The sequence below is a fragment of the Myripristis murdjan genome, chromosome 18 (assembly GCF_902150065.1).
Source record: "Myripristis murdjan chromosome 18, fMyrMur1.1, whole genome shotgun sequence".
Taxonomy (NCBI): domain Eukaryota; kingdom Metazoa; phylum Chordata; class Actinopteri; order Holocentriformes; family Holocentridae; genus Myripristis; species Myripristis murdjan.
In genome coordinates this window covers 16,552,838-16,806,815 of record NC_043997.1, presented here as the reverse complement: position 1 = coordinate 16,806,815, position 253,978 = coordinate 16,552,838, and the positions used below count along the sequence as shown (strand labels likewise).

The window sequence follows — 253,978 nt, the reverse complement described above, 5'->3', positions numbered from 1 at the left end:
CTTTACTATGATCAACTATTTAGGAGTCCAAAATATGTATCCAGGTAGTGTACTTATACATTCACTCATATTACTGTAATTTAAGTAGCTTTTTGTGTAATTTTTTTTTTTGTTTGTTTGTTTGTTTGTTTTTTTTCTTGTTTTGTTTTGTTAGTTTTTGTATTTTTGGGGTGTGTGTGTGTGTGGGGGGGGGGGGGGGGGGGGCGGTTAAATTAGCATTTTTACTTTTACATAAGTACATTTTTGCTGATGCATTTAGCTACACTTCACTACACTCACTACATTCACTACAGGGTTAAGCCTGGGAATCTAGGCTCAAACTGGGGGGCCTTTCGCAGTAACTGGTCACTTATCAAAGGTTGGAGGAGTGATCTGTCCTTTCTTGTTTTGGTGCACTTTTTTTATTTTCATTTTCAAGCTTACCAGTTAAAAGAAGTTCAAACTTTGTGCTGTTGACTTTTTTTGAATTTCATTGGTAAAAAAAATTACATCTAAAAATATTATTGTTTCTAAAAAGTAAGTCAGTCATTTTGACTCTGAGCACATTTCAGATGAGTTGCTTTTTACTTTTACTTAAGTGGATCTTTACAGTAGTACCTCCACTTGAGTAAAATATCATCACAGTAACAATTCCTCTACCTGACTTGAAATTTCTGGTACTCTTCCAACCACTGATGATGCTTATATTTCAAATGTAAATCACTTTATTTTTACAGAAATACCAGAGTTCATGGAAAGTCTGCATTGCCTTCAACAGCCTAAATCATAATGTCTATCACACCTTTTCTCCATCCATAAATTTCGAGGGTGCTCAAGCAGTGAACGAGATTCTGACTTGTTAGAGTAACAATGAAATAGCATTTTGTTCTCTTGCTTCCCTAATTTTCCTGTTGGAACAAGATATCAAGGCAGAGCAGGACATAGGGACAGATCCTGCAAACATGCAAACCAAACGTATATCAATTAAGAAGAGAGAGGCAGTTTTATTCAAAAATTGGCAATGGTTTTATCGGCTAGAGTTTCACTTTTTATGTGCTTACTGTTACAGGATGAGGTCACCATTGTTTACAAGAAGTCATAGGATTTACAGATATAAGTAGAACAAAATGACAAAAAAAGTGTTTTGCTATTTATAGGTGTGGCAAAACTAGGTGTGGCATGTAAAAATAGTTTAGATGGTGAAAAAGTCATTTTCACTTCATTATGGCCATAAACTGGGCTCTTGCTCTTTAAGTTAATTAATTAATTAATTAGGTGAATTTTATTAGTATTTATTACGTATTATTATAATTATTATAATTGTGATTGTTTTATTGTTGTTGTTGTAGTTGTAGTAGTAGTAGCAGTAGTAGTAGTAGTAGTAGTACTACTAGTAGTAGTAGTAGTGGTTGTAGTAGCCGTAGTAGAAGTAGTAGTAGTAGTAGTCATAGTAGGAGTAGGAGTAGTAGCAGTAGCAATAGCATTTCAATTACAGAAGAAATTGGGAAACTGTTACAGCTGCCCCTGGTCTCCCCAACATGTTTGAGATGAGAATCTACAGTATCTGCAGGAGCTCTGCAGTCTACTATAATCTTAAACATCCAGCTAATTTAATAGAATATTGATTAATTGATGCATTACAGTTTAAGGGCCATGGGCCTACATACTATAAACAGATGTAATCCCTGAACTTGCTCCTAGTGATGGGGAGAGCATAAACAAAGGCTGAACAGATGGGGAAATTAATTTTTAAAGATTTTTATGTAAGCAGGTAAAAGTCTGGTCAACATTCAGTAATGGTCCAGATCAACCCAGCAGTTTTACAGTGTGAGTGACCTGATACAAATGTGGGCCGAGTGATGGATGTGACGGTTTAGACTTTCAGGGGTCCTTGAGAGACCCTCCAGGGCGTCTGTGGTAAGAGAAATCTGTTGAATTCACTGTTGCATTGCACACAAGAAGCTCAGAATCAGAAAGAATGTGTAAATGATTATTCCAGTCAGAGTTTTGACTTTTCCCACTGTTATCTTTCCACCTGCTGCAACAAATATGTAACTGTATGTGGGGCTCATATAATAAAACTTGATCAGGGTCTGTAGGGTCTGTAGTTGGAAACACTACAGAACACCTGGCTTAGAGTAACCGTGTCCCATAGGAATCACAGGTTTAGTCGCTACAGCAGCTTTGTGTCCAGTCAATGTGTCCTTAAGCACAATGCTGAACCTCTGCCTACCTAGAATATAATGCAAATGAAGAATAATATCATGATCACGCATTTTATGATATGATTAGGCTTTTGGGAGTTATTGTAGGTAAGGGAGTGGGCCTGAATATCAACCTATTATTAGCAATGCTGCGGGGGATCCATTCTTGGCAAAAGTGACTCAAGCTTGTGCGATGATTCACTTTCATCTGAGTCAGATCATGACAGGTCTCATCACTATTCTAGTAACACTATGCAAATTGTGAACAATTCATTCATTCCAGTAACTTAGTGCATCCAGCGGTGGTGAATAATGTGGTTCATTTCCCTGATCAAACCTTGAATAACTGACTCTAATTCATTCAGTCTTTCTCAGCTATGTATTGTTGAGGGAAAGACTGCTCGCACACACATTCGGTATGCCTGCACACATGCACACACATGTATTCGCTGACATGCACACACAACCACACCATAAATGGAATGTATTAGGCTAATGGGCATCCAAGTGTATTAAGCATTGCATGGTGTGATTTTGATTGGAGGGGTTGTAAAGTAAAGTGTTTTTAGGCCTTGGAAGCACCTTGGAAAAGGACACAGCGTGCTGATAAAACCAAGATCCTCTGTCCATGTCCTGTTTATAGGATTATGCACTCCATTTCAGGCGACAATATGCCATGCTTATCAAATTTGATATGAGCGGTTACTCGAAATGGAATGTATCAAATGCCCACTGGGACAAATTCCCTGCTGCCTGTTAACTTGTGACTCAGATCTGACAGTACAGAAATAGCAGTGCCCTGATGACAGCATTGTTTTCTCCTTTCTCCAGTGAAGCAAAAGGCTTTTTGTGCCCTAAATATCGACTGGCCAGGTAGATGTTACCAAGCTGTTGACCACCATCTCTCCTTTGGCCTCAGTGACACTGACCCCACAACAGCTTGTCGTGGATGCAAAATCCCAAAGAGCAGGAAGAAAAAGCAAAGAGGTAAAAGAGAGAATATCCAGGAAACAGGTACCTGTGTATTTGGGATTAGGGACTGTCTGTGGCCTAAGACAGCAGCCAGGCTGGGTCTCAGTGCATAACCTTTTCTCCCCTTACCTTAAGTCCTTCAGCTCTCCTAAATCCCTAATCTTAAGTGTTGTTGTTCTTTAGTAGTAGTTGTACGCCTCTGTCCTCTCATTAAATTGTATGTATATATTATTATCTTATTTCAATTGTTCATTTCAGCTAGGCTTTTAATGGGCATTTATTCTGTGTTGTTTTTTTGTTTTCACCCAGTGTCAGTCACATACAATTAAAACCGAAGGCATTTCAGTGTAGTCCAATCTAATACAGTGGTAGGTTAATTAGTGTATTTTGAGCCAAAAAGCTCAACTCCCCCTTAGGGAGATATAAAAAAGACATTTAATGATCTGTTTTCTTCCAAAAGAATTTTAAAAAAGTAAAAATAAAAAATAAAAAATAAAAAAAAAGCAGAGAAAATTGTTTTATTTATGATTCACTATTAATTTGTGCTTGTCACTGGCACATTTCAGAGACCAGCAGCCCACAAGATTATATTCCTCTCAGCTATCATAATTACAGGCAACAGTATGAGCCTGTCTCTATTCAACCGCACTATTTGCAGGTCTAATGTTAAAGTTCCTTTACCTATGGGCTAATTCAAAACTATATGGAAATGTATCAAAGTGCTCTGACATGACTTGCATTGCCTGTTGCCTAATAAGAGTTTCAGTGTGTAATATAGTGGACATGATTTGTCAAACCTTTCACCTCTGTTTTAGCTGTACATGCAATAAGTGCTGCAGTATTTTCCAGCCTTTGTGTACCTTATACTTGTTAGGAACAAGTTGAAAGATGACGGAGATGACGTAGCTTTCGTTGACTTTGATTGGCTGTTTTATGATGCATTAAATTAAAAAAGAAAAAAAATTAAAAAGTAGCCCCTTGACAGGCACATCACATTCTTTGACTACACCCAGTAGGTAGCTAATATACAGTATTTTGCACCAGTCAAGCTCATCTGATATAACCTGATTGCTATTTTGTCTGGAGATTAATGATGCAATGGTGCGAGTAATTTTTTGAGGTGAAAATGATTTAATAATACAAAGACAGCCATTGCTATCATAAAAATGCCAGTGCTGCATGAAAACTAGGCATTTCTCCCAAAATATAATTCACTATTCAGATATGATACTTTATTGAATCCCATCAAGGTGAAATCCTATGGCATAATAATGAAAAGCCCTGAAGGAACCACTTATGGTAACTCTATAATATATCATATTTGATAGGCTACTGCTGGCAAAGTGAAGGCTGGCATTGTCTTTGGTCTCGTTTTATTGCTAATAAATCCATTAGCATGCAAAAACCTTTAGAAAACTGTGTATAAAATCACAAAAAAATCAAGCATCAGTGGTTTATTTTCTACTACTGGATAAAATGGGGCTAGCTGGAAACATGTCATCAACCTTTATTAGCCTCCAAATTTATTTGAAACAATTTATGCAATTCTTGCATATTGCTGCTATTTGCAAGAGAGGGGATTCACTGTCAAATTAAGGAAGGGTGTTTTTGATGCAGCATACAAGCTATTCAGACTGATCAAAATATAAATCAATAACTTTGTGACAAGTTTGCCAACATCTGGTAAAAAAAAAAAAAAAAAAAAAAAAAAAGTTAAAAATCTGTTTCATTACTTTCACATGAATATATCAGTACATTATGAACAGCTGACAAAGGCAATGGGACTCAGACAGTAATGATATGTGCCATCAACATGATTAGCAATCATCAACCTTCTTTTCACTGTCACAAATTTGAAACCGTGACAAGTGAATGCACAATACAATAAAAAGCAAGATATATCACATTTAATAGAAATGTTTTGCCTGGCACTTTATGTGACCACCTTGATTTTTTCCTTCTTTTCATCAGGAGTCTGTCTTCTGCGGTGCTGATGATTAGTGCACGGTTGTCATGATAAAAAAAAAAAAATGCCGCATTATTTCTGGAAATATTTCTAATTGCTGAGGAAATAGCTGCCATGCTGTGTGACAGGGTGGAAAGAAAGTGTCACTTGTCAAGATTATTTGTTAAGGCTGCTCATTGACTGAAAACACATTTGGAGACATGCGGAACCATCTGCATGTTGTGGGCAACCAGCAGTTCTTACCATTTCATGATATGAGCTGCATCTCCACTGTAGAAGGTCCTGGGTTTGAATCCCAGCCAGAGCAGGGCCTTATGTGTGCCTGTTTGGGTCCTCTGCAGGTGCCCATCAAAACATGTATGTTGAGTTAATTCCCCAGCCACTGAGGATGCACAAGCCATGGTTTCAAGCTCATAACACCTACATCAAATCAAACATGCGGATCAGCGGTGCATGATTCCTCATGGTGACCCCTTGCAGAAGCAGCCGAGAGAAAGTGAAAAACTGCATCTCCATTCCCCAGTATGAAGCAGCCTCAGTGAGATGTATTATATATGGTCACACAGAGGGAGACTCACATGGAAAGGAAGTTAACGAGGAGTAGGTAGGAGTGAACGAGTATAAAAATAGGACTGGAACAATAGTCTGCCACCTCATCTTCTGCTGCTACGGTGAACCCTGTTGTTCCTGCTATCGCTCTCCTCAAATTTCCGGAATTCTTCACTCTCCTTATTTGATCCCTGAGTGGGAAAAGAAGACATGCATTGTAGACCTGCCTTATATTTTAATCATTTGGGACATGAGCTATGAAGAAATCTTTGCAATACTGTGTGTATGTGTCAACAATGATAATACAATATGGTTGAAAAGCAAAGATTATAATGCTTTACCTTTGTGGATAGTTCTGGTTCCATCCGTGTTTATCATCAGTCAGGAAAATAAACAATATAGGTTGATTTATTCTGATGTACCTGATGTGAATATGTGGGGTGGAATTAACATGAAAAAAGAAAATGACAGCTGAAAAATGAAAATTTGGGAAAAATGGGGGAAAAAATGAAGATGAAATGGGCCAATGCACCAAAGAGGATGTTGTTAATGCATCCTGAAGTGATATTTTGTTTCCTAGGATGGTGAAGGCATGACATGATTGACTTGATGATTCATTTTCTACTGCCTTTCCCTAATCTTAGTCATAACCAACTTATGCTCAGCCATAACCTTAACCCTAATCTTAACCAATATGCCAAAATGACCACTCAAAATGCTAAATTAGCCTGTCTGCTGGCTAGTTACCTCACTAACAAATCCATAACTCAGCTTCTAAGCTTATGGGCTAAAAACAAGATAGTTTTAGGACAGTTTTATCAGACTACATGTGATAAAGTAGTCTATTTCTGAGTACTGTCCCTGCCTTTTCCTTGCATTTGTGTGCACAACACAGCCAACTCCAAGTCTGAGCTGAGATAATTTAATAGCCACATTTCCCAAACATAATCAGCACAGGAGTTTTATTTTGAAATCTGCTTTCATTTTGATAACCTCCATCTGAATTTGTCTCCTACGGCAGCTCAGAGTTAATACTGGAAACAATATGTGAAGCAGGGTTTAAATTAGGCATCTCCAATTCAATTTCCCTGCTCTTTTCTTGTGTTTAGGTTGTGTTTCTGATGACGTGCCTCCATGAATTTGACGTTTGAACACCCCCGCTGTACTTGGCGATTACTCCCTCCACACTTGAGGCTCTCCAGAGTTAAGTGTTTTTTGTGCTGTGTGTGTGTGTGTGTGTCAGAAAAATCTTGTCTTTGGAGAAGGTATATGGGAGAAGTCACTAGGCTTAGATTATCATATTAATGCAGGTACATTTTCAAAGTAAACAACTGCCTTAACAATAGTTTGTGGATGCAACATTATTTACCAGAGCATCATGCAATAGGACTATAAGTACATAAATTTAGTGCCAGTTTAACAACAGGGTCTTAATGTGATGACATATAATCAAATTACCATGAAATCACATTCATAGGTATTCTTTTTTTTTTTTTTTTTAGCTCAGCGTTAAATGGGGCATGACCCAATCTTCTTCATATTATTTATGTATTTATTTATTTATAAAAGTCATCAGTTGACAAAGGGACTGTCTCCAAACACATTTACCAACAGCACTGAATTCAGTAAATCCACCGAACTGATGGAAACAGGATGCTGTTATCACACTGACTTGAAAGAATGATACTCACATGGTGCCACTCACCACGTTTTAGTGCTGGCCGTCATCATCCTCCTCATCTTCATCGTTATTATCACTCTCTCTGCTTGTTACTTAGCCTTGACTCAGACCATCAGCTGGCAAGGCGGAACACTTAACCTCTTTACTGCTGTTGTGCTGGCCATTAAGCTTCACTGGAACACACTGAGTTTGGGTGTAGTGATCTTATTCATAGTGGAAAACACAAGCAGTAGTTGATTTTTTTTTTTTTTTTTAATGGAAAAAAATGTCTACAGCCCAAATTCTTCTCTCTTTGTTTTTTTCAGAGCCTCACAGGTAGAGTTGCTTCAGTGGTTTTACTTCTCTCACAGCAGCTGGTGCAGTGGCAAGGCAAATGAACGTAAAGGAATAGCCCACTATAGTAAGTAGTGACATGTTATCATGTCTCAAGGCTGAAACACGTTATTGTAAAAATGTTTTTTTTTTTTTTTTTTTTTTTTTTTTAGTAAATATCTTTTAAAGAATGAAAAAAAATAAGTGAATCTCTTAGCTACACTAACATTAATCATGTGAAGCAGACATTTCGGTCTTGTTGATTTTGGAAAATAACAGACACATGTAGCAGCCTCGTGGGTCTGGATGGTTTCGTGCTTTTTTTTTTTTTTTTTTTGTCCTTTCTTGATCTTATTCATCTTTCATTAATGTCATTGGGCATTGTCCACATGTGTCATGAGACAAAGAAATATATTAATTTGTTGTTTCAGTCATTTGTTAAGAGACAGACTGACCAGGTGATGTCCTGTTTTTAAAAGAATAGGCATAAAATAAACAACATCCACTATATCAACATAAGGCAGCTTGCTGCATCTCTCTGTGCTTTGTTCTGGAGATGTTTCTCAAAATGTGAATTTTAACCTTGACCTTGACCTTTGACCTAGATACTCAAAATGTTATCAGCTTGTCCTTATTACTTATTACTCACCCCTCCCTGAAGTTTCATCCAAATCTATCTATTAGTTTCTATCTTACAGACAGATAGACAGACACACAGAGGCAAAAACACAACCTGAATTAAAAGTGACATTATCTTAGTTCAAAGTTCTGAAATTGGGAATTTTCCCTTGCTGAAGAATTGTTGCTGAACTGAAAGAAATTTAAGCATTGCTTAGTGAGGGTAGCTGAAGCTAATGTAATGTTGGTTAGACAGGCGTGTTGTACTGGTTGTTTATTGGCTTAAAAATGTAGATGCCTAAAAATTTGCTTACACATCCTTACCCAAAAAGAATAACCCTACTCAATCCCATGTGGCCTTGGCCTATATAAGGCGAGTGCACTCACACTCTGCATCCACTTGCAGCACCTGAGAAGACAACATTGCCGAGGATGACCTCGGAATACTGCCAAACATACCTGAGACCGGTCACAAGGGCCTGTACTCCAGTTATTCCTGTTTCCAATGGAAACTGGAGACACGAGACCTACACTGGCTCTTCATCACACACAGATCATGATACCACACATCCTTTTTAAGGGGGGTAAGGATGTTGGAAGTGGCGTCCGATTCACTAAAGCAGAACTGAAGGACTCTTAGTGATATTTCCATGAGCCCTTGTCAAAACAAAGGCACGCTCAGCGGCTTTGTTGAGGTATTTCACAAGCTTACATAGGGCAGAACCCCCTCCCCCAAAAGCAGCTGTGCAAGAGCTGTGTCCCATGAGCGTCGATGGCCTTGCTCAGTGGAATAAGTGTGGAGGAGGCATGGTAACTCTGCTTTTATGATCAGAGCTAGAGCCCTCCGATGAGTCACCCCTGCTGCTCCAAAGCCACTGAAGACTTAGCGGATACACACTGCATGTACACTCGCTATATATGCTGTCGGGCAAGCCTCCATAGGATTGATTTGGCTCATCCTGATTAGCTCAGTACAGGCATGTAAATTTTCAGTAGTTAAGCCAATTTAGCCCAGTGAGAGGACTCCATGTGTGATCATAGAACTAGAGTTACCATGCATAACTTACAGAAAGAAACTTAAAAAAGTACTAAAACGAACAAGCATGCGAAAAATGACATTGTATTTCAAATAATCAAATAAGTTTTTAGTATGTTGATGATGTCATATAGATTTTCTAATTCTGAGCAGGTAGTGGTTTCATCTGCCTGCTCGATCTCTGTAGTTTAAAATTTGCTGGTCTCCTCATTAGTTTGAATTTGTGTTCCCACTTGCATGAAATTTGACCATAACCAGTGTATATAACAACATCAGCACAACTAATAAAAACACCCATACCCATATGCTGCAACATGACAAACTTTGTTCGCTCTTACTTGTTGATGTAGTTTTAACATCGCCAACACTTTGTTTTGTAGCTTATACTGCTCTTGCTTAAAGCAGGCACACATTCACACATTTTCACATAAACAGCTGAGGAAGAGTGTCTAGTTGTCTAAGCATGTTAAGCTATGCTGCATATTTAAGTGTCAGCACACTGGAGATGATAATTCCTAGGCTTGCTAGCACGGATAAACAGAGAAATGGCTCCTACGTTATTGGATTCACTTTGCACAACAACTGTCCCCATAAGCCTTAATTTTCCTGAACAGCTTTGTATTTGGCAGGAGTTTCTCACAACAGCATGGCGTATTGCTGCACAGAGGTTTTATAGTGCTATGTATCACTTTATGGTGTTCAATTATGACTATGTCTCAGGTGCTTAACTCTCTGTATTTAGTAAATCCATTGTTGGCAGCTGGAAGTTTTGCATTAGTATGTTACACGCACAATTATACATATTGCAGAGGAATTCAAATGGTGGTGTTAAGAAGTAAATGGACATCGAAATGTGCCTGTCTTTTTACAAATGACTGTGTGATGTTTGGCTCAGATATGCCTGTTGTGTTGTGTTTCCCCTCTGCTTTGGGATATTTTTGCTCCAATGACATTTACATAGCATTTAGCTCATGGCATCCGTGAATAAAATCTCAAAAACAAAATGACAGAAAAGAATGTTATTTTCAGCCCACTCTGTGAAGACTTTCGAGATCTCTTAAAGGAAAATCCGACAACAGAAGTCCAAAATCAGTGCTGTTCCTTTTTTTTCCTTTGATTTTTAGGGGAGCATGACTTTGCAGATGCAAATTTATGCATAAAACATAATTGACCCATCGGTGCTCATATTTTGTGGTGTCTTTTACAGTACAAAGATAGATTATGATACCTTTCTCCACTATGTGAAGATGTATGAGTGCTAACAAGTTGCAAAATATTGGATTGATCAGGAGTTACCTTCACACTAGCTTTGATGCTGAGTGATCTTTACCTGCTATGTGCGCCAGAGAATCACAAATGTAAATTACTCGCTGCTAACAGCAGATTAAAGCACAAACGGACTGACTGACTGCCTGACTAACACTACATTCTGGCTCGAAACCATCTCACACTTTAATAATCACACTCTGGATCCTAGCCTTTCTTGTAGTCATTTATGTGGAGCAATGGCTGCATTAATGGAGCTAAGCAAACTAATCAAAATGTCTACCTTTTAGGCACTGAAATAAATTATTTGATGCCCATATTATAGCTAATATTAAATGTATTTCCCCAGCGTTACTGCATGGCTGCAATGGAAATATGTCTATTGTGATATCCTATGTGTGACTGCTTTGATTTAATAAAAACACCACAAAAGTGAATCCACTGTTTTGGAATTTCTGTACGGGGCGTATTTTGGAAAATGACTGTCACTTGTTCTTTTTTTTTCTTGTTTAAATTCCTGGAAGGATATTCTTTGGAAATGAAAGGGTTTCATCTGTCAGCAGTAATGTTATTCCTGTGATCTTGGACAGTTCAGTCTGGAATTGTTAATATGAACAAGTCTCTTCCAGCCTGAAGCGAGAGACAAATCCTTGAGGTGCCCCACTGACTGTAAATGGGAGACTGACTTTGTAGACACAGTGACGGTACCTGAAGGTTGATTGTGATAAGTGAATGATGGGCCTATTTTTTGGTATAAAATTTCAAACATGTATGACTTCATGCAGTCAGTCATCAGTGGAACAGCGCAAACTTTTGTCTGATTGATCACAGATTAGAGCGTGTTTGGTTTACAGCTGTGGGTTAGGGGTCAGATATTAATTGAAGCTCATGATCATGAAGAATAACGTGTATTTTTTTTCTTCTCATCACTTTAGTTTTGAGTTTGAGTTTAGCTTCCTTTCAGCATTCAAAAAGGCGGGGTTGTTTATTCACAGAGTCAGGATTGTTTCCTGTTCCCTTGATTTTAGTGCCATTTCCATTTTCTGTTTTTGTCAGTGATGAAACTCGATGTAGTAGGACCTAACTTGCCTTCATTTCCATGTTTTTGAAATACCTCTCTATTTCAGCGGAGAAAGTGCAAAGCTGTTTATACTTCTTTAATCATGAGGAGCGTATTATTCAAAAGATGAAAAGGAACTGATCCACAGCTCACTGCTATCCTATTAGTCTGTAGGCGTTGACATTTCCATTATTGGTATGGTATTCATGTCTTTGCTAATGTGGAGACTGTTATTTTGTAGTTATTGTATATTTTATGTAGCCAAGATGGCAGCAGATATTGCATGGCACTTAAGCTTTTGCTTTGAAGCTACCTGGGTTATGCAAGTGTAATGGCAGGCAGCTTTGGTCAGTGCTCTACCTGCAGAAATCCATTTGCATCAGGGGTGCATGGGAAGCCGTGCCAGGGAGAGATAACACTTCATCTTTTCAAATGCAGGCCCCCGATGAAAAATAACTCGCTGCCTCCAAAAGTTCAAGGTGTTCCTCCGACAGGAAACTAGCACAAAAATGTGCTTTGCCATCAAAGTTGCATGTTCAGATGTGCTCATTAGCAGAGCACTGGGTGAGTGATTGGATGATTAGTTGTTATTGTTTGATTGCAATTAGCATTATTAAACTGGAGAATTGACGATGTAATGACTGAGGGATGGGATGCTGGCATGTTTTCAGCTGTATGTTGCTATTGTAGCGTTGAAAGACTTTGGACAGGATGTCTCCAGAGATTTTAGTGCTCTTTGATCCTCATATTTTCCACCAATGTTGACATATCTGCAGACTGAGTGAAATAAAAAAAAAAAAAAAAAAAAAAAAAAAAGATGGAGCTTTGACAGGCTCTAACAAATTGATCCATGTGAACTACAGGCCTCCAGCAAAAAGGGGCCATGATGGGCTCTTCTTTGAGCACATACTGGAAAAAAAAGTGAAAATGACCACACATCCAAGGCCAGCAAACCTTTCCTCCCTTAGAAAATGTCATTAACAAATGAATCCCAGTGATTGACTTTTCCTCTCCCCAGCAACTCTCCTTCTGTGTTAACCATGCATGGGTGCCAGTTTATCTGCTATCATTAAAAAATTAATAAACACTGTTAAAAAATAATAAACACCAAATCAACCAGTGCATTTAGCCCACATTTTCTTGATTGAAAAGAGGGAATGCACATGATAGACAGCTCTTATGTGGGTCGCCGAGCATTTTCAAGAGTCTTTTGAGAGAAGCAGTGGATTTCGCATGAATATTGCAGCCACAGGCGCACAGGCTGAATGTAATATATAACATACTGTAGGTCTGCTCGCCAGCGTCAGGGAAGATATAGTGTAGGTAAAAGGCTGTCGTTTGTAGCATGTTATCTAGTGTTTGCTGCTAGGTGGAGCCCTAGTATACAGCGAGAGCGGCAATCCAGATCCGAGTTTTTCCTCTCACCTTTCACTGGCTCTCCAAAGCCCTCAGTCTCCACACAGAATTACTCCCAGCCAGTGCGCACAATTGGTTTGTCATAGTCGCAGAGAGCTCAGTTTTGGACCCAAACAACTTTGATTTTCCCCCTGTGGAGCTTTTCTCTGAAGACTCCCCTCCCCTCCAAATTCTTCTGGATACTCTTTATTTTTATTTTTTTATTTTTATTTTTTTATTTTTATTTTTTGGGCGAAGGCTGCTGGCGTTTCGCCTTTCAGCTTTATGGGACGTGATGTAGCCACAGCACAGAAGGACGCCTTGTGCCATAAAGGGACGTAAGGGAAAAGTATTGAGGATACAACGCTAGGACCCTGGTCTTTTTTTACCCCCAGAAAATCACCAGGGTACGGATTCTAGGCGCATGCAGCTCAGATAGAGGCGATTTTAGGAGGATATTGATCGGAGTGATCTGAGGCAACTATTTGGATTCGTTGTTCTCTCTCTCCCGAGCGTTTGATTAAGTGTAGTCTTCATACACTGTGCGTAAGGACGATACCCAACGAGTGAAAGACTGTTACGAGAGAAATTATCACCCTTGCTTTCAATGGGAGGACCAGAGGTGCATCACCGTTTCATCAGTATTATCTAATTCCCCGGTAAGTGTGATATTCCCCAAGAAATGCATATCTTCCCCCCTGTTTGTGCGCATATCTAAAATTATCTGCAGTTTCAGCCAGGGGCGACAACATGCACGTAAATTAATCCCTGCAGCAATGTTAATGTGCTCTGTTTTGCTTTGCTCTTTAAAAAATGTGACACTTTTGGCATGCACTCTCTACTTAATTACTTTAACCGGGTTATTGATACGCTCAGGTGTCACCAGCGCTGATCAACGAGCGCCACATATTGATAGCCAATATGAAAATTTCAATTTGGCGCATTTTGTACTGATCGCTGCCCACTGGCCTTTGGCTTTTGGAATAATTAATCTGTCGGGTTAGAGGTTTTTAGATTATGATCTGATTTATCCGGGAATTGATGAGGAGCAATGAAAAGGTGCCGTCTCCATTCACAAGGTGCCTCAGACGATGCGCACCGATCTAAAAATGGCTTTGGGAAGAAGTTCCAGGGATGGACGCGTACCTATGAAGGAAGTTTTTGCAATCCAGAAAACGTTCACTTTAATTCCTTTAAATAATTACACTTTTCTCATGCTTTTTGCAATTAAAATGCAACATTTGCCTTTTGGGATTTTATAGCCCTCAACACTGTAGGTAGTGACTAAGACTGATAAAGACTAATCTAAATATTGTTTATACATATATATTTTAAACATTTTGAAAAGAAAATGGAGGATTTAGTCTTGTATTTTCTATTGCGGCTTGATGTCCAGGAAGAAAAGAAGAGGAATGAGAGTAAACAGACGCAGTGGTGGTCTCATCTGCATTTCGTAATAGGCCATATGTTAAGAACAAAATACTCAAATCTAGGTAGGCTACTTAATTAAGTATTTATCATATTTGCATGTTTGACCTGCAACTATGAATTTACTGTGGGTATTCAGACGGTTTATCCAAGTCTTGGTATAGGCTCTGTTGCAAAATATTGAGTGCAATCAACAATATAAGAAATGCTTGTTAATTATTCTGATCCTTTAATGCACACAGAGGAAGAGAAAGAATGAGAAAAGGAAAAACCTACATCTGCATTTTTTCTCTGTATGGTCGCCTGTGCTGAGACAGAGAGAGAGAGAGGCTGTCCTGTGTCTGGGAGAGAGGTACAGGGTAGATGGGGCCACTACTGAATGCTTTGATGTGAGGACAGCACACTGTCTTTCAGCATCAGAATCAAAAGTGGAAAAGGTAGCTAAGCCTATCATTTTGAATTGCCTCTGAAGTTTTCTCATCACTGCATGAATGATGCCTTTCATTTCCAATTCATCATTTGGAATATGGTTTCCTCTTTGCCTGCTTTACCATTTTGAATTTTATTCAGAATGAGGTAATAGCGGCAGATTCTCATTCAGGGCTATATTTTCCCCCCATTGCACATTGGATCACTTTGAAAAGCTGCCTGTGAATGGTCCCCTTATTTGTTGGTACAATACCAAAATGCAGGCCTTGGCTACCTGTCATGCAGGTGTGTGAGCGGCTTGCATGGTGTATCCTTTTCATGCCAGTATAATGTAAAATTATTGTTTATTATACCTCAATTGATAACATCATGCATCCTGTCCATTTAACCTGCATCTGTGGAGGAAGCCTCAAGCAGATGATGTTTGATTATGCACACGCACATGCACACGCACACGCTGCTTTTCCACTGCCAACAGTAAAAACCTTGACATCTTCCTCCAGGGAAACTCGAGGGGACATTTGATGCTTTCTGACTAAACAGTTATGTCAACCTGCACTTTGTTGTCAGTGTATCTTGTCCATTTTGGTTCAACAACACACTCCTTGGGGAATGATAACACTTACGGGTAAAACTAGCATCTACTGCACATACTTCAAACTCGAGGCTCACAGGCCAGATCAGGCCCATGGCACAATTATAGCTGGCCCACGAAGTGACTTTTGATTTGCTATAAATACCAGCCCAGTTCCATATGGCCCTCAACCCAGATACTACAAACCCCAACATGCACTGCAACACTCCGCGCTATCAGCACCATGAAACACCTGCGTGGCCCCGCCCCTTCCTCCTGGCCAGCTCATCAGCAGCCTGGCTGACATCAAAACAGTTATTAGTTAGCTAGCCAGCCAAAAGCAATGTCAAAATGAAAAGTGGTAAACAGGTGTTTTCAAGACAGATGGGAAGTTATTTTTTGTAATCATAAGTCAACCTGCCAGTATTTTGATGTTTGGCTTTGGAAATACTTTGGCACATTTTGACAATACTACTCGTGGGTTTAACATGAAAATATTAGTTTTATTTTTTAGTTGGATTAGTCATGTTTATGTTGTAGTAAAAACATGTATGACTAGATTTCGCTTCAGCAACATATCAGTTATCTGCTGATTTTCCGTGTGATGAAAGTATTTGGCATTTGAAAGGATTCAGATACAATATGCCGGGAAAAAAAGGAATGATGCTGTGGACTCTTTTCATGTCATTTTCTGCTCTTATCAGTTTGGTTTTTAGATATCCTGGTTTTGTTTTATACAACGACAGAGATGTTTCATGTAAAGCTCATACGTGTGTTAATCATTGTTTTTCCACAGGACATTTAGAGCAAAATAAGGACCACTTTGGCTGGTTGTGATTTATTAATGCAGCCCCTTTAGTGGTTGGAATTGACACCTCTGATTAGTGTGATACCTGGTGGGCCCTCACTATATGAAACTAAAATTAATTCTAGCGTTGCCCTCTTGAAGCTTGTATCACGTTGGAGTGCATTATTGGAAGATGCTGTGCTGAATATGAGCCACTCTGCTGCATATGGTTTGAATTCCTTATCTTGGCTAGAGATGCACACAGTAAGACCGGTAATAAGTGGGAGAAATAAACAGAAAAATAAACCAACAGGCAGAGTACACACTCATTCACTGCTTAGAGTTTACCAACCAAATCAGTATTTTTTTTAGATCTGCAAAATCTATCTAGTTATCATTCTATCTATCTGTCTGTCTTTCTATCTGTCTGTCTGTTTCCTATAATTGGTTGTCTGTGCTGTAAAAGACAGTGTAAAATGATGAAAATTAATAACTTAATAAAGCTAACAGGCATGGAGACTGCACAGCTACTGGGTTAGCTGTATCCAATACCGTATGTACTGATGCCCCATGTATATCTGGTGCTCGGCTGATAATGAAGATGTGGGACACTACATTAGGGCTGTCAGAGCACTATGGGAATGGAAGAAAAGAGATAATTCACCATTGCGCTCAGAGTTGTTCATGGTCCCACTGAGACAGTGCAACGACATCTATCATCTGACTTCAATGCTGCCATTGTCTTTGGGATTTTGTTATTGAGTACATACACCTTTTTGGCCCGAGCTGAAGGACAGAGATGTAGGTATTTGATTGGAAGGAGGACAGTCAAATGGTAGCATTACATTTCACGCTTTTTGTCTCCAAGGGATGCTATTACTGTGGCCCCCTGGGGTCCCACCCAGTTTCACTAGCCAGGAGTGGACGCAATCAGAGGAAGGAGCCCACAAACAGTTGTTGTGAAATGGATACGTTCTGGATAGCCGACTCCCTAAACATCTGCCTCATATAAAAAAAAAAAGCAGAATGAAATGGTGGAGGTGTTGTTTATGGCTTTACTCTCTCCACTCAATTTCTAAAATGAGTATGCATTGTAGTGTTTTCACAGCAACTTCTCCTTGGCAATTAAGAAAGAAGCCGACTGCCTTTACGCAGCTAAGTGTTTCAGTAATGGCTGTGTGTCTCTCAGCTCTTTGTTGTCTTTTGTGTTGCTTCTGATAAAGATGAGATGTTTTTTTTTTTTTCTGTATTTTCTCCCATGAAAAATTGGTGGCATTCTTAACCCTAACAGCGCTTTGCTGGGTCCATTCAAATCCTGATGAGATGAAGTTCTGTTCCCTTTTTTGTCTCCGTGGTGTCCCTCCTCCTGCATGTTTCTTTTACTATTTAAGACCCAAATGTTATGCTGGCCCATATTGCTCCCTGTGGTATGGCTTATAATGATGTGGGTTAATTTGGTGACCTCATTGTACACTGTTTTTTTTTTTTTTTTTTCTGTTGGGGCATTTGTATTGTTCTTCAGAAGCAATCCCACTTTGTGTAATGTTGCTATCCTTTCTGTTTTCCCTACTGATGTATAGTGTAGTTTTTCTGTAAGAGAATTTGTGTTTCTTTCCAAAACCAGTTCCATTTATTTGATTTGATTTTGCCTTTTGGACATGATTGCATGCCAGGTGGAATTCAATTTGCCATTGCAGTATGAATGGAGACATGGGCTCTTCAATTTTCTTCATTAGGTTTGCTTATATGGGATACAGCTTGATAGCTTCCATTATGTACAGTGAGGGCCTTTACTGGTGTATCGATTTGAATAGCCATTCTTGAGACTGTAAAATTTCAGAAAATCGTCTCTCGGTCTCAGTGTTCCTCTCTGTTGTCAATTTTTTTTTTTTTTTTTTTTTTTTTTTAACTGCGTAGCTCAAGTGTGAGGTGATTCATTTGAATTGAATTCTTGGGAGTGAACAGCATTAATGGGTTTTCCCCTCAAGGCAGCTTTACACCCACCACCTAGACCGTAAAGTTTAGTGGAACCTCTGTCAAACAGTAATTTGCAAATGATTTTTAAAAATAATTTATTTGAGCCTAAGTCAGTGCTTCCTGAATAGGGTTTGATCAGTAGGACAGCACAGCATTTTAGAACCTCACCGAAAAGTATTTGAAAGTTAATTTGGTGCACCTCTGCCTGAATAAAAGTGTATCTGATAGGTAAAGATATCATTTTTTGAGGCCAGTCCTGATATCCAATATAATCTCACTCATAATTATTGATAATATACGATTATCAGTTTTTGTAAGGTGCAAATGCAGGTGCACTTCAGATTCAGCTTTTCTCTTGTTTATTGAAGGACAACTGTTTCGTAAAGAAGAGACCCTGCTAGTTTTATTTATGTTACTAATTTGTAGTTGTTGCATTGATTAGAAAAGGTCACAAAATGCCAAATTTCAGAATCAGCCCACTATCCCCAATAACAATGATTTTTGTGTCAATAGGGATACTGCTTTTTTTGCTGCTGTCGATACTGATTGGTCCATTCCTAGTAACTGACTGTATCTTACCTGTCCTAAAACTGTAAACTTCACTTTCCCGGTACTCCAAACAGGTTAAAATCAGCTCTTAGGATCCTTGACCCAGGTCTGCAGTATAGTGCAGTAGGATCTCTGGATGAATAAGAACCTTCATTTTTGTTTTTAGATATATGAATGCTTTGCCTGTAGTGATAAGGCATGCTACTGTACGGGTACATACATTGCTCAAAGGTATGTACAAATTGGTTTCAGATGTGATATTTCCTCAGTCTGCATGTACAGTCATCTCTTTTGGCATCAGAGGCTGTTGATTTCTTGTGGCTTTACTGTTAATATTCCTCATGCATTCCCTTCACATTAGCCAAAAACACAGTCACAAGAAGAGGTGCGGATAGCAGCACCTGGTAATCATGATCTTTTTGTATTACATTCCTCTTGGCAGTTAGGAGTAATACTAATAATAATAGATTATAGTGAGTGAGGCTTACAATTTCAGCACAGATGATATTTTCCACAGCCACCACTCACTGACCCAGCCGTTGTAGGGATGATCCCATGCAGCTGTGTATTTATAGTTATAAGCAATGTACAATTGCGATGCATTAGCAATTGCCATGTGGAAATAATTTTTGTTTACTGTTGAATGTAATATTTTCACCTGTGGCAAGGGAGATAAAGCAGGCCACATAGTGAAAGCACATTCCTGTGGGCCAAATCTGGTCCACTGATGTAGTCAGGGCCTTGGTTTCCTTAAGTCCCAAAGATAGGAACTATCATGCTGTTCGGAGTGAGACAGGTTGGTCTGCTGGGGCCGTTTTTTTTTTCGAGGCAGGGATGTCACAAAAGAAGAAAAGAAAAACCTGCAAATAAAAGGGAAAGCACATGGCCAAGGGAAGGTCCTTGAGGTCTGTGCCTCCCTCGACACTTAAGCTATCCTGTCTCAGAGAAAGCTTGGACATAAAAATTTTTGACACAGGCTTTTAGGAACATCTGAACACTAAATTACAGGAAATGGGGTTATGCCTAAGATGGAGACTGCAGCTCATGTCTGATGGAAAGAGCAGACAATTAGTTTTTTGATTCTATATACCATTTAAAAGTGAGCCCAAAGTGTCAGCAGCATTTTAAGTGGAGTGAAAAAGAAATCGGTGGACAACACCATGACAGGAGCCATTAATATAAATGGGTGTTTTCACCATAGTACACAAAGAATATTTCATTGCAGCTCTGCATTGAAATCTGACAATTATAAGGTCACCAGCGAGAAAACACAAGGTCTGACAGTACCTTTTTGTGGAAGGAATTGAGTGCTGTGGCATCAGTGTTTTGTAGGACATCAGGGCCCTGAAACAAAGATTGGAACATAAATGCTCGAAGCTTTTTGGAGGTTTATGAGATAGAAAGGATGAATGCTCACTGCTATTTTGCCCTGCGAGTCATGAAGTATTTTCTTCGGGTGCAATATTGTCAGACACAAAGGGTGAAAACCGTAGTGAGACAGTGACGGCAATTTGTGTAAGATGGGCGGCAGAGCAAGAAATATTGACATTGTTCTGTTCATCTCCCTCATTTGGCAAACTAACCTATTGTTCCCAGCATGATTATGGGGATTATCAAGTTATTTCCAGGTTCTTCCTCATCGGCTTGATTACCACCAATTGTGGTTGGAAAGAGGGAGTGGTAGGTGTTGATGAAGTGCTGTATGATTTCTGGGGGTTTTCATGCCACTCCAATGAATATGGAGTGTTGAAGTGATGTGAGGTCATGGCCTGTTTTCATGGCTCCCCAACTGATTTATCCTGACGCTGAATTGAAATAAAGTATGGGCTTTGGGAGAGACATTCCATTGTGTAGAAGTAAGAGATGAGACCATTGGTACTATAAAATCAATGTGGGACCACAATGCAGTGGCTACTGCTGCATGCACAACTGAGATGAGAAACAATACACACAAAAGAGCTTTGGCTGTGTTTTGCGTTCCAGTGCCATGTCACATTAATTCTGGTAATTGATGCATTCAGTGTGAATGAAGCCCTGGGAGGGGACGACGTTGTCTAGCTCAAGTGTGCACACCAGCATGACCAATGACACTTCTCCCTCAAAAACTTTGTACGTGGAGACATTCTTTTAGTTTGCAGTTTTGATTATTTCCAAGCCACCACTCCACGCTCAATTTGACACTTAGGAATACTTAGAAGGCTCGTTCTAACATTTTAAAACTCCTGCAGAGTAAAACACAAAGACTACATTGCCAGTTTAGTCTGAACACAATACATTAACAAGGGTCTGCAGTTCTAAATGCCAACATACTTTCTTTATAGGAACGGAGAGGAAAAGGAATCAAGACTCACGTGTCCTTCTTATATGCGAGAAACATCTGTAGCCCTGCAGCACTTACAGCATATTTCTCCATTAACTTCACTGATGGATTTATCCTAATTTTCTAAATAGTCTATCAGTTAAGGGACTGAGATTTCTAATGGTTTCCAGTCAAATATCCTAAACCATGATGCATTACGTACTGGCATTCAGTAACTGCTGTCATGTACCACCATGTTGCATGAATGGCCTATAGGGTGATATTAGTAAGGACCTCATGATACAATACATATGATGATACATGGCTCATGATTTGTATCACAATACTTTGCTGTATTGTAGAGAACTGACTGAGAATTATAAACAGAGCTTAAAATAACCAGCCTACCCCATTATTTGACAAATTCAGCGACTTAAAAGAACCAAATTCAAAATTAAAATATATTAAAATATATAAAAACAAAATTAGCACAGTGCACCAAAATGTAGAAATCATCCCATTGTATGAAAATGAATTGCAAAAATGATACTCTGGAGTATTGTGAAAAATGATTTTGCGCCATCCAGCTGTATTGATTTTGTTTGTTTGTTTGTTTGTTTTTTGCAGAGCTCTATAAGCTGATGCCCTGATACTACAGCACCTCCCTAGAGTCAACTGAGAAAAAAAAAAAAAGACCAATATGTATTCTTGGTGTAGAAATCTGTCCGCACGGTTTATAAACTGTGCTCTTGGATTCATAATCCATGCCTTCGAATTACGAATCCGTGCATCCATGGATTTGGACACTGTGCCCTCGGATATGCAATCAATCCATGCGCTCAAACGACTTTTTTCCTCAGAGAGCAGGGGGCATAATCCGAGGGCATGGTTTACAGATCTCTGTGCATGGATTCGTAATTTTAGGGCATGGATTATGAATTTGAGAGCACAGTTTAGAAACCATGTGCACATTTTCTTTTTTTTCTTTGTTTTTTTTGTCTCGGCTGACCCCAGGGGTGCTCCATATGATACCAAAATTCCACTGCAATATGTTGAAATCAGCAGTGCTGTTCGGATTGTTTAAATCTGCATCCCAAAAAGCAGTTGTTGTGTAACACTGTTACCACCCCACGAGAACTGACCCAATGGATATGAGAGTAAGATGTGTACTGTATCTTTAAAATGCGATTTGCAGTGCCGATATGGACCCAAAAATGTCAACTTAGCATTTAAAGCAATCCAAGCTGCTCTTATGACCCTGTCGGTGGTGTTAAAAGGTATCCAAAAGCTATCAAACTGACATAGCCTGACAGAGCTGCAGTACATCAACCCCTTTACTACTCTGTAAAGTCTGATACATTTGTCTATGTGCATTTTACAGTTTTTTTTGTGACAATATTGACAGATTTGCTTTATTTTTTTATCTTCCCTGAACTTTAGATCAGTGAAAAGGATTCAAACAAAGATGCAGTGCTTCTCTGAGACTGAAGCTCTAAAAGAAGTTAATTTATGGCCGGTTTAGAAGGCAGGTTTGGGCTTGAATGCATAATGAGCAAGTGCACCTGCAGCCGCATACAAATGAATGGAAATGACGGTTAGTATTTACGCCTCCCTAAACCATTGGGACCTCCTGATCTGACCACTAATTGGCCAGCAAAGAGAAATGAAGACGGTTTCCCTTTCCACAGGCTGCTGTATCTGCAAATATCAGGTGCAGTTTGCATTTAACAGCTTTGCACCCTCGTTTTACACCAAAATTGCGTGTCCCATCCGCTAAAATGCCTTCACAGAACATTTGTCATTGACAGGAAGATGCTACTGTACATGGTCCAATAAATCATGCTTCACAAATCCAACCGAAGACCTACCTTGAGACAGGGAAAAAAAGGATTTAATTAACTTATCTCGGTTCGATAAAGGATTGTTAAGCGATCAATATGGCATATTGTATGGCATATACACAATTGTAAGCAGTCCAGTTAATTGCTTTCCGGTGTATTTTTAAAATACTAGTTCTATAAGAACAGTTTCAACTTTACCCAACACCTTGATATACTTCCTCAGCAGTTTGACATATTCTTCCTTTAAGAATATTTGCTTTCCAACCTTAATTACCTTGTGTGGATAAAAATTTCATAACAAATCTTTTCATTTGCAGACCGTCTGCTGTGCCTGCCTTGCAATTCATGAGCGTTTGTAATGGCACAGTAACCATGCCCTGCTGAAAGTTTTCAAATTACACCAATATTAAAATACTTTGTCTCCATTTATGCTTGATTGATCATTTATGCAACTGATACAGCAGTTAGAAGCATTTTCTTGCGTGTGGATAGTCCCACAGTTATAGACTTGTGTCTGTATCACAACGGGTCAGTTCTTCTGTTTTTAATTAAGAGGATGCATTTATTTTCATGTATTAAAATTGGGCTTAGCCATTCAGTTGATCAGAATCAGATTTAAGCGGCGACTTCAAAATGTATTGCAGCAGTTCAGCATCTCCCTCTGCGCTTGTGACTTAGACCAAATTGATTTTCCTAATCGATAGCATAGGATTGGATTTAGGAGTGGGGGGTGGGGGTGCGATCCGGCAGGGCTGCCTGTCTCAGCCAGCAGGCCCTTCGGGTTCAGTCCTTCGTTCCTGTCAGTGAGAGCTGCAGCTCGTGGGAATGATGTGCTTTAAACCCGTATACCTGCAATTCTGCCTCATTTCAGGTTGGGATGATGACAGCGCAACTGTGGATCCTTTGGCAAAAATAAACGTTCCTGCCAGCCCTTTGTCACCTTTGGGATGGAGATGACTGAATTGATGTGCCGCCCCAGTGGAGCAAAACCATTTAAAACGACAACACATTTTTGTCTCACCTTGAACTTAATTGACTGCCTGAAAGCTGCTGTTTGAAAAGTGCTGACAGGATGACTTCTTTTGTTGTTTGGAAACAGTAGCTATTGACAGACCCCCTTTTGTGTCTTTTTAATGCTATTATTGTGACACCTGCATGCATGTGCAGTATATGTCAGATTTATAATTTGCAGTATATTTAAAAATCCATGTGACATATATAGTTTGTATTGTCAGTCATAATGGTTTCATGCATTTGTGTGCATTACATTTCTGTAGGGAGCAGAAATGGCATAAGAGCTCCTACTAGTCAAGGGTTAAAACAAAATACAAAGTTCATTCTGTATCCTGGATTGTGGCCATAGCAATGGAAGAGTATCTTTTGGGCGGTACATTTAATTAAAATTTTATCAAAATTGCAATATGGCAAAGTATAATATTCAAATTGCTTTTTTGACAGTTCTTTGACAAAGGTAAAATGTGTGACAAAATGCCATGAAGTGTGGTGCTACAGAGATGCCCTGGCTTACAAATTGTCGTCTCCAGACATAAAACGTGTTTGTTTTGTGCAGACCCCAGCAGAAACGATCATCATTTTAATAGTTTTCTTTTTTTTTCCCAGTGAAAATAAAAACAAAAATGAGCCGCTCTTTCTAAAATTGTGACTCATACTGCAATCATATTGCAATCACAATGCCTAATACGATTTGTTTTTGTTTAGCCCCGGTATCTGTTGTCTTGCACAGCGCTAATGCTATTCGCGCTTCAGTCTACAGCCTTGTAGTTAGAAGTAGCAGTTCTGTAACAAGGAGCTTGACGGCGAGTACGTCAATGACCCAGGTGTCCGCCAGTGTCTCTGTCAGTCGTGACAGCTAGAGGAGGGGGTCCCAGTTAGGCTGTCACTGCCAAAGACAAACCCCCCAACCAACACTGGCCTTGCCTGTGATGCTGAACTGCTGCGGTGCAATGGTGGCAGCAGTGGGATTTCTTAGAGGGGAGCCACAAGACTGTAATCAGTCATTATGTCAGAAGCAGGCCCCGTGAGCCCCGCTCCAGCTCATTCAGCCAAATAATAAGCAGCAGATAACGGTGTTGGCGTGCAGGCAGGAACAGAGCCCCTTGGGCGAGGAGCTGGGAAATGGGGGGCCTTCTCCCTCATCTGCGTACACAGGGACATCACCTTGGTTCAAGGGCTGGATCGAGCGCTCATGCTGTGCATCTCGGCTGTTGTTCGCCATCCCTCCGACGGTTTGTGGTACACTGACGGCTTGAGGGGCCATGTGGGAAGATTGATACGATCGTTTCTGTGCAGCACGTGCAGGAGAAAGTAAGGCTAGCATTTCCAGGATATCTAATGAATAATACACTCATTTATAATCATGATGTGTAATAGTAGCAGGCAGAAATGCGCAATAGAGTGAGAGGATGTGTTAAATAATAAACGCCTCGGATGATCAGGAAAAACGATCATGTCTCGGCTCATTGTATCTCCAACAAATCTCGGAACATGTATCCTGAAATATCCCTCTGCGGATACGACTGAATTCACTTTTTTTGTAGCATTTTTAGCTATTCTTTTATAGTTTCAATTCCAACCTTCTAAGAATGCTGACTATGCGGTATTGAAAGAAAGAGCCCCACTCCCCCCGCATACACACATCACAACCCCACAGCCCCCCTCCCTCTATGCTCCCGGCACCCTGTTCCCCTCCACCCCTCTTGGATTTTTGTCATTCCATAACAAGGGTCACAGTCGCCTATTGTCCTGCTATAGCCCTTCTCGGCACGGTTGTATTGACTGGTTCTGCTGGGTGACTGGTGCCGTATTACATCTATACATCACTGGGAAGACAGAATGACAGACAGTGGGAGCTGGGACGTCAGAGCCTCCTCTCCAGGCGACTGACAGCCACTCCCTTCCTGTTCTCTCCAGCGATACTCTGTCTTCTGACAGAGGCTGCATTGATAGCTGCAGACCTCCCTCCCACGCCTCACTAATACACTTGACAAGCTCACGGTATGGACATTTTCGTGGCAGATCATGCAGTATTCTTTTGGCTCACAAAGAATGTTTTTGGTGGGTCTTAAGCGGCTTAGTACATACACTCATAGATATATAAATGCATTTTGTTCATCGACTGCCACGTTGTAATTGGTTCAGTCTGTATGCAGAGATTGATAGCTAGATTAATCTCGCCAAAATGTTAAGCTTTTATAATCTTCTCACGAACCACTTTTACCCACTCATACATAATAAATGCAGCTAAAAGGCAGACCGACATAGACCAAATCGCTTAGCACTGTAGCATGCTAGTTCCACGTGGAAAATGTGAAACTGGTGCATGCAGCTAGACGATGATCTCATTCAGGTCAGTGGAGGTCAATCCTTTATGGAATTTCTGCCCATAATGATTAATAAGGTAGGTGTAGTTATTGCCTTGGAAGTCATCAGTGGAATGCTGGAGTTAAGCAGTTATCTGTAGTCCAATTTCTTTACACCTGGGTGTGTTTGCTCTTCCAGAAGTCATTATTTGTTCTATTTCTGTTCATTTTCTTGTACTCTAAACTTGTCAATAATGAGCAGCCTATAATTGATTGCTACAGAAGACAAGGATACCTTTAGGATGACAGTATTTTTTCTCACTTGTCGGGCTCACAGTAGCAGACAGAGAAGTATCAAAAGTACCTTGTGGTGCTGAGAGACTACACCATTTTTGCCTTCCCACCAGCAGCCCTAGACCAAAGGTCCATTTAGTGGGGGCTCTGTTGTCACCGACGAGTGCTGTGAAAGGTTAGGCTCCTGTAATCTTGTTTATGTTTTTGGTCAGTGGTAAGCCTCCCTAAGCCAGCTTTGTGTCAAACACAGCTGGGGAGCCTTTTATAATGGCAGCTGAGCAGAAATAATTGGACCAGCAGCTTGGATGCAGCCATGACACACAGGTAATTTGCTAATTTCTATCTCTCAGCTGGTGTCACTGATGCGGGAAACGTGTTATTCACAACAAGTGTGTAAAAATGTATTTATAGTCATATTATGCCACTTTGGTTGAAATGGAAATGATGGAGATGGCTCATGTGGGAGTTGTTTTGATTTTAATACATATTTGTGCCAATTACTTCCAACTACACTTTCCTAGTGCTCTGTGGTATCTCTCAGGAAAAAATACTTCTTTTCAAATTGAATGTCACAGTACAATAATCAAACCCCTGATTTACATGACCCCCTGAAATCTTCAATTAAAAGTGCCATCATCACTTTCCCTTACTTGGACTGGTTGTCTCCTGCCATGCAGAATCCATCATTGCCAACAAAGTGTGCATGCCAGTGCAATGAATTGCCACAGTGTAGTTGTCAATAACCCGACCTTCCATGTAATCAGCATGAACGTCGGATATTTGATGCCATAACAGTCCCAGGCGAAGCCTTTTTGCCTCAGTGTAGTGCTGATGACTTTGAACAGGCCACCTCCAACTGAGGGGGAAATTTGGAATGGAAAGTCCGTAGAAGCCAGTTTTAATTGTACTCGCAGTAAAGGATGAAATTGAGCAGGAATGAAGTGCTTTTTTGTGCATCGATTTTTCTCTGCATCTGCGGCAGCACTGGAGGGAGGGAGAGACAGTTGTAACCTTCTCTATTGCTGCACTGCATGCAAACAGGAGGGCTCCACATATGGCCTTTTTTTCCTCTCTCTTTTTTAATAAAGCGGAGAGCATGTAGATCAAACCAACCTTCACATTCAATTAGGAAACGCCCTTGAATTGAATGCGAACATAGGCGACTCTGGACAGAGGCCACACAAGCACTTTACCCTAGATACTATTGTTGATGATTTTTCAGATCTGTTTTGACACCTGACAAAGGTAGCCAACTTTTGTTGTATATTATTCTATCTTGCATGACAAGGTGTGGCCAGTCCTGGTCTTGTGGATGGAGCCTTTGAGCACTTTCTACAAGTTTCCCCCAAGGGTTTATGCCCATTTCAGGCACCATGTCTAGTGATCTTAAGCCTTTATTTTGGCAGAATGTCACCTTACCTGAGTATCCGGAGAGTGACTGGCACCTTGATTGCCCCTAGGTCCCCACAGGATTCCTGGCTCGCTCGACTGTTGCAGATGACTCCGGCCTATAAAAAGGACATGGTTTCTTTGGAAACGGACAGCCTGGCTTTTGTTTGCTTATTTTCAGATGACGCTTCCTCCTGTTTTCTTGAGAACTTCCCCTGACCGTGAGCTTTGCACAGTCACACCAACAGATGCGACAATTCCTCATGCATAAGAAACCCCACTCCGGCAGCCATCTGTCTCCCTGTGTCTGTTATCATGCACCGGCAGTTTGTTTTCTTATACCGGTATACATTTTTAATGGAATGCAAAATATGCTGAACCAATCTTTTGACCCCCACACCTCACTCCAAAATCTCATTCTCAAGCTATGTGACCCTAGTACCAGAAACCAAAAAAAAAAAAAAAAATTGACTCTGAACATACATAGTTTCTGTGACTTGGGGAAAGCTATGTGAATTTGGTGTCCCGCTATACAGCTGCCTTCACAACACTGCTGAAATGAATTGCCCAGTTAAAATAGTATTTGAACCTCCTGTGACCTTAATGCAACAAGACCCAACAACAGCAGCATGCCAAACCCTGAGCCGTTTTTACATTTTACCAGGCCAACTGACAATATGAAAAGCCAGTGCATACAGTGATAAGAGTGGTTCCTAACAATGGAACAATGTGTAGAATTAGCCAGTTGTGGAGACTCTAATTCTTGTGTGCTTGCAACATGCCCACTTAGAAGGCAACAGCAGGAAAATGGTGAATGCATGCCGAATGCTTCAAAGAGCTGGGTTGCCATTAGTATGCAGCTCCCCTCTTCGGAGCTGAACATTGAGAACTGTTACCCACAACACACTGCTGCTCGCCATTATGATTGTCTCTGTCCCCTTTTTTTTTTTTTTTTTTTTTTTTTTTTGCATAGCAGTCACATTCCTCTCTCTTTGATTCAGATGACAGTATTTGACATTTTTGGTGACAGAGGGAGTGTAGGATGCTCAGGGGGGGTTCAGAGCTTATAGGAAAGTGTATCCACACTGTTAAGTGAATTGTGAGCCCCTATCAGTCTTCAGATGATTCAACTCAAAGCCCTGTCTATGATGGCTGGGTGTTGGCAAAGAACTCAAAATACAATACGTATCACAACACATGGATTACAATACAATTTAAATCATGATACATGGCAGCACTCCACATAATTGACTGACAATGTACAAACAGATCTTAAAATACTACCTACTCCTTTGTAAGCTAATAAAATAATAATAACGTGATAAATAGGGTGACAAACTGACTCAAAAGAATTTAATAAAAAAAAATCCAATTTATTAAGAGAATTAGTACAATGCATTTGCTTAACACAGTGAATTAAAATGTCATGACATCATAACATCACAGTATACATTGATACAAGGGGCTAGAAAATTAATACAGTATTGAAAAAAATATTATTGAAGGATTTATTTCTAATGTTTTATTCCCCCCCAGTTTCTACTAACTACAATAAATAACCAAAATCCAAACCTTCTGCTTCATTCATTTACTTTGCAGCCTTTACTTAAATTGTATGCCCGTATGTTAATTGCCAACAAGCCCATCTATTTTGCTCACCAAATTAACCTGTGGCCAAGCATTAGCAAGGATAGCTACTAGCTCTTTTCTCAACCATGCAGTGCAATCAGATTTACTCATTGCAGATGACCTGATGAGTACATGGCCCTTATCTCTCGCTGACCCTAAGAGGAATTGAAAACGTCTCCACAGCCCACAATGTAATGTTACAGCAGTCGATTGCCACATCTTATCACATCAACCGCTAGCATGGAATAATGCAGTGTAGGCTTGCAGTGATAGAAAGATGCTTATCATTCCCTGCTGGAGCTTTTATTCCCCTCAGGCCTACATGTTTAATGTGGCTCTACAAATGTGATTTACTGGGCAGATAGCCTTGGGATTCAGAGGTCGCACCTGGAGTGACCTCAGTGTGTACTATATTGTTCGTAAGGATTTAAATGACTGATACTAGGTCATTGTTTGGATGCTACATATGCACTAGATATAATAGAGAAGGACTTGCTGAAAAGGGATGTCTTTTATGAGTATAGGCTGTTGGAGTTAGTTTGTGGTGCAGTCTGTCTGGGGATTGCTTAACTGCCAGAGAAAGTTTTGTGAATGAAGGCATCTGTTTGCAATTATTCATATCAATTTATTTTCACACGGAAACTCATCATGTTGTTAGTTTTAGATTGTCAAATAATTTCCTGTAACAAGCATTATGGCTTTTTGCCCCAGCTTCAACAACAACAACAATAAAAAAGTCTGTATTTTAAAGATTATTTTCCAATTTTCAGCAGTCTTCATTTTACATTTGCACTGGATGATAATTCTCTTTGTTGGCTATCCCTTTGAGCAACAGAGTGGACTCGTCCTTTCTGAATTTTTAGTGAATACCATCCCCTGCAGAGCATGGAATTCACAAGACATGTTTTCCTGCAACTCTAATCCCGCCCTGTCTATATTCATCCTCGATTCAATTACTTTTTGGTTTCAGCAGAGGCTTGTACTACACTATATTGCTCTCCGATGCGTGTTGCCACCCATAGATTTATGTCTGGGCTGAAGGATGGCTGTCTAATTTTCTGCATGAATAGCTGTGCTGGTGGCGTTGTGTGTGTGTTTTAAAAGCTCTTGTCAGATGTGCGTAAAGGACGTATGGACCGCACAGCCGTGTAATTCTTCCAGACAGTGACCATTCCTGTCACATCCTACCATTAGCTTGTGTATCGCAGTGATTTGTCATGTGAGTTGCTTCGCTTTATCTGAAATTGTGTGTGTGAGCATGTGTGAGTCGTGCCGTGCATTGTTTCTGTCTTTGTAATTGTGCTTTAGCGTGTCTTTGTCCCTGCACATGTCTTAGTGCTCAAATGACTCAAATTACATTTTCGGAAACAACAGCACTGTTTTCCCCGCTGGTTATTAATTTCAGAGGTTGTAAAATTTTAACCACCTGAAAGGTCTTTTTCTGTCTTCCTTGCAAATGGGAAATGAATACCAAATGGGAATTTGTCAAGCCAATTATATTTAACATTGGAATTTGAATTTTTAAAGTGCGACTTTGGTTGGAGAGATTTTGTTTTTGTATTCGCACATTTTAGAGAAAAAATCATGAATGTTTTTTTTTTTTTTTTTTCAACACAGTGCCTCCTTTGATTTCAAAGACTTGCTTGCCAGTGACAGAAATGGCCTACACTACACAATAAAAACAAACTGCAGTATATTACATAATATATTTAATGTACTGATTTAATGTATAATTTGATGTATAATGTACATAATGCCAATAATAATACACTTTATTGAATCATAAACGTGTTTCTGCCCTTAGCCTTTATAATATCACTGTCATTCCCAAGTTGTCACCTTTTTTCCAAACTTGTAGTTGTGAATTCCAATGTTCAGCCTCATTTTGTTTATGAATGTAAAACATAATGACAACTGCCCATCAGAAACTACCAGAGCCCAAAATGGTATCTTAAAATTGCTTACTTCATCTGACCAGTAGCGAAAGTGACCCAGTTAATTGTCAAAATTGTATTCTATTAGTTTTCTTTTTCCATTGACTAATCAATTGATCGCTTCAGCAGTACTCACTGTCTATAATAGAGTCGTAGCAAGCCTACATAGATCATATAATGCTACAGTGGCAAGCCAAGATGAGGTCACACAACCCATTACTGTGTTGATGTAGTTACAGTCCCGTCTCTCTTTGTAGCAGCAATGAAAGCTTGACCTGCCCCAGGATGACCGCCCCTCCTCACAGGGGTCCTGGGATATCTCGGTTGTCTCTCTCCAAGCCTGAATGGGCACATTGTGTTGCTGCCCACTGCTGATCTCCAGACCACTAGGTCGTCGACACACGCACACACCTGTCAAGCCATGTCCTCGACGCCTTGGGTGCTGAGACACTCCAGAGGCCCCCGTGTTCCTCATATGGTTATTGAACCCATGCACACATACCTCATAGCAACCATTCATGAGAAAATAAACCCATATGTGTAGGCAGACATATGCAAAGACGAACACAGATAAACACATACACAAAGACATAGACAATTGAATTCCGCATAAACACAGACATGGACGGTCTCATAGACTCGCATTTACACACACACACACACACACACATGCGCACGCACACGCACACTGTGCCTTGAGTTTATTGAAAACACACCTCGCTCCCCTCACCTATGTCAAGGTTGCATTAATTGTGCAGGTCTCAGAATTCAGAAAGGGTCAAGTTCCATATTGGCTGGGGTTTGGAGAGGGCAGGGGCATGCAAGGTTGGTCAGGGCACACACTCTTGCACATGGAAACAGGATTCAGAAGTAAACTACCTGTAACTCGATCCTCATCTTCAATCAGTTGCAGGTTTTCCTGGTTTTTATTTGACAGGGGGGGGGGGGCTCTTTGGGGTCATAATGCCCCTTTACTCTTAGTTACGATGAAAACAGGGTGACATCACTTTTACAAAAGCTTTATACAACATATGTGTGGTTTAGTTTTAATCAATATTAAAAACACAAGTTATCTGTCGGTGATATTATGTTGATACCGAGATATGAGGTGAGATATTGTTTGGGATTTTGGATATAGTAATATCCTGATATGACAAAATCACATTTGCCTGGTTTTAAAGGCTGCATGACAATAAAGGGATGCAATTTTCTCAACTTATTAGACTGTTCCAGCTGTTGTGTTATTTTCCTCTACCTATTCGGTCATCATATCATCATTGTTTATCCACATTTTGCAATATCTTGTACAAGCACCAGTAGTCATCCTACAACATAATAACAATATCGATACCAAGGTATTCGGTCAAAGATATAGTCATATTTGATTTTCTTCATATTACCCAGCCCTGTCTGCTGGAGTCAAAATGACACTATTGGAGAAGTGGACTCGTACTTTTGACCCACTGAGGATAATTTTCCTTCTGACATCTCACAGCACTCATCTCAAGTGCATCCTCCCGTTCCTCCAAGCATCTTTCCTTTTCCTTGCCTAGTAACCCACCACAGAACAAATGTGCCTCTGTAAGTGGTGTTATCATCAAAGAAAATGCTAAATGACTGATTGTACATGCACACAACGTGCACCCTAGTGAAGGACCTATGGTGTCAAGTCCCACTAGCGTCACCCATACAATTTTCCCCTCTATTGACTTTTATGTTCTGCCGCAAGGTTGGTCATCGTGGTTGGAATATGTATGTATTCCAAATAAAGACAAGCGTGATTATCATAATGATATTCTCCTGCTAAGGTAAACAAGCCTCTGGTCCCAGTGGAGGGGAAAATCACTGTGTGAATGTATGGCTTTTTGACTGCCATTTTTTGACAATACATTTGGGCGGCCATATGCACAAAGCATCTGAGAATTAGCACTGAGCAGGGATTGCCGCTTAGATCACGTGATGACAGAAACCTTATTTTGGCTCAAAGAACAATATCGTCTCGGGCGATTGGCTTTTTAAAGATGATAAAATTATGTACATAAATATTCAATACATGAGCCCACCTGCACTCACACACACACACACACACACACACACACACACACATACACACACAAAGACACTCACGTAAACATACCAGGGAGATATGAGATCACTTTGCTTGAACGCTTTATTGATCATCCATATCATAGGACCTGCAGGGGAATAGAGCCTGTGTTTTCTGCATAAGCTCTGCTGCTTCCTACAGACACAGACAAATGTATACACATACTGTACAAATGCATGCACACACACACTTGGTAACCCACAGACCTATAGCCTAAGGTTCATCCATTTGCTAATAAGGTCAATTAGGGCCCAGGCATAAAGTCTCCAGCAGAAGGTTGGTAGTGTTTGGTGATGTATACTCTACATCCCTTCCTCTCATTGGTATGCTAACAGAGAGAGAGAGAGAGAGAGAGAGAGAGAGAGAGAGGGAGAGGGGGAAGTAGGGATAGGTAAAGAACAAGAGCAGAGGAAGGAAAAGGGGAAAGATTAAGACAGTGATAGAGGAGACGCAGGAAGAGGCCGAAAGAATCCATGACAGTAGATAGGTGGATATTGGGGAAAGTGAAGAGCCCAAGAATGGGAGGGAGACCAAAGAATGGGAAAGCAGGCACATAAATATACATAATCTTCCTGCAGTTGCCAGCAACCTCAGTCAATTGTTATCAGCTTGCCTGAATTTAATTTGACCCTTGGGGGTATGGATGCTGCCCATGCATTATGAATGCGAATTCTATCCATTGACTTCATTGACAGCTTATGCTGTACCTTCCTAGGAGTACCCGGCTGGGTAAGAATTACAGGAAAACAGGTTATTAGAAGTGCAACATAATTTGTTAAAGCTCCACTTTATGCACAAAGGTATTTCATGCTGTGATGTAATGATGGCTTGTTGGCCTTTGCTTCCACAGTGTTGGTATGAGTTAAAAGCATTTAAAAGGGCATGCAGGCTGACTTTTTTTTTTCTGCTACAGTGACAGAGTAGTAATAATTAGAACTGAAGGATGTTGGAACACACTAAGAGTTGAAGTACAGTTTATCTGAAGGTACAAACATCTTTATGTAGCATGGTTATATCACTTTCTGCAAGCAACTTAAGTTTAATCTGTAATCTACTGATGAATAAAGGAGCAAAACATCGCTAACACTTGAATGAGTTTGGATAGCACAAAGCATACTGAATAGTCCACACACTTGGAATATGCACTCAAGGTTTGCTCTAGTTAGAAAAGATGCCACCATTTGAATTCATTTTCTGTCCATTAGCCATATCTCTTTTGCCACCGGCCTCAGCACGCATGGCCTGACTTGTCAGCTACAGTGTCACAACCACTGGGTCATTTAATTTAGAGTCCTGCTCTGCCGATTAGGGCTTTTGTTGCGAGCAGCCGTGACTACTGTAATGCGGGTGTTTGGGTCAGCGATGGGCACAATGGCTTAGTTACTCTCGCTGACTTCCACACTATTCCCCGTCTCTCTTTCTCAGCACATTTTCCACTCGACTGATAAAATAAGCCACTCTTTGATGAGCTTTGGCGGGCTACAGCGCTGCGCCTCAGTAAATGCTTTTGTAGAGCCACACCACAGGCTGTCGACTTGGATCAGTCATACAGCGGACGCATTTGTTCACGTTCTCATATGTTCTTTTGTCTCCAGATAGTGTGTTATTGACATACAACCATATGCTGGTGCTACAGCCCTTAAGATATCTCAAGAATGGACGGCTTGCCTTGAGGCAGGAGGCATATTGTTAATCCCACCCTGCTGTCCCTCAGTTGGTCAAGTTCACGCCCCAGTACTTGCCATATCTTGATGAGCTTCCTACCTTGAAACAGCATGTCGCCTGAGGCTGATGTAACCACAGGCATTTAAGAAGCAATGAAGAACTGTTTGCCTTGTTTTTACTGGGTCTTGTCCAACGCGTTTTTAGCTTCACTGTTCACTGTTCACTTGTTTATTACTTCTTTCCACCATCACTGTTGTTACTTTTACTTCCTGCACTGTGGCTGCGGGCCTCAGCTTGATTGCCGCCACCCAATTCACTGTTGGTTACTCTCACAGCAGGAGCTGTACACTCCAAAATGTCCCAGACATCACTGAAAAAGCCAATTCCCAGCAAACGGTAGATTAAAGCCTGCACATACAGAGTCATAGACATACAGAAGCCGATAAGGCTCTTTACATCCTGACATTTACTTATTTGTTTGGTGAAAAACTGCATAATGTAGCTTAAAAATACGTTGCCATCAAAACTGCAGCGTCTATATTCTTGTACAAATTGTTATTGATAATCATTGCTACTGATACTTGTATAGGTATTACTAAATTGTGGTGTATAATGCTGTCCCGAATGCATTTTTATGTTATTTTTTTATACAGTAAATGGCATGGGGTTATTTCACAGACTCATATTTGAAGGCAATTTGTGCATTATTTTCGTTCCATTGTACCATGACTGCTACTTATTCAAGCATTCTTTGTCTAAAGCTCATTTCAACATTAGCGTCTGGTCAAAGACTGCAGTTGTGGGGAGAGTACCCAAATATCCTGCTCAAGTGGCAGTTTTGCTTTGCAAATTGCTTTTCTAATGTTTTAAGCAAGTAGAAATTAAATTACAGGTGTAAAAAATCAAAGGACTTACTCTGCCTGGCTCATTCATTGTGAATCTGTATTGGATGGTACTTAAAATGTAACTAGTTACAGTACTTGTAAATACTAAGCAGAATGTGTACAAGTACATGAAAAAACTCAATTACGGTAATAAGCAGGCAGATGTAATTAGTTACTTCTGCTATTGCTTTTGTATTAGTAGAGCCTCTGCTTTCAATACAGTAAATCACTCCGTGTGCAGTCAAGTCTTTATTGTATTTCTTTACGTCTCATTGAAAGATTGTTATTGTGATTATTTTGTATTTGCGTCCATGTGTTAAATTACTTGCTCAAATTGAAAATCATATTGTGCATGCAGTCAAGTGGCTCACATACTTATGTTTCAATAATTTAAATCTTATATAATACCAGAAGTTAATTTTCTCATCATTGGGTATTCAGTGCCTGGCCTAAATTAATATTTTAATATTTGGCAATGAGGGCAGAGATCCTCTATTTGGTCTGTGTCACAGTTCTGAGGAGCTTGCGTAAATATTGCCATGATAGTTTATCGAAGTCCATCTTCCTTGCTCATAAAAATAACTCTCAAACTCAAACCATAATCCGAAATTTGACCCTGTTTTGTTTGAGCAGGATGTCAGAGCGAGCCCATTTAAAAAAAACATTAAAACTTTATTATTGTCTGTTCTTTTGAATTCTGTGTGTGACAATTGGACATCTACAGCCAGAGTCTCCATCATTAAAGAATAACTTCTTGTGTGGATATTAATACCAGCTCTGTCATATCTACAGTGTAAACTTGCACATTCCTCACAACTAACTCTCCAACTATGCCTTTTTTTAATGAGCAACCTGACATTAATCAGTAACTACTTACAAAGTGTCATGCTGGGTCACTTCAGTCAAGTCCTTCAATATAACTGCACATCTAGAGAATTAACATCCCAGTAGTAATAGTTAAAGATTACCTTCAGTGCCTGTAACTGCATGGTGTATATTTCTGTGGTCCAGCACTCTTTGAAGACATCTTGGAAGCCTCAGTTCCCAAACTGCTGCCAACACTTTAACACCAATGATTATAACAGAGCAGGTTTGAATTTGGCAGCAGTAGTGTCTCTGCTCAGTGAATAAAATCAGGGAGATGAGAAGGAGTGTGTGTTTGGGTTTTGGACGGGGTAAATATGCAGTGACAGATTTGTACAATTGACATAATGACAATGAATTAGACCAAGAGGAGAAACGTTTCAGTGCAACCAGATGTTGAAGACCAGCTATGGCCCATTAAATTGTCCAAAATGTAGTTTTTCTTTTCTCTTGTCTGCGAAATCATTGTCTCCTTTTGTGCAACAGTTTGTGGTTAGGATTGTTGCAATATGGTGTGATGTGCTCCTTTCCAAACACTTCCAGGCCTGCTAAATAACTGACAGATGCTTTGTTGACCAAAGTAGCTCAGAGGTTTAGCTGAACTGACCTATGGCATCTGCTTTCTCCGCCAAAGTCTCAAATTTGATCAAACACAATGAACAGATTTGATGAGGCACGCCCCTAGCACTTGTTCAGAAGCCAAGATCGGCCAGCCATTGTACCCAGATGATATTTTCAAGTTTGGCAGTACAATAGACAATAGTTTTTGTTGCAGTTGATCTTCCACAGTTTGACGTCTGTTTGCCATTTTACTCATGGTTCATTTCTGATTGATGACATCTGCACAATTTCACATTTGTAAATTACTGATATTAATCCTGACAGTAGCTGGAATAATGAAGTAGTGTCTTTCAGTGAGTCAAATTAAGTCCTTGCTGAACTGGAAATATCAATATATATGAAACTGAATGCTGTGTTATGTAGCTTATGAGTCATAGTGGCTAATTTTCAAAGCACAAGCCAGTTGCTCTGGGAGATGTTGACAAGTGACAGATGGCTGTAGCCAACATAGTGACTACTGCTGCTAGCATGATGATGCCTTTGCAAAACATTATTATTTAATTTACAGTTAAAGCAAAGAGTCACATTCAGGTACGTAACATGCTTACAACACTGGAAAACTATGAAGTATAAGCACTAATGATATTTTACGATTTGCCCTAGCTTTACTGATGACTAAAAGGACTGTGAATCTGAATGCGAATGAATGTCAGAGGGGAAAACTTGAAAAAAAAAGAAAAATCTGATGGATTACAAAGAAAATCACAAGAAAAAGAAACAATTTATTTTTGTTTGATGCATGTTTTTTCAGAGTAAACAGAATGCCTCTGACTCACCTTTTTAATTTAGGCTTCTAATTCAACACCCCAACCTGATGTAGACACCTCAATTACAATAGCTTTAATTCAGAAGTAATTATACTCAACCACTTCACATATGCACAATGGCTCGAGTCCTACAAAGGTTTAAATGAATGTGTTGAGTGAAAAAGGGCAATGAGGAGAGCAATAGAAAGGCTAAAAGAGAGAAAATGGCAGATGCAAGAGATGGACTGATACAAAGGCTAAGAGGCAGAGCAGGAGAGCAAATGTGCAGGAGAGAGAAAACGAGATGGCACAAAAAGGTGACTGGGGGAGGCAGTCATCAAAATGCTAATGTTATATGGGATATTTACCGCAGAGTGTTAATGCAGTTTAAAACAGGCTCTTTGTCCTGCAGCCCATCACCAAGGCCCTGTTGGGCCCTAATAAATCAGCCATTAAATGCTGATGTGACCTGAATAGTACTTCATACATCGGTAATCAGGCTCTACAGTATCTCGGGTGTGGGAACCAGACAACAGCTGAAACATTTATGAAGATGCCACTTAATAATGGTCAGTCCAGAGGAGACCTGAATATAGGCCAATACCATGTGTGATATCTCTATGAAAAGCAAACACTTTTGACATTGTAATGGTCCTCCTAGCAATCTCTACATGATTTTAATCAATAGCTTACTATCTAAATATTCTCAAACCTGTGAGTGGTGATTAAGTCATATTGATGAACATTAAATTTCTTCGATGGTACTGTACGATCATGACCCCGATCACTTCCTTAACCATATTTTAACCATATAGGCATTAGAGGTAGCTAGCTAACTGTAATGCCAACAGTTTTCCGAAAAAAAATGACTGAAAAAAAATGAATTAATGTGATTACAAATTTAAAGTTTTTACATGAAAATGTCAGGGGTGTGTTATTTTTAAGTTTAGTTTTGTCTCTGGGAAAACTTGTTCTCTGCTGGAACTGCCATTAGTGGAAATGGATCTCGTTCTTCTACCTTTTACTGTTGACGTTGCCATGCATTATGGGGTGTCCTGTTCTGCCTCAGGAACCACTGTATGCTTCCTTCCAAAATCAGCAAAAGAATGAAAGTATATGCATCTGTTTTAAAAAAAAATTACTTTATTGTTGTTATACTGATGTAAGGTTGACAGGCTCAAGTACAGCGTGCCGAGTTTTCTAATTGGCTTCCTCTCTCTCGCTGTCTTCTCTTTTACAGAACAGAACATGATTTTATCATCTGGAATGTGATACACTGGATTTGTAAGAAGCTTTGCTAAGAAAACCCAAGAACCAAGCTGACTCTTTTGCTAAGGTAAAGCTTAAATCTCTGACCGTTTATTTAACATCGGTAATGCCTCGAGGTTTCAGATTGCTGCCCCTTCTCAGCTTAGTGCGGCGCTGGGTGCTGCTCCTCCAGAGAGCAACATCAGACTTCCACAATCCAGGCTGAAAATGTCTCATCGCCTGTCATGAATATGCAGCAGTCTCAGATTAAGTACACAAGCAGTTTTCCCCTACACAACACTGTAATGAAGAGCATTCATGTGGGCCAATTGGGCTTGTTCTTTGTGTGCAATAGGATGTTTATGAAAATGATTCATGATAGGTGCTCATCTTCATATGCAAATCTGTGGGACATCGCTGGTAAGCCTTTAATTTCTGCCGCCAGCGACAAGGAGGGTTTTTTGGTCGGTAACCACGCGTATCCACCAAGCATGTTTGGATTTCATTCCCTGATGCAAATGATGTTTTCGGTGTAATCATGCAAAAGCGCAGCTGGCTTCCATTTCTCTGTGCCTCGAGTCTCTTACCCCCCCTTCCCCGCCCACCAAAACCTTTACCCACCAAACTCTGTTCTCCCGTCTCTTTTCTGTCTGTTTGTCATTGTTGTCTTTTACAACCCAGTGTTTGCGCTCCGCTTCTTGCACTTATATTCTTTCCTTTCTCACTCACTTGTCATGCTAGCTGCCCCCCTAAAACACACACTTACACACTTCCCTGTACCGCCAGCTTTCTCCTTATTGAATGGAATGGAATCACTAGCCTCAGTGCCTCCCGTGGTGAGCCTGGATTGAATTCAATTAGGGAGATTGTTTGCCCTCTAGAGTTTACCGGTGGGCTCCGTGGATGATGGGTTTGCCTGCTGACACCCCCCACCCACTCGTCTCTCTCTCTCTCCCTCTCTGTCTTTTCACTCACAAACATCCGGCTTCCTTCATCCCACCCCAGTCTCCCTCCCATCCAAACCGACCGAATCCTTCCACTTCTCCTCTCCTCCTTTTCTTTTTCTTTCAACGTCCTCGGGGCAGTGCATGCATTTTTTTTTTCACCCATGTCTTGTTTACATTGCTATTTAACTCTTGTGATGTTTTTGCTTTATTTATTACATTCCATTCAAAAAGATCAAGCCAGAAAAACTGGCACATTGGCAGGATGTGTTGTGTCACCTATTTTTGATAAGGCCATATGGGCTTATTTTCCTGTATGGCTATTCTGTATTAGGCAATGGGACGTTGGGTTTTATAGGATGGGAATTTTTTTGGAACTCAATGTAAACTCAATCCCAGGAATAGCGGATGCATTCTCTGATAATCCCATGTTTATTAATATCCCATTGAATGAAAATGAATTAATTTGCAACTTGGCCAATCATTTTTTTTTTCTGCATACGTGGTATAAAGAAATGACAAGAAAATTTGCTGACTTAAGAGTCATGGTTACCTTAGTTGCAAGGTGAAAATAGAATTGTGCTGTCATTTGAATAACATTAAGAGCAGCGGGTGGTAGTTATGTGGGGTGCTGGCTTGCGCTTTTTCAGATAGGAGGCGTAAATCTGGCACAGCCATAATGGCCTTTATCCTTATTCCATGTAGAAAAAACATTTCAGGGACTTGTCTCTGCAACCCGCTGCTCTCCCCCAGATGTCATGCAGTGCGACGATGTCCCACTGCAACTGAGAAGTGTGTCTCAGAAATCAGACTCTGTATTACTGCTGAAAGATGTCAAATGAATTAATAGTCGTAGGTCACTTTCATGATATATATCTTAATGCACCCCAACATGGAATTAAGAGCTTCATTTGATGCACCTTATTTTGCCTAATGTGCGTTCACTTTCGATTACATCTAATTTATTCCAGGAGGATGTGTTCTTTCGGAGGCCGAGGCAAATATTTTGCTCGACTCTCAAGCACAAGCTTCTTTGACTCCACACATGACAAAGCAAGGATGGTCCCAAGGATTTCTGCAGTTATTTGTGCTGTAATTGAAGTTGAGGCTTCTGCCGTGGTGGCAGGAAATAGAGGTTAATCTATTGTTTTGAGCCTCTAGAAGTCTATTCCCATACTCCAGTCCTTTTCAGCCTGGACAGAGTGAGGGCCTTTGCTTTAAACTCTCCTAGAATGATTTGCATATCCAGCATGGTTGCCCATAGCATCAGCAGTTCAAGGTCTGTTTGGCCACAGTGCCCAGTGATGCCATGGTCCTGCCAAGCTTTGGTTCTGTTATCTTAAAGCTCTGCCCTTTGTTTTCATAGTCTGATTTGCCCGGACTTCTCCACATGATGCAAAGCGAGTCATTTGAATGGAGAGGGAGAGAAATCCTTTTGGTCGATGTCAGCAGTGTTCTTGAATTTGAATTGCGTCCAGAGGTAGTTGACTTTGCAGGTCTTTGTTGTTGTGTGGGCTTTGCTGTTACTTGGGCAACTACGGTCGGCACCAAAGCAGCCGGGCTCAAGGATATGAGGGAAAGCATAGAAAGACTCTAAATGACTAAATTATCTAGAAGGTACAGATTGCCTGATGCATGTATGACAATGACAAATTTGTTGACTCGCAGGGCCAAATGCTGTTGTCTTGACACTCCCAACTGGCTGAAATGTATTTGCTTGGAAATGTTTGTGGTCATCTTTGCCCTGGCAGGCAGAAAGTTCCTCATCGAGGTGTGAAAATTCTCCTGCAGCAGAAGCCAGCATGAAAATGTCACTTAGTCATCTCATTTCCACGCATGCAAACTTGAGTTGTAGGATGGGTTTGGTACAGAAATATGATTTATCTAGGTGGTGATGTGCTGTGACAACAGGGATTTCTTTGCCAAATTATTCAAAGACTGTTTCTGTTATCCCCAAGTAGCATTTGCACATAATAATGTATTTGTTGTTAATATCATTAAAGAGTGCGGTCTTTTAAAGGAACATGCATATGGCGTGACGTTGTTTGAGTCAATATTTTTTTTTTTCATCTCTAAATCCAAAGTGGCTATAAGCTGATGATCACAGTTTTGTTTTGCTTTTTCAGAGATATGTCGCACTTGGTCTCTCTCTCTCTTGGCGCTGCTCTTGCCTGTTCAGTATGTTTTTGTTTGTGCTCATGTAGATTTGTATGCATATGCACATGTATCTGTGTTATCATGCTGTAAGCAGATTTGATTCTACTGTGATTTCTGCAACAGTGCATTTATAAATTCTTCTGCAAATTGCATGTCTCACAATCTAAGGAATATTAATGTCTCTCACATCGCCGAGGAGTGTCATATGTTCACAGATGTATTTCACAGCTACAGTTAATGCACCTGTAAACATTGTCCTGATTGATTGGGTGCAAAAAATAAATTGGAGGATGTGTTATTTTCTCTCTCTCACTGTCTTTCTCTCTTTCTCTGTCACTGACCGACATATACACACCCACAGACCCACACATACACTGTCCGTCATAACCTGCCTCCTCATTCCCAGCAGGCACTGCAGGTGAGCGTTCCACTTGGCTAGATTGGCTGACGCAGGAGCCCTCCACCACGATGGTGTCTCCCAAGTATGACAGAGAGTATCGGCAATTTGGATTAAGCCATTTCGGCATGAGTTGGCTGGCATAAGTGTCTTGTCATGTGCCCGGCTGCTCTTCTGATTCCTGCCCTGACAGTTTGGGTATCTTAATAACACAACACCCTTAACAGAGAGCTCTCACACTGACTCACTGACACTTGGGGTGTTCACCCCCTGTTCTGTCGGTCTCTCTCTCCCTCTTGCCTTTTGTCTCTCTCCATCATCGTCCACCATCCCTTCCACTAGCTCCCTTTTTCCCTTTCCCTTGTTGTGTTTTTCCTCTTTTCTCTCTTCCCCCCCTCTGCTGACTCTGACCATTTATTCTAATGCAAACGAACAGGACGATCTGTTGATGCCGATTAGATTCAAGTGCCAGTCGTACCGCTGGGGCCGTCCTGATATCATCTGATATGACAGAACAATCCCATGCAGCAATGGCCCTAATTCAAAAGACAGTGATGTAATTTGAGCTTCTAGACATGGGTTAGAGATATGGCAAATTGATACTGAAGGTTGGCCAGTATGCCATGTACAGTCGGCAACATAGTGGAAGCCATTCCAATGTGTCTAGTCCAAAAAGTTTTCCCTCTTTGGTTTTTGTACATTGAGTCTCCCTTGAACTTCACTACACCCTGTCCAAAGCTTTAGCTCCAGCAAGGTGTGCTGCTCTAATCAGCTCTGTTTGATGTGTGGAGGCAGCAGGCTTTACGGAGGAGCCAAGATCTCTTAGGACATTAAGGGGAGAGGAGAGGGAGGAGAGGAAGAGATTACTGCTGGTCTTTTTATAGAGGATCACTCCATCTTGTCCTTTTTAGCTCACTCATTAGTTCTTGCTTTCCCCCTGGGGGCGATTCTCTCTCCCTCTCTCACCAAGACCAAGGCTACTTCCTTCTGTTTGGCAAGGAGCCTGTCTGGGTATCAGCTAACCAAATATGATTTCCCAGACTTTCCATCACCATTATCAAGTCACAGTCAAAGGAGTTTGTGTGGTCAAAGCTACTCCCATTCTGGCAGGTATGGAAAAGACTGGCCCCGGAGAGAAAGGGAGACAGAGGAACAATGATTGCACACACTTTCCTTTGTTGGCAAGAGAGGCTGTGGAGAACCTGACATGTTTTTTCTTCTTTATTTTCTCTCTTCACTTCCCTCCCTTTGGCTAGCACCTGTGAAATCAGGCGTCCCTCAGTGCCCGTCAAAAATAACCAACACTCTACAACTGGCTGTCAGGGGAGTTCACCGCCTGACAACCAGCGTACACGCTGAGGTAATCAGAAGTTGTCAAATGTGAAGGGTCCTCTGCTATGCCTGAGAGGCCGCTCTCTGTTTGCATGCCCAAATTCAGACCTGTGGCTACAGCGTAGGTGTGTAATGGACTCTTTATCAGCAGGGATCCCTAAATATTTCCACCTCCTATGAATTGGCAGTAAGACGATTGCTTAGCCACATAAAACAGACAGATGTGAAATAGAAGTGTGTTGTTACTGCCAGCCTATCCCAACCCGGTTGTGGAATGGAAGGCATTCCAGACACTTTCATGGTCTCTTATGATTATTGATGATTTTCAAGAACAATGGACTGCTGTCCCTGTTCCACACTCCTAGGTGGTTTAAAACTTCTTATTGTGATGCTTAATACATTTGGCCACCATATGTATTCTCTAAGCATCTCTGAGAGGAAACCTCTGACTGAAAAAAAAAAAAAAAAAAAAAAAAAAAAATTACAACTGCAGAAAATATTGATTTGCATCTGGTTATCTGGAATGAAGCAGAATGCTTCCCTGTTGTCATCCCGGCAGTATGCATATGAGAATCCCAAGGGTCCCCTCACACCCGTCTGTCCTTTTTAACGGTGGCTCTAAACCACAGACAGGGGCTGCAATCTGTTTCAGCCCTCCTTCGAATTTTATTTACAGCCCGAGCCTTGCAATAAAGCCCAGAATTTACGACTTACTTTTTAATTAGAAATAATGTCTTGTAGAGCTGAAGTGATGGATGGTTTAATCAATATATAGACTGGCTGGCCTGATGATGAACGTCACTATTGACAGCTTGCAGAGTAGCCTAACTTAACACTTTGTCTTTCAAAGAAATATGTAGTGTTTTGTTGAGGGAGGGAAACTGTACGCTGTCCCTGTCTGTCTGTCTCTCCTCATTTCTCTTACACCTCTTTGCCTTCCATTTTACTGTCTCTTGATAATCTGTCAACACTGTTTTCTCCAGATTGAATCAACCTCCCCTGTCACACTATATTTAGACAATTATTATACCTCACTGAAACCCCATTGTGTTGTGTACCACATTTGCTCAAGTTTAAATAAAATGAGTGTTGAAGGTGGGTTCTTGTGAATGGAAACTGACAAGCTAGGAGGAATGTAATTCTCAGATGGTTTGAGAATAAATTTTGGGTTTTGCAGGTTGCTGAGAGAAAAGGAGAGACCATGAAGGATTTTCATGAAGAATAATTGAATAGGAATCAACGCAGAAAGACGCTCTCCCTGGCACCATGGATGATTAATATACATTGAAATAGATGGGGACGGAATTATGCCTCTTGATAATTGAAGTTTAATTTTGTCAGTTGTGTTGTTGTGCAAAAATCAGGCTTTCCGTGCACTTACCAATGCCAAACCATGAATTGACATTGGGGACAGGGTTTTTCGTATGGAAAATATTGTCATGAAGCAAAGCCGTCTTACACAAGCTTTCCATTTTGTTGCATGCTACACTGAGGTCACATCTCAAGGTTGTGATCATAGTGCTTTACAGAGGGGGAGGACTGTTTCTGGGCAGATTGTTACCGTTTGTGAAACACGTTACGATTACGATGCACTGCTTTCTTTATGCTTTAAATATTTACTTCTTACTCTGCGCAGGTCCGTTTTTTTTTTTGTTTGTTTGTTTGTTTTTTGAGGCAATCAAAACCAAATCAATATAATTTTTCACAGAGAATATTAGAAAATTGGATGAAAACAAGGATAGCAAATCAATCCTGCATCTATTTACACATGCGGTTTCAAAAACATACCTTTGAGATGGTAGGGATAAAAGACTGTGGCCAGAAGGCCTAAGTCAATTGATTAGCCATTTGATAATTATGGGCTTTGAGAAACAAAGACTGGAGGTGCATTTCAATGAGGCAAGTGTTTTGTTTCATTCCTCACTGTCTTAAATTCATTGTTGTTGATTTAAAAAGGATTTGGTAATCAAATGGCCTCATAGGGAAATAGTAGAGCCTGTGTTTCCAAAGCACCCATGATATGCGCATGATACTTGCCACTAGCATGCAGACCACCAACCTGAAACAAAAAAGTAATACAAGGGATAATCCTACCTCTACCCCACCACACACTCCCCCTTAACAACATACTATCCCCTTGTGGGCCAAGACCAGCCACAATACCTTCCTTTCTTATTGATTAGTGTTGCATTCACTGCCCGGGGCACATAGAAGCCTTAATAATGACTTTATGCTTTGCTTTCATGGCCCCTGGAATAGAATAACCATGAATGCCATGGAGCCCATGCTATGCATCCCTCTAGTCAATGGTTAACTGTTCTGCGGCAATTCAAAGCATCCGGACTCTGTCGCAAGTGACCGCACTCCTGTAGATCTTGACCTGGCTAAGTTTTCTTTGCCCCTGCCCCCATTTTCCCTGTGCTCTCCCTCCTCTCCTTTTGCTGGCTTGTCTTCGCTTATCTGCTCTCCTTTGTGCAACATAAGCCTGTAGATAAGCAGTATATTGGGCCGAGTTACTCATGTCTGTCTTGTTCATTCATCAGAATCCTCTAATTCCCTTCAGAAACCTATTTCCCAAGCTGCAGGTGGCCCGTGTTGCAACACAGAAGGCGCGTCCGATTCTCTCCAAAGCAAACACAGACATTTAGTCACCGCCGCCGCTTTTGTATTCTTCACGAGTGTCGGTAATGCCTCAATTCGTATGCGTGCTCCTAGTGTACACATGGCTAATCTGCGAGATAGAGTAAAACATACCGCTGTCAGGTACGCAGCTTTGGTCGAGATTAACCATGAAGTCTGACATTATTCATTTGTTGTTTTTGCCCCCTCTTTATTCCTGGCAGACAGACAGGTGGCATGGACAGGATAAACAGAATTCCACGAGGATCTTGAATGGCGTTTATCTGCGAGGGCTACAGGCCACAGGTGTATGTCTTGAAAATGCGTAGCCTCAAGCAGGGTTTAAGTCGGCTTTCACAAAGCATGACCTAGTTCTCAGAATTACAGGATACATGGTATTGGAACTACGTTAGTGGAGGGTTCACTGGGAAGGAGCAGTTACAAACCTTAGTAAGAGCAACGCCCCGTGACTCAAACTGGTCCTGTTCACTGGTCAGGGTCATTGCCGTCCATGATCGCTGTTCCTGGCAGTTAATTAGGAATTAGAACACGGCTTGACCCTCAGGATGTTCTCCATGGTTAGAATAATGAACACCTGGAAATGGAAAGGAACAAATGAGGAGGGGAAAAAAAAAAAAAAAAAAAACTAGACTAGTATAGTCATTCCAATAAGACATTTGAACTCTCCTGGCCTTTATAATTAAACACTGGCATTTTTCTTCATTTCCTCAAAGTTATTATACATGAAATTATTAATTCCTCAAATTCCTTTTGAATTCCACAAGAGCATAGGATAGAGAAAAGCCTTTCTCTGTGCTCGACAGATTGGATTCCACTCTGATGCAGTGCATACTCCACGGGATAATACAGTTGGAGATACTCTGAAATATAATGTGATCTGACCAGGTGCTGATGAAATCCAATCCAATTCAAACCAATTCATTTCACCTTTACTCTTTATTTTAGTCTCTCGGTTGATTTTTCATTTTTCCCTCCCTTCTTTATTTTGATTTGACACTTTGCATTTGTGTGATTCATTCCCATCGTCCCTGGAATTCACAAAGTATTACATTTGAAAAAGTTCATGAAATCCTATCTTGAAGGATGTGCATAGTGTTGTTCAGCGGTGTTTCTTTTACTCCAAGGAAAATCATGATAGGCACACTTCCCTGTGCTAAAAAGTAATTTGATAATTCTTTTTTTTTTTTTTTTGTCTGCAACTGAAAGTTCTTTGTCAAAACAAAAAGAAAACTCTACAAATTTGACACTAGAACAAAAAAAACAAAAAAACAAAAACAAACAAACAAACAAAAAAAAACTACTTAATAATTATTGCATACAACAAATCCACAGTTTACCCCACTGGTTTTTGTGAAGCTGGCCATTTACAGGTGCCAATAATTTTGACATTGTTCCTCTATCCTGTGTACTGGCCATTTTTGCCCCCTGTCCATCAAGTGATAGTCATTTGGCCCAGCGCTTTGATTCGAATTGTTGAATTGTTAGACCCTGAGTAGGTAGAGTATGATACATCTGCTCACAAGCCACATTATTTTATCAACTGCTTTTGCAGGTCACAATGCAGTGCAGAAGGTGGTGTTTTTTTCCCCCCCGTCTGTGCTGGCAGTGAGAACGCTCCAGTACACATCGTCCCTCGATGCATTCTGGCAGGCCTAGTGAATCATCTTCCCGTCACAGGTGGGGGAAATACAACAGCGGGATTGGCAGTCCAAAGGTGGCATCTGGCCCACTGTTGAGTGAGGTGTTTGGCTCGTTTTCCATTGGAAATGAGGAAATTGCACACTTTTTTTTTTTCTTCCTCCTCTCCTATCCAAGAGAGGGAAAGTCGTCATGTAAATTTTGTTTTCCAAAAATAGTAAGCCGGTGACACTGATTCGGCAAGAAAAAGAAAGAGACACCTGTGTACAAGCCTAATTTAAAGTCAGTCTGTGTATCTGCATATATATATATTATTTTTTTTGTGAGATTCTGGGGCCCAAGTTGGTTCGTTGTGGTTTTGTTTATCTTGGTTTGTGGATGTGTTTCCCTGGCACTCCTGTGTGAACGTATAAGAGCCTGATTCATCTGCGCTCGTGTAGGAAGGTGCTTGTGAGGGCCGCTGATCAAAGGCGGATTCCTCGGGGCCAGTGAGGGCCCAATGTGAGCAGCAGATGTTCTCCCTTCTCTGTTAGTGCCTCCAGTTAGAGCTATCCTTATTTAACCGGCTCCGGCTAATGGCCCTCGCCGGTGTCGGATACACTGGATCGCTTTCCTCCTCTTTTGTGCGCCGAACATGCAATGCAACACGAACGCCAGGGATATCTTGTTCCTCTGTGACACTCTCATTGTGCTCCTCGGCGAATTTCTGGCCAGAAAAATCCCTTTCACAGTAATTGGGTGTGAATGAAACACTCGCGCCTGCCTATTGTCTTCAGTATAGTCTTGCATTCAGGCCAGTGGTTAAACAAGCCAAGAGAGGGGGCAGAAAGGGTGGAGAAAAACAAAGACGGCAGAGGAGGATGGGGGGGTGTGTGTGTGGTGGCGGCGGCGGCGGTGGGGGGGGGTCATAGACGGGGTAGCGCAAAGTGAAAGGGATCAAGAAAAGCCAGTGTGAGAGGAGAATAGTCTGTGAGCAAAATGACAGAGAGTGTGGGTTCAGTAAGTTGCAGAGAATGTGGGAAGCAAAGAAAAGTAATAACTGCAAAAGAAAGGGACTGTGGGGGAGACAGAAAGTAAGAGTAAGCACTTTTCATGAACAGCAAAGGATGCCGGGAGAGAGAGAGATGCTTTGCGATACAGCAGGATGGAGACAATGGGCGTACTAAAGTGCTACAGTACTACAAAGAGGGCCGAGGCATAGCAAGTGGACAAGCAAGCCGTTGTGACAGAGATATCTAGCCTAGATCCAGGTTCTTTATTTGCCGTACAGGAGATTGATTGAGAGATTTGGTGGGCCTAATTGTGCCGCACCATCTGCCCAAGTTACAGAACCCGCCAGGCATGTGACAGTTTCCAACAGGCTCACTGACGAGCAGATGTGAGCATGAGTGTGTGTGTGTGTGTGTGTGTGTGTGTGTGCATGTATGTGTGTGTATTTAAGCATGTCAGCCTCTCTTTATCTTTGCGATCACGTCTTTTTTCAGGGTATTATGACAGGAATTCCTTTCATGAATTGCAGAGAGCTCAGAAATGCGCACAATGTACGTTTATTTTTTCTATCAGTCCCACAATAAAACCGATCTCCGATGGAAAAATAGGACCGGGTGCTGATAAAATGATACAGACAAAACAAGCATACTAACAGCTGCAGTAAATTCATTTGTTAGTCAATGATGTGGCCCTCCAGGGAATATTTTCTAGCCAAACGTGTGATCATCACCAAAAGTGTTAATGAGACACCTATCCCAAAACCCATCGAAAACTCCTCATTGATTAAATCAATTAATCCACTGAGGTTTGTAGTATGTGGGCCTTGTTTTTAATCAGCAAGGTTTATTTTATTTATTTTTTTCCTTTTACCGCACGTAAGCTTCATATATCTTTGATATTGTGGGATTTCCAAAACTGATCCAGGGGAATTACTGTGTAAGAGCAAAATATTTGACATTGTCGAGGTCACCTCACCCCCCGAAATATGTCGCATCACCTCACTCACAATACCTACACATGAATTATGTACATCTGCTGCATGTACCCATCTGGATACAGAATGGGCTCTGCAATATTGCTTGTTTTGGAAGAGGCTTTTCTCCTACTGAAAAATCTGACTAAGAAAAATAATAATGATAAAAAAACATCCTATTGTACATAATATATCAGGATGAGGATTACATGGCTTTTGTAATTGCTTATCATTTTTTATTGAGTTGAGATTCCATATATAAGCCTCTAGCATTTTTTTTTTATCTCACTTGCACATCGTTTCTTATTTTCTGTTGCTGTTATGCATCTGCTGCTTTGTTTTAAAAGTGCAAATAAATATATAGGACATTCACTGATTCAGAGATAGTCAGTGTCAGTTACTTAATTGCTCACAAAACACACAAAGCGCCGGGTTGAGTCATCAGAAGTCTAAGAAACAGCGTGAAGAAACGCAACGAAACTTTGAAGGCCACAACCTCGTCTGTCATCGTAGCATTAATCCACCTTTAAACACACTGGAAGAAGCAGACAAAAGGAAGTGGTTACATTCATCAAGTTACACTGCTCCCTTTACTTACAGATACAAAAAAGTGATAGGATTCACCTGAAATTGGATACTTTTGTCTTGCCAAAGGGAGGACACAGGATTAGGGAATAAGGTAATTGCATTTGCATAGCAAATCACCAACAACTATCCATGTGCCGCTTCGCCCATGCCAGGAATTTAATTCGGCTCCAGCATATCCTCACTTTTTGCCTGATTGCAGTGCTTTATACATATCAAAAGTGTCCGGTATCATCATTGCTTAATTAATTAACAGTGAAGACCTGAATATCTAAATAGATTTTGTGCTCAGAGAAATCTAATTTATTTGTAAAAACTGATACAAATATCTCAGCGCTCATTTATTTCAACCAAACGCTCCACAGCTACAAGTCCGTGCACGCCTCCTGAAAAATGCAATTTCCGAGATTTTCATTCACTGCCGCTTATAAAATTGAAGTGAACTCTGTTGTCCTCGGCGTGAACATTTAACAGCCATATTCATTGAGTTATCAAGGCTCGATATCTGCAGCTAGGGAATTTACATGAAATCCTTGTAAATGTCTAACAGCGTTCCAAACCACTAAACATGGCAATAAAGCGATGGATTGTTAATTTACATGCCAGGTTAGATACTTCGCTGATGCCAAGCGTATAGATGAGAGGTTTTCACTCATGTGCCATGGAAAGCGGAGAATGCGCAGGTTTTTGTTTCAACCAGCACGCATAGCAGGCGATCTCACAGATTGGTTCGTCCTCCTTGGCTGAAGGTTTGCTCATCAGTGAAATCACCCTGTGTATGTTTGGGATGAAAACCTGTGTACTCTGTGTCAGGTTTTGATTAAAAGCAGACATCTGATGTATTTTCTACACAGATGTACTAGTTCTACACGTGGCAGGTTAATTCATCAGCTCTCATAATCCGAAATAGTTCCGACTATATCTGAAACGAAGACCTTTGTTTATATCTCAAGAGTGTCATTTTTATGTCTCCGTGTTTTTCAACTCTGCCTCTGTTTCTTCATTTGGCCACAGACGACTGGGGACGTTGGCATGCGTCTCATATTCTGCATGCTCATATCCCCCAGTCCCTCTCGTAATTATTATTCAGTAGATGCACTGCTTGGCACAAGGACAAAAGTTTGCATAATTTATGCAAGGCCGTCATCAATTTTTGAAAAATGGCCCCGGCCCGTTCTTGTGCTTTTAACTAAATAGACGCACTCCAGCCTGAACATAAAACAGAGCGGGAGGAAAAGAAGAAAAATTTATTTATATATTTACTTAAACTTTGAACCAGTGTGCACTTTATATATTAGGGTTACATAATGTCCAACTCAAATAAACTCTAGTTTATTTTACAAGTTCTCTTCAGTGTGCTGCGATTGGCTGTATGGAAAATGTTAGTTGATTAAGTTATTGTGGACACTATACTTTGCTGAGCGTCTTTTCTCTCTGAAGATGAGGAGAAGTTCTCAGATGAAGCAGCTGCACATGAGCCAGCTATGTCAAGATGCAGCGCTCTTCCTCTGGGAGCGTCCCTCATGGCTTTCACCTAGAGGGACTGGAGGTATTTTCTGCTGCAGTGCTCAAAGGAGGAAGTCCTCTGAGAAAAAGAGAAGGGACAATGTTATTGTTCCATATCCTATGATGAACTGCTCTGTATTTGCTAATAAGGGGGAAGATGTAAATAAGATGCCTTTATTGTGTTCCACAATAATATCCATATATTCCACCCTCTGTCCATCTGCTCCTAATCCAGATTCTAAATGTTTTTTCCACTGAGCTGTCCACTGGTTTAGATGTCAGTAATCTATGGTTAGGCCTTGTAATGCATTTCTTGTTGTCGGAACAGGGACGAGTAACTGGATATACTTTTTCCTGTCCCTTTTCCCTTTTTCCAAACAATGGAAAATTTTCTATTCAAGTTAATTTCTAAGTAGATTAGGTTTAATGGACAAGAGAACCTTAGCCAAAATAGTACAAGAAAACAGCAAGAGTGTTTTTTTTTTTTTTTTTGTCTTATCTTATACCATTCCCTGTTCAGTTATTCAAAACTCAGCACATGAAATTCTTCTACACTTGCCATGCCCACTGTTTTAATCTGCAGAAAATGATTTCTTTGATTAGATTATTCTCAAATGGAGGTCTTTGTAAGGTGGCTTCTGTAATCGATTCCAACAATAATAATTAGATTGGCTGTGCTTGGATATGCCACATTGCTTTTGACATCGTATATTGTAGTCTCAGTCAGACAAACAAATCACCTGCTTGACTAAATCTTGCTGACTAAAACTTTGTCGCAGTTATCCGCCAACCAATTTCTGTGTGGAAAATAAAGGGGCTCCACTTGCATGGTCACTGCATATACTGTGTGTAGTCAGTCAAAAAAAATATATTGATCCCATGACTTTTGTGATTGAAAGACACATTTAATAAGCTCTGTTTCCATTCAGACAGACTGCATCAGATCGCATTACTTCTCTCTCCATGCATGGCAAGCATATCCATTTAAACTTGCTCTTTGCGACTGTGGAATCAATCAATACCTCAGCAGAGAGAGTTATTTGCATCACATTTACTTTGAGATGGAAAGGAGGACGTGGAGTAAAGATATGCATAGCTCCACAAGGAAGCTCTTTTACAACAGATTGTATAAGATTGCGTGACAACAAGTTTGCCCTCGTGACCTCTATAGATTCTTTCGGGGAGGCTAACATCCTTTTCAAACTAGGATTTAAGCTCACTGATTTTGTGCACGTTTAATAACTGTTTGACTGTGCGCAGCAACATTGAGGGCAGTCATGTAGATGCATTTTGCACATGGTATAGGCATGTTCTTGTTCAAGTTTTCTTTTTTTTTTTTCTAAAGGAAAACAGATCAATGTGCTTCATTCGGTTAGGGCCCCCTTAGGATATAGCTATTGCTTGTCTCTGACAAGCACCAATGCCAGGACCTCCCCCTCCCTTTTCCCCAAATCAGACAAATTCATCAGCTCTTCCGGCAATGCATCTCACTTCGTAACCTCACCTTCAGAGCGGCAGTGTTTGAATACATACATATTAACAGTGAATAATATTTGGTTGTGGAGGGACCATGCCGATATCCCACTGACTCCACGCCATCAATTGTGCTGTCAGATTTGAGCCTAACCATTTATTACAATCTATAGGAGCTGGTGCCGAGACAGTGATGGAGGACCCCGAATACTCAACCATATTTCTTAGTGAGTTTCACTTCAAGATAAACAAACATTATGTGGTTTCAGATACATCCAATATATACCTATTCAAAGCAGGCATGTGCCAGTGTTTAAGGTAGTACCTAGTGGTAAATCAATCACTCCCTTTGCTATAGTCAAAGTGAGGGATGAATTTAAAATGCTGGAAAAAATGGTCGGAGGTTAAAGAGTGTCATTTCTATTTCTGACCAGAGCACTTTTTGGAAACAGGAGACTTGCCTTTTGTCAGCCACCAAAGGGAGCTACAGTAGGAGCTCGCTAAGAGCTTATTCTGTTGTCGGTCACTTTACAGGGAACATTACTGAAAGTGGATATAAAGCCATATGGGACTCTTAAGCCTCAAAGGACAGACTTCTTAGTGTAAAGTGCTTCATTTTTCAAACTTACATGACGTCTCTTGTATTTATAATTCATTTGTGAAAAGGCAAGCTTCTTATAGTAGCTGTACCTTTATATGAATATTTAAACACTTAAGTACCCACAAAAAAAAAAAAAAAAAAAAATGCTACAGGTTGTCCCAAGCAAACTTTTCATATTTTCTGACCATTTGAAGAGGTGACCTGGGATATGGTGCCTTACTAGGAAGGAATAAAGGATTAAATGCTTTGAGGATGCATAATAAACAGGGGTTGCAAGAGACAAAACCAGTAAGAAAAAAAAAATCTATAAAAACATTAAACATTTAAAAGCCAATGCTTTTGTATATTTTATAATCCTTCAAAGCATGTTGCTATGCTGATTTGCCTTGGGATGTTATATTTTAAAATCTGACTCTACTGTAGGCATTATGAGTCAATAATTATGTGCTGATTTTAGTCATGCACTAAACTCTTTGTTTTCTCTTGGTTCTTACAGGTTTTCATTAGTGAAGTGAAACTAACAATTTGAAAAAGGAGAATAGGGAATTGGTTGAAGTCTTTGTTTGGTTAAACTGATACTCTTTTTTTTTCATATTCCTCTAGTAAGCTGAATGAATTCATGACTCCCTGGAAGTCTAGCATGCCCTCCATCGAGGCCAGCACTGAATATTGATGTGTGGATTACTAAAATTGATATGTTGAACACTTCTGTGTATCGTAAGGATCTTTCATCAATCACATCTCAAAACAAAGTTATCCTATAATCAGCTTTTGAGTCTTTTGAGGAAAGAATATACAATGTTGAGGCTGACTGGGTGAGACATGTGGTGGACTGTTTTAAGTCAATGGGAAACGATGAAGGAACTTTGAGGTTTATCCGGAGCCAGAGAGGCGGAGAGAGCCAGTATCATCAGCCTTAAGCTCTTCTATTGACCACAGCCTTTTGTCCCATCTCCCAGGGGATCAAAAATATAGTGAAAGAATACTGTCACATTCTCAGTTATCCTGCAATGGGTCACACTTACTCTTCCCCCACCTTTGTCTGCCAGGAAGCGTGCCAATAATCTGACAGTTAAATTGGTTAAAAAATTACTCTTATGTTCCCTCTTAGCATTTGCTAGTTTCTTCTCCCTCTGGTAACTTTCCTTGCTTCAATTGTTATGCTTTGATAATAGATGATTTCTTCCCTCGCCCACATATACTGGCAAAAAAAAAAAAAAAAAAATATATATATATATATATAAATATATATATATATATAGGAGCAAAAGGCAGGGTATCATGCAAAATCAAGAATGCTGTGAGTACTGAAATGCCTATGTGCCTTCCATATTAACCAAACCAAAAGAATGTTAGGAAAACAGGCTCTCTGAGCACCAAATTCACATTAGAAACCATAACGAAACGTCTCCTGTGGCTGGGAATTTTAATGCCACTGGCCAGCGTGTGGAGGTGGTGAAACCAAAAGGAGAGCTGGTAACAGAAACTGCGTGCTTCTACAAAGAACGCCTTATTAGATCCAGTCTCCACAGCGTTAGTTTCCAAAGTTAATTAGTGAGAATTGAAGTGATGATGAAAGAATTGATGTTGATTGACTGTGTAGTTTGAAATTTTAGTTTGAAATTTTATTTATTTATTTATTTATTTATTTATTTATTTCATCCAAGTAGTGGTCCAAGGATATATTGCAGGTACAATCTTTGTGTTGTTCACAGTATTTTTAAGGGCATCACTTGAGCAGAAACTTTTTGAAAAGAAGAAGAGTTCATGGCCCACATTTCTGCTGTATAGATGAGAAGGACACACCCACATTTGAATAGGAAGAGCTCAAATGTGTTGATCTCACTCTGCAGCTTGAATGAAGTCCTTAAAGGCTAGTATACATGCAACATGATACGGTCTTTTAATGGACCTTTTTTTTTTTAAAAAAAAAAGAAAATAATAATAATAAAGTGAACATTTTTCAAACCCAAATTTTGCAGTATCACAAATTGCATTAGCCTTTGTTATCCTTACTTCCCAACACAATGATTTAGAGAAATCTTCATAATTTTGCTTTGTACCACAGCTTCAGTACAGTCCTTGTGTGCTCTGAAAAGTGTGTGTTGTGAGCAACACAGACACACTCTGCAAATGTCTTTGGGTTGATATCTGATTCAGCTGTAGGCAATATGCAAGGTCAACACAGTTGCTGCCTCTATGCAGATAAGGCTGCAGTGGTTGGAGCAGAAAGAATTGGAATTCAGGCTTGTGGGCTCTCTCCACACACCAATCCCCTCATATAGTTTAGACAAGAGAAAACAGGAGCACGGCAGTACATGTTTCCATCATCAATCACCTCAGAGAGTCAAGTCACTCTGGAGCGTCAAAGCATGAAATCCATGATTCTCAATGATAGGGCTGTTAAAATTCCAAGCTTTCTGAGTCAATAGCGTCAGAATGCGTTGTGGAAGCAGCCGCCATCAAAGCTGATCCAATGGGAAAACTCATCTACCACGGCCGCTGTGACAAAGCGACAGTTTATTTCGAAAATATGGTAATTTCATGATCGTCTCTTCCATATCATGGTACCGCTTGGCGTTGGGGGAGTTTTCTTGTTCATGTCTGCCATTTGTTATTTGAATCGCCCCACGTGTGAATGTGTGCAATGAATTACACAAATTGTCCTCAGCTAATATCTTCCCGGAAGAAACAAAGAAGCAGCATCCCGTGTGCCCTGCATCCTGATGGCCACTGTGGGCAGAAAGGCAAACACTGAGTGATTGAGTTAATAAATGAATGAATGAGTGTGGAAGCGAGCAACTTTCTGGACCTTCACAAGGTGCTTTGCGGCTTTGAAAAAAACGGCAAATGTCCTCAGAAAAATGGGCGCTCTCATCTGCGATACTAGACAAGGGTGTAACATTTAAATTTCTAAATTTATTTGCAAGATTGCCCAACCAGTTCACATGGCGTCTTCTTTCCCCACTGGTCGAGGCATTGTAGTCGTTTCCAGATCTCATTTTGGAAGTATCCATCAAATTTGATGAAGCCTCTCAAACCCAAGATGGTACCACATTTTCAGAGGGAATGCAGGCCCTGCACTGGGAGTTGTAACTCATCTGTTAAACAGTGACAACCATAATTATGCTAGTTGTGAGGCATTTTCCTCATTTTTCGATATGTATACGCAGCTTTGCCAAGGGTTGCCTAACTCTAACCATTCTGAAAATCCTGACATGAACATTGCGGTGCTGGCTGTAATATTTTCACCCCTCCCAATGGACATATTGGGTAATAAATATGAGATCCACCAGTAATGTCTTGCGCAGATGATGTTATTAGACTTGCCAGCCTGAGGCATCAGCTGTGTGTATTGGACGTCTGTCAGAGCTGAGACCTCCCCATCCCCCACTCCCAGCACAAATCCCCCCCCCTCTCTGCTGAAACCAACTGGTCCAGGAATTGTATGCCAGACTCCTGGAGCGTCCCAGAGACCCCTCTCTGCTCCATGTCAGTTGCCAGCAAGTCAAAAGAAAGACTCCTGGCATTGCAATAGACTCTCCTCTGCACTCATAATACAGAAGTGAGCCTTCTGAAATGATTTTCTCCCTCGCCTTGGCTTGCTTCATTTTGGAAAAGGACTGGGGGTGGAATGCGAAGGGGGTAGCGGGTAGGATAGAGTTTCGGAGTTTGCTTTAAAGATTACCCCCCACTCCTGATGGCCTGTTGTGTGGGCTGACTTACATTCCACTGTCACTTTGATACAAAAAAGAAATGAGGAGAATAGGAAGAGAAAGGACGGAGGGGCAGAAAGTGCCCTTCAGCCGAGCTTTGGGTACCCTGCTATGACAGGGGTAGAGGTGGCTGACAGGACTCCCCAGAAATGGAGTCAATATTGTTTTAAGAGGATTGGTGGTTCTTGATCATCAACGGTGGAAAGACGGACACTGTAGGATTAGCAACTCAAAATATTTGGAAACTGATGCCACTCACGGCACACAACCATGAGTTTTTTCAAGGCTGAGTAAAGTGACACCAGATGGGAAGGCAGAGGGGCTGAATGGCATTGACTTTTGTCGTGCAAACTACAGGCTGAAAAAAAAAAAAAAAAAAAAAAAAAGATACACCACTGTAAATGAATACAGAGAAATTTGCCTACTAATGTAATTTCTCACTCTGTTAGTATTATGCTAGGACAGTGCCGCTTTGACCATGTATTTTTCTAGGTTAATTATATCATATTAGTTTTACAGGAAAATAAGTAGCTGCCCGACTAGCCTTATCAGTGTATGCACCAGACTCTTTGACCACATTAAATACAAGTTGCTCTCACGACCTCCCAGCATGGCTTTGCTCAGTATTGATTGGGAAAAGGCCAGTGCCATCAGCTGAGAGTCTTCTGTTATCCTGATGGCATAAACAGTAGGCAATCTCATTAAAAAGACTTTGCTCCAACTGGGTCTGTGAAATTTCCACACATTCGGGGTGCGGTGCTCTGGAAAGTCAAAAGCAATAACTGACATCCTTGCTTTCATCTGTTCTGTGGAGAGGGTAGAATAGTGTTTGTGGCCATGGGATAAGTGGATGAATAACATTACACCGGGGTGCAATTAGGAATTGGACCTGGGTCGCAAGACCTGATGATTCGAGGCTATGTCAATTAAAGTGTGTGTTAGGAAGCCAGGCGGAAAAGGAAGGCAGTTTGTAAGTGCGTGGGTATGAGGGCACAAGTGTAAAACAATGTATGTGAGAGGATATGAGAGTGCAAGTGTGTATAGTAGTGCATGTGTGTGTTTATGTGTGTATGCCAGCTCCCATCAAACACATAATACTACAGTGATTGTCAAATTGTGGCCTGTGGGACACATCCGGCTCACCAAAGCTCACAGAATATTAATGAAATCAGAAGAGAAGGAAAAAAAAATGCTCTCCGGTATTTTTTTCTTTCTCTGTTGAAGCGACTCCAAAAACAGTTCCTATGGAAATAATTTTATTAGGAACGATATGTGTGATTTTTCTCTTTGCATAAAGTGACAATGTACTGTCTAGTGCTGTGTTAATAAATAAATAGCCTACATAACTTAATGCAATGGAGCTGTGACCATATGGATTTTTTTCTCAGCGCGGTGAAAAAGCAACATAACATGGCAATTTGGCCATTTCCTAGCAACTTGCAACAAAGGTTTTTGGTGACTGTGAACATGCTGGTTTCAGTCCTGTGTCTCGACAACCTTCCTGTCCGTAGATACAAAATTTTGATCATTTGAAATATTTCACATATCTCAAATTCATTTTTGGCCCATATCACCAGAACTGAAGCTCGTCGTGACTCAGAACCAAGGTCCACCAGGGGATTTTTGAGGACTCCAAAAATGCTGGTCTTAGTTCCATGACTATGACCTTGTGCTCCCGAGATATAACATTTTGACACTTTGAAAAATTTCACATATCTCGAACTGACTTGTGGTAATGACAGTAATGAGCTCAACCCTGCAGTAGCCATCACATCATAATGAGATTACCGTCGCAGTCTACCTCCCTCATAAAGCTGTGCTTTATTTGCTGGATGTACACTGAATAGCAGTAGCCTTGGATAAATGAAGCTGAAACAAATTCCTGTCTTTTATGAATGGAGAGCAGCTTGTGTCATATCTTTATGCAAGCATGGGGACAATGTTTTCCACCAATCAGGACATTGCATAATAGTGTCAAATTGGAATTACAGATTTGAACCATCACTCCTCAGTGAACTGCCTCCTTGGCGGAGGTCTGCTGACTACTGAGAGCATTTTCTAGGATGTATCTAGTTATTATAAATTTCCCATGTTTTTTAAGAGTCTTCTCATACTGATATGGGCTTATAAAACCATTAATTTTGTGAGAAACTGAAAATATTAAGCAGAAATAGGCTAGTTAGGTCTAAATAAATTTAAATGTTATTTGAAAGTCTGGCCCCCACAGTGTCCGCTGAGAAAAATTCATGTGTTTGTCCGAGGGCCAGACCCCTGCAATACTACGTCGTCTACAATGTGGCCTACATCTGGATGCCAACCATGTCGTTATGTTTCCGAGTCCAATCTTGTAGCAGCCTTGCCTGATCTTACCGTAATTGATAGGACTTCCAAGTTCATCTGTCCCATGTTTTTAATCCTTGGGCTGAAACTTTTGACCATAACTCACTGCCCTGTCTGTGTGCGTGTGAGTGTGGATGTACCACAGCTCCAATCGTGATGCTGTAAAAGCCACGGTTTACAGTCTGCTCCAGTACTTTTACATGCGCTAACTACCTCTGACTGTTATGTGGCTGACTCGCCCCAGGAGGCCTCCGCTTTCGGATTTAGAAAGGTTGCCTGCTGAGTTCGACCCAAACACATTATCTTGCTCAGCCAAGAGCCACAGGGCAAGGTCACTGAACTGTCTGTCTGTGTGTGTGTGTGTGTGTGTGTATTCATTCCAGGGCTGTGCAATATGGCTGTATATAGAATGATAGAAAAACGTGTATCATTACAGATTTTCCGCTATAGTTTCTGTTGTTAATGTCGCATAAGCCTCTGTATTTTACATCAGAGTCGGAGCTCCTAGTCTTCTTGAATGCACCATAACTTCATGTGGGCCTGAGCAGCAAACAAACAGAGGAGCATGACACAGAACTAAACCATGCAACACTCCGATCGCACAAGACTCAGCCCAGCCAAGATGAGATGAGAGACTTGTACCTAAGAAGGAGGCTGCTTCTGTCATTTGGACATGATTTCGATAAAAAAAAAAAAAAAAAAAAATTGACATCAACCAGGACACGGTGCTTTGCAGAGTACATTGCAGACCATTTCCCATGTCAGACTCCAGCACACAAACCTCTTCTACCACTTGTAGAAGAACAATGAGAAGCAGGATAGGCAGAGGCAAAAGACTTGTGCTACATGGAAGGCAAGTATCGAAAACAAAAGCAAATCTCTGTTCTGTTCAATGTCACTGCCAAATAGAAGGAGAAAAAAGAACGTGCCTTTGTATTTAGTTCACAGATATGAAATTATTAATATTGTAATAGAAGATTTTGTCACACTGTCCTAGTTCAGTTTTCCAAATCATGTAATGCCTAAAAACACACAGGCAGGCACAGATCACACTTTAACCCACCCACCCCACCACACACACACACACACACACTGCAGAAACACTTCCATTGATATTCTGACATGATTCTTAAAATATCTAGTTCTCCTATCCTATCTCGGCCTCCCCCCCACACACAACAGAGATAGGACATCCGCTGCTAGCTTCAAGGTTGGTGTCAATGTGATTCTATCTCTGTGGTCTCCAATCCAATTCTCTAAAACCCCTGTGTTAGCAGATTTGCACTTCACACAAAGTCTTTAATGGCTTAATTAGCACTAGTCAGGATCCAATGAAATTAAAGCGGTACATCCTAAATGGCTGTTGTTTTTATTTTGTAAATAGCAGAGCTTGGGCATCCACATTGCCGAGTCCATTACAGTAGTGCATATCTATAGAGCGCATTGGTCTGAATCCCAGTACATGTAATGTTGCCACAAATCTCTTGCATCACTCCCTTGTGTTCACTATATATTGTAGCTGCTAATGAAAAATACTTGAGGCTCTGCTGAAAAAAAAATGGGAGAATAAAGAAGAAGGGGTAATATATAAAGCTCACCTGAAGTGCAGGGAGCATTTAGATAAAATTTACACACTGAGCAGGGTTGGGGTTCATAGTGGCCAATGCCAGATTTGAGACCAAATTCACTTCATTTATTAAAGGTCACTCAACCTCAACTTGGATAAGCCAGAATAGCAAGGGCAAATAAATGAGGCTGGATTTTAAAATGACCGATATCTTGTAGTGTACAGTATATGGATGTCTTTTGCCTTAAGCACCCTATACATCCCATATCCCATCTGTTTTTAGAACTAGCGAGACCAGGCACCTTGAGACAAGCCATGATTTGTCAGACCTGAGAGCATTTCCCCCGACATGAGAGGAGAGTATTGCTCTCTTTGTCCAGGGACACCCCCTGTGCGGATGTTCGCCCAGACCAATCAGGCTTTCATCAAACTCTATTCTGTACTAGTCTGAAGACTTGGGGACCTGATAGCCTACTAGCTCCCACCACTTCCCCTTCCATATTTTAAACCACTACACAGCAGGCGTCTCTCTTGCCCGTGGCCTGGAAAAACAAAATGTCCAATTACAGATGATTATCTCTGAGCATTTTGTGATGAGCTGGACTCAGGGAAGGCAGAGGGAGTACGGGTTGGCAACTAGGGGGCCCTCTGGGTGTGACCTGAAACGTAATGATTCGGAAATCACTTTTAGGACCCTGGCTGGGCTGCCTGCTGCGGCCAAGATAGGTTGTTTCTTTCCAAGAAGGTCTGTGTGGGCTGACTGATTGTCGAGTCGGAGATAAAGCCTAGAAACGAAAAATATTTTAATGTTCTTTCCGCCGCTACCCTTGTAGTATGCACGTTTGTTCAGCACAACTTTTGACCTTGAATTGAGAAGGAAGGCCGTCCTTGTTGCCCTCAAGCACTGTACCAGGAATTCACAAGGTTATTATTGTTGTCTTATCGACCGACCCAAAGCCAGGTCACTGGGGTCCTGACAAGAAAAGCCCTCTCACCCTTCTGCTAACATTGCCCAAAGCTGCTCGACAACACCAAAGGAGCCTGCAAAGCAATTCACCACAATGACCAATGACCTCTGTGTCAACCATGTTTGGGCGATTTATCTCTGCACTCCAGGTGAATAAGACCGTCTGACTCAACAAGGAAATGGACTGTGATGTCTGGACAATAAGACCTTTTTTGTTTGCCGTGCTGTCTGCAGTATGTGGTGAAACGTGTTGGTGATTAATGAACGCTGCAGTAGAGAATAATCTAAATTGCGGTGATGGAGTCCCCTCCCTGTTTACTGGCTTTGCCAGTGTTCACAACTTCCCTCCACTTTTTCGCTCATGAATTCTACGGGCAGCGAACAAAATAAAGCCACACATACACCACCAGGCACACTTGCATTCTCTCCAAGTCCCTGAATATTTCTCCATATTTCCCTTTCTCTCTCGCTCCCTCCCTTCTCTGCCTATTGCTCTGCCTCTAATTGAGCTGCAGGATGGAGACCAGGTGGAAACCATTTGAATTCCCTGTGGTCCTGACCATTGTGGTTGCTGGTGACACAGTCATACCTCTCATTTCCAGACCATTAACAATATATTGTTGTCATTGGTAACACTCACGCTTCAATCATTATGCCACCGAGACATACCGTAGCAATTAGTGGTCAGAAAAGGTAGAATACATATGCATAAACAGATAGAGGGTAGAATCACAACTGCGACCAAATATGATTTGAGTTCATGCTGCATAATACGTATTTGTACTTGTCTAAATTGTGCATCACATTTCCCATCCAAGGGAGCTGCGTGATTCATGTTTTAAGATGCTGTTATATTCTTTGCACTCAGCACAGCATCAGATAATGATATTGAAATGCATGCGCCATTGGGATCAGTGTTATTCACACTGGAATTTGCTCTACCCCTGATTCAGAGGCTGAGCTGAAATTGCTGTTTTTGTTTGTGTGTTTGTGTGCTTTTTTTTCCCCCCTCTCCCTTGACTTGTTGGATCTGGCAGAGAGTGAAGTGTCTATTGGAAAATTATGCAAATGCAGTTATAGGAATAGAAAATGGAGGGAAATTGAGACCTGCAAAAGTCAAATACAAATAAAAGAAAATAAATGGAGGTCTTTTAGCAGATGCCCTCCAAACGTTTGCTCAGGCATCTTCAAGCTGTGCTGGAAAGTGATATCTTCTAACAAGAGTAATTTGGAAAATGGCTTGGTTCAGCTTTGTCTCAGGAATAAAAGGCTTGGCCCATATGGTGTGTCTCTTTGTAAGCTTTAGAGCTTGCTGTTGCAGCGTACCCGGTGGTTGTCAGCTCTCTTTTGACTGTGCAATGTCCGTCTTGAAAACTGGGAAGAGCTTTGCACTGGATGTCAGTAGAGGTCACAGCATGTCAAGCAAACCAGTCCGAATCCACCATTTCTCAGCTGTAATTTAAATACAATAAAAGGTTGATTTTTGTAAGAATCGATGGGAAGGCCGGGACACCATAGGCTGTAGGATGAGGTCATGTTTTTTAACTACATATCTGTCATATCCATAGCTCTGCCGATAGCCATCCACCTGTGTGTCAGAAAATTGATCTTGTCAGCATAATACATTGACAATATATTGACTCTGCTGTGTAAAGAGAAATCTATATGAGCGCTGTCGGTGCATGGGATTCAATTTTGAGGTTGCAGTCTGCTAAATCTATCATAGTATGCCTCTCTCTATATAGCTGTATATTATACTGACAATAAAATCAGCATGTTTCCGCTCAGGAAACAATGCAGCCTTTCACAATGCGGCCATGTGATGTGGTGCCTTTTAGCTCAAATTCAAAATCAAGCTTGGCCACATAATGACTGTGCCAGTGTTTGTGGGCACAGCATGCCAATTGCTCCTGGTAGGTGATTAATGGCCAACAGGTAAGGTTGTCATGGTAACCTGCCCACCTGAGCCACTATAGCAACAGCAGTTACGAGGGTTGTACGTTGGATTCACTCCAGGGTGAGACCAGCCACAATTCATGAGCTGCAAATGCCAGCTAATATGCCTTCACCTCCGTCTACCTGTCTGTGTTTTTGTTTGTTTGTTTATTTTGTTTTTCATTTTCCGCCCCCTCCTATTTATCTCACTCGCGTCATCATCCTCTTGCTTCATCCTCCTGCGCCATCACCCTGCATCCTTCACTCTCTCTGTTACCCTACCATTGAAATTCCCTCTCCTTCTCTCTCTCTTCCTCTGTCCTGTCCCCTCTTTCCTTCTCTGGCTCTAAGATCCATTTGTGCTGCATTAGGAAAGATGTGCTATGTGTGAGAGAAAAAGAGAGAGAGAGAGAGAGATTGAGAGAGAGAGAGAAAGAGAGAGAGATAGACAGGGGACAAGTTAGAAAGAGAAGAAAGACGTAGAAAATGGATAGTGTCTGAGCTTTGCATTATAATGGAGCGCTGTCTCAAGGCAGATTTGCCCTGCCTTTAAACCGTGCATCTATCTGCATTTATTCACCCAACTGTACATCCGCCTGGCCTATTCGCTTTTATTTCTCTCCCTGGTGGCATTGTAACCCATCCCCATTGTATGCCTGCGTAATGTTAAATATTTGTAATGGTAATTTGTTTTATTTGTTCGCAGCTGGGTTTTTTATGGCGTGTGCGAGTAATTTCCACTAATAGATTGTGTCGCTATTGTCTTTTAGCCGGGAAGTTGTGTGTGTCAGGAGGGGCTGCAATGTCTTTGTCCTATTATTTAACCCAAGCCATCAGTCACACTCAACAAGCCTATCATATAGGACCATTCAGAGGCTGTGCAGGCTAAAGTTAGTGCTATTATATGCCTGTCACTGGCTAGCTGTGTTGGGGTCCCTCGCGGAAAACCAATTGTATGAGTGAATGCCTTGGTGCTCAAGTTGTCAGTCTCCAGGGATGCACATAGTACCTTAAGATAGTGCTCTCCATTTACCTTCAGTTTTTCACACCTTTCAGCAAGGATTAGGAAAACATTACTTTGACATTCAGTCCTGTCTAATATTTAAAAATTGCCCGCTCCGTTTTAAGCCATCAGGGATGTTTGGAAGCGGAGCCAAGTGGAAAAATAATCTTTAACTTTAAAAAGGGAAAAGGATCATCTCAGTTTTAATCATCTCAGCTCATCTGCTAAGATTTCCGAGTGAGTGCTCATCAATCAAAATGTATGCAGACAGAGAGCTTGATTAATATTCATTTTATATGAGACACTTCATTTGCATGAACACGCTGTCTGTCTCATAAAAATTACCAAGCCCTCCCTTCTGGTCTGATAAGCATCTGGACATGGAACACACTTGAAAATCTGAGACATGGTATTTAACCCGGCAACACGATCCCACTTCATTACATAGTGTTATGTGGGAGGGATTCAAGCAGGCGTGACTCGTAACATCATACTTAGTGTGCCCCCATCAGATAACATTGAAGATCAGGTTTCACTTTGTTGGATTAGCATTGTGTAGAACGCCTATAGGGCCTATTGTAGATTAATGAAAAGCATCTTTGGTTTCCTTAGGTGATGGAGTGACTTTGGGATAGGTGGTGACATACACATATGAGGCCTGCCCCAATATTCATCTTAGGTTCACAGAGGCCAGAGTCCTTCATATGATAAGCACTATCAGGCCACACAGGGTAAGAAATTAACTTTTTTTTTTTTTTTTTTTTTTTTTTTTAAAGGGATTTTCTGCCCTCTTGATCTTATCTCCTTGGGCCATATTACTCAGTTTGGGGGCCGATATTATTGAACTGTGAAACAGGAGGCTACATATGCATTGGCTGTTGGTAAATAACCACTGAGTTTGTTCCAGTAAGATTTGTTTTTATTTTAAATCATACCACATCATCACAGAGTAACAGCGGGGCAATTTCCTGTTGCTTCAGGCTGCATTTTTTGATTCTTCCTCAAAGAACCAGCTCTTCATAGGTAAACATAAATGACATACACTGAGGCTCAGTAGTTACATTCATGTGTGAATATATGACAACTTAATGTAAAAAAAAAAAAAAGAAAATGACTCACTTTATCAGGGGCAGTTTTTTTTGCCACCTCCTTTTCAATTTCCTAAGCATTTTATGAAAATTTGAGGATTTTTTCCCCCCTTCCCCAAATTCCCATCCATTTCTGACCTTGTTTGGCAGCCTTATAAAAAGTTGAAAAGTAGCGCTGAGGAAGTGGTGAGGAAAATATTAAGACATCTTTAAAAATAAAATTAAATAAAAAATGAAATAAATAAATAAAGACTTGGAGCAGGGTGCTTGTGTGGAGCTCATTTGCTTTAGCAAACAAGGCCAGTGTTCAGTGATGCTGTTACACAGCAATCTTGGTGGAGGGCCAGGGACTGACATGCAAACTAGTAGTTGTGTATTTAAATATGTAAAGTAAATGTAAAGCGCTTGTAAAACAATTGGCATACCATATTTTAGAAGGGTGCAGGCAAAGTGGCTTGCATTCAGAGGACGGAGAGGGAAAGTGAGGGAAGCACTGGACTGAGAATGATGATTCCTCGATGTGCAGGGCAGCGACGCCGTCTTGGCACAGCTAGGAGGCTGAGCGGGCTTTTGTCAAACACACGCGGTCTGCAGCCATTTACTATGAGAAAAAAAATGTAATTATGACAGTCATGAACTTATCCCTGTAACCCTAAGCCACACAAATACATCCGATTTTTTTCCACAACAGATAGATGGAAAGATAGTACCATCTGTATCATATTTATTCAAATATGTTATCCTCGTTAGCTGTTACCCACTATTGTTTCAAGGGTCAAGTTTTTTTTATTTTTTTATAATATGACATTTGGCCTCATATGTATGCCATTATCTAGTTTTTCATTTTTATTTTTCAACCAATACCACAGCATGGGATATTTTTGACTCCTTGTCTTTCTATATTCAATTCAAGCAGGTGGCAAGAGGCCTGTTTTCATATGGTATTGGTATTTATCAAGGGTTCCCACCGAGGCCCTCCTGAGGAACAGCTTGTGTATTTCTTCCTCTTTTTTTTTCCCCCCAAGTGTCGTGTCATTGACAAAGCACAGTTGCTCAGAAAGCCTAATTGCAGCACAACACATTTGACTCTCACTTAATATCTCGCTACTTGTTGAGAACAAGAGAGTTATCAGTGTCAAGTTAGCAGGAGGTGTTTAGTACTGAATAAGCAAAGAGAAACAGCTTATTTTTTTCAAGCTTTAAACGGTGAAACCTTTTAACATTGGTCATTGATAAGTGTTTTTTTTAGTTTTCAGCTTCTTTTCTTTTTCTTATCAGCATTTCTGTGGTGCGCTGAAGCATATTAAGTCTATATGTACATGTATGCATAGCCTTTTTTTCTCTTGTCTTATATTGTAGTGCTTCCCTTGTTCCATGTTGCAGAAAACAGATGATTGATCGATGATCGTTGATGATTAATTCAGCTCATTTTCTGTGCACAAAATGAATTCTAATACATAATTCTTTTGAATATAGCTTTAAAGTTTGAGTATCCATTGTAAAGAATGGAGCCAACGCAGATTCCTTTTGTTTCTCCTCAATGCTCGCCTCTCATTTTCCTCTGCTGCTTCTTCTCATTTTCCCACCGCGTTGTGTGACCAACTGTGAGAAAAAAAAAAAAGAAAAAAAAAAAAGCTTTCCAGCAGCAACCACACCCCTTGCTATCTGTGTCACCCGGCGCAGTTTTACTTTAACTAGATAGAAAAGTCAATTAATTAAACCTGTCAGGTTTCATCTGAGCCCCGTTGGTACAGACAGATTACTAAAATAACAAAAACAACAACATCACTGATTAGGAAAAAAAAAAAAAAAGAGAGAGAGAGAGAGAGAGAAAAGTTGTTCTGCGGAAACACCAAGGCAGTAATGAAGAAGTCTCCTTGATGTGGCTGAAAAACAGACGCTGCCGTTTGCTGCTAGGCCTGCTAAATGTTGGCCAGCTTATCTAAGGGAGTTATCCTAAATCCCCCTCAGAACAAGTACCCTTGAAACGTCAGCGCCATAATGTATCATAAGGCTCCTTCTGGAATACAAGACGAGTTGGCAACGCCGGACTGCCGCTCTGTCTTGTCTTTTTTTTTCTCTCTCTTTTTTTTTTTTTTTTTTTTTTTTTTTTTTTTTGATTGAACTGGGTCCAAGCCCTACTCATAAATATGTATTTTATGATGTGTTCTTTTGGCGGTTGGGAGTTGTTCCTGTACCTAAGCCCACACTTTTTTTTTTTTTTTTTTTTTTTGTGAGAGCAAATTAAAAACTGTGATAGTGAAGTGTTTTTCATTTTATGTGATAATTTCGATGTAACACCTGTGCAAGTAGTTGTTGCATATCAGTTGTTCTGTGAGATATTGTGAATTTTGATATGCGTTTATAGAGACACACACAGACTCAGGAAAAAAAAAAATCTCACTTACACACACACACACACAGACACACAGACATATACATACATACATCCATAGGGGACTAGAAATTCTCATTGTCTCCTGTCACATGCGTAGCCTCTATCTCCAGCTACTCGCTCGCTGTATTTTTGTGACAGTTTGGGTGCAAAGCCTGCAAAAAAAGGCCACATGCCAAAGCTGATGCCATGGAAATCAGTGATAGGCTGTCTCTTCTGATATGTTTTTTTAATATGTTGTCGTGATTTCGTCTCCTTTTTCCCTCTGCATCTCTGCCACCAATTTAGAAATTGTCCTTTGCAGTATAAACGTCAGGGACAATTTTCTGCCTGGGCAGTGCATTTGAATTTGATTATTTCTGGAACACATTCCTATGTACTTCTTGTCAGGGGAGTCCAAGCTATCTGATTTGATGTCATATTTCCTTTACCTCCCCTGCAGCTTTCAGGGCATTTTATTAAAAGTGCTATTTACTCGCGAGGATATCTCATCGATCAAAATAACAATATACTCTCTCGCTTTGCTATTTTCACATCCTTAAAAGCCACGGCATCATATATACAAACATTGCCAGGGCTGAGTGTGGTTCAGACTAGTTGCCTTTGGCAGGAGATTCAATCTGTAGTTTTCTTCTCTCCTGGCCATTAGCCAAGACTTGCTTGATGAGCACATCAACTTCTAACCTCTTAATAATGCCCAAATGGCCTGTTTATGCAGAGAGATCGCTCCTGATAGGCTTGGTCCTTGCCTCTTAACCCTGCTGATAGCTGCTCCAAAAAATCTGATTATTCTTGTCTAGGATTGTTTTTTTTATTTTATTTTATTTTATTTTATTTTATTTATTTAGGATTAAGAGCTAGATTATTAAATGGGGAATATATCTGTGCCTAAGGAATGCACCTTATCAATCTCAGCACAGAGCGGCATGACAAACATCATGGACTAACGGAGAGAGGATTGAGGAAAAAAAAAAAAAAAAAGGGAAGAGGTTTTACTAAGAATGTAGAGAGAGTTTACGTAACGCTGAGTTTCGGTGCCTGTTCTGGTTTCCTTGCCTCAAGTGCTTTGTCCTTCGGTGCAGTGCCCACGTTATGACCTTTTGTAACCAGATTTTCTGATGTCCTACAATGGAATTATCCCCACTGAAATATTAAATGCAGTATGGAATGCCTAATGTGCAGGGATAATGCTTCTGTAGGGGATATCAGCATCGTGGGCCCTCTTTGGATTGTATCATTTTGCAGGGATGATATTGCTGCAGCAGATCATGGTTGATAGTGGATAATAGGAACGCCTGGATGTCCCGATCATTAAAGCTTACTTAACCTCAATATAACGACATGGGTTTGTGGAGATAATCTTAAGAATATCATCGGCATACACATCATGGAACAATTTGTCCTCCAACCGGTGTTTTCTGGATTTATTCTTGCATGAATATGTTTTCTCTGTATTTATAATAGTGTCCCTGCAGTGTCCCAATCAACATCATAAGTGCATGCAAAATCACATTTGATGTTTGCAATCCATTTTACGTGAGCTAGTATAATGTGTTCACTGGTGATGGCGCTCTCTTGAGCTTAGCAGAGGTCAAGGGGTTACATTGGCTCGTCCGGCTCAGTGACTTTATCTGTCCAGCGATTTTTTTTTTTTTGTTGTTGTCTGGAATTGGGAGGAAAGCCTGCAAGCACAGTAGTCACTTTTTGGGTGCTGTGAATACTTTCACAGGTGCAAAAACTCAAACTGTGAGGTTAGGGCTCGTGCCCACAGGAATGTCCGCAGGAAAGGAGAAACGCCGCTGGGTCTCTGATGTCAATTACCATCAGGCACAAAAAAAAAAAAAAAAGATAAATAAATAAAGCCAAGCACATTCATACACACAAGCTCTGGAGCACATGTGCATGCGCTCTCACGCTCTCACACAGTTACCGTCAAACCCAGAAGAGTATGCGCTTCATCACTCGCTCCCCGCCTCTCTGTGGGAGTGATCTGGAGGTGGAGTGAGGGGGGAGTTAACACTTCGATGAGCAAACAACAACAGAGTGCCCAAAAATACATTCTGTGGTTCACACTGTCTTAGTGTTTAGTTGATCACACCCAGTATGGGTTCAGCTGGCTGGAGATTGAGCAACTTGCAGTATGTCACTGGATGACAACTTGAAACCCACAGCGCCATTTGGATTGTGTATAAGGACGATGAGGCTACGACGCATCCATCTGTGGTGCCTCTGAGTGCAAACTACCCACTTCTCCGGCTCTCTTAAATGCATGAATCACTGAGAAGCTCTCTGTTACCCAGTGCAGTTCCCAAACAGACACTAAATCGTATTCGCCAAACACCTCTAAAATTCTGTTCAGCTAACAGGTAATTTTTGTTTTTCATTATAGCTTTTGGACGTCATCCAGCAGTGCAACAGGACTTGCGGTGTCGCGGGGAGTGTGGTGCAGCGGAGGGAACCGTGCCATCCCGTAAGCACCGGATTCAGGCTTTTGCCAGCAAAGGACTGACTACTGATCTCAACTGGGACCATCAGCAGCGGGCGGTAAGAGGAGGAGGCCATGTGGACCGCACGCCTGCTCCTCCTCGCCAGCCTCTTCGCACCAGCCGCTCTGGGTGAGTTTGGCTCATTAGAGTTGGTGTGTGTTTTTTATGCGTGTGTGTTTGTGGATGTGTAGATGTGGACGCAACACATACCCCTTTCATTTTGTGACTGGCATGATTTGAAGCCATATCAGAATTTCAACCTATGCCATTTTAAGAGCTGGATTCTGTCAACATGATAAAAGCTCCTGACTTCATGTCTGTCTAGTTTTCCGTGTCTATCTCCTTCTCTCGCTAATTAGCAGTTTTTACTCCCCAAACTCCCTGCAACTTTTTTCTATCCTCTCTCCTCTCTCTCCGTATCCTTCCAACACACTTCCGCTGTCTGTTTCTTTCTCTCTCTCTCTCTCTGATTTTCTGTCTATTTTTAGATCTGTCCCTCTTTCTCTTGGCTCAGTCTCTCTGGCTCTCCTGGCAATAGAAAATGAACTGAAACTATTTTCAAAGAATCATTAACACTACTTTGGCTTTGTGGCGCATTTTTTAAGATAGTGAGAATTGCACGGGAAAAAAAAAAAGACTTTTATCATTTCACGCATTAAGATCTTAAGATTAATTTGCGAGGCCTTTCTTTCCCCACGTCTCAGCAAGCGGAAGCCGCCGTAGATTTTACAGTTTCCCTTTGGCCTCTGTGGATTGTTTCTGAGGCAAAGTAAATGAAGTCATTTAAATTCAGATTAAAAGAAGTCAATGGTGGTGGTCGGGTGGTTTGCGTGCGTGTGTAGGGGGCGGGGGTCACAATCAACTAGGGTTTAGATGTAGGGTGTGTTGGGAGTGGGGCAATGGCCCATAAAAATGTTAATTTGATACGGCTAAAACCATTAATGGGAGATTTCAAGCTAATTGAATTGTTTTTGTGCTGTGATATCAAGGGGGGTGCATGGTGACTCAGGGCAACTTACAGTGTTAACGAAAGCACACCATCCCAGTGGCACAAGGTTTCCTTAGTGCTCAGTGGGAGAAGGTCAACTGATGGTGATATGTCATGCATCTGCCTTTGTATCGCTCTGTTGACCAGGGGTTGAGGCATTATAAATCGGCTGATTTAGTACCACTGCGCCAAAAGAGCCAGGGAGATAAACTATGGGGATAGTAGGCTGCATATTTAAACTGCAAAAGGCCATAATTCTCCGTCAAATAACAAGGTGAGAAAGGGATGTATAGTGAGCACTCACACCTTAACATAAATTAAGCAAACACACACACACACACACGCTGACATACTCTGAAACACACATTCACAGACAGCACCTTAAATAGACCTCTCACCCATACACACACAAGCAACATCATGCATGCACAAGCATCCACACTTTCACCACACATTCTTTGTGTGGCCGGTGTTGCTGGCTCCTACTGTTCCTACCTCTTGACCTTGGGTTTGATTAGTGTTTATTCCAGCAATCAGTTCACTGGAATCAGTTTCGCTGCTTTCTGAATCAGTCATGCCCTAGTAATCAATGACTCATTGATTTTCTGGGAATAAGTGACTTCAAACTGGCAAACCAACCACCCGCCAGTGCTTTTGGTGCTGCAACTGAGGGAAACTAAATTTCAGAGTTCTGAACCTGCTTACACAAATAGCGGCTTTCCGATGCCCGGTTAATTGGTTGACATTTCCAAATAAATTATTTGGCAGTTGTGTCAACACAAAGCAATCGCGTTTAACACCCAAACACAATGCCGTGAGTAGACAGATGTTGCCAGTGAATTCTAGAAGGAGAAGCCTTCGTTTTGCAGCAGGGAATATTCTCCACCATGCCATTGTGTGTGTGTGTGTGTTTTTTTTTTTTTTCCCTGAGAGTGTTCGAAATTTGTACTTCAGGGGATGCTGGCCTACTTTGGGATGGTATTGTAGAGTCCCTTGTCCCTATATACTATATGGCTGGGTGCATACATACACACACACCTATATACACACACGAATGGAGTTAAACATGGGGAATAGCAGTGGTTCTTTTGACACAGATGGCTTGTTTCACACATAATACTCACTTCATACTAATACACAAACACACCATCTTCTGTTAAAATCCATACAGTTGAACGAGCAGAGCCTCAGTTTCCAGTTATTTCCTCCCCCTCCTAGTTCTCATTTATTTGACACATAAATTCAGTTGTTGGACCCTTTAGTCCTCAATTTTGTCTGAAAATAAGGAATGCCTCTGGACAAGTGCAACTAGAACCCCCCCCCAGAACTAAATCAGTTTGTGTGTGCATGCATGTTTATTTTAGCATAGAGAATCAAGCAAAACTAGACAGTGTACCAGCAAAGACGCAGTCAGTGGGTAGAAAAGAGAAATAACCCACAATCCCATGTCATCATTTTGATAGCAATGAATAACAATGGAAAAGCAACGCCCAAACGCTCTGGTCATGCCTGAGCAGCAAATTCATCATTTGTTTCTGCACATGTAAAATGCGCTGGGAAGGATTTTATATTCATACCACTTAATGCCGCCCCGTGGAATCAAAGACAGACTCTATAATGGATGACAGCTCATGGACCGCTGCAAGAGACCAAAGCATGAAGTCTGACATATTTGTCATGGTCAGAGACTTGTGCATATATCAAACCTGGAAGCAGATATCGCCGTGAGGCAGGGTGGGATGCGGGGAGAGAGGGATGAGCCAGCGAGGGGGGTATTTGCCTAAAGCGTCCATTCAGCATGTGTGTATTTGTGTGTGTGTGTGTGTGGTGTGTGTGTTTTTATGTTGTTCCCAGCTCAGGACAGAGTCAGGTAATTGACAATTACTCCAACCGCAGTCAAGAGAGCTCTGCAGACACCTTCCTACACAGTCGAGGGAAAATAAACAAGTGACCCCGTCCATCTCACTCATTCTAACCTATGCGATGTCAGCTGCATTTACTGAAACCTGAGCAAACATGTGCCTTAAAAGCTTTTGATCATGCCGAAGTATCTATTGCTAGTAATGCTAGCAAGCATACAGTAGCAGCAAATTGTCTAGTGTCAGTCTCAATGTTCCCATGGCCGATCCACTTAATTAATCTCCTTGTGCCGGCGCACTGACTCCATCCGCCCTGGCATCCCTGGGTTTGCCTGATTTGCTTAATTAATTAAACAAATGACTTTCTTGAGCTCATATATCAAAATGAAGAGAAACTTCTTGGTAGAGCCCTCTGAGGCATGTACTGTTTTGTTGTGATGCTTTTTGAAGCATGTAAAAGAAGTGGGCTTTCAGGTGGGTGGATGTCAATCATTCATTTGCAGCAGTGTAACACAGGGGTACGTAGTTGCTCTAAGGATGAAAGAATGCATGCATCTAAATGGGACATTATATTAAGAAAGTAATTTTCAGTGATGTCTTTAATTTATTAGGCAAATGAGGTGATAATTTAAGGTATTTTGTTTCACTGTCACAGCTTGTCAGGGCTGGTGGACCGTACTGACTTCATGTATTTTAATCTAAAGATGGATCTGTTTTTACTGGTAAAAGGTATAGTTTAAGTCATTAGGACAGCTCATATCAAAAGAAAAGTTTGTTGACGGTCTTCAAAATGTTTTATCGATTGGCTTAAAAAATGCCCTGGTTTAAATGCTTTAACATGATAAGTTGCCTCTCTTTTCACTGGAAATGGATTACGCTTTTTTTCTTCTCCCCCATAAGCCATACAATGCTTCCTGTGACTGAAAATACATAAATTGGGCAGCAGTTATGGAAAATTTACTTCATTTTTATACCTTCCCTAAGGGCGGCCTCCACAGCTGTCATTTGGATGCCAGCTTATTCCATATCTCACTTCTAAATGCATTTTTTTTTTTTTTTTTTTTTTTTGGTGTTGCAGTCCCAGATGGTCTCCCACATTGTCAGACCACGTGGCCTCATTTCAGTAGAGTTATTAGATTGGGATATAAGCTAAAACGTGTGTAATCCACTTGTCTTTGTATTCAATTTCAGTTCTCAAACCCTTGTAATTCCTTCAGTGAAATACACCCATCACGTGTGCTGTTTTGGCATGAGACTCAAGAAGCCTTCTCTTTTTAAGTTGTTCCATAATGAGTAAAAAAAAATCAATAGCTGGTTGATATGGGGAGTGGGAGGAAAAAAAGAGCTTTTGCTGCTCGTAAGGTATACCGTAGGCCTTGCCTTTGCCAAATCGCTGTCAGAACTTGCAACCCAAGAGGAATGAATGACGGCAACATTAAGCATGATGTGATTCCTGAATCTTTGTGGGGTTAAATGCCTCTGCAAGTTTTATAGGTGCTCTTACTGGGGCTCGTGTATACCTTCCAAATAAACGAATTAGAATCCCTATCCACTCGGTTCCTCAGGCATAATTCAGTAAGCGCTGAATGATGCCATTTAAAGCGGACTTGCAGCTTGCCGAATGGTGTTTAATGAGGACGGATATTGACAGCAGGGTCAAGTGGCAGTGGATGTTAGTTTACATTAGGCCACATAATGTGTGTGTGAGTGTATGGTGTGTGTGTGTGTGTGTGTGTGCAGCGTCGAGCAGGCTGGAGACGGAATAGCTAAGTAACCCCGTGGACCAGCACACAGGGCAGAAAGGGTGGGCGTGTAGTACCACAGGGTTTCCCACTGCATAACAGCAGGGGTCAGGCAGTAATTTGGGGTGTGGGCGGTATGTGAGGATTAGGAAGGACAAACAGAAACCATGCAGGGAGACAATGCAACAGCCTACACTTTACTCAATTTCCGAAATTAATTACTTTTCCCTCGCTCAAAAGGACACACTGTGAAATGTACACAGACGATCTACATTTTTTTTATCCCCTGCCAGTATAATCCATCCAACACATCCACGTGTGTTTACATATGTGACATATTTGCATTAAGATGACACATAAGGTGTTAGGTAAAAGCTTTGGCTTATGATTGCATGCTGTGCAACAATGTTACATATTACAGTTATGTAAATTTCTTTGCTTCATAGGACTGTCTTCTGACTGTCTTATAGCTCTTATAGCCATATAGTTTCACAATCATATAAGAGGGAGGTATGAGGAGAGCTGGGCAAGGCCTGTTATTCCCCACACATTGTGCTACTGCAGCAGCACATGATTAAAATCCAGCCCTGGCTGCCGTACTGTATGCTTTCTCTAATTACCCAGATTAGGGTCCCCCATCTGTAGATATGCACTTTTCATGTGAATTGGGCAGGGGTTAAACCTTGTGTGGGCTGCGCGGTTTCTTAGCTGTGGGTCGCTAATATAAGTCATCAATGTATTGATTTTGCAAAAGAGCGTGTGCATGTGCGGGGGTGTGTGCGTGGGAGGGAGGGGTTCAATTTAGCCACAGCTATCGATCAGCTTGTAGTGTTGCTTGGCATTGTTGGGTGACATCGAGACACACATATCATGTTTCAATGGAAGCACCTGGAGAGCGAGTGAATGCCTGCTTTAGCTTATATAACATGCTGCTTGATGGCCGTACAACAGCAAACAGCCAAGTGCTGTTTCCTTTGCCTCAGCTGAGACACTCTGGCATTTTCCATTGATGGAAAAAGTCAACATAATGGCAGCCTGTGACCAGAACAAGCATCCCACACTTAAAAAGGTAGAACATATTCTAATTTTTTTTTTTTTTTAATTTACCAACACAATGAGAGTATCTAATCAAGTGGTTTTGTTACTTCCATTTGTGTATTGTAGGTGAGACTCAATTATAGTCCTGTATTGTTTGGTGAATGAAGCAGAGGGGCCCTGTTGTTGTTGGTTGTTCTGGGGTCAATTGAGGGCACGAGACCACCGCAGAGAAAAAGACCAGACCTACCTGTCCGTGACTCAGAGGAAATGGCGAGCCGATGCTGCTTTTATTTGACCGACAAAAGGAAGAAGTGAAAAATAAATGGAGAAAAAAAGGGATTAATTAGTTATCATTCCTTTTGATCTCTTTCTTTTTCCCCTCTTTCTCTCATTTAACACTTGAGCCACAAGGGTGAATTTTAAGTTTGTTGTGGACAAAGAAAGAATGCTAAAGATCTAATTACATTTGCCTCAAACTCAAGTTCACCAACAAAGCAGCGGACCGACTGTAGGCAAGCCAATGTGCACCCACCCGTCCCCTCTCTCTCTTTTTCTCCCTCCCTCTCCCTCCCTCCCTATTTCCCTCCCTACCTCCCTTCCTACCTTTCTTGCCACCCTTTCTCTCCCAGCAATAACCTCACTAACCTGGTATCTCATCTTGGCAAATCAATATGAAGTATTGTAAAGTCTGCATTTGGAGCAAAGGTGGGAGGATCAAATGTTACTGTGGCACAGATTAGCCTAACAGACCTTGAGGATAAGAGAGAGATGGAGCGAGTGAGCAAGCAATGAGGGGGGGGGGTGCGATACTGGAGATGGCCTTCAATATGGCCCAGCGGCCTTGTAGGGGAATTCAATACAGCCATTGACAAAAGAAGGCCTCCATTGTGGAGGAACCCGTCTCCTTTGGGAGGCTGTTCCATTTCCTTATTAATTGTGCTCTCATTAAAATAAAAGGAAGGAGAGGGAGGAATGGATCAAGAGAGAGTAATGGTAGCTCTTCAGCGTAGCAGCCCCTACTTCCTTGTTTGGACGGATGCCAGGGTCAGGCAGTCTATGGTTCCAGTGCTTTGCATGGTGAGGAAAACACTTTTTTTTTTTTTCATGTGCACACACACACACACACACACACACACACACACATGCAAACACATACATGTGCCAACATGCACATGCAGACTTAAGGCAAATAGCAGATTAGCACTTGGACAGACACACATGCGTGAACAACATACACACACACTCTCTCTATCTTAATCTTTTACTCTTAAATACCTCCCACACAGAAGACCACATATTTCTCTCACTGTGCCCTTCCCCCTTCTGCTCACATACTCACACACACACACACACACACACACACACACACACACACACACACACACACACCACTACATTCTCTGCAGATGTACAGTTTGCAGGCTCTGAGGGTCACGGCTTGCCCTCAATCTTGCGCTGCAGCTGTCAGCCACGGGAAAGATCGTCAATTTAGCCCATTGATGGATCACCTAAAACCACCAGCCCACCCCCACCCCCCACCCCAACCCTAACTGTACTCCCTAAAGAAACCCAGAGGCCTGCTGCTTAAGGGCGTCAGATGCCCATGGGAGATAGGACTCAAACATGACAGGAATATACACTTTCTTTCCCAGCCCTTTTTATTGCACACACACAGATCTGCATGGAGACTGTTTCATGTTCAGTGTGACCTCAAAAGACCCGTTTTTCTCCCCGCGTCTTCCCATGTCTGTCGTTTTTCCATCTGCATTTTTTTTTTTTTTTTTTCATTTGCATCCTCGGCTTGTTGCAGGGCTTTGTTTACATCTGATTGGTCTGAAGAGGCATTGCCGCTCATCTGCTCCGTCAAACTGTCCAGTCGTCTGTTGCGTCGCTTATTTTTTGTCCTCCTTTAACCTCAGGCTAGTTTGAACTGAGATGGAGCTCACCATAGTTGATGTGTCTTGTTGAGGATGGAGGAGGTGGGATAAGGGGGTCATAGCATCCTCCCCTCCCAAAAAAAAAAAAAAAAAAAAAAAGCAGAGAGATCTCCCCGTGCGATAGGGCTTGTGCCTTGGAGCCTACAAAAGACCAACTGTGACAAGTGAGAAAAATTGCAGGTGCACATTCCCCGGCGGTGCACCCGCTTTCTCCTTCCCTCTCCACACACATATTAATGCATGCATGCTCTGTCTCCCTCTCTCGCTCTCTCTCTCCCTCCATGATCACTGCCCCCGAGATGGTGGCAGAGGGAACTGGAGGGAGATCCTTTTACACTATGATAATGCACTCCTTTCTGTCCTACGAGATGGGCTGAGGGAAAGATTGAAACAGGAGATGCAGAGTGAGGGATGTCACTCCACAGCAGGCCGCAGGATTCCACAATATGGAATGCCATTTAGAGGTCCAGAGCAGATGTTTCAGCTGTATGCAAGCTTTGTACATGCAGTGCTGGGTATTATAGTCATGGATGGTATAAATGTCTCAAAGGATACGTTTGATATTTTTCAACTCAGGCTGTAATAAATTGCCGATACCCATCCTTTACTGTATAGCGTTACATATCCCGATCTTACTGTCAGCAGTAGCCATTGTGCCTTCAGAAGATTCAAACAGGGTACTCGTTTTTGGTCTTAAAAAATATTTTGTATGGTGTGCCAAATGCTTTCTAACAAGGTTTATGTGGCATTTGAATTGTTTCAAGAGTTGCAAGTTTCTCCTGACATAAAATAGCAGTAAGGCTGTGATGTGAATGCTGATAAATTATAGGTATCAACATTTTAATATGGCCTCGACTGAAAAATACCAAACCTGTCCTTAAAGAAAAACAAACAAGAAGATGACATGAGATTTATTGGAAGGCCTGGGTTCAACTTCTGTGACAGGCGTCTGCCCTGCTGACCTGCCCTGAGTCCTCACCAGCAAAAAGACAAAAAAAAAACAAAAAAAACAAAAGACAAAACCTGAATGTTGATTTTCTTATCACAAGGCAGAACAATGTTTAAAAAAAAAAACAAAAGAAAAACACCAATGACCTACACCTACACTTTCAAAAAAAATGTCAAGAATTTGCCCTTAATCGGGTTTAAACAAATACATGCAGCCGATGAAGCTTTTCTGTTTTCTGTTTCCCTGTAACAAGTTTGGCAAATAAATGAGTTTTTAGGTGTAAGCCTGCCTCGATGTGATATTGTATCACGTATCACAGCTCCACACCTGCTAGTGTGAAACCATGTGTGGCATGTTTTGCCTACAGTCTCCTATTCCCTTCTATTTCATGCTTCTTATCCCTGTTGTCAGATTTCAGTGCAACAACGCATGTGTGATTTGTGTATGTGAATTGTGGACAGATGATTTGATGCATGAGCAACGCATGCATGTTTCTTCATACATATTCAGAGTCGATTATCTCCGCACAATAACCTCATGTCTGATACCTGCCATTTTGAAAACAGAGGAAAAGACAATCAAAGGAGATCGCTGCAGCTGTGTGTCTCTGATGTAGCGTAGCCACCCAGGCTAATTGCAGCGGTGGTGTAGCACCGCTGCATGTTGTGTACATGTGGAATGAGATTACTTTGCACTCTGTGGGTGGTTGAGGAGACAGATTGTCACTTTTACCACCACCATCTCCGCCACCAGGTTTGTCTCCAACACATTTTCTTCCTCTCTTTATTTGTTCTCATCTCCCCCGTAGAACCATGTTTTTCTCACACAATTCCTACCTCCTTTTTTCTTTCCTCGCAGCTACCTCGCCTTCTCACCCACCTCATCTCCTCCCCTCTCCCCTGCCTCTCTTGCTTCATCCTCCTGACTGGCAGTCCATCATTGCTAATCATTTGCAAGAGGCTCTGCTGCAAGCTAGTGCAATTAGCTGCTCAGCCACTGTGACCCTTTAGAATGAGAGTGCATAGTCCTGCATCACCCACCAGACGTGTACAGTATGGAGCCACTGAAATGGCCTAGCAGCTATCCCCGCCGGATGGGCTGGGGCGGCTGGAAGAAGATTGTGAATAGATTGAAATGTTGCCGCCACGCACCCCCTGCCGATGTTACGTGAACGCATCTGGAGTCTAGGGAGGAGGAACAAAGGCAGAACAAGCAGAGGGGCTTGCTTCATAATTGTCATCCATGAACAGTGTCACAATTTGCGTGTAATTTTGAATGTATAGGTATATGCACCAAATAGCACTATCCCTCGGAGGAAAGATCCCACCGTGCTTCTTTTAATGCATAATGCATTAAAGTGAGCATACGCAAATGTATACATATAGGCGGCACACAAAAGAGGCATATACACACCAGCTGTGCACAGACCACAAGGGACTTAACAGAAGAAGAAGAAGAAGAAGAAGAAGAGAGCTGCCGTTAAAGACAGATACGGCTTCAGACTTAGCCTCTAATCTGCTGATGCCACCCGCCATGTTAGATTGCACCATCCTTTAGGTGTTTATAAAGTCACCCCCCACCCCAACTCCACCCACCACCACCAATTAATCATGTTGATATCTATTCTCATCCAGATACTTCTTGTGTCGCCCACTGTTTGCCTGAAAAATGCGAATGAGGAATGGGCGCCCATCAGCTGCTTGACCTTTTACGTAGCGCTTAAAATCTGTTCCAGTCAAATCAGACTATTGCATTTTTTTTTTTTTTTTTTTTTTTTTTTTTAGGCACCACTTGATGTGATGAGCATGGCCTAAGCCTGTAGTGACAGTAATAACGCTAAAAATATGAGGCAATGTCTTTGTTAACTTAAAAACATAAGATGCATATGCATGAAATCACATCTTAATTTTTCCATTTGAATATTTTCTTGTTCTTCATTATGTAAGTAAACATTACAGCACTGAGCTTTAATTGGTATTAATTCATGCTTTTTGCCCCGTGGTTATTAAACTGCAGTAGAAATTACTGTAAGAGGAGTAGGGAATACAGAAATGGCTCAGGTTTATTGCAAAACCTGCTCTGCCACAGAAAACAGGATGCTGGTGTGTAATTCACAGAGTTAGACCTCATGGAAGATACTTTTGATGAAATGGAATGCAAACTATTTCATACAGGGACACAGTGGTAGTGAGATTAAATTTTCTGATTTTCTTCATGTAAAACTAAACAAATGGCAAGGAACTTAACAATTCTCTTTTTGCCCTCACTTCCCAGAACCCCAAATGCCAAATAAGGCCATAGTGTATTTTTCATACAGCCCTCACAGCAAACACAAAAGAAGATTTTCATCTTTAGATTTCATCAACAACCAATATGTGGTTTTATGTAAATTATGTTCCACTCTTTTCCCCATTCTGCCTGTTTCAGGTTGGAAAATACACTTGTTTTTTTGTTTTTGTTTTGTTTTTGTGTTGTTTTTGTCAGCCTCCCACCAATGAGTTGTTGTCGAGAATACAATTGGTGCAGTGTGGAGAGAGCGTGCTGTTGGGTGGTTTATTTTCAGTGTCGTGCTGACTGATTGGGGTCAAAACAGATTAAGTGCTTTTTACCATGGCTATGGTCAACACACACACACACACACACACACACACACACACACACCAACACAAATCACATCGGGCACACACACACACACACACACACACACACACACACACACACACACACACACACACACATTCTCTTGATACACAGCACACATCACATTTTGCCGAGGCAGGTTTTATTAGTGGGAAATCTGGAAGCTTGCACACTCATGTTCTTCCTACTATTTCTTTCTTTCTTTCTTTCTTTCTTTCTTTCTTTCTTTCTGTCTGTCTTTCTTTCTTTCTTTCTTTCTTATTCAGTACATTTTTTGGCATGTAACTACTTCCACATCCTTAGTGCTAAAAATTTCATTCAAACTTTAAAAAATTCAGCTTCTTTGTGTGATGTTTGCTTGTATTCAACTTTTTGAAAACTTGAAAACTTTTTGAATTATTAAGCTTTATTTACACTTTTTTCCCCATAGGAAAGAATGGGACAGCTGCTCCAAAATTCAGCAATGTTCAATGATTTGTTACTCTGTCATACTTTGAGCCAGGAACGTCATTCAGCTTGTGGCTTAGAATTTTTCTACTTTTCAACCTTCTCAGAGCTTTTACAACTTTTTTTTTTTTTTTTATTGATAATTGTTTTCAGCGTCTTCCTGCTTGCCCATGCAGTTTCCCCAGAAACTGCACGGGCACTTTTCTAGTTTTACATTGTGATAGCATGACGCTAACATCACTGCTCGTGCGTTAGTGCTGGAGTTCAGTTCTGTTTGCTCTCAACGTTGCACCGTTAATATGACAACTGCAAGCAGGAGCCCTGGGATCCATTCAAATAACAATATCACCTGGTTTCCTCTTCATTGTAGGAAGAGATTTTTTTTTTGGTTATTAATTCATATAGAATCTCATGTGAAGAGCACTCACAGAGTATTATCCCTCGGGTTGCTATGGCAGTGAATGAAGTGCGCTGGCATGTGTAAAGACATGGTTCTCCATAAGGTTAAGTACAAGATGCAAGAGAATATATCTTGGCTTTACCTGCTATTTGGAGGGAGGATGCTGAAATAGCACAGTATAGCACTAGAAAAGCTATCGATCACGAAGTCACAGATGGTATATTAGATAATGACGCAAAAAAATAACATCTTGAGTGCAACAGAAAAAAATTGACTCGTGTCGACTATGGCTGCTCGTGATTCAATATTTTCTGAAAACGCTTTTAGGAAACAAGTTAATCATAAAGCGCTTTACGGGATAACAGAGGATATAAATACACATTAAAGCATGAGAGTACGAAAAGTTAACACCACACTCGCAGCGGCAAAGTAGATTGTTCAGGATGTTTTGGGAAATACACATAGATTTTTCACATTGATTGCTCTCCCCTCTCCTCACTATTGCAATGTTTTTCTCTCGTCTGAAGGCTCTGAACAACCTCCGTTTCCTGAGAGGTTTGGATTAGTGAGGATGCACTTTAGTTTTGTCTCAGTTTACACAATGTGCTAAATTTAGCCAAAGTCTTGCTCCTGTGTGCTGTTGGGTGATGCCGTTTGATGATGTGCGGCAACAGCAGAGTGGGAAAAAAGGTCTGCTCTCCCCTCACATAAGAAGAAAATGAGCCTTTTGTTTCTTTTTTTGACCTCAATTAAACTGTGTTACTATAGGGGCATGTTGAGTCATGCCTGCTCTGGGAACTGTGTGTGTGTGTGTGCATGTGTGTGTGTATTCTCTGTGTATATGTGAGAGAAATTGTGTTCATTTGAGCCTGGGAGGTGGGTGGTGGGGTGAGGTGTGTTAGTCTTGGCTGAGATGGTCTCCCGAGTGATGCAGACACATGTGGGTGGCTTACAGGAGGGAGGGAGGACGAGCAGGAGAGGGAAAAGCGATGAAAGGAGAGGAAATAGCAAAACAATGTCAGACGTGACGGGAGCTGAACAAAGCCCAGCTCGCTGTCGGGAGGCGCAGCCACAGCGGCCGCCAGCTCCCCAGGCTAACCTCCGGCTTGGACCATCTGACAAAACGCACTTCACTGATATGAATCCCGACACACATCTCCAGCCTGATTACACACAGGGAAAGGAAATGGAAAATGACCATAATTTGCTCAGAATCAGCACTACAAAAACAAACCAATAATGGCACATAACAACCCACAAAAGTGTTCTTTTTTTTTTTTTTTTTTTTGAAATTATGCTGGAAGAATGGATGAATTTTTAATCTAACAGATCCCGAGAATGAGGCTTGATTGAGCTAATCTCAGTTACAGTATGAGGCTGCTTGAACTGCGCTGAGGAGAATCACTGAGTTCCACTAAGCTGGAGTGGATTTGACCTAAGAAACTAATGTTGTAATTTGCACACCGGAGTGGTTTTTAACACAAGACCTTGATGGGAGACTTTTTTTTTTTCTTGCCACAGCTCTGCACTTAATGAATTGAAGTTGTGATTAATTAAATGAAAGTGCTTGCTGGATGGAAAGTCACTTCACCCCTGTGTTCCGAGTGCGTGAATCAAGCCTTTATGGAGTGATGGCAAGGTGCTTGTGTTTGTTCCTTATGTGTACGCAAACACGACGGCGCTATCTATTACAACCATTTCACACTGTTAACAGATTCCCCTCCAGTTAGCACCCAATTCACCAAGTTTTGCACTACTCACCCTTTTTTTTTTTTTTTTAATCTGTTGTCCGTTTCACCGTAGCCACAGGCTGCTTGGAGCTTGCCTCCTTCATTTTTAACTAAGCCACTTAAATATTTACAGTGTGAGGAGAGCAATGCAGTTGTTTTTTGCAGCCATGACCATCGGTGTTGTATGGTATCTGGTTCCCTTCTAAGTCACCCCGGGCTAATTTGTTAACAATGAAGCGCTAATTTACCTCCAGGCATCACGGGCAGTTTGAGTGACAGGTTGAAACACTTGTTTGCATGTCGCTGCCCCGCGAAACACCATCAGTCTCTCCCTCTGCTGGAATTTGCGAGTGCTTGGTGTGTTGCCAATTGACGTGTTCAAATGTGTGTCAATGAATGCGAGTAGAAACAAAACAAATGGCTTGTTCATATGGCGTGTTGAATGGATTTCTGGGTCCTGTCACAATGACTAATGCTAATTGTGCTTAGCGGCATCATTGGTCAAATTGTCAGAAGCCATCAAGTTGTTTTGGAAAGTTTGTCACGCCATGCCCAGGGTCGATTCTCGAATTTCATCATCGCCGAAGGATCATTTAATGTCACTCTTTCAGTTAAAAAAAATTCAATAATAATTTACCTCATTTAGTCTCACTTTTCTGTTTTCACTTAATTAAACCATGGAGCTCCTCAACTTCCTGGGAAGTTTCTTTGAGCTTGTTGGTGATATAAGCACAAAGTCTGCACCAATGCCTCCTCTTGGATTCTTTTTATTCCAGTACAAACATTGTTTTATTGATGCTGTTCCCTTAAATGCTTTATCTGCGGAGTTCTCTGACAGTTCGGTTCCTGGATAATTTTGTGCTCAGTGTGAAAGCCTTTGAGAATTTGGTTGCCTTAGGCCATATGTAAACGTAATTTACTTGGGAGAACAATTTGCCTGAACTGTTTCCCACTTCAAGATAAATAATCTCTCATGCATTATTGAAAATGCCATACTTCTCAGAGTAACAATTCAAAGATGCTCCCCTTCCTTATGAAGTGGTCTTACATTATGTTTCATTTTTTACTTTTTTTATTTTTTTATTTTTTTAAGACATGTCATTTGTTGCACACTAGGAAGTGGGTGTGGCAGACTCCTGTTGGTCTAATCAAATAACAGCATCTCGATTCATGCGCTAATTAATTACTAGCTTTGTGGGCAGCACACATCCAGTGACGTTTGGTAGAAAAAGAGACGTTTGATGTGTTGAATCAGCGCTCTCCTCCTCTCTCACCGACTCCTTCTCCATCTATCTCTCATTAATTCAATTCAATCACAGTTCATTTGAATGCCCACCACCTCCCACCCCCAAGTTTCCAGTTTGTGCAGTCCACAGCAGGAAATGAGCCTGCCCTCACAAAATGAAATATTATATCTCTACATATTATGAATCTAAACAAGTTTTTTTTTTTTTTTTTTTGCGATGCTGGGGATGTATTTGGCATCTCGCCAGATTTGCTGGCGGCCTAATTGGAGGCCGCATACTTACTGGGAAATTATCCACTGTGTCTGAGTTTCTGCACTTCAGCTGACGCTGGAAGTGATCTAAAAATACGTTTCTCTTGTTGAGGGCTGTCACATGTCTGCGACATCTGTTTATCCGAGTGTGGCCGACTCATTTAGACAAGCTCATCATCATAATCACATGTACGGTGGCTGGCCTGACCTCCCTGTCTCTGACACTTTTCCCTTTCTTGGGAGATGAAATGAAATGAAATATATGGACCCTTCGGCCCCTGTTTTGTAATTACTGATTACTTTTAAAGGTCACTGTTCATCTGGCTTGCCTGCACTCAAGTGCCCAGTGGCTCGGGGAAGGCATTGGATCCGGGCACCATGTCACTGATCGACGGGACAAGAACAAGCTCTGTGGTGCCGCCTCTCTTGAGTGTGGCAGACTTCCCCGCTTTTTACTTAAGAGCATCACCACTGACAAAGCAACAAAACTCCAAAGCGCAGTCCCCTCTGAGTGATGTTTTAAAACTCCGCAGGGGAGCGACATTTTCCCAATGACCATTTTTTTCCTGTGACCTTTCTGATGCCCTTTTTGCTGAGTAACTGCATTGTGTGAAATATTCATTTGTGCCTTATATCATCTGCGCACCCCTGTAAGCATCATGATTAAGAACGCCGCTCCAAGTAGTACAAGTAATGGAAATATCCAGTGTGACCCCTACAGTTTTCGCCAAGCGAGTTTGCTTTCCTTAAACTACTTTTCTTTTTTTCTTTTTTCTTTTTTCCACATTCAGCAGTGCACTTGTCAAAAGAATTATCCAGGGAGAATCTGCAGCGGAGAAAAAAGAGATATGCAGTGCATATAAATACTCTTCTAAAGTATTAGCTAGAGAAGAGGAAGAGAGGGTGGAAGCGAAAGGAACATGGGAGCTTAGGTAACGGGATGGACTTTCAATAGGACTATTTCGATTTTCAATAGCTCTGTCAATGATGTGGGCAGGTAGACAGCGATATGTGCATGTGGGGCAGGATGCTGGCGCTGGCACCCGAGGAATATGAGCCCTATCAATCACCGCCTCCGGTCACAAATGTAATTACACTACAGTTGTTGACTAGCCTGGTAATCCAAGACATCGCTGGCATGCGTTTACTCACTTACATTAGGGGATTGCTGGAGATGCTGGAGAGATTGTCCTTCCTATTCTTTTAATGTGTGTTTTTTTAAATGCCTTTTTGGCGAAGATGACAGGAATTGAGCCCTTATAAGGTTTGACATTATCATTGTTGGTTTACGTAGGTCCAGTTTTTTTTTTTTTTTTTTTTTTTTTTTTTTTTTTTAACAGCACACTAGAGCAGTCAAAGTAATTACATCCAGGACCTAAGGTGGTGTAATAGAAATCATGAAAGAGGTTTTTTTTTTTTTTTTTTTTGTAACACGGTATGATGATTCTCAAAAGAAAAGAACCCACGTGGAGATGCGCGAGGATCAGTAGTGTAGAAACATTGCTCTTTTTGATTCCGAGTCAGTTCCACTTTTGTCATTTATCTAAGCACACCTGGCTTCGTCAGCCAGTGTCATCTCTTTTCTCTGCTTTTGTCACTTCAAAAGAAGTTCAGCGTGATCCAGACCAGTAGTTTTCAGAGGACAGAATAAATCTTCCCTATAAGCGGAAGATAATTGATGTCTTTCATCTCTAAATCGAATACAATTATTACAATCTGTGATGTTTCAATGGCAAATGCACTTCGCTGTGTTGGATTTTGAATGATTTATGAGACAAAATGAAATGACACAATGTTGGGCAGCTCCTCTTTTGTGTTGTTTCACCTTGCTGTGTCTCCTTGTGTATTCTCTTTGATTTTGCCGATGTTCAGAGAAAGGTGAAAAGGGAGTCCCTTCACTAGACAGAGAAAGCTGAAAATGGTTGAGATTGTATAGAAATGGACTGTCAGCGTTTGTTGAGAGCATGTTCGCGAAAGCAGCGGATTAGGGAGAAAACACAGAAATACAACACAACACATGCAACTGTGCCTCAGCCCTGCTTCACAGGAGACACACGAGCACACATAAGTGCCTGCACATGCTCTGGCGCTCTCTCCTAGTCTATCTGTCCTCCATGATAAATTCTTGAGGTGCACATTGTCCAGAGGTGGCTCCTGCAACACAGACACTTCTCCGAATGGGTGTTTATAAAAATCTATAACCACCGCAGTCCTTGGCTCGGTGTTTACGTTTTCTGCTCATTTTTTATTCTCGCTGTAAACACAGAGCTCCCCTTCAGCCGGTCGTGCACATGCCTGCTCGCGTACCATGTGTGTGCGCGAGTGTGAGCCTACACAGACGCGTGTGGGTGTGTGCACATGTGTCTGTGTCAAGGAGAGGGAAAACAGAAACCTCCAGACCAGCTCTCAGTCCCTCTAGCCTCTTAGCATTTGGCTCCGGCAGTGAGCAGCAGATTTTTGCCAAGCAGATTTCTCCTCGTTGGCTTTAGGCGGCGAGCGGCCTTTTGACCCTCTGCCACCTGCCCTTGCTCAAATGGAGCAGCTTGTGTCACCTAGCTACAATCAAAGAATTACACGATGGGTATGATTTATAGATGCCAGCCTGGGGGTTACATCGCAACAACTCGAATCAGACACGCTCCAGTTTGTTTCCTGTTTTCTCTCCGTCTCTAGTTTCTCAGTTGAATGCCCATATAATGAATGTTTGTGTTTTTGGAGCCAAATGCAAGCACCCCGTCTATTTCTTTATATTGGACTCACAGCCTTCGTTTTGCTCTCTTACTGTCCCTGTCGTCTTCTCACTCGCTGTTTCTTTCCACAACTCGTCGCCTTTGAGGGCCCTCGCGCTATTGCTCATCCTCCCACTCCAAACAGCCAGTTTCCCGTTCGCCCACATCCTCGAGACAAGGGTGGACACCCTCTTTTCTTGTGTCTCAGTGTCAGACCCTGCGATAGTAATCTCCTCCTCTTACAGGTCCTCCCATCTGTTCCGGCATTTTCCTGAAGGAATGGGCTGATTTTTATTCACTTCTCAGCTAACCCTAATTCCAAACTGAAGACATTCCCAGTGGCCTCTTTAATATCATTGCTGTTAGACTTTTTTTTTTTTTTTTTTTGTCGCAGTGGAATGTAGAGGCCTTCAGGTTCATTTTTACAAATCTCTATAAGGGCTGGGTGATGCATTCTGATAATACTGATATCGTTGTATAAAACCAGACATTGTTTGGTATTTTGGATATTGCAATATCCTATATATGGTTATCTTTGTTTCTGGTTTTAAAGGTGCATTACAATAAAAAGATACAATTTTCTGAACTTGTTAGACTGTTGTAGCTGTCCTGTTGTTTGCCTCTACCTGCTTGATCATCATATCCAAATTACTGATTGACTGTTTAGTAAAAATCTATTGTGTGTAAATAGCTCATGAAAGCACCAGTAGTCATCCCTACAATATCAATATTGAGATATTTGGTTAAAGATACTGTGATATTTGATTTTGTCCATATTGCCCAGTGCTAATAACCAAAACTGATATGGAGGTTTTATATGAAGCTGGGCTACACCGAAATGGATGTGATTTTCTGTCACCTCTGACGTCACTGTGCACTCCTGTTTCCCCCGCAGCCTTCAGTCGAGCGCCCATCCCCATGGCGGTGGTGAGGAGGGAGCTGTCATGCGAGAGCTACCCGATCGAGCTGCGCTGCCCGGGCACCGACGTTATCATGATCGAGAGCGCCAACTACGGCCGCACCGACGACAAGATCTGCGACGCGGACCCAGCGCAGATGGAAAACACGCGGTGCTACCTGCCAGACGCATACAAGATTATGTCTCAAAGGTATGTGCGCATGCCAGGTGTATTCTGTGTTGGATGCTTTGGTGATTTGACACAAATATGGGTTGGCGTCAAATCTTGTTACACCAAGACTGAGAATTTGATATTGTCATTGGATTTTCAAGCATTCGTAAACATATTCTATATACCAACTTACACGTTGTAAGTATTATTCAGGCCTACCTTTACAGCAATTTCTAAAGCTGTGATAATAAAAATTGCTGAGGCTCCATATAAGTGAGAACCATGTCGTCTCAAATTACAAAAACTGTGGAATAAGCATCTCATTTGATAGTTGAGTCTGGCCGTCTCACTGATAAAATAACATGCTTATTCTCCATTTTCATCAGCTCATTTCTACAATTTCAGTTATCGCAGCTTTAAAGTGATGACAAGACGATGATATGCATTATGACAGGTAATTCAGTGCAGTTCTACTCATAATACAAGCACCAGAATATTTGTACAAGCAAAGTATTGTATGTGCATATGCCAGCCATTACAGAGAGTATCTGACAGTTGCCAATTTGGTTGGTGTTTCCTTTTAAATTTCGTGCTTTGTGATGTGTGGGATGATAGGGTTATGAAGATTGACCATTGAGATTTGCCTGGGAATCTGAAAGTTTGGCTTGCTTTCACTTTGATTTTGCTATGTCGGCACGAAAGCCTTCCTCTGGGCTGAGCGTCTGGCTCCAGACCATCTCTCTGTTTTAAGGGGAATGGGTCAAGAATTCCAATGAGCCATGAACGCAAACTTAAAACCCTCACCGTGCCCGGCTGTAAATTTACACCAGCCATAAATTTGCCGCGACAGAAATCGATGTTCATTTGAAGTGATTTGAATTCATTATCTCTTATTTGTCAAAATAAAAATTTGCTCTGTGAGCTTTGCTGCCAGATATGAGTGTTTTGGGCAGAGTTATGGCTCTGTTGTGCAGAAACCAGGACATGGAGGCCTATTTGTCAGGGGAGACAGAATGTAGTCTCGCTGCGCTTTGGCTTTACGAGCGTAATTGATTGCTAGTATTAAGTTAATATACACACAAGTATGGGGGATTTCACCAAGTATACTGTATTCAAGAAATATACATAGAGCTGAAGGCGGGTGTAGAGTGAGGATGTGCATAATCCATCTTAGCTCTTTTGTTGACTTATTGCAGCACTTAGAGCAGAATGAAGACCCCTCTCTGGGATATCAGTCTAAGCATGGTTACTCATGCCTGTGAGGTCAAAACACCCTTGAGCACTCAGTGAAGATGGGCTTCATCTAAATTGCTACTCAATGTTAACTTACGTGTAACTCCCTTTTTTCTTCAAACCTCCAGTTCCACATTGGATGTATGCCTTTGAGAATACTAATGGGCCTTTGGGCATTATGTGACTGCTTCTCTTGGTTTTTATGTGCAGCACCATAGATTCGAGATAATCAGCTGTGTGAAAACCAGCTGATGGTAAAAAGTGGACTGGTTTCAAACATGTTGCCAGATAATTGATGCACCCTGTAGCTCCCTTGTTCTCCCACCGCCCACTCAGACTAAAAATCCCCGCAGGAATGAATCAATGGGTCCTGCTACTGTCAAGAACACAAAACTAACAAAAAGTACTGGAGAACAGAACCTCTTTTTAGCATCAGATTTTTCACCGGGGGGTGGTTCAACAAATCCAAAAGGCAACTACAACCTAATTCAGAGCCAGCGCTCTTTGTCTTGGGAGGGGAAGTTGCCGAATTAATGAAAGGTGTGGGTGGCATGATTCGAGGAGGGGGGCAGTCAGAATGGTTGTGGGGTTGAGAGTATTCAGTGATATTTGTGGCTCCAGCGACACAGCTACACATTAGCATGCGAAGGTTAGTACAACAAACAAACGCCGCCCCCGACCATTTCAATGCCGAGCTGTCACAGCTGTTGCTAGGAGCCCAGCAGCTAAGCTCATTAGGGTTAAAAAAAAAAAAGGAGGCAGCAACAAAACAAAAAAACAACCACTTTGAACACAGAAAAGTCTTCAAAGACGTCTAATAATGCGGAGGTTAATGCCAGTTGCAAACGAGGGCAAAAAGCTCCAAGATGCATGTGATGTCAGCGACAGGCTAATGTGATGTTGTGATGCAGAGGGAATGAACGGCTGCATTTTTACTTTACTTTGTTGCACCATTTTTCCAGAATACAATTAATTGGCTTTGATCAAACTCACAAAATCAACATAGTATTCATATTTTAAAAAAAGGTTCTTTAAAAAAGTCTTGAAATAATATTCATAGATTGTTAACTTCCACACTGGTTCTTTCATCAACAAATTCCCATGTTGTTCATATCCTGCATATGTCGCTTTATCTAATTTATAATGTGTAATGAATAGTTATCCACCTAGATACGTAGCCCCAAGACGATGAGCACACTTTTTTCCTCGATATTTGCTGTTCCTGGCTTTTCTTCCCTCCCTCCATTCTACCCTCACTTCATCATGGTATTTTCCTCCTGCGGGACCCTTTTTTTTTCCCTAGCCTGTGCACCACCTGTCTCTCCTGCTGGCACCAGTTAAGTCGTGGTGACTGGCATGCACTGTGGTTAGCATTCACATCCCATCAGAAGATGAGCTGCGCTGCTGCTGGCTCGGTCTGTGTGCCACAGGCTCACATCCATCACCAGCAAATGCCTAACCATGTCACCAGCCTCCGCGAGCTGTCAATACACATTTAGGCAGCTCAACCCCCACCTCCTCTCCACCAGCCGCAGAGTGGCCCATTGATATTCAGCAATCAAACCCGAGCGGTACCCGTTCCAATTTAGTACACTTATAAAGAGGGCCTAAAGGTGTAGGGGGGCTCCTTCGGCAAGGTGTTTGGTTCCATTACAGTCTTTTAAGCGAGGTCTAATAGCACCTCGTGTCTGAGTGATAGCGTACTGCTGAGCTTGGGAGTGCTGCAATGCATCTCAAAATGAAGGCTGTCTCGCACCATGCTGTGACAGGATGAAATGAGTGGCTCTCCGTCATTACCCATTCCTCCCTTTGCGCTGTGACCATTTCGGCTCGGCACAATCCACAGCTGCTCGATAAACGTGTCACCTATAGGTGGTGTCGCATTGCAACTAGGTAGAGGGTAATGATACTGTAATTGAAACATGCTACCAAAGACTAATTTGAAACAATTTGAGGCCATTCACACAGTCCACCCACAGGGACCTGCAGTTTTTGCAATCAGTGGAATTCCCTTGTTGAATATTTTTGGAGCATGTTGTTTTGGGGCTTCATGAATTTCCTCTACAGACGGCTGAAACATCTCTCAAATCTGACGCCGCCTCTGTCCAGCGATAGAGTTATAGTGCCGCTTCCCACTGTGTCAAATCACCGGAGAGGCTGGACACTTAAAAATGGGGCTCGGCTGCTATCAAACAACAGTGACCCTTTTCTCATCAGAGCCCCAGTGTCTCTCTCCTCCCTTTTTGTGCTCCCCTTTTCCTTTCCCCAAGGCCTAGTGGCCTTCATGGCCAGTAATTACAGGCTATATCAAAGCAATATATCACCTCACATCTTGGTGGACCTCAGCAGACACCTTAAGGGACGTTTGATAGCATTGTGTCAGGTTTGTGCGCGACCCCTGAAGGAGAAAGCAGGTTGGAAAGGGGCAACCCTCCATACACACATGTACACACACACACATGCACACACTTATCTTTATCTCTGTCTAGTCCTTCCTTTTGTCTTTTCCATCACTTTTCCTCTGAACTTTGTTCTTTTTTTGTCTCCATTGCTCAATCACTCTGAGAACCTTTCGGCTGTTGATTGGATGTCTGTTGTTGATTCTGTCCATGCTGTATGATGTGTTTGTCTCATCGCATATCTGGTGGCCTTTCCTCTGAAGGGTCCAACAAAAGTTAAACAAAAATACTGTGCATGTGCTGCTGACCTTGGGACAGTTGACAGCATGCCCCTAAATGATGTTAAGGTAGAAACCAAATGATACCCGTATATCATGAGCTTTATCACATTTAAGCTGGAATGCACGAGTATTATACGGTATAAATCTCTTCTCTGAAAAGAAAGCATATGCTGACCTAAGGACAAGAATGAATTGGGTTAAGAAGGGAAAATCTGACAGGAGGATCCCCTCTCCTTTTCCCATCATCTTTCCCATCCGGTCCAGTTCTCATTATCCTTGCCATTTGACCTGATTTGAGAGTTGAAGGATTTGATGAGATATTTGTTTGAGGAAAAGAGTGGGATTAACTGAAGAATCCCCCTCGGTTCCTTCGCCCATCCTCATCCAAATCCCCTCTTCTCCAGTGGGATGCCGTGTCATGTGTGTAGATTTTATCGACAGCAACAGACATATTCTCCGGTTTCCATGTGCTCCCCCGTCGCCAGATGTCCAAATGTGGAGGAATAGAAATGTCTGATAATTTCCCCTTGATTTCTGGCGTCCATTCTTTTTGTTTCTGTTCTAATTTTAATTCTTTTTTTTTTCTTTTTTGCTCATTTGGTGCCCATTACAATTAAAACCTGCATCTGTTAGAATTTGTTTTGTTTGTGCTGCAACAGTGAAAGAGGAAGCTTTTCTTGATGTTACAAAGAAAAGGTTAGTGTATGGCACAAGCTTTCGTGACATAGTACAAACAACACAAAATTGAAAGTCTGAGACGAATTAAAATACCAACATATTTCCTTTTATTTTTCTGAGTAGTGTGGTCTTCAAGTCAAGGCATGAATTTGTATTCGGTTTTTGATGTCAACACTTTGCCAGTAAATCTTATATATATATTTTTTTTTTATTTATTTACTTGAACTGTGCTAAAGCAAACTACTAAGTGAACACATCAACACAATTGCCTTAAATATTTAAATGGGCAATATAGACAGCCACCTTTGACATTAAGAAAGAGCTTATTATGCTGAGCAGAAGAGAGAGCAGCGCCGTCATTGTTCATGCATGACCCCCAAAGCCCTCCCTCAAGTGGTCTCCCTTGTTTAAAGTCAAGCTCTGCATAAACATTTTAACTCCCCAAACAATAAGATGTCAGATGAATTTATGCATGACTTTAATGTTGGAAGTGCAAATATCATACAGATGGTGCTTTCTATTCAAGATTCCATTTCAAAGATTTTAATGGAAAGTCCGCCGCTTCATTGGACAGAATGATCTGCGAGTTGTAGGATTGCCATTGTGGATGCACATACTGAAAATATATGGAAATGCGGTTGAAAGTATAAATCTAACGGCATATATTTGATTGTGTTGACAGCTTGTTTTTCATACGATCACTCAACGGAGTTCCTGTAAGTTGAAACCCAAGCCGATTCTTTTCTAGTCACACAACAGTTGTGGTTTTGTCTTGCTTACTCTTTAGTAAGGTTGTTTCTCCATGAAGTGATGTGTTGAGCACCTGGAAATTACAGAACAAAAACATGACCAATGAACCACAGCAGGAAACAATTACCTGCTGTGAATGGAAGAACAAATGGAGAATGGCAGGAGGTTTTGCAGCGATCATTAATATGAAAAGATGTTTATAAAACCTTTGACAGACAGAGAGAAATATTTAAAAAAGTTGCTTTGCAGTGTAGGAAATGTTGCATATATAGTGTAGTGTAAGTATTGTCGTTTTGCTGTATCCAAAGTGACATCTCCTTGAATTTCTTGAAGAATTTAATCCTTCTCTGAAATGTCCTGTACTTGCACAACCCGGTTTCCATGCAGACTTTATAAACCAAGACCATTTCCCTCCCAAATTCTATTCTCTTTAGGTTAGATATCATCACCTGACATTCATTATCCCCTCTCATTTTTCAGCCGTGCCAGCCTCCTCCCAGCCTCCAGCCCTTCTCCACCCCTCTTTGAGAAGAACCTGCTACATTTCATTTTGGCCAATTAGATGCTGTAAATTTCAGGCTGGCAGCCCATTCTCTCAGCCTTTGGGTAGCCTTGGTCTCAGACGTGGCCATACCAGACTCGGTGGTGATTAGAGGAAAAAGGAGGCCTGGGCTGGCAAATGGGAAATGTTTTCGGACATCTCCCCATGCGAAGCGGATTGATATCTCTCAAGGGATAGAGATAAAAGAGAAGCGGATTGACTCCAACCAAGCCAGTGGTTTGAATCAACCGTAACAGCGTCCATTTTGGTTTCCCTTTTCTGAATGCCCCACGGGCTTTATTATGCCCCAACAAGTTGAGCACATTGGCAGAGAATCCAAAAGTTTGGGAGTTTCTTAGATGTTTTTGTTCTTGGCTCCCTTCACACCCTCAGGAAACCTCAACTTGCTATCTGGGTCTGAGGCGTTTTGGTGTCAGATTAATAGTGAACTCTGTGGTGGCTGGCTAAACATGGGGTTTTATAATGTAATGAAAGTAAATGGAAGGAGGAGGCCTCAGTCCATTTGTCAGCTGGGGGAGTCGGTTTCACTCGGATGAGTCCAAACAGTAAAGAAAGAGCTCATTTAGACAGGAGCAGGTGGTTAGTCGGAGTGCAGGGAGCCGACTCCGCTTTTTCCATCCCGCCATCTGATGTTTGCCCTTCTCTGCGCTCAGTAGTCTTTTATCCGTCTTCTTCCAGCTTTCTGCTTCTTCCTTTTTTTAATTGGCAGGTGGGAGTAGCCAACACACACATTTGATGTCTACTGCTCCAGCTCTTTCCTCTGCCCTAAAGCATTAGATCCATTTTTCCCTTACATGTAAGAGAGTGGGCAGGCAACTTATGCTGACCTTTAATAACTTGGCTGGCTATTCATCTCTCCTCCAAGATAAAAACAACATCCTTTCATGCTGATTCATGGCTCATTTTTGGAATGAGCACCAAAACCTTCTTATAGCGCTTTCACTCCCTCACTGTACCTCCTCGCAATAAAAATAACTTTCTTCTGATGGAATTCCCTTGGATTATCACCTGCATTTGGGAGATATATTAATTGAAATTTATGCTGGAGAGGTACAAGCCACCAAAGGACGTGCCCATGAATCAGAGAAATGGTTGTCAGCTCAAGAGTCCATGTATCACTAACTGAACTGTTGATTTGTGTGTGGCGTAAATTGGCTCGTTATTTGAGGAATATTCCTTTTATCACCACATTGTACTCCTCAAAATTTTAGAAGATATAGATGCAGGGGAGGGGGGTTACTCTGCAACACTGATTCATTTATCTCAGAATTTCCTGCTGTAGATTGTCTGTGTTGGTGTCTATGCTGTGCATTAGAGCAGCTCAAAAGTGTTTGGAAAACTAATATAATTACATTATATCATAATCTTTTTTTCTGAGCGAGTCATTATTTAGGGTTTGGTCATTTTTCAAAACAGCGTGCAGTTTTTGATTATGAAGGTTTTCATCTCTGCCATTTGCCACGCCAAATGATCTGTGAGAGTGAATCATTCATAAGCACTGTGTAGCTTCTCAGTATGCTTTCGAGAGTTAAAACCTCTCTGTGGTGCCAAGCTTTGGATGAGATAGTGCAATTCTCTTGTTTTTCCCTGCTGTAGTGCCGCTCTGAGTTCCCAACATTTGTCATGGAGTGTTAAAATGTGTGTGTGTGTGTGTGTGTGTGTGTGTGTGTGGTTGTCATCTGTTTTGGCTGGCACTGAACGCTCTTTGAGAATGATTGGGCTCATCTATGGAAGTTGAAGCAACGACGAGGTGCCCTAGTCCCATTTCAACAATGGCTCAACCTGCTAGCCTGGGAAAGCGTCCAGTCGTTGCTCAACTCGGTGTTACATACACTCTACCTCTCTTAATCCTCCTGTCTTACTCTCTCGTTCTGTCTCTTTTCTCTCCTCTCAATTACTGCTCCATTATTTTCCATTGTTTTATGTCTTGTTTCCTCCAATACAGATATCTTATCTCATTCTTACCTTCTCTCTTTCTTCTCTGTTTGTTTCTCTGTGTCACCTTTTTTTCTGATGAGCTTAAGCTGGACATGAACGGGCAGCTTTCTGGGAGCTGTACTTGGCCCGGTAGTGAAAATGGGACCTACTGTCATGCCACATGCTGCCTGAGACGAAATCAAGAGAGAAAGTCTCACTATGGGGCTGTACTCACCTGGCATTAACATCCATCTTGGGTGATCAAATAACAAATGGACACTAACTACTGATATGAAAATACTCAAAACATTTTGAAGATGCTTTGAGATCCGATTGCTCAAACCAAATGTAGAGTTGGCCTGGGACGCATATGTCCATATATCGTAATGTGGACAGAATCACATGTGTATATTAATTTATGTGATTTCCATTATATCTCAAAAATTCAAAAAGTCCATAAAAAGCAAGCAAGAGTGCATGAAACATGGTCTGTGGTGGAGGCCGTCTGTATTGTTTCAATTTTGAGAGTGCTCACAGGAATGGAAAATTAGCGGAAGTGATGTAGTACTTGATGCCGTGTTTGCGGTGTCCAAACACAAGCGGTCACTCAAGAAGCATTTTCAGTGCCAAGCGTGAAATCCAACCCGTCTCAGCTGAATCTAAACACAATCAGGATATATCTGGATACAAAACACCCTGTCTGAACTGAGGCTGCTTTTTGTCTGTGACTCCCTCTGTCCACAGCAGACAGTGGACGTCTCCCAGAGGAGCTGTTAAGGAGCCCTGTCTGCTCACCTGAGGTCACTTCTCATCTGCTCCCCTGACTCCATTTTAGCAAGAGCATATACTCAGGGTTGTGTCTTAGGATGTCACTGCCAGTGGTTTTGACCGACTCTAGTTAAGATATATAGGTCAAAATGTTCACTTGCTCTGGAATATGAGAATCTTTCAGTGCTAATAGATTAAATGGACTCAATTAGCTCTGGTCTTGGTCATTGGCTACTGGAACCCAATTCACGGTTCATATAAAGTGGGACAAGACACAGTATCAGTCTTTAAGCTAGAGAAATGACGACACTCTCTTATGATCAATGTTTAATAACGCAATTGCATAATTCACTTTGATTGAGCCAAAGCATCCAGCTGAATATTCAAGCTTCTACCACTTGAACTCTAAACATATTGCAATCCATAAGGAAATACTTAGCATGCAAATGTAGACTCACATCTTGAGGAATTCTGCTGCTCTTAGCAGTGCATGACTTGCAGTGCATTTGGAGTTCACAACAAAAGATGAGTGTGTTTGACATCCCTTGTGCATCTGATCAACGCAGACGTGTGCCCGCGGTGACTGATGTGGATCGAATGATTCTGAATATCACTGTTGACAGCGTTGTCATGTCATTATCCTAATCATCCATTCGACACCAATCACCAGTCTCATTTGGTGGCTGAGACTTTTTTGACCTTTTTGCTCCCTCATTGTTACTTTCAGATGAGTCACTGTTGCAAGGATGCAGGGGTTTGTTTTTCCCTAATTTTCTCCTCTAATGATTCATCTTCATATCTGTAGACTTAGTAAGCTGAAGGGATTAGGCTTTTCCTTTCTTACTTTTGAAAATAGTAAACATTCTCTGAATTGTCTATATGTAGTGCTTGACTGCAGTGCTGTATACTAACTCTCATAATCTAACTCCAGTCTAATCCAACTTGCAGGTTGTACACAAAAAAGCTACAACAGATCCTCACCGATTGTCACTCCAAATGTCCCCACCCCCAAATAAAATTCAGAGGCACACTCATTCCTGTCAAGGGTTTCATCGGCGTCTGGAGTGGCCTCTCCTGCTGGCCCCATACATGCTTGTGAAAGCTAATTATGCCGGGCTATTTTCTGACTGGGGAGCATGTCAATATTACACAGTGGGAGAGCTCTCACTTGCCCTTTGCGGCATTCTTATTCATGAGTCTTAATTCCATCAATGGCCTCCTCAGCCACTGGACCGTGGCTTTTTCCTGACGAGGGTGGGGTTTGTGGGGAAATGCTTGTTGCCGCCTGGTCAGCTCCTGGAATGATAAAAATGGCTTGTGTTTGTCTCGTGGTTGTGTGTTCTGGGCACTGGGGCGGTCATGTCACTATAGCAACTGGCTTGAGATGGGAAAGATGAGGAGGGGAAGGATAGGGTGATAAAAAGGGGGAGGGTGGCATTGGGCGGGAATTAGGGTGTGATGCAACCTATTCATCTCCACAAAATACCTGTATCTGGACTGGGAATGTTGAATGAAAAATCCACCATCACTTTAACACGATTAAATATAACCACAAGTAGCCATTAAAAGGATCCAAGCAATGAGGCAAACACACAGATATAACCCTGAGATACTGCAATTTGCAAAATTGCCACTTTGTTCTCATTGCAAGATTACAGAGCATGACTGAATGTGAACCCCCTTTGCAGATATGCATATGAAGTTGGATTGCTCTAGCATGAATTTAGTTTGTGAATCATTACTGTCGGCTTGATTTGTGTGTCTAGGCCAAATGGTTACTCAATGTAGGAATTTGAAATATTTTTTGTAAAATGTTGCGGATATTCTGTGTACTTTGTGGCCGGGATTAACAAGAATGAACAAATCACATTAAATGGTTGTTGGTGTCACTATAGTGCAGTGATTTTCAAACTGTGGGGTCGTGACCCTCTGGTGGGTCTCAGGGTGGAGACAAATAGTCTGTGGGAGGGTAACATTACGTCATTAGAAAATACAAAAGACACTGAGGTGGCGCAACATGTCTGCTGCAGGAGAACACTTCCATTACAATCAGCTGAAGCTGCTGCACTGACCGTGGAAGCCATGCTGTGCTGTGTGCACATGGTTATGTATATTTTTTATGCCTGTTTTTTTTCACAGCTGGTGTATTTTTTCACATGGCTGCATGATACTTCAACAGGTAGAAACTACATATAATTGTGTAATAAAGGAGTACAATCAGTTCAATAATGATTAAAATTAACACTGCAGTGTACCAGAGACAATGTAAGGCAGCACCACACCCTTGTGTTTTTCATGCACATTGACAGTTTAATCCACAATAACAATGCCATCATGTTTATCTAGTGAAACATTAATTCAGCACTCAATTCTTATACGTTCATTAGGGTCATTGAAGGTGTAACTACGTTCTTCCACAAATTTATTTGACTTCACAAAAGCTGTGGTGGGTCATGGAACGAATGCTACCTTCACATGTTTGTGCTGGCATGAAAAAAAATTGGGAAGCCCTGCTAGAGAGCACAGTTGTCTGTGGTCCGACACTCTCTGGGGTCCATCCCAAACATTTATGTGAAGTTTTGCTGCTCTAGCTTGAAAAGGACCGTGTGTTTTCTGTATCAGTACTGACCTCGTTCATTCAGTGATTTACACAGTCGCTGTGAACGCCCCACCTCTCCCTCTCTCCTCTCTGTTTCCCTCCTGGCAAGCAAGACAAACAAATTTCAAAGAAATAAAGGTTGTGGCTACCCAGCACAAGCTGCACTGTAAACACACTAATGATGGCATGTGCCGAGGCCTTATCTTGCGCCTTTGTAGCTTCAGAGCGAAGCTTTTTTTTTTTTTTTTTTTTTTTTTTTGACTTGCTGCCTCCACTTTGCAGGTCCAGAGTTGCACATTTGCCGACATCTGCCATTTTTGAATGCCTTCAGTAGTTATAAGTTTTCTGTGATCGCTGCATATTTCATGGAGGGTTGCAAGTGCAAGCCAAGTCTTTTTTGGGGGATCGGGCATCATGGGCAGTTTAGGGCATCAGACTTGAGTAGGAGGAGGGCCTTCAAACAACAAGAAAAACACAGCCTCGGCCCATTCCCCTGTTTTGAATGTGGAGACCTCCAGAGCAAGTGTGACATGAGTTGTTTACTTTGTTTCACCACCACTGCTTTGTGTCATCACTACTGCAAGTCAAATTACAGCTCAGTAAAGCAGAAATACTGTACATACAATCTTATAAAAAATGACTTCATACTTCCAGAAGTCTATGTAATAGCCATAATCCAGGAAGTATACTGTGTGCAAAATTTTGTGGAGATTGGATCATCTTTGTGGGAGAAACGGCAAGAAAGAGAAGATTTGCATAAAAATGAAAAATGGTAGAAAACTTTCAAGGCTGACATGAAATGGGAAGCACTTTGTAAGCCGGGCCATTATGGAATTGACAGCACAGGAATCAGACATAGCCTATGGATCAGCATCTCATGTATGTAAAGACGCTGCTGTGATTGCTGCGACTTAAGCATTGCATTTTCAGCTGAACAAGGCTCTGTGCTAAGCCTCGGCTAAATGAGTGGAAGTTGGAATTCATAAGCTGAAGGTCAGTGTTCCTCCTGAAGCAAAAATGTGTTTGGGATTGTTTTGAACATGGATCAATGGTTTATTTCTGCTCTCTTGTAGCTGAAATATACAATATGCACTATAGCATGTAGCCTTAGGTCTTAATCACAAAGCACGAGGCTCCCCACGAAATGGCGCTTTCACTGCACTGACTGGGATGTACCACTCAGTACAGCCAGTGAACCTTTTCGGTGTTATTACAGTGTGATATGTACACCTGCTAACACAGGAGGGAAAAAAACATCAACAAAAAACAAACTTACATATTTGGATCCATCAAGACAGTCTCATCAAACCGCGTCTTATATAGCTTCTGTAGATTTGAAACCCATCTCTCTAATTTGAAAGCCCCAACATGAAGAATTTAAGAAGTATGCCACATACCTGTTTTCGCATCACAATCCAGACTTTTGTTTGTGCTCCACTGCCAAACAGATACACAATTCTAGTATTAATAATCTTGGCAGGCCTTAGGCGGTTCAGATATAGTGTGTGTAAAATTGAATGGAAATTGATGAATTGATAAAATCCAGCTAAGACAATGTGTCAGTCACTCCAAATCAAAGATGTTGTACTCTAACCCTAGACTCTCATTTTGTGCAGATGTTCAGCAGTCATCCAAGGTGAAATCCATTGCAGAGGAGGCACAGTTGCCAATTCCTGCTCTGACAGTAGCCTCAGCAGACCTTAAGGCAACAAAGATGTTGCATTGGAGTAAGAAGCACGACTCCCACTTTCTCTTGAATAGGAAAATCCTTTGCTCTCTTGCTCTTGCTATTGCTATCACTATCATTATTGCCGTGTTCACCTACACACAACCAACAGTTGAATGCGGCAAGTTCACACCCAAGTTATTCTGAAAGCCATCCTGGGAAATGCAGGAAATCGCTGATGTTGTAGTAGAAGCAGACGAGGCAGGTTGTGGTTAAGTGTGTGCACTACAAAAGGAAAGTGCAACTGGAGTGCAATGAGCATCACAGACTGATGATATATAACAGCTGAAAGAGTCTCTGAAGGTGCATTTTTCCTTTTGCATGGAGGTGGATAAAGTCTGTGCCAACGGTTTTTGCACAATATAAAATTCTTAATTTCATAAATCCTCTCCTGATTGGTATGGTTCAGTTTGATCCAGAATGAGACCAGCTCTTTTTGTTAGACCAAGGTTTGGCTGCTTGATCTGGATGTGGGTCCAGGCGAGGTTTCACGCCTGTAATTTTGGTTCAGATCAAAATGAAAAGTCCAAAACTCAGGACCAAACAAGGTAGGTGTGTAAGGGACCTTAATTATGAAAAACTGCATAAGGAAGCCACACTACATAACAAGCAGATCTATTTTTTAAGTTAACATATTTGCAATATTGAATAAAATGAATTGGAACAAAGCTAACTAGCATGCATCTGTGTCGAAGTCATTATTTTCTTCACTGCTGCAAGAGCAAGGAGGCAGAAGAGTACCCAGTGAAAGGTTGGTGAGGAGACAGAGAGAATGTTTTGAGAACTGGAAAATGACTGAGAGGGATGCAGCAGAGTTGGAGATAAAAGATGGTGCATCTAGCCCATCTCTGCTCCCTTTCCCCTTCTCCCCAGTGATACTGTTGCCATGCAGTCGTCTTTTCCTCTCATGTCACCTTGAGAAGATGACAGAATTTACCCTATGTCCACTGTTCCCTGATATTGTTGTTTACAATGCTGTTCATTTGCAACTGGGACATCTGGTGGTGGTACGAGATCAGAATTTGAATTTGCCTTTCCAAGGAGCTTGTTTTGATATCACCAGTTAGAGATGCAAGCCTATGGGCTACTGTTGTTACGCCATGGGCTATTTTCATACCAGTGTTAAAAGTTTTATTAATGCCAGAGGGAAACTGTACAGTAGACCTTGTTGTGTTACCGTTGTTTCCTGCAATATATATATTCCCCACATTGTCTGGGCTGCCTTTGGGATGCCATTGCAGTCACATTACACATTCCACTCTTGTAGCTTTTTCTTTTGCCGCTTAAAGTAAGTACCACATGATTGCTTGCCCTACCATTACATCAGGTCAGAAGAGTTACAGGAAACCATGGCATGGATAAAGATAATTTCTTTATGTACACAACAACAACACTAAACATGTGTTACTGAAAATGGATTTTTTTTTTTTTTTTCTTTTCCAAAAAGTGTTTTGCAATGAATGTTGCTGCTACAAAGAGACGTTGACACCGAATGCATACTGGAACTGGAAAACAAGCCGAGCAGAAACAAACAGACAGCATGACACACACTAGACTTTGTTGTCTAGCAGAGTGCGACTCCCCTCCTCCTCGGGCTGTATCTCAGGAGACCCGTTGGTATGGAGGAGAAGTTAAAAGACAGCCAAACGTCGTGGCCTCGCTTGACAAATTCGATGGGACAGTGGTGCCGCGTGGGGTGAAATACAAGGAACTCCTTGTCACCTCAACCAGCATGGAGGAGTGAGAATAAGAAAGAGCCAGGACTATATCAGTCTTTCTCCTTCTTTTTTCTTTCCTTGTTCACCTCACTTGCACTCCCGGTCTGTCAAAGCAGTCCTACATAAACTTAGCACCGAGTATTTTCATACAGTTGTGGCTCTGTAGCGAAATAAAGACTTCCTGATAGTAATTACAGCTTCTGACTTTACAAACAAATATTCCATATAAATAAATCATGACATTCACAGATAGTGTTTCGATTGTCCTCTTTATAAGCATTATGCTCTGGAAGTAAACATTTTCTCCCTGCGCTACTTGGTACAATTCAAGTTAATATCTTGAGCTTAGCAGCAGAAATGCTACCAGCCTGATATAGCTATTCAACTTGAGTCACAGCATTATAGACACTGGATTTTCCAAAATGGATTAAATACGGCACATACCTACACAATAATGGCTCGGATAAATCAGTTTTTAGTGTTAAAATAATCAGGGTGCCAAGACTTGCGGCACCATGCTGGATTTGTGGTGCATGCCCATTTTTAGATGCACACGATATTTTCTGCCCAGATCACGCTCCACGAAGTAGGGTTAGGTAGTGCTCTGTTGCCTCAGGGGTGCATAAGTGATCATAATTGGACATTCCCAGGATTTGAAGCTTAATTATGGCATGACAGCAAATGGACCCAGCAGTAGTAATGTTAATGAATGGAGTGCCCAATGAAAATAAGAATTATTTTAATCAACAAGACAAAATGATGTGTTTATTTTTACTAAGCTACTTTCACCCCCTCCCCCAACCCCTGCTGGTTAAAAATCTCAAACTAAGAAACATTTGTGTTTTGTTTGTGTTTTATTTATGTATTTTACTTTAAACCCTGCCCTTTTGCCACTGTTGAAAACCACTGGTTAATGGCTAACATGGGCCGACATAGCTTAATGCAACACACGTAGTTTGTGTCAAACCATGGACTGATCACCATAGGACAATAAAACATCAACAATGTAATGAATGGTATGTGCTGTCTGATTGCTTGAGCTGTCTGAGTTTGCTGAACTGTATTTAGATCAATTTACTCAGTCTGACTTTTGCCACTGCTGACATCTCGCCATCAACATAACAAGTAGGCTACGTCTTGTAAGGTGAATTAAGACCTTCATGGGCCAGTAAATTACTTTCCTCTCAAACTAAAGTTGTGCAGAGTGAGTGACAGACCCTTGGGTTTATTGACACCAAGGAGACAGGAGAGCTCAGTCCAGCCCAAGCTTTTAATCCCAGCCATGCATCCTTCCAGACAGTTCCTTAAGACCTATGGTGATTTCTAGCATGCCAATGCAGGGCTGGACCCTCGCCGAGCTATCGACGCCTGAGCCCTCCTGTATCGAGCATCGAGGTTTCTCGTAACCCCTGCTCGTCTTTCATTACTGAGATGTGAATGAGGAAGGTCACAAGGTGCCTCTCATCGATCGGTCAACACGGGAATATTTGATTGTTGCATGGTGGCTCTGCCAAGACTCCTGTCTTTATGGCAACTAAGGTGGCCATTTTGAATCTGCAAGGAGGTTGACATGAGCGAGGGAACATATATCTTTGAACTGGCTGGTGGAAAAACAAGCACAGTCATGCCCCTTCTGTTGTGTTACTTTAAGGATTATGCGAGAGCGTAAAGAGTGGATTCTTTACTGCTAAACCTTGTGGCTCGCATAGATAGAGTGGGTTGTTATTAAAGGCGCCTCTTCGTCCCTCTCTCTTTGTCAGCATGTGGTAATTAGCAGCTAAAGACCTCCTGAAAGCCAAGCACTCTGGGTGACGGTTAGTGAAGGAATGCGGTTTTGTCGGTGGTTACTGGTTGTAGGGAGGGCCTTTGAAAAAGGAAAGTGCTGGAAGCACATACTCGCCCAAGTCGGACATTGGAAGTTACCATGGTGACAGCAACTGGAAATGAAAAATCTGTGCTTAAAGGCAGGCCTCAGTGTTTGTGTGTGTGTGTGTGTGTGTGTGTGCGCGCGTGTGCTTGAGCAAGTGAGAGAGAGAGATTGTGGAGGGGATATAGTGATATAGAGTAGAGTGCTTATTGATTTATGTGTATATTATAGTATAGTGTATGGTGTGCTTTCTGAGAATGTTAATGTGTGCATGTGTGAAACATTTATTATTCATTTCCACAGACAATCCTCAGGATTTCTTCCGAATTTCCAAAGTGGAGATTGAATAACGGTCCAGGGAAAGGATTAGAATCTTTTTGTTGTCGCTGTGCAGTGCATGCAGCCACATAAGCTCCCCAAGCACTTCTTTTGACTCCATACAGCAGCAGACGTTGCTCTTTGTGCGTAGCAAACAGGACTGGATGCTTTGAAAAGTCAAACCAATGGCTTTTCTGCCTCTCTTCTTCTTTATTCCGCATCTCTCCCTCTGAAGCCCATCACAGCAGTGGCACCATTGGGTATCTGGCCGAAGAATCTCAAGCTTGCAGGGAAGCTCTTGAGATAGGCTTAGCATCTCAGCAGGAAAGGTTCAAAAGGCTAAACCTGGTCAGCATCCCATGGGGATCGTCAATGGAATATTCCAGGATGGATGCCTTTATACTATTAAAAGAGTATATTTAATGTGTGCATGCCTGTACATCTGCATCTGCACCAGCCTGCCTGCAGAGATGTTGCTGCTCATATAAAACTTTTTTCTCAATTTAGTCACTGTCATTAATGCTCAAATGCACACGCACACGTAGAGACACACACAAAACAAGTCCTGCTTCACACTTCACGCATCAAATTATCATTTTTCCTCAAGATGTGACATGTTTAATATTCATGTGACTGGTTGTAAAAAATACAGCTCTTTCCCTACTTTTACAGTTTGGAATGAGGCTCAGTCTAAAGTGGGGCCACTGGCTGAAAGTCCCTCCGGCCTTTGCTGGAAGATAAATCAAGCGTCACCAGGAAGATAGGGAACCGCATCATTTATTGGCAAGAATAGAAAAATTCATCCTGGAAATCGTAAATCACTGGGCGGGCAGGCCCCAGTGAATAAGCCTCACCCACCAAACAAATCGATTCGTGAGGTTATTGCACATTTCAATCCTCCCTTCTCCCTTCTTACAGGCACCTGGAGAGCCACTGTGGGCAATATTGTTTACATATACAGACACAGAGATTAAAAACTCATTTGTCTGACAGATATTTAAGTGAAGCTGTATTGGTTTTTCTTTGTTTTTTTTTCATGGAAGAGATGTGTTACCAACGTGTTTTCATCCATTTATGATAAAAGTCAGTGTCAACAGGTTCACTTCAGTGTGTGGGTGCCTGTAAATAGAGTAGGCGTGGATTTGATTTGGTCCCTTTTCTTTCCATAGCAGAAGATTTCAAACAACTTTTAATTGCACGTTTTCCTTGTTTATATTATATTTTTCTGCTTATTATTCCAGTGCTTTAAATAACCTGATACTGTACATACAAGTTCACTCATGCATCAGTTTGCAAGTTGCTTCCTATTAAATCCTTTTTGAAGTTTTTCAGCAAGGTGCTTTACTCTAAGAATTGTCATGAGTTATGCCAAAGATGTGCAGCCATCAGTATTCTCTAATGTCACTTTAGCCGAATCCCTTCCAAATTTCACCAGTCACAATTCAAGACATATAAATGCATTATTGGATTTGGTGAATTGCTATCGTTAGCAGACTGTCGTTATATTGATGCGTTGCAAAAAGGGGCCCTGAGACAACTGACACGTTAATTCTAATCAGAATTCAGGGAAACAGCAGCCCCAAGAGAAATGATTGGACAAAATACAGTATCATACAAGTTGTCACAAATTGTATGTTAAGTTGTCAATCTTCCACAAGAGCAGCCCCTATTACTTTTTGTTTTGAATGACTATCTCAGTAATATTGTCAGAGCAAAGGGATGGAGTGAAGGGATATATTGACAGGAGCCTCTCGTACTGCTGCCTTAATTAGCTGAGTTACCGCAGTAGCTGCTATGTCAAATTAATCACATCTGTCTGCATGTATGACATCATTTACATACACTTCTCCATGGCTGTGTGTGTGTGTGTGTGTGTGTGTGTGTGTGTTTTCCTAATAATGGCTGGTGTACAAATGAAACGATGGTAGTTTAAATTTGAAATTAAAAGTTACTCCGTTACTGCAGTTGTGGTGGTAGACTCGCGTCATTCACGGGATGAAATGAGGACACTGGGGTGCCAATAATGCATTATTAATGAAGAGTCAAGATTGGCTACAAGGCTTGTGTGTGTGTGTGTGTGTGTGTGTGTGTGTGTGTGTGTGTGTATGTGTGTGTGTGTGTGTGTGTGTGTGAGAAAGTCAGGTGAGACAGAAATCCTACACTGTGGAAAAAAAAATTGAACTAATACTGGCGGAACTTGGAGCGACTATCAAATTCAAACAAAACATTGTTCCTTGCTTTCTTTTGACCTGCCCAGTTTTCAAGATGTATATGTTAACAACATCCATCATCCAAGAAACGCTATTTTGGTAAGTTTATGTTTGCTCTTATGAGAAAGCACTCTCACTCTGATGTCTGTTCAAAAGAAAAAAAAAGTCCATTTGCTGTTGCCCAATATAGGCAACGGTCTTGCCTTAAAAGCAGAAATGTACATTTCAAAGGATGCACTGACTATATGAAAAGGTCTAGCATTGATTTTGCCACATAGCCAGACAGAGGAGACATTGCATGAATTTTGCTGTCCTTTAAAGAATGCCTTGTGTATTCCAAACATTTGAAAGAACAAGACCAAACTGCAATAATATAAACTCTTACGCTCCTTCAACTGAGTTATTATATACTTTAGGGCCAGACTGTTTAGCTTATGTCATTTTGCTGATACAGCTGAGGTATACATTAGAAGTGCGCCCTTCTTAAAATCAGTTTTATTTGGTTTATGTTAATAATTATCTGATTTGTGATCTTCCGTATGTTGAATTTAGAATAGTCTATTTACCCGAGCTCTTTGCAGACGTACGCCAAGTATATACTTTAATGAAATCTGTCTGCCCAGCCAAGTAGATGGACTGCAGCATGTGCAGAATCACGGATTGGCCTTTCAGAGCGGTCAGGAATTCCTGTGGAATCATAACCCCACACGCTTGATGCACTTCTTAGAAAGGACGGATTAAATTTAAAGAGGCTAGCTGAGCAAGTCTGCTCTATCTGCAGCTTGATTGTTGTCGTTCATTGCGAAGGTACCGAGAGGAGAAATGTCACTCTGGATTCTTGAAGCGATTGCATCGGTTCTTGAGTCTTTCATCTGTCGCCCAGCGCTCATAAAAATGGCAGTACTTTTTAGATTGATATCTCAAAACAAAATGAAGCTAGCAAGCAAAAACAAGTTAGATATAAGACTGTAGTAGCCTGTTACTTATGGCCTTCATTTCTTCTTTCCTGGTGTTTCACATTCAAATGCATCATTGTGATATTGTTTTTGCCTCATGCATGCTCACATTCATGTATAATGTAATACATAAAGTATACGCTCTGCACTATCTGACACAACACTGTGAAGTGCCTGCAGATGCACACATGCACAAGGCTATAAGGCTTCATTTTATTTGAGATGTGCACCTGAGCTAGCAGAGAGCTGAAGAGCAAACGGTTTTGTCAAGGTGAGCTAAAGGCGAAGTAAACATCCAGTGAGTTGCTCAGAGGTTCGTTTTCCTTTCAACCATTCACTAACTCAGGGCAGCAGTCAAATTGATGGGGTTAAAGGGCAGAAACAAAAAGTACCACTCACTCCAAACAAAATCAGACACACTGGGTGCATGAAATTTTAGCAAGTCAAAAATGGCGGCTTGTGTTCAGCAATATTCTGAAGCACATTGAGATGATGACCTACGATTGCATCCCCTTCGGTTGTAACCTTTTGTCCCATCTGACCTCAAATCCAAGTCTCGCCTGACACATCCATAGCCCAGAAGGGTCTGTGCATCTCAGAGTTAGTTTACAGTTTTTTTTATTTCTTCTTCTTTGGTCCTTTCACATGAGTTCAAGAGACTAAATAAAATAGTAACTTAGACTGAGTACATGCAACACGGTTACCCCTGCAAAATGTTTCCATATTTCTGTAGCTGGTGTTGAATGCACGTCTATGAATACGCAGACTGCTGTGAGTACAAAAGTTCAAATGTGCTGATCCCAGCTTACTAGTTTGAATCTCTTGGATGCTGCTCTACTCCAAACTGAGTGGTAATATAAAGTACATAAAGCGTAAACCTTGAAACGACTCACAAGGTGTAACTTCTTTCAGCAGGATTCAATAAAAGGGAAAATGTACACACAGAAGAGTTCGGACAGGGAAAATGTTTTGCCGATTGGCTATATTTGTCTCATCCATCATCGTGAGCCATAACAAGCCCAATTCCTCTTCAATTACAAAATATGACTCCAGAGAAAGTGCCCACTCTTTTAAACACTGGCTGAAACAGGAAATACATGTGTATATTAACCTGAGCTTTTGTTTAATTTCAATCTGTTGGACTGTTTCCATTAAAAAAGACCTTTGCAAATCCATGCCACCTTCATAAACTCTCAGTGTGAGCTCCAATTATGAAAATACTCACAAACCTTATTCTAATCTGTGCTCTTAAACAACTCCCCAAGTCCACCGTCTTAGTGTCTTTTCCCACTGTATCTTTGTCAATGTATTGTTGCAGCAGGATGAACTCGAGCTTATCTTCCAAATGCAACATTAGAGAGAGAGGAAATTGTGTGATGTAAAAACCTTATGAAAGCTACTAATCTGTGCAACTGTCTAAGAGGGATTATGCTTGTCAGGAGAGAAAATGAGCTCAAGCTGTTCATTTTCGAAGAAATGGCATTGCATTTATGTAATCAAATGGAACTAGCTCATAAGAGATCAATCACAACCCATGTTTGACCATTTGTAATGAAACGTAATGCAGCTGGATGTATCAAGGTCATTAATATTGCGCATAGACACATATTGTCCAACAGTGACTTTGATGCTTCTGCTTTTTTAATTAATTAATTTATTTATTTTAAACCCACCACCACCCCTTCTGATCAGAAGACAACCATTCGTGTTACTTTAACAATAGAAAAAACATATAAATACATACATATCTTTTTTAGCCTACTCTACGAAAACTACTACTCTTCAAAAAAAATCATCCTCAGTTTTTGTGTTGAATATAAATAGTTCAACTAAAGGTATGATTACATCAAGCACAACTGAATTTACATTTTTTTTTAAATTAAAATAAATACAATCTGTTTGTCTAGTTCTGCCTCTGTACCCCATACTTTTAGCCATGAGTGAAGTTCCACTTGAGTGTTATAGCAAACGATGTGAGCAAGCAATTCTATATCACCATTGCAGAATCTACACTATTTGAGACTATTTCAGACTCCATACGTTTGGCATCTGCAGGTAAAACTATGTTATATATTAATTAAATATTAAACATTAGTCTATTGCTGTTGTACAATAATTCATGTAAGGCATTAAAGAACAGGTGCATCAAAAACTTATAAATTAGTGCTTTTTTGGGAAAAGAGGTGTATAAAAGAGGTAAATTTAATTTAAATTCTTTTTTTTTTTTTTACTTTCAATGGACTGTGCTTCTGCACTGAAACAATCTGCCCATATGCCTCTGTCATTTGCCATATGACATTAGCTTATCATCATCATTCAAAATATCATTTACAAAAATTATCCCATCTTCAAACATTTGTTATATGAATGCTGGTTCCTTTTCTGTGAGGGTGTTTGAATTAAGCCATATTATCTGTTGAAACGTGTGATCTATTTTTTTCTGGAGGGTGATTTTTGCTAATGCAGCCAACCTTGTATGGCTTCACTCACAAAATTTGAATAGTACTTCCTTTTTAAGCCATTCAAAATGATTTGCCCTAAGCTTTTAAAAAGGCAAGTAAGTCATTCCTAAACAGAGGATGGGCTTTTTAATTAACCTGCCATAGAGCCATTCAGAGTTACAAATTTTCCAAGCAGTGATGATTTAAGGGTGATATTTAACAATGTACTATTCAACATTTGTACAGCTTCAAGCTGGTAATTATTACAAAGGTATGTTCATTTATTTATATCTAGTTTTCCATTCTAAGATAAATATTTTCTGTCCAAAAGCCTAATCACTACGACTTGGTATAGGTGTATAAGTATTTTCCATTGATTGATTGATTGATTGATTGATTGATTGATTTTGTGAGAGCTCACTTAAATTTTTGGGAGTATGAATTCCAAGGATGTATACATCGCCATCTGTCCATGTTACTGTCAATCAACAGCAGCTTTTGACCTGATAATACTGAGCAAATATCTAGCCCTAGGATTAGTCCTCACAAGGAGTTTTGACATGGCGACAGGAGGAAGCTTGAGTCATCCGTGTACATTGATATTTTTCCAACTAAACTAGAAATGATTGACCCTTGGATTTCGGCATTTGATCTGATTTTAAGTTCTAGTATTTCTATGGCAATAATAAAAAGATATTTAACACCACTGGATAAAGGTCTCAGAAAAGTGACCATACACCTAAGATTAAAATACATGACTTTAATCCATCTAATTCAAGAAGGTCCAAAATTGAAAAATGCAAGACATTTACAAATGAAATCTAGTCACAGCCTTTTTAAAAATGAGCTATAAATATCAGACTAGGTTTCTTTGTATTTTTTTAGTGTTCCATGGTCTCAAGTGTCTGTCTTGCATTATCAGCCATAAAACACCCATGAATGAAACCTGTTTGGTTACAATGTATAATATCAGAAATTATGGCTTTAATCCCAAGAGCTATATATTTTTCCAGTATTTTAGCATCACGGCATAGCAATGTTAGGGGCCTCCATTTTTTTTTTTTAATTTATTTATTTTTTTTTATTTTGTAAGGTTTCTGCTTAGTTCCACATAGCTAATCCCATAAAAATGGAATTGGGATCATGTCACCCATAGTGTTTGTGCAAACAGTCTGACACAGCTTGACGTCTTTGCGACTGTGTTTTTCTGGCATATTGCTAATGCCACCCTAAACATCAAGTTATGCAAGCCATTCAGCGATGGCTTATTGTTATCCTTAATGCACAGTTTTCTCTATCTGCTGTGACAATTCTCACTGATCTGTTGAAGATGTAGGTGTGTGCATTTCTCTGTTTGTACAGATGTGCATGTGTGTTTGTGTGGTGCCATGGGAGCTTAAGCACTTGAGAACAGTCAGCCCCTTCAGCGATGCACTTTAAATCCTCCACACCCACACTTGTCCCTTGTATTTATGTTGTATACATTCATTCTGTTTTCCTATTCCGCTTTTTAATCTCCATTGAGCCTCTCTCTTGCTGTTTGGGAACAAGTGGGGAAAAAATTGTTTGTAGCTGGATGCAAACAACAGAATTCATATGATAAACATTCACCGGATTCAATGCTACCATGATGGATCTTTGATCAAGGTTTTCATGCATGTAAGAGCTACACACATTACATAGCACTTAGGTACCAAATCAATACTAAACTCTTCAATAAAATATACCAAGATTAGCTTTTATAATTTCTATTTTGAAATGACTGCTTTGTTTTCTACCTGATGGTTACTGGCTGATGTTGCACTTGTAACTCAGTGCTCTTTATGTTTAAATACTTTAAGTTTCTGTTTACTTGTTCATGTTTATACAGTGCTTTTGAATAAAGAAGTGTGTGCTACCTGGAATTTCTGTTTTTGTTTTGGCATTGAATCAGGTATCGAAAACTTAATTTGTACAGCTACCAAAAATTCTGGTATCGTGACCTCTGTCTTTGTCTATACATGTGCAGTGCAGTTACCATACAAAGGTGCAAGAATGGCTTGTGGTTTGCACCTCTGTGTTGGTTATTTCATTACGTGTGACACCAATCATCAAAACCTTGAGCAAATCTCTTCGAACGCTATGTTTGCTGTGGCATGCCCTTTGTTTGAAATGGTATCATATACGGGTCCCAGCCACAATGCTTTTGATCCTCATGTCTTTCATTATTGAGGCTGCCTAAGCTTAAAGGTTAGAAAGGAAACTTGTGACTGTAAGGTTTCTGGGATAAATCCCTGGACCAGCATGGGAAAGAAAAGAAACACTTGATTCCTCCCACATCCACTGTCACATTGCTTCTGAACACTTACCTGCTGCCTGCTTCAATAGAGCTGCTCAGTGGCCAACAATAGAAGACTGGCCAGGCTATAGCCGCTCTGCAACTGTAGCCTTGGCTCATATGCTTCTTAGCAAGCTTCTGTATGTGAACAGTAGGATTGTACTGATAATTCTTCTCTGTGAAGTAGCTACAATGATCAGCACTCAGCACCTTTGAATGCTTTCTGGTTTTACTGAAGGGAAGCGCTGGTCAGTGAATCTCGTAGCTTTTTTTGTGTTTTTTTTTTGTGGGAGTTTTAAGGGTTGTTTTTTGTGCTGTGCCAGGAGACAGGCTGAATGAGAAAAGATAGATGCTGAGGCGCGCAGCTGGGAAAGATAATGAATGAAGTCGACCGTGGGCAGCGAAGACCATCACTAAAGCGTAATGGGTCCCAACAGAGGGACGGGAATATTGACCCGTCCGTCACTTTCTCACTTGCTCCCTCGCTCCCTCCCTCTCTTTTACAAATACACTCTCACCAATGTGTACACACCCCGGCACACACACATGCAATATGCACATAAAGCAAAAGGTGCCAACATCCAAGTTTGTGTATACACACACACACGCACACACACACATTACAGTCCAGTATAAGTCTGTGAAGTACTTCCTTTTCTCTCTTTGCCAGCTGAGTCAAGCTAACAACTGCTATGTAAGGAGAGAGAGAGGGAGAGAAAGAGAAATGGGGTGGGGTGGGTGTGGGGGGATGCACTTGGGACATGTTTACACTTTATAACTGAAAGCAATTGGAGAATGCTGACTCCCTGACAGGGACCATTTCTTCAAACATATGTGAACTGTGAAAGAACTCCATCGAGGTCCCCACTGGAGGATGCCATCTCCATTCTCCTTACTTGACTTACTTTGGGCAATTTTCTTTGATATGGATTCTATGGAAATCACTCACAGCAATTTGGAGTGTGGGAAAAAGATTCAGCACAGCCAATGCTATGAGCATATTTTCTCTCATGAACTTTTTAAAAACTGGCAAATCACTGTTCTTCCACTCGGTTGGTATCTTTCTCCTGATATAAATCAGTTGATTGAGTTCTGAAAGGGGACAGTGGTGCACACCAATTCTCTTTTATTACTCTCCAATGCGGACAAATCTGTCTAGCTTTGACAGCAACTACACTGTCCCTGTCTCAGAATACTGCCTGTTTTTTCTTTTTTTTCCTTCTTTTCTTTTTTTTTTTTTCTCTGTGTCTATGGTCAACGGACTGAGGGGACTCAACCCACTTATTGTCATCGGTGGCAGCGGTGGGATCAGCCGGCGATTATAGTGATTACAGTTTGTGCTTACATGGGGCTCTGGCGCTTTGTGCCACATCTCCCCTCGTCAGCTGGCAGTCTGAGCTCTAATCTGCCAGTTATAACAAACAGCAGACGAGGGAACAGGAGGAAAGGGCTATAAGGGAGGCAAGGCTGAATCGAGGATAAAAAGGGATGCTGGTGGCCAAATTGCAAATTTTTGCTTTTAGATTTTTTACAATCGTAACTTTGATGGAAGCTGATATTTGAATGATTGAATATCAATATATTTTTCTATGTGCTGTTATCACATGTCCAGTGTACCTTTGAGTTGCAGCAATGGCATCAAAGACATACAAATATTGTATTAAATTGGAACTGATGGCTCTGTAATAACCCGGATTATAAATTAATTTGTGCCACATACAGTTTATATTCATTTGTATGTGCTGGTCACACATATGGTTAATTGAATGTGATTTTAAGAAACTGTTGGGACAGAGATGAGCCTCAGTTCATGCTTTCTTCATTGTTTACCTGTGGAACTGAAATGCCTAGTGACAAAGAGCTGACAGCAAGCCGCCAAATATTTAGCCAGCAGTAGCTTCCGACCACCCGCTGTCTCCTTGCTCCCATAGTGCACTGCTCTATCTATGTGAGCCAATTATTCATTTACATATTTGAATCAATCACACCAAGTGAATCCATTTCTCTCTCCCCCTGCTAGTTCAAAGGGCCCCATCAGAGCCAAGTGCCTGATGAAATCCTGATTACCCCCCTAATTGGTAATTGTGAAGTCGCCGTGGCACGTGCTGTGGGCAGCTTCTCCCGCTATTGATTCCCTCCCACTCCGCCATTGATTTGCACTTAATATGTTTAAGTGAAATTATTTTTCCTCTGTTTTTTTTAATGCCTCTACAATATATGTGGAAGCTATAGGGCAACTCATTGGTAGCTGTTTGTGGCTTGCATGCAGAGGTAGAATGTGCAGCAGTGATAAAGGGGGGTTTGAATATGGGTCAAGATAGATAAGGCTGGGATTAAGTGTGCAATCCACATTGAAATGCATATTATGACGTTTAATCCCTCAAGAGAAAGTTATTACAAACTATGATTAAAATTCCCAATTTGGTTTTAGCTAAACTTGTTTGGCAAAAAGGAACATATATGCACGCAGGGCCATGCTTTCTGTGCAACAACAAAAAGACTAGACTAGAGTTTCTAAAAAACAAGGGTTTTTGAGATTGGCAAGAGGTTTAATCAGGAAAAAATCACAGATGACAGTTCCTAATAGATATATCATGTCTGCAAGAACAAATTGATTGTGTGTGCATGCACATGAACATGTACGCAAGAGTGTACCTCCGTCCGTTTGCAACACGTGCCAGCCTTTCGCTAACTCCCCCTCCTTTATCTGCTTGGTTTTCTAATTCTATGTAACATTCAGTCTTGACTTCTGTTTCCAACCTGCTGATTGCGAAACTGATGCTAAGTAGAATAAATTTAAAAGGATAGTGAAAGGAAGGGTCAAGAAACAAGAGGGGAGCCTCTGTAATTGTTTCCCAGTTTGATAGGCTTGACCCCTTCTTTATTTGACTGACATTTACCGCCTAGGAATTAACTCTTCATAGGGAGGGACAGGCCGCTAGACAGGTTTGCTGACTGGGGTGAATGAATGGCACAGGGTGTTGTGGAGGGGGCGTAGACAGTGTGAGGGTTCATGAACCCATAAAGCTGGGGTGGGAGCCACGCGGCGGACCATATCTCATTAAGGGGTCCGGCTTGAAATGAGATGGGCCCCTTTTTGCTGGTCCCTCACTGGTGGGATTGATTAGTCGGCAGCCAATCAATGTTAATTAAGGTGTAGGGAACCCTTTAATTGTGGCGTATGAATCATTGTGTCAGAGCTCGCCTTGACCTTCGCAAGACTTACACTGTGAACGGCCTCGCTGAGGAATAAATACCTTTTATATATTGCAAGATAATGGTAGTCGGTAAATGGGTATAAATTTGATGGACGATGATTCAGTATATAATGTAGCGAGCAGCAGTCGGCCTTATCAAGATCACATAGACAGTGGGTGTTGAACTAGAAGCAGCAGTGACCTTCATATCCTGCTTCTCCCTCCTGTAAACAGATGCAGAGCGCAAGCAGATCAATACTTGTCAAAACATTTAAGAGTTAATGTTGTAAGATAAGCTTTGCTATTACGTGTGGCAAGAGGCGCTTTGTGCATATGAAGCGGGGCTTTGATTGATGACTGCCAAAAACAAAACGGCAGATGAGAACACCACCAGCACCATAATTATATTTTTAATGAAGACCCACGTTTCGCGTTGGGGCTGATTTCGTACTCGGTTGATTGTGTCAGTCCCCTTCCACCACCACCGCCACCTTCACCAGCATTCGTCATGCAGCGATAACACCCCAAGTTCTGCACCATCTCAACTGTGGTTGTTTGTAGATCCGTGACATCCAACCCTCTTCCTCATCAGACAGATGATTTTACCGATGACAGCATGGCAATCAATGCTTACTGAACCTGAAAATGTGTGGACTTTATAATCTCTGCCACAGAATGAAATCCTTTCGACTTCATTAACCACACACTAAACATTTGGCTGATGTGTTATATCCCATGGCCATTCAATAGGCTGTGATTGTCTTCATTTTTGCTGGGATTTTTCTAATCAATTTGACCTTTCACCTGTCTTTCAGATGTAATAACCGGACCCAGTGTGCTGTCGTGGCCGGACCAGATGTGTTTCCCGATCCTTGCCCCGGAACCTACAAATACCTGGAAGTCCAATATGAATGCGTGCCCTACAGTACGTATGCTTTCATTCTTGAAACCCTCCTTGCACACTTGAAAATACTTCATGGAATTACATGCCCCCTAATGCTGTCATCCATACTCATTTCCTCTTAATAGCAGTGACACATCAATAAACTCTGTCAGCATGCATTCTAATAATGTTCCACATGCTCAAAAATACCATCATAAAAATATCATCCATTTTAGCATAATTGATTATGAAGCAGCGGTATGTCTTCAGACAACAAGTCATATCCTTGATCTGGAGAGATTGCACACTATAGGCAAAAAAAAGAAGCCATTGACAGCATTGCTGAAATGTGAGAAATGATACCAGGAGTGTTTACCAATTCCTGTGTATCTATTGTTTAGCAGCGGTTTAAGACAAAGCTGCTGTGTGTGCCTTATTTGATACGAGATTAACGCTCTATTCATTTTCCTTCATCCTTTTGCTATTGCTACATTTTGTTGTAAGTAACATTCTGTCGGTGCTCAGGATTTATTATGTGGAATCTGCACAGGTATTGTAATAATGAGCTGTCATAAGCAATAATATGATCCTGCTGTAGATTTTTTTTTGCCATGGAATGATGCTGCTTTAAATTGTATTGTCAACAGCTGGCAGAGAAGAAAAACAGTGTATATATTTTAATGCATTCACACACAGATAATGTAAGCTGCATTTCATTTTTAGATGGTACAGTACTTGTCACTGTGCTCTCATCAGCTCAGCTCAGCCAGTTCAGAACACAGTAACGTCTTTTAGAAAGTCATCTCTGAGAGAGTTTGCACAGTGGCACCAAAAGGCTGTTTGACTTTCCATCGGAATGAAACATACTTGTTGTGCTCGGTTCAGTTCAGCTCAGTGGACACCAGTTAATATTTGGACTGGTGAGGCGGTTCTTAACAGACTAAAATCGTAAAAAAAAAAGAATTTAATTAGTGAAGCGGGATGAAAACACTGCAAAGCTGTAAATGACTAGAGTGGAAATGGAACATTTGGGCTGGGAATGGAATGACCAGCATGGGGGGGGGCAGGATAAGCAGGCGCAGAGGAAGTCAAGGTGAGGCCAGAGGAAGTGCATTGCCATTACCATATGACCTTCTGCATTGTGTTATAAATGACCTTTGAAGCGGGATGGTAAAATCACAACAGTCATGGCTTTAATAATGACTGCCAAAACTGTAGCATATGCTGTGGCGTGATTGGAAATGATATAAGCTTGGGATTATGTGGTGTGGGGGATGTGCTTTTGCAGTGTATATACGCTTCCTCCGACCGAATTCTAACATTTTCACTCAAATTAAGCGTCTTTTTAACTTTTAATGTTCTTAGAGGCGCGCCGTGATAGTCTGACTGACAGCAACTTTCATGTAGTACAGTAATAACTGCTGTGATCCAGGGCTGACAGATGGCTGTTTTATCCCCAACCCTTTGCAACATGCATACTCTACTATCTCACCTGACACCCACCCAGTGTCAGTGTCCTGCGTCTCTGCCACAACAAACAAACTCTGGCTTCTGTAATGTACATGAGACACCATCCATAAGCTGTGAGTTAGTATTACTATGCAGCCTTCATGTAGATATGCACTGGATGTGTTTTTCCTTTTTTACTCCAGTCTAAAAAAATATGTTATCCCTTACCTCTTTACTTTTCCGCTATCGTGCTAAAACAACTTGAACACAGTGTGCCGATCAAACTAGCGAAGCAAGACCCCCGTCAGTTGTGTGTATTGCGCTTGGTACTTCTCTACCCCCCGCCCCTCCTCCCCAGCATGCCTGATATGGGCTTTCAAACAATTAAACTCTTAGAAAAGCTCTTGAAATGTAGCATTGGTAAAATGTGTTGTGCATTTCTGAATAAAATGGGCCTCAATGTTTTCATCAACTCATAACTGGAACCTGGCTTCCAGAGAAAAGCATTTTTAGCAACTTTGTGTTATTCCTCCATGGTAATATTTGCTGTTTTTTTTTTTTTTTTTTTTTTTTTGCAGCATCACTATTGGTTGCCATCCTTTTTTTTTTTTCTTTTTCGCCTCTTTTGCAAGATCCAATGAGTTTTGCTGAATGAGAGCCATTTGAGTGTGTAATCTTTGTGACAGCACAGTGGATCTTCTTAACTCCTCAATGAAGCAATCACACTGTCTCAGCTGGAGCAGGCCACATTCAGAGGCAGTGCTCCTTGTTTGTGTATTGTTCACACAGTTGATTAACGCTACCTGCCTGGCATAATAATCACTAACCTCTACTGAGTTTCCATCATTGGACTCCTCATGTTGAGACCTCTCAAAGTGGGGTAAATAGGTCTGATTTGTTTGTTTATTAATAGGCGGCAAATAAGCATGGAGTTATATTAGGAGCGGGGTATGGTTCGAGACATGCCAGTTTAGTGGCGGATGGGTTTTTGTGGAGGGGTTCATAACACAAGCCTCCTTCCCAAGTTCTTGAGACAGAGACTTGAGGATTTGAGTGTCTAATAAGAGGAGCAGCCACCCATGACTTCAGCTCTCCATCAATGGTGGAGTCTTGACTCTGTATTCTACTGACAAGCTTTCTCTCTCAAGCCTAATGCTCTTTCTCCCCTCTAAGTCTAAGTTTCACTTACTTTTTGCACTTTAAACTCTCTCTCTCTGTCACTCATTTGCCCTTTTTTTTCCTATATCCTGTTATTTGCACCCTCAATTATCTGTCTGTCCTTTTCCTTTCCTCTCTCTTCCTGTTCTCTGCTATCCCTCCTCCCCAGTGGAAGTTTTCTTCTACATTCTGATTTGGGAGCTTCTTCTCTGTCAGGATAAGTTACAGCTCTCCTCTCTGTCTCCCCATCAGCCGGCGAGATTGTGCCATCAGATTCGCCTGTAATAACAGCGGAGAAAGGCGCTAAATCGATGGACACATGCTGTGGTTACAATATTGATTTTATTAATTTGCAATTTGATCCGCTCCATCAATTGTAATGGGAAAATGTTCCAACAGTTATCACCAAGAGTGCCAGGGTTCGCCTGTGTAGTGTGGCAATGTCACAGCACAAGGCAATCCATCATGTTTTCATTCGAGCCGCTGTCTGAATAATCATTCGATATGAGGTATGTGTTGTTTCTTGTATGAGGATGTAGCATCATATTGAAGAATGAGCACGGTGAAATCGCACGGAGGTAATATAGAAATTGATACGTACTGTATTCCAAATACCCTCACTTCGAAGATAAAACTAAATAAGATTTGCTCGTATTTATTCTTGCAACCCATTACAAGCTGAAGTTGATTCATTCGGACATCACACTAGTTTCCTCCCATGCTACAGCGCTCTCGCACTTCTCGGTAGCAGCGCAGTGTGTGCATGCTCCCCCATGCACTTTACAGATTAGTAAGGCTACCCTCAGGCGTAAGTGATGTGCCGACCCTTTATGATGACTCATAAACATGACTCTGCTCCGATGGCGGACATCTGTCTCTGCCCCGCCCTTTCACCTTGACTTCCCACGGCTCACTGGAGATATGCCTTTCTATTCTCTTAGTGCCCTATTAAAACCTTTTCTCTCCCTCTCTCTGCCTCTCTCTCTCTCGTGTGCCTTGTTTCTCTCCATTTTACTTTCACTTAAACAAGCCTGTCTCAGAAGTCAAGCTCATCCGAGGTCAACACAGCTGCCCCCCACCCAGTGCTCTTCCCCACCCGTGTTCTTTCTCAACTGTAATGAAACACACGAGGCCCTTAGTGGCCTTCCAAATTCTTCACTAGAAGGCATCTTCAAACCTGGTTCGCTACTGTTGTAAGAGACTTTTTTTTTTTTTACTAACAGCTTGCTGCTACACTTCTCAATCTGCTTCCTTTCCCTCCTCTCCCTCGACTATTATGACTAATTAGATGTGCCTTTGCATGTAGTTTCCATGGCAAATTGACTGATCTCAGTCCAGGCGAGCGGTCAAACCCCCCATCCCAAAAATCCGGTAGGGGGTAATTACACATCCTTTCAGGAAACCTTTTTGTTCAGCTCACTATGCAAAATGGGATATTTCAGTATTAATGGAGGATGAGTTAGAGAGGAAGTGAGGGACAAGGGGATAGAGAACAAAGGAAGAGAACCTGCCGGCAATCTATAGCCATACATAAGCCGCTGGTTCCCCCCACTGTTTGTAGCTAATAAAGACAATGTAAAATTCTGTGTTGCACAGTGGGATGCAGCTCAGCCCTGTCAGACATGGCTCACACTCAGGAAGCAAAGCCAAGACATATAATCATGTAATCAAGTCTTCGATTTGAATCGAATAATATAATCCTTACCTATAGCTCACAGAAACTTGCCTTGCAATTACCTAAGTTTTAATTTCCAACATATCTAATTGGTTTTTAATTGATTTTGCATGGATATGTAATCAATCTCTAATAACACACCTAACAGGTTCAGGGGCCCCTAATCAAATAAAGGGGCAGATTGCTTTGGCACGTTTTACTCGGCACCTGCTACCAATCCCTGTCCTTCTGCGTTGGCAGGTGAAACCATGAAATTGATGCTCTACACATGGCTATCACTTACAATGCAGCTTGGGCATAATGTGGTGTGATTACAGGCACCATTATGCAGTGGTCACACCTACGGTAAACACCACCTGTGTGACCAGGGTGGGACTTTATGGCTCTAATGGGAACATTGTGATTGGTTATGCACCTCAAGTCTGTCTGGTTGGACTGTTTTTATGTTGGTACACGCATCAATTTCACATTATTTTTAAGAAACAAGAGCTCAGCTTCCATTGAAAGATGAATCTGCTTTCATATTTGCATACACTCATCATTCAGACATCATCAACCAACTGCCTTAAAAACACCCAAGCAGTTCTCTTTGCCTTGTGGATAATCCTCCGCAACATTTTTTTAAGCTACTTCAAGTGTTGATCACTCCGTTTGATGCTATCAGTAAATCTACTAAGCAGATTGCAGGGAAGTGGCTTTTTGCCCTTGAGCTTTCCCATCCACATTCATCAGACTTCGTGTGGGAATCAACACCACGACAGCAGATATATCATACAACCACACCCTCCTCGCTACCCACCGAAATGCCAGTGAGCATTAAACCTGCTTGATCAGGGACTGAGGGGCAGTTTTTTTCCCTTTCCCACCTGAGCAACCAGCTCCACATCACCCAACTCGCCAAGAGGGAATTTAATGCCATCTCATCATTCACTTGACCACTCCCTAACCCACACAGCAAGCTCTGGTGGCGCGCTGTCGCCGTCTCATACAGCAGATCCACACGGATGCAATGGACTGAATTCACTGAGATAGATCTTGTAATACCACAGTCATCACTTTTGATCTGTGCCCTGCAGCACCTTCATGCTTTGCTAGGGATTAGCTTGTACGTTTTGAAATGTCTATTCATTTATCATAGGTCTCTATACGCTCTCGTTGCACCCCCGCACTGCATTGGTTGACAGCCGGAGTGGGAAGTGAGGAAGTGGCGGCACTTGTTTACTTCATTATTAGCACTTATTAAAAGTGCCAATATGAATACATATCAAGATAAATTAAAAATATAATTATGGTATCATAGAGTGGACCTGGTTGATTAAATATAGAGTAAAGTAGCATTGCAGTGATACATTACCTGCTTGTGATATGCTTACATAATGGGTGGTTTTATGCATACAATACAATCATAGTATATGCAGTGACATAGTACAGGGAATGGGGGCGATTTCGGAGGATATAAACAGTGTTCTTTTTTTTTTATTCTAGTATTTTCCTAGTTGAGAGATGAGGTTCTTGCACTGGAAGTCTGTGATTACCAGTGTGTATAAATGATGGTGTGAAAAGAGGTGAATCTGGACATGTAGAAATGGGTTTCCCTCACTAATAGCTGTATAAGCTTGTGCAGTCGATCAGGTTCTTGTTCTGTTGTCTGGCCTCTTTCGATAAAATGAGCAAAGGAACATCTTGTCTCGTTCACGGATATGGACACACATGAAAATATGCACATTCAAACTCTGTTCAAGTAAACGCTCACGCATGCTCACGAACACATGAACACTTATGTAATGCAAGCAAAACTTTGTTTTTTCCACCAGCTCCCAACACCAGCCAGGAGCACCCACACACACATGCAACCCCACACACACACCGACAAACAAAACACTTGTTGGGATGCCAAATGTCGAGGATATTGCACTAATTAGAGATTGGTCTCTTCGGGGGGTCTCTCTTTTTAATGATCACCCCAATAATCAAAGCTCCTTTCCCATTTTCTTTTCTTTTTTCCTTCCTTGTTCACTGCTGCTCCAGCACGTCCAGCCGAACACTAGAATAAATGCCCCTGTTCGCTCTCCTCCCTCACCATTCCCCCATCTCTCTCCTCTCCTCTGCAATTTCAAGGTCCTTGGAAATCAAGACATATTTTAAGAGGTGCAATTAGGTTATTTCTGCTCCAGTTGCGGCTATGTTCCTCAAAAATGTATTTAATTCTGTTTTGCCTATGCGGTACTTGTCTTTTCTCCCTCAGTTGGTTGGTCCCGCGTGGGTAGCGGGTTGGATGGGCGCCAAGTCCTTGCACCTGTCCCTCAAAGAGAGACAAACAGTTACACACACACACATACTGTAGGCACAAGCACATATACATGGCTCCCTGCATTGTCAAGGTTATAAGATAGCATAGCTTCTTCCCAGCAGGAGTGGGAGAAAAAAAAGCACGATGGAGACAGAGAAGAGACACAGGGGAGGAGATAGAATAAGTGGGAGAAGGGGGCGCAGAGAGAGCAAGCAAGAGGTTGAAAGAAAAAGAGCGCTGGTGAGAAATGGAACCTGTAATGATGGTATGGGGGACCCTGAGAGCCTAAAGAGGGAAATGATAGGGGAAAAAAAAGATGAAGAGAGAATACAGAGAAAGAGAGATGGTCGCCTGCCTGTCCTCCCCCATCCTTAGGCACATGCTATTCAAAGGCCCGTAATTTGTGTCATTAATTAACAAGCGGTGGAGGGTGGAGTTCAGGGGTTTGCACGCTGCAACTCCTTGGTTCAGAAAGAGGGAGGGCAAAAAAAAAGACAGGGAAATATGACAAAAAATATTGCAGCCATTCTGCCATGAATCTCTATTAGCGGCTAATGATACCATTCCGACACCTCTCAACCATTAGTGTGAAATTGGGAAGCGTTAATTATTGAAATGAAAATCCATACAGCTGCCGCTCACATGACAGGGTTGGTGCTCACATCAGCTTAAAGGCCCCCATTGTTCACCACTCAGCATGAGTCTTAAATAGAAAGTAGAATACAATGAGTATTCAGAGTGATTTCTGAGGTGAAAATTATGGTTGAATTTATGCATTGTCTGCGCAAATATAGTATTGACTATGCAGTTTGCCATGGAAACTACATACAATAGCGATGTCTTTGCATGTCCTAGGTTATGGCTGTGCAACAACAGGGTGCTTGAATCCAACATGCAATGATAGCAGCTAAATAACATGTAAAGGCATGGAGGTTTAATAATGTCTGCTTGTGTTATTGACACCGACAAACTTGACTTACATGCGAAGAGGCAAATGCATTTTTAGCGTTTAATGTTTTGATAGTAATGAACAGCTGCTGCATGATTTGGAATAGAGAGCAACACATTGTGCCCAATGCTGTTACCATGGAGACAGTAATAATTCTCTTAGATGGAACGCATAGGTTGCCTATGCAGCTTATTTGATTTGGTATGGCAGCTTGACCAATTAGGTAAGCTACAGAAGAGGGCCATGTGGCTGTTTCCAGCGTGGTGTGTTTGGCACGGTGAACTGTGCAACATCCAAATGGTTAAAATCTGCACACACACACACACACACACACACACACACACACACACACATGGCCTCGTTGAAATACAGTTCTGCCTAAACCTGCTGAATGGTGGCCAGGAAATGTGTCTTCTTATACCACAGCCTGGTAATAGGGCTGGGCGATATGAACAAAATCAAACACTCCGATATCTTTGACTGAATAACTCTATCGATAATGGGACGATGACTATTAGTGCTTTCATCAAATATGTAAACATCAGAGATTTTTGATAAACAATCACCCGTAATGTAGATATGACAATGGAATGCCTAGACCAGTCTACAAAGTAAGGGAATTCCTTTACTGTACACAGAAAAGACAACACTTATGCTAAATGATGATATTATGATATGCAGAATATAAGACGATAAGTAACATGAGGGTAGATATCATCTTGAATACAATATCGACATAGTATTAATATATCGCCAGCCTTACTTGGTAGCACACCTAGTTCTGACTTTAATACAACCACACAGCAAGAATAAATTGATAATACAGTATATAGACACATCATACATATATATATATATACTAGACATACAGTACATCAACAACAAATGATTGAATAAAATTGTCATTGTGATGAATTAGGTTTTCAATTTGCGGTCAAGAAGTCAAGATTTATAAAAGCTGCTTTTCTAGTCCTATACTTTTTTTTTTTTTTTTTTCAGATGTAAATAGAGCTATCCAGCTTTGATTCTTTGCACTATGAAATCAGCAGGCAGTCAAAACGTGTTGCTAGAAATATCGTAGCTGCAGTGGATAGTCAAGCTAATATTTATGAAAACATGTCGCTAGGAAATCAATTCTGTGCTCATACACGGTTTGGTGTGTAAATATATGGTATGAAGTGACAGCTGTTGAGAGGAGACTGTCTTACTGAAAGTTCGGAGTAACATTACCTTTAAAAAGGCTAAAATTGATTGATGCACACTCACTACTAATCATCTCAGTACCCCATTCAGTCTTTTGAAGTTTCTCTTATTGAAGCGCGGTATGTTGAAGAAGAATGCGATCGCTTTACCCTCGTCATCATCAACACAAGTCAGCGGGGTATTGCCACGCAACGCATTTTTATAAACCTTCATATGATCTCTAAATGAGCAGACCGCAGAGAAAGAGCTATTATCTTTGCCCTTAGCCATTATGAAAAAACAGATAATAATGTACAGTAGAAAGCGCTGTGGGGCACAGCATAGACTGGGTACTGTGCATAACCCTCCATATGCTGTGTGTCCTGAAAGATCAGGACTGGGATTTATCAAGCATTTCGGAGCAGAAGGACAGACCTTGGATCATTTTTGTCGCATACAGTCTAATGAATTAGAGGGTTGAGGGGCTATTTTGTGTGCTCCCAGAGGATGTAAGCCCTTTTATGGAGGCCAGATTGGCTCTGAAAGGACATTTATTTTTCTATTTGTGTGTGTGTGTGTGTGTTTTATTTTTCTTTGCAGTCCTCTCAAATATGAGAACCGGAAAGAGAGAGAGGGAGGTAGAGAAAGACAGGGAGAAGAGGGAGAACAGAAAAGAAAAGAAAAGAGATGAGAGGATGAGCGAGCTGAGTGCTTTTTAGTGACTCAATGACAGCCGTGACCAAAATCGTATTAGGGTCACAATGGGGGTGGTGGGGTGGGGTGGAAAAGCTTTTCAAATGAATCAATTCTCCATCTCGCTCCGCTTCCCCGCCGACCCGCTTCCATCCGCGACGCAGTAAACTTGGATATCCGGGGCACGTAGCGAAGGTATAGCTCAGCTCATAGGTGTAGTCAAACCCGACTGAACGCCAGATGAGCAAATTGGCTTGAGTGATCTGAGGAGTGACCTTGGTTGCATCCAGCTGCATATTCTGTCCAAGCACAAGTGGGATGAGACACGTAACTGTTGCCCCGGGAGCGGCTTATTTCCATGTCAGGGATTTTCTCCACATCCTTTACTCCCTCCACACACCGCCTCCTCCAGCGATCGCGTCTTATACCACTTCTCACATCCCCACTGCTAATGCCTTTTTCTATAGATCATTACCCTCCTTTCCCCTCGCCACTGTTAGCGATCGCTCAATCAGGAACGCTGGCTGCCCCACGGTCCCTGTTGTGCGGCCGCGGCTCATGGGAGGTGAGGAGCCTTCGATCGAGGAGGGTTGACTGTTTACCCTGATTTGGTCTACAAGGTCCACATGCAGTTCTGACTTATTGACAGATGTGAGTTGTCAGCAATGGTGATTCAGATGTAGCCCAGAGCTATTGTTTTCGTGCCTCGATATGGACTTTCGGCATTTCACCGACAGCTAGAACGACGGTCTTTGATGAGGTGCCACACTGTACCAGTGTACAATCTTATGATCCGACAAGCACTGCCTCCTCGTTGAAACCCCCCTTGCCCGGTATTTCTCTTCCTCTCTTATTTTTCAGGGTTCATACGATCATGGCAAACCTAGAAAAGTCAAGCAAGTTGGAAAGTACAATTCCCAGCCCCTCAAAAAGTAATGCAGAATTTTAAAGTTTTGGAAAAGTTATGGGCGTCTGACTAAAGCAGCATCAGCTCAATTGGAGTTTGATTGACCAGTTAAGAAATATATGAGTTTAGAACCAATGTGGCCTCGCTTTGTGATTTCCCTTATGCACGTTCATGCATCAGTTTGTCTCACTCAGACTGATTGCAAATTTGTTATTTCAGCATTGTCTGTAATTAAAAAAAAAAAAAAAAGAAAAAAGTTACTCATTGTTTCTTCTTAATATAGACAGACTTTCACAACATAAATACTGTGAAAACATGCCTTTTTAATTGTAAAAACAGTTTCTTTGGTTTGTGGAATCTATGGAGAAAAGATGGAAAAGCATTTGTCAAAACGTCTGCAAACCCTGTCCTCTGCTCTCTCTCCCTTCACTAATATCATTCAACCTCATTCCCTCATTCCACTGGCCAACCCACCTCACTGTAATATTGTTCTCCTCCTCTAATAAACTTCCCTTTTTTCAACCTTTACCCCTCCTCCCCCAGCCACCTCCATACCTCACTCTGTTGCACTCTCCATTTGGAGGAGAGGGCTCTTGTAAGCCCTAGTAACAGAGGTTAATCCTCTCTTATTAGAACCAGGATTATGGGGATGGAGGGGACAGAAACAGGCGTGCCGGGTGGATGCCTGTCCTGCCATAAACCCCCACCAGTGGGAGAGACCAGTGAAATGTCATGAAAGGCACACAAGCATGTCCACTCTAGGTAGTTTATCATGACACACAGTGTAAAGAGGTAAATGTAATAGCCTTTTGCAGTCTTTTGACAGATCTACAGCATGATTGGAAACCTAAAAGTCAAATTTCACTCACATCAAGGTTTATACACCACAAATACTGGCAAATATCGACGTACAAGTAGTAGTAGTGAATGCTGTTTGTTTTTAAATGCGCCACTTGGCTTAATTCATGTCAAGAAAACTGTTGAGTATTGCCTTAAGACATAATGTTCAGAACAGCTGCAGTGAACAATGTGAATTGGCTGCCGGTCTTGACAGCGTCTGATAGCTGAGGGGGGCATATGCTAATAATCATTAGCCTCATCAGTCTGTTCAGGTCATAAATTACAAATTATTAGTTTGAGACAAGAGCAATGTGTAGTGTCAAACATTCCAGTTATGTGCATGTGGAGCACCTTTTTCACTCAGTGTACTTTAGATTGAAAACCTATAACGCAAATACACATATGTTTAACTTGTTTTAATGGCTTTGACTGTAAAAAAAGTCATCAACCATCCATCACTGGGGAAAAAAATACATTTTGCGTGATGTAAATGTGAATTAATCTATCTTTCTTTTACAGGCTCATGTGATGTTGCACTTTTTTTCCCTCTTCCAAAAAGCCTATGATTGAATGTTTTGTGTGTCTGTTCCACTAACCTCATGTTCTTCTTGGACTGTTGTATGACTGTTTTAACTGACAATAAAAAAAAGGCTCTTTCCAATTATCACATCATTAATCTGTTTCTTTATTTCTCTTTCTTTCTCTCCCCTTCATGCCTAAAAATAGAAGTGGAACAAAAAGGTAACTAAATGCCAACTACTTTTATTCACCCGCGTTTCACTCATTTGGGTATATGCTCCTCTTTTTGGTGAAGGGTTGCTGTATTAGGGGTTCAACATCAGTTTTTTGTTCCATTACTACTTGTTTATTGTATGCTTCATCGGGGTGATTGAACATGTCTTTCATGGGGGAAACTGAATTTGGTTTGGGAGGGGGGAAAAAAATTAATGAGGAATTATTGATCAAACTGTTTTTCTTCCAAATTCATTCAAACTGGAATGTTATTTTGGTAGTGCAGGCGGCATAAGTCAACATGTTGAATATTCCACGGGGCCAATTAGATTTAAAATGATTACGAACCTGCCTACATTCACTGCTCATCAGCGATGTCAAAGATTGTCAGGACTGGCTGCTCAACACCACAGATTTCAACATCGCCATGCAGAATTTTTATGCGCAAGATGATGATGGACCAGCTCAACTATGAATTAATTTAACCCGGGAATGTTTTTATTTCCTGTAATAACTGAAAATTATTCTAGTGCTGCTTTATCAGCTGCATAATATTAAGGGGCGAGGGTATGGAGCAATCAATAGCTTGTCCAATAAGCTGTCAGCATTTTTGATTATAGCTCTAACATGATGATCGCTATAACCTTCCGGGACTAGCTAGTCAATATTGGAGACAGATCATAGACGCTCATATTCATAACTTATCGACTCTGCATGATGCCGCGGAACAGATGCTCGGGTTTCACTTGTGCCCCCAAAGCATTGTATTTGTCATGTAACCTCTTTTTTATTTCTGTTGGAAAATTGCCAGTAAGCCTCTTTATAGGAAGTTAATCATTGAGGGTTGGATTGAAATCAAAGGTGGAATTGACATGGCTGAAAAAAGCAGCCGTGAATTCTACTTTAAAACTTATGTGACAAATTCTGAGTCTCATAAAAGTTTGAAACTCTGAATCTATGAATCATTAATTGAGATATCACAAAAATCTGCGGGCAAGCCAATGAGCAATGACAGCGTAAAAAGAAAAAAAAAATATAAAGATGACTGAGCTGCTGCTGTTGGAGGTTTTCTTTTTTTGTTGAATTCCCCATGAAAGACATGATTGCTTTTGTATGCCTCTTCTAATAACTTTGATTCACTCTTCCATCTTTGTGCTTACATCCTTGAAAAACATATTTTACAACCTCCTCACAGCACAGTGTGCTGTCAGTAAAAAAGCTTTACCCACTCTGGCCTTGTACCTTAGTACAGTTTGTCTTTTTAAACCATAGAAAGAACCCTCTTAGTGTTTAGCAGCGCAACTGCTGAGATGCATGCCAAGGCGCAGTGTCGACATGATGCATCTCGCCCCATTTTTCACCTGCAGGTAGACAACATGTTTAATCTTAGGAGATTACAGCGGGATGAAGGCCCCTGCTTTCTCTGTCTCTTTCTCCTGTTTCTCTGAGCACACAGCTTTTACTTCTCACTGGATCTGCAGCTAGAACCTGTCAGCACAGTGTCAGGCTCCTGGCCCGTCAGTATGAAAGGAGCCTTCACGCATACTACTTTATTTTATTTTTTTTCTCGTTATTTGTGATGTACTCTGGCCCAAACTATAACTCATGTGGAAACAGGGAAAGCTATCTTAATCCTTTATCGTTATTCCCAGCCGACACAAGGGGTACAAGCAGTGCTAAAGCTCTTGGCCATTATCTCTTTTAGCATGTCACCTTCCATGCAACTATTGGCCCCTTTTTTTCATGAATGATTGTCACATCTTCTCAATAAATTTTGCAATGACATTTTAATATCGCATTTAAAGAGTTCACCGCAGCTATTAGATGTTTCACTTTGCATCTCTGTTGCTATGCTGTGCACCCTAATAAGCAAGCATCGCACGGAGAGACTGTACATGCCGTCTTCCTTTGTGACTACGCCCCGTTTTTATCCCTTCCACTTGGACCCAGAAATATGCGTGTCGGAATTCATACAAGGTAGACTGTTAATTAAAATGTCATAATTTTGAGACAAAACTTTGGATTGCCTCAGTCCAATACACAATAATCCACTCTAAATTGAAATCACCTTTGGCAAGAGGATATTGACCTGCATCGGCTGCATCGCCTTGGTCTTAATCAGATTTGAATACAAACTAGCCCAGGTATAATTAGTTTACAGTGTGAGGTATTGTAAATCATGCCACAGACTGAAAATGTTTTATGTGGCTGAAATAATAGACAAGAAACTCATATCAATATATCGATGAAGTAATTACTGTGTTTTTCTCTCCCCAGGGGCTGTGTGATCCAATAATTACAGCACTGCTATTTATCAAAATCTTTTAATATTGGGTTTATGAGATTACTACCAATACTAAATATTATTTCTTAGCAACTGGTTCCAGAGGGTTTTGGTTGTGACTGGGTGGAGAAAACAAAAATGTGAGATCTGAAATGTTTTGCTTTACATTGATTGGTGTGCAAAGTCTGCTCCAGTTATGTTTGGTGTGGTAGTATGTGGCCATTCTGCAATTAGGAGGAAAAACTGAAATGAAAACAGGGAGCAGAAATGAAAAACACTCTCTGGTTGTCTGTATGTGTGTGAGGTTGTGTGTATGGGTGAATGTATGGGTGAGTCTGTCTCTGTGGTAAGTTTTAATAGCATCCCCTGACTTTTTTCTACTGAACATACAGTCAGAAAAAAAAAAGAGATAACCCTCATTTAATCTGCTCACCCCCACCCACATACTGTAACTCTATTTGTTCAGTGACATTGTAAGCTAATTGCCTTCAGGGTCAGAGACTAACAGATAACATGTCATCAAATTAGAGAAATTGTATTACAAAAAATTGGAAGCTCTGATATGTAATTTAATGGGGAAAAAAGTTAAGAGATGGCAGACACAATTTGTAAATTATGAAAATAATGGCTGTGTCTGTAAATTAGTTGTGTACCATTTAATTATGCATTCCATGGATTTTAGAGGCAGATTACTCTTGAGTTTTTTGGGAGCTCTGTTGTGGATTCTGTTACTCATTACATTTCTTTACATTTGTTCTGGGTTTGATCTGAATATGACCTTACAAAACGCTGACTAAAAGGGTGTTTCTCAACGTCTTTGGTTCTTTGCAGTGGAGGGGATTTGAACTTCTGTTTTGATGCATTCATTTTCTCTGTGATTTACAGGCTCACCATGCATGCCAAAATAACTCTGCCTTGTCTTTCCCCCATTTGGCTCCTCAGTATTCCTGTGTCCAGGGCTTCTGCGTGGGGTGTACCAGAGTGAACACCTCTTTGAATCAGACCACCAATCTGGAGCCTGGTGCAAAGACCCTCTCCAAGCCTCCGATAAGATCTACTACATGCCCTGGACCCCCTACCGCACAGACACCTTGACTGAATACTCCTCCAAAGAAGACTTCATTGCCGGAAGGCCGACAACAACCTATAAACTTCCACATCGTGTTGATGGAACAGGATTCGTGGTCTACGATGGGGCGCTCTTCTTCAACAAGGAGCGCACGCGCAACATCGTCAAGTTTGACTTGCGGACTCGCATCAAGAGCGGCGAGGCCATCATCGCCAATGCCAACTACCATGACACCTCGCCGTACCGCTGGGGAGGGAAATCGGACATTGACTTGGCCGTCGATGAAAATGGCCTTTGGGTGATTTATGCCACCGAGCAGAACAACGGGCGGATTGTCATCAGCCAGCTCAACCCCTACACGTTGCGCGTTGAAGGGACCTGGGACACGGCTTACGACAAGCGGTCAGCGTCCAACGCCTTCATGATCTGCGGAATCCTGTATGTGGTCAAGTCGGTGTATGAGGATGATGACAACGAAGCGACTGGGAATAAGATTGACTACATATACAACACAGAGCTGAGTAAAGACGGTTTTCTGGACATCCCCTTCCCCAACTCCTACCAGTACATTGCTGCCGTGGATTATAATCCTAGAGACAATCTGCTGTACGTTTGGAACAATTACCATGTGGTTAAGTACTCGCTGGACTTTGGGGCACTGGACAACAGACTAGGTAAGACCAGTTTATATTTTTATTTTTTCCACACAACATACATGTTCATTTACAATTTAAACATTCAGTGTCATTTCCAGTCTTAGTCTGAGTGTCAATCATAGTCTGTCACAGTAGGTGAGTTCGGCATGAATATAATTGGATTGCGGCAGACTCTAACACTTTGGTACAGCGTGGCGTTTCAGGTGGCATTGCAATGGAAGTGACTCCACAATATCAGAGGTGTAAGGCAAGCAGGATGGTGTGACTTTTTGCTGAAAATGTAAAGGTGATCATCCATTTAGTTTTGGTTTGTTTGCCTATCCACTGTGATGGAGCTTACATTTAAATTTAGATTATTCTGGTCATACTTTGGTCAACTGGAAAAATACAACCGGAAGAAACATATATTGTTCTTATCAGCTTATATTCAGCACATCAAGACAATGTGGGCTGGAGATAATTGGGCAATGTGGGCATGATGTGCTTTATCAAACTTAATGAAAGGATGCTAGTTCACTAGTTGTCAGCCATGAAGACTAGATTGAGTTTAAGTACCTAGTCTACTGTACACTACCCCGCCGAACACTGACAGAGACATTCACCTTTCCAGTTTAGCCGCAAAATGTTTTTTTCTTCCCATAGCTGTCGTCTTTCCAAAAGAAGCCGTGACTGCTCACATTAAACTTGCCAAACATCCTTTGAAAACTCTAATTTCCTCATTCCATTGTTCTTTTTATAAACTGGTGTTTGTTGTGAAACATTAAAACACAAAAAAAGAAACTGTTTTGACACTAAGGTAATTTTTTTTTTGCGGCCATAGTCAGAAATGTCAAGCGTTATTTGCCTGTGAAGTCTATACCTCTCATCTGGAAGTCACCGTTCTCACCTCACTCTCGCCAGTTTAATTTCCTCTCTCTTAGATGTCGGCAACTCTATTCCAAAACTTTCTTTAAAAAATGAATTTCACTTCAATCAGAAATCCCAAACATCCCATCATATATTTGTTCATCTGTTGAATAAACTTTGCTGTTGTTGTTTAGATAACAGACACATTCTTCCTTGAAGGCAAATAGAGCTGTTACATGCTGTCTGTATTAAATGATTGGCCACTATTCAAACCTTTTACATGCATTCAGATACAAAATTTTGGACTGGAACTCTGATCACTTTGTAACAATGATACACAACGGGAACACACACATGTACAGGTGTCTGGATTGCCAGACCTTGCAGTGAGACAGTGTGAGGGTGTTCTGTCTTTGGCTGCTGTTGTGTGGAACAGGCTGACCTCCAAAAAAGCGGGCAAGAACACTGACCAAATGAATATAGATAGTAAAATGTTTAATTTAGTGGATGGATAGAGTCACAGAGCAAATATAAATGGCAGATAAACAGACTGATCAAGAATGAAAGAGTGATTGAATGGGCTCTGGCACGATAAACCATTTTTGATTGTCCAACTGACGGTAAAATACTGTATAAAGTAAGAGAACAGAGGATGCAGACCTGTTCTTATACCACTGCTGTTCAAAGTTTCCACCTTTTTGTCATTGAGAATCTATTTTCAAACCATTATTATTTTTAAACAAAGTTAAACCTGAAATAGAGACACTGTAGAGCACATTGCTACATAGACATTTTTGTATACAGTATAGTTTGCTCATTTAATCTGTAGAAAGGTGGGGGCACATGAAGATGAAAAAGGGAACCAGAAGCTAAGGAATCTGGAAATAAAAACAACAAAAACCCCATCATAGAAGCCATTTGGTGGTAACAGGCTCAGCAAGGATAGATGAGAGATGCACCGTCTGCTTGGAGATGTAAACAGGGGCAATGATGTGGAAAAGGAAGTGGAGACACTTTCCCAAAAGGCATCACAACCAGTGATATTGTCGACCAGTTGCAGATGGTTATGTCGTGCGTTGTTGTGTTCGAAGAATGCAGCTAGTTTGGCCAGCAAGCCAGCTCATGCCACAGGGCCTGCAGCAAGCACAGCGCTCTGTTTTCCCACTAACCCGTCCCTTTGTTTGCATGAACTTGCTGAAATGTGTCTCAGCAGAACGTATGCTGCGGCCATAAATGTCATGATCACAGTGCCTGTTGACACTGCTATTAAGATGTCGCTGTCTGATGCAAGTCGAACACAAGCCTAGTTCTGCTTGAGTTTCTCCCAACCCCTCCACCCCTTCCTCCACCACCATGGGCATGCATGATTTGCTGTACCAATGGGGTATGAGATATGGGCAATGGAGCAAGAGAGCCATGCCCAGACGCACAGCTGGGGCCCGGTGCCACATGCAATACCACACGGTCCAGGGCAGAGCACATGCTACAGGGCATTAGGCAGGGGGTTAAGGGAAAGGGTAATGATATCTGGAATAGCTGAAAACATAATGTTTGGACAGTCAGCTATCTTCTAGCGCTGACATGTGGCGAAAACAGCTCTTGGAGCCCTCACTGAGCTCGTGATTTTTGTGAATGATGAAGCCTTTTGATCAGTCTAAGAAAATCTTTCTGAGGTGCACTCCTTTGCCCTGTTTATATATTACAGATGGAAGTTGCTTTTCTTCCCAGAGCAAAATAATGAGAATGCTGTATTATATTCTTGAAAGGGAACAGAGAGATCTTACATTTCTGCATTTGGGTTAGTCCCCCATAATGATGAACTGTTGACTGTTAACCTGCAGAGTTGTTGCAGTCACTGTGACCGATTGAATATTTTAGCTTAACCGGCTGTTCTCAAAGACAGAGGATAGTTACTGAAGAGTGCTTCCATGACAACTGCCATTGATAATTATATTCATTAAATTGGCTACTATGGTTTTTTTTTTTGTTTTTTTTTTCCCTGCATAGGCCTCTGCTAGTTGGCAGAAATAAAAGCTTCCTTCTCATTGGTATCTTTTTTTTTCTAGATCAAATTCAATGCTAAGTGTGATAGGGTGAGTAAGAAATTAATTGCTGCGTGGTCTTCTTTAAAAAGTGATGAAAAGGCATGAAGAAAAAACGAGAAATGAATGAGAGGGAAAAAATACTTCAGGCATAGGAAATGAGACCTGCAATTTTTTTGTAATGTATTTTGAAGGACTAAAGAGCACTGCTTACATGGATAACCAGAATGGTCAATAGGAGACAGCTTTTCTGAGGAAACTTGATTTTTTTTTTTTTTTTTAAATATTCTTACTGAATAAGTCAAAATTGCTGTTGAAATTGCTGAATTATGTTAGATCTATTGTATCAGTAAGTCATATTTTATGCAAGTGTGAAATACTCTTTAAATTACCATAATTAGGTTTGACAAAACTCCACTCAACTAACCACACAGTCTCTCTATTCTTATTTTTTCCTCTCTTTTCTTTTTTTGTGAACTGAAGAACAGTCCCCTGTTCTCTGTCAGGCAAGGAGAAGTCCTGAAATCATGCCTATATCAGCTGTTGTTTCCTCAAGGTTGACCTGAAACATCACCCATGCCCTGAGCTTTTCCTAGACTAGCCTCTGCTGTGCCTGACACATTGAGCATGAAACACCAGTCACACTGACTTCACTGGCCTACAAAGCACAGAAAGCCACTTGAAAATTTGCCCCGGTCTCGGCCACCTGCCACCGCTGTCTGCAACAATAATATGTTGTATGAAGATAGAAATCCATGCTGTTTTAACCGCCTATTCATGTTATCTGGGAGGCAGGCTTTTAGGCTTATTCATATTATTTTTTTTTTCTCTGTTCATTATAAAATCCTTGGTACTTTAAATGACCTGTTTGTTATCTATCTGTGTGATAATGCATTTTTTTGAGTCTCACTGATATTAATCACTGAAATTAACATACCTAAAAGCCTATTGAGTAATCTGTTGATAGTGTAGAGCAATCAGTGTGGATTAGTCGGTTGATAGCTCCTTGTGTGGCTTTCCCTTCCCCACACCTCTCAGTGCTTCATTAGCACACTGAAACAACATCAGCTTTTTCAATGTGCCTCTTGGGGGGGAGGGACTTGTGCCATTCTTCTGTCATCTCATGCTATCTACATAGGATAGGGGAAGGATATGGCACAGTTGGTGTCATAGATGCTCACTGTCTGGAGTTCCTGTTATCTTGCCACATGTTGCCATCTGGCCAGGGCATGGTGCCAACTCGGCTGGGCTAGAGGGAGCCTGAGGCGCAGCCGCCCCGACCTTCATGCCGAAACTGGCATGTTTCAGGCACTCTGGTCCATCTTGGCTCTGCTGGAAGTAACTGAGACATGCTAAATTGATTAAGAGTGGCTAAGCGGTAAATGCAGGCTGGCAGAGTCTGTTAAGATAATCTGAGAGTGACTCAGTGTGTTGTTGAAGGCACAAACTGCTGTCCACTGAACCCCACTGCTTTTCTATGAAGTCCTCAGTGCCTGTAGCACTTTTGATTGGCGTACATACTGATATGTTATTATATGAAGTGAACAGTGTCACCCTGCAGTTGTTGTATGTCATAAGAGAACATTTTTTTCTTGATTACAAAGCGCCACTAAAGTCGTCCTTTGTAACTCTATCTCTGTTGTAGGAAAATAGTGTTTTGCATGGTGCATGAATCCTTCGATTTCAGTACATACTTATTACATGCCTGGTGCACCCTTTGCGTAGCGTAATTATTTCCTGGGCAAGTTCAACAGCAGGACTGGGTCTGCATGTTTAGGATTACAACGGTGGATTATTTTTCCAAAACACACACACACACACACACACACACACACACACACACACACACACACACACACACACTCCTCCTGTAAAACCTTTAATGTCGAGATACAATGGGACTCTGTTAGCAATGCCACTTTAGATTTTTTTTTTTTTTGCATGGAAACAGGGGTTGCTTTGTTGATGCTTTAGAGCTTGTTTGTATGCTTCAGAGGAGTATTCCGCTGTGTATTAGTAATGGTGATATATTGCAGTACTCCCCACTGTGAGCCCGGCATGTATGCTTCACTTCTTATGGCATCATATAGCAAATCTTACAGTTACCAAGAATCTTTTATTTTTCTTCTATTTTTTTTTTTTTTGGTTCTGGAATTTGAATGAAACCTTTGTCAATGCAAGCAGGCAAGCTCATGTTTCAAGTAGTTCAGAATGTGGCATGTTCATTCGCTCTGTGCGGTGCCCCATTATACATCACATGATTTTGTCTGGCGTCCCTCCTCCTGACTGGCCATCCATCATGGGTCTTGGCGGCTCTACCTTGATCCAGAAATCATACACAGATCACCTGTGTAGTGAGAGGGGTGGCAGGCAATCTCTCAATTAAGGCCAACACCCTATCCATCTCTCCTGACACATACTGAAATGGGAAAGGAGAGTGAAAAACATACATAGTGAAAATCGGAGACGTGTGTCTGATGTGGAGGAAACGGAATATCCTGCCTAGGCATGTATCTGTCCCTGTATGTGTGCAACAAATGTATATATTCTTTGTTTAGGTTAGTGTGTGGAACCAAGAAACTGCCACATGAAATTTAAGAGGCTGGGTGGCACCCAACCCCAAAGCCATTTATTTTGGCCAATCAGCCGAGTAAATCTGACTGTAGGACTCCGACGTGTCTTTTACACTCTCTCTTCTTCACCAGTCGGAATTCTTGTGCAGAGTTTTGCATTATCCAGCTGGCTCATTCGACTGTTGGTTGACAGTGTTTGGAAAATCCTTACCCGAGGCTTTTCCCCATTGGCAAGACCCTGGAAGAGTCTGCCTCTCCTCTTTGTGGCTCTGAAATCTCCCCCTCCTCATCTGCTCCCACTCCGCTTTGCTCCCTTTCCTTTCCCTGGTTTGTTCAATGACGGTCGGGCTTGACAGTAACCTAAGAGCCTTGGGCTTTGGCTCTGGGGAAAAAAAAAACTGTTATCCTAACACTTCTTCATTTCAGGTTTGACAGGATCTTGGGTGAATATGCTTTCTGTGTGCTGTTTGACTTTGTTTATGCATTGTTATGAGAGGTGAGCTACTTATTAAAATATTTTGTTGCCTAGGGATTATCACACCCTTACGCAAGTGTGCATGTGTGTGGTACTGATGAAGAATAAAGAGAAGATTGAAAAGCTTGTTGGCTGGGTGGTGTTTGGGTTTACCGCGGGCCACCCAATGAATAGGGAAGATGATGGACAGTCCCGGTGTTGTCCCTGATCATGGCGGTGGGTGGTTGGAAGAGTGTTTCACATTTTGCCGAGGAGTTGGCTGGTCTGTAAGGAAACAAACAGCAGTGGTTCGGCCAACGTCAGGGTCGATATTCTTCATTTTCAGTAGTTGGGCAGGCATCGAAAAAGGTCACAAACTCAAGGCACATACAAATAGTATTCATAGCTCAAACAAGAGTCCACACAAATGAAAAAAATCCTTACAATGTGCACCTGTTCTAAGTCGTAGGCCCCAACCGATACCACCAACTAACACAAGATACAAGAAAGAAAGGAGATTGTGTCAAAGATATGCATGATTTGAAGCTATGGTTTTACTTCTAGTTTTATTTAAAGCATGCCTATTATGCAATAATGGCACTAGCTCATTTGTATTGTTATCTTCGCACGCCAAAGCTCCATTTACATACACGCATTGATATAGTGAATTCTCTGCTTCATTGTACTGCATATATACGCCACAGCGGTCTTTGCTCGTGTCTAGGTTGTCATTTGAGTCAACACAGTAAGTGCCTCTCCAGGGCTGTGTCCATGTGTGCATATATATCAGCCGAGTGCATATGCTTCTCCCAGCAACATGTGACCTCCATAGTTGCCCTCTCTAGTCTCAGGGAGAGAGCTGGGGAATGAGGAATTAATTGCCAAACAATGCATAGCCCCCATCCATTACGGTTCTCATCATGTCAGATGATATCGAAGCATTACCGGATGTCTGGCTGCATAATTTACCACACATACCCCACTACATCCCTCTGTCGCTCTCTCTGACAGATTTGTGGGCCTGCCACAAAGGCTCCATTAAATGACAGGAGTTTTATCATCATTTCATCCCCTACTCCCACCGCACCACCCCTTCCTCTCAGCACATATGGACGTGTAGCATTTTTGGGGGATCATATGGCGTAATCGCGAGAGACTGGCTAGGCTGTGGAGGTGAGTGAGTCCTGCCATAATAAAGGCATTGATTTGGAGAATGGCGTAGAGGGGATTTTGTTTTTCCTGCATAAGGACATGAATATTTCTTATCATACAAAAAACTTGAAACTGTAGACAGCTACATTTGATTTAAAATGTGGTGTAAAGTATTTCTACCCACATGAAAAGGCTTCCCCTACATTAATTATAATTGAACTTAATAAACTATTATTTAAAATATTGAAATTATAAATCAACTTAAGTACTTCAGTTGCCATGATGTCACACTAATATTGGTACCTTTGGTGTCCACTACAAATAAGCGTAATTGGGGATCACTGCTGATTGACAAAGTTAGTTTTCTATTGCTTTCTACTGGCTGGCTACATACCAAGTTGAAGCTCCACCCACCTCAGTACATCAGTTAGACCAATGCCTATTTTCTGTGTAGTAAATGCCAAGCAAATGTGTTTCTTCCTCTAGGAATTTCAGGTTGCAATCACTAAAATATTTTTTTTATTTCCTGATTGCTGAACATTCACTTTTTCTCAGTATGCATCCAAGTGAATTCTCCTGTCGTCCATGATGCTTTTAACATGGGCGTGAGTACATGGCAAGGATGGAAGATGGATAAATGTCCAGGAAGCTGACTTGCCCACCAAGGATGCTCATTTATATGGCTGACGAGAGGGAATGTGATTTCAAGATTTGTTCTGAGAATGACTCATCCATCACGTCCAAGCAGCACCAAATCAATAGTAAATGGCTGGTTGAAACTGCTGGGAAAATTAACATTTGTGTGGTGTAATTGATTGGGAGAACTCAAGAACAGCCCACCTCAAACTGTAAACATGCAATCTCTGTTCTCATGGTCTTGATAGATTTGTTCTTGCCAAGACAAGTTGGGAGGAACACTCTCGGACAAAAGAGTGAACTTGGATGCCTTTGATTTGAAAAAAAGAAAAATAAATCGTGTCTCACTCCCCAGAAATCCCATTTCCCAAGCTTGAGAAATGCCATTTTCAAGACTTCAAACAGGCTAGCAGAAAGTCAATGGGTGACGTCACAGTTACTTTGTCCATTAGTCCCTGCAGTCTACTGAAGTGACCAGAGAAGATATAACCGTGGGTAAAGGTTCAAATGCTAAAATTAGGAGGTAATTGGGTTCAATGCAAAACTGGTAGAGACACTTCCCTGTCAAGGCTCTTTCTCATTTCTACCCCCAAAAGCCCTTTCCACCTCTTTTGATCTCAAGTCTGCAGAACTTTTTGAGAGCTGGCAAGGCCACTCTTGGTGTGGAAATGGCAAGTCATATAAACTGGATTCATTTCAAAATAGCATAGGTTCTTTCCTGGAGCGAAGTAGACGGGGCTTATCTAATTGTGGGAGCCACGAGCCCTGGGATACAGAGAGAGAGGCTAATTAGTTAGAAATGAATGCTTTGAAATGAAGCACAAAGCTCTGTGTGTGGTGGAAACAGCCTTCGTGCATTTTGTGAGGGGGATTTTATGCAGTTGAAGCAGAGTGTAAATGATGAGTGCAGTTGGTGTTTAGATGAGAGAGGAATCTGGGGTGCATGGTGAAGTTTCGTCTTGTCTTCCATGAAGGAAAAAGTTGGATATTGATGTGCACTAGGAACCTTCTTTTGTATTTCCATGGACACATTGTCGTTTGGCTCGGGAGCTGTGAGTATTGTAATGCCTGAAATGAGATGACACTGAATATTGTCATTTGTCACAGGATGTAATTGTGATTAAGTGTGTGTACATGGTGGGGGAGGTCATTATTTCTAGGCAGTCATTTCGGGCTTATCTCCCAATTCTATACAATCACAATACTTGGGTGCCGATTCAATATCTATTGCACCTCTTAGGTAATACCATTCAGTATAAAGATTTAGTGTGATTTTTGTTTTCAATTATCCTTTGTTTTGGAAATTGCTCAGAAACCCCCCCTTAATATTCCTAGGAAATCCACACCATCCACTGAATGCTCTAGGTCTCTAGTTTTTAGTTTTCTAGTTCTATACAGTGACATGTTTCAAAGAATGGCTTCACTACAGTGAAATGGCTACTATGGGGGCTACCATTGTCTCACATGGATAAAATTAGGCTCATTGAATCTGCGAGAGTCTCAGCTTTCCAGTCATACCCAATTTATGCAACAAGATTGTTTAGTCCCCAGTATGCACAAATACACCATTTTACAATAGGTGAAAATAACAAAAATAACATTTGTACTGCATGCAAAAAACTGCATGGCCATTGCCCCAAACTGCATTGGATTAGCATAAGGTGGGCATGAAGCCATGCTCATGCAGATATCTTGAGGTCAGAATTGAAGGCATCCCTCTGAAAACGGCCGTGCCAGATTTCCCCCTCACCAAGGTTTAGCCTAAATTTGGAGCCATATTTACCCCTCTTGCCAACTAGTTAGCATAACATTCTTGGTACCAGGTCGTCTAGTCTAGGTCGTCTAATTTCATGTGAGGATCTTCACCATCAATTAACAAACCCCCATTCCTGCAACTCTATGATATGATGAACTGTTATCTAAAAACACAACTGTGATATTTAAATGAAAGAACCTTGTGAGGAAATATTTAATTTCATTTATTATGACTGGTATTGTTAGTGTCCCCTCCATCATTCCTGGCACTAACAATGGCTCTAAGTGATTGGTTGATTTTTGATGAGTGAGGCCAGTCTTGATTTGCTTGGTTTTTTTTTTTTCACTATTTGTCACTATTTGCTCTTAAAGTTGCTTGGAGCATTAACACCATCTGTCAAAATTTGTTTAGATCACACCGCAGACTGCAACATCTAAGCCAAAACTAGGAAAAAAAACTGTTCTGTTACGTCCCCCATCTACCCAAGAATATGTATTGCCTTTGTGAACAGTGATCTAAACTTAAACAAACACTAAAATAGGAAACACTAGGCCAACAAGACAAAAGAAAGAGGCCACTTGTATCATTTACAGACATATTTCCAGGGCTCTTTTGTTGTGTTGTCCTTGTTTTTTTTTTGTTTTTTTTGTTTTTTTTAAACCCTAGACTATTGCAACTCTCGACCAAAAATGTTTTAGGCATTCAAGTGCTTCTGTGAGGTCATACAAGTCCCTCTGAGCATACCAAAGTCCTGTTCACCTCAGTGGTGCTCTTGAACTCAGGTGGATGTTTGTCTGTCCCTTTGGATAGAAGAGGAAGCTGGCAAAGCAAAACAAAATGTCCTTGTGTTGTCTCCAAGGCAATAGTGTCTGCAGACTGTGTGGTTGCCGTCCGCTACTGATTTTCTTTGTGGCCCTCTCTCGCAAAAAAAAAAAAAAATATATATATAGAACTTAGCTCAAGGACACTTTATTCTTTTCTTCTCTTGCTCTCTGTCTCTTGTGCCTCTTTGCAGGCATATATGGCATGCTGTGTGTTAGACAGCATTCTACAAAATAATTTAACAGCAGATTGTACTGGATAATTTGTAAGTATAGTATTATATTCCAGACGTGGTACCCAGCGAATTTGAATGTGCCTCATGCTGTGATGGCAATTTCCCCCGCCCACCTTTCCCTGCACCCTCATATTACACACAGCATTACAGAGGATGGTATGATAACCTTTTTTTCCAAATTCATTCCCATCCATGGTCTTTGAAGGTCAGAGACAATGGAAGCTCGGTATTTTACATCTTCTTAGATTCATCAGCATTAATCTTATTTGGCTGATATGTGATGTGCATAGCAGATAAACTAAGGCTTTTGATGTTCTCTTCAATATTATGCATCTGAAGTACAGAATTACTGATTTCCCAAACAGTCATAATTTGACTTACATTAGTCTGCAGTTTTGAAGGTTCTGGCAATATGCTTCCTCAGCAATGAGCAAAACAGCTAAAAAATAGCTCTACATCAGCGATCCTGACCAGTGCAGTAATTCTCTTATCCTAATTGGCCGGTGTGCACAACTTCTTGACGGATGGCTTATGTACACCGAGGCACTGTGACCTTTGTTGACCTCAATCGGAGAAGCACATTACCATGAACAGATTTCCATGATGGTCCCATTCTGATGGCCACTTTTTACTATATGTACTTGAAACGCCATTGGCTGATTTCAATTACGGGCAAAATTGATGCCACTCTCCTACACTGAGTGTTCATGCACGATACTAGAGGTTATCATCACTTCTCCTTAGAAATTGATGCATAAATAAGTCCCTCTATTCATGAATAAGTAAATAAAAAGACTGATGTCCTTGGGGATATTTCTCCCCTCCCATCTTAATTCAACATGATCATGGCAGCCAAAGGAGCAATTGTGTTGCGGTGGCACAGATTGATGCTAATGTCTAACAGTGGTTATAGAATGTTAATGGTGATGTCTTGGCGGCTGGTGGAAATGTTAAATACCTATTTGAGCATTCATGTGGTTTTCATAGCCGCTGCAGATGGGTGGTAGTACCAGTTTATCTTGGTCGATGGGCGTTTTTGTGCATGTGACAGAGAACATATGCAAGTCTGCACCGTCTTGTGCTAGCTCATGCATGCGCTTGCCTACCTATACCTCTGTGCCTTTTGTTTTTACCGCCACACATTTATTTCCATATTCTTTCTGACGTGCTTCTTTCTGTTTGTGAAAGATAATTGGAAGTTATAAAGACAGCGTTACCAGCTGTCTGAGAATAAAAAGGCTCTGGTGTGCCTTTGGTTCATATTGTAATTCAATGAGATGCTTGTTAAGGTCCCACTTTATTGATGGAGTGCCTCCACAGGAGTATCCAAGATACCTGCGGTTCTTAAAACACAACAAACTCTTTTTGTTAGCGAATGAAAACAAATGCTTAATCAGCCTAGAGCTCTTGCTGTGGCAACAACCTATTTAATCAACTTTGTTTGTTGTTGAACGCTGTTGAATGTTGAACGCATTGGCTGCTCATAGTTTTATGGCTTGTGTCATTATGGCCTCCGGGGGTCTCTGTGATTCCATAGCAGTGGCACTAATTTATTCTATCTCATTTAGCCACGTTCAAATTTACTATACTGAGAAACTGTCCTATTAAAAATTGAACCTGCTAGAACTGGAACTCACCACTGATGTTGATTATCAGAGCTCTGCTGATGTGTGACGTCCATTACACCTGCCAACCTACAATCGACCCTCATTAAATTTTGTTTTGCTCTGCTTTCACACAAAGATTGGGACCATTTGTCATTTCTGTCGTTTTGATTGTATCTCTGCATTAGCCGGAAACCACCTACTCAAAATGGGGTTTTACCGATGTCGCGGATTGTGACTTTGCAAGAGGTGCACTCTGATGGACACGTAGTTTAAGTTCGTCCAGGCACCCCTACTTTTCTGAGAAACAAATATCTATAGAGTGCCATATAGAAATATCAGTATATCACACTGAAGAATCATCCTCTTTCAAAAGTAGTGATAACAAATGCACAAGTGAGGAAAGGATAGAGCATTTTTCCTTAGTGGCTCTATCCCTGCTTCAGAAATGGACCACGGCATTGATCAAGCCCTGCGACTTCCTGCTGTTTCCTGATGTGTTATGAAGTGTGACCTCTCTGTGTGTCCTCTGCCCCTCTGCGGCTGAGCCAAGTCCACACCTTCATAAAAAGCCTGTAACTAAATTAATTTGGGGGCCCCTGTTTTCCAATCAGGGACACAGGGGAGGGAATTTATGGGGGACAGAGAGGAGTGGTAGATAGGGTGATTGATGAGAGGGTGTCATGCAGGTGTGTGTGTGTTAGTGATGTGCATTTAAGTGGGAAGGGAAAGATTATTGAGCGAGCGTGTGCGCACTTGTTGGTGTGTGTGTGTGTGTGTGTGTGTGTGGGTGTGTGGGTGCGATGATGGCCCTTATCCGTAACAGCTCAGGTAAACAGCGCCATTAGCAAGAACCTCCTGGAGTGTAACCGCAGGGAGCGCCCACATCCAGGAAATAGGTATCCCAGTTTATCCCAGCTGACCCAGAAATAGCACGCAGCTACAGCGCTTAGGTATTGACGTGCACAGAGGTGCCCTTGTCAACAGAAACATTTAGACTGCACAGCTGGATGTCGGAGTGTGTTTGTTTGTGCATGTGCATGTGTGCGTGTGTGTGTGTGTTAGCTTAACCAGTGGGTGTCCCATGCTAGACATCATGCATGCCCATCCAAGTCACACCTGCCAGCCTCGATTGATCGGTTTTGAACTACCTTTTCTTAAACTGACACAGAGGAAAGAGGGAAAAACAGAACCCCCCTGTGTATTCTCTTTCTTTTCCACAGCTGCACCAAAATAAATTTCCCACTCAGAAACAAATTAACTGTGACTAAATAACAGGAGAAAGACATTTACTTTGATTTTTTTTTCCCTCCACGACTCTCTATGCTTCTTCCATTTGTGTTGCGATTGCTATTCCTTCCTTAACTTTGGAATACACACAAAAAAAGAGAGACTTCTATATTCGGAATCCATTCCTTCACTTATTTTTTCTTCCATATTTCTTCTTCATCAGAGTCATCCTCCTCCATAATGGTATTTATGGACACCACGACGGCGATGAGAACCACCACGCGACCCACTACTGTTACCATGACGACCACAACAGCAAGCACCACCACGACCACGACCAGGGCTGCCTCTGCAACGACTGCAATCGCTCAGCGGCCACGAACCACCTCAACCATGGCGGCCCCGGGCCACACGCCGGTGGAAGGTTTGGTCCCAGAGGATGGCAGTAGGCCGCCTCCCTCCACCAAGCTGCCCACCATCAGAGTGGAGTACTGCAACCCGCTGGTGATGTCAGACATCTCTTGGCCCAAGACCAAGCAGGGCGTCATGGCCAAGATGTCCTGTCCACCAGGAACCATAGGTAGTAAACATTTTCATAATATCATATATTTGAACTCGTAGACTTGCATGTTTCAACAAACACAAGGAATGGTGTGAGGCTGCATCCGCATAAAAAATGCATGACTTTTTGTGGCTTTTTATCAATATAGAAACAGTGTTTTTGCTTACATAAAATGCAACTGTTGGAAAACAGTCTCCAGATTGGTATTTTGAACAGCCTTTTTTTTTTTTTTTTTTTTTTTTTTTTTTGGCATTTGAAAAGTTCAAATATTGCAGTCAAATTAGAAAACTCGGTACTAACAGCGGTAATTATTATGTACCGAAAAATATGTTTAACCGCACTTGGCCACAAGATTTGAGAAAGGTGGCCACCTCTGAGTTCTCTATGAAGGAAAAACCCTGATATTGTCAATTCCTATTTGAAAGACCCCCATAATTTCTCAGATCATGCTTTTGTAGGAGCTCACATCCTATTAAGGAGGCACTGCTCCTCTTGGCTCTCCTACAGTTTGCACCATGCTTGTGTGTACAGATGCTATAGAGAAATATTTCACAAAATGCCTCCTTGTGAATAGAGTTTAGAAAAAAAAAAAAGAAATGGAAAAATGGAAGAATAAAGTTGCATTTTCAAAAATAATTGTGCCTGTGTGGACATGGCCTGAGTAACTCACACAACCTTATGTCAAAAATTCCAGACTACCTCTTTAAGTATCCACACTACACATTACACATGAAGTAACATACTCACCGACTATACGTCACGTGGTATGCATGTAACACTGACGCAGCAGTTCATGTCGTCAGGCCATTATCATAATTTAAAAGTAGCACTGCTGACCTCCCTGACCTGGTGACAGAGCGGTTGGACACCAAACTGTGGCCACGGTTAGTTTCCGGGCAACACGAGGGAGCAAAACTGTGCTTCAGATTTAGCACTTGGAATGGAGTCACACGGGCTTGGCTCCTTAAATCCGCTCTTTTTCACACAGTCAGATTTCCAAATGGATTCATGCAGTTAACATGATTAATCCTCCAAAACCTCTCACAGTCTTCCATTTGGAGCTAAAAAGTTTTTGCTAGTGAAAAATATACATCAATGTTTTTTTCAGTCTGAGAGACTGTCAATATTCCTGTTAGGAGACACGGTCTATTGTGAGGCTCTTCACGCCTGGATGTTGGTTGCTGGTGTGTGTTTTGTTAGTGTTTACACTCCCCCTGCAGCCACTCATTCTCTCCCCTCCTCCTCTCCTCCCTCACTCTTTATTCCTGACTCATTGGTGCAAGGCTAAAGATAGCTTAGCGTTGCATCTATACGAAAGCTGGAAACAAAATACGCCACGTACACACCCACACATGCGCACCATATCTCCCTCACTCACTCTCTCACAGGAAACAATTAGTGTAATTAATTAATGGCTAAACACATTTGTGTTGGGTCCCTTTTAAAACGGTTGGCGCACTTTATGTTTATAAAGCACCACTTCTTTCAGTTTCCCCATCTGTCTCCCATGCTCTCTTTTAGCATATATACCATCAAAGAAAAAAGTTAAAATATAAGAAAAGTGCTTTAGATGTCAAAGCTTTACTGCATAAAGAATACGAGAGCCGATCGGGCGACAGTTTTATTTTTAAGTTCATATGGTGATGTGACCTGACCACTGAGCAGACTTAGATTCTTAGAAGCCTCATGAATATTGGCTGATGAAAGAAGGTTGAAGATAATATGCTTAAAATTAGCAGATGAAGAGAAACTGTGCTGTGGCTTAGTCTTCACAGAAGTGTGACCTGTTAGCACGAGTGTGGCGCTCTTCTTCCACGAGTTTGTGTTTTCTGCATAAAGATGGGAACCCACTGCAGGCACACGCAGTGCTATCACCCCAAATGTAGAGCTAATGTAAAGCAGAAATATTAAAATTCCAAAATGTGCTTTCCTATTATGAACTTCTTTATGGTGCAAGTCACCCTGGATTGTGGGGGTGATATTTTATCCCTGAATCTGGCTTGAAGCCTAAAAAAATCAGTACTGTGGCACACACACACCCACACACGCGCGCACACACACACGCATGCACACTCTTCATTAATGGGCGACACCAGCACCCGTCGAGACCTCACTAACAGCCGTCATATGGCAAGATAAGAGGGACACATACACCACCTCCTCTCAGCACACTCTTCAAAGCTACCGCTCTTCAGACAACTCTGCCAGGCAGAACACGACTATATGAGTTTCCTCTGCTGCTCTTTGAAAGTTCCTCGAGCTCCCCTTCCATCTACCTCACTTCACTCCCTGTCATTTTGTCTTTCGTGCACCTCTCTTCCCCATCCCCTCTCTCTCTCTCTCTCTCTCTCTTTGCCGTCGTCTGTCTCCTATCTTTACCCCCTTCTCCTTTTCCGGCTCCCTCTCCCACTTCTCAGTCTAGGAAAAATGCCGAGTCCCTATCTTATAAACCCATCAAACATAAGGCTGTCCAAGGTGGACTGGAGAAGGAAATTATATGTCAGTCAAACTTTATATCAGTTAATGTTGGCCGTCTCACCCTCCAGCCCCCTCCCTCCAACCTACAAGCAAGGGCAATCTAATGTCAGCATGCTGCCTCGCTGACGTCAGCACTGAAAAAAATAAGTGAATCAAGACTAAGTGAACAAGTGAATCATTGGGGCTGTATCGAGGTAAACGTCATGGATCCTGGTTGTTTTATATACTTGAATGGATTCATTCACTGCATACCTAGAAAAAAGATATTTCTTCCCCTCTATTTATAGTCCTTCATCACAAATGTTAAAGCTAAATCTGCACGATGCACATAGAGCAGCATAAGATGGATATGTCCTTTTGTTTGATTCTGTCTTCTCTATTTTTAACACAGTTAAGCAAATGATAAAATTTTGATCGCAGTCACACAGATGGGGGAAAAATTACAAAAAAAGAATAGAGAAAATAGAGAAAAATAGAAAAATAGGCCCAGGTTGAAAATAACCAGAATTATTCTTGACGTGGCAGTTTGGTGTCGTGAGATAAGAGAGGCTCAAAAGCTGCTGGCTGCTGGTTGACCACAATTTGCCACAGTGTTGAATTTAAACGTCTGTCAAACGGAGGTTTTGTACAGAATCCATGACAAAACAAAGGGGAATATTTATTTATTTATTTTTTTTTTTTAAAGATTATTTTCGAGCAATTCTGCTTTGTTAGACAGGCACAGTGGAGAGAGACAGGAAAGACAGGACAGCAAGAGAGACGATAACATATAGCAAATGGCTTGAGCCAGATTTGAACCTCAGGCTGCTGCAGCAAGGACTCAATCTTACTCATATTGTAAGAAAAAAATTAATTTGAAAAAAAACAAAAAAAAAAAACAGACCAGGCAACCCGGATTTAAATGCTGAAATGCTGAAATTGAATACAATTTCTACTCGCAATTTTCACCTTCTTTGCATACATGTCCTTGTGTGCGCACATCAGCACAAAAGTCCATGCTATCGAACATGGGCCTATCTCACCTCTTACCTTTTTTTTTTTTTTTTTTTTTAACTTTTCATCCTGATTGGTCTAAATGGGGTGTGACAGTGGGCATAGCCTATCACAAAAAGGTGTTCCAGCACACGCTCCAGCAACAGAAATTAACCGTAAATCAACCACACACATAACTGTTAAATGTTTGAATTTATTAAACAGAAAAAACATGACCTTCAATTAAAGGCATGAAAAGCAGGAAGTGACATAAGTTTAATTTGAGAACTGCACAGTGTTGGTGGAGGTATGCACTCTATCTTGTTTATTTATTGTTTTTTTCTTTTTTTTTCCCTCTTTGCAGTGAATTCCACCATGTTGACTGTTTTTAAAAATAACCATGGGAGGCACACACACAAAAAACTCGCACACAAATCAACCTGTTTCATTATCAACAGGGATGTTTTCACCAAAGAAGCATTAATTGACCTTTTGTAATGAACTCTGCTGTGGCAGACTTACTTGGCACGCAGGTTTTTTTTTTTGTTTGTTTTTTGTTTTTGTTTTTTTCATAAGTTGGAACTGTCACATTGATGTCGACGCTGTCTGACTTTTAATGATTAAACACAGACACTGTCTGGGTTACCTCAGTTGGCTTCAAGTGACTGAAAAAGCAACTTCATTTCAATAAATTGGAAGATAAAGCCATCCAATTACATTTTGCTATATGCATTTAATAACTAAACAATTATTTTTGAGGGACTTGGCAGTTTTATTTGTACAAGCATTGCCTGCAGGCTCGATGTAGTGCTTAGTATTCATGTATGTTGAGGAATCATAGGCTGCATTTTCCTCTATCATCCAAGTTTTGGCTCTTGTTGAATGCCTAAAACCCCAAACCCTAAAAACATATCACTGTGGCTGTCCTGTGGTTCTTGACCGACATGTCTCACGCTCTGGTGATTTCCAGGGTTTTGTTCTCACTAACCCACTATCTTTCTTTCCTCTCCAGGAGTGGCCTTGTATATGTGTATGGGTCCAGAGGGCTACTGGGACCCCCAGGGACCTGACCTCAGCAACTGTACCTCTCCTTGGGTCAACCTCATCAGCCAGAAGGTACCCAGCTCTGCAATACAATACACCAAGATTTCTTTTTTTTAAAAAGTGCTGCTTTAAAGTGACACTACTCCAGTTTGGTTTGGAGGATGTTCTCTCTTCCTCTGATAAGAAATCAGCACACATTTCTTGTTTGCATACAATCACTCAAAGGATCATAAAAAAATAGCCTTCTGGACTTGGCATCAACTTTAAATGTTATTTTGATGTGCAAATTTGCTCAGGAGGAAGTGTTTCCATCCAAATGGTGTTCCTTTTTTGCCTTCTGTAATGAACATTTCCCACGTTTCATAATGAAAGCTGACACATCTGTTCAAACCGACAGTACTTGCAGCTTTATTCTCAACAGACGGCAGGTTTTGGGGGGTTTCCTCCTTGTTCTTTATCTTTCCTTAATTGGTCAATTAATACTATTGATTAGCCAAAGGCTCAATCCAGTAGAAGGTGTGCATGCACGTTTTTGTGTGTGTGTGAGTGTACGGTTTTGTGGTGAGTGGTGGTGCTTGAACATTAACTCCACAGCCCAAAAAGTGCCATGGATTGCTGTAGGGAAGAGCGAATTCCAACCACCTCCAATACTAAGGACTTGGTACAGTGGTTATTTGCATTCGTTAGTTTTCAAACCCTGAGGATTTGTTACTATGCAAAGCCCCATACGAAGCCTTCTGTGTTTAAATCTATAATGGAATTGAATTGAGAGAGAAGATGGTTATTGGAAGTGAGGAGCAGACTCCCTGTTTATGAATCGCAGGCAATGTTGAAAATGTTCTCTCAGAAACTCACAGGACCCTGAGGCATGCATGTTATAACACTTATGATCTACTCAGTGGTGTAAAGCTCAGCCCATTAAACAAACGGCAGTTTAGAAATATGGATGGAAAATGGCTATTGGGGAACAAAATAGAAGAGAGAGAAATCATCAGGTGCATTTCCATGCAGCACAATGCCATTTGAGTGGTGCAATAAAGATCGACTGTAGGCTGATGTTTGGAGATATTAACTACAGCAAAGCCATTTTGCTGAACTTAATATAGAGTCAATTCTACTTTTGCCATGCTGTTGCAAGAATTCAACATCCACTGTGTGACTATAATATAGAATATTGCCCATTAAAGTCTGCACAGAAACCTTGACTCACACTGGTACACATATTTTTACCCACTGTGACTTATAATGCAAGATTTTTAACAAAAGTGTTTTTTTAAGCAAATCATACATGAACACTGTGCCTGTCACTGTGGAGACAAGGGGCTTTTAATGAAGATCAACCTGTCAGAGTTTTGGGGATGCCAATCCGGCTCTTTTCTTTTTGGTAACATTTTATATTTTGAGCCTGTGTCCTGTATATGGCCGTGCTCATTATCCAATGGTGCGGAAGTCAAAGCAGGAACGGAAGAAGAAGCGAGGGACAAAACTAGCGAGAGTAAAAAAAAAAAAAAAAAGAGAGAGAAATGGCACCAGAGCAGCAAAGACGGAGAGAGAGCACATCCATTTAGCCTACATGCACAGGTCTCCTCATTAAGAGACGAGACCAGTGAGGGAAAAGAAGCAAACATCTCTCAAAGACATGTTCGCTTGCATACACCTCTTTGAAGACCAATTTGAGTGGTGTAATTGGTTTGACTAATAAACTTCCAGGAAATGATTGCGGGTGTTGCCAGAGTAAACCAAGTGAGTATCACCGCGGTCCTTCCCAAATAATCTACTAACCAAACGCAGGAGGCCATGGAGGCTCATCTCATTTCACCAGTCCCAAAGTTACAGTCTGGATGTAGCTGCCCTATGAAATACTGTGTTATAACAAGAGGTGTTGTGCATTAATTATAGCTGACTAGATACTGAAGTTTAAGTGAACAATTTACCCAAAATGAAAAAAAAAAATAGATTTTCCCATATATCTTAATACCACAGGCCTGGATTGGCATTCATTTGTGGGGCTTAAACCATCAAAACCGATTTCCTGCCAAAGAATACCAGCATACTGCATCTATTTGCTCCACAAACAAACAGCCCAAAACCTCACCAAATTGCACAGACACTATCGGGATGCATAGATGGACAAAATTACCTGACGTCCCCCTGTAACCCCATCCAAGTACGGCCACGTTGGTCTTTTTGGTGCACTTAAGTAAAAAATAATTTTTATCTCTGTATTCATCAGAGTCCTCCCTTGCCCAGTGAGCATTGTAGTAACTGTACACATGCATGACAAAAATTGGCGCCACACTTGAAACAGTTGGGTACAATCCTCAATTATTAGATAAAGCCCATTTATTCAATGGTTGGCCAGTAGTTACTTAAAAATCAAAAGCGAATCAAAGAAAAAATTAAACACCACCAACAAATGGTTGACATGAAGACTGCCTCTCCAACATCATTAACCCCCTGCTAAGTAGAGATGCACATTGTAATTTGAGAAGCCAGGAGACAGAATTGCGCAAACTACAAAGGAGAGGTTGGTGGGCAAACGGAGAGTCTCATTAGCCAATAAACAGAAGCCTGCATTACAAGAAGAGATATATAATTACATTTCGTTTCCTGTGTGAGTATGGTTAAGTAAACGCCTTGACTGCTGTAACACAACATGGCACACTGTTGTGTCTGAAGTTGGGTGGGGGGGGGGGATTTGTGCAGAGTAAAAGTAGTTATACACACAAGGAATCTGCTTCTGGAGAGCTGGGAAAAGAATAATATGAAAGAAATGCAGAAGATGGAAGAGGGACAAAGAAGTCAGTAAATCGAAGAGAGTGTGGGTGTGTTGGTATGCGTGAGAAGGAAAGAAAGGGAGATGGGTGGGAAAGAGGGAGGATGATGGAGGAGGGAAAGGTAAAAGGACACTCGTCAAAGGTTGGCCAAGTAATATGCAAAACAGCAAACACAACAAAACTTATTTCAGGCCTTAAGACAACAAAAAGGGAAATAGACTGGGAATCATCACTGATGGTTTTGCACAAATCCTCACCAGCGTCTGAGACACAGAAGTCACAGGCGCCTCCAAATGTAAGGTGAAATGAATATCAAACAGGCTCTCTGTGTATGACATACACACCTATTCCCCTAAGCTTCAGTGCTACCCATTAGTTTCATAATGGTGAAAGGCTATCTGGGGAAATGCTCTCAGTCGTTGATTTCATAATTGCTTCCGGATACAGTATTGGCCCTGGCGTGCTCTCAGCTGAGTACCACAGTAATTGCATGCAATATAGAGCAGCAATCGGGGAACATGTATAGGCTAAACAGAATTCATTGTAAGGCAGCTCACATTTGTATGTAGCAATTTGTCATATTTTCCAAATGTGGAATGTAGGATGTGAATAATGAGTTCATGCCACAACAAGGCAATTATGAGATATGAGGATTGTCTGGATTTTTGTACACTTCTAGTAGAGAATTTATTTCTTTTTTTCTTTTTTCTATTCTTGCGAACAGGACATCCAGGTGGCTCAATTGCAAAATTCAGTCAGCCTCTTTTTTTCTCTCTCCAAAAAAGTGAATTTCCTACTATCTTGTGTTTTTGTCATCATTCTCAGATTAAAGCCGGAGAGACAGCAGCAGTCATCGCCAGGGAGTTGGCAGAGCAGACAAAGAGCAACCTTCAGGCAGGAGACATCACCTACACAGTCAAGGCCATGGTTCAGCTGGTGGACCTCCTGGACGTGCAGCTGAGGAACCTCACCCCGGGTGGCAAAGACAGCGCGGCCCGGAGCCTCAATAAGGTAGTCGAGAGAAGAAATGGTTTTGTTATAAATATCATCTCATCTCCTTCGCTTATAACAAGTGATCTGAGTCAAGCTGACAGGCAGGATAAACATGACCTGCAGGGTTGCCAACCTATCGCTTTGCTTATCCGCATTGTTCACATCAGTCTTTGTGAAGGAGCACACGTAAAATTAGGAACGTTATAGAAAATTGATATTACACTATAGGGAGCGCCTAGAACATTTGTTCTAACGATGAGATTTCCAAAGTGGAGGCCTGCCAAATGACTTCAGTGCAGTCAAACCTGAACAGTAGGTATTCTTTTAATGATCCACTGTTCAGCCCAGCACTGTCAGATAAAATGATGTCCACCATTTTCCTGTGGTCTGGCGCATGCTAAAAACAGCCCCTCAATTGCAGTGGATAGCTCAGATACATCTCTTAGTCTAGTATCATGAATTATACTATCAGTTTTACTTTGATGTAGTTTGAAAAATGTTATTCACATGTCAGGCTCGTCAAAAGCACTACATTTGCACCACTTGATTCTTACTAATGGGACAAGGAAATAGATTTCAGTGGGCTGGATCTAAGCTGTGGGAGTGCAGAGTTTTTCTTTTTTTTTTTTTTTTTTTTTTTTTTGCTGAACCCAGAGCTAATGCAATTATTCCCCAATTCACAGCCGGGCACACTAAGGGGCACTCAGGCAAGGCAAGCTAAAATAATACTTTCTGTCTGCTGAGCAGTCGACAGAAAAGCAAACATCAGTGAAATTCAAAATGTCAGCCGTTAATTTGTTGGAGCGGCTTCACTTGTAGTGGAACATGAACACCTGTTCCCAGATAGCTTTTTCGTCCGATTTTTATTTCACTGCTGCAGCAGACCCAGATGTCCCCATTGAGATTTTAGTGCCAGTTTTCTCCATTGGAGAGGGAGGCAGTAAAGATGGCCAAAAGGGCTCAGAAGGGAATGTGATGAGCAAATTCGCATTGAGGAGCAACTAGAGTTTATAATACCTCTTGAAAAAAAGGTTTCCAATAAAACAGCACTCAAGTGATAAACAACTGTTGTAGTCTTCATTTTCTCTTGTAATGATAATACTTAAGGTGGAAATCTGGCAAAGAAAAAAGATTCAGCAGGATTGCAGGAAATGACAAGACCTCTATACCCAGCTTGACTTTTGATATTTTATCATTCTCTGTGTCTTGATATATATTCCACGTTTGCTCCATAGCTCACGGAGCACCTATGTGAAAAAAAATGGCTCTCCAGTTTTCCCTTGTGTTCGACTGCCTTTGCCAGTCACAGACCTCCCCAAGGAAATGCAGAAGTCCACAGAACTCTTCTTGTCTCCTCTGGCAGTGGCTGTTTACCTCCTGAGTTCAATCATTTTGACACAATCTGCAAAGAGCTAAGCGAATTAAAGATTTCTTTGATAGCGAAGCACAATGCTCTCCGCCAGCAGACAAAGAGAGGATTGAGTTGGCAAACGGCAAGATCCGTGCCGTTTTCATGATCAAAGGGGAGCTGGCTAACGGTACTAACGGGACCACTTCCAGGAGAGTGGGCTGTGATGTAGAGCAAGAGGCTCCTTTATGGGGAAATAGTACTCTTTGGAGCTAATCTGCTTGGGCATTAGCATGGTACCACAACCTAGCCGTTAAGCCACTCAGTAGCTTTATTGGCTACCCTGATTATTCCTGAAACGATGACGTAACTTTTGCAGAGCTCATATAAGATTATGCATTCTCTGTGCGGCGCGAACAGCACTTCCCGAGTTCACCGAATTGACCTGCAAATGTCAGTCGGTCTCAGGTATGCTAAACTGTTTTTAGCATTAGCTCTCCCTCCGTGGTGACAGAGGTTTCTAGGTTAAATAGTTCTGCTTAGTTCCCACCCCGTTACTCAAAGGAAAAAAAAACCCTGTAACCTTGAAACTACACTTTAAAGAGTAACAATGTCTCACAGGCCTATTCCCACTTGGCTTGTGTGTCTCATTTCGGTGCTAATTAACACAAGAGTCTCTATGCTATTTTTCCAAGAAAGGACATAATTAATGTATATGCTGCTTTTTGCACAGTTTATGTAAAATGAGCATTTAATTTGTAAGTGTGAGGTGTTTTTTTCTTCTCTCTCTCTCTCTCTCTCTCTCTCTCTCTCTCTCTCTCTCTCTCTCTCTCTCTCTCTCTCTCTCTCTCTCTCTCTCTCTCTCTCTCTCTCTCTCTCTGTAATCTGCATTTCAGGCTACAGGAATTGTTTGAGTTGTTGACCTTTTGCTAACTCTTACATTTTTCCTTGGGTTTGCAGCTGCAGAAAAGAGAGCGCTCTTGCCGGTTTTATGTGCAGGTATTTGGACCAGATTCTCCTCATTGTGATGTAGTGACACCTTTTATCATTTACCCCTTCACCATGATGTTTGAAGTTTGACCCTTTGAGGGGAAAAAGTTGCCGAGACAACATGTAATGCCTTGAAAAACAAAGGGTGAAATTTCATTGCCATCATATTCATATTGTATCCAATGGATTACCATCAATTGACTACCCATTCACTAATCACATGACATCATTTTCCTTTGCATGCAGTGTACAGTGATGTTGTCTTACTCCTTAAATGTCCCGAGCATGTGGTTGTGATGGAGCATTAATATAAACATAAAGGCCACCCTTTATTCGGATAGTCCAATATTGATATTCGGATTCCTATCAGGTGAATAACTGCAGATCTTGGGGTCAGAGTTTAGCTAAAATGGGGCCAAAGTTTAGCAAAGGTCAGAGTTGAGGATTATATACCATAGTCTGTGCAGATGCACCCAATAGTCAGGCGAATATCTGCTTTTTATTGCCTGAACCTTAAATAAGAGTCAACATTGGACTATGCATATAAAGTGGTACTAAACAAGAATTCCTATACACCAGATACTCAAGAGTCTCAATCATTTTAAAGACCACTGGCACACTCAAAACTATCACTCTAATTGACGTCCATTGTTTTCCACCGAAGCAACCCCCCCACAATTGGGTAGCAATTGTCAACAATGTAGCTCTTGGGCATTTTAGTCTGTGTCACACTCCTAGATTTCTGAGCAAAGAGATACGCTCAGGAGCCAAAGAAATGACCTCATTATACCAGCACATCGAAACTAAGTACTAAGTCAGCCAAAGTCATGGGGTGTTATGATTGTCCCGGATGCATAATGCATATGTGTCCCAATTTATCGAGGGTTCTCTCCCTTACTACTCAGCTATTTTTCGGGCTACTGAGTGATTTTGTTATCCCTGGGTTGCCATTTAGCTGTCATCAGAATCACTGCTACCTTGAGATCTGCAGAATAAGTTGACATCCCTATCTTCCTTACAGATGGCTTCCATAAAGCTTCACATTAGAGCCAGATGTTGTCTTATATATATATATGCTCTGCAGCGTGTGCGTTCAGCAACAGATATTTTGCTTTGATTCCTCTGAGGCATGTCGGCAGTCGCTTAAATATGTATAGTCCTGATTGCGCAAATGGCATTGAAAAGGAATGCACGTCTGCGTATGGCTGAGTGTTTGCTGTGCATATGGGTTTGTAGTTTTGAGAGTTTCCAAACTGCCATTGTTGATAGCATGCAAACCACAAGATAAAGACTTCATGCCAAAATGATTTACTTCAGAAAAAAAGAAAAAAGGAGAAAAGGGGTTTCATGAACGGTAACAATATTCCATGGTGGGTTATGCCAGCAGTCTTCTGTACAACAACTGTTTTATATTGATTGAGATATCATTTGAAAGCGCAGAGTTTTTGTATGCATGACAGTGGTGTATTGTACAGGATGTGCACATGATTGTATGTGCACAACTGTTGAACTGTACACCCCCTTATGTTTGTCAGCGGGTTGACAGACTCAAACAAGAGTGAAGTGCTTTTGCTTGACGAATCGGCATAATGTAGCAACATCTGTCAGCTTTGGTAAACACGGGCATTGACTGCACATGCTGCCAGGCTTTGAGGGACTTTCATTGATTAGGGAAATCGGGCAGCGTTTTCTCCAACAGGCTCCCGGTGGTCGACATAAGTGGGATTAGCACAGAAATACCAGGCAAACACAAGGTGCACCTGCCTCTCCTCTCTCTCTCTGGATGGAGACCGCGCTCGGTGCCATGAGCAGTCAGCGCCAACACTTTGGGAAAGGGCATTATGATAAAAAGCCAATGTCACACCAGCATGTGTGGGCGGCGAGATGTATAAAGGCAGAAGGGGCAGATGAAAATAGAAATCTACCCCACTTTGATTGCTTTGGACAGATTTGCTACTGGGGGCACGTTAATGTGTGTTAATGTGCGTTATTAAGATCAGTGATAGGGTATGTGGCAGCAACAGAAGCCCCAACAGTTAATTGGCATTTTGTAGGCCAGAGCAGGTGGTTGCTCACTAATGGAGATGAGGAGAGAGCCTTGTCATCTTGATTGAAGGCGTCCATCTTGTTTAGTCGGGAGTGGATGACGCGTCCGTTCACCTGCTGCCGGGTCTGTCTCCATTTAGGATCATCAGGGACTTTGAATACAAAGAGCTTTGTTATTGCATCTCAATTGCACATTCCTGCACAGTTTAACCTGTTGCAATCTCAGTGCCGCAGGTGATCCTGTGCAGAGGAAAGACTGAACAGTTCTGACTTCTACTCTACTTTTTTTTTTTTTTTAGCTGTTTATAAACAGTTATATCTGTTACACGTCAAAGCCGGTTTCATCCCACTGAAAGGGATTTGACTGTGATAAGTGTACAAAGATGCTAATGATCAACTCCCTATGCTCTCCATTTCCCCTGCAGGAATGTTTCTCTGTAGTAGATACATGAAAGGCCCGTGCCCTTTGATTTTGAACAAACATGATAAAACTAACGCCCGGCCTTCTGTGCCTTTTGGTCATATTAATGGAAGCTTGTTTATGTGCAGTGACATTATGGTCCACCAATTACAGTGATTATGTCCACATTGCGCCAACGTAACGTAAAATGCCCAGGCTCAAAATGGTCGATACCTCTGGCATTTCTATCATTTGCAAGCGAGTTACACGTTGAGCTATGGGACTTATTTTGCTCTACGAATTCCCCTTCTCCCACACACACTGAGCAAATCTTGTTATAAAAGACGAAAATAGTGTCTCTTGCCTCAGTAGGGGCCAAGTGACTATGACTTTGCCAGATACAGGGAGGATATTGGGCTCTGACCCCTCATTAAAATGACACCTTGCATGCAAGGATGACCAGTGGGAGTGTTACAGGACGGGGCATCCTTAGAGCAGGCGAAATGGAAGGGGAGGCTCCTTGTTCGTGACTGTAACGAGATTATTAAAAAAAAAAAATTCGGTGATCAACTTGTTGAAAGATGAGAATGACCACATGCTCATAAAAATGGGCCATTTCCCTCCCTATCTCCCCTGCAATGTAAAAACCTACGCATGACTGAGCTGCATGAGCCATTTCTGTTAACAGTGGAGAGTGTGCAACGATCACATAAGCTTTCAGTGGAAAAACTATGGCTACCTGCTAGAGCACCACGAACTTTGGTTTAATGGTGTGTCGTTTATGCTGTGGCTGAGATTATTCATATCAAACAGACATGATATGGCTAGAAAGTGACACGGAGCAGAGATAAAAAGGCAGGGAAAGAAGATGCAACAGCTTCGTCTGCACCAAGTGACATTAAATTAGACAGGACAGAGAGTGCGAGACACCCCACCTTGTTTGTGCTCCTTTTTTTCTGGCTGGTGATGAGCCCTCACTGTCAATGAGAGAAAACATGCGAGAAACGAAGAGGAAGTAAGAGAAATGAGGGCCACAAACTGTTTCCACTGACAACGCCAGGCAGCAAGCGAGCCAGAGGGGAGGAGGGAGAACGGCCTCAGCCAGAATCAATTTCCCAGACCCCGAGTTCATTTCATCAATCAGCGCACAGATACACACACACACACACACACACACACACACACTATGGGTTGACTTGGAAGAGTGCCAAGCTCACACTAATATCCACCTCTCCCTTCCTTCCTCCTCCATCGGTATAAATGGCCCATGCAATGCAGCTTTTCTCGCCCAGTCATCATCCTTGTCCTAACTGGAACATTCCAGCATTGAGGCAAGTCGACAATTAGCATTTCCTTATGTACTAGAAATGAGACTATAGGTTTTCCTGCTTGGTTGGAGTCTTTCAACATAAGGAAGTAAGGTCAAAAAGGGAAGAAAAAAAAACAAAAATACTGATTCTGGTTTGGCATTTGCAGACGTGGAGTGAGCTGGCACATATGACAGATGGATTAGCCGTGTGCTAACAGTAATCAAATAGCAGTAAGTCACTATTACCTCTGTATTACAAAGGCACGCAGACCATGGTGATGGTAGCTGAGTCCTGCTTGGCTGCGTTCCTCTTGCTCCTGATTCCAGCTGAGTTTGGAAATGAGGTTCTGCTGTCATGAAATTTCAGTGTCTCAAAATGTTAATAATGTCCCCCGTGCGCAAAAACAAAACAAAACAAAAATGTAGAGAAACAAGTTCCCCCATCACAAAACGAAAGAGGAAAATACAGTGCAAACACAAATAGAAATAGGCAGCGCTTTTGCATTGAAATAGTACAGCGGAAAGTGAGGGCGTGGGGGCCGGGGTGGTGGATGAATCCGCCTTCTAACTTCTGGCAGCCCTCGCTCAAGTCGTGCCAAGCAGTTTTATATCACGAGTAAACTTTGCATTTTCAACACAAGTTTACATAGCATAACAAAAACCTTCCCCCATGTCACAATCAAAATGTTTGAGCTGTCTAACCATGTTTGTCAGATGTAAAATAAACAGCTTCTTTCTGCATTCAGGTACCTCGGCTCGAAATGATTCATCTTCCTTTTGTGGGGGCAAGCTTTTACCGTGTTTTCTAATTGCCTAACCTCAACTCTGACCTTTACTTCAGTTATTTACTTGCCTAAACTTTATTTTAGCTAACCTTTTCAAGAGACGAGCACTGGAAATGGCATGTCTAATTTGTGCCATTGTCACATAATCCTTTTGTGGTGGAGGAGTGTAATCTTCACATTATTTGTGTCCACAACACTTTCAGTGGGTTTCAAAGTACATGATCATTTAGCAGTTTTTTTGTCCTGTTCTTTTTTAGAAAGTGGTGGGATAATGTTAATATATGTGTGTGTGCATGTGAATCCAGAGAGACAACACCTAGTTAGACTTGGAGCTCTAGCTGTATCCTTACACAAGTTTATCAGAAATGTACTAGAAACATTAGAGAGACCATTTGCTCACCATAATTTTGCACTTGCTGAAAGGTCTAGTTTTGCCTCATATGTATACTTGGATGAAAGTTTTTTTATAGCTTGTCTCACTTCACTCCCTCACAGTGTGAGGCTGTATTTGTCTGCATTATTAGCAGTTGACTGTAAATCTCCCATCATGTGTACTTGCGCCTAGTGTGAGCCCCCAGTCTTGCTATGACACGGTCGCCCCCACTGTTCATGTATGTAGCCTCTAATTAGGCTAATATTTTTCAACTGCTATATTTACCCACACATTTGCATACTGCACTGCACAGACTGCAGCAAAGTCTTAAAGGCAAATGGGAAATTACTATTATGCAAAACAGTTAGACATACTGTTGCTATCTATTCCTGAAAATGTATTTGCTTATAGAGAATTAGATGGTATTGTAGATTGACTGCAATGAAGGGTGCAAGTACACCGCATGCATTCCTTTATTTAAAAAAAAAAAAAAAACATCTTTTATGTTTCTCTGACTTTTTTATATTCATTCTTATATTCAGTGTTTTTTTCTGTTTCTTTATTATGTGATCAAACAGAATAGGTGTGCAATCAAAAAAATAGACTTCAATGAAAAACTAATGACAGATACAATCAAAAATGTTTTCTTGCAAGTAAAATAAATTTGTGATTAAAACACGAATCCAAAAGTTTTGTTTGCGAATATAAAAGTTATTATTATTATTATTATTATTTTTTTTTTTTTTGGCAAATCCAACACTTTTGTCTGCTGTTGAGCTGAATCTCATGGGTGGGACTTTCACTAAAAGATGAAAGACACGTCTCTAATTGGCCAGTGTAGGTCAGAGTGATAACTTGGCAACATCCACAATTATAGTGTAACAGTATTACTGCCACCCTCTGGATAGGAGTGTGGATTAAAACAGCTACTGATACTGTTACATTATAAAAGTGGATGAAAAGGTTTTTACATTAATGTAAATACCTTCACATGTAATACATGTAACTAAATGTATCTACACATACATCACCCTGACATCCACACGACGACTTTCCACTGTGCTGTTTCATTGCCAAATTCCTGTCGCAGTCACATGAACTGCCTCCTGTTGTAACTACGTCCCAATTTTCCTCATATAAGAGGCTAACTTAAATGTAGGTACTTGTTGTGTGCAATCTTCTGCCCCTTTTCATTGAGTATGTGCCAGCGCACAACCAAAAAGCCATAAACAAGGCACGATCTGTGTCCTGCTGCTTTTGGCAGGTTGGTCATTTTTCAAGTTGAAATTAATCCACATCTCGTATTCATCTAATTCTCTTAACCACATAAGTGGATAATTTCATTGGCTCCACCATGAGCATTATGTCTCCAGATCAAGAAGATAAACTTGATTGTAATTGTATTCTCTGGCTTGAGTGGGGCAAAATTAATGCATTGTATGCATACTAATCATGATGATGAATACTTTGCTTTACGATGAATGAACATTTCCTATTGCCCAAATAATGCACAATGAATGAAAGTCAAACTCATTTTTTCTGGTCTGTTCATCTTGTAAACCCTCCAAGAACCGGTAAAAAAAACTGATCTCCACCCCCATATTGTTTAGTTATATTTTTTAATATACCCTCTGCTCTCCATTGTTTTTCACTCTCATGTTTATCTGGTACTGATTGCATATTCTTGCTTCATTATGTTTTTGGCCTATCACTCTGGGCTTTACAAGGTGCCCTTCCACCTTCTTCTTTGCTGTTTATTCCGTGTTTTAGAGCAGCCTCCTCTGCAGGTCCAGCAATCCAGAACCATAACCATTATATCACCATTTTAAGAAGTGGTGAAAACCTAGCAGTGGTTAAAAAAAAGAAAGAAAGAAAGAAAAAAAAAAAAAAAAAAAAAATATATATATATATATATATATGTCAGTGCCTGAAGAAAAAGAGCTCCTTAATTGAGAGTGAATCAACCTCTGCCTCTAGCTGAATGTCAAAAGGTGCGATTGGAGATTGGCTGCAGATAATGAATAATTACATCAAAGTTGGTAGGCTGCCTGCTTATGTGTGTGTGTGTGTGTGTGTGTGTGTGTGTGTGTGTGTGTGTGTGTGCGTGTGTGTGTGTGTGTGTGTGTGTGTGTGTGTGTGTTCGCACCCACATATATGTGTGGATGTTTACTGTGTTGTCTGTGAGAGTGTGTGGGCATCCTCCGATGTTTCTGTGTGTGTATGTTTCTGTGTTTTAGCAGGTGCAGTGGTGTATGCACATGTCTATGAGTGTTTGCTTGCATGGGTCGATGCTGTTGTGTGGGGGTGTGGGTGTGTGTGTGGGGAGTGGGGAGGGGCTCGGTGCGTGTGCAGCCCATGCATCGTGTGAGGAAAAGCCAGCTGGTGCTATTTCAGATTCTCCTCATCTCCACTAATGTCACTGATTTGAATACAGTCACTCATATCCTCTTGTTTCACCTGTTCTCACCATCAGGTTGATTTTAAACTATGAAACTAACATAAAGCCTATCATGTTAAGGTAATTTTTAGTTCTGTTACACTTATGTTTTAATGAACGGAAAGTCTAATAATTGCTTGTTTTGATTGCTCAAAAGGCATTTGATATATTCAAGCAACCAAGATGTGATTTCTCCATCTCCTTTGGTTTTATCCCCTGCTGTTACAGAGTCATTCTGAAACTCTTATTCCCTTTCATAGTCCATTGATCAAAAAGGGAATCTAACCGCAGGGTTCACACTGAAGTATTGCTGTATACCACATTAGAGGAGCTCTCTCTGCCCGACATGAATGGCTTGGTCCCCCCCCCTGCCCATTTCCTATTTTTGAGATGCACTTGCAATAGACTGTGGCTTCCATCTTGAAGGTGTGATGAGGGTGTGTAAATTGGCTTTTGAAGAAGTGGGATGTATCAAAGGGTGGATATCTGAGGGGTGTGATTTCCTTAAAATATGAATTATTCTTTATCAGACTTTTATCTTTATACGCCTTTGCTCTGTGGAGCGTGGAAATGTTGCCATTATTAGCTGTGCAATGAAACGCCTAAAATTATGTGTTTGACCACCTAATGGCTTAGCAATTGCTTCCTTTTTCATGGCATTCAGGCTCATTTTGCTCTGTTGGAGCAGTGGTACAGGGAATGAATGGCTTTGCTTGACCAATTAGTATTCCATTCATAAATCTTGCCATTGGCATTTTTAAATCTTTAATGGCTCTCAGTTTTTCATCTTGTCTCGCGAATGTTCTCGTTTCTCCCTATCTTACCAGCATCCGCATTGTTGCATTGGAAGATTAAAAAAAGATTAAAGAAGGCATAATAGTGGTTAGCTACTATTAATATGCAAGAAAGAAATCATCTGAATGTTTGCCAAGAGTTGCTACCAGCAAAAACCTTGTACAACCATCGGCTTCTGAACTGAATTTGACAACGTTGTGGTATTTATTGTGGTGCTTTTGTGCATTGGGATTATCTGCAAGGAAGAACATTTATCACACCAATTAAAGACTGTTGCCTCAAGTCATGTAAGCATTGGCCTCTAGTCTTGTAAGCATTGGCTGTGATTCATTTCCATGATTAATTCTTCTTCCAGATAAAAAGACATAGCAACAAAGCAGCCTAACAACATATTAAATGTCTTTGCAGGTGTTGCTGCTGTTGGATGCCATCCTGTGTCCAAAAGCACGACATTATGAGAAATTGTGAAACGCGTCCTGAAAATAGCTCTCAAGATCACTAAGGAACTTGAACTCTCTATTCAAATAAAAAAGAGTAAAAGGAGAAAACCGCTTCATGCTTCTTCCTCGCACAATCCCACAGGATTGTGTGATTAGTTTTTCATTTCAGAACTGTCTTTGATCCTCTCTCACTCATACCATTTACCAAATCACCATGTCAAACAACACCGGTCCCAAGCCAGCACAGCTTACTAAATTGATGATTTGGATTCCCCAGGCCATGGTGGAGACGGTCAACAATCTGCTGCAGCCCCAGGCCCAGGCAGCATGGAGGGAACTGAGTACAGGGGAGCAGCTGAGGGCAGCCACCATGTTGCTAGACACGGTGGAGCAAGGGGCTTTTGTCCTCGCCGACAACCTGCTCAAGACCGACATTGTGCAGGAGAACACCGACAACATCCGTGAGTATATGCTAAGGGCCTTTCAGCTGTGTACTTTCCAGCGCAAATGGGCGTAAACACGTGCAAAGAGAGATGTTTTATCTGATTCTCACGAGACGGAGATTGTAATCGGATATTCTGCCGGCTTGTGAAATGTTTACTTAAAGAAGGGGTTTGCGTCAGCAAATCTGATTAAATGTGTTGGTTTCTATCTTTGTCAAAGATGATGACAATCAACACATAATGACAACAAGCAACGTACGCTCTACAGTAATTAGCTTTTTATGCCTGTATGAGTAAACCAACTTGAACACAATTAAATACATTAGTTCCCAGGCTGCTTTGTAGCAGATTTTAGCCTGAGTGGGAAAAATCGGTTTTGTTGAATATGAACATATACATTTAAAACCAGACATAAAGCTGTAGGTCTGAGGGCTCTTTTCTCCATAGCGGTATCGCTGTGAAGCAACTTAGTGTCTCTGGCTTGCATGTATTGTATGGGGGTACAGAGGTCATCACATAGCTATTGATCCAGGGCACTCGCATATTGACAGCAAAGCTCTTGAGACTTCGGAACAAGAGGGAAGGTCACTGGGTAAATGTTCACCGCCTCATAGGAGGTCTCATTTGGGAGGATTGCTGATGGGTGACCCCCTCCGTGGGCCGTCACCTACAATCGTGCTTACAGTTATCTGCATGCATAAATCTCTAGCAGTGGTTTACTCACGCAAATCAGGGATCAGCGCTCATTTCTTTCAGTTTATGAATGTCAGCTGAGTACAGACACCGGAGCGTCGAGCCTCACCACTTCCTCTTTTAGTCCTCAGCTGTCAGTTTCTGTATAAAACATCTATCTACATCTAAATCTTTGCCTGTCTCAATTTCTTCCCCATGGTGTCTAGGGTATGAAAAGGAAGAGATTTTGATGACACAAATGCTTTTCATAACTGGATACATATGTTCTTGAAAAGTAGACTTAAGTAAATCAGCAGTTTATATTTCCAGCCATTTCCTGAACATAATTTTAAAGATTTTTTTTTTTTTTTTTTTTTTTTTTTTTTGCAAATGGCAGGCACTGATGCATAGGAATTAGGGGGGAAAAAATAATGTTGTTATGTATCGCCCTCCTCTCTGAACGGGTGGGATTTTTTTCCTGCTACCATGGCAACCTAAAAATATAGGTCTACCGACTTGAAAGGAAGCAAGTGTAAGGAGAATTAATAAAATGGATTTTATTGTATCTGGCACACAATTCATCGGGGTATTAAAGAGATTCTGGGCCCGTTTGGAGGGGGAATGGAACAATCCCTACACTACTCGAATGAGATTTTATAGCGTATAGTGGTAGCCAGGTGAATCATGTGATAGTGACAGGTTTACTAGGCCTTATCTCTCTGTTTGCTCTTTCTTGTGTCTTAGCCATTTGGCTTTGTTGGTTTCTGCAGTCCCTCCTGCCGTCCTCGCTGGTTAAATGAGGATGAGGAGACCTATAAAATCATTAGTTACCACTGCGCCAGATGAACGATCTCTCACAGGGAATTAACACGTAGATTGAAGTGTTTTATGTGCGCAGCTGTAGTTGTAGGTGGCACCCTCTGCACCTGTTAATATGTGGTTATTTTTCTGTGTTGAGGGAGTCCATTTTCTTATTGTTAAGTGAAGTCATGAGCTGCCTGGAAGCGTACTCCAAATGCTCGCTCCAATTTTAGGCTCAAGCCGATAATGAGATCTATTTTCTGCGCTTTCAAAGAAAAAGGATATTTCGTTACCCATTGTGTCTGTGTTTGTGTTTACACGTCACAATGCATGCGCTTGTCTGGGCTTTTGCCTGTGTGCATGTGCTTCACTCTTTTCACGATAATCTTATGAACAGATTTCCACCGATTAGTGTGTTATTTAAACCAGCTTTGAAGGTATAGCCTTTGGGTGCAACAACTTATATATTACAAAGGAAATTCCCTAAAGCCCGTCTTAAGCTCTTTTACACAACCAAACAGGGTAGAGAGGGAGAAAAAAGTGCTCCCTTGATTCAAAAGCCAGGCCTGGAATCGTGGGAATTGTGTGCTATCTGGGTTGTTGTCTTAGCTACGTTGAATAGGAATGCATCACCCAAAACCACTTGCATTTGCAAAAATGCAAAAGAATGGGAATGCAAAGGTTTTTGTTTCTAAAGAGAAAGCATGGGAAAAAACCCTGGATGTGAGTGTAGCTACATGGGGAGGATTAAATGTGGCCTCTTTGTAGCTTTTTGTGGGCACTAACCTTGATATCAAAGTCAAAGTCGTCATAGTCCACTGACATCAAATCATCTAGTTGATCATGTTACCAGCCGTATGAAGTTTCCATTTCTCACCCTTAATAATGCAGTATTTCAAGTTCAACTTCAGAATCTCCAGTCTACAATTCACCATTCCTTGTGGATCCTAACATTAATGCATCTTTTATTTATTTACTGCATGTGTGCACCAGTGAATCCACTGATTCATCCCAGTGGTTTGGGAATCACGTGACATTTAGGAATACCCAGACTTCATATGGGTCACCATTACTCGTGAGTGGAGTGCACTCGACTGCCTTATTAAACTGAATTGTATCATACCATAATAACTTTGATAGAATGAGCTTTTTATTTCAGCCAGGCTCCTATCAGCAGCTCATTTTCCTCTGCTGTATGATGCCAGAGTCTTTGAACCATAAATTAGGAGCTTGCCTCAGACACAACAGCTGTTGAGCTGCCACAGAAGCAACCTCGTCTTCCTTCCTCATTTGTCTCTATCTCCTCCATGTATCATTTGCTCTCTCGGCTGTTCTCGAGAGAAGGATTCCTTGAAATCAAGCCCTCTTTTTTCGGGGGGCAGAGTATCTGCTTTTACAATTGAGAGGGAAATTACAAAGCGTGCCACCACTTTCTTTGTGTTTACACCCCAACAGTTGATGCTCACTCTATAAAGCAGCCCTATAGCAACAGTGCAGCCCCCATGTACACAGATCAGAGAGCCGAGAAGGAGGCAGTCCTTCAAAGCCATGCGCATCAAGAAAAGATGTACTTCATTTAACACTCCCAGGGCCTGTACTGATTAATAAAATCAATTGCATCCGAAGAATAGGTCTTTGAATTGAAGAGGGACGTGGCAATCTATTTGAAGTTTACATATGCACGGAAAGGTGAAGTGCAAGGTCTAGAAAGCAGCTTTAATCAAATAGCTCTTATATTGCAAGTAGCGGCGTTATTGCATTTCTACCCCTCAGATGGTTGCCATTCATCGTGTTGAAAGCATGTTTTAAAGTTGTTGTCAATGAAGTGGAGGGGTGCGGGGGTTACCGTACAAAGTCCAAGACCACAGCTGAATTATTGTATATTGCTGTTGTTCTGAGATCCCCTGAGCATACAGCGCCCTTTGTTTATCCTCATGGTTATTTTTCCAAGGCAGTGGCTTGTGTCTCATAAAAATCCAATTTATTGACTGTGCTTCTGAATGTTGTCTTGCTTGGGTTTGTTTTGTGCGCTTGCAGAACTGGAAGTAGCCAGGATGAGTACCGATGGAAACCTGCCGGACCTGAAGTTTCCACAAACGGGAGGGCAGGGGAATTCCATCCATCTGTCTGCAAACACATTGAAACAGCATGGAAGAAATGGTGAGAAGTGGAACTCTTAAATAAACTTTGATTGATTTGTCTGGTAGTGTTGAAGCAAAGAGGTTCTGGTGTGTGCAATGTTCAGGTTTCTGATAGAAGAGAAATTTAAGTCCAAATCTGAGCGAGGTAAAATGAACATATGTGCAACATTTTTTGGCATTAACGATGTCGTGTAATTAATGAAAATGGCTGAAAGGTTTTCTCTGGCATGGATGTCACATTTAAGGGGAAATGTGTCGGTTTCGTGAGGATTTCATTACAGTCACGCTCGTGAATAACTTTCAATTTGCTGCACAAATCCTTTGTTGGACTGCGTATAAAGCACGGGGGTTCTTTCTGCAGACTTCAAATGGGAGAGGGGAGGGCTCTAGCTGTGGGATTAGTTACATTCAAGCACTACCTCTAAACTGTAAATGAGGCAGTTATACACAATGCATGGCTATCTTCAGGAGGAACGCAGCCCCATTTTTAGACTTTATTATCAGCTCATGCAAATCAGAATCGACTCAAGCTGAGCTCACTGCCTCTCAGCTGGATGACTAAGTCCATGTCCAGCCGTGCCCAGGCAGATCATTATAGCAGGGTGGCTGATATTTCCTCGTCATCCAGTGCTGTAGAGCCCAAATTGTTTTCTTTTCATCTGAGTGAGTGATCTCAGTCACGGCAGGAGGGATCTTTCTTTCATATCAGTGCTCAAAAGTGAGACGGCAGGAGGGGACAGGAATGTGAATGAGAGAGGGAGAGAGACAGAGAAGGAAATGAGTAACAAAAAAATGGCTGCCTTTGTCAGAGCCAACACAGGAGTGGTAATCACATTTTCAAGGATGCCGAATTAAGATAACTTTCTGCTGGTATACCGAAGTTTTCTCGCTTTTCGATTTTTATCATGGAAGAGCTGTGGCAACCTTGACAAGTTCACATTTTGACTATTTTTTTTTTTAGATGTAGTGGGTATACAGTCACTACTTTCTGTTGTCAAATTGAAAGTTTCTTGCAGTTATCTTTCCAGCACTGCTGAAAGTGCAAAAGTGCAAAGGTCCCTGTATCTTCATGGGTTATAAAATCTATAGTTTGGGCTGTAAACCGCACTTGGAGAAAAGAAGTGTACAATGTTAAAAAAAAAAAAAAAAAAAATTGACATCATTGCAACATTATAGTGTCACATATTTATGTTCAGTTGTGAAAGACTGCAGAACACTGTGCCTGTTTTCTCTGTAGGTGAGATTCGGATAGCCTTTGTCCTGTATAAGCACATTGGGGTCTACCTTTCAACGGAGAATGCGAGCATGAAGCTGGGCAGCGAGGCCATGGCTACCAACTACTCCGTCATCGTCAACTCACCAGTCATTACTGCCGCTATCAACAAGGACTCTAACAAAGTCTACCTCTCAGATCCAGTCATTTTCACTATCAGACACTTGCAGGTAATTTTCTGTCTGAGATGTTTGACTTTTCTTTTTTCTTTCTTTTTTTCTTTTTTTTTTTTTAGTTTGATGTGAAAGAGAGTGTGTGCATGTGCATTTAATGTGTATTCCCTCTATCTCTTTTTCTTTCTGCCTCCCACAGCCACAAACACACAGACACACACACACATTCACTCAAACATGCACACTTTTTTGATATAACTCCAAAGCCCTTCTATTACAATTTTCTCTACTCCTGAAATGCACCAGAAATCCACAAAGCCTCGAGACCCAAAGCGAAAAAATAGTTTATTCTTAGAAGTTTAATTCGCAGTACAAGGGGAAAAATGAATTGTAGAAAGCAAATTGTTCATACGATTATGATAGGAATGCATAGCCAGTTTGTTTTTTATTAGTTTGAACAAATAACCAACCTGGATGGCTGAACAAATATCAGTCTTATATAGAGCCTCACTGGAGGCTGGTTAGTCATTGTGGGGAGACATCTCCCCCTCGACTCCATTATTTTCTCCACACTTGACTACCATCGAAATATCCCTGTTTTGTCTGTGAACAGCGCCTTCAGCGATTATCAGGGAGGTAGAACAACAATGAGAGAATTGCAGTGGTGGGAGGGACTTGGAAGGAAGCAAGGAATGGAGAAAAATATGGAGCAAAATGGATAGAGAGTAAAAAGGATGATAGATTATGGCTGTCAAAATGAAATGGTGGGAAAATGTCAGGAGGCAATGTCAATGCAGTTATTGCTGTGAGTCACCTGTCTTAAGTATAATTTGTAATTTGGACTGTAGATTCAGCAATTTTACTGTTGGTCTAATGTTGAGGCACTGCCATTTTTATACCCTTTTCTCACTCAAATGGACTAATTTCAATAAAACATTGCCCTTTCGGAAAAGTGACTTTCCTATACTGTAGCTCTTAACCCACATAATACAAAAGCGTCGTCAGGAGAAAAGTAATGGAAGTTGTCATTTCAGTTTGCCAAAGAACATGCACAAAGATTCATAAATATTGCATATTTCATATACTTCTGAATATGAGCACGGCTGATCCAGTCAGTGCATGGAGAGGATGAGGAATGCCGAGTGTGTGTATTAAGCATGTATTACTGCTCCAGACTAAATCTGAGGTATTGATAATGAACAACAATTTTTTCATGTAAACAACATTGATTTGGTTACATTTGTAATTCCACTCACAAATAGTATGCTATTAGACTCCATTGACTATAAGTTTACTACCTACAAAAATCTTAACTTTTCTGTCACCTTCAAATTTACTGAAGAAAAAAAAAAACAATCAGGGTCAATTTGACTCCAGCAATTTAAACCTCCAGAAATTGTTTATAATAAAATTGTTACCAAAGTTTGTGTCAGGTACTTTATGTATCTTGTTGAAAACCTAAATATCCCTTTGAATAAAACATAACCCTTCAATGTCATCCATAACAACTAAAACAAATATGTGTAAAATGTTGATATTTCTTATATGTTTTACACAGCTAAATCAGTCTGAGGTCAAATAAACCCCAAAGAAATACTGATGCGTACAAAATGCATACAGGACATTGAAAACATATCATCATATTAATTTTATGTTTGCCCATTTGTCATTCAGTATGAAGGAAAAAAAAAATGTTAATCATGTATTTAGAGACATTAAACACTGAATGGGGTCAAATTGACCCTAAAGATAATAGGAGGGGAAAGTTTTATTTTATTTTATTTTTTTTCCCTTTGATTGACTGCTTAAATTGCAGCCATCCCAGGTAATCATATCAGCTGTTTTGACCTTTGCCACATCATTTACTACAATTTCCAGAGTGTAGGATTATATCACGGTTAACATAGCTACACTAACCAAGCTAACTTAACTGTGCAGTAGGAAAAAAAAAATGTTTATTTTCTGTACCATACAAAATGCATTTTCTGAAAGTGTTTCCTTTCATCCTTTAGCTTTCTCAATTCAACATAACAATCAGGCGTTTCTTTGGAGAGCAAACTCCATTGTGTCTCTTTCTTCTGCTGGCTGGTTGTTGAGTGAGCAAGAGGGGAAAGACATTGTGGAAAAAGTATGACTTTGTTTGTGTGCTTGAAAACCATGAGACAGGTGTTTTTTTTTTCTTTTTCTTTTTTTTTTTTTTGTTATGTGGTGATCCACTTTGCTCACTGGCACCAACAGTGGCCAAAAACCCATTTTGTCAACTTTAATTTGGAATCTCAGGTGCACTGTCTGTACTTGAGCGATGGAGTTTGCCCTTCAAAAGAAACATAAATTATGTGGAATTAGCTGCACTGAGTATGGGTTCTTACTTTCCCGGCTTCCCACAGTTAAGTCCTCTTCAACCATGAGGCTTTGGATCACTGATTTTCTGGGATGATACCTGTCCTCTAGTTATTGTTTCGCTTCCTTGCCTCACCACTTAATGGGACCAATTAAAATCATTAATGGGACAGAGGGTCATCCCGTCTGCTTGCCGTGGAATACTTTACCCGAGGTTTTCTGTGTGAAGGGTAAACGCGATCAGCGTCAAATTTACAGTTACAGAGGATAAACCTTATTAGGCTAATTACCCTATTGCAAAATGTGATGCTATGAAAAATCATTGCTCCTCGCAGCTTAGCGTGTTTATTGAGAAAAATTAGATGCATCTAACCTTGGAAGCTGTGAGGCACAAAGAAATGGGATTTTGAACGCACTTTCCTTTGTTTGCAAAGCCACAAAGAAATTGGGCTCATGAGGGAAGGGCATTGATGCATCTGTTTATCAGCAGATTTGTTTTGTTCTGCTTGTGTGTTACCCACACCAGCGCCTTGAATGACTTTTATAAAATGGCAAGTGAGATAGCAGGGCGCTAGTCGTTAGGGCTGTAGCCTGGCAGAGACAGCGGTGGCGCCCATTAAACAGTGGGGCGGTCCATTGTCACGCAGTGAAAGTTAAAGAGAAAGGTCAAAAAACTCAATGAAAAGCAAGCATGGTGCTGTTAGATTCCATACAAAAGTAAAACAACCTCCAGTTCATTTTGGAAATAGGCAGGGGTTGCAATGGAAAACCCTTTAATTTGTAAGCAAAGGATGGTAGAAACGGGTATCAAAAGCATCGCAGAAAACTGGATACGCCTCCGTATGCTTTCTTTTAACCTGACAAGGGTAAGGCGTAACAACTGGGACGTGTTTTCCTTTCTATTGATTCCATCGTGTATGATTCCACACACTAATTGCTATGTTGTTTGCCCTCTCACAGCAGTCGGAGGAGAACTTCAACCCCAATTGTTCGTTTTGGAGTTACTCCAAGCGGAGCATGACTGGGTACTGGTCGACGCAGGACTGCCGCTTGCTTGGCACCAACAGGACGCACACCACATGCTCATGTACCCATCTCACCAATTTTGCTGTCCTCATGGCCCACGTGGAGGTCAAGGTAGGCCTGATTTCTCCTGGCGCTCTATGGATCTGTTTTCCCCCAGAGATGTGCTATTTACCAAATGCAGTTGAAAGTAATGAAAATGCATTGATCCATTATAGTTTTCAGACCCACTCAGCTCCAAAATGAATAGTGCCACAAGAAAAGCAAGAAGGGCCCAAAACTGTTAGTGGAAGAATGATCTCTTCATCACATTTTGTCGGTATATTTTTTTTATTTCCCATGCTTTTTAGTTAAGTGGATAAAATAAACCTCTAACTGTTTTCTGACCTTCGCAGCACTTTGCAGGCTAACATTTAAAGTGACAATACTAATATAGTTTTGGATGATGACATTGTCAGTGTAAAAGTGTGTATTGACTGAAGCTGTCTCAAACCTTAAGTGTGTGAAGCAGTCAAAATGCGCGGCCATCTTCAATCTGTGATATGGTCTGTGCTTGCAAAAAATTCCAGAGTAAAAGGCCCGCAGAAAACGTTTGTCTCGCAAAACAATTTGGACATCTAATTTTGTGTTTTGGTGACGTTCTGTTTGAAACCTCGGGGGTTACAACACAGCAAAATTCTGTTGATCAAGTTGAGATATCAAATTAGTATCTCCATTTGCTTGTTCTGATTTTGTTCTTATCGTGTCTCCGTGTCTGTCCTCATCCTGACTTGAACCAATGTGGAAATTACTTTCTGTTTTAGTTGACATGGAGGGTAATGTGATGGCTTTGCTTTTCCGATATCAAGCATTCAGCCTTCTCTGTCTCTTTTTTGAAGGAGGAAACGTGGCGAAAGGAAAGCATTTACATTGACACAGCATTGCAAATTTCTCTCAGTGTACTGTTTGATGCTCTCTTGCAGTTTTGCCTTTAGGGTAACCACAGGGACTACGTGAAATAAATATGTATAATGGGGAACAGAGGAGCGCAATTAATAGAGAAATGTTAGGGGAGCTCTTTGGGAAAAATACCACTGGAATTATTTTGTAATGTTGGTGTGATTTCTGTGGACAGTGTCCTTGTCGTGGGCAGAAAAAAAGAAACATGAAAAGGACAGGAGAGGGGTAGAGAGAATGTAAGAGGAAAAGGGGAGGTACGAGGATTGCTGGTCGGGGAGGAAGTTGAGCAGCAGTTCCGATGGTGACAGACGGCTTAATTATTTCTGTCACAGGAAGTTTGAGGAGCTCACTGCTGACAGAGCAGAGTCGTTCCTGGTATCTTATGGCATCTGTCTCTCCAGAGCCTCCCCTCTAAGTCAGTGTGCAAAAACCACTCTATAAGTGCCGTCCCAGTTGGCCCCTGGCCATGAAAGCACAAGGCCTGAGTCCTTCTTAACCTCCCTCCTTTCCCCAGTCTCTCTCTCTTTCCTTCTCCCTATCTCTCTCTCTATCTCTCTCCCCAATGCACTAACACATTCAGTCACAAAATATGAAATGCATGCACATACTCATGCACAGTCAGTTTTTTTCAGACACACAGATGCAGCATTTTTTTTTTTCTTTTACTGTATACACATCCACACATACAGTACTCCAGAGACTGAAGAGATGGTGGGGAGGGGCATCTCGCAGGAGTCATTGTTTGTCACTCAGCTGCATGACTTTTGGACCTAGTAAGCTCTCTGCAGGGCTCAAGCTGGGTCTGGAATAGAGAGGGAGCCACAAAGAATGGGGGCCTTCACGGAATGAAAAGAAAGGAGGGTAGAAAAAAAGCAGGCACTAAAAGGAGTGCTTTCAGTCAAGCCAGTCCCTAACATTTTGGAAATCCTTGGTTGCTTGGGGTTCTGCATTTAGTGGAGGAAAGTGGACAGTAGTTACACCACAATTCTGAGTGATAGCTCTTCGCTGCCCTATTCTTTATCTTTCCACTTGGATGTTACAAAGGCAGCTTGTTCAAAGGTGCCGCTGAATAGAAGTTATGGAGGTATTTTATTGGACAAACTGTCACTGTGTTGTATCTGAGAACACAAAGTGAATAAAGGGGAAGTGGGGGAGAAAGAGAGTAAGGCAGACAGACAAACAAATCTCATAAACTGAACTGACTGTGTGTTGTTTGTCTCCATAGCAACAAAACATGCCAATGCTCATCTCTGCATTGTTATTACTCATTACCCTCGGAGCAGCAGATTATATTCTAACCTTGTTTATTTCTCAGTGGCATCGCAGGAAAAAAAAAAAAAAAAAGATAGGCAAACTGTAATTACAGTCTTCCCTTTGGAGGACAGACACTCGCTATCACCATCATCTTTCATCTCGCTGTATTTTTGGCTGATCGGTAGTGTGGTCGGGAATAATGATAGTGTTATATTCAAAGATCTTTATGTTCAACCTAATAAGCTGTCATCTATATCGCGCTCGTATCTTATTGATACCTTTTTAGCAGAAAGTCATGATGGCACAAATTAGAGGAGACAATACATTCCTGCTTGGCCATGTGACATAGTGATTACTGCCACTTCGTCCTTGACTTGGATATGAACTTGCTGCTCGGTCCTGGACATGCAGGTTTTAACAGACCAGAATTGAAATGCATTGTTAGGAATCATTTCCATTGGAAATAATGCATCCAGTGCATTAGAAGACGGTCTTTATTTTCTGACATTGATTTTCCTCATAGCACGCTTTGCAGATGGCACAGTGTGCCTTGTTGTGTGGAAATAATAAGCATTACAAGTTTAAATTTTAAAAGGGAGCAGCAAACAGCACATTATGCAGTGTTGTACAGTTTTTAGCCTATCACCAGGAGTTCAGAGTTAGCTAAACGTCAGATCTTTCAAGGTGCTATTGAGCAAACTTTTAAGCGTTTGAGAACAAAGATTTGTTAAAGAAACTAATAAGGTACCTTTTAACTATAAGTGCCCTCTACACAGTACCTTTCTTGAGTGAAAACTTTGCCCATACACTTATTCATATTCATAGAAAACCTTTGAACTTCTGTATATGTGAGATTATTAGACCCACTCAGCAGCAGACATGGTTATGCAAACTCCACAGGCTTTGTCTCTCACCGGGATTAATTATGTTTGAAGTCAATTATCACCTTTTTGAACTCACAATAAATCTTTGATCTGAGCGCCGAGAGAAGAAAGTCGTTCAAGGTGGCTTTTCAAAATTGTTTTAAATGTTCTGGACATTTGAGCATTGTTGTGAACGGTGCGCGAATAAAGTCAAACATGTAGAGCCTCGGGAACTTGTACCGCGGTGACCTTTACCAAATAACCAAATGTTCTTAAATAGCTGTGAAGTCTTTTTCAAGCGTAGCTCGTAGGAACTCAAAAATGCCAAATGCATCAATCATGCCCCCCCCCCCACCAGCACAGCTCAGGAGCACACCCACCCTCCACCCCCCACCCTCACTGTATCTGTCAGAAACAGTGGATCATGTAGCTGCCATTGAGACAATCACAAAGGGATCAAGTGCTGTCACTGCTGTCTGTGTCACAACTCAAAACCTTTGTTTGCTAATGGGAGCTATCTAGGGGGAAAGCTGGTGTTTTTTTTTTTTTTTTTGACTGATTCTGTTATCCAAGTGGAGAAGTGCCGTTGGCCACATAAACAAATTAAACTGTACTTGCAGACAGCAGCTGTGTGTTGGAGATTATGTCTTTTTTGGTATCTTTTGGAAATGATTGCGAATGGGCTCTTGGTGGGAGTGACGCCAGTGAGTGTACTTTGGTGTGACTTTGCTAAGAACGCTGAAAATTTCATCCTGCAGGTGCATTCTGTTATTGAGCCCGGAGACATCCTGCGATTAAGGACGGCTGAAATGTATTGACATGCTATGGAAATAAATTCCCTCCACTCAGCTGGATATTGAAAGAGGGGATTTATCTCAGTCAAGATTTCGAAAGGTGGTGACAACTCACTTCGACTTGTTCAAACAGGCTGACACTTCCATCTGGCACTGCAAGAACATTTGAAATCTTCTATTCCTTTTTTTACACACCAGTGACCTACATATGATTTAATAGTTGTGGTGATCCAGGCTTTGGTGTACAAATCAGCCTCCCTTTGTTGTTTTAAATCGGGCTGCTTCGTTTAGTCCAGCGGCTCTTTGACAGTAAAGGAATACATTGCTGCAGACTCAAACAACAAAGGTCACAAGCGCGCCGGGGTCGATACTTCACCGGGGCCTGCTTTAAAACTATCTTTTAAGATTCCCTAATGGCTCCAGACCACTCAAGATCCTAAGGCAACTGCTCCTTATTGAACCGTCTCCTTTGAATTTAAGCCTGTCATTTGTGAAGATAGCCGACAGGCATTGTGAAAGAACCTTTTAAATATGGGCTAACGCACGAGCCACAACTCAAGAAAGATAGACCTGCCCCGGTTTCACCTACAGGCCATTACTTAGGTGGTAGATGTGTGTGCTGGGGAGGGCCCCAGGGAAGGATTGAACTACTGGTAAGTGGCACTACTCTCAACAGACCAGTAAATATAAATCAATCGTACGTCCCAATGGATGATAGAAGCGGTGATATTTGGGCTTCATTCATCAATGTCCCCATGGAAAATCTATGCTGACGCTGTCACACAGCCGCTGTGATGGGGAAAGGAATCAAGTTCGGGAACATTTATGCTATGTTACATTGTAGGAGAAGTACTAAGTGTTGTCTGCACAGAAAGAAAATTGGTGTAAAATAGTGCATTTACTTATATATACGTTGAAAGTGTAGATGAGTGAAGCCTTGTTGACAGCCACAGCAGCTGAAAGTCCCACTCAGGCATTATATCATAGTTACTATAGCCTAGAACACAGTGTGACTACATTAGGTGCTCGCGCTGAATGTCAACTTCCTCCATGCAGCTGGAATCTCTCCCACGGCCCTTTTAAACGTGACGAATTTGCCAGGACCCCTGATTCATATGCCCTCTCAACAACTGCTCCTCATCCCTATGCAGATCATAAATCCTTGGTCATATCGTAGGTGAACTTGCCACATGACTTCCCACAGTGGGCCACTACCCCTTAGCACAGCCGTCTGCCCCACCCAACCATATTTCATGAGTCAAAACCCCTCTCTGGAGGCATATAGGCAGATTTATGCATTTTAATTGGATTGGCTTCATGGCCCCATGCTGCGAGCAGTTCTTTGAGGTATAAAGGATTGACGCTCTGTTCTTCTCTCCACCAGTTCGCCCCTTCAGCATTTCTAAGAACTGGTTAAGGAGATTTGGCTTTGGACGCAGGATGTTATGGTAATTAAGTGTGTATGATGCGATGTCAGGTTCAGATGGCTTGACTGGAATAGCCAGTGTGTGATGCAGGAGGCTGTTGTCATGTCTACTCTTTCTCCTCAGTCTGCCTGGCTGCCCAGAAACCTTATTTTGTGCTACATGCAAGCAGATTAAGGGCAAAGCCAATCTCCTCAGGCATCCGTCTGGAATGAAAAATATGTGTGTTTAAGAAATAAGAAAAAAAAAAATGTGGGAGAGAAAGATTGGAAGACAAATCGAATGTGGACAAACGCGATGTGTCCCAGTAAGTAACACACGCCGTATGGCTCGGCAGCCCCTGTGATGCAGCAAGTGAATTTCAGAGCAAATTACGTCTGCCCACTTTAGAGACCCCTATACAGGTTCCCGCCGTGGAGGCTTGTCAGTGTGAGGTTAGGTGCAGAGGCTCTGCAGATGACATAATTTGCCATCCTGCCTGTGCAGAGCCCCCAGTAAAAGAAAACTTTCAGCAGAGAATTTGCAGCCGGTGATGTCTAAGCCATCATCCACCTCCCAGAACAAAGAAATCATTCCACAGTAAATCCATCATCCAGGTGTGGATACACTCTTTGCCCCTCTCTCTCTCTCTCTCTCTCTCTCTCTCTCTCTCTCTCTCTCTCCCTGTGTCTTTCACTCTGCCTCTCTCTGTTCCGCACTCTCTCTTTCTCCGTGTTTCTTTTGCTTTCTCTTCTCTCCGCTCCGGCCCGCTCCAATTGAAGGTGAGATTGTGATGGATAGAGCCTGCAGCCATTGCACAGCTCAGTAGCCCAAGAGACCTAAGGGTCCCCTCACAATACGCTGCGGCTCGTACCACCCACCGCATCAATGCCTCTGTGATGCAGTGGACTGAGAACAGACTTATGTGTCACACACACAAACACACACATACCCCACACCTACAAGCGCGCGCAGGCACAAACATCGACATCTGTTGCCACCCACCGCGTAGGCGCCCTTCTCATGTAGGGGGCTGAAATCAGCCTCACTTTCATACAGACAGATATGCACACGCGCATGTACACATGCGTGCTCTGCGTAGCATCTCGCCACCCCCCTCCACCCTCCCCACCCTCCCGCAGCATATACACAACGGCTCATCAGGCAGGAAAATCAAAAGAGCGCTCTCCCCAGGCTCAAGGAGCACTGCGGCTGTTATTGTACCAGAGCCCCTTAATGATCAGCATCTGTTCTCCTCTCACTGCTAGCATTAGCTGAGCTGCCACTAAACAAGCCTTTTGTGTAATACTTCATACCCCAAGTTTTCTCCGTCTAGCCTGACTGGGGGAAGGAGGAAAACAAAAAAAAATAGCGCCCATGGATGTTGATGATAACCCCTTTCTCCCTAACCCCCGCACAAAATACTGCTGACTGTGGTCAAAATGTGATTTAAAGCGCTGCTCGTTTGAGGGAAGAGGGATACTCTGTTTTTGCATTTTTTTTTTATTTATTTTTTTTTTTATTAACATAAGCAAATATTTTAATGTGTGTATCCTATACAGCAGCTCCAAGTCATACATTATTTGCATGACGCTGTGCTGTATACGGAGCCTTTGAAATCAAAAGTCAGAACTGTACTCCAAGTCTAGCGTTTCATATACAGCACATGTCAGTGTTTGATGTTTGCCAAGTTAAGGGAAAACTGAGCTCGGCTTTCAAGAGATCTTTGTTCACCTGTGCTGATTTCTAACAGGCTGTCAATGCTAATTAACTGTCTAGCTTTAAATATATGTAACTTTTTTTTTTTCGCTCGTGTTGAAGTGATTCCTGTTTGATCTTTATTAGCATTCAGGCATAGTCATGTCATAAAATCTCAAGTTCCACCCAGATAGTCCCCAAGTCCCTGCAGGGATGACAGTCAGCTGGAAGGAGGTTGCCAGATTCTTTCAAATAAACCCCCCACCCCCCACCCCCCCTCCCACCTTCCCATGTTTTTCCTCCCTTATTTCAAGTCAATGCCCAGCAGACTGAAGAAAGAGGACAATTCCATTGGGAAATTAGGGAGTGAAGGAAGCTGACCAAAGTGTTTGGGCGCAGTAATTATGTTAAGTTAATAAATTCAGATCTCCTTCTCTTTGTTCTTATGTTTTACATATGGAAGGCATGTTTTTTTTTTTTAAGCATGTGTCATGTTTTTGGCGTCTGCTCGGACACGTCTTTTCTTCCCACATCATTCTATTGTTTGCTTTTTTAGGACGATCAAGATAATGACAATGTATTACCGAATACCAGACATGACTTGGTTAGTGGCTGTGTGTATTTAGATGTAACAAGGAATACCTCACATTTTGCTGATGAGGCAAAACAAGCTCAGGGTGTTTTTTTTTTTTTTTCTTCTTCTTCTTTGCTTTACATCAAAATACAGACATGAACCTGTTGCCGATCCACACATATGACACTGAAACGTCAGAAGGTATAAAACAAGCATGACAGATCAACATCTTTACGCTGGGAGGCTTTGACCTGCTTTTGTTTTGTATAAAGCACACACTGTAGGAGTCAGTCACTCTTCAGATGCGGCTGTTTGAAAGTACGTCGCCTTTTGCCTGCTTTCTTCCAAGCAGCCATTTGTGCACTTTGGTTTTATGGGTTGATGTAAATTTTCTTTCAGGGTTGCAGCGGAATCACCGTCGATCCTTATCTCTCTTGTGGAGCCGCGTATTTATTGTCAGCAGAACCGTTTTTAGTGGCCGGAACAGGCTGTGGTGGCAAATTACTGTTTGAAAAGACAAAATTATCTAAAAGCAATGATGAAAGTTATTGACCATGTTGTGGTTTGATTGTATTCCTATTGTGCTGGTCTCAACCACCTGCGGCCCTTTGGATTGTTCACTTTGTTTCCTGACAAAAAGGAAACAATGGGAGGCATTTTAGATTCATTCATACTGACTAATTCATGATTCATATCTACCACCTGTGGCTGGCTGTGTAGTGCCTTATTGGAGGATTGAGTCAATGCTCATTTGAAAAAAAAAAAAAAGAAAAAGAAAAAAAAAGATTATATTTTGTTGTTATAATGGTTTTCCATGCTTGTATTTTTATGCCACTTATTGTATCCTTTCTGTAAGATGTTGCTATTTTTTGCCAAATAAATCTCATTTGTTCATTGTATCTTATTTATACTTAATTTTATTTTTAGCCGATCTTAATGACTGACATTTCCAAAGCACACGTTGCCGTAGCAGCTAACAAGATATGGGTTGTCACTTTGTGCACCCTCTCCCTCAAGTTCACATTAGCATTTGTTGCTCTCTGTCAGCCCGCTGTCGTGTGACCGCTCTCTCTTGTCCCCTCTCTTGCAGAATGCAGACCCCGTTCATGACATGCTGCTGGACGTTATCACTTGGGTGGGCATCTTGCTGTCGCTGGTCTGCCTGCTCATTAGCCTCTTCACCTTCTGCTTCTTCCGTGGTCTTCAGAGCGACCGCAACACCATCCACAAGAACCTCTGCATCAGCCTGTTCATCGCCGAGTCGCTCTTCCTCGTCGGGATCAATCGAGGAGACCAGCCGGTAAGACCAGCCTGGTGGTGCAGAGATGTCAGACGGATTGTATCAAACGCAATTTGCAGCGTGAATTGGACTTGACGGGCCACATTCACAATTTAACCAGCTTTTATACAAGAGATGCCATTCATTTTTGATAAGCACTTGAGAGACTAATGGCAGTCATGACTAGATTCAATTTACTCACATAGATAGATAGATAGATAGATAGATAGATAGATAGATAGATAGACAGACAAGAGGTAATTTAGGCAAGAAAAATAAGTGAATGTTCAACTTGTTGGCACCATTTACTGACAAAATCTGTCTTCTTCTTCTTCTTCTTCTTCTTCTTCTTCTTCTTCTTCTTCTCTTTCTTCATCTTCGTCTTCACATTGTGGAAATCCCATCTCACAAAATTGCCCTCTGTTGTTACTATTGTTGTCCAGTCACTGGGTAATATACTGATTATTATAGATTTGATATTTTCTTATCAAGAAATATTGTAAAGTCATCTGCATTTTATTGACATTGCATCATTAAGCTTTTCATTTGGCAGGGAACAGCTGAAACAAAACTTGGGTTGCATTTACTGATCTGATAATATTAGAGATTTTATTTTTATCCCCAAAAGCAGTTTATCATTGTAGGAATTAACGTTTTTTTAATTACATGGATATATGATGATATATGATCTTACTTGGTTTTTCCTCCTGTTTTCTGTGCACTATTACAGTCAGTCCTTCTTCAACTTGGCGGTATTACAAATGCTCCATGCTACTGCTTTGACCGCACTTGTTTAGTTCTGTTTTCTTTGGGGCAAGAATGTCAGGACAATAACCCGGTCTTGACATAAAATGTTTAACCTTGTCGCATAAGATTGTTCATCCTTGCGCGAGCGTTGAAAAAAATTGCAGCTGATTTTGCATTCAAATAGTCCGTCTTCACAGTTCATTCCAAACCATTCGTAATCTTTTGGAGACACCAGCATCTAAGCTGACCTCCAAGGTTACGTCCACATGGAGCCAATTCTAGCATTCAAATGTAATTCTTGGTTGACTCTTTAAAATTGTGTAAAAAAAAATCAAAAGAGTGAATGCTGCACTCTTAAAAGAAATATGTATTCCACAATGACAATTAAAAGAAAAACACTGGCACGTTAGGCATTTATCTCTGATAACAGTAAAAAAATATGTAGTCTTAGCCTGAAAATGACACAGCAAAATATTTACATGGAAAAGCAGGGAGCTCTGAATTCAGCCCAGAGGAGTTTGTTCCTTTTTGCCTGAGGGTAAAACAATGTTCAAATGTTAATGTATATTTTATGTATTGTTTCGTTCAGTGAAACGGCAGCGTTATCGGTAGTAATCAACGCTGGGATCGCGTCCACTCTTGTATGTGCTCTGCTAACCTGAGTGTGAGGGATTTGAATTTTAAAAAAGCCTTGCATGCTGTTATGTGGCTCAGCGTTGCATAATGAATTCCACCTCCTAGAAATCTCACCCAAAGTGAAATTACTCATCTAAATACGTCAGGGAGTACTTTCTCAACTGGATGTTACTACTGATCTCGAGGTCAGTCATGTCGGATCCCTTGTAGTGCATTGCTAGTGGGCTTTTCGGTTTTCTTAAAACCCATGAAACCAGGAAGGCTAAATGAAGTGGATCAGAGAGCCAAAACAAAGGATTTTACAGTATTAAAAAAAAATGTCACGGCTTAGCCCTTTAACTCCTACACACATATCTCTCAATTCCATCCATAAACAAATCAGTTAATAATATTCTTTCCCGAGATACGACCTTTGAGCAGAAGGTCTCAGTCTCTCTCGTTTTCTGACAGCCAGTCACACCAGAGAAAGTGTGTAACGAATCACCAAGATAAGAACAAGCTTGCTTGTGCACGCCTCCCAAGGGCTTTGCCATATATGGAGGTCAAACCCTCAGTCTGTGTTATACAATGCCTCAGAGTATTATTGCATTGTTTTTGGCCAACCTACAATGGCAAAGTGAGTCACCGTCAAGAACGCAGTGCTGCATTGCAGGGACTTGGATTGCGTCTTTCCGTTTCATGATTTTGCCTAGAGCTTTGCATGAATGTCCACTTAGATGAATTCCCAGTCTCCTGTCTGGATTTTTAGTTTTGAGTGGAAGGATAACATTTTTTTTTAGGAAGATGTAACTACTGATGTCATGCTGCGCTACAAGTTGCACTTCTCAGTGGTTCCCACTGGCCCAAAACTTCATGCCTGGCTCATTGAGACAAAACACTGAGAAAAGCAGCGGGTGATTTTTTTTTTTTTTTTTTTTAAATTCAACAAATGTTCCCCTCCTTCTGGGTGTTGAGTTGCAGACATGCACAAGTACAGCCACGTAGGCGCACACAAGGCCTTGGCTCATACCCGTACACACACAGGATCTGTGCATTCAGATGCTAGTCACAAGCAAACTCGGCAAACTCACTCACTTGTACTGCCAATCTGGTTTTCTATATCATTATCATACACTCACTGACCCACATTCATTCGCCCTGTCACCATGCACCGCCCCTAGAGGCACCACACTCTCTCTTGGTGCAGCTGACCAATTTGTAAGAGCTGAGGATAATCTGGATTAGGCTGTTCAACACACTCAACCTTCCTCTTTAATGGCTGTAGTTGGATGGCATTACTTTCCTGTTGGAGCTCAGCTGTGTTAGCAGGTGGAAGCATGCTGTCACTGTGCAATCATCTTCAAGTGTGTGTGTGTGTGTGTGTGTGTGTGTGCATGCCACTCATGCCGTGGATAAATGTGGAGTCATTATACGCAGGATGGCAAAGGGGTTGATTCCACCCACAGCTTGTCACAATTGTACCATTTTTGCTTGCTAATGAGGAAAAGTGCAGTTAGCTTTGCTCTCTTAGAAAAAAAGTCAGAGTGGTTGTGGATGTAATTAGCTTCCTGTGACCACAGTACGAAATGATATCTCACACACACACACACACACACACACACACATACAAATGCATCCATCCATATATTTCACATGGAGTCAGACGCTGGAACACAGCTTATTGCTAACAGCCTGTTTATCCCTTATTTTTTAATCGGCCTGACACCACATTTGCCCATACATTCAGTCCACACATATTTTATCAGTGCAGGTAAATTATAACTTCAAATAATTAATTGAAGGAGAAATTGATGGTTGCTATTAATTGGGTTGCTAATCAGCATGTTAATTAATATGCTCATGCAACCAAACATTCAAAATTAACCATTTTGCTGTGCACGTTATGCAAAGAAATGCCATTCTTCATTGTTTTTTTAATCTCATGCCATCACAAAAAACAAGCTTTCTTTTCCCCTGCACATAATATCAGATCCAAAAAGGCCTTAGTTTAGAATTGGCAAAGCTACTTCACGATAAAGCCACACTTTTCCCTTCCATAAGATTTTATGGATGTGATTCACAGCCCAACTCAAAGATCACTCTCCTGGACTGCAATTAATGTCCACTCAACCTTTTAGTTATTTAATTGAATCCATTTCAGTGACAAAATACCCAGTTATGTTCAATTGTGCCAATAATGAGATCAATCCGTGGAAGTGCTGTATCCTGTGCGCGGGGCCGGGCCACTCAGGTGCTCTCCTGAATGTCCATCGCCTCTCGCGCACATGAGTGTGTAACGGCCCTGTGTGTTTGCACCTGGGTGTGGTATGCAGTGCAGTAAGCTCCAAATGGCTCTTGGACGGTTGACTTCAGTTCTTCATATCTCTCTGTCATCCATGCCAGCTACAGCAAACAAGACCACATGGGCTCTCTAGCTGCAGCATTCTTCTGCCAGTCACAATAGGCAGGCATCCAATCGCTTCAGCCAAACAAAGCTGACCCAGACTCAGCAATGCTAATTGTTGGAAAGGCAGAAACATGGAGAGGTCAAAAGAGGCTGTTTGGTTGATAGTCACTTGGATGGTATATGTTGCCAGTGATGTGGTGCCCTTTAGATTTTCAATCCTTAACCAAGCCAGCTGAATGCGAAAAACACGATGATTTGATGGTTTTATGTTTTTATCTGCAGTAAATGCTTACTTCTCTCTCTCTCTCTCTCTCTCTCTCTCTCTGCTACTTTTCCCGTTTCTCCCCCTCCCCCTCGATCTCCTCTGGTTTGTCTCGCCCATCAGATTGCGTGTGCTGTTTTTGCCGCCCTGCTCCACTTCTTCTTCCTGGCGGCGTTCACGTGGATGTTCCTGGAGGGTGTGCAGCTCTACATCATGCTGGTGGAAGTGTTTGAGAGTGAGCACTCGCGCCGCCGCTACTTCTACCTGGTGGGCTATGGAGTTCCCGCACTTATTGTGGCTGTCTCGGCTGCAGTGGACTACCGCAGTTACGGCACCGATCGAGTGTGAGTATAGCTCCAGCGAGTTTGGAAGCAGAATTTTCGACCTCACAGTCTGTCTGACTGGACATAAAATACTATAAATATGTTTGTCTGTGACACAGGCATTGCAATGTTACAGCAAATCTGACTTGTAGAAGTGGAGCAGACATATAGCAGCATAGTTTCAGGATCATTTCTGTGCAGTCCAGAGGCCACTCTTAGTAAATGCTACACTGAGGAGAAATACCCCATTAAAAAGGCTGCAAATTCAAAACAGCAGCATCCAAAGTTTTATCTTTTTTGATGTTGCCTTTATAGAGGCAGTGCTGGTGGTCATATATCTCCCTTTATTTCTCCACTCCAGTGATTAACTCGTGTCTTCCATCTTCACTTTATACACAGACTATCTTGCATAACAACAGTAAAAACCCTAAAGACGTATGTAGGTCGAATATATATGTGCCTCTGTGGTGTTATGATAAAAAAAAGGTATATATGGTGTTTTTCAGCTGTGTGTTTCTCTGAAATCAGTGTGCATCCGTCGTGAGGAAAATAGACTCAGTGATGAAACTGTTGCTGCAGGTCTGTGAGCCTGGAGCATAATGCGGCTCCACATACGTGCTGGTCTGGTAGCTGTGTTGAAGTGAGCTGCCTCTTCCCTCGCCCACCACCCTCTTCTTCTGGTCACAGTCAAGAGTCCCCCCCCTTCTCCACTCCCAGCCTATAAATCCCAGTTCAGCTGCTGATTAGTTCACTTTCCACTGATGTATTTGGTATTTATATTCTCTGGGAAATCAGATATTTAAGTATAGGTAGCACTCTGTACAGTGTAGAAATTACATAAACCGTAGCCGTTTTGTCCACTCAGGAGAATTTTAGACGATAATTAAGTTGACTCGCTCATTGTAGTTGTAGTTTGTTTTTTTTTTTTTTTTTTTTTTTTTTTTTGGTGAAGTCAGTTTGCAACAAGGTGCAAAAACACCATCTGGATTTCTGCACTCGCAAAGCTACTCGTATGGACTGCGTACACTTGGTTTTTCAAATGACTGAAATTGGCAGTGAGGCCGCGTCTGTAAACCTGACATGACTGATAAAGACATAGAAACACAACATTAATGTCTAGATTTCACCACACCGACGTTGTAAGAATTCCACGTTTTGTTTAGCAAAGTAGGAGCCGGGGATGAGTCTGCACCCTGCTAGTGTTTTTCCTCTGCTTTCCCCCACCCAACCCCACCATTTTGTGTGAACCCACAGCCATGAAAATGCTGCTAACAACTCGACAACTTTATTTTGTTTAGGGGGGCTTCGGCTTTACTGCACAAGGCGCTCCAGTAGCTATTGCTCATCATCAGCTTTGAATGGAGCTGAACGGGTAACTGGGGCTGCGTACGTGTGCTGAATTGACATTGTTTGACAGTGAAAAATGCTAACTCCAGGAGATAGTGTTGCTGGATGAATGTCATGCTATTGTGGTTAATGTCTTCAGCATTTACGGAGTGCCCAAATTACTGCACCGAGGGTAGAGAACAGTGATGGAGAGATTTCAGGGAGGTGGGGAGGGGAGAGGGAGCATGAGCAGGGAGACGGAGAATGAAAGAGAGGGAAAGAGACAGCGATGATAAAGAAAAAAATGGCTGAGATAGAGAGACACTGCCTATTTGTGTTTCCTGCAGAAGATACTCAAGAAATAATTTGCATCGCTCCAGCCCTTTCCTCTGAAATAGAAACTAGTCTGCGAGACGGCGCGATGCGAGGCAGATGATAGCGCTTCCATTCTCCTCTCCTGCTAATCTCTAACCATCTGAAAATAATGAAGACCAGCATCAGCAGTTTGCCTCCAAGATGTTTATCATGTATGACACACACGTGCACACAAACACATGTGCACACGCTCACACACACACACACACTCACACACGTAGCTGTTAGACAGTACATTTGTAGATTGGCGAGCCATAGTTCTTGGTGATGGATGAGGTGATAGCTGCCACCGCCTGAGTCTCGGCATCATGTGAATAATTAAAACCCGCCACCGGTGGAACAATTATAGGCAGCTATTGAAGGATGGGGGACGGGACAAGACGTGACACGTGGCGAGCAGCAGAAGGTGGGGTCAGCACGTTGCTTTACCTCCAATTGATTTTTTTGGTGCCACAGCAGTGTTATCACAGGCAGCCTTATTTTAAGGAGAAACATACAGCTGTTGACGTCAAAATCATCCTTGATGGACAAGGGACTTAATGGTGCTATTAATGACGGTTAATGTGAAATGACTGAACATAATTGAGCACCTTTTATGTGTGAGCATTTCATGCACCTATTGCTGTGGTTTGCCAGTAACAAAAATAGGTGCCAGTTACCCCAGTGATCCCCCCCAAAAAAGAAAAATAAATACTTGTTTTTATTTTTTGATTGCACTTTGGTCAGCTGTTTTTTATATCCTTTATAAATAAATTTTACTTGACTTTATTTGAAATGTGCATGAATTGTCCACGTACAGTCTTGTATATATTCCTGTGTATGCTTTATGCATGGCCCTCCCTCTGCATGTGGAAACTCCCTGCGGGCTCAACTGTAAATGAAAGTGTGTTCATAATTTCCCCAGTTTCCCTATAAAAGTAATAAAGCGGACAGTAAACTAGGGAGACAGAGTGACCTCTTGTCAGAGAAAATTGCTGTCATTCCTCGGTGGTCTAGTTACTGTTTCAATAGTCTAATTACGAGAGGTGTGACAATTCATTTCTCGCATTGACTTCTGATTGCATGAATTCTGGCGATTCAATTGCATCGATCTGCTAGAAGGAATAGAGTGAATCGCTCTGAATTGACATGAAATGTGTGAATGCTATTGTTGACAAATGACCTAACCTCGTTCTCAGGCTTGTCTCAGGCTTTCTCCTCTGTACAGAGTAAAAAAAAAAAAAAAAAAAAAAAAGAAGAAGATCTGGATTATTGTGGAAAAAGGGAGGGAGCTAATAGGATCTGTCCATCGCTCTCTCATTGGTCTCTCAAATTGTCCATCCATTTTTTTTAAAGATGATTTTTTTGGGGCATTTCTGCTTTATTTGACAGTGATAGCAGAGAGAGAGAGACAGGAAAGGCAGGGGAGAGAGGGGATGACATGCAGCAAATGGCCTGAGGTCAGATTTGGACCCAGGTCGCTGCAATTAGGACCTTCCTTAACAAGTGGTACCTGCTCTTATCCAGTGAGCTACACTCTCTCTGGGGAAATACATGCTATGGAGCAGGTTGAAATTGAAACACAGAATCAAAATTTTTCTGTCTGTTAAAAGCACAATACTATGAAATGTAATGGCCCACCCCTACTCCACTCCACCCCAATGATATTTTTCTTTTAGAATAACTGTTTCAGTAATTATTTTGTCTAGGGTTGTTTTTACATTTCAAAGGAAAAGGATAGATACATACATTATTCATACATTATTGGAGTCAGAATACTTGGACACCGCTATTCGGTTGTGCGTAGCAGTGTACGTAAGTGTTAGAGCTCATGCGTCAAGGCAGAGGTGCTGAGAGAGGACTCGTCACATCATAATAATCAAGACAGAATCAAGAAGCTGCCAGTGATCTACTTGGCCCAGTTATTTCACATTGCCCCGCTCACCGTGTATTAGTCATCAGCTTATTACCATGCCACTGAAAGAACTATCTATCTTGCTCTCTTGCAAAGACGTCTTTGCAGATTAAGTTGCCTCCGCTCAAAGGACATTCTCTCAAAACTAAACTGATGTGTCAGCTCGCTGCAGATTGGCGGCGCAGATGCCCGAAAACCCCAGCGCAAGCCACTGGCGTTGAATTGGCAGGGAGACAAGCGCGCGGCTCCCGCGTCGTCTGGTTCACGTTTACGGTCTGTGTCGCCGGGGCGCCAAAGGAACCGGTACGGGACCGTGCAAATGCGGCACATAAGGAAAACATGCAAAATTAGATATGCTCCAAAAGCTAAACACAAGCATGACAAAGTGGAAAAGGGAAGGTAGAAGAGGCAGAAAAAGATGACAGCCTGCAGCCCCCACCACCCACCATGCCTTTAAATCTTTCTATGATCTGAGAAAGAAGGTAAAAAGGAACAATGGAGCTTTCAGCATAATTTATAACGGCGACGTACGGGGCCTTTGATGAGCTGCCGGAGTGCCGTTTGCTTTTGTGCATCTTTGTGTTTGCATTTGTGCACGTCTGCATGTGTCCGTATGTGTTTTGTGTGTGTGTGTGTCGCATTCTCTCATCCATTGATATCCGTGCGTGGGAGAAATCCTAGTAACAGCAAAGAAACAGTCAATTTCTGTCCTGTCTCCTCAAATATTCTCTCTTGTTTCAAAGTATTGTCTGCTATTTTGCACAGTTCTGTGGAGACAAAAAGTGAAACAGATGTATAAACTTGGCCGTGGCTGAATTTGAAATCTGTGGTTGGTGGTGTTGTAAATACGGGAGATGCCCCATTTTGTTTTTTTTGGGGTTTTTTTCAGAGCAAATGGGACCAAAATAGAATTCACCATAGCATGGGGCATTGTCTCTTGCTTTCTTTTGCTGTCATAATGGGTTTAAGATGTGCGAGATGGGATTTGTGTGTGTGTGTGTGTGTGTGTGCATAAAAACAAAAAAGTTTTCTATAAAGGAAGATGCTGAAATATCCGCTGCATAGATTCAAATCACATTTTAGTGCATTGTATTTCCATGATGTATAGCACCCGCACTGTTCACTTCTTCTTCTTTTTTTTTTTTTTTATTTCCACAACTCATATATTACCAGTTATCGTCCAAACCCCAAGTGCCTGCTACGCTTCAATCTGCCTTAAAATGCTATTGAATTACAGCTAATTTTCTGCCACCTCCATCTCGCCTCTTTGTCAGCCTGAATGACATCGCGGCTGCTGTGTGAACTGTAATTTTCCAGTGGCCAAAAATGGAGGCGTCTGTCTGGTGCAGCAGCGGAGATTAAAAGATTAATAATTCAGCCACAGGTCATGAATCAAGTTTTCCTTTTTTTTTTTTCCTCCCTTTTGGTCATTTCAAAAGAGCTTGCCCTGTCACCTTCCGTCGGCCCCTTTGCTTCTGCCAACTGTCTCTATTTTGTTCAATAGAGACAGATCGACTCTCAGTGATGTTTTTACATTAAGCATGAGGTCAAGAGGGCGCTTATTATTTCATTATTACATAATTATTGGCCTCCTAGAGAGTTGTCATGGTTAACACGAACATGTCAGACTCTTTGTCGAGTGCTTAAGTGTGCGTGGTCATGTCCGTCAGGGTCGGGGTCATTCCAATTCCTTCGGAGTCACACAGTTGAGAGCTAATTGAAGTGTCCATAAAATAGTATCGATGATGATCATTTGCAACCTCAGCCGGCCAGATTGAAATGGAATTGAGGAAAATCCAGCAGCCCTGAGGTACACCAGCGTGGGCTCGACAGTTTTAGCGAGGTATCAAACCCCATTTTTTCTTGCCGTTTGTATGGTGCATCTGCCCCAGCTATGAAAAGGCCATCATCATTGCTGTCAGTGACACTGAATGCCCCCTTTAGATTCTTACCCTCCAAATTCGCAGCGATGGCCATAATTCTTCAAGCCCCTCGAGGGGATCTATGTTTTGAAGTGCCCATTCCTCTGTGGCACTCCAGTCTCCCACTTGATATATATGTCTTCTGAGCAGGAGAATAAAACTGTAACCTCAAATCTTTCTTTTTCTCTCCCCCTCATCCCCTTTACTCCCACCGCTCACTTTTTTCCACTCCCACTCTGTGCCTCCTTCCTCCTCTTTGTCTCACCTCGCATCTCCCTCCTCTCTCTCCCCCCCTCTCTTCCGTTGCAGTTGCTGGCTTCGCCTGGACACCTACTTCATTTGGAGTTTCATAGGACCAGCAACCTTGATAATTATGGTAAGCGTGTCCCCCCCCCCCTTCTGCTCATTAACCCTACTTAGCCTGCGGGTCGCCGCTTAAATGGTCCACAGAGATCCCTTTTCTAGCTTCCATCCACCCTCTCCTCCCTGCCCTGTTGAGCATATATGCCACCGCCGGGCCCAGAGCCGTCCAGAAAAATGAATGAGGGTTGTACAGAATATATTGCCATTTCTCGCCCTGTTGCAGCCAATGACTGAGACCATTTTGGCGGGAAAGTCAGAGATAGAGAGATAGAAATAGAGAGCGCGCGAGAGAAAGAGAGAGAGAGAGAGAGAGAGAGGGAGGGTGAACTCTGCTCAGTATGCGGTGTTGGAGTAATCCGCTCTGTGATTATGATTGATTTTGTTCCCCTTCCGACTCGCACTCTGCTACCTTTCTCCATCTCCTCCTCGCAGGCACAGAGAGACAGCTCTGGGTGCAGATAAAACAAGAATATGCAAGGGGGGCGTACACACACACACACACACACACACGCATGCATACACACATTTTCTCTCTTGCAACTAGGGCAGCCTCTGACTAAACTAATGCTTTATCATCTAATAGTGTTAAGGATTTTTTCCCCACTGAAATAATTAATATATTCATCCACTTGTGCCTGTAAAATCACTATTAGACATTATTTCCATTCCGTCCAGAATTCCCTCCTCCAAGTTAATGCGGACATGTACGATAACCACTTTAGATCTGGTGATAGATTTAGCGTTCATCCATTTAAGCTAATGCCACACTTGAATATTGTTGTGACGCCAGAGATGGGCGCATAATTTCCCAGGACATGAGTCATACATCATAAGAAATACTTGAAATCAGCAAAGTGGTTAAAAATATCTTGACTAAAATCTTCTAAAATCTGACAATTAGTCAGTTAATTGAATGTGAAGCAGCACTGTGCTCAGCCCACATAATCATTTACTGTAGACAGCAGTGAGACCCAAACGCGTAATTCCGACAAAAGCCACACACACGTGTGCACACACACACCACTGTGCATACAACACTTAATGCCCAGCTTAGATCCCTTCTCTGAATCCAAACATTCATAATGCACTTTCATGCTCCAGTTTGGAGTAATCATTCACAATGCGTCTCTATGTGCCGCATGACTCACTCCTCTCTCTGTAAGATGCACAAACAAGAATATCTACACCAGAAAAGAATGACTGGAGCCGAGATCCAGCTCTGCCTCCGGCCATTTGGTGGGGGGGTTGGGTCAAAGACGCGATCATGAGCAGCTCCAGACCCACCTACCATCAGTTGAATGTCACATCCCAGCGAACAGTGGTTTGCATGCCAAATGAGGATTCATTCTAGCTGAAAAACATGCCTGTGCCATATCTAAATTCCACTCTTTTTCTATTTTTGTGATTAATGACTCGCACTGAATGGGAGAATAATGAGGTATCTCAAAGATGCACAGTGGGTCTGTTTGTATTTCAGTTTCGCGATCTCCAGCAGGGAAACATGAGCACGCTCTCTCTCTCTCTTCCTTTTTTTTTTTTTTTTTTCCTTTTTTCTTTCGACTAATTACAACGTATTCAGCCAAGGTAGGCCCAAATTTATGTGAAAAACCGCCTCTGGTATTTCAAGTTCTTAAAATGTGCTTGACTTTACCGAGTAACTGATGCGGGTGCATAATGTTGAAACAACTCAAGATACAGTACACTGAATGAAGTGATCTTTACCTCTTGTATAAATATTTTTATTACCTAGCCTGGTCTTAGGATGAAAAATAAGATATACAGCAGCAGAAATAGGTGTTTTATGATGTCTTATACTTGCATTTATGAATGGCTGTTGAAACATTTGACCATTCACTAAAATACCAAATGCTGTCGGAGGATGCTGTGTGTTTCCCACATGTAACAACTGCAAAAAGGCATCGGGAGCTGATCCACCTTCACAGATGGGCTCTCTAGCCGATAACTCGCATGTATAAAAATTTTCTGCCAGAAAGAAAATGAATGCCGCGGCACAAGCAGCTATTCCCTATGGTTGACTCAGAGTGTGAATATGGTGAGATAAGTGTGAATACAGTGAGGTGGAAAGGCTCCCTCATACAAGTATGCAGCTGTCTTGTCTCTGTGTTCCCTGTCAGGTCCGATGTACCGCCACAGAAGTTTCATAGGATTTTGCGCTCTGTTTGGCAAAGTGGGAAACCAAGTCTCGCTGCAACATTGCGACTTTGTGCTACAAAGTGCCCTGATTTAAAATGAATGGAACTGAAACGGGAAACATACAAGCTTCATCACCGCGTGTGTCTTCTTTTCTCCCCTCTGTGAATCTCTGTTCTCTCTCTCTCTCTCTCTCTTTCTCTCTCTGTCTCTCTCAGCTCAATGTGATCTTCCTGGGCATTGCTCTCTACAAGATGTTCCATCACACGGCCATCTTAAAGCCAGACTCTGGTTGCCTGGACAACATCAAGTAAGATTACTCAGATCAACCAGATGTACATTAGAAGCTTCCAGAAGTCGCCTTTTATGGGATAAACATCATGTCGTACTAATAAAAAAGCTTTGAAAGGTGTCTGAAAGCTTGAAATCTAGTTAAAAAAAAAGGTTTTGTAACAATGAAACTATGTTTGAAGGCTTGCATAATTTTTTGATAGGCTGGGGAAAAAAACCCACTCCCCACATGGACTGTTTACCTACATAAAACCACTCAGACTGCAGACAGAAACCAGAACGCTTCCGACACCAGAGATGTGTGTGTGTGTGTGTGTGTGTGTGTGTGTGTGTGTGTGTGCGCGTGCATACACATTCAGTGGCCACTTTATCAGGTCTACCTATACAGTCTAATGTAGTTCAATGCAAGAGCTCTGCCATAAATTCTAGAGAGGTGTTTGTGTTTTTTTTGTCCTTCCTATTTATTTATGCAGGAGGGGGACAAAATATTGGAAACACCTCTCAATAAAACGCAGTCCAGTACATCAGCACCACGAACTATGAGCTCAATGCCAAACATAGAACTGAATGAACTCCTCTATTACTGTGACAAAAAGAAAACCTGAGCATTACAGGCACCATAAAAGTAAATCTTATGGCAGAACAGTTGTATCGGATTGTATTAGACTGTGCAGGTGTACCTAATAAAGTGGCCACTTTGCATCTGCACTGGGAGAACAGTGACAAATTTCAAACAGTGAAAACGTGTCAGGGAAAACTGTAAAAAAAAAAAAAAAAAAAAAAAAAAAAAAAAAAAAACAGTGCTGCAGTTGTGAAGAATGAAAACTCAAGTACAAAATTGTGTTTGGAGAGATTTGAATTCTTTTTCAGCCTATCAAAACATTATGAAAGCCGTCAAAATTTCAAATTCAGTCTTGCGAAACCTTTTTTTTTTTATTATTATTATTAGATTTCAAGCTTTGAAACACTGGGTTTCAACCTTTCACAGATTTTTTTTTTCTGTTTTGAAATGTTATGATATTTATCCCATAGCTTTTCCATGTGGCTTTTTATGACAGCGAGAAAGAACATCTCATGATGAGGTCGATAGTCTGGCTCACACCAGACAACAGCACAGCTCTATTTTGAAGCACAGGAAACACCTTGTTCACTTTGACTCCAGGTAGACTATTTCCTCCCATCTTTTATTCAGTTTATTTTCACCATTTTTTAGTTAGCTTATTTTCCTGGGCCATTTTAGAGACATTCTTTCATTACCGATGAGCCACTGGTTGCTGATTGGCTGGTAGTTTTGGTGGCCCCACCCTTCCCCCTGGCATTAGCAATGGCTGCTGCCCCACTTTTCCCGCAAATGATTGGTTGATTTTTGATGAGGCCCAGTTGTGACCCAACCGTTTGTTTTTTCTAGTGACATAATTTCCTATCTGGAAAAATCTCAAGGCGTGCCACCGCCGCCATCATAATTTAAGGTGCACGACACAAAATTGCCAGGGGTTGATTTGAGTAAGACCTACCCGACAGTGTGCAGTGAGGACATTTGAGTTTAAAGGTCCTTGCTTAAATCAAGCCTCGGTTATTTCGCACAGTGCACCAGGAATGAACGGGCCAGACTGCAGCATCCATGCCAAAACTGGGAGAACTGTTTTCTGTAATACCTCCTCAGAAGGAGCTCTTCCATGGGGCTTTTTATGCCTGACAAAATGCCTCCTGAGCTCCATTTAGAAGCGCGGGCAACAACTTCCTCAGTTTGATTTCAGGTAGACCAATCCCTCCCTTTTCCTACTGTTTAACAAACCCCTGATTTAAGAGCGCCTCTGTTTTGTGCAGCAGGTTTGTTGTGTTTCTGTATTCAAGCCGCTGCTCTTGAACAATTCACTTCCCCCCCCTCTGGTATTTCGGAGCCTTTTTAAGAGCACTTAAGCTTGCGAACACCCAACCCTTGGGTGTAGGAATCCGAGTCTTCCAGGTAAGCATCTCTCATTATGCTGAAAGGTTGTGTCAGCCTGGGTTAAAATGAAACAGGTATTCTGCTGGGTGTCCATCATTATCTGAAGAGCACGCTTGTCTGCATTGGAAAAGGCCAGGAGGCAATCTGACAGAATTAGCCTGGTGTTATCTTGGCGTCAACATTGCGTAGATGAATATTCATATAGTGCGTGTGTGTGTGTGTGTATCTGAGTCTGTGAGTCTGCATATCCCTGGCTGCCTCTCAGATAACATGAAATTATGAATGGCACTGTTAAACTCGATGTGTACCTCCTCTGTGTTTAGAATGGCTGGTAAATATGTGTACATGTCTTTAGTCAAGGAATGCGTTTTATTAAAGTGTTGTTTTGCCAGGCCAATTAAATTTGCGTTCAATAAAGAAAGGGCCAGACCGTTAAGCTCGATAATAATACTTTGCTCCAGCTTTGATTTCCAGTTGTGTGTGCCACAGGGTTGTGAGAAGTACACAACTCCTTTGCTTACATTCAGCAAAAATAAATATACCCTTGTGCAATAGTGCTTCAGTAAATGCAAAACCCCCTATATTCAAATTTCTCCTGAAGTATTGGAGTATTGCACATTGACTATCGTGGTCTCACACGGAGGTTTGGAGCATTGCATCTTCTGTGGATTCGGCTCTGCAGATTAAACTTGATGGGGTTGTTGGTTCAGTTTCACTCATTTTAATTGGATCTCCTCAAAGATGGCTGGCTGGATGTCAAAAAATGAATTGTTTTTTTATGGACTGACCTCCTGCTTTGGGTGCCAGTAGTACAAGTAACAAGAATGACTTTGGCTTTCTGGTGGAGTCGGAATATTCAGTAAATTCCCTCACACAGTCAAATGGACAAATACTTAAAAAAAAAAAAAATACATATATATATGCTCAGCTTTCACCCTTGCTGCTCATATCTTGTTAGCCACAGTTCTTGATGATTATTATTATTTATTCAGATTTAATGAGAAGCTATAGGGAGCCAAATACTTGGCTCCCACTTACTGGTTAGCCTTCGCTCTGCTTCTTTTCCTGTTTATTTTCCCATAGGAGAGGAGTCATGATGGTGGGATATTCTGCTCATATTCAGAGGTCACTACATCATAAAAAAAGAAAGAAAATCTTGTAATATTTTTTACCAAGTTGTAGAAAACATTTTTTTTTTTTTAGCATAGTAACATCTCCTTTTTTGACAGCACAAAAGCATAAAATTGCTTTTGTGAAATATCCAGCTGCCTGTTTAAAAAACTGCAAAGCTTATGACTAAAGTTGGCCGGCCGTCTGTAGGCTCAAATTCAGTTTTTTAAGTAAAGAAGCAACCCACAGATTTCGGTGTGACAGTGGTCGGTCAGGCCAGCTGACATTAAAGGTCTTGGACTTGTGGGGAATGCTGTTCATTAAAAGCCACTGAAAGTAATACATCTCAGTAAACAACAGCATGTCGTGCAGTTCACAAGTCATGTTTCTGTCATGTTTCAGTCCTCGTCTGTGTTTGATCTGTGTAATTTGTGAGGTTTGTTGGATAATTGATGGCGTTTTCTTAACTTGTAGAGGCAAAAAGTTGCAGTTTCACTTTGGCTCTGTGTGGCACAGCTGACAAGCGCTGGGTTCAGAGTCCCTTTACACTGTATAGTGACGCAGCATTTTTGGTCATTGTCTTGGTCTCAAGCTGGTGTCAGGCAGACTGATTCTACAGATGGGGTAAAGTTGTTTTGCTGCCTATTTGCCATGATGGATAAGGGTCTCTGCTATGTTTTTGCTGTCTGCCCTGCCTTTTTTAAGGCACTCTGGACACATTAGTCTCCTTTATGGCCAGCATACTGGCTGCTGTTGTGTAGCCTCGCGTCGCTGGCTGTGTCTCAGCACAGTGGCCTCTGTCTGCCCTGCTTTTCTCAGCACAGGATATACACACATTTACTACACAAACAAACACACCCACCAGACAGATACACAACTGCACGCACGTACACACACACCCGATTTCAAATCCGTGCGTCGCCTTTCTCACACTGGCTGAAATACACACAGATACCCAGCAGCCCTCGATTGGCACTGTAGCCGCTGCACTGAGGCTTGATCTGGAAATAGTTCGCTCAGCGGTGCACTTTGATTCGACTCCAGACCAGGACTGGACCACAATGGCGGTCACATTTTTTTTTGAGCAAAGAGCTTTATTCCAAAAAAAGAAGTGCACCATTAAAAAATGTTTTTGTACTCTGATAAATGATTGATGGCATAATATTGCGATTGATTATTAAATGTATTCCAAGGTCTTGGCGATCGGAATTTTTGTGCTTACAAAATAGAGACCCTATTTTTAAAATATTGAGTAATGAGTCTTGGCTCGCAGTTGAGTCAGATAAATGAAGCCTGAAAAAACTGTGTGGATCTGGACCGGCGACCACCAAATGAGTTTTATTTTTAATTTTTTTTATGTTTTTTCTGCCACTGCTTGTTTATAATGCTTCCAGAGTCCTAGTTGACATTCTTGGCAGTTATTAAGATCAAATACTCTTGGCAGAACTATATTTGGTTACCGTTTTCCAAGCCTGTGTGCGAACATGCCTGTGTGTGTGTGTATGTCTTCAATTCCTCTTAGAAGCATTGCCTTGTTTTGCCGTTCAGGAAAATATTGACTGCTGGCCTTCTGTGTATTGTATGATTTATCACGCTGGTCTCCCACAATGTAGCTCAGGCCTGACCTCCCGACCATGGGTCTTACAGAGCACAAAACAGCCCACATCGTTTCAGTTTGGCGCTGGAAAATGGTAGGATGCCGCATGGCTTTTGTCAGCCCTCATTCATCTGACACAGTTTTTAACCTCATGACTCATTACTCAACACACCCGCGCATGCACACACGCAGCACACTGGCTTGTATTGTAAATATTAAACCAGATTCTGCTTGGCAAAAATACATCTCGAATAATTATAATAGGTGTTAGCTGGAGCTCGTGACCTATTGTTTACAACAACAAAAAAAAAAAAAGAAAAGAAAAACAAAGGAGACTGCAGTCTTTCAGCTCTTAACATGGATTGAAATGAAACTTATTTAATGATCGTGTTTCTCTCAGCACTAAATGTCAGAGCCTGAGATTTATTTGTCCCATTTGGTCAATGCCGCCTTGGCCATTAGTCAAAAGTAAAAGAAACTGGCTCATATTTTGAGAGGCAGCCTTGCCTCACTTTTCATATAAGCTTTTCTCACAGTTGAAAATTGCTTATCAAGAAGGAGCGGTTCGATGATCATGACGGTGTGGGTTAATTAAGCCAATTTTACTTAGTTTAATGAGGTGTGTCTTCTTTTCTCTCATCTTTCTTCTGTTTGGTTCGATGTCACGTTTTCTGTTCAGATTTCATCATGCGGTCTTGTTTTAATATGAATGTTACATCTCTCTTTCACTGTGTATCTCTCTTTTTTTCCTCCCAGCTTTTCTTCTTTTGATTAGAACTCGCATCCTGCCTTTTTATCTTATGCCATGTTTATCTTTAACATCTCTCTGTTTTTTCATCTTTTTTTTTCTCCCTCTTCATTTTAGCTACCGTTATTATGATGGATGTGTTATTGTAGAATGGCACTGGTAAGATGTAACATTTCTCAGCAGAAGATGTAGAGTAGAATTGATGTTGTGTTTGATGTGTTTTTTCCCCCTCTCCCCATAATCTCGACAGCTACTGACACTGCCATTTGATTCATGGAGTAGGGCGTGACTTTTGCACTGGTGTAACTTAAACTAAACACTCAAACTTCTGCTGCGCGGGGCATATTTCCAAGATGATGGACTGAGCATCTTGTGAGGAGAAGGGTTTTGAATTTTGTCTGGCGCACGCCGCTCTCCATGCTGATAACAACCTTCAAATGAAACATGCTAACTAGGATGATGTCAGCGATAAAAAATGTCCCCGCTGACATCAAAAACTTTGCGCGACTGATGTCTCGGTAAACAGTTTCAGGTGATTGGCATTTCCTTTCAAGCATACCTTTGGTTAAATAATTAACACCCTGTAGAGTTGTATCACAGCGTTTCCTCTTTTTTTTTTATCCTCTCGGAAACAGCTCTCTGTGCAGGTTTAAAGTAGGTTGAATTGACCAATTGCAATCTCATACTTAAATGATTTGTGCCATTTGAATGAATGGTACCTCAGCAAATTGAGTCATTCTGAAGAAAATTGTCGGTAATTTGACACCACAGTCTGAAATAGCTCTCTCTTTAAAATTACTCATTTTTGGCATTTTTGCTTGATGATTAGCACAATAAAGCTTTTCTCGCTTTTTCTTTTTTTTTTTTTCTTTCCTTGTGAAAGCCTACAAGTGCTCTATCATCTGTGCCGCAGCCCCCAGGGATGTAGATCTCAAGCGGCATCATTGCACGGCCATTCAAATTGGTTCAGTGGGACGCAGTTGAGGTTTTGTGACAGGCAGAGTTGAGCAGGACAGGAATTGCTTTGATGAAATAGTTTACATTGTGAAATCCATTTAAAATGCACATGTATAATGAGAACTTTGGATTTTGCCTCGCCAAATTCTACAATGAACTGTTTTGCAGCCGATGATGCCGGAGATCTGAACCGAGAGGATCGGTTACTGATATTGTATTAATGACTTTCAGGCGTTCAGCACTCCAGACAGGATAAGACTCTTAGCGATACAACCACTTCATTTGTAAGTGAGTTGTTCTGCTGGTAGATGAATGCCATGTGCAGTTTCAGAAGGCTTGCATCAAGGCTTTTACTATGCAGCTCTCAAACTCATATTTTTATCCGCCATCTCCAGAAGCCAGATAAGCGGCGTACAGTATGAGTGGTAGCCTCTTCATATCCTGTCCTCTCGGATGCATCTGTTATGACCTCTGGTGTCTCTATCATCAACCATTCCTTGAACAAAAACGCCACTAGTTAGAGGTCAATATTTTGTTCTCTTTTTTGCCCACTGCTTGTGTTTCCCTGTCCATTCAGGGGGCAATCGCCTTGATGAAGTACCTCTCCCACCAGGTCATTAAGACAGCCCTGGGAAAATTATGTTTAATGGTTGCCCTGCCGAATTCATAAATCATTTATTTTGCCGTGCACCTGGCCCATTTATAACATCTAAAATGCTAAGGTCTGCCAGCATTTATGAGGGGAGCTGGATACTTCTGTGAACCAAGATAATTATGCTTAGCACCTGTAAATCACTAACAGCACAAATCCCCTCCCATAATTTGTGAATGTCTGTGGATGTGGATGCAGCCTGAAATCCAGTGCAGCTTTCATTGCCGTTGCCGAGATAAGCTCCCTTGCCTCCTAGTGCATCGTTTCGGTGATTTCCCCCTCTATGTCTAAATTTGAACACTGTTTTCAGGGCCTCACACTTTACATAACTTTGCAGTCCTTGTTATGCCACGCTTTGATTTAATGTTGCCTGTTTTCTTTTTGTTATTTTGCTCTTGTCATGTTGCTCAGCTATCAGGATTATGAACCTGAGATCAAGTAAGACAAAACTGGAAGTGCCCTCCATCCATACTGCCATCTTTCATTTACTCTCCTATAAGAGCGAATCAGGACCCAAATCCATCTAGCTGCCTCTCTGAATCATTAGCATGATGCATTGTGGAGCACTCAGTCAAGTTGAAGGCCGCATTAGTGTGTGCACAGCCCTCCTGCGTTAGATATACATGGCCTACGGATGTGACACATGAGATTAGGTTTAAATGCCACCTGTATCTTCACAGTGTACGCTGTAGAAATGTTAGCACTGTAGTGTTATAGGCACACTATTCATAAGTACTTTAAAGTGCAGATAGCATTTGGTTTTTATACTTTCCTGCCAATAACCACGGCAGGTGACCATGCAATATTTTTAAAGACCCAGGCTTTTACACAGCATTTATTTCAGTTTACAGCTACAAGACACTTAAGTCAACCCACAGGCAATAGATTTCAATGTGTAATGAAAATGAAAATTGGCTTCCAATGAAAATGCCATATTTGATAGCTGCAGAGTCATAGAAAACTGCATGGTAGTGTAGCCTAGATGTATTCACCTAACAGTGGCGGTTTCACATTTACATTTTAACTATATCAGGTATTTTTCAGTCACTCTGCTCTTTAATGATGTACCCCACATTTTTATCTGTTAATGTATTACTCTGGCTTCACTCGAAAGAGTACGAATGAGTAAAAAAATTCAATTCCATGTTTATTTCTCATCATCTTCTCTCTTACCTCTTCATCTGAATTCATGTGTTTTTGCCCCACTGATAGGCTGCCCTTGCTTTTCACCTGTGTTTTTATTCATAACATGAGCTGCTTTCCATTTATTTATGTGTTTATTTATTTATTCATTTATTTTCCCATTTATTTTTTCGATTCCTTGTGAGCACATTTCTGCAGTTAAAGCTATGGCCTTTAAATTAGCCGTGCCTCCACTGATTCTCATTCAATTTGGCGATGCAACATGAATTCTCACTGATAAGAAAACATGTAGTTTGAATTTGAAGTTGCAAAGCAGTGACCTTATGTCAAGGTTGACACTATGTAAGAGAAAAGTCAGCGTCTGCGTTTATTTGACCTCTGAAGGGTCACATGTAACATAAGACCTCTGTGAGCTGATGTATGATTTGGCAAAGGGCATTAAAGGATATCCCAGTGATTTACTATAATGATGTTTCTGAAAAAAATAACATGGACTTATTTCTTCTTTAATGATTAGCCCTTGACCTTCTTTATTGACTTTTGTGAATAGAACGGGGTATTTTGGAAACTCTTTGAACACAATGAGGTTTTCAGATCATTTGTAAGCTGGTTATTTTGCTGTGTTCCAGATCGTGGGTGATTGGGGCCATTGCCTTGCTGTGCCTGCTGGGCCTCACCTGGGCTTTTGGCCTGATGTATGTCAATGAGAGCACGGTGGTAATGGCCTACCTCTTCACCATCTTCAACTCCCTGCAGGGAATGTTCATCTTCATTTTCCACTGTGTGCTGCAGAAGAAGGTACGGACTCATTCTGAAAGCTTGTGTAGTTAGCTTTTTTTTTGGCAAATCACCATTATACACAGATGGTCCAATCCAAACCAAATTCACTGAGAAAAAAAAGAACAACTGGTCTTCATGGGCTATAATCTCATTTGTTAAAATCTGTTCAGGTTGAATCAAGCAACCAGTCACTTCAAAGAAATGGAAGGGGAAAATCTCCTCCTAGCCTACCTTAGCTATATTAATTGAACTTATCTTACCGTAGCTATGCCTCACCAGTTCCTACTTCCTCTTTGCATCAACATCAGAGCCACACACATGACTATGCATGAGCGTGCATGTCACTTTGGGTCCTGTTTGAGCAGTTTGACATCAAATTTTTGATGAAAATCTGCCCATTCTCTAAAAAGTTACATACCCGAGGCTTAAAGCTGAATTAATTGACCTCACACCTCAGCTAAAAACGAGGTTGAGATGTAATTTATTTAAATATTTGAGTTCCGATACCCAGAAATGATGTCATGTGATGTCAGTGAACTGCACACCCACGTAACCCAGCCAATCTGTGACCACTTTCCTTCAAAATATACCAAAATGTTCACAGAGGCAAAAGATCTAACGCTGGTGATTCCAGTTTTCTTGCTTGCTGCTGTTTAGGAGACAGATCGTATTTCACTCTTCAAGTTTTGAATCAAAAGATATTTTAAGTTTTCAGATCAGATCAGATGTCTTGCCCTGCCTTTCACATTTAAAATTGTTCCTACTTGTGTTGACAATTATTTGATATTGGACATATGTTGTCTTAAGGCATGGATTGATGAAAGAATTTGTTAAAGTGACTTTTAAACTTAATTTTGATTGACTCTTTGGTTGGAATTGACTGATAGCCTCATGTTAAATTTAGATTCTCCATCTATTCATTAATTTTAATCTGACAGTGGAAGGAGCTACGTAGACGACAGTTAATGAGCAGTCTAAAAATAAATTTCTACAATATAAATGCCAGGTTTTATTGAGGCTCTGGCTGATGGTGGTCAGGTTTGGACAGAATATTTCTCAGGCTTTACTCGGGACGGGTTCAACATTTTGTTCTGGTTGCCAGGGTGAGTTGGATTCAGATAAATTTCCTGAGCTGCAATCGTTACTGTCCATAGTATGCATGTCCAAGATCATAATTTAGTAATTAAGGTAAATAGTGTGAATCTACAGTACCTCAGTGCAATCAGGATGTGATGCTTTTTTCTCTGTTGCAGCCCAACTTTTCTCGATAAAATGCTATTTTAAAAAAAATAAAAATCCTGCCCTCTGCCCCTTTAAAGCACACAGATTTAAACCATGGATGGACTTTATGCAGACAAATGCCTGTTCTACTCTGTTCTTAAGTTCATTATAAAAGATATTCTTCTGTGCATTGTTTTCTTTTTTATAGTATATAAGATAGTTGGATTTGGATTTGCTTCACTGTATGTTTGTTAAATACATATGTTGTCTTGGTGTGCAGGTACGTAAGGAGTATGGGAAGTGTCTGCGTACCCACTGCTGCAGTGGTAAAAGTGTGGAGAGCTCCATCGGCTCTGGGAAGGGCACGGCCTCTCGAGCTCCAGGACGTTACTCTTCAGGGTCACAGGTGGCAAGAAACTTCCCATTTTCCCTTTTCGTCACTTATCTTCACCTTTATTTTAATCCACAGCATCCCTTAGCCCATACAGCACAAGCTGACGCTCATTCAGTTCATGGCATGCCATTGAATTTCATCTTTACAATACAGTATGTCATTCTCACACATAGCAGCCTGCATTAGTCAACATTCACTATTGTCTCCTGTAGCCAGAAGCAAGAGGGAAGAGTTTATCCCACCTAATAATCTGTGACATTGTGCAGCTGCACACCTCCATAGAGAATGAATGAGAAAAGATTGAAAAGGTGACTGTCACGGTATGCATAATAGTTGTCGGAGAATTAGTATGCATTTGCTTGTGTGGAACTAATAGCACAGGTAAAATCCTTTGCCTGTTGAGATAAACATTTTTAAGTAGACAAAGTCAGTCTGCTATTCATTTTCAATGGAGCAGCTCCAGACTGTACATTGGTATGAAATCTTGGCTGTAGCCTTGGGAAGTGATTGTTAATGCACACAACTACGGATTTGACTGTTTCCTGCCATAGGAATGTGTGAATTCTTAAAGTGGTAAGTCCCCATGTAAAGTAAATTGTTAATGTATCCTTCCCACATAGAGATGAAGTATAGAATGATTTACCATGATACACTATAATTGAACATCATATCCATATCCCTGACTGTGATTTTCTTCCAGTGTTCAATTATAAATAGTCCTTAGAGTCAAGCATGCAGGGGCAACCCACGACACAAGCTGGATTCAGCGTGCACATCAAAGCTTTTAATTATACACAGGGCTTTGACGAGATGGCTCTAACCTCATGCTCAGTTTCTTCTATGAGCGAGACAGAAATGGAAACACTCACAAAGACGTGGATATTTACTGCCAAGCCTTCAAAAATGAATGTGTAATCAGCAAAGTACATTCTAACACACTGGAGTTTTATATCGGTCCAAGAAAAAAAACAACAAAAAAAAGTCATTTCCAACCCAGCTGTATGTCTAGTATTGTACTTGTCCATTTATTAGACAGTATGTTAAAGTTATCATCTTGGTGCTCTTATTAAAAAATATGAGATGTGTGTTATCATACAGTAATTAAGCATACCGATGTGCTGAATGTGATATATTCTTTTAAAAGTGCAGCACCAATCATAACACCCCTGCAAAGGCCTGTGGAAGTTTTGCACATCACATTAGAGCCAGGAAACATGGACATAATTAAATACTGTGATATCTTTCACCGAATACCTCGATGTCAATATTGCAGTGATGGCTGTTGGTGCTTTCAGAAGATATTTATGGATATGATGACCAAGCAGGTAGAGGCAAATAATAGAACAGCTGCAGCAGGCGAATAAGTTCAGAAAACTGCATCTCCTTACAGTAATGCAGCCTTCAAATCCGGAAAAGGCAACACTTATGCCATATATTATGATGTTATGATATCCAAAATCTAAAATATATATATATAAAGAGACATAGTATCAATATATCACTTCGTCCCAGCTCATACATGTTGAAAGTTTCTGTGATCTACCAATGGAGGATTTCAGAGAGAGAGATTTGAGGAGGCACAGAGACAGCTGCACTAAATTCAGTTAATGGATATGGCATTGGCAATGACTTAATTAAGCTAACACTTTTCTGTGGTCTTAAAGGTAATCACGGGAAAACAAAGTCTTGAAAGCACCGCTCTATTTCAAGGCTTTGTGCGACTACTACAGCTTTTCTGCCATCATTAGCTCTGTTCCTGCTGTTTCTTTGCATATCGTTCACGGATCGGGCCTTTCGTGTACAAGTGCACAGTATTTTGACATATATAGAGGAAATATATTGCCCTGTTGGTTGAATAGCCTGACCCTTAGCCTGTGCAGCAGCCCATGGGGTTTTATGGGAATTAATCAGGATAAACTGTTCTGAATTGAGCCTTTTCAGTCTGAGCCACTGAATAGGGGAGCTAGACTGATGACTTTATTATTGACTTCACTTGTCCCAGTACTAATACTCACCTTTAATTGGAGGTCACGCATTGCCTACAGCTGCTGTTGCTCATCTTTTAAATAACAGAATTAAAGCTGACAGTTTTTTCTCTTGTTTCATATTAAAATTATTATGTTTTATTGTGAAACACAAAAGAGACGAGGCTACAGTTGAGAAAAGAAGAATTTAAGAATCAAAGTAAACTAAAGAGAGAGTTCTTGAGTTGATCTTAATGCCAACACTGCTTTCCCTCTACTTGCAGACTACAGCATGTCTCACTTTTGAGCTCTGTCATTGAGAATGTGTTCTGGCATGTTGTTTGTCTCCGCAGAGCCGCATCCGTCGAATGTGGAACGACACGGTCAGAAAACAGTCAGAGTCCTCTTTCATGACCGGCGACATCAACAGCTCTGCATCGCTCAACAGAGGTACTTGGTCACAAAGCAAACATTTGCTTGAATGACCACACAATGCGCCGGCCTCAAGCTTAGATATCACAACTGTGTCAGCCAGGGGAATGCGGTGTGGAATGATGAGTATTTATAGCAGCAGGAGTTCACTCACAAAAATGTCCCATTTTGGTGTTATTGTGCTTATAATGATTCGTACATGCTGTTACACAAGGAATAGGCGCAAAACCTGTGGTGTGGCAAAAGCGCAGAAGTGGTGGTTGTCTTTTGTAGACAGGAACAGCTTTTGACCACAAACCATTCTACCACTAACTATTCTAAAATGACCACAAATTGGTCTTTTAGAATAGTTTGCTTGAGATACGACAAATACTAATGAATCTCAAGGGTAAACAAACTCCAAATGTATACCAATATTTCTCCAGTCCCCTGTTTAATTTTCACTAGATATTGAGGTAATTTACCAGACATTAGAAATTAAATGTATTTATTGTAAATCAGAGCCATTGCTTCAAAATCAAAATTGCACTGATAGCCCTGCAGCACTGAAATAGCTTTTGTCAACATTTTGGCCAGACTGAGGGAGAAGCGTGATTGTGAATACAAGTTGGTGTATGAAAGGATAAAATGCTTTCTGGTGCCACACTGTTATGGGAAATAGTTGGTCAAATGAGTTGGTATTTTCAACCAGGAAGTCATTTCTGCTATTCAGTGAAAGATATTTAAGTATATATTTTTTTTCTAAAAGCAGATGACATCCGTTCACTGACCAGTTTGTGAAGTTTTGAGCTTTAAGTTCCCAAGATCGGGGAAAATGCAAGTCTGTTAAATGATGCAGGGAAACAGCTCAAAGATAAGCTGAGGCATTATTTACAATATGCATATGCATTCTCAAGCATACAATTCCATGACATGCAATCCCAAAAGCCCCGAAACTGAAAGCAATCTCTGTATACTTTGAGGAGATCTGTTTATGCAGAATAACAACCTAAAAATTCATTTCATTGGCATTCCACTCCAGAGACACAAGTTACAAAGCATTTTGCCATAATGTATTTGACAGCAGCCTAGCGAATAGGTTTAACTTATGGGTCTCCTGAATTACACAGAACATAAATACCAGACAGCCCAGACTGCATTTGCAGTAGCAGCAAATACTGTCCTTGCTGGCATCCCTCACTGACACTCTCCCCACTCATTGCATCTCTTGATGGAGGGCTCAAGTTCCACACTGCTCACTCCCTAAATTTGCTCTGGGCTCCTGCTCGCGTAGACACTAATGCATCGTTACAATGACGGATTAATGTTCGACAGCGGGAGGAAGTCGAGATCTCAATAATTAGGCACTCAGCTTAGCACCATCAACAGACACAGCTTTTATCCGTGGCAAGGAGGCGAGATTGGGATGGAGCGGGTGAGGGAAGGCAATGTGAAGGTGGCGCGGGAGTTTAGGGAAAGCATAGATTTTGCACTAAAGAAAGGGGATGGGAGGGGTGGAATGGAGAATTATTAATACAAATTTACACCCGCAGCCTCTTATCAGGCTGGATCTGGTAGCAAAAATGTTGGAGGGAGCTCGAGTGTCTGCTGGGAAGGACTCTCTGTCATCTCAGTGGATGTCACATGGCACACTCACCAGCATCATAGCGAACAGATGCAAACAGAATCGCTCTTACCCGCAACTGCTCCTGCGTTGTTATTATGGAATTATGTGTAGATGAGCGAGCATTTCTTCCTGATTTGTCCTTTTCATTTTCTGCACCCGGCTTCTCCCCTCAACATACAAGAGAGCGAGGTTGCAGCTGACACTCCTCACGCTGTGCTCCTCTTGAGAGGGAGCCGTGCAATCATCTTGATAGCATTGCATGTTCAATTTATCCCAGTATTCGCGATTATTGCTACACAATCAGCGCGGTTTGGAAATTGGCCAATTTATCAAACACAGACACAATAAGTGGGGATCTGGTGTGGGGAAAATTGAAGTGGCTGTTTTTATTTATTTATTTATTCATTTTTGGTGGAATACTCTGTAATTAGGGCAAGCAAAAACAACAGCAACAAGAAATAACATTGCAGAGTACATCAAAATAATAATTTGATTTCAAAACAGTATTCTAATTAGTTAATGCTAAACTCAAAGAAAACACATAGATTGAGGAAAAGAGAGCTTAAAATCAGCAGCATGATTCTATATGTCGTTTCTAGTCCATTAAGAAAAATATATTCTACATGATATGGAGTTATATTTGCAATTAGATCACCACCAGAAGGCACTGACCACCAAACTTAACTTTATTTCATCAACTTTATTTACAAAAGTCTTTGGGTAAATGTCAGACCTTGATTCTTCCTTTGTTTCTTCATTTTTTAAAAGAGAATTACAGTGCTGTATTGATTGAAGAAGTCTCTCTCTCTCTCTCTCTCTCTCTCTCTCTCTCTCTCTCTCTCGCTGTCTCACAAATTCAGAGCATTTCAAAAGAACAGTACACTCTGGTGGAGGAACTAATTGCTTTATACTTCCACCTCAGATAAAAGACGTTTACCCGCTCTGGCACGGTTCACAGTGGAAATGCATGCATGTACCCTCTTGATATACTTTGAATTTGATTTATTTAAAAACAATAATCAGATGCCATGTTGGCGGGGAAGAATCTTGTAAACAGGAAGCCAATAGAGGTGAATGCAGAGTGGCAAATATTTTCAGCATGCTTGATATTCCATGCGATGTATTGAACCACTTGAAAATAAATTATTTTTTATCAGCAGTCAATCTGCACCATTCAAATTGAAGATTGCAGCCTTCACATCTACAGTTAATCACAGGACTCACACTGTAAAGGCTCTTTTGGTAGTGGGGAGGCATGTGGCTGGGAATCCAGTGAGTCATTTCAAGCTGATTCTGACAGCAAATATCTGAGGACATCCACTGCATAAATAGAAAATGAGCCTCAGTTGTGTTTATGCAAAGGAACAAAGGCTGAAAGATCCAGCCAGGAGAAAGCATTGCCATGACCATCTTGACTCAGGGAGGATATATCACTAAGATTATTCCATAACAATACACAAGACAGTGATACAAAGGGTGAACCTTGGTCCTGGGTGAAATTGAAGGAGTGCCCTCGAGAAGATTATAGCTCTTGAGCTCATAAGGCTGGTAGTATACCTGCAATAAGCTATAGTTCTGGTGCAGAGATACTGTAAAACCTGTAACACATACTGTAAAAGCGGCCCGCCATGCAGTGTGTGGGACTACCTCGGCTTTCATGACAATTAGAAAGCATTCAAAATGCAATTACAAGGCATTTGACCTTTAACTATGCAAAAATAAAAATGAGCCAAGGTCTATTAAAAGGCTTGCAGTAATTTAAAGGAATACTCGCAGACTGAGACAAGATGTTAGATATATTTTCACCTCTGTGCGTCCAGTGATTTGGTTCCTCTGGGTAGCATTTTGTGTGAGCTTAGCATAAAGACTTGAAGTCCACAGGAGTCAGAGTGAAAAAATAAACCTTACAGCTACTCAAAAGCTGTGTTATTTATACAGTGTATTGTGTGTATTTGAAATAAGCTAAGGAACCCGAATCATTGGACATACAGAGGTGAAAATGGTATCAAACATCTTGTCTCAGTCTGGCCCAAAAAGTTGGACTATTCCTTTAAGAGAATGGCTTTTTACCTGCCTCTTAGAAGCAATCACAAGAATTTGGGACATATCATTTGATGTTTACAAATTCAACGCAATGACCATTATGTCCTGTTGAAGTCGAGTTCAGGAATGTTACAGTTTGTGTCTTGTGCTGGCAATGTGAGTGCTTCTTTGTAACTTTGTCTGCTAACACATGTACGCTGTCTGAATGTGGAGCACAACAGCGGGCTTAACACTAATGGCCGGCAAATGTCATTGGCAATACAGTAAATGCACCTGTCCATCGGTCCCATTAGCCACATCAGTCCAGCTCTGCCACTTCCCGTAGCAAAACCCCCTCACACTAATGATCATGTGATCATTTGAATGTTAACGGCTGTCATTGCTCAGCTGCATTTGCCTGACTGATATGTATGTTCTCTCTCTTTCTCTCTGTATATATCTGACTTTTTCACTCTATTACCTATCTGTCTCTACGCTCTCGTTTCTCTCTGTTTTCTGTCCCTCTCTCTGCCTCATTCTGTCTCTTTCTGGCTGCTCCAGGGGCTATGGCTAACCATCTTATACCTAATGCACTCCTGCGTCCTCATGGCACTAACAATCCCTATAATACATTGCTTGGGGAATCGGCAGTCTATAACAACCCTCTGGGCATGTACAACACACAAGGTGTGCGAGCTTCTTTTCATTCTTTAGCATTGTCACTAGAGCAGTGTTTTTTAATGCCCGGTCTTGGGGAACTTTAAAGGTTGATATTATTGGACAGTTGAATTTGATGGATTTGTCCTGAGCTGCATTGCCGGTGTTCAACCTTGAGGGTTTTTTTTCCAGGGCTTGGATTGAGAAACATTGCTCTAGATGTTGTCTGTAAGCAGCAAAACAAAAATTATAGCTTTATCACAAAAGTCCTGCAGCTTTATTTTGCTGTGGGGTTTTTACATGGCGGTGTATCATGGCTTCAGGGCAGGGCATGCCACTCACGCACAAGCATGAGTCACACTCACTCATTGCTGCTTGCCCAACACAGATAATACGGTGTTTTTTGTTTTTTGTTTTTTTAAAAAAAAGGCAAATTTTTTAAAATGAAGAATTGATGGTACATCTGGAGCCAGATACATCACCATTCATCTTTTAAAACTGTGCTCTGTTTGTTGATGAAGCTTGTGTGCAATGTCTTCTGTCTCTCTGTTATTACTTTTACTCATTTTTTTATGTTTCTGTGGATTGTCAAACATTACTGTTCAGCTGACAAAAAAAAAAAAAATCAAATGCCAAACGCACAAATACCAAACTCCAAATAGCTTACTTAACAAACACAAAGTAATGTTGACTAAATTAAAGAAATTGCTACATGTTTGGAAAATAATAGCCGTAATAACTTAATATAGAATTATGTTCATTTCAAAACTCTCAAAGAAAAAATTCAAACAGAGAGCAAAACCAAACAAGTCCAAGGAGGAATGGAGACAGACATGTTGCTCTCAGTTTGAAATGTGTTGTTTGATATTAATGATGTTTTGATACGTTTTGATACAAATTTAATTCCATAACCGGAGAAGAGTTGAAAACAATGCGCCCTTCTCTTTGACAATTCCAAGCTTAACAAAAGCTAATCCTATTAAATAAAAGGTGTGTCATTAAATCATGTTTACTCAGTGTGTATGGACAGATCAGGCAGAATAACATCTGCTATTAGTTATTTACAATTTATTGAGAAACAAAGCATAAAGATCTCAAGGCAGCTTGTAATATCTGATCACTGGAAATCACATTTGATCAGCCATCAAACAATTCACATTTGTCTCAGTGAATAACGGTATTTATTTTATTTCAAGTGTCAGCTGTAAGGGGATCGCTGTAACTTGTAACAATGATATAAGCATATTGTAGAGAATCTTTGGGTAATTATCAAAATTATGTATGGTTACCTCCACTGCTTTCTAACACATGACAGAGGGCTTTGTATTTCACTTACCTTGTCACAGATATTGAAGAAATATTCGGTCGAATAGAAATGCTAATGCATTACTAGACTGATCTTTAGCCGTGTTCACCCAAAGGATCCTGCAAAGATTTAAGAAAAAAGTTCTGTTTTCAGTATCTTTATTTGTAAATGGATATGTGCTGGTTTTTGTGGGTGTGCAAAATGTGCATGGTGACATGAGACAAATTGCATTTGGGAAACATTTTCTTGAGGCGTCATCAGCATACTGTATGTGCACATTTCTCTTCTATCTGTCACTGTTATGCTTATTGTGTTTTCTTTTCTTCTTTCCTTTCCCTCATGCTGTCCCTAAAAGAGCCCTACAGAGAGACAAGTATGGGAGTCAAACTAAACATTGCTTACCAAATGTAATTTACTTCGGTTTTACTTTCTTTTCACTCTATGCTGACAAAGGAGTAATGAAAAAAAATGTCATTCCCTTTGGAAGTAACACTATTTTTATAACAAAGGCCCTTACCATTTTAAGCAGCAGTAAAAAGGAGTCTAACTTCCAATTTGAAATTCACAGCCCACAGTAGCTTTAACTGTTAGATGTGAGAAAAGAAGTCAGGGATATGCTATTTTATACATGCAAAGAGAAATCATCGACCCGTTTGATACTGCAGTCTGACCGTTACACTTCCACCACTCTTCAAAACATTCAAACTTTGTCACCTCAGCATTTCGTGAGGCACACAAACTCAAACTGATCTTTCTTCTATCCATGAAAGCAATATTGAACAGCTGTGCCTTTGTTCATTCATTTTTTACACTTCACTCTGACCAAGCCAATGCACTTCTTCAAGGTCTCAGAAAGCAGGCTTGTCAAATTTTCAAGAGGCTTTGCTCTGGACTTGACAGTTCTAACAAACTGAACGGCCTTGTCTGATGTTGGCGTTTGAATCATCCTTTAACATTTGTCCTGATGTAGGTGGTGTGGACATTGTAAATTTGATAGAAACTGAAATCTACATGTTCAGTCAAGAGAGAGAACAGAAAGTCCAAGAACCAAGATGGTCTCACTCTCACATAGTGCAACTCATTCATTTTTAGAAAGAGTTATATTGGCATGAACGCAGAAGACATCAATTTATCCTTTTCCATCAGTCATACATAGTTAATTTATAATGCTCCTATGGGACAATATGGCTGGGGTCCAAAACTATAGTCGGTGCTCTAGTTTGTGTATCACTTTGAGTCTTAAGTGCATGGCTCGGATCTGATTTCGTGCTTGAACTTTGTGCATAAATGTTGTGTTGTGTTCTGCTTGGGTTTTGTGTTCTTGAGTGTCACACATGTATCAGTGTTTTCATCTTTGTGAGTTTTACCATAGACTTAGTTGTTGTAAATTCACCTAAAAGCAATATAAAGTGGTCTGAGAAAATGTTTTCTGTTTATGTTACAAGTAACCAAGGTAAGTGGGTTGATGATGTTGATGTTCACTCTGTGTTTAAGTACAAGTATGTTGCTGCTAAACCAAATGCTGTAGGTTCTTACTGTCTAAAAAGCCAATTATAAAGAGCTGCAGATATTACTTGCTCAGCATGCTTAAGGGTCAGGACTTTTTTTGGAATTAAGTGGCTAAAAGGTTTGAGAAAAAACGGCTGACATTTAGCTGTGGTAATTAAATTCCATCAGAATTACAAATTCTCACACATCTACCCTACTCCCCCCAACCCAACCCATATTTGTCATTCCAGAGGGAATCCTGAACAATGCCCGGGATACAAGTGTCATGGATACTCTACCACTGAATGGTAACCATGGCAACAGCTACAGCATTGCCAGCGCCGAGTACATGAGTGACTGCGTCCAGATCATTGACCGGGGGTACAACCACAAGGAAACCACCCTGGAAAAGAAGATTCTGAAAGAGCTCACCTCCAACTACATCCCCTCCTACCTCAACAATACCCACGAGCGCTCAGCCGAGCAGAACCGCAACCTTATGAACAAGCTGGTCAACAACGTCAGCAACGGCGGCAAGGACAGCGGCTACGGAATGGGGATGGGCGTGGGGATGGGCATGAATGTTGCACTGAGCCTGGATGACCACTCCTCGTTTGGGCCACACCATGATGAAGGCTTGGGCCTAGAGCTAATCCGTGAGGAGTCTAATGCCCCCCTGTTACCCCAGAGGCCGCCCCCGTCCCTGCAGGCGGTGGACAACCTTCACAATCACCTCCACCAGCCGGTGCCGCCCCCCCTTCCTCTGCCCCACCACCCCTTCTCCTCTGCCACCACATCCTCCTCGTCCCGGAGGAGAATCCCCCAGGAGAACAGCGAAAGTTTCTTCCCACTACTTACTAACGAGCACACCCAGGATGAGGGCTCGTCACCCAGCCACAACCACCAGAGAGACTCCCTCTACACCAGCATGCCCATGCTGGCCGGCCTGCCCGACGTGTCTGCAGCATCTGCCGACGGTTCCAAGGATGCCGGGGACACCAAGAGCCCGGAGGCCAGCTCGGACGACGTTTACTACAAGAGCATGCCCAACTTGGGCTCGCGTAACCACCTTCATCAGCTGCACTCCTACTACCAGCTAGGGCGGGGCAGCAGCGATGGCTTTATTGTGCCCCCAAACAAAGAGGATGTAACCCCCGAAGAGGCCCACCAGGAGCCCTCGCACCTGGTCACCAGCCTATAGACCCAACTACCTGTCGCCCCTTCCGATGTCCCTTCTATTACCGTGGTCCTCTTTCCTTCCTGTGCCCCCTCGTTCGATCAGTCATTGGCAGTGGTAGCCTTTCTTTTTATTGTGTCCCGAAGACTGAAGCCAAGCAAATAACTCTGTTCTCTTGCTATTACTGACCACAAACACAATATTAATTGCTACGTTTGGTGGCTAATATGTGACTAAATTTGGTTAGACATGCGGGAATCTGTCGATGTTGTGTTTCTCTTTTGTGAGAGGCTCAAACCCTGTGTGGATTTATATGTTTATGTGTGAGAAGAGACAAGCACTCATGCAGGATTTTTAGGTCTCGGAGATATAGTCTGACAGTCCAAAGGAACTACAAATGGCCCAAAAAACTATTTGATGTGTAGAGTACACAAGAACAAATGGGAAATTTAAAAAAAAAGGACTATTTTATTATACTTCTGTATCCATATTGACTTTTTGAAAGATTTTCTTCCTCTTTGGTGAGTTGCAGCACATTTTGTTTGCTGAAGTGTCCCTGCAATGGAAAAAAAAAACACAAAAAAACAAAAATTAAACAAAATACAAAAACAACAACAGATTTTGAACAATTACCTTGAAGGAATTATTGATCGTATGCTTTGAGGCATAGCTGTTCTTTTTTGTTTCGTTTTACTGTAATAACAGTTGTTAAAAGAGGGAGAAAAAACTAATAAGAGAATTATGAGATATTTCTATGTAATTGTACAGATACTAGCATTGCACATAATAGTATGCTTTTTGTTCCACCCAAACCATTTGTCTCTGTAAATGTAGTGGTTAGGAACAGTTTTGTTCTGTTGTGCTGGCCTTTCCGGGTTTCTGATACCAGTCTGTTGTTTTTTTTTTTCCTCTTTTATCTCTTTCCAAGAAACAACCACCCAAACAGCAACAAAATAACACACACACACACACACACACACACACAAATCACAACACAACAAATACAGACATTTTTGTGCAATGTGTCCATCTTTGTTTTTGGGTCTGTTTTGAGTTCTCGTTTGGTTTGTTTCTTCACTGTGTAGATAGGAGAATTCTGATTCAGTGATTGTCGAGGGAGCAGAATCAGTCCTAAGTGTCCATAAACTTAATCACGAGGTGTCCCTCAGAAAGGTGCGTAGTGCATTCTGCATTTCTTTTGACATTCAGACGGCGCTTGTGCTTCTCAGAAAGAGAACAAATTGAATATTGATGAGCACTAGGCACTTGTACAAAAACGAAAGACGGCTGTTTTACTTATTAAAGAAGGAGATTTTGGAGTGAGAAAAACTGGAAAAGTGTTTTTGTTTTTCTTCCTCGAGGGAAAAAAAAATATATTTATTTATTTGTTTAAAAACAATAAAGTGGACAATGGAGGTAAATGAGTTTAGTGGCACAGATAAGTTTTTATTATCGGCTATGGTTATGGCTTTTTATTTATTCCTTTTTGTATTGGTTTCCAAGTTGAATGACCTCATAACTAATATTTGTTGTAACAGTGAAACTTGTTTGCCAACAAATAAATTACTGATTAAGATTTATCACATAGATACGACCATAGTTCTGGTGTTTTGTCTGGGTCCTGGGATAATTTTATATAGATAAAGGGTAAGGACCTTCAAACGAGGGAACTATTGATTCTCTTTTTTTTTTTTCCTGCTTTTTAATTAACGGGTAATATCCCTCCTAAGCCCTCTGTCCTCTCTGGTGCCAAAAACCCTGCAACTTCAGCTCAGGACCAGTGGAAGTGCTGTGTAAGCTGTGGTCAAGCAGTGATTTTGTAAACTTCGTGTAATAAATGCTTAAATGTCATTGTTGGCGTAACCTTTGAATTCCTTACAGATGTACTTAACATGAGACTGAGAACAGAGTGTGCTGTGAGGGAGGCGTGGAAGTCGTCTGGGCCGTCCATCATGACATGAGGCAGGAGGAGAGGTGGGTATGCTTCGCACTCTGAAGAGGTGTTTTATTGCTTCATACCGGCAAGTGGATAAAATGATTGAAGCTCAGAGTCAAGGTGCTGATGGAAGTGCACTGTCATGGTCACAAAATAAAGGTTTTTGGGATACGGTTATGGGATTCCACAAAAATAATGATGTAGTAGTCATTTGAAAATGAAAACATATGAGGGCTTACATATTGCATTCATTTTAAGTTCAATTTTGGAGGGAAATAGTGAAATTTAGTGAAATTTAAGATAATTATATGATTAAGGAAAAGTGAAAAAAGTATCATGGTCTGGTAAAAAACTGCAAGAAAAAAAATCTGTATGTAAATTTTCAGTTTATTTTCAGTAAGTAAACTTCTGTGTAGGTACAAGTAGTCAAATTCACTGTCACCTCCATTAATTATCTTCATTAGTTTCGAGTGCAGATCTGTGGATAACAAAGTACAGTATATTTCTTTGGTTTACCACATCATGCCCGATATGGCAAGCAATGTTGCCATATTGGGCAATTTTCCACCGCAGGGCTACAGGAAATATGATCGTAGAGTCTTCTTTTGGCTTATTTAATAATAATAAAGATTATTATTATTATTTTTTTTTGTATTGTGCTTTTCTTAATATTCAAAAAGTAAAAAGAGATAAAATCAGATGAAACAACAATTCAACAAAGAAAATAAAGTAGATGAATTCAAACACTGACAGTAACAACAGTGACATAATTTATTGCTTTAGGTGTTGATGAATGTGCAGAGTCCTTTGTTCAAGTTGTGGCACTGTGGTGATGATTGTGCATTGAAGGCAGTTGCTATGTGTGGCCACCAAAAGATACTTTTTTCAGACTTTTAGAAACCGGTAGTATTGCCGCTGGCTCTGTGCTACATTGTACGGCGAATGCGCACGGCCTCTGTCCAAAGGCATGCAAGTCGATGAAGACGAATTAGAGAAACTAAATTGCCCCTAGGTGTGAGTTTATGCGTGAGGGTGTCTGCCTGTGTGTCTGCCCTGCGATGGACTGGCGATCTATTCAGAGTGTGTCCCCGCCTTCCGCCCAGTGAGCGCTGGGATGGGCTCCAGCAACCCCGCGACCCTAATTAGGACAAGCAGCTTGGAAAACGAATGAATGAACGAGTGAACGAATGAATGAATGAGCTACCAAGGGCCATAACCTCACCTGGTGAGAAAGTCACACCATGATGACAGACAATTTACCCAATATATATCGGATTAAATGTATGTCATTACATTATAGATGCCACATCAACGTTACAGCCATGGACCTGCTTTACAGAATCTGTGCACTACCAGCATTCTGTCAGTAGACATTTTCACAGTACTGGTGAAGTCATGATACAGACTTTCTGGAATCCGCTACCTCTGTGTTTTTCCAGCAGAATTTGAATGGAGTAGAACGGACTTGGAACTGTGTGCCAACAGTGATTGTGGTTGGTTGCTCTAGTTATAAATCTTGTACAGGGCAGCAGTGTGTTACATTCATTTGATCGCTGAGAACATATTGCTAAAAATAGTAAGTGGATATTAATTGTGACCACCATGCTTACCACCAACTGTGTGGATGTTAGCCTGGTCCAGCGGCCACAGGTCTTAACAACAGCAATAAATCATTTGGATTTGGAAAGTCGGTTCTACTCCAGTTCAAGTTCTGTGCTTTTTCCATTGTATTTTAATGTATTGTGAGGAGGCAGAAAAGCATAAGAGAGCCCAGACTCATTGGATCGGTGCAGTGATTGATGCCTGAATCATTGCAAAAACTTGCCAGGGATGTGAGGCTCATCATAAGGAGCAGCTGGATCTCACAATAAAAGTGGAGGCAGCCAGGGCCCTGGCGCTGCCTCTCTCCCATAGATATGCTTAAGCCTGGATCCTCACTAAGAGATATGACTCGGGTGGAAAGAAAGCATCCTGGCTGCCACCGCCGCAACAGTTTGACTGGCATTTGCAAACTGGCCAGGTTCATGAAATGTGCTGAAGAAGTGACTCTGGCCCCCATCCACTTTATTAATGAGTCATTACGCAAGCTCATAAGCCGCCCCAGGCCTTGGTGCTACTCACCAACATGCTTGCGCAGCACAAACTGCCATTGTGAGTAAACAGCAATACAGAATCAAAGCTGGGACAGCCCCACCTTCATGGTGACATCTGCTGCTGACTTGGGATGCTAATGCTGATTCTCGGATGTTTAGTGGCAGAAAGAATGGATAGCCGCCGTTTTTGTTGGACAAGCCTATCCGACATTCTCAAAAAATGGATACAGTATGACCAAATGCTTTTATCCATGTTTAGCTCTAAGAGAATATTCTCTGCCTAGCACCAGCTAAATAGAGATATTGATTTTATTGGCTGGACCGTCAGACTTTAGATTAAAATGCTTAATTGGTATAGGTTTCCTGCTTACCTCCCTAACCAGAGAATAATTGTTGACATGTGCTCACTGCTCTCAAAATAGAGCACTCATTAGCCTCCAAAGAAATAATCAATATATTTGTGCTGGGGCCTTGGTTTGGAACCTGCTCCACTCTCACCATGTTTTGATAGCTGTTAAGAAACATCCTTCAAGCACAACCACCCTAAACATGTTTATTCATGCATATAACAGTTATACCATGCAGCGCTGACAATCATTTTTTATTCAAACCATCTGAGCCGTGGGAATAGCATAGCAGCAGAAATACGTTCATTTATAGTCTTTTTTTTTTTTAATGCACAATAAAGCAGATGCCTGTGATTGTAGGAATTGCTCATTGCCAACTTCCCCTGAGGAGGTCCTTTAAGGCAAGACATTTTGCCAGACAATCCATGTGACAAGAGATATCCTTGCTGCTGACAGCGAAGGGCAATGTCCACTATCCCTGCATCCCTCCTCCAGCATTTCACCGCTCTCCAACTCCCCCCATCTATCCCAATCTATACCGCTTTTTCAGCCAGATGGGCACCCACTTTGGTGCTACCGTTTAACTCATTCATTAAGCTTAATATACATTTAAAATTATGCCTCTTGCATGCACTTTTACTTTAGCGCATTGCATTGAAAAGTCATACTACATGTCTGCTTTGCGAGTACAAATTTCCATCATGACAGCAAAAATTACACTTCAGGATTCAAAAAGCGTTTTTAGGGCCTCGCTTGTCGCCTCACTTTTTCTATAGAAAAGTATACCAAATAATATTGGAGCTGCAACTGATCATTTTGCTTTCAGCTGTAAATACTTTCTATTCTTTGTCTGAATGGCAGACAGGACGATGTTGTGTAGGTGGCCTTTTTCCCTATGGTTTTGCCACAATTGCACAGGAGCTGTGGACAATGTGGCATAGAAAGACAGAAAGGCATAATGGCACCGTCGAGACATTGTGGGATATGCTGATAGGGGGAAGTGACCGGCTAACAGCCATCGTGAGCCGTCTTGTTTGAGGAGATTGTATTGGAAAACTGCTTTCTGCCGTACGTGTCGGCACATCTGGACGCAGGCCGCTGTGAATATGTGCCTTCACGTATGGCTGTGTGCGGACGTGCGGCCGCATGTGTGTATATGTGTCAGCGAGCGCAAGTGCTTAGAAACACCTGCATGTCTGGTGAACAATGGTGTACGAATAGGTCAGATGTGATATATAAAATGGCACATTTCATATCATGCCCCCAAGTGAAAAATCAATGGCCGAATGCCTGGCAGAATTCCAGATGAAAGGTGAATCAATGTCATCTCCAGCTTTGTGTATTGGGACAACTTGACAGCCCTGTAGCACATAAAAGAAACTACCTCCCTGCCTTTCTCAGTCAAGATAACATTGATTTAAGATAGAGGAGGGATTTTGTCAATGTTTGCCACTCTGTGGACCAAAGTGCTCAAGACTTAGGACAAGATGTGGTTTAACTTAGAACAATGTTAAGACCTGGTCTGTTGTTTTCATTAATGCTGTACATTAGAGTGTGGATCGGGCCACATGTTTTTGTCCAAATCCGACCCAAGCCTGAGAGCATAGTAACCGAGCCCAGCCTTTACCAGACAGGCATTCTTGTTTTTGAGTCCTAACCTGACCCCAGATTTTGCTTGTCCTCAATTGCTCGGTTGCATTTACCACCTGAAATAGCTTGCCTTCAGTGTCATCATGTAAACTCCAGCACCATACAGGAAGTTTCCCAGAGCAGACAGAGGGTCCATCAGTCTTCACTAAAATAACACCGACGGGACAAACGTCGTTGATGCCCCCTGCTGTACAGGACTGATCAAATCCATTGGTCTTCAGATGTTAAGCCACTTGAAATCTACATATTGTACACACATAAAAAAAACAATGTAGCAGTAAATGGTTATTTTCTGTCAATCTGCAAAATGTCAATTTACATTGTATCTTATTCATGTATTTACATACAGTACAGGCCAAAACTTTGGACACACCTTCTCATTCAATGCATTTTCTTTATTTTCATGACTATTTACATTGTAGATTGTCACTGAAGGCATCAAAACTATGAATGAACACATGTGGAGTTATGTACTTAACAAAAAAAGGTGAAATAACTGAAAACATGTTTTATATTCTAGTTTCTTCAAAATAGCCACCCTTTGCTCTGATTACTGCTTTGCACACTCTTGGCATTCTCTCGATGAGCTTCAAAAGGTAGTCACCTGAAATGGTTTTCACTTCACAGGTGTGCCTTATCAGGGTTAATTAGTGGAATTTCTTGCTTTATCAATGGGGTTGGGACCATCGGTTGTGTTGTGCAGAAGTCAGGTTACTACACAGCCGACAGCCCTATTGGACAACTGTTAAAATTCATATTATGGCAAGAACCAATCAGCTAACTAAAGAAAAACGAGTGGCCATCATTACCTTAAGAAATGAAGGTCAGTCAGTCCGGAAAATTGCAAAAACTTTAAATGTGTCCCCAAGTGGAGTCGCAAAAACCATCAAGCGCTACAACGAAACTGGCACACATGAGGACCGACCCAGGAAAGGAAGACCAAGAGTCACCTCTGCTTCTGAGGACAAGTTCATCTGAGTCACCAGCCTCAGAAATCGCAAGTTAACAGCAGCTCAGATCAGAGACCAGATAAATGCCACACAGAGTTCTAGCAGCAGACCCATCTCTAGAACAAGTGTTAAGAGGAGACTGCGCCAATCAGGCCTTCATGGTCAAATAGTTGCTAGAAAACCACTTCTAAGGAGAGGCAACAAGCAGAAGAGATTTGTTTGGGCCAAGAAACACAAGGAATGGACATTAGACCAGTGGAAATCTGTGCTTTGGTCTGATGAGTCCAAATTTGAGATCTTTGGTTCCAGCCGCCGTGTCTTTGTGAGACGCAGAAAAGGTGAATGGATGGATTCCACATGCCTGGCTCCCACTGTGAAGCATGGAGGAGGAGGTGTGATGGTGTGGGGGTGTTTTGCTGGTGACACTGTTGGGGATTTATTCAAAATTGAAGGCACACTGAATCAGCATGGCTACCACAGCATCCTGCAGCGACATGCCATCCCATCCGGTTTGCGTTTAGTTGGACCATCATTTATTTTTCAACAGGACAATGACCCCAAACACACCTCCAGGCTGTGTAAGGGCTATTTGACCAAGAAGGAGAGTGATGGAGTGCTGCGGCAGATGACCTGGCCTCCACAGTCACCGGACCTGAACCCAATCGAGATGGTTTGGGGTGAGCTGGACCGCAGAGTGAAGGCAAAGGGGCCAACAAGTGCTAAACACCTCTGGGAACTCCTTCAAGACTGTTGGAAAACCATTTCAGGTGACTACCTCTTGAAGCTCATCGAGAGAATGCCAAGAGTGTGCAAAGCAGTAATCAGAGCAAAGGGTGGCTATTTTGAAGAAACTAGAATATAAAACATGTTTTCAGTTATTTCCCCTTTTTTTGTTAAGTACATAACTCCACATGTGTTCATTCATAGTTTTGATGCCTTCAGTTAGAATCTACAATGTAAATAGTCATGAAAATAAAGAAAACGCATTGAATGAGAAGGTGTGTCCAAACTTTTGGCCTGTACTTTAAATCACCATCAGTCATCGTTTTTCAGACCATTTTGCACACCTTTCATGAAAATATCAACCTGTAAAATCTTCACAAATTTTTGAACATTATTTTTTTTAATGCGCTGTTGCTTCTCCCATTTGTCATCAACCAATCCATGCTCATACTTACTTGAAGGATGCTGATTGGTCCGGCCGTTGTGTGGCCTCCTTTAACTCTTCGGTTGCAGTGTGGCCTGAAGGTTTTGTGCGACAAACAAAAAGCGAATGATCTGGTGAGATTACCTCCATCCATCCCATCAAATCCAATCAAAAAGTGTGTTTCGCTCTGTAAGTGATTTCCTGTCAATTTACAGTTTTGAATCATCGCTTCTCATTTTATGTCGTGCAATAGCAGCAGCAACAGGACACGAAACAAAATCACGAGATAAGATAAAAATAATAAAATCCGGAAATAAAAATCATAACACCTAGGAAGACGGAGCTCGATTTCTGTTTTCTTTAGCTCGCCACCTGGTGTCTTGTCACTTTTCTCACTCATAAATACACCTGAATACTGCCTTATCACCTCCGAGTTTTATGACAGATGGTGGTAGCAGTAAAAACCCCTTGTGCCCCTTTAATGTCTGACAGTATCACAACACTTACTCACCAGGGAGTCACTGGGCCCCTCATGCCACGGGCAAACAGGTCGCGTGACTTTCACAAGAATCCTCTGCGAGTTCATTTGGAAGATAATTGTCAGTGTGCAGGCTGCTTGAGATGAAGTGTGCGAGGCAGGAAAGTGGTAATGGCTGTCCAGGGACCACTGAGTGTTACTACAGGTCACAGGAAAGAGCGCGCTGTATATAACACCGTCTTCAATGCAACATGTTTAGTAACAGAAAGGCGACTGCAACAAGATGTACTTCACCTTTAATGTACCCGTGGTGTCCATCTGCAAGCCCTTTGCCTCCCAACTGTACTCTGGTTTACACAGTCATTCTGGACAGCAGTTGACATTTCGCAGCAAGTTAACCTTAGTGAGTCTGTAACAAAACAGCGGCCTGGACGGTTGATCCAGTCCTCACTGATGCACTATAATATCAATGGAAAACCTCTTATGTATGCAGCGCTGTGTGTGTGCCGTATGGCAGCCCTCATTTTTCTATGAGCTCCAGTCTGACTTCAGAAGTAGGTCTTAAAATGGATCACATATTGGGTATGAAATGTTAGTCGTGAAATAGCATTTGTTATGTAGAAGACGGTAGATATCTGTTGATATCTACCGTATACCCAAATACCTTCAAACCATTCCAGTTAGCTCAGAGCTGCCATATCTGCTCCAGACAAGGTCATTCCTCATTTAGATAAAAATCCTTTTGCACAAAATTATATTAGAAATATTAACTTAAATTGAAATATTTTGATTTCTAATTGACTCATTTAATTTGATAATTTACCCACTGCACTCCTGACCGTCCCGGAAGGAAACCCCTCTTTTCATGGTTCTCCTCAAAACTTCTCCTTTTCCCTGTTAAGTTTTTGTGAATTTTTTCATGCTTAAGTCAGGAGGGTGTCGTCTTATCATCCTTTGCGACTGTAAACACTGATTTGGGGCTTTTAAATTTTTAGAAAAAGATTAAATATAATGCTACCTGTAACGTTGGTCCACATAAACATTCTGCAGAGGACAGACAAACCAATTAGTTGCTCTGTGTAGTTTATCAAATTATTGAACTAAATATCTGAGAATGGAGACACTTTCCAGGGAACAAAACACCAAGATGTGTTTAGAAATAGAAATTTTAATTAATTGTTAAACTTAGGTTTCAGGTGAAGTTCTGTGTCTCTTGTGTATCCCATGTTTCCCTCAACCTCAAATATTAAAGGGATGCTTCACATGGGCTTATATATTCATACCATGGAATTACCTGCTTCTCGAGGAACAGCTGAAATGCTCTGGAAAAAAAATATTACTCTTGGGATGTTATATGAAAATCAAATGAAATATCTCACCTGCAGATATATTGCACTATAAAAAGATGTTGAGGGGGGGAAAAAAAAGTCAAAGCTCCCCCATAGCTTTCCCACAGCTACTGTTGTGCTGGAAGTGCTTCAGTGTTATATGCTGCTTGTGGTGGCGGCGTACAAAGGTCATACTGGTAGGTCAGAGATATAAAACTTGTTGTTGCAAGGGTGTGACAACCATAATGGCTCTATAATTATGCTTCACACAGCTCCAGATGAATGATAAAACACGGTGATAAAGGTAAAATAGTTTTGTCTGCAAGCCAGATGGCATTCCGCGGTGATGTCTGGCTTCCAGTCAAGGTGGACAACAGACACGCCAGGAGTTTGATAAGCCAATGGATTCCATACTCGGCGTTGCCCCCATCCGTCCCACCTCTATAGCCAATCAACCAAGATAATCTTTTGAATTAAGAGAAAAAAAAAATCCAGGGTGAGCACTTCGATGAGATAAGTACCCTTTGTCAGTCCAGGCAATGGTATTTTAATTAAATATATGAACACATGGTCCTGCCCCAGATGCTGAAGTCTAAACAAAGATAGCATCATCTAATCAAAGCAAGGCCCAGAGTGTTTCAAGGGCAGAATTATTTTCTATTAGGGCCCCTCTCCCCGGGGATTGAGCCAATTTTCTTTATTATGATAGAATCAGCATATTGTAGATTGAATCTGGCGATACTGTCACAGCGGGGTAGGTGTGCTGGTCCCAGACGCACCACAAGCATCTTAAAACCTTCAAACACCAGTGTGTCTGTTTCTTGTTCCTCCCTACATGTCCGAGCTGCCTTTCTTATGGTCATTTTTGATCTAGGAATCATCTAGAATGTACTAGCCCACCTCTGAAACAAGAGGCGATACTGTTTATTATGGTGAGCGTGCAAGACCACTAACAGTGGCACCAGTGTTTCCATGGATCCATTGATCTCTTGACCTTGCTTGATTGTAATCAATGTTCTTTTTCAAAATATGCCATTGAGAACCCAGATAAGGCAATCCATCGTGACACACCGCCGTTTCAAGCGGTGAACAGACAACAACATGCACGCAGAAGAATTTGTAAGGTAGAATCCAAAATTAGCTCTGAATTTGACACCCGCCAAGACAGTAAAAACATAATCCTCGAAAATCTGTGTGGATACTGTTGATTGGACACTGCTGCGATTCAGCAATTTAATGAGGTCTCCTGAAGGGATGCTCTCACTAATGTGTACACATCTGCTTTCATCGCAGGGGCTGGGTATGGCTGAATGCTAATACCAATGTAGGGTTACACCATGGAGGCGAGCAAGTAATGGCAGAGCATCAGCGGTGAATGATGAAGTCGTAATGTGTCGTGTGAAACCTGGTTAAGTCTGGATTTCATGCAGGAGGAGGAGAGATGGTTGCAAACAAACTGGAGGCTCAAGTTGCATCACATCTCAAGACAGCAACCTTGCATATTACATGTCAAACCATCTTGCATGTAAATATATAACAAACATTATTAGCTCTCGATGTGTTTTTTCTCCTCAAGCCATTATTTCATTGCTGTGACCTGAACTCAAATTGCATTTTATTAAGCTGCCACAGCGCAAGGAGCTCGGCTTTCATACCACCATCGCAGGGGTATATAGTTTAGTTTAATTTGCATTCTACACATTTGCTGACTGTTTTGCGCGAGTCTGAGGATTTGTAGAATGATTAGGTAGTTTGATTTCTGGGTTTGAACAAAGCATTCAAATCACTAATTGCCTGGCTCTCCTTGTACATCCTTAATTGGCTTAATTTCAATCAATGGCCCTTTGAAACTAAATGTTGAGGCAAATGCTGCAAACCTCATTCCCGGGTACAGTAGATTTATGACGTGAAAAATTCAAATGGATATGCTCTTGAATTAGATAATGTAAATTAGATAATATGAATTGAGTTTGATAATAAAGAGCGGTATATAATTGGTAAGCCAGAGAAAGCAGAGAGGAATATGGCAGGAAGATAGTCAAAGGTTTTTATATGCATGTCATGTGTGGTGGTTGTTTAGGTTTTATTTCCATATTGTTAATTAGAGAGTATAGTGCTTGTGCAATTTTAGTTTTTGTGATCAAGCCTGTTGATACATTATATTGCACCAATTTCACTGCTGGTTAAGGAGAAAAGTGACCCCACTGGTTCTTTGTACAGCAGCTTATTACAACCTGTTGGTTTTAAAGTTTATTTCTAGCAGTCCTGCAAATAATGACACTGTGGTTCAGTATTTAGGGAGTGACAAAGTCCACGTGTGGAGGTTAGTGGGGTGTCAGATCGGCCAACACACATTTTAGGGAGCCAATCCAAGCTCAAATTGAAGCTGGAATAGTGTTTTTTTTTTTTGGTAGTTAACGTTAACTCGTTAATATTAATATTAATATTCACTACGTTTCGTGACCTTAACCCTGACCTTTTTCTAACCTTAACCATTACGACAAAACCTTTCCCAAACCTTAACAATAACTTTTTAACATTTGTTCACTACCAGAAGTAGACTGACTTCGGCATCATGTTGGAGATGCTCCCATGGGTTGTATGTGTCACTAATGTAGGAAAAGCTCGTGTTTGTCGCATTGGAGATGCTCCTGTGGGTCATTTTACTGGGTTGGGACAAACAAGCGTCTGTATGGAGGACTTGTTGTTATTTAGGTAAATATCCAAAACCTCTTCTCAGTAGCTTACCCATTAATGGCCAAGCCCAAATTGTACCGACACCAGGGTTATTATCGTTGTTTTTATTTCATTTTACTCTTTGTTTTCAATTTCAGTTTAGTTTGAAGGATTTTCTAAAGGGAATATGCTGTTAGTTTAGTTTTTATTAGTTTCATTGTTGGTTTGTCTTTTTTTTTTTTTTTTTTTTTTTTTTTTTTTTTTTTTGTAATATGTGGTAATTGTCAGGGGCGAGATTCAAAAAGGCCATTATGTTTTGGGCAGTAAAAACTCAACAAAACATCATACCATTTAAAAAGAAAAATGAACTCACTTGGGTCAGATGAACAATCATGTAAATTGACAAGGACGAAAACTAAAGAGAGTTTTCTCTATTGTTTCAGTTTCAGTTTGCAAAGCCTCATTTTTTATTTTTATTTCAGCTAATGAAAATGTTTTTTTTTTTTTTTTTTCCCACTCCGAATTATTATTATTTCATCAGCTTGCATTCTCAATAATAACCTTGGCATATACTTGTTTTTAAAAGATCAGAAAATGATTCATTTGGTTTAATATTCCCCTTCCAAACATGGTGGCTCCATATTATGTTTGTTATTGTATGTGTTTCTAGGGCCGTACTTTTGTTATGCAGATTATTTGAGTGACAAGTGACGCAACACTTTTGTTTGATTGCTCTTTTATTTTATCCAACTAAATCTTTAAATTCATGACAGCACAAACATGCGTCCCCAAATCCGTTGCAAATGATTCATTAGTAAGCATGAAAGCAAATATAATGATGAGTAAAAATAAACTGACAGATTTTTTTTTTTCTGCCACGTCCATCACAATGACGGCTCGTGATTAATCATAGAGGAACGCCTGTTAACTGGTATTCACTTCTTGTTAACGTTCAGATGTCACATGAACACAGGCTTCTGTCATCTTCACTCTCTCTTTATCACTTTGAAGACTCCAGGTGTGCCAAGATTTAAAAGATTCAACCACTCCACCTGTATCTCCAGTGTCATATTCTTGAAGAAATACGCTGCGGTGGTGCTTTAACACCTTCTGCCCCTGCTAGTGCCACTTTAGCATGTGGGGTAATAGCAATGCTCCTTAATTCCTGATTTGAATAGTGTCGCAGAGGAAGCAAGCCTGGGATTCTCGAGGCCTGCCGCTGCAGCGACAAAGGAGGAGGCTCTGTTTCTCACCATCTGCTGAGGAGAATGAGAACCAGCTCCGACTGTCTGCTGGGGAGATTTGGACAGACGAGACTGGGAACAGACGTCAATAAGGAGATCACAACAAATATGGCACTTCTATTTGAGCAGTTCTGCTGGGAATACTCTTTGCAAATGAAATAAGCTGTCAGTCAACCGTGACAGACTGATGACACGAAGAACACCTATGCACTGAGCTCAGGAGTTACAGCGTGACCCGAGCTGCCTGCTCTGTTTACACCTGCTGAAGGATTTCAGGTGAAGCTTAGAAACCGACATTAGAGTGAAGAAGAAGAAGAAGAAGAAGGAAAAATAGGAAAAAGCAATGTAAGGACAGGTTGTAGGTTGCTTCAAAACTTTTACTAGGGAGTACACAGGAATAAATTGTGTGTGTTTTTTTTTCTTTTTTTTCTAGAGACAGATTAGAGGATGGAAGCACAGGCCAAGGAGGCCTAACAGCACCACGACTGATTTTACAGGACCAACGTGTCCCATAATGCACTGTAATTGAATGAACACACGTGGGTCTTGGAAAAACTCCTGCAAGCTGTGTCTATCAGTTACCAGTGAGTTCAAATTAGAGGAGAGATACAGTTTGCATGTATTCTTCCACAAGAAATGGTTTCCTACAAAACTCTTATAGGGATGTAAGTGGGAGAATATATAATGTTCGTGTTTTGGGAACTGCTCCTTTAAGTTTCTGAGTTAGATGACAGACGAGGCTGCCGGTTCTGTAGCATACAGGCTTTTGCATCATAGCTTAAGGAGCATTTATATGGGTTGGTTTGTTCTGCGTCAGATACCATTTGTAGAAACATTGTAAAGGACAAATATTGCAATAAAAAATGCATCAGCTCTTGCTATTTTGCACCTGAGGCACTTTGCTGTGTTAGACAGAGCCCAGAAGGCTGCCACAAGGCTGCTCGGCTTTTAGTCGGACAGGAACTTTGGGACGAGGAGCTCAGCAGAGACCTCTGCTTCCTGATGGCCCTGACAGCACGTCAGCTCCCTGTGGGACAGGGCAGGCTCACCTGATGTGCCTTACAGTCACAGTGAAGTGAAAAATAACACTTTCAACTTGTTTCAACATGCTGGAACAAGCACCTTTTTTTAAAGTTATATTTTATTTCTCTCTATATAGATTTTTAAACAATTATTTATTTATGTAATGATATCAACATACCTCTGCTTCTGAAAAACAGGGTATAACATCATCATGCCTAGCCAGCGGGCATGAACAAAATTTCAGCCAATAATAACATTGCATTTTTGAACAATCACAACCCTACCTTCAAATAAAACTGAGCTCCCTGGTTGTGACCATTTTGCAGCGGCCCCTTTGTAGACTATTTGTGTGGGTCAGTTTTTTGTCAGAAGGGAAGGCAGCAGTACCTGGATGGTGCGTACATGTGGCTGAGGACGCCTCTTGGGCTTGGCGATGTTCCCCAGAGGATGTCCTTGCCCTTGGCTTCGCTCATGCAATCCCTCCCCTTGTTCACTTGCAGCAGTTTGACAAGACACTTTGAATGTTTCCCGTGCATCACAAGCCGGATTCTCGCTCTGATCCGGCTGCAACGTGGAGCTGAAACATTTGCAACATTTTCAACAGGGCTCCAGCTCTCCGGCTAACTTCACGATGATGTCAGTGTTGCTTGTGAATAATTGACTCTGCATTTGACTGGGGCGCTGGCAGGCCGTACAGCTGCTAATGTAATCTGAAAGAGTTGAGTTGGTCTTTGGCTTCTGCATGCATAAACAATCCAGTGAGGGTCGAGGTTTCTGATTCATTTTAACTCGCAAGAGTTCGACTCTAAGATGAGAAATCCTCCACCTAAACAAAAATATACTACTCTATAGTAATACACAATGATTGCTGGCATGATAGCCAAGCATGAATCACTACTAGTAGTTACAAATTCACATAAGACATTTTCATACAAATTTATTCAATAATTATGGTTTCTAAGTCAGTGGTTTGATTCTACAGTAAGATTAAATAGCTTCTTCTTAAAAATTGGACACCTGCTTCATAGTAAAAACAAGAAGTATAATGACCACCGGTATGGTACAGTAACCAAGTACAGGTCACTATCATTACAAATTGTTTCACCACATTAGAAATAATTAGGATTTCAAGGACTAAATCAGTAAGGTTTTCAGATTATTGACTGTATATCAAGTAATTGATTATTTTTTTTGCCAAAATCGATTTTGGACCAATTTTTTTCCCGTCTGCTAGCTGATGGTGGATTATTCACGGGTTTGTTTAGATACCCCGAGCAAGAGCAGACCTATGCTTTGAGTTAAGTAAAGACATTAACCACGTAGATGTGAGTCATAAAACTGAGGTCGTTATTCACTTTGATTTGTAGTCTATAGGCTATTACTGCCTGGTGGAGGGAGGCATATGGCTGTTTATAGTTGTCATTTGCTTTCAACTGCAAAATACAGCGTCTGCACAATACAGCCTGCCCTGTCACTGTATTTATGCATTTATAGGTCATACCTTTAATGAGTGAAGTCATACGTCCACATTAAATAACATTAAAAAAATATATTTAATAAGCCTTACTTCTTTCACAGTAAAGATAGAATAATCAAATTAATTAATTAATTATAAATAGATTACTGTTCCAAAGAAATAGCGGCATATTACTAAGGAGTACTTTCAATATTAATATTTTCATTAAAAAATAATAGTTAACACCCATGAGAAGCTACTGGAAGCCAAAGTGATATCTTAAAACAAAAACAAAAAAAGAATTACTTCTATAATGACATAATCATGATATATAACCAGCAATTTTTTTGCTATTTTTACTGTTTAATTTCCTGCCTAGTGACTAATTAATCAAATAATTGTTTTAGGTTTTATCACCACATGTTTCACAAATTATTGTCTTAACAAACTTAATGTGAAATTGTTACCTTAAAATAAAAAAAAATACAATAAAAATACATCTGTTGTGACTGAGAAATGCCCCATAATGTTCTGTACTTGCAAGATGACTATAATTAGCATTATTTTTATTATCATTATGCAGTTAATGGAATGAATACACATTTGGGTCATGAGAAAAAAAAAGCATTGAATGCAGTTATTTCACCAAATCGTTGCACCCCACCCGTCCCCCATCATTCAAGAGCCCAACACTGACCATGCTTTCCGCCTCATATCAACTTGGCATTTGTCACGGCCGAATTCAATATTCAAATCAAGGCAAGATAGCAAAGCTGTTGTTTTGTCCCAGTCCTGTGTTTGCCTTCTCTTTCTTCTCTCTCTCTCTCTCTCTCCCTGGCTCTCGGTTTCTCCCTCGCTCTCTCCCCATGCCATTTAGTCTCGTTATTGTTATCGCTTGCGCCTTGTTAGTTTAGCTCCCTTGGTCTCCTCCTTACCTGCTCTTTGTCCTATCTAGCGTTTTCCCTCCGATATCTGTCCCCGCCGCCTCACCAGCTGTGTCTTGTCCTCCTGATTAGTGTCTCGTGTGTTTCTACCTGTAGTCTTGTCTTTGTTCCCTGCCAGTTCATTGTCATCCGTGGCTTTGACTCCTGCTTCCAGCCAATTTGTGCCAATTTTAATTGTATCATGGCAGTATCCATCAAGCATCCTGGGTGACTAACGGTGGTTTTCATTTATTTTCATCACCAAAAGCAGCAGACAGGGGAGCCAAAGGGACAAAGGAAAATGATGGAAGCATAGGGAAGTACAGGAGGATGCTTATTAGCTTATGAGCCACATCTGCTATGTTAGTGCTGCCAGATCCCCACAGACGTGACATCCAGGGGCCCGCGATGAGAAGACAACATAATAAATGATCTTGTAGATTTGAAAACACAAGACTCTATACTTCATTTACAGCAGAACCAGGTCACTGAACCATGAGGGTTTTTTTTTTTTTCCCTCCCCACTGTCAGAAAAATTACAATGTTAGATTAGGAGGAGAGACGGAATTACACCAGACAGGGCTTTAAATTCAACTGCATATTACTGAGTGCAATACAGTAGCTTCTAATCTTCCTTTACTGTGCCGAGATGTTTTTCATTTTCATGAGTTGCATGAAGAGCTGATAATGTTTTAGTTATTGCCTTCACCGTAGGTAGAGTAAGTGCTGTATAAACCAAAATAGATTCACCGGATTAGCGCTGAGGTGTATAGTTCACAATGAGAAATAATAAACATAGTGGCTATAATAATTAGTAAGTCCATTTTAAGTTTCGCTGTGGTATATCTCCCTTAATTCAATTTTGTTTCACTTATATTATCATCCCATCATATCAGCAAATAACACTTAACAGTGTCAGGACTAGCACACGTCGTAGCTGCGTCTTTGACCTCAGTAATTAATAAGTGAGCAGTTGTTTTTTTTTTTTTTTTTATTTTGTTTTATTTCATTCACAATGGAAATATTCAGGGTGAAACAACCAAACAAAGGCAAGTTTCTGTCCTTTTTTGGGGGGTTATCGCTCATTAAAAAGCCTCTCAGTTTGTGTTTGCCACCAGGCCCCATAATCTGGTACAAAGGGACACACTTCCTCAGGCTGATTAGTAATCACATCACAGCGCCTGGAGCTGCTGCATAAAGGAGAGGCTTTGACCATTCCTTACAACAAGGATCTGTTCAGTGACAAAACTAGTCTGTGTGTGTGTGTGTGTGTGTATGTGTGTGTGCGTGTGTGTGTGTGTGTGGAGGGCCAAGAGGGCATTATTATTCCTAGTTTCATAATGTGATGAATCTAAATCAAGAAAGCACACCGAATAGTTGCTGCTGGATGCTTAAATGCAGTCGCTGCCAATAATTTTCGCGGTGGCGTATTGCAGCCTGATACGCTGTAACCTACTCTGCTCGCCTCAGCTATGACTGCATTTTTCACTCAGCATGATTGTTCTTTTTTATTTCTTATATATATATTTTTTTTGTTTTAGGAGGTGATGAATCTCATTGAAATGGCGACAATCAAAAGGACTCATGATTTATAAACCTCCATTTATGCTCAATGAAAAAAAAAAATGACCTACTGACATGATGCAGGTTTGCTGACATTTTTTATTTGAAAGAAAAGATAAGAAAACAAATGCTCACCTGGGTTACTGCTAATCATCACCGGCCAAATAAAGGGTTCATAACAATCACGTGCTCATAAATCATGCACCTTCTATGGAAATAAATCCATTTATAGACGCTCAGTCACAAGACAAATAGAGGTCGAGTCAAATATAGACATTTCACAATCAGTTTATCTAAAATCTGAGGCACTTTGCTTTGCGCCAAAATGTCATATGGGACTGGGAGTCAATAATTCCCATTGAATGACTGTGGGAGAAGTTGTGCTTCACTTTAATGAACCAAGAAAACAGTTTATCTAGCTAGATTGACCTCAGGCAATTACCTTAAGCGCATTCTTCAATCAATAAAACACTGATTCCTGTTTACTGTGTGTGTATGTGTGTATGAATGTGTGCTATCAAGCTTCTTGGTTGATTTAACACTGTGCTATTGGGCTATATTGCTTTTGCACAATGTTTGACCTACATGCCATAGAATCCCAACACTGTTGAAATGCTGTAGCCTATTTACTGGAACCTATTCCCTAGAAATAGGGAAAAAGCAGGATCTAGTGATGACGTTTTTGCAGGCCAACCCAGAAAATTACTGTGAGCTTAAATCATTTTCTTTCTATAGGTTTTCAAAAATTTTACAAAAGCTTATGATACTTCAACATTTTGTCCAACATGATAGGCTACACCAAAACCATTATTTTATTTTATTTATTTATTTATTTATTTTTGTCTACACACACAGTTCATAGACTAAAATGTGCTACAACCATTGGTCATGCTCCACTGATGTCTTTTGTCATTAACATGTGTAAATGTAATGGAAGCGTGAATGAGCACGAGACACAGCTATAATGCAGAGCAAGAATGTAAGTTGGTGTGTTTAATGTAATTGCATGTAATTAGAAAATAACAGAAAAAAAAAATGTATCGTCAGTATACGATTTAGAAGCAAGAATCTTGTTTAGCTTGAATTTTTGGTTACATGTGTAATTTACATCTTGGAACAAAACACTCTCTCAAGCTTCTGTTAAGTAAATGTTAAATAGGTTCATTTTCTGCGTGACTAAAAAGTCCTATTGGGAAAAAAGCATTGGAAATCCAGCCATCCATTGCTCAGAAATGCACTTCTGGCATGCAACGGTTTGCTCCTTAGTTGTCAACAGGCCTCAGAAGTCCTCTTGTTATCTGTCTCCGATTGGTTCATTTGGTGACATCCAGATCATAAACCCTCATGCCACATTCTCAGCAGTCATATGTTGACCCATCATCAAAATGATGAACGATTAGATCTCATTTACTCTATGTCCCTACATAGTTTTCTCATCAGCACATCAAAGTGATGCATGCATTTCTGCTGTCTTCCCTACATCGTCCTGTTGTAGTCTAGTGCCATGTTCCCCAACCACTGGTCTGTGGCCCGGTACCAGTCCGCGAGACATTCCAGACCGGGCCGTGCAGCCCGTCAGCCCGCACAAATGGCACGTGGAATGATATCGCTCACAGAGGAAAGGAATACAGTTTTACCAAAGCCCTCAAAATAATTTATAACATTTGGATGTTTGTACATGAAAAAAATAAAGATATGTGCTCATTTTATACGATCTGAAAGTAAATGGTGTAATTTTAAAAATCAAATTGCTGATAGAACAGATTTCCGCACATGTAGATCTATGCAATATTCACTTTATTTGTTAAGCTCTGTATGCCGATGAAGGTCTGCGACACGGCAAGCTTAAGAAGTAAAGTGAATATTGCACAGATCTAATTGTGTGAAAATGTGTTCAGTCAGTTTGGGGTCACTGAGGGCATTTGTGGCATTTGCACAAATGAATCTGCCGTTAGTGTAATTTTACATTGCTTTTACCATTTTGTGCAGGTGTATATATTCTTGTAAACCAAGTAAATTTTTTTATGCCACAATAGCAAGCTAGAATGTAAAAAAAAAAAAAAAAATGTAGAAAGCATGGAAAGCCTCATGATATATATAATGAGTGACAATGACAATTTAAGGAAGAAACATACACAGATAAAAGCTTTCAGGTTTTAAACAACATCTTAAATCACAAAATGTGTCCGGAATTATTACATGAAAATGCCATTGAGTTTCCCCCACTGATAAAACGTGTTTGACACAGAAATCCATATTTGGGTAAGAGTTCGTGCTCCGTGTTGCGTGTGACTTCTGAGACCTGTGCATGCCTCCTCTGTCGGCTTGGTTGCAGTGTGAGTAAAACCCAGCCCAGTGGGACTGAAAGGGTTTTAAAAAGGAAGTACCTTGTCTTTACTTATTTAATACCAGCTGAATAGCTTGGGGTACGCTGGTTTAACTTAAGTGTTTTTGTGTACCATACTTTGTCAGCCCTGAGCAGTCGCTGTCAAAACTAAATGCTCATTGGCTCTTGTAAGAGAATACAGATAAAAGTGACCCCCTGCAAATAAGCTTTGTTCTGCTCTGGGTTTGCAGTGGCACAAGGGTAAAATAAGAAATCACATTGCAGATGAATATCTGCAAGATGGCCCTTTCGTCTATATGCTGGGGTGACCTTGTAAGATCTAAATTCCAGATATATAGACTGTGCTCCAAATTAAAGCTTTGCACAGGAAATTGAACTGTCAGACAGATGGAGAGGGAGAAAAAGCCAGTTTGTAATATAGTTGATTTTATGCTGAGGGTCTGCTTGCGCAAATATCAGACTTACTTGGCAATAATTCAGTGGGAAATATCATAGGGGATATATTTTTCCTCTGAGCAGTTATTGATGTGATTGATCCATTGTTGAAAGCCTCAGTACACATCAGTTGACCTTTTGCATGACAGAGATAAGATGAACGTCCTCGGAGTTCATGCTGATTTGCATAATAAATTGTTTTTGTTGTGTAAATCGGCTGTAACATGAAGATACGTCTCCCCGCAAATTCGTTAAATGTTATCTGATGCTCTCTACACAGTTTAACCGTAGCTAATAAAATATAATTCAAAACATTTGAACTGAGCTTCACCCTGCAGCTGACAAATTGCACAGAAGCATGTTAGGTCAAGTGTCGAATTTGAAGTGCTTTCATGGAAGCAGTGCTAATAATGTAATAGTATGATACTTAATAATAGTCTGGTACTTTATCGAGCTCCTCTATTTTTCTTTGTCCCGTTCCACAGGGGGGTCAGCAGGACAGGTTGAGCCACACAGCCGAAGCTGATGGGGAGTCAGTTTTCCTCAGGGTGGTCTTCCTTGTCGCTGTCTCCTTTGAGCAGGGACAAAATGCCAATGCCAGTTTGTTGAGGCTCACTGGATCTCGTGCGGCCTAAATCTGCAATGTTTTCCTCTACTGAGCCATTTTTTCTTTTCGTTTCTGTGTTTTTTTTTTTTTTTTTTTATCTTTCCACTGTATTGTGTTGAACAACCATGCTTGTTTTCATCAGCTTAACAACTCCACACAAGCTCCAGACTCCTAAACCTGGAAGCGGCTGAATGCAACCGCAGTTTTCCTCTGCGGGACGCGGTGCAGCGTGGGAGGTTTTAGCACCTCAGTCTGCTGTACACGAGCTCCTCCAGGATGCCTGTCTCATTCTGCAGTGTTGTGTTTTCTCCAGATGAAGTAGAAATTAATCACCTTGTGCCTGGGAGGAGGTTTTTACCACTCATCACTTATGGATATCCGTGAGTTGCGAAACTCTATTATACTTAATCTCTTGACCACAACTTAATGCTCTGCTTAGCATTAAGCGACTTTTCAGACACTCCCCGTTTCTCAAGAGAGAATAGCAACAAATCAAGCTCCTTTTTTTCCCACCACTGGGGGGAAAAAAAACCTGTTAATCTGTTGACCCCAAACATATTTGGCAACAAACTGGCACAGCTGATGCAGATTTGTGCAAATTGCTTGTCTAATCCAAACAAGGCTGATGATCAGAGCATAGCCCCTCCCTGTGCGAAGAGCACGGAGCTGCAAATTTCAAATATATTCATTTGCAAATGAGCATGTAGCATATTCTGACAGTTTCTTTCTGAGTGGCCTGTGACCACTGTAGTGGAGGAAAGTTGGTAATGCTGCTATCAAGGGGGGTGAAGAGGGAGGGAAGACACCCTTTGGCCAAAGCAGAGGTGATGTCCTCAATGTACGAAACTTCAGAAACATCAGCTTCTCATGCTGTGTGCGTAATTCCTGTACTTTATATAACAGGGAGTACCTTGCACAGTTTGCAGAAAAACCATAAATGTACAGAACCTGAAGGGTTATTGTGTAGGAAAAAAATAATACGTCCAACCCTGTTCATTCCGAGTGCCTAGGTCTGCTTCTTCTTCTTTTTTTTTTTATTCCTCAGTCGATAATAGAAGCAGCGAGTTACTACACCAGCTTGCTTCCTTCCCATCTTTGCTGCTACCATCTGCTAAGATGGACCACTCAACCATGCCTCCACCACCACTGTACCAAACTATAAACTGTAAGAAAAACAATAGAAGATTAGCAAATCCAGGGACTCCAAGTAGATACTGTGCTACGCCCGTGTGGAAAACATTGTTCACAAATTGCCTTGGAGAGAACAGACAATGGGTCTTCACAACCTCAGGCTGTGCGCTTGAGGTTGTGCCATTAAATGAAGACACAAAGGTATTCATTTAACCAGCATTTGTAATTAGCTCCGTAATATACAGTAGATGACAGCAATTTTATTTGTGCCACACGGCTTGGACGTGATGCGTTGTCCTCGCGGCGAATCTTGAGTCTCTCCGTTCGTTTTCAGCAGCCAAGTCTCCGTCTGATGCATCCTCCATATTTTGTAACTGGCAAGTAAACCTTTGGGATCTTCATCCGCCATCCTTGGCATTCGATTGTTTTGGAAATGCACTTCCTCGCTCAGATATTACAGAAAACTCATCATGGAGGACAAAAAAAAAAAAAAAAAATGGAAATCCTCTGAGAAAGAAAATGTGTCAGACTCAAATTTCCGTCCAAGTTTTTGTTCATTTTTAGTTTTCACATGCCGGACAGTCTGTTTGCACATTAAATTTGGTTCAGTTCATTTGGAGGCATGATTGCCCGCTGGCTCGTTCCTAACATACTGCCGTTGTAGTAAATCATTCCATGTGACAGGCTGCGCTCCTTCATGATCCTGCTGACGTGACATCTACATATGTAACTGCCATGACCTGGAAATGATCTGAAGTTCTCACTTGAGATATGAGTTGAACTTGGAGTCTCTTTTCCTCCATTTAACTTAAGAAATAATGACATCAGAGCCTATAGAGGATCTATTTCCATTTCACACCCTTGCTGTTCATTTATATCTGATAACCCAGACAGTTGTGGTATTCTCCTCCCAGGTGAGCCTAACCAAGACAAGTCTTCCAGGCCTTTAAAAATATACCATTTCTCTTGTTTCATGCATGCCTGAGCCAATAGAGCTTCGCCCCCATCATGAAATATCCATCATTTGGTGAAAACAATAAGTCATAACTTCCAAATAGCAGTCGGCACAAAAGTTATGAGTCATTTAAGACCTTATCCTGCAACTTGCAAAAACTGGAAACGATATCATTAATGTGGGTGTGTGGATGCATGCATACGTCTAGCCATATGTTTCTTGACTGACTTATTTTTTTTCCCCTCCAGAAAAACGAATATAAAGTGTTATTGACTGAGAAATGTGCTGCTCTTTCTATGCAACACATTAGATCCCCCGTCCAAGTTGAGGCAAATTGGATTGGAAACTTTTATAAACCTCACACTCTTCATATAATAGCATTTCCGGCAGTGTCTTTTCTATGAGTGATGACTGAAATTAGTATCTAACTAAATCTGCAATAAGCTACTGTACTAGGATAAAACTCCCACAGGACGAATGATGTGACTGCATTAAATTAAGTGAGCCCTCTGATGCCATCATATCACCCAGAGCATCTGTGTCTATATTTCCATAATTATGCATGTCCCACTAAGAGAGCTTTAATGGCAATCTATGCCATTGCTTATTTAGTATTCCTGCACAAATAGTGTCAATTAAATGTAGTTCCCAGCAGGGCACCTAGAAGGTAACTAGATTTATTAGATTATACATTTTAATGTATTTTTTTGTTTGTTTGTTTTATGCATTGGCAATAAAAAAAAAAAAAAAAATAATAATAATAATAGGCTATTTTGGTGTTGTGACATCTCCTAGCAGGTGGGTGCAATCAGGAATATTGAATACAAAACTGCTTTGTTTTAATTTCCAAACTCATTGTGACTGCAGTGCAACTTGATAATTACACTAGATAACATAAATTTTATTTTTTTTGTATACAACTCTAATATTGTTACTTTATGGTTAACAACATATCTTGTGCAATCAATATAATGGCTCCAACAGTTACTGTATAGCAGCCTGGTTCAGGCTGTTTGTGTGTCTTGGTTTGTTAATTCAAATATCGAAATACATTTATTGATTGATTTATCTGATGTTAATTGAAGAGCCAACAATTGAAATCAGTGGTAAACATGATACATTCTTTGTTTGGTTCTACAATACAGCAGGTGCTTAACCATTTGGAAGGCCTTTGAGATGAATACAAAAGAAAATATGAAAAAGAGTGTCAGTTTCTAGTCTAATTTGTTCTGCATATTCAACAGAATAGTTTTGCATCACCACATCATTCATTTATTTTGTCTTTTTGTTCCTAAGCCTGAAATCCAGTCGGCTATATTACGCTCCATGCGCTTTGTGAACCATCAAGTCGTTTTCAATACACAGAGAACTGGAATAACGTTCTACATAGTTATTTTTATAAGGCTGTATTCATAAAAATATCTTTCCAAAGGATCGTCAATTAGCTGTTGGAAGTCATTTATCCACTGTAATCATAACAGATAATTACCCACATAAACGCCACTAGAATTTGTTTTGTCATCCCAAGGACAACTTGAGTTTTTATCTAATCTTTTCTCTTATAGATATCAGTTTGAATCTGTCTGCAGAGTGCTCTGTGAACTCTCATTTTTTTTTATTACACATTTTTAGCAGCTATTGAAGCTGTATTGCTGCATGCTTTTATTAAAAATTCCGGCGATATCCAATATCGAGTTCACCCAGCAGTTAAGTCTTGAAGTGTCTGCACTTGGTCTAAATCTTCGCCGATCCTGCTTATGTCAGGTCATGACAGCGTCCCGGACCAGAAACGGGTTAAGACATTATTTCTGCAGTCAAATGGCCTTTATGACTCGGATATCAATACGAGTAATGAGATTTTATTATTACATATAGCCATAAAAAACTGAGGCTTTAAGTGTTGACATTTTGAGAGTTTCCCTCTGCATTGTGGAAGTTCCAAATGGAGGTGTCTGTTATCCAATATCACGCGATAAATAATTCATCGCTGCGGTGTTCTGGGTAATTTGTCTGTGAGTTCAGGGTGGCACTGCACAGACATTAAAAGGCAAGCATTCAGCTATTATAAGTAAAACTTCATTGAATTCTAATTTGTCATTCCTCCACCAAATGCGACCATTAGAGGAAATTAATAGCTATTTAATTGTCTTGCTGTGGCTATACTTCAGCGCTTACACTGACAGTGATGTCAGCCTCCACTAAAACCCTGTTGAATAGCCTCCTCTGACTTATTTTGGTTTGAGATGCACATTAAATATCTCACCTTTTAATACCCCCCTCGCTTATATCTCTCCCTCTTTCTCTCTGAGGATTAGAGGAAGGTATGATTCACATGTGAGGATTAATACCCTGCTTTAGGGACACTTTTTTCCTCTGGCCAGCTCAAAGGATTTAAGACATCCTGATGCATGAGCATATATTGAAGCTGTATGTTGATATTCAAGGGTATGACCATCAAAGAAAATGGATATTTAAAGGAGTAGTTCACCTTTCTTTGTACCAAGAGCTGGCACTCCACATAATAACTTTGCCGCTTTGGGTGTCAGGTAATCTTTCAACATTTTATTTTATATTTATTTAGTCATACAGCTAATACTCCATTTATATGCAATATCATGTCTCGCTGATGTCTGCTGGGAACAATGAATGCAATCATTATAAGCCGGCGTGATCTTAATTATTAAAACTCTATATTCTTTATTAGCTTAATAATTCTGGCTTAGACCCGCCTGGCAGCTTCCAACACATGGAGCCGATGAGCAGTTCATCACACTGACCGATCGGGATAAGGAAGCGGCGTTTACCGGTGTGATTAATGGGGGCAGTATGCTGCTACCAGGGACACTAAACATGTCATTTTAATCATGACAATGCTTGTGAGAAGGGTGGCAGAAAATTATTTCATTACCATTTTCAAGCATCTCGCCGCACTGCGTAAAAACACCTCGAGCCCTGCAGCGAGCCAGCCCGCGCTTGTGTAAAGATGCCGGGGACAAAGAATGTTGAGCAGTGCGCTTTAAAAAGGAAGAAAGTCTGTCATTTCGCATTGGCTGTTCCCTGGAGTGTGGAGGCAAAATGGCAGACCCCGTACACTGTTTTTTTCCCTGGAAACCGCATGCCAGCAGTGTCAAAGCCTGTGAACTCTGCATTTTTTAGTGTCATGTTTTGTCAGGGAGTGCAGGGATGTGGCTTTGGGTGCACGTATCAGAGCGTCTGTTTGCACAAGTCCCCGCTCATGTCAGTGCACAGGGCGCTGATTAAGGAAGTTCATGGCTAATATAACCACATTGGAAAAATGTTTTTGTTCACAGGCCGCCTGGCAGAAATGGCAGCTCGTCCAGGCACTGTTGTATTTGTCACAAGTAATTAATTTTTCTCCCATAAAAACGCTCACCGGGATGATGGAAAAGGTGGGTTCATTAACCCTCCTTGCCCAGGCTTCCTGTGGCACTTTACAGCACACTGGTCGCTGGGCCCTCAAATCACCCATAGCAGAAAATGTGCTGGAATGAAACACTTTTTTTTTTTTTTCTTCCTCTTCCAAGATGGCTGTTTTGCTTGGGGAATAAAAGGGATTTGCTTGGCGTCTCAGTCCAAAAAATTTTAGATGCTTTTACAGCATTTTCACAGTCCCCGCTTCTCCCCCTCACCCAAGACACATCAGAAGACATGTTGAAACCCTTCCCACCTTCTTTTTTCCTCTTCCCACCCTGCCTCCCAAGTTTCCCTCTATTCCCTCCTATCTGTCTCGCTTACTGCCACCACTCTTCCTCCTCTCCCCAGTGCTTGGGTTGGATTTTGTATTGCTATTTTCACAGTTTATTTCAAATTGACATTTCATAGAATTTAATCTCCAGGGGGGAACAATGGGTACATTCCATCACACAGAGTGATATGAAAAGCCCGAGACCTTTTGAATGGATGTGAGAGACAGAATAAAATAAATAAATGAGTATCTCAGAGTGACCCAGAATACTGATGACAGGAACCACCGTGGTGGGCAACTGTGTGTTTCATCTACAACACATTCTCCTCCTCTTCCCTCACTCTCTCTCCTTCCTCCTCCTCCTCCTCCTCCTCCTCTTCCTCTCTTTATGGTGTGATTGTCAGTCAAGGCACTTGCAGCCTGCTCACTCTAATGTGCTACAGCATTCAAGAGATACTATCCACACACTGAGCGAAACTTAAAAGAAAATGCTGGAGATCTGAATTTGCTTGTGTGTGTATCTTTGCACATTTGACCTTTACTACCCCCTCAAAAAAAAAAAAAAAAAAAAAAACATGTGCATAACTCATTTTGTGATGAACATCTTGACAAAGTTAACTGCTTGTACACGCTTGAAGCCACTTGTGTGATGGGTCACTATAATTTGAAAGACTGTGCGTGCTACACAGGTCAGAAAAGTTATTTATCTGTTTACACACTTTGATATATTCTCAGTTATGCCTCTCATAGGTTTGACATCGTTTTGATGAGTGCATGTAGCTAGCCGGCAAGCTGTAATTAGTTAACAATCCAAAAAAGAAAAAAGAAAAAGCTCAACAATGTACGCAAATGTTCTCTGTATAATTTTTGAGCCATTTGTTACTGTAGTCTTTCAATTAAAAGTTGTAGAAAACTGCGAAGCTTTGAACGGCTGTAATGAACTTCTGATAACATTTTTTTTTTTAAATAAATTAATAAGTGGTACTTTTTTCCCCCCAAATCCAAGCCATGAAAATGTTTCTCTGTTCATTTTCTCATCACACAATTCATTTGCCCACAGTTTAACCAATTATAATTTCTGCTTGGGCCACACTTAATTATTAGATGCAGCCAGTGTTGCCAGCCTCTCATTAGCCAGCTGCTGAACTCTGGATTCTCGCCCACACCCCGCCTGCAGTCAGTGGCTATAGCGTGTCGCTAACGCTAGCAGACCTGACAGAGTGCCAACAAAATCCTCCTCCAGCCCGTCCAGCCTGCGGGAACAGAATCCAGCTGACGGTAAAGGGGCTGGCAGGGTGTAATCAACCTATTTGCATAATGAGCAAAGTCCAGTTTCTCGAAAGCTCCTCGGATCAGCTGATCGTCAACGGGGTGAGACGATCATGTTTGTGGCACATTTGGACGACCTGGGTTTGCTCAGTGCGCTAGGACAGAAGCTCGGCAGCTAGCTATTCACTGATGGTAAAGTTAAAGGTACACTTCGCAAATTTGCCAAGGCTTGATCGGAGTTTGATTGATTTAGAATCAAGTGAAAAAAACATGGAATAAACGTGGGATTTCTCGGCAAGTCAGGCTTAGGATGATGTGGAGTCAAACATCAAATTACACTTATCCCATGTTTTAATTCAAATGTCTTGAACCTGACCCTTGGCAATTTGGCATAGAGCCCCTTTAATTTGGGATGTGCTGGCCCTGGTGTCCGGCAGAGGTATTCAGTGGATTAAATTGATTTATTTAATTGTTTAATTTGGTTATTAATAAGTGCTTTATTATCTGTGAAAGTCCAGCATCACATTTGCCTCTTTGACGCTGGCAGGGAAACAAGCGATGACCTGATTGGCTGCCGCTGCCCGCTGAATGAAATGTCCAGCTGCCCCCGACTTTTCCTATGGCTATGTGATGTTGATTGGTTGCATAACCACAGGGGGAAAAAAAGCATATTAATTCCTTAATGGTTCTTTATTCCATTCATTAGCACATAGAAATATGATTGTTCTTAAATGACAAAAGTATCACTTTTATCTTTTAGGGAGTTGTTTTTCTTGAAAATTCCCATGTCCTCCTCTTTGCCCCCTGGAGGTAGCTCTTGTAAGTGTGAGATCTCAGATAAGGCCTTTTTTTTTTTTTTTTTTTTTTTTTTTTTTTTAGCATCACCAATTAGCCCCACAAGGACCCAGTTCACCTGTCATGTTTAATCTGAGGGCGCCTCCACGGGTTGATGGGTGTTCCCATTTTGTGTCCCCGATGGACTGAGACGGAGCTACAACCCAAGCAGCAAGACAGCCGGCATCATCCACAGTTACTGATGGCAGCTTCCCTGAAGAAGACTTACTTTTGGCTTCATAAGAATATGCAGATTTGAAATGTGTTCATTCCCCTTGAGGCTGGATGTTTTTGTCTTTTTTGCACACGCAGTGCTCCGATGTCCGTTGCTCATTTTAATGGTACGGACGTGCTTATTCATGAGAAGTATTGGATTGTTCTGTGATGCGTGATAATTGACCACTGTTGGTATATGAAATGAGGAAAAATCAAAAAATAGGGAAACGTGCCTAGTCATTAACTATAGAATTTTAGAGAAGGGGTGAAAATATCAGCCAGTTTGCTTGTGAGACATGTTTTTTAGATGCTGTGTTTTTTCTTTTAGACACAGGTTTTTAAGTGCTGCTGAATATATTTCCTTTTGGAAGAAAAAAAGCATCTTTGTGTTTACTTTGATGAATTAGAAAACACATTTTTTGTTTTTGTTTTTTCAAGCTCACTTTGACCCCTTGTTGAGTCTTTTCGACAACAGCTTATGCGCTTAAACATAAGGTTGATGCCCAATGAAAAGCCACTGAATTCATTCATTTGTATGCATTTATGTATAAAACTGCATGGGTTACACATTGTAACAGTCCCATTAAATCGAACAGAACAACATAAACCATAGAGGCTCCACACAGTCCACCCACACAGACAGATGTATAGGCGAATGCAACCTTAGGATTTTTTTTTTTTTTTAAATGAGCCAGCCTGATCCAACCCGCAGAAAAACAATAAATACCTGAGAATGACCTACAGAAAAATTATTAAAAAAATACAAACTGGTCTGAGCATGATACGAATGGTTTCTTGCTGGATTTGCTGCACAGAAACACTGACTGCTGCCTCAGTGTCGGACGCCGTCGTCACACCAGTGGCATGTGGCCTAGACAAAGGGCGAGAGTACCACTGCATGCCAGCTTAACCAATCAGATGACAGCGACGTCCCCCCTTACAGTACCTCAAAACACAACTCCACCCCAGATAAATAATTGATGTTTCAAGCATTTTTATGTCCCTCTTTATTGCCCATAGAGCTACCGGTGGCTGTAATTGTCATTTTGCTTTATTAGATGCAGCATGGTCGTAAATTATCCTCTGTGGTTCGACCTTTTAAAGATGCTTGTCTATGGCTATATTTGAATGACACTGTAGACTGTGAGCATTGCATCCTCATAAATCTGAGTATTGGTCTGTTAATAGATGTCCCATTTAATTTCTAACAGGTTGTATTTGGTAGCTGGATTTAATATAATTAAGTTAGGATAGAGGAAAAAGTCGAGGTAGAGCATAAATGTAATGGATTGCTTGGCCACCTCTGAAGTTACAGTACCAGCTGTCGTAACTGTAAAGTATCTGCAACCCTCTTAAGAGCTTCACTCTTAATTCATTCTTGATTTGTTTCATCTAAAATGAATTGAATGGAAGGGCAAATGAGACTGAAGGAGAAGTTCTATGTATGGGCACATAATGGCGAGAGAAGCCACATCATATCTCTCGTGGTGCTTTAGTCGGTAGATGATCTAATTTAAATCCAATATCTCCCTTAATTTAATTTCACTTTAATAAATCAGTTTAACTTTCATTATTTCACTGTTGCAAACAGTGTTCTGTGAAATCTATGGCACAGCTGCAGTGGTTTCAGGCTGCATCTCAGTTTTTATATTTTGGAATGTAGACTCAATCACTTAATACAAGACAGCTCATGGTATTAATGATATAATGTTACAATCAAATAACACATGCATTAGCCTTGAAAGCTGTGCTGAACTTGCGCAATAATCAAAGCGGATGGGTTGATTTTGGCCCTTAAACTGCAAACTTGGACATATTTGAGAACGGTGTGTTAAGTCTCAGCGTTTTCCTTGCGGCTTATGCTCGGCAATGCTAACAGCCAATCCGTCTCCACAGTCGTCATTCACAGTCATTTCGCCACCTTCAAATCCCCAAGGGTGCTGAGAGGGAGACTCGCAGAGAGCTTCTCAAGGCTTCAGGAGTGGCACCATTATCAGAGCTCGGTAATAGATTACCTCAATGGTCAAGCTGTCACAGCCAATGTTTGCCCTGACATTTCATGTAAACTTCCCCTGCCCTGGTGAAATATCATATGATGACGGCCGAGCCACCAGTTGTTTTGCCAAATTGGTTGTCACTGTGTTGGCGGCATAATCGCCTCCTTGCCCCCCTCCTTCACTCTGTCTGCCTGTCAGTCCTTGCACCATGCCAGTTTGGCTGCAGGGCCTTGATTTGTTACACAGGTTTTGCTAAAAGGATTATAGTGTGGCAAGACAGAAAATATAAAGACAGTTGAGTAACACTAGTAGAATGAGTGCATTCACCTAATAGTCACTTTTGTTGGCTAAATGTTTTGGGATTTGTTCGTTACTGCTGCAGTTAAGTGGTTTGTACCACACAGTAAGCATACATTATGGTAGTAACTGTGTGTACTGCAACACTAGTGTGTTCACATGCTGCTCCAAATGTGCAGTTTTTTTCATAAGTACAATTTCATAGAATGGCACCCTTTGGGCCAACCGTATGTTTACCTGTTTTTGTATTCTTCTCATGGACAGCATCATCGCCTGGAAGCCACTGTGCAGCTCATGGTACAGAAAATAGCCATGGGCAAAATTCGTTTGACACTGGCCCATAGTACAGGCAATGGAGGGTGACATATCCAATATCAGAAGAGTGGCAGGGCTAAATATTTTTGTCAGGCCAGTGGCTTTACTGTGAAGAAATGTGGATGAAGGGTTCATTTGGGTCTGGATTTCAACACAGCAATCTGGAAACTCAAGCCCCTGGTAAATGCTGGTTTTTGGTGTCCTCTTGTTGTCGACAACAACAGGACATAAGACAAATGTGGAGGCTACTGAGCTCCAAATCACTGGATAGGCGCCACAGCAATGTCCTTGTCTACCATTCAGCTTAGTGCTTGATTTCATGGTATATTACTGAAGATAGGCATGGAGAAATGGCTATTTATCTAAAATCATAAAGGACGC

General features: G+C 41.3%; 1 protein-coding gene across 4 annotated transcripts; it reads left to right on the top strand.

The window, feature by feature from the left end:
* The first annotated feature begins 13,119 nt into the window (after nt 1-13,119).
* On the top strand, nt 13,120-222,261 carry LOC115376785 (adhesion G protein-coupled receptor L3). Of its 4 annotated transcripts, XM_030076549.1 has the most exons (24): nt 13,120-13,697; nt 39,616-39,711; nt 72,260-72,485; nt 91,209-91,422; nt 120,136-120,245; nt 132,073-132,087; nt 135,305-136,105; nt 149,661-150,017; nt 154,462-154,565; nt 158,096-158,281; nt 169,464-169,647; nt 173,140-173,262; nt 174,481-174,686; nt 177,930-178,106; nt 186,608-186,817; nt 190,951-191,171; nt 196,977-197,043; nt 199,400-199,491; nt 208,257-208,425; nt 209,909-210,034; nt 212,340-212,436; nt 216,608-216,733; nt 218,365-218,382; nt 219,749-222,261. In XM_030076549.1, the coding sequence occupies exons 3-24, from the start codon at nt 72,431-72,433 to the stop codon at nt 220,696-220,698; spliced, it is 4,608 nt and encodes a 1,535-aa protein (XP_029932409.1). In that variant the 5' UTR covers nt 13,120-13,697; nt 39,616-39,711; nt 72,260-72,430; the 3' UTR covers nt 220,699-222,261. The 4 variants fall into 4 exon arrangements, with proteins under 4 accessions (XP_029932409.1, XP_029932410.1, XP_029932411.1 ...); XM_030076550.1 differs by lacking the exon at nt 218,365-218,382; XM_030076551.1 differs by lacking the exons at nt 216,608-216,733; nt 218,365-218,382 and having other exon boundaries at nt 219,749-220,698.
* Nucleotides 222,262-253,978: the final 31,717 nt, after the last annotated feature.

Coding starts and splice junctions, on each gene's coding strand:
- LOC115376785 (XM_030076549.1), top strand. CDS start 72,431: ATGTGGACCGCACGCCTGCTCCTCCTCGCCAGCCTCTTCGCACCAGCC. Junction 173,263..174,480: donor GAAACAGCATGGAAGAAATG/GTGAGAAGTGGA, acceptor TTTTCTCTGTAG/GTGAGATTCGGATAGCCTTT. Junction 186,818..190,950: donor TCAATCGAGGAGACCAGCCG/GTAAGACCAGCC, acceptor CTCGCCCATCAG/ATTGCGTGTGCTGTTTTTGC.